General features: G+C 46.4%; 1 protein-coding gene, 2 long non-coding RNA genes and 1 pseudogene across 6 annotated transcripts; 3 read left to right on the plus strand and 1 right to left on the minus strand.

Moving 5' to 3' along the window:
• Positions 1-7,524: 7,524 nt before the first annotated feature.
• Positions 7,525-12,699, minus strand: LOC103891536 (uncharacterized). The gene is made up of 3 exons (XR_655784.3): positions 12,506-12,699; positions 9,630-9,787; positions 7,525-9,379 (listed from the first exon to the last, which is right to left on the minus strand). It is a non-coding gene; the product is annotated as an uncharacterized LOC103891536 (long non-coding RNA).
• Positions 12,700-63,967: 51,268 nt separating this feature from the next.
• MVB12B (multivesicular body subunit 12B) lies at positions 63,968-243,314 on the plus strand. Of its 3 annotated transcripts, none has more exons than XM_024252634.3 (10): positions 63,968-64,163; positions 77,645-77,767; positions 118,411-118,518; positions 123,904-124,000; positions 129,423-129,552; positions 132,930-133,052; positions 159,173-159,267; positions 218,864-218,919; positions 221,460-221,519; positions 239,488-243,314. In XM_024252634.3, exons 1-10 carry the CDS (start codon positions 64,083-64,085, stop codon positions 239,572-239,574), a joined length of 960 nt encoding a protein of 319 aa, XP_024108402.1. In that variant the 5' UTR covers positions 63,968-64,082; the 3' UTR covers positions 239,575-243,314. The 3 variants fall into 3 exon arrangements, with proteins under 3 accessions (XP_024108402.1, XP_054376607.1, XP_054376606.1); XM_054520632.2 differs by lacking the exon at positions 63,968-64,163 and adding an exon at positions 66,009-66,698; XM_054520631.2 differs by lacking the exon at positions 63,968-64,163 and adding an exon at positions 70,264-70,370.
• Positions 164,239-164,316, plus strand: LOC112135028 (small nucleolar RNA SNORD116; annotated as a pseudogene).
• LOC134759802 (uncharacterized) lies at positions 191,041-209,994 on the plus strand. 2 transcript variants are annotated; one of them, XR_010136602.1, is made up of 3 exons: positions 191,041-201,715; positions 204,782-204,893; positions 206,243-209,994. It is a non-coding gene; the product is annotated as an uncharacterized LOC134759802 (long non-coding RNA). The 2 variants fall into 2 exon arrangements; XR_010136603.1 differs by having other exon boundaries at positions 204,782-209,994.
• Positions 243,315-243,793: the final 479 nt, after the last annotated feature.

A 243,793-nucleotide genomic window follows, 5' to 3' on the forward strand; every position in this document is an offset into this window, starting at 1 on the left:
AATCATGCTAGAAGTTTATATATTTTATTAATCTTTGCAAAGAATCAATTTAGGGTCTTGTTTCTCTTCTCTACTGTTAATTTGTTTCACATTTAATTGATTTCTATGATTTTCTTTGTTCTCATTTTTATCATTGTCCTTGGAGTTTACTTGGTCTCTATTTTTCTGGAAATGGATGCTTAACTCATTGTTTTTCCATCTGTTTAAAGCACTTTCTTCTTTCAGTATTGCTACTCATATTTTTTTAAAAACATGGTACTTTTATTTTTGTTTCATTTCCTAAATTAATGGAGCATTTTGGCAGTCTACTTATAATTGATTTCTAATTTTGTTACACTGTTATCAGACTATATGATCTGCATGACATTGCAATTTTCAAAAACTAGTCTGGTCTAGTACTAGGTTGACTTTTATAACTATTCCACAGATACTTGTAAAGACTGATTATTCTCAAAATTTTGAATATAAGGTTTTAAATAACTTTATTCTTTCAACCTTGTTAACTGTGTTGTTCAAATCTTCTCATCCTTACTAGTTTTACTTTTCATCTCTTTGACATATTAATAAGAGAGAGCACATTAAATATCTCCACGATTGTGGATTTGTCTTTTTCTTGTAATTCCAGAAATATTTTGCTTTCTATATTTTGAATTTGTTGTTAGATGCATACAAGTTTAGGATTCTTACATGTTTCTGGTTGTTTCTTATCATTTTGTAACATTGCTCCTTGTTTCAATTTTTTTTGTCTCAAAATCTATTTTGCCAGATCTTAATATAGCTTTTAAATTTGTTTTTGGATTAAATTTCTCTAACATAACACTTTCTAGTTTTTAAAAAAATATCCAGTCATCACTGGGCATGGTGGCTCACACCTGTAGTATCAGCACTTTCCAAGGCTGAGGTGGGAGAATCACTTGAGGCCAGGCCTTAGAGATCAGCCTGGGCAACATAGCAAGACCCCGGTCTCTACAAAAAGTTTTTAAAAAAATTAGCTGGGTGTGGTGCTGTGTGCCTGTAGTCCTGGCTACTTAGGAGGCAGAGGTGGGAGAATCACTTGAGCCCAGGAGTTCAAGGCTGCAGTGAGCAATGCTCATGCCATTGCACTCCAGCCTGGACAACAGAGCAAGACCCTGTCTTTAAAATAGGAAAAAAAGAAACCCAATCTTTCTGACACATAATCCTTCACTATACACCTGTTCACTTCCCCACCCCCAATCTGAGTATCTTTGTCTTTTAACTGGCAAAGTTATTCCATTTACACTTATTTTGAGTACTAACATACATTTCCTTGATCTTATTTTGAGAGCTTTCTGTTTGTCATCCTTTTTCTTTACTTACTCTCCCCCATCCCCCACCTCACCCCCTCATTTCCTGCTTTCTATTTGATCAATCAGATTTCTGTATTTCCTCTCCTCCTTTCTTCTCCTAATTATTTGGAAAGCTTTATTTAACATCTCTTATATTTCTCTGCTTTCAGACGGTATGCTTAAATTTTTATAATGTATGCTTGAATGACCAAAGTCTGAGTTAATCAGTATTCATGCCCTTGTCCCAACCCATTCAAGGATCTGATAACCACTCCCTTCCACATTGTCCATGTTATCCTTGTCTAGAAATTTAATTCCACACTGTTTTAAAACTTATCCAAATTAATGCCCTATGTAATATCTAGTCTTCTCACCCAACAGCTACTGAATTTTAGTTTGTACTCCTACAGCTCTGGCTTTTGAAAACTTCCCTCTTTGTTTCTATCATCTGGGTGTTTTTATATGTGTGTATGTGTGTGTGTGTGTGTGTGTAAGGGAATAAATAGAACCCGTACTTTGAAAGCATTATGGAATATTTGATCCAGGATTTCTAGGAGGATTCTAGGTGAGAGAAAAAGGGGTACCACGTCATCTCAGTTTGCTATTTGCTATATTGAATGGCACAGCAAGATTTTCTAGGCATTCATACACATGAACTTAGAGAAGGAAATTTTTTAAAACATATATTCTACTGTATATGCTTTCCTGCATCTTTCTTTATTCCATCGGTAATAAGCATCTTTTCTTGTCAATATCTATATATCAATCTGATTCATTTTAATGATTACAGTGTATTGTATGGATTTAAAATAGTTTATTGAACCACATTCTGTTTGATGGACACTTAGATTATTTCCAAGCTTTGCTATTATAGAGAATGGTGCAGCAGACAGCGTGTGCAAGCTGCCTTAGGAATGTGTGACAATGTTTCTTGCTCTAAGGTAGCAAAGACATGGAATTATCTTATAGAGTGTACAGTTTTTCATCTCAGTCCTGCCCAAATGCCCTTGAAAGTGGGAATGCCATTTTGAGTACATTTTACACAAACTTTATATTGCTCTTATAACGTATCAATGTATTACCCCCATCTTGCCAACACTTATTATATTTAAACTTAAAAAAAATTGCTAAGGTAATGAGTGAAGAATAGTATCTCTTTATTTTACTTTGCAGCAAGTGCCCTGATTATTAGTAAAATGAAGCATCTTTTAAAATAGGATTAGTGACCATTATTAATTTCCTTTTCTGTGGATTGCCTATCCACATCCTTTGTCCATTTTCTATTAGATTGCTGGATTTTTTTCTTATCGATTTGTAAGAGTCCTTTCATCTTGATCCTAATCCTTTGTCTCTTAAATAGGTTGTCAATATTTTTAGCATGCTTGTCATTTTTCAAAATCTTTTGTAGTGTCATTTATCATGCAGAATTATGACTTATAGTGTAGTCAAATTTATTAAACTTTGCATTTATGGCTTTTGGTTTCTGTGCTTTATCTAAGAAGCTGTCTGTGCCCCAAGTTGATATTAAAGTCTCCTACATCTCCTACATTTCTTCTAATACAATTGTTTTACATTTTGCTCTTAGGATTTTAATTTATTGAACTTTTTCCTTATGGATAGTGTAAGGTAGGATCTAATTTTATTTTTTCCAAATAGTATACAATTTTTCCAATATCATTTATTGAACACTACATAGTTTACTCAAGCATTTGGCATTGTATCTTATTTAAATTCATAAATCAGTGAACACGGTATATCTGAACTCCACTCAGTTCTGTTCATTTAACTGCCTTTTCCAGCACCAATATCACACCCTTTTAATTCCTATTATTTTATAAAATTATGACTCTTATAGAACAAAAATAGATTATTTTAAATATTCCTCTGGTCAATTCATGTACGTTTGTTGTTCCATATTAATTTTAGAACCAGCTTGTAAAATTCCATGAAAAATCATATTGAGTTGCAATTGATATCCCATTGATTTTAAAGGTTATTTTGAAATAATTTATTTTATTTTCCAAATGCTTTAAGCTTTTTATTTGCTTACACTTCTGTTATGAATTTTTTGTTTTATTGCATGCAAGAAAATACAGCCTTCTCCCAGCAATAAATGCTAATTGAGAACCTACTCAATTGTATAGCCACTGTACTGGACTCTGAGGACTGAGTGGTGATGAGACAGACATGTTCTCTGCTCTCTTGTGGCTTAAACTTCCTACCTTTTGAAAGTTATTAACATTTCCTTTGTGGGTTAGAAAAATGAATAATTTTTTTTAAAATGCTAACTGGAACTTGTTAAGATTATATATTCTGTATTTGTAGATTGCCGATTTTGAAATGTATCTAGTAAATAACCTTATTAATGAAATTATTCATATCTCTCATATTTTTATTTCTTTTTGCCTACTTGATTTGACAAAGACTAAGCAATGCAATAATATTAAGGTACCCTATTAAGATTGTGACTTTGCCAAATTCATCCTGGTATTTCTCATAGCTTTTGCTTGTATATTGCTTTTTAAAAAATACCATTTGTTAGATTTTTTTAATAAAGAAAATGTTAAAGAATATCCCATAATCTCACCATCAACATAATCTTTACTAACCCCTATTGTGTGTGCACATGCATGCACACACACACGGCTAAGAAATACAAATGGTACAGAAACACTGAAAACAAAAACTCAAGTCTTCTGTGTCACTATCCCTCTTTCCACTGTTAACCATTGGCAGGCTTTATCTGCAGTAACCTTCTTTCCCTCCAGTGCTGTCCCACAGAAGCTTCTGTTTCTGGAACTTCAGTGATGAATTGGACGTGGGCTCTATCTAATGACACAGCCTCCATCATGACTTGGAGCTGGTGTTCTCAAAACCCTACCCCAGTCCTGTTGCCAATGCCTCCTGCTCTGAAACTGCTTAAGGCTAAGAAGCCTTCCTTCTAGAGCAGTGCTTCTCGGGCGTCCATGTGCACACAGGTCCCGAGGGATGTTGATAAAAAGCAGATTCTAATTCAGTGGGCTGGTGTAAGACCTAAGATTCTGCATTTTTTTTTAGACAGAGTCTTACTCTGTCACCCAGGCTGGAGTGTAATAATGTGATCTCGGCTCCCTGCAACCTCCGCCTCCTGGGTTCAAGTGATTCTCATGACTTAGCCTCCCAAGTAGCTGGGATTACAGGCACTTGCCACCACACCCAGTTAATTTTTGTATTTTTAGTAGAGACAGGGTTTCACCATGTTGGCCAGGCTGGTCTTGAACTCCTGACCTAGGGCGATCCACCCACTTCGGCCTCCTAAAGTGCTGGGATTACAGGCGTGAGCCACCGCGCCCGGCAGATTCTGCATTTCTAACAAGGTAATGAGAGTGATGTTTGTGGGCCATCCTTTGAGGAGCAAGGGCTGTCCTTAAACTTGGCTGTACTTTGGAATCCCTTGGGGAGTTTTATAAAATGTGAATGTCTGGGTAACACCCCCCAGAAATTCTGATTTGATATGGGTTGCAGTCTACACATACAGCAGTTGAAAAGCTCCCAGGTAATTGTAATATGCAGCAAAATTTGAGAAGCACTGTTCTACAGATGCGGTCTCCCTCGTCTCCACACTTGCTTTTGCTGCAAAGTTACTCTCAGCAGGTGCTTGAACTGACGCAGTGAGTGTGGCTTTGGTAGCCTTTTCCCGTGGGGTCCTAGAGAGGACCAAGATATCTGCCATGTGCTTCTCAGAGCAGGCTTTCTTTGCCTTGGAAAGCTCGGTTCCAGGCCTTGAGGATCCTTCTCACTTTATCTTATTCTGCAATCATGGGGCATGTCCCTGAAGTTTCATGCTCCCTCAGGGTTCCCCTTCTACCAGGAAGGCACTGTTTTTGTCTCGTGGTATCTCCCAGAGTGAGAGAAAACAAAATCAGAACGTTCTGGCTATGCTGAAAGCATCCATTGAGCAAATGTATCTTTCCCCATCTTTACTTGCTAAATCAGATCATCTTCCCAGGAGATCTTCTCCATCATCCAGCATCGAACCGAGGCATGCCTCCATCTGCCATTGTCCTACCTGACGCCCCTTTATTCAGTTTTATCTTTGCAGTGCCTTTCCTTAGAAAAAGTGGTCCTCAAAGTGGGTCCCCAGGCAGTAACCTCAGCATCATCTGGGAATTAGTTAGAAATTCAAAATTCTCAAGCTCCACCCCAGACCTGCGGAAGCAGAAACTCTGTGGGCAGGACCCAGCAATTAGTGTTTTATCAAGCCCCCCAGATGATTCTGATGCCTGCTGAAGCACCCCTGCCTGAGAGCATCAGATGCTGATTAATTTGACCTGGGGTGGTGGTCAAGCATCACTAGGTTGAAAATATTCCCCAGGTGAATCTTACGTGTAGCCAGGGCAATGAACCACTGCTTCAGAGGGTCCTAATTCCTTACGTTAATAGGCCGTTTCTCAGGGACCAAGTAATACCTTGATCTCCAGCTACAGTGGTTCTAGCACCTTGAAACTCACCTAGTTAGTGATGCTTCTAGTATTTTATACTGATCTTCCTCTTCTTCTTAAATTTGTCTGGATTTTCTGTAACTCCTTGGATTTGATGCCCCAGTAGATATCTAAGGGGAGGGTCGTCATTTGCTCCAATAGTATGTGCTCACTCGCTCTCTTTCTCTTTCTCTCCCTTTCTCTCTCTTTCTTCTCTTTTTCTCTCTTTCTTCTCCCATTCTCTCTTTCCTCTCTCTCTCTCTCTCTCTCTGTGTGTGTCTGAATGTGTGTGTGTGTGTGTGTGTGTGTGTGTGTGTCTGTAAGAGGTTTCCTGGATATGGTTCCCTTGGGGAGAATCATTCTAGTCTCTCTGAGACCTTGCTTCTCTTCCTTAGTGAATTTCTGTGGCCTCAATTACCGTTTCTGGTCTAGTAACAACTGAGACATGGCCCCTTCTCAAATGCTGTGCCTACATTTATTTCCTTTTCCTGTACGTCTATTCTGCCTTCAAGATCACATTTGCCGTTTCATATCCATCCAGTCCGTTCCCAAGATCTCAATGTTTCTCTTCAGAAAATCTGTCTCTTCCTCCAGCTTAGTGGAGCTGTTTTTAATTCTGTTTCCTTTCTCCTACTGCGTCTGTTTTGATCATCTGAGGCATACTTTGCTCCAGACACCCTGATTTCCTGGACAGCTTAATTCTCAGAGAGAGTCCTTCAAGTACGAGCTTCCTTAGCTCTTTTTGTAATTTTTGGGGTTTGCGATGTTACTGAGTTGTTCCTCTGTGAACCTAAGATGACAACACATCTCTTTATAACAGATTCTCTGTTCCTTCTTTACATTAATAAAATATGCTATTTTGACAGTGAAGCCTGGAGTTGAATCTCTACATCCAAGGCCATGATTATTCCAGAGGCAACTGTAGACCATATGGTGGGGTGTGTGAACCCTAAGAACCTGTGGGGAAGCCACATTAATTCCCAGCTCTTCTTAGCCCTGTACCACAAGGCAACATAGAAAGACATGGGGTTTTTGGCAGCCTCCCTCCGCTGTCTACCTCAGCCTCACACTAGCAATACAATGGTGCAGGCTCACACTTGGTATTGTAGGGCATGGAACTTGGGTGCAGTTTAAATTGTACTGAAAAATCATAAAAGTGATAGGTGATCGTTCCTCCTCTTAATGTATCAAAGGTCTGTGTGGCAGGATATCAAAGAGATATCTGCACTCTCACGTTTATTGCACCACTATTCACAATAGTCAAGATTTAGAAGCAATCTAAGTGTCCATCAACAGACACCTGGACAAAGAACATATGGTACATATATGCAACGGAGTATTATTCAGCCATGAAAAAGAATGAGATCCTGTCATTTGTAACAACATGGATGGAACTGGAGGACATAATGAAGTGTTAAGTGAAATAAGCCAGACCCCTACTCGGGAGGCTGAGGCAGGAGAATGGCATGAACCCGGGCGGCGGAGCTTGCAGTGAGCTGAGATCGTGGCCATTGCACTCCAGCCTGGGTGACAAGAGTGAGACTCCATCTCAAAAAAAAAAAAAAAAAAGGGGGAATAAACGAGGCACAGAAAGACAAACTTCACATGTTCTCACTTATTTGTGGGAGCTAAAAATTAAAACAATTGAACTCACAGAGATAGAGAGTAGGAGGAGGGTTACCAGAGGCTGGGAAGGGTGGTGTAGGGGAAAGGAGGGATAGTTAATGTGTACAAAAATATAGACAACAGGATGATGACAGTCAATACAAATTTATTATACATCTTAAAATAATTAAAGGAGTATAATTGGATTGTTTGTAACACTAAAGTAAGGACAAATTCTTGAGGTGATGGCTACCCCATTTACCCTAATGGGATTATTATGCATTATATGCCTGTATTAAAGTACCTCATGTACCCCATAAATATATATACCTACTATGTACTCATTAAAAACTGAAGATAAAGGTCTATGTGGTAGGCTGAATAATGATGTTTCTGTCCAAAGATGTTTATGGCTTAGTCTCTGGAGCCTGTGGCTATGGTAAAGGGATATTGAAGATGTGATGAAATTAAAGATCTTGAGATGGAAAGATTATGCTAGATGACCCCAGTGGGTCCTAAATGTAATCACCAGGGTCCTTCTAAGAGGAGGCAGGAGGCTCAGAGTGAAGTAAAGTTGATATAACAACAGAACAGAGAGAGATGAGAAGATGCTACACTGTTGGCTTTGAAGGAGGAGGAAAGGATCACCAGCAAAGGAAGACGGACGGCTTCTAGATGCTGGAAAAGGCACGGAAATTGATTCTTTCCTAGAGCTTCTGGAGGGAGCGTGACTATGCACCTTGATTTTGACCCAGTGAAACGCTTTTGGACTTCTGACCTCCAGAACAGCAAGATAAGAAGGTTGTGTTTTCTTAAGCCACTAAGTGTGGTAATTTGTTACAACAGCAGTCAGACACTGAAAGAGTCTATATATGGGTAAACTTTCTTTTCCCTATAATCAAGGCATACTGTCTGCAATGCCTGTCCACAGGGGCCCTAAGGCCTACTGGCATCTTCAGAGAACCTGGTGGCCCATGCTGAGGCAGGCACTGTTTTGCCCAGGGTGAGCTGCAGCAGCTCTTAGCCTAAGGCCTCAGGAACCAACTCAACCCACTTGCTAAGGCCTATGCCTGTATAAAAATAGCAGCTTGCCTGTAAAAATATAAAATAAAATAAAAATCTGATGGCCTGGTCCCCTCAAAAGCCTCAGTCCTTGAGTATTAATTTGCTCCCCACGTTCCACTGCTTGTTCACTAGGCACTAGGCCCAATGTGTCAGCTAGGAACACTATCCTGAATGTGCAGACTTAGCCACCCTAACTGGGGCTGCCTTCCCCGAAGGATCCAGCCTGCCCCTTACATTTATGGCTTACAGGGGGTGACCAGAATGGGTGCTTCCCATAGACAGCTGACTCCTGAGAATGGAAGAGGAAGCAGCTGAGCTACCCAGACCCAGCTCCTGCCCTCAAGCTTCCCTACCAAGCACATCACCTCCCACTTCCAAAGGCAGAACCCAGGGAGCAGACAGAAAGGCCAGGGGTGCTACCCAGAGGGACCTCGCTCCTCCTGGAAGGAAACACCAGAAGTGGGGACATGAGTTTCTCCCAGCACACTCATTGAACACTGTACACCAATCAAGCCCAAAGCTCTACAGAATCTATCTCATTGAGGCCCCACAATGACCCTATGGAGATCAAGACTATTCGCATTACCATTGAGTTCTACACTGAAACCCAGAGAAGTGAAGCAATTTGCAACAACTACTAAAATAATTTTGTGCTTCCAATCAACTAATTCAGCAAGCATCTCTGTGCTGCCATGTTCTTAAGTTGATCCCAATGGCCCTTCCTCCAGAAACAAGAGCAAGGCTATGGTTGAGTGCCAGTGAGCACTGGTGGGTAGCAAGGTTAGTTCTTCCTCTGTTTCTCATTTGCTATGGAGCCCCCATTGATCCGCACCTGGTCTTCAATATCATCACCCATGTGAAGCTTTGCAAGGCACGGGGGCCCAGACATCTCCCACAGGTCAATCCTGGGTAATTCTGGAAAGTCAGCCCCAAACGTTGCAACTGGAAACAAAATTTTGTTTTAGAAAAATAAGTCTGATGTTGTAACTCTCCTACTGAAAACCCCTCTATGGCACCACATTGCTCTTAGGGAAAGTTGCAACTGTTTAAAATGGCCCATGAGGTTCTACCACATCTGGTACCTGTTCACCTTGCTAGTCTCCACCTCCTGATTTCTTTTTTTAATTGAATTTTAAAATGTTTATCAAAGTACATGTATATGGTTTAGAGTCAAATAGCAGCATGAACTTACAACAAAAACAATAGTCCCCACTATATCTTCAGTTTCCTTTCCCACAAGACAGCCACTTTACATGCGTTCACTGGTATCTTCTGCTATTTACCTTTGTACTTCAAAACACTGGTTTATACTGCTAGTTTCACATTTTTAAAGAAAAATCTGTTGGCTTTCTAGTAAAAAAGAAGAGTATTTATTTATCTTACACCACACCACACATATCCCCCTCTTCCCATCCTTCCAACATAGTTACATCACAATTTTTGTTGAGTACTCAATATTTACGTAAGAACTGTATAAATATTGACCATAGCTGAGCCATGTAGTGTACTATTAATATATGCTTTTCTTGTATGATTTTTGTTTATTTCCAGAGTTAATAATTGCTTTGTTTTTATCATTTGCTAGTTTTTACCCCAGTTTTTCCCTTTGCATTTCTGTGGGATCTCATTTCCTGGATCCCATGCTTTTCTCTTTCTTGATTTTCTCCCTCATTTAGCTGTAGGCGTATGTCTTCCAGTAGCATCTTGAGAAGGAACACATAAGAGCTAACTTTACTTTTTATCTTGCATATCTGAAAATGTGTTTATTCTACTCTTAGGGACAGTTAAATTATATCTACATGAGCTTCAGTATTCTTTGTTGGAAATAGTTTTTTCTTATAATTTTTAAGTCTTTGTGTCATGTAGCTTCCAGGGTTGCTATTGGGAAGGTATACTGTTCTGGTTCCCAATTCTGTGTATGTAACTTTTTCCTTTCAGGAAATTTCCAGGATCTTCTCTTTATACTTGGTGTTCTGAAATTTCACAACAATATGCCTAAGTGTGGGTCTTTTTTCATTGGGCTAGAGTGTTTCCTTCCTTCCATCCTTCCTTCCTGCCTTCCTGCCTTCCTGCCTTCCTGCCTGCCTTTCTTTTTTCCTTTGAGACAGAATCTCACTCTGTCACCCAGGCTGGAGTGCAGTGGCATGATCATGGCTCAATGCAGCCTCAACCACCTGGGCTCAGGCAAATCCTTCTGCTGCAGCCTCCCAAGTAGCTGGGACCACTGGCACATGCCATCATGCCCAGCTACTTTTTAAATTATTTGTAGAGATGAGGTCTCCCTATGTTGCCCAGGCTGGTCCTAAACTCCTGGGCTCAAGCAGTCCTCTCGCCCCAGCATCCCAAAGTGTTAGGATTATAGGCAGGAGCCACTGTGCCCGGCCTGGAGTGTTACCGTTCAATCCTGAAATTCAAGTCCTTCAATTCTGGGAGATTTTCTTGTATTTTTTTTGATAATGTTCTCCTTTTTGCTTTCCCTTCTCTTTTTCTAGAACACTTATCAGCATCATTCTAGAACTCCTGAATTGATTTATTTCTTCTCTCTTTCTTGGTCTCTGATAGTTGGATGTTGGACCTCCTGGATTGATTCTTTAATTTTCTCATACTTCATACCCTACTTAACAAATTTTCTTAGCTGGGCAACATGGTGAGACCCTGTCTCTATAAAAAATACAGAAAAATTAGCCAGGCATGGTGGCACATGCCTGTGGCCCCAGGTACTTGAGAGGCTGAAGTGGGAGGCTCACTTGAGCCCAGGAGGTCCAGGCTACAGTGAGCCATGATTGCACCACTAACACTCCAGCCTGGGTAACAGAGCAAGACCCTATCTCAAAAAAAAAAAAAGAAAAAAAAATCTATTTTTATTCTAACTTCTGAGTTATCTGAACTTTATCTTCCAACCCTTTTATGTTATCCCAACATTCCCTTAAAAAATATATATGTAACATTTAAATCTTATTTTATGACTGCAATGCCTTCTCGTATCTTTCAGGGGATGTTATTTATGGGTGTTTATTTAAATGTATTGTCTCTTTTTCCTCCTAGTTGCCTTTTTCTATTTTCCTGAATCTTTGGTCTCTGGCTTTCATTATAGAGTTTTCTACAAATATCTGGTGACTCTTGACTGTCTGTCATTCATGTTTAAAAGTGTGGTGTAAGAAGCTGACCAGGACCGGGCGCAGTGGCTCACGCCTGTAATCTCAATACTTTGGGAGGCCAAGGCAGGTGGATCACCTGAGGTCAGGAGTTCAAGACCAGCCTGGCCAACATGGCAAAACCCTGTCTCTAGTAAAAAATAAAAATAAAAAAATTACCTGGGCATGGTGGCCCTTGCCTGTAGTCCCAGCTATGGTGGAAGCTGAGGCAGAAGAATCACTTGAACCCAGGCCAAGATCACACCACTGCACTCCAGCCTGGGCAGTAGAGGGAGACTTCGGCTTTCTCTGCTTTGCAAGTCCCTTACCATCATCCATCTACCCTCTAGCTTCCAAAATCTTGTTAAAATCTCCTGTCTGCTTTTGTCTCCTCTCCTGTTCTCTTTATTCTGTGGGTTTATACATTTAAAAATTCCACTAAAGTCCATTTTGGTGAGGTTTCAGGAGTGAGTAGGAAAAACACATCTTCAACCAGCCATCTTATCTAACGTTCCTGACATTTCTCCATGGTTTTCTTTGTGTGAGCAGCATCAGCTTCCTCTCCAGTTCTCAAGCATGCCAGCGTCGTCCTGCCTCTGTGCCTTTGTGTGTGCTGCCTCCCCTCCTGGAACATGCTCCCATCCTTTCACCTGCTCGTCACCTGGCTCACAGTGACTTACCAGACATGTGTCAGCTTAAAAATCGCCCCTCAGAGAGGCTCCCCCAATCGCGGGCCTCCTGCCTACCTAAAGCGGTTCTAGTGACTACCTTGTCACACACCAGCGCTGCTGCTCCTGAATCTTCTGTGACCTATTCTTTCCCTCTCAGACTCAGGCGGTTTTCAGAAAGAGACAGAGAAGCCAGGAGGGCTTCCTTCCCGGAGCCCAGAGCGCCCTGCGGGAAACCCCTCGGGCCTGGGCCTAGTTTCACTCACCCTCTGCACCGATGCCTGGCTGCTGCCCTGAGTAGCTGAGCCCGTCCCTGGGATCCCTTCCAACTGCTGGCCAAGAGCGAGAGGTCAGCTGAAACAAGGCCTTCTCTTTGTTCTCCCAGCCTCCCCAGGCATCCTGGATCTTTTCGTTGCACTCTCTTTTTCTCTGTTCCTGTCACTCTCTGTGTGTCTCTCTCTATCTCTGTTTCAGTGTCTCTCTCCCTGGCTCTGTTTTCTCCTCTCCTCCTCCTCCCCACCTGCCTTCTCTTCTCCCATTCTTCTTTTCTGTCCACCCACCTCATTTCCCCTTTGTCTGTCTCCATGTTCCTCCCACACCCTACCTGGCTGTGGGTCTGAGGATCCCTCTCTCTCTCGCTGGCACCCATGCACTCAGAAGTCACCTCCGCCTGCTTCCACCGCCTCTCTTCAGGTGCATGGCTGCCAGGGCCTTCCTGCAGTGAGGCCCAGGTGTAGTGTGGCCCGGTGGCCGGCCGGACTGCCTGCTGTCTCACACCCTTGTAAGGTTACTATTTATCTAGTGCAACCGAAGTTGGCGCACACATCTGGCGCCTGGTACTTAGCGCAATTATTTATGATTTCCACCAAGATTTAAAAGCTCATCGCCGGCCTTGTAATGCAGTAACTGATTGCGCTGCTAATGTAATTAAGAAAAGATTATGATGTCCACGTGGCGTACCAGATGGTGGCATTCATAGTAATCGGCGTGCACAACTGGCAGACAACTGCACAAGGGCAGCCGAGCAGAGGCAGCTGGAGACCAGCATCTTCCTCCAGTCACTCAGGAAGGAGAGGAGGCTGCTGGGAGTGCTGGACAGGGAAGGGTGGGGAGGGGAAGGGGAGGAGGAGAACCCAAGAGGAGAGGAGGGGTCCAGCTCCCCTGATCTGTGGCTCCTAAGTGGGTTCTGTTATTGCACACACACACATGCACTGATAAAGTTTTCTTCATACACATGCACTCAAAGGCACATGCAGACACACACACATACACAGATCTCCATGAATAAGGGACTCTTGCCTTAGTGTATTCAAAAACTTTGATTAAGTGTCTAGTTGTGCTAAGCCCTGAAAATATATCAATAAAACAGTGATTCCCTTCCTTGTGGAGCTCAACAGATTAGAGAAGGAAAACCCATTGATCAAATAACCACAACAATACATGAAAAGTTGAATTGCATTTAATGTTACAGAGAGAGGTGGGTTGTGTTATGAAGGCTTTGTGGGGCATTTGACCAGGTCGGGGAGTTCAGGGAAAGTTTCTCTGAGGAAATAACAACTGAGGTGTGATCTGAAGAATGAGTAAGAGCTAACAGGTAATAAGAGAAAGGAAAGGTGTTTCAGCAGAGGGAGGATGTGCAAAGGCCCTGGGGTTAGGGGGGAGAGCACAGCTAATACATGAGTCTAAGAAAAATCCAAGGCAAACTTGAAGAAGAAAAACAAAACTGTATGCCAAGACTTTTAATAAAGCTATGGTAATGAAGGCAGTGTGGTATTGGTACAAGGGTGGACAAACTGACCAATGGAACAGAGGAGAAAGTCTGGAAACAGACCTACACATACATGATTCCTGTATGTATGACAAAGACAACACCATCATACAATGGGAAAGGAGTGATCTTTTCAGTAAATGGTGCTGGGTCCATTGGATATCCATAAGAAAATAAGTGTGTCTTGACCCCTATCTCACATCACACACAAAAATCTATTCCAGATTATTGTAGAACTTTGCAGAGCTAAATGTGAAAGGTAAAACAATCAAGCTTTTTTTTTTTTTTTTTTTTTTTTGAGATGGAGTCTCGCTCTTTCGCCCAGGCTGGAATGCAGCAGCACAATCTCAGCTCACTACAACATCTGCCTCCTGGGTTCAAGCAATTCTCCTGCCTCAGACTCCCGAGTAACTGGGATTGCAGGCACGTACCACCATACCCAGCTAATTTTTTATATTTTTAATAGAGATGGGGTTTCACCATGTTGGTGAGGCTGGTTTCATACTCCTGAAATCAAGTGATCCACCTGCCTCAGCCTCCCAAAGTGCTGGGATTACAGGCATGAGCCACCGTGCCCGGCCCAGCCAACAATAAAGCTTTTAGAGGAAAACATAGGAGAACAGCTCTATGACCTTGGAGTAAGCAAACGTGTCCTAAACAAGTCACAAAAAGGCTATGTAAGAAAAAAATTTATAAATTGAACATATTAAAATTTAAAAATTCTATTCCTAAAAGATACCAGCAAGAGAGTGAAAAGCTAACGGAAAGAGTGGGAGAAGATGTTTACAACTCATTTAATGAAGAACTTAGATTCATAAGATACATAAAATTTGCTACAACTCAATAAGAAAAAGACAAACCATATTTTTTTAATGGGGGAAAAAACTTTAACAGGCATCTCACAAAAGAAGATATTCAAAAGGCCAATACACATATGATAAGGTGCTTGACTTCATTAGTCATAAGAGAAACGCAAACCAACTAAAATTACAAGATACACTGCTACCCACCACGATAGTTAAAAAGACAAAATATCAAATATTAAAGAGGACATAGAGAACAAGAGCTCTCATGCACTGTAGGTGGGTACTTTGGCAAATTCATTAACTGCTAAAGCTGAATATATGCATACCTGTGGCCCAGCAATTCCACTCCTTGGTATACACCACACTAAATGTTTTATCACGGACATGTACTAAAGTGTCCATAGTTGTACTATCTATAATAGTCAAAAACTCAAAACTACCTAAATGCCCAAAAATAATAGAATGAATAAATTTATCAAAATAGATAAATTGTGGTATATTCACACATTTAAATTATACAAAAATGCAAATAAGCAAATTACAAAAGGGTCTGATATTGTAGAACCTTGGAGAGACTTGGCCTCAAAGATGCCATGTGTAAGGGAAAGTGGGAGTGGCACGTGGGGCTTAAAACAAGGGGGTTGACTGAAGGCTAGTGGATAATGCTATCTACTCCTAGATCTCCCAACCCTATTCCTACACACAGAACACCCAGAACTCCACTTTCTAGCCACCAGGCAAGAGGTCAGAGGGTTCCTCATTGGGGAAGGCCACAGCAAAAAAGACTACCTCATTCTAGCCCTACCTCATTTGGGGTCTTCAGCTCAACTACTCATATACACAGGGCTCCCAGTCAGCTTTTCATTGCCTGCCTCTTAAATATAAAGATAACCAAGATAAAACAGAGAAATCAAGTGTATAAACAGAAAACGTGACCCCAGAGGAAATCAAGATAACATGCAAAGTAGAAGAGTATTTCAAAAGAATCAAATTAGTGTGCTCAGAAAAATTAAAGATGAAAAACTTGTAACTAGACTATACTGTACTGTCTATGAAAAAGGAACTATCAATAAGAAAGGACTCTGAGAAATTAAAAATTGAAGTGCTGAAGTGAAAATTCAATAGAATTAAAAGATAAATTTAAGGGATTTTCCCAGGAGGTAAGATCAAGATAAAGGAGGCAGAAAACAAGAAGAAAATAAGAAACATAAAGGATTTATTTAAGGGTTTCAATAGTTGACTAATTGTAGATCCAGAAAAAATTAATTTTAAAAGGGGGAGTGGAGGAAGAATTAACAAAGATATAATACAAGAAATTTTCTCACAGCTGAAGAATACAAGTCTACAGAATAGACAGAACCACTGAATGCTCAACAAAGATAAATGCAAAGTAATCAATGTATAGATACACTGCCATGAAATGTCAGAACACCAAAAATAGGCAATATAAAAAGCTTCAAGAAAGAAAAATATGTCATACATAAAGGATTAAGTACCAAAATGCCATCAATAGTAGCATTGGATGCAATATTTTCAGTATCATCAAAATTCTGAGAGAAATCATTTCCAACTGAATTTATATGCCCAGCCAAACTATTGATCAACGTGAGATTAAAAGAAAGAGTCTCACAAAGTTTTACCACCAGTGCACTCTTTTTAAAGGAAATTATTTGAGAATGTGCTCCAGCAAAATGAGGGAGTAAACCAAGGAAAAGGATACATGGTATCCAAGAAACAATGGGCCAACCCAGAAAAACAGCAAAGAGAAATCTCAGAAGAGAAGCAATGCACAGAGCCAAGGAGGAGCCAGTCCACATTGGAGATGGAGTCCCTGGAAAGGGAGAGTATAATAAAATATGGAATTGGATGGGAAGGCTGGAAACAAATGAAAATATGATAATGGCAAATAGCACAAAGGGAAAAGGGCAGGTAGAAATTCCAGGTTGGGGGTTGGGGGGTGCAGAATAGTATTAAAAAAATAAAATACAATCATAATACACTACTTGGCTCTCCAAAGGAACAGTATTTAAATAGTGTTTTTTTGTGTGGAGGGGTATAAGCTAAACCCTCACCTATCACAGCAGGAATATAATGACTGATGAAAGATACATAATAAATCAAGAAACAGAAATGGAAGGATATTATTGCAAGTGATCAGACATACTGTAACTAGGAGCTGTAAAGGAGCTGAAAGTGGCTTCTGGGATGAGAACTAGGGATTCGGGGTGGATGTGGGCAGAGATGTATTTTTTTAACCAACGTATATAATACACTGATGTCTTTTTTAAATGGCCTTTAACTCTGGTTGCAGGGTAGAACTCTGATTACAGGTGGTCAAGAACAGATTCAGGTAAACTGGTTAGGAGAATATTGCAGCAATACCGGCAGGAAACAAAGGCTTGTTGGACTACATTTGTGGTTGGTGGAGATGGGGACAAGACGATGGAAAAAATGCCATTAGGAGATCAAATTGACAGGCCTTGCTGGTGGGTTGGGTGAAGGGATAGTGAGAAAGATGGGGATCCAGGGAGGAGGCTAGTTTCCTGCTTGTGTATGTGGGTGGACAGTGGGGCCCTCCACTGAGAATCCTGGTCAAGAATCAAGTTGTTAGGAGGAAGTAGTGGGCTCAGATGGAGACAGGTAGAGTTTAAAGTGCTTGGGAGGCATGGAGGAGAAGACGCTAAGCAGGAGGTTATAAACACAGCTCTGAGCTCCCATCATATATCCAGGGCTAGGCAACAAGCCTGTTAATGCAGGTGAGCTCTCCTAGGGAGGGACTGAGGATGCAGAGAGAAGTAGTTGATGGTGTAAGGGTGACACTGGTCTCACATCAGATATATCCAGCACAGAGGACCCGGACTGGTACAGATCTCAACATAGTCACACAGTCACAGCATCCTTACAGGCACACTTATAACTCAGACCCCCCAAGGACTAGCCCTTACTTTAATTTTTTTTTTTTTTTGAGACGGGGTCTCACTCTGTCACCCAGGTTGGAGTGCAGTGGTGCGATCACAATTCACTGCAGACTCTACCTCCCCAGCCCAATCCATCCATCCACCTCAGCCTCCTCAGTAGTTGGGACTACAGGTGCATGCTACCACACCCAGCTAGTTATTTTTTATTTTAACTTTTTGTAGACACATGGTCTCACTGTGTTACCCAGGCTGGTCTCAAATTCCCGGGCTCAAGTGATTCACCCACCATGGCTCCCCAAAGCACTAAGATTACAGGCATGAGCCACTGTGCCTGGCCTAATATTAAAATAAGATAGTTCAAGCACTCATCCTCATGCTGTGGAAGACCTCCTCCAATATTCCTATCCTTGGTTTGCAGGAAGACTCTCCTGAGTCAGATCTCACTGTAGCTACCCTCAGCACAAGCCCCAGCCTGTAACTGTGGCCCTGACTTCCAACTTTGGCTGATTGTACCCACATACCCACCCCATTTATTTTCCCCAAATGGCACCAACAAAGGTTGTTGTGTGTAGCAGACTTCTATTAAAAATTTGGGACAGTTACCGTACACAACAGGAAGCAAATTAAAACTCAGTATCAGGCATCACCATTTCTAGAAATTTATCAGCTGTACAGCACCATAGGGAATCCTGTACTGGCCATGACTTTCCATGGAATCCCTCCCTTGCTCCCTGTTAGGGTCCTCTTCATTCCCTCTGGCCTTTCCTCCCATCTCCGTTTGTCTTGTCTCTGCATCCTCCATCCCCTGCCTCCCAGGCTGACCCCAGAAATTATGCGAGAAATTCAGCTCTCTCTTTGTTCTCCCTCACCTTGCAGACCTTGCCAGGCCACTTACAACACCCAAAGGGGCCAACAATTTATTTCACAAAACAAAGAGCCGTCTCTCATGAGATGAATGATGTCCGTCCCCTAGAATGGTAAACTGGCTTCCTTCTGGCCATTCTTTATTTATTTTTTATTTTTTTATTTTTTCAGAGGCAGAGTCTCACTCTGTTACCCAAGCTGGAGTGCAGTGGCATGACCATAGCTCACTGTAGCCTCTAACTCCTGGGCTCAAGCGATCCTCCCACCCCAGCCTCCCAAGTAGCTGGGACTACAGGCGTGTGCCTCCACACCTGGCTAATTTTTTATTTTTTGTAGAGATGGAGGTCTTGCTACGTTGCCCAAACTACTGGTCTCAAACTACGGGGCCCAAGTAATCCCCCCGGGCCTCGGCCTCCCAAAGTGCTGGGATTACAGGCATGAGCCACCACACCCAGCCTGGCCATTCTCTAAAAAGCACCCCTCACATACACTCATGTGCAGGCATGTACATTTACTTTTACATTTGCTCATGTGCACACTCATGTACACACTCGTGTGCACACATTCACACTTATACACACTTGGACATGCAGATGGGCTAAAGGCTTTTCACAGTGAGCATCTAGGGGTAGATGGAAATCACCTGCTCAGGTTAACCCCCCCCCCACAGTGCGAGTGTGTGCATGCACGTGTCTGTGCGTACACTGGCTCTCTGCTGCTTTACACACTGAGCCGTCTTAAGGGAGTCTGTACCTGAACCTGTGCCTGTCGCCTGGGGAAAGGTCTCTCCTCTGCCCAGCAGCTAGAACTGAGCTGGTGAGCCTGACTTGTCTGGGACTGTGCTGGGGTCTAAAACATGGCTCTGTCAGAATGTCACAGAGGCAGCCTCACCCTGGGCAAACAAGCCAGGAATGGGGGGCTGTTGCAGGAATAATGGCCCCCGCCAAAGATGTCCATGTCCTAATCCCCAGAACCTGGGAATATGCCAGTACCCATGTGCACAAGGGGCTTTGCAGACATGATTCAGCTGAGGATCTTAAAATGAGCTGAGCAGGCCCAATGTAATGACAGGAGTTATGAGGGAAAGGGAGGCAAGTGTCAGAGAAGACGACAGGACAATGGGGGAAGAGGTCAGAGGGTTGGAACATGGGCTTTGAAGATGGAGGAAGAGGCCCCAAGCCAAGGAATACAGCAGCCCCTAAAAGCTGGAAAAGGCCTGGGAAGGCTTCCTGGAGCCTCTGGAAGGAACACAGCCCTGCCTTCCCCTTAATCTTAGCCCTGTAAAGCTCCTTTTAGACTTCTCCAGAACTGCAAGGTATTATATTTGTATTGTTTAAGCCACTAAGTCTGCCGCCATTTGTTTTGGGTTGTTTGCTTGCTTGCTTGTTTGTTTTGAGACAGAATCTCACTCTGTCACCCAGGCTGAAGTGCAGTGGCACGATCTCGGCTCACTGCAACCTCCATCTCCCGGATTCAAGCGATCCTCCCACCTCAGCCTCCCGAGTAGCTGGGATTACAGGCACGTGCCACCAGGCCCAGCTAATTTTTGTATTTTTAGTAGAGATAGGTTTCACCATTTGGCCAGGCTGGTCTCAAACTCCTGACCTCAGGTGATCCACCCGCCTTGGCCTCCCAAATGCTAGGATTACCAGGTGTGAGTCATCACACCCAGCCTGCTGCCATTTGTTACTGCAACATTAAGAAACTAGCACAGGTGCCCTGAGGTGCTGCCAGCTCTTAGAGGCCAGAGATCAGGACAAGGCAAGGTCCTGGGAGGTGTTGACTCCAGCAGGACTCAAGTTCGGGCCTCTCTGGGTCACTGCCCTGCAGCTATGTGGGGAGCTTGCAAAGACTAAGGAGAAAGGTTCTGCCCAGGCTGCCAGGGAGCAGGGGATTTCCAGGACTGTGTGGTGTGGCAGCAGGAGGAGGAGGAGGCCCTGGAGAAGGAGTTGGCCTGATCATGAAGCAGCCCCTCCCCAGAGGCCACTCCTGCAGGAGGTAAAGCTGGAAGCCAGGGACCCTCTTTCAGGCACAGCGGCCATGAGTCCCTGGGTCTGTGGCTGAGGAAGGGGCAAACCCTGCCATCCTACAGTCTCCCTTTGGAAGGGATTCAAGGTTCTTTAGCTGATGATAGCCAAGCCCCCAGCCTCAGAGGGGAGCCAGTCAATCCCAGCTTGTGTTAATTGCCAGACCGGGCAAGTCAGGTGCAGGTGTGTGCCAGCCATCTCTGGACCCCATGCCAGAGCAACTGTCCAGCAAGCACCAATGAGCCTGTGTAGGGGGCAGCAAGGGACAGGAAGCCCAGACCCATCTGGGATTGCTACGGAAAAGGGGATCCTCTTGGGCCCATGAATCATCCAGCCATGTTCCTGGACCTCCTGAATGGAAAATTCCAGGGCATCTTCAACCTTAGTTCCTCACACGCTTGGATGAGATCCTCAGTGTCTCTCTTGACTTTGTGCTCATAATTCCATCAGAACCCATGGTTTTCCTGGGCTGTGGCAGCACAGCCTCCAGTATAATCCCAAGAAATGACCTTGGATGAATGTCTTGAGTTCTGTAGTCCTCAGTCTCTTTCTCTGTGAAATGGATCATGTAATAGTTATCAACCTCACAGTGCTGTTGTAAGGATTAGGTGAAATAATGAGTATAAACTTCCTGGAATAAAGCGCAAGAAAAGACCTCTTTTTAAAAAACCTTTTAAAGTGTGGGGACCACATTTCTGGATCACATTCTGGCCCATCAACATCTGATGCCCACCAAGCACTGGCTATCCTTAGAAAGCGAGTACTCTGGGCCATCCAGAATTTTCTGGATTTTGCAAATTATTAGACCCCGACCCCCCACTGGCCACTTTTCCAACTCCACTTCCCTGTTGATAAAAGTTCTCAAAAATGGGTGGAGAATCCTAGAAATCCCTTCTAAGGATTTATCTCTGAATGCTAAAGGACAAGAGAGCAAGAGTGGTGTTTATTATGGTGAAAATGGAAAATTCCATGGCCAACAGCAAAGGTATCATTAAATATATAAAACGGGTTTGCTGACTAAAATGTTATGTATTGATATAAAGGTATTTATACATTTTCTGAAAATTAGGATGATGTATCTGTATGGAAATAGAAATATGTTCATGATATATTTAAAAACTCATTATTTAAAACTATTGTTAAATAATTATGTATGTAACATATAATACATACATTTTGATGTATATATGTGTGTTTATGTCAGATACACACAAATATCATAGATTTATGCACACATATACATATACACATATACATATAACTTATATTTTAAAACATGTATATGTGTATATCTGTGTGTGTGTATGAATGTATATACACAGAAAATGGAAAAACAATCTGGAATTAAATAGACCAAAAAGTTAGTGATTGAAATGGTTATTACTGATAAGTGGAATTTCAGATGCCTTTTATTTTCTTCTTTATAGCTTTATGCATTGTCTGAAAAAAAATGCAATATGTATACACTAGTCTTTTTCACAATGTTAAAATATAACATTTTTACACACACAAACAGTATTGACGATGTAATAAAATATCATGAAACCACCAATCAACTTAAGACATATGTTACTTTTACTGAGAGGAAAATTAGTTGAAGTTATTTTTTTAAATATGCGTTCCATGTCTTTGCTGTTGCAAACAGTGCTGCAATGAACATATGCATGCATGTGTTTTTTTAATAGAATGATTTATACTTCTTTGGGTATATACTCAATAATGGGATTGCTGAGTGAAATGGTATTTCTGTCTTTAGGTCTTTGAGGAATTGCCACACTGTCTTCCACAATGGCTGAACTAATTTACACTCCCACCAATGGTGTATAAGCACTATTCACAATAGCAAAGACAAGGAATCAACATAAATGCCTACCAATAATAGACTGGATAAAGAAAATGTGGTACATATACATCATGGAATACTATGCAGCCATAAAAAAGAATGATATAATGTCCTTTGCAGGGATATGGATGGAGCCAGAGGCCATTATCCTTAGCAAACTAACACAGGAACAGAAAACCAAATACTTCATCTTCTCACTTATAAGTGGGAACTAAACGATGAGAACACATGGACACATAGAGGGGAAATGAAACAAAATGGGGCTTTTCAGGCGATGGAGGATGGGAAGAGGGAGAGGACCAGGAAAAATAACTAATGGGTACTAGGCTTAATAACTGGGTGATGAAATAATCTGTACACCAAACCCCCATGACACAAGTTTACCTGTGTAATAAACCTGCACTTGTACCCCTGAACTTAAAATAAAAGTTTTAAAGAAAAGTTTTCTATTATTATTCAAATAATAAGAAATATATAAAGTCTCTAGGTCACCTCAATTTTATTGAATTATGAAATTTTATTGAAAAACTTTAAAATGTAATATGAAAAACTGGAAAATAGATACCATATTTTTGGAGGGAAAGGCTTAATATAAAATGTCAATTCTCCCAACAGTAATGTATAAATGTAATGAATTACATTATAGTACCATTATAACTCATTATAATGAGTTACATTATAATACCATCTGATTATAGAACCATTTTTAATTGGATGAAATGATAATAAAGTTCATGTAAAAGAATAAATGTCTAAGAATGGCCAAAAAAAATTTAAAAGGAAATATCTTGCCTTGCCTTATAGATATTAAAATATACTGTAAAGCCACTAGAATCCAACAACATGGTACTGGCATAGAATTAGTGGATTCACAGAAAACTTTGGAACAGAATAAAGAACTCAGAAATATGTCCTAGTATGAAAATTTAATACATAATAAATGCTTTACCTCATTAAGAAAAAAAAATTAATAAATAATGCTAGCAAAAAACAGCTATTTATTTGTAAGAAAATGAAGTTGGATCCTTCAAACCATACAAAAATTTAAACTCCAATGGGTTAATAAGACTTAAATGTAAAAACAAAACATAAAACCTTAGAAAAAAATTTAGGTAAATACACGTATAATGCAGTGTGTAGGGGGGCACTTTTACCTATGACAAGAAACCTAGAATCTATAAAGAAATAATCATTTTTTACTACATAAAATTTAATCTCATCCAGTTAATTTTTATTTCAGATATTGTAGTTTTTGGTTCTAGAATTCCCATTTGCTTATTTTTATAGTCTATTTCCAACTGAAGTTTTCTGTTTAATCATTCATTGCTAGTATATTTTTCTTCATGTCCTTGAGCACAGTTATATCAGCTATTTAAATTCTTGTCTCTTAATTCTAACATCTAGGTCACATTAAGGTTATTCTCCACTGATTGCCTTTTCTATTAATATGGCTCACATTTCCCCATTTCTTCATATGTCTAGTAGTTTTGGATTGTATCCTGGACACTGTCAATGATAAGTTGTAGAGACTCTGGATTTTATTATGTTCTTCTGAGTGTCGACTTTTTATTTTAGCAGGCAGTTAACTTGGCTGAACTCAAACTTCAAACTCTCCCCTCTGGTAGACAGCAGCTGAAATCTCTGTTCAGTTATTTTAGCCACAGTTAGGATTCCAGGAGCCTCCCAGATGAATTCACAGTTCAGAAAATCACCTGAAGTTTGGGTGGAGAATTCAGAACATATCCTCTATGGAGTTCTCCTTCCTGGAATTTCCTCCTTTACTTTTCAATTTCTGTGGAAGTCCCAGATTCTGCCCTGTGATTCCTTAACAAGTAAGAATGCAGATTTCTATCCAACTTTTAACTGACTTATGTGGTGCTATGTGGGGCCCGCAGGGCAGTGCCCCAGGGAGGACTGAATTTGATGGCAGCCAAGCCTCTGGCCTCAGAGGGGAGCCAGTCATGTAAAATGTAAAAATAAGAAACACTGTCATTCCCTTCTTACAAATGTCAGATGTTATAAGTTCTGCCTGGTTTGGGTCACTTTTAGTGCCCCCACCTAGCCTTTTGTCCAGAATTTATCATTGCTATCTGTGGGAGAGATTGTCTTTTACAAGGTACTCTGTCATTATTGGAAGTACAACTCTCTGACTACATACAATTTAAACTTTTTTAGGCTGGGCACAATGGCTCATGCCTGTAATCCCAGCACTTTGGGAGACTGAGGCAGGCAGATCACCTGAGGTCAGGAGTTCAAGACCAGCCTGGCCAACATGGTGGAACCCCGTCTCTACTAAAAATACAAAAATTAGCCAGGTGTGGTGGGTGCCTGTAATCCCAGCTACTCAGGAGACTGAGGCAGGAGAATTGTTTGAACCCAGAGGTGGAGGTTGCAGTAAGCCAACATCGCGCCACAGCACTGCAGCCTGGGCACCAGAGTGAGACTCTGTCTCAAAAAAGTAAAAAATAAATAAATTTTAAACATTTTTAGATGGCTAAATGTTCCCATAAACAAAGCTAAAAGACAAGCACTGAATTTGGGGAAAATATATTTGCAACGCCTACGACAGAGAAAGAGTTAATTTTTAGCTCTTACAAATTGTTAAGCAAAAGACAAAGCATCCAATAGAAAAATATTCCCAGGATATGAATAGGCTTAGAGAAGAGTAAACCCAAATGGCCAATAAACATATGGCTCAACCTCCTAGTACTCAGGGAAATGCAAATTAAAGTAACAATGAGGTAGCACTTCTCACCCATCATACTGGCAAAAATTCAAAAGAATGTTAACACCTACTACTGATGAGAGTGATAGGAAAAGTATATTTTCATACATTGCTGGTTCAAATGAGAACTGATACTGCCTTTTTGGAAAGCAATATGGAACAAATCTATTTTAAAGATCTAAGTATACATAGGCTTCAACCCAACAATCCCACTCATAAGAAATTTGTCCCAGAAATAAACAAAAGCACTCAGATGTAGGAATTCATAAAGGTGTTAATGTCACAATATTTGTAGTGGCCGAAGAGCTAGAAAGAATCTTGTCAATAGAAAAGGGTTTAAATAATTACACGGTCATGCCATGGAACAAGATGCAACCATAAAAAAAATAGATTTAGCCGGGTGCGGTGGCTCATGCCTGTAATCCCAGCACTTCGGGATGCTAAGGTGGGCAGATCACCTGAGGTCTGGAGTTCGAGACCAGCCTGGCTAACATGGTGAAACCCCATTTCTATTAAAAATACAAAAAATTAGCTGGACATGGTGGTGTGCGCCTGTAATCCCAGCTACTCAGGAGGCTGAGGCAGAAGAATCACTTGAACCCAGGAGGTGGAGGCTGCAGTGAGCCGAGATCACGCCATTGCACTCCAGCTTGGGCAACAAGAGCGAAACTTTGTCTCAAAAAAAGAAAAAAGAAAGAATAGATTCACTTGGATGGGTTTCCACAATGCATTGTTAGTTGAAAAATTCAAGAAATATATGTAATGTGATCCATTTGGTCAAATAAAGATCAGCAAGCCCTATATGTGTACAATGCACAGGCACATGGAAGATATGGGATACACGCCAGGTTATTAACTTTGGTTTGGGGAATATCAGGGAAAGACCAGGGAGATTGAAAAGAGGGTCAGACAAAAAAAAAGTGTTTTAAAAGTTTCCATGAAAACAGCAATGTATGTGATATATTTGTGGACAAACGTGTGTATGAAAGCAGAGAAACAGAAAGGTGTTTGAGGGCTGGGCACGGTGGTTCATGCCTGTAATCCCAGCACTTTGGGAGGCTGAGGAGGGTGGATCACCTGAGGTCAGGGGTTCAAGACCAGCCTGGCCAACATGGCGAAACCCTGTCTCTTCTAAAAATACAAAAATTAGCTGGGCGTGGTGGCAGGTGCCTGTAATCCCAGCTACTCCGGAGGCTGAGGCAGGGAGAATTGCTTGAACCCAGGAGGTGGAGGTTGCAGTGAGCTGAGATCATGCCACTGCACTGCAACCTGGGCGACAGAGCAAGACTCCATCTCGAAAAAAAAAAGAAAAAGAAAAAAGAAAGGTGTTTGAGCATGATCAAAATGTCCATGGTGAGGTTTAGGGAATTATTAATTTGTTCTTTATACAATTTTATATACTTCTTTCTTAAAACCTTTTTATTTATGGTAGAGATGAGGCCTTGCTATGTTGCCCAGGCCTCAAGTGATCCTCCCGCCTTGGCCTCCCAAAAATGGGGAGAGTTTGAAGTTTGAGTTCAGCCAAGTTAACTGTCTGCTAAAATAAAAAGTCGACACTCAGAAGAACATAATAAAATCCAGAGTCTTTACAACTTATCACCTAGGCTGGAATGCAGTGGCATGAACATAGCTCACTGCAGCCTCAAACTCCTGGGTTCAAAGGATCCTGCCTCAGCCTCCCAAATAGCTAGGAATACAGGCAAATATCACCATGCCTGGCTAATTTTTTGTAGAGATGGGGTCTTGCTATGTTGCCCAAGCTATTCTCAAACTCCTGGCCTCAAATGACCCTCTCACCTTGGCCTCCCAAAGTGCTGAGATTACAGGTACGAGCCACTGCACCTGGCCTTTAAACACTATTTTTTTAAAAATCTTTTAAGTATGTGTTAACTACATACATAGAAAAATTAAAGGTATTTTTATCATGAAGAAAGATTTTTTTAACTCCAGAAGTGTATAAAGTCAAAAGTGAAAGCTAAAAGACCAACCCCATTTCCATTCTCCAGAGCTAATCACTTTTAACATTTTGATGAGGGCACGTCCAGATTATATAGCTATACATAATACATATATATGCATACTACATACATACACACACACTATATATATATCCTATTTTTTAATAAAAAGGTCAGAAAAATAAAGGGGGTGGGAGGAAACTTTGGGAGGTGATGAATATGTTTATGGCCTTGATGATGATGGTTTCACACGTATATACTTATCCCTAAACGCATCAAGTTGTATAGATTAAATATGTACAGCTTTTTATACGTCAATCATGTCTCAATAAAGCAATTTTTTTAAAAAAAGAAAAAGAGTCAAAAGAAGAAAAAAAGATGAAACTGTAGCCTTCTGGGAGTTTCAGAACCCGGGTTACAGAGTCTAACCTGCCCCTCCCCCACTGCGTCTCTTCCTACCTCTGTATTCCTGACACAGGTGCCTGGGGCACTGTCACAGGAGGTCCTGGGCCTGGGACCTCCATCCTCGTGCATTCTTCTTAAGGAAGTGTCTCCTGTCAGCACCAAGTGTCCCTAAAAAAGGCGCCATCTCAGCAGCTGGAATGGTGCAGCACTGGCACAAGCACCCCCAGCTCAGCCAGACGAGGGGACCCTGTCGTCCCTGTGGCTTGAATACTTCCCCATACACCATGGATGGTGCTGGGACTTAATTGTGTTCTCCACAAATTCATATGTCGAAATTCTAATTCCCAATAGGATAGTATTTGGAGATGGGGCCTTTGGGAGACAAAGTGATAGCCGATATTATTGGATCAGTGTTGAACTTCTTGGGTTGACCATGGTACTGTGGTTATGTAGGAGAGTGTCCTTGCTCTTAGAAGATACTCTGAAGTATTTTGAAGTGAAATGTTGTGATGTCTGCAAATAACTCCCAAATGAGGCTGGGTAGGGGAGAAAACCAATGTTACAAGATTTTAATATGTTGGTGAAGCTAGGGGATAGTAACTATTCTTTTCTTTCCATTTTTTCGTGAAGTTGAACTTTTTCAAAATAAAAGTTGTGGGAAAGCTGGGTCCATGTCTGGTCACTGGCCAGCTCCCCACTGCTGCTGTGTTGATCCTCCCCATTCTCCCTCCTGATCCTTCTTCCCCACCCACCAGTCTATTCTCGCAGAGCTGCCCAAGAGATTGTCTTAAGACTTGCCATTCCCATGACTACTGCTTTCTTTCTTTCTTTCTTTTTCTTTTTCTTTTTTTTTTTTTGGATACAGAGTCTCACTCTGTTGCCCAGGCTGAGTGCAGTGGCACGAGCTCAGCTCACCGCAACCTCCACCTCCTGGGTTCAAGTGATTCTCCTGCCTCAGCCTCCCGAGTAGCTGGGATTACAGGTGCATGCCACCACACCTGGCTAATTTTCATAGTTTTAGTAGAGATGGGGTTTCACCATGTCAGTGACGCTGGTCTCGAACTCCTGACCTCTGGTGATCCGCCTGCCTCAGCCTCCCAAAGTGCTGGGATTACAGGCGTGAGCCACCACGCCCGGCCCTCCTAAGGCTTTCTTGACTCCTAAAACAAAATCCAAATTCCCTACTGAGATCTCTAAGTCCTTCCATGGTCTGGCCCCACTGGCCTGCCATCCTCACCACACTCATTGTACCCCAGCCTCAGGGCCTTTGCACAGGCTGTTCCCTATGTCTGAACGCTCTGCCCCCAGATTTTCATGTGGCTCTCTTTTTCTCGTTATTCACACATCTGCTCAATGCCACCTCCATTGAGAAGCCCTCCCTGACTACTTTTACTTAAATAGCTTCCCCATTCCCACTGTCGAACTCTCTCTGTCAACCCAACTTAATTTTCTTCTCAGCACTTGTTTTGTTTCTGTCTCCCCTACTGGAATGTAACATGCTCCCAAAGCGGAGGCTTTGTCTAGTCAATGATGTTCTCTTAGCACCGAGAACAAAGCCCAGCACATAGTAGGTACACAATTAATACATCTTAAATGAAGATGTAGATAGTCACTGATACAGACACATATAAATGAATGTGCTTACACAAACACACACTGTCACACAGGAAGACACACAACTGCTCAGTGAAGTACACGTAGAGAAATAATCACAGACACATCTGTGAACAGCACACAATTATGTAGCTCATATAAACACATAAACACATATTCATACAAGACATCCGGATGGACTCACGCACTAACACACATTAATCTTTACCTGTACATCTACTAATCCACACACATACGAACATCGACGTGCACAGTCCCATATACCCAGACAAAAAAACACGCTCACACAGCCATACATGTATGAAGAGTCAGGAGTACAGTCATGAACGGACACCTACACACACACACTCACCCTTGCCTGGCCTGGGACTGATGCCCTTGCTAAGCCTGGCTTGGGTGGGCACCACTGGACCACTCTGCAACCCTTGGCTGGGAGGACCTCAAACCTCCTGGCAGCACTCCCCTCCCAGGACAGACGATCTGAGAAGGGGAGTGAGACACCTCTAGAATTATGACTGCTCTGAGGCTGCCGTTAGGAGCAGCAGTGTCACCGAGGCCATTAGCTGCCTGGGCAGGGCCGTAAAACACGCCTGGCTCAGCACCCTCTCCTCCAGCCATGCCGGTGTCTGTGATCACCCTGCCTACAGGGCAGTGCCAAATGCCAGAGACAGTGGCCTCTCTGGCCACCAGAGACAGGTGCTAATGAGACGAGGTCAGCAGGAAAAAGCTCCCCAGTGACCCCAGGTGGCTAATCACCTGGCCGGTTGGCTGATGACCCTATGGGGTCAGGGCAGGCAGCAGGCTGTGGTTCTCAGAGAGGCAAGGCAAACCGGTCTACCTCTGCCCAGAGCCAGCTGGAGCCAGCAGGGGCTGGGGCTAGAGAGGGCTATGGCCACCAGGGGAGGGGCTGAGATGACACCTGGGCCCCCAGGTGGGCTCTGTCGGTACCTGGAGCTCCCAAGGCACACTCAAGGCCAGACGCCAGGCAGCAAGCCGACCCTAGAGCCCAGCAGCTGGCATAGTCCAAGCTGCTCCAGGCCCCCTGCCTGGTGTGCCAAGGATGCCAGTCTGAGCTCCTGAAGTCTTCTGGGAGCTGGATGTGCCTGTTGCTCCAGCACCCATGTGAGAGACCCTGAGGAACCCTCTGTGGCCATCCTCCCCAGTCCCTGCTCACGGGGAGCCTTTGGGTGACGCCCCCTGCTGGGCACAGGAGTGGAGGGACAGCTTCCAGAGGGGTCCCTACCATATGTCTAAAAGCCTAGAAGCTGAAGAGAATGCAGTTTGTTCGGGAACTCAGTGACATAGCTGTTGAAGAGGGACCAGCATGATGGAGGGCGGTGGTGGGAGGGGACATGGTACGTTCAGGGCCTGAGAGAAACCTAGGCTGGCTAGAAGGGGGTGGGGGAGCTGAAGAACAGGTGATGCCCAAACCATGCAGCCCCAAGACAACAATTTGGGGCTTTAGCCTGAGAACACTGGGAGCCACAAATGGGTAAAAGAGTGATGTGATCTGATTTGACACCATGTCCCTGGCCATCTCCTGCAGCATGTGGCCATTATTCCAATACAGAAGTGCAGAGGTGGACTGGGACAGGAAAAGGGGAGGAGACATCTTACATTGTGTCAGGGACTGTGTACCAGCAACCCATGTTTTGCCAAAAGAATGCTACTTGCAACCGGTGTTAAACCAAGAAGCTGGGTTCCATTCATTCATTCATTCATTCATTCACGCATGCATGCATTCTTGTATCTACCATCATGTAGGCCTCATGGAGATAAGAAATAAACCAGATCCTGCCGTCCAGGGGTGTACTGTCCAGTAGAGGAGGAGGAAAGGGAAGGAGCAGGAGCTGGAACCAGCATTTATGGAGCGCCTGCTGTATGCCTCACAATCACCCACTGAGGGAGGTACTTCCCAGGCCATTTTATAGACAAGGAAACTGAGACTCGGGGTGAAGCCACCAGTCCACATTCTCACAAAGGGCTCCAGCCCCGGGGGCAGAAAGTTTTCGGAGTGACAGAGAGCAGTCTGAGCTCCTCCAAGGGTAATTTCAATCCTTGTCTTCAGGCCCAGCAAGGTTCTGAAGTTCCCAGAAAGGATGAGACCCTCGGGGATTGGTCTGAGGGCCCAGCGCTGCCTCCCCCTCAGCTGTGATTAATGCCTGACAGTCCCTCCACTTGCAGGGAACTCATCAGACTAATATTTCCTGATGTGAACTCTGTGTCGCCCTCGAATGAGAAATCCCAGCCCCTTCGCGTTCCGTGCCCCAGATGAATGGGCTCCCATCCCGGGTCCCGTGAATGATGCAGCCCACGTCTGCAGAGGGAGGTCGATAAAGGCCCTTTATCAGCAGAACCATGGCTCCCCATGGCCAGCCATTGGACCCCAGCTTCCCTGTCACGCTGCTCCCCTGGAGCTGACCCTGGACTGCCTGCCAGAGACGGGGAGGCAAGGTCAGTGCCCAGCAGATGGGAAGAAAGGGCTCCGTAAAGGAGGGATAGGCCTTCTCCAGCCCTGCCTCCCATAGCTGGGACTCTGTGGGATCATAGGGAAGGGACGGGGTCTGCCAACATTTTGTGGTGAGCCCAAGGAGCACGTGAGCATGTAGCCAGGCTAGGAGCAGATGCCTGCCGAAGGCAACCTAGAACCTCCAAAGTTCTGTGGAGTGGAAATGGAGGGTGTGGAACCAAGTGGTTCTAGGAACAGAAACACCAGTGGTTGGTCTAGTGGTAAGAGAAAATAGAAACGGTACCCAGTATCATGTATTGAGTGCTCACCATGTGCTAGGCATGGTGCCAAACATCAATATGCGTTGTTGCACCTGATCCTCACAGAGCCCCTTGTAAAAGGAGGTATGATCCCCTTTTACAGGAGAGAAAAGCGAGGCCTAGAGCGGTTAAATGATACTCTGAGTGGAGGTGTCAAGATTCAACCTTAGATTTCCCTAGCTTCCAAGCTGTGCTTTTAGCTACTCATCATGCAGACATTCAACTGCTATTTGTAAAATGGCATCTTTGTGCCTGGCATTGAGCCAAGTGCTGGGAATACACAAGGCAAACATGGTCCCTGTCCTCCTGGAGCTTGCAGTCCTGTGGGGAGCTGACCTCCCACAAGGGGACTGTGGTGCTTCAGTGAGAATGTGGGTGAGGCCTGGGTGCCCAAGGAGAGTCTCGCCAAGGAGAGGGAAGCATCTTATCTTGCCCTTAGCACAGTGCTTCCTAGGGAGGAGCCAGTCCAACCCCAAGTGTGGGTCCTGAGATCAAGTCCTCCTTGAGGTGGCCAAAGGTGGAAAGAATCCAGGGCTGAAAGTCAAAGCACTGAAGGCCAAAGCCAGGAAAAAGAGAGCAGCCATCCTCCCCAGCAGGTGCCCACAGGCTGATAGCAGAAGTGGAGATGGAGTGTGGATGGGACAGAATCAACTAGAAGGAAACCAGGGGTCTCCTGCTTGAAGGAGGCAGCCAGAGCTGTGTGGACCCTGGCTGTGGGGCAGCTTGGGCTGGCCTCCAGATGGAGACGGAGAGGATGGATGTCCACACCCAAAAGGGATCTCCCCGCTGAGGGTGCCCCCCACCCTGACAATAGGAGATACTTGGAGTCAGGTACACAGCAGGTGATCCATCTGTGGGAGGCCCCGAGCCAGAGGCTCAGGGAGCAGGTGTGACTCAGGGGTGAGCTGGCATGCATGATGAAGGCAGCTCAAGCCCCAGACAAGCACGGTGGTTTCCAGCTCAAGCTCCAGGCCCTGCAGGAAGAGGGACAACGGTAAGAGCCAGATCTAAGTGGATCCAGAGCCAGAGCCAAGGGTGCTGAGAGTAACATTGAAGGTCACCTGCTGACGGTGCTGTGGCCAAGCGGCCACTCTCCAGTCAGTCAGGGTGGGCCTGGGGCTCCCACTGGGAAAGGCAGGGTAGGCAGAGCCACCCACGCCTGGGGCTGCCAGGAGCTGGAAGGAGGGGGTGGGAAGAGCCTCAGTCCTGGCTGCAGAAGAGCTCGCCTCTCCCCTGCATTTTACCTGTAGTTTGGCTCTAGGACCTCATTGTGTGCAGTTTCCTGTATTGTAAAGGATGGACACATCACGCCCTCTGACCTTCTCCCTCCCTGAGCCCCACCTGCGCAAGGCTCCACCCTGTTTCTGAAGCTGCCTTGAACCTGACCCTCAATTGATCCTTGACCCTTACCCTGTCCCTGACCCCATTCCTGAGCCTCACTCCATCCTGAAATTTCTTCCATCTCTGGGCTTCAGCCCCTCCCTGTCTTTTCACCCCTTCCTCAGTCCAACCCAGTTCTAAGCCTCTCTCCTCCCCCACGTGGTTACCCCATTTCTGACTCCTGCCCCACCCCTGCCATCCCACACCCCACCCCATCCTTCCCTCCCACACTGCCTCTGGAATGCAGTCGGCTCTGGGAAGAGCAAGGCTCTGGGAAGAGAGAGGAAGGTATCTGTTGCTCATATTCCTTATAAATTATTTCAAAGCTGACCGGGTGTGGTGGCTCGCGCCTATAATCCCAACACTTTGGGAGGCCGAGGCAGGCACTTGAGGTCAGAAGTTCGAGACCAGCCTGGTCAACATGGTGAAACCCTGTCTCTATTAAAAATACAAAAATTAGCTGGATGAGGTGGTGGGCGCCTGTAATCCCAGCTACTCGGGAGGCTGTGGCAGGAGAATCGCTTGAACCTGGGAGTTGGAGATTGCAGTGAGCCAAGATCATGCCACTGCACTCCAGCCTGGGTGACAGAGTAAGACCCTGTCTCAAAAAATAATAATAATGATTATTTCAAAGCTGAGAAGTTCCTGTTTTCTTTGGGTGGGGGGGCGGGCAGGCAAAAAAACAGATGGGAATTTCAAAATCTACTTTCTAAGACAGGTGGGAATTTCAAAATGACCTCATTAAAATGCCAGATATAGTATCAGTCCACAGCTTGAGACATCAGAATAGTGGTCCCCCCTGTGCGAGGAGGGAGGATTGAGACTGGAGCAGGACACAGGGGGAGGGGGACTTCTGGGGGCAAGTGATGTGGTTTCTGGAGTTGGATGTTGGAAAGACAGGTGTATTCAGTTGGTAAGATTCATTAAGCAATATATTTATTATTTGTGCACTTTTCGGTATCTATGCTATACTTCAATAAAAAGTTTTTCTGTAATGCTCTGTAGCCTGGGCAGATTGGACCCTCAGGGCAACAGAGCTGGCTGTTGGGCCCCTGTAGCAGTGGGGACATGCCACCCTGGGGACATGCCACCCTGGGGGCCTTCGGAAAAGCATAGTCTGGTTCTCTGCTCCCAGGATGGTTTCATCCCAACAGGATGCTGACAAGGAGCCCCTGCCCCCGCTCTGCTCAGCCACACACCCCATTGTCCGCTGGGACCTTGCCTTGGTGCCAGCTGCGTTTCCTACCCTAACAGCTGTATTTTTCAGGTACAATATGACAGGCTCAATCTATTCCTGTTATATATTTCCCAGTAAATGGACAAGGTGAAAACAGTGTCAGTTCAAATCACTATCATGACACTTAATTCTGATTTACTGTACCTTTTGCTGCAATCTTGAAAGTGCCTGCATCTGTGGTGAGCTGGATCACCCAGCCAGGCCCCACGGGGTCGACGTTAAGATCAGCTTCAATAAAAGAATTTAGGGTAAGGCAGCCCCAGGTGGGTGGGGGGCAAGCTGGGGCCCAGAGGACCAGCCAGCGGAGACGCTGAAGCTGCTGCTCTTCCACACCTCTCTCCCTCGACTCTTTGTCCCCAGCCCTGTGTTTGCAGCAGCTGGGAAATTTATGGAGGCTCCATAAACGGGTTTTACAGACAGCTGTTAGAGCGTGTGGAGCAAGGCTTGGCTGTCGGGGGACCCAGTCGCAGGCTTACAGCCAAGACACTTAAATATTATGGCCCCACATATATAAAAAGTGTGCTGCGCACGTCCTCAGCTGCCTCCCTCCTCCTGACCCAGGAGCACGGGGTCTGGCCAGAGAATAGCAATGCTCGTAGTTGCTGGCTCGGCAGAGACAATGCCCGCCACAATCCCTTACCGCAGCCCCTGCAACCACCACCGGGAAACTCTGGCACGACTGGGAGCAGAGAGATTCATCCAAACAGCAGTGCCAGCGCGTACTGGCCCCCGCCCGCCCCTGCCCTCCCGACCCACTGAGCCAGGCTCAGCTCACCAAGTTCTCTTAGCCTCACGGCCTTGCTCCAGCTGTTTCTACTGCCTTGAAAGCTCTCTTTCTTTCTCCCAATCCCCCAGACTTTTCTTGGCCAAGTCCTACCTACCCTTCCAGAACCCGGCCTAAATGGTGCTTTCTCAAAGGCACGGTCACCACCCTTCAGAGTCAGGTCTCCTCTTAGAAATGCTCATAGCCCCCCTGGACTTCTTCATAACATTTATAACAATTGTAATTAAATAATTATTGGTGTCATTATCTGTTTAATGTCTGTCTTCCCCACTGGACAATAAACTCCGTGAAAACAGGGACTCTATCTGAATGTATCCCTACTGCCTTGTGCAGGGCCTGGCACTCAGTGAATATGCAGTGAATGATGGCATGCCTGAATGAATGAATATGCAGAGATGAATTCCACACAACCCTCAGACAGAATACAGCGAAATGTGCTCAGTTCCTAGGAACAGGAGAAGGATTCCTCAAAGAGAAGGCACTCTACAAGGGGGAATCCAGACAGGCTTCCAGGAAGAGGCACCATCAGACCTCATAGCATAAGTAAAGCGCTTTCATTCAGAAGCCCCAACCATGAAGCTTAAAATGTGAGACAGTGAGTGAGTCCCTTAGTCTCGGTGAGCCTTAGCGTCCCATCTTTAAAATGGAACTAATGATGGCTCCTACATCATATGGTTATTGTGAAGGTCAAACGTACTTAGTACAGCACGTGTAATAAAAGTTCCTTAAACTATATCACTAGTAAATATAGCTGTAGCTTGGTAATGCCAGGCAATGGGAACAACATGTATGAAGGTATTGATGAGGAATAAAAATCATTCTCTGCTGCCTCGGAAGCCATGCCTTGTATCTCAGAAATTCAGTCTGAGCTATTTGACCAGGGGAGAGTGTCTGACCTGATAAGAGCCAATCATAGGCGGCTGGTCAGTGACCTATGACCTAAGGCCAATGAGATTTCCTCTCATGGGTGATTGATTGAAGAGACATGAGAAGAATTGGCAGGAAGAGCAGAAACTGTAAGTTCCATGATGAAAATATCATGGCACAACAAAATAGAAATTAAGTAAGTGCAGGGGTCAGAGAGAGCCAGTCCAGCCCGTCTCAAGCCTTATGATGGAAGTCTTATTTTTTTCTGTTGGAGGAGGCAGCATAGTAGTGCAATTAAATTCGACTTCTCGCTCACAAGCGTACAAGCTGTGTGACCTTGGACAGAATACTTAACCTCTCTGAGCTTCAATTTCCTTGTTTGTAACACAGGGATGATAAAAGCATTATCTCAGAAAGTTGTGTGGATTCAATGAAATAATGTGGTGGACTATATTACCATTCACTGGTAACCTCACCAAGACCAACCAGCCTGGTTTGAGAGATATTGTGACTGCTTAAGACTTGGCACTACCCCAGGGCCTCTAATCTTTTGTTGATAGAAAACAGGCTGAGAGGCCGGGCATGGTGGCTCATGTCTGTAATCTCAGAACTTTGGGAGGCTGAGGCAGGTGGATCACCTGAGGTCAGGAGTTCGAGACCAGCCTGGCCAACATGGTGAAACCCTGTCTCTACTAAAAATAAAAAATTAGCTGGGCATGGTGGCACATGCCTGTAGTCCCAGCTACTCAGGAGGCTGAGGCAGGAGAATCGCTTGAACCCAGGAGGCAGAGGTTGCAGTGAGCCGAGATTGTGCCACTGCAACTCCAGCCTGGGCGACAAAGTGAGACTCTGTCTCAAAAAAAAAAAAGAAAAGAAAACAGGCTGAGAAATATGCCTAACCCTGAAACTGAATATATTCTCCAACATGGAGAAAGGATAGGTGGAGACTATGAAAATTGCCAATATTCAACCATTTTGGTTTATAAAAGTGGTCCCATAGAGTTCAACATTAGAAGAGGAAGGATCCCTCAGGATCCAAGAGCCCTGGAGAACACAGGACTAGGGCATTCCTCCCGGGAGACAGAATCAGGACCTGATCAAGGAACATTCCCTGTGCCCAGTGAAGGAAATCTTTGAAATGTGTGTCCAGCCTGATTTCAGAATTTCTCCAGTGCTCTGACTGCCATGTGTCTCCCATTCTGGTCCCTTCAAATAGAAGTGTTTAACTGAGATTGCCCTGTTCCATTTTACCATGGCATATTGAGTCTGTGGGTGGGAGGTAGCTGGTCTTTTTGGTTCATAGATCTCTGAGCCAAAATGAGCCAGTTATTTCTTCTCCCTGATGAGTTTCAACTTGATCATGAGATCACACAAGATCCTGGACTTTGGGCTTCAGCCTGAACTAGTGGCTGGATGGAACTTTGGATTGCTTGCCTGGAGGTGAGCATGTTCTACATGTAGGAGGTAGAGGGAATTGAACATGTGGTGACCAGAAGAACAGGGCCAATCCAGATATTTTTTTGGTCACTAATGCCCTAGCCTTTTGAAGTCAGTCTTCACCACGTAACTCACTTTGACCAACAAAATGTGAGTAGAAGTGACATATCACTCTAAGCAGAAACTGGTAGAGTCAATTTGTATTTGGCCACATTTTCTTTACTACTAAAACAACAAACACAACCAGCGATGGTCCAGACAGAGAATGCTCCAGCGGCCTGGATTCTGGAAGAAAAAAAGTGAATTGCCAAAACGTAGCCAACTTGACCCAGACAGTAGCATGAGTGAGAAATAGACACTGTAAGATCCTGGGATTTTTGAGGTTGTTTGTTACTGCAACATAGCTTGGCTTATCCTGATCCAATCACTCAGCATAGAGCCTGGCTCAAAATAGGTGCCATCATGACTTTTTTCCTATCTCTTGAAAGCAAGATAATCATATTAAAATTCCTGGAGACATACATAAAATATGAGTTTGGTTTGGCAAGGAATTAAATGGAACTAGAGTGAAGCCTACATGGAGGGGAGTAGTTAACAATAAAAGTGAGAAACTGAGGCTGGGTATGGTGGCTCATGCTTGTAATCCCAGCACTTTGGGAGGCTGAAGTGGGCTGACTGCTTGAGGCCAGAAGTTTGAGACCAGCCTGGGCAACAAAGCAACACTCCGTCTCTACAAAACAAAACAAACAAAAAAAAATATATATATATATAAATTAGCTAGGAGAGGTGGCATGCACCTATAGTCCCAGCTACTGAGGAGGCTGAGGTGGGAGGATCACTTGAGCCCAGGAATTCAAGCCCACAGTGAGCTATGATCACACCATTGCACTCCAGCCTGGGCAACAGAGACAGGCCTCCTCTCTAGAAAATAAAAATAAAGCGAGAAACAGAGGCCAGATTATCAAGGACTTGCAGTAGAAGCCATATGTTTGGCTGAACTTATTTTGTAGAGGGTACAAATAAAATCACCTTTACAATTCCAATGTTAATTTCCCTATCAGAAGAAAGAGTATCTTTCTTACCCTCTCACACCAAGTTAAATCTGAGATCCCCAGCAGGAGTCAGTTGAGGTTACTGCTATCTCACAGAGAGGAGCAGAAAATCCAATCTGTCCACCAGAGGGAGGGCCTGTGTTCCTGGCTGCTGGCTTCTCTGCCTTTCAGTGTCACAGCTGAAAACAGACCCGCCCAAAGCAAGCAGCATAAAAGAAACAATTGACAGACCTCCCTATGCTAAAATGTAAAACTTCTAAATGACTACAGACACCATAAACAAGCTAAAAACAAGCTATAGCCTGGGAGAAAATATTTGCAATTTATATAACAGATAAAGGATTAGCCTCCAGAATATATAAAGAATTCTAGCAAATCAATAAGAAAAAGACAAATGGCCCAATAGAACACTCAGCAAATGATAAAAAACACTCGATTTATAGAAAAGGAAATTCAAATGGCCAATAAACTTGAAGAATGTTCAATTTCACTAGTAATCAAGGAAATAAAACATTAAGCGACCATGAACTATATTTCACTCATCAGATTGGAAAAAAGAAATTAATGCATTAAAGCATGATATGAAATGTTAGTGAGAGTGTGTGGAATTGGGGACTCTTGGATCCTGCTGGTCATGATGCAAATTCGTATCACCGCTTTGAAGAACAAGAAATCCACTTGCCAGTATCTCCTCTGGAGAGAATGTTTGCACATGTACACAAGGAGACCTCTGTGAGGGTTTTTACTGAAGTACTTTCCATAAGAATAAAAAATTGGAGACAGCCCAAATGTCTATCAACAGGGGATTTGCTGAATAAACTATAGCATGGCCCTACTATGAAGTATTTATGCAACCATTTAAAAGAATGGGGTAAATCTATGACATCACCTGGAGAGATATTGTTGGGCAAATAAAGCAAGAGGCAAAAAATACTTAGAGTAGTAACTTTTATGTAGAGACATAGACGACGAGAAAAACAGAAACACCCAAAGTAATTTTTTAAAATTTTATAGGGATATGGGTGCATAAAAAATATTTGAAACAATGATTCAAAAGGATATACAAGTAGCAATCTCTGAGACTTCAGGAAAGGACTTTGTGTGGTGGTGGTGGTGGTGGTGGTGGTGGTGGTGGTGGTGGTGGTGGGTGGTGGTGGTGGTGCTGGTGGTTATGGTTGAGAGAGTGGCAGGAAAGAATTAAAGGGGACTTGAGCTTTATCAATATTTTTGTATTTTTTTAACAGAAGACAAAAAGGAGAAAGTATTTATTTATGAACTGCTTGTATAATTGAAAATTAATTATTCATAAAGAGAAAAACAGGCTGTCTGGCAGCTCGGTGAACCCCCTCCCACTGACAGAAAGACAGTGCAGAGCTAGGAGCACACACATCCCACCACTGATGGGGGACAGTCGTTTTTCAGGGCACAGTGGAGGGAGAAACAGTGGGTTAGTCAGGACAACCTAACTGCTGTAAATAACAACACCGACATCTCAGTGCTTTAACACAAGTTTTTCTCTCACTCACTTCACAAGTTAATGCAGGGTTGGGTGGAGGCTCTGTTCCACACAGTCACTCAGGGGCCCAGGCCCCTTCCATGTTATGGTTCTGTCATCTCATGGAGCTTTGCCTTTCAGGCCTAGAAGTAACCATACCTCACATTCTATTAGTCAGAACTGAGTCAAATGGTTTCACCTAACTGCAAAGGAGGCTGGGAAATGTAGTCTAGCTGGATGCTAGGAAGAGGAAAATGGCTTGGTGATCGTATAGCAGTCTCTGCTACACTCAGCCCTGGTGGCTCCAGCTTCTATTTACACAGTTGTTTTAGGACATATCCCAGCCTGTCTTCTCACAATAAAATGGAACAGGGACCCATTACCTATAAGCCATCTAAAAATTCCGGTCTTAAACGTAAACTGCCCAATTCTTGCTTGGCACCCTGCAAGTAAATGCCTTCCTTTCTCCCACTACAAACCTTGGTGTGGATATCTGGTCCTACTGTGCCAGGCAAGGGCACCCCATATCGGTTTGGGAGTCACTCAACTCCCAACAGCCTCTCCCCCGATCTTCCTGCACCAAGCCATTTTCCCCAAGGCACCCTCAAGCTGTCGGTTTAGGAGGGGTTTCCAACTCTGACCATCCTCTGAGCCTAGACCCACCCTCTGTCCCCATCACACTGTCTTGGTAGTGGAGGAAAAAGGAAATCCCTCCCCAACCCCCACATCCGAATGAAATGCCCACCCTATTTGTATGCCCTGAAGACTACTTTCTCCAGGAGGAACGTTCACCTTTTGCTACACAGGGCTGGGGAATGCAAATTCCACTCAGAAGCAACAGGAAACTTGGAAAAAGTTCTGAGTAGGGCACTGATGTGACGAAATCCATGCCTCAGGAATTGGTGATGGGGCAGCAGTGAGGGGGGTGAACCGGGTTTGGAGGTGATAACGGGGTCCTGCTGTGGTACTTGATGCGACAGGATCACTTAGGCAAGTCTGGGGCATAGGAAGAAGACAAAGAAACACTCAGCTCTCCTCAAGATGTGTCCTTGTAGCTCCCAGCATCTGGAAATTAGGTCAGCTGAAAGGATGGACTTCCAGACACTGCCCAGTCTCTGACACAGGGCAGAGGAGCTAGGACAGGTGGGAGAAGCACTTGGCAGAGGAGGGAGCCCTGGGTGAGCCCCCATCTTTCTGAGAGGGAGCGGCTGGGCCGTGGAACCAGAAGCAGTTCAGGGGAGGGGAAGCTACATGCCAAGGCTATCTTGAGGGCAGGAATGTGGCCAGAGCAGGCAGGGCCAGGTTCATGAGTAGGTACCTGTGAAGTCACACCCAAGCTCCCGCGGGCCCTGAGCTTGGTTTAATGCTCTGCTGTGGCTGTTTTGAAATTCTTAGCAATTTTATCTTTGAACTGTGTTCTGTAAGTAAAGATAATAGGGGCAATGGAGCATGCTGTGAACAGAGTAGATAACATGCAAAATGCACATCCCTGTTCCCCATTCTCAGTGGTTTCCATGCCCATGAGCACGGAATTCCAGTGGACGGACCCACAATGAATGGGAGTCCAATGGCTCTCAAAGCAATCAGAAGGCAAGCGTGTTACTTCTGCGGCTAAATGGGATGCTGAAAGCCCCAAGAGGCCACACTCCCTCTGCAAACCAGAACTTGCTTCAAACAGAAAGGAGGTGTTCTGAGAAATGTGAACTACCAAGCAACCCTAGCATATCCTTTGCTATCCATGATACTTCCCCGCATTAGCCAACCACTTAGCCAAAAACCACGATGGGAGCAAAGGAACAGATAGCGCAATCATCGTTCTTTTCCTTTCAGACCTTCTGTACTCATCTATAAGCTGGAGGTAGACAGTGTTAGGAGAGTGTGCATATATCTAGAAGCGGAATAAAAAGCAGGGAGTGAGTGTTGTGCAGTATTTCTACATTCTGGTGAGGACAAAATGCATATGTCTATGTGAGCTATGAAATACGTGTATTGGTGGTGGGCACCTGTAATCCCAGCTACTCGGGAGGCCAAGGCGGGAGAATTGCTTGAACACGGGAGTCAGAGGTTGCAGTGAGCAGAGATCTTGCCATTGCACTCCAGCCTGGGCAACAAGAGCGAAACTCCATCTCAAAAAAAAAAAAGAAAGAAATACACGTATAACTTAGGTGACTCTGCACATGAGTTAAATGCTCTAATGTTTGCACTTAAAACTGACTTTGTAAAATACAGAGTAAAATTTGTACTAATGGTTTGAAATTATGTGTTTTTTATTTTTACTTAGAGTGACATTACATAGCAAACTGAAACCATTATAAGTTGAGAGAGACCACTGAGGAAAGGAGAAAACTTTTTATTTTAATATTTTTTTCGTGGCACTTTTCTCCTGCTTTTTGAACAGGGGACTCGTTTTCATTTTGGAACTGGGCCCTGCAAATTATGTTGCCAGACCCAAGGCATTTTTTTTTTTTTAAATGGAATCTCACTCTGTTACCCAGGCTGGAGTGCAGTGGCACAATCTCGGCCCACTGCAACCTCTGTCTCCCAGGTTCAAGTGATTCTCCTGCCTCAGCCTCCTGAGTAGCTGGGATTACAGGTGCCCACCATCATGCTCAGCTAATTTTTGTATTTTTAGTAGAGATGGGGTATCACCATGTTGGCCAGTCTGGTCTCGAACTGCTAACCTCAAGTGATAAGCCCTCCTCAGCCTCCCAAAGTGCTGGAATTATATGGGTAAGCCACCGCGTCCAGCCTGGGAAAGCATTTTGACTTGCTTTCTTCTTGACCAGGGATTTGAACTCTTCTGTAATCTGGCTCTATCTCTGATCCTGGTAGCAAATTGTCCCATGGTTTAGAGCTAGGCTTGAGCCAGGCTGCCTTGATTCAAGTCCCAGCTCAGCTTTTGCTGGTTGTGTGATCTCAGGCAAGTTACTTGACCTCTCTGGCCTCTATTTTGCCATCTCTTGAATGGGGATTTCGGTAACAGTACCTACCTCCAAGGGTTGTTGAGAAGGCTGGTTGAGTGAATACCTGCAAAGTGTTTGCACAGCCCTTGAGATTTCCAAATGGAACTCAGCTGTGTGAGCTATTATCACAGCATTTTCCACAATTCCACTGCCCAGTGGAGGAAGCCCCCAGGTGTCATCTCCTCTTGTATCTTGGTGCCATCAGGAAATTGGGCCAAACTCAAGCTGAGGAAGGGGCTGTGGGAAATGCGGCCCTGGGCTTCATGTCTGCAGGGGTCCATGCTGCCTCCAGGGCTCTGTGCAAAGCTGTGAAGGCGATAGTGGGTCTGGGGTGGCACTGGGGGACATTGGGGGTCTCTTCGCCTCCATGTCTGAATTCATTTGCCAGGGCTGCCGTGACAAAGGACCACGGACTGTGGCTTACACAACAGGAATTTATCTCCTCAGAGTTCTTGAGGCTGGAAGTCCAAGTCAAGTTGCCAGCAGGGTTGGTTTTTCCTAAGACCTCACTCGGCGTGGAGATGGCTGTCTTCTCCCTGTGTCTTCACGTTCTTCCCTCTGTGTGTGTCTGCGTCCAGATCTCCTCTTCTTCTAGGGACACCAGTCCTATTGGATTAGGGACCTCACCCCAGTGACCTCATTTCAACCTTCATTACTTCTTTAAAGCCCTCCCTCCAAACACAGCACATTCTGAGGTAGTGGGTCGGGGTTAGGACTTCAACACATGAATTTTGAGAAAGACACAATTTGGCCCACAACAATGTCTGTGAATGCATCGCCATTCCTGGGCCCCTGTGACAGTGTGATTGCACATCCGTGCTTCTGTGTCAGAGTCTGTGTGTCTGTCTGTCTGAGCGTCTGACCATAGAGAACTCTGTCCTTGTGAATTTTTGGGGCTGGGACTCCTGGGTCTCGGCTGCCTTTGCTTATGAGACCTCGACAGGGTTCTGCGTGGACTTGACCATGTCTGTAAGTTGGCCTGCAATCCAGGATGTCATAGGTCGGGGATACTGGGACCTGTGAGAACAGGATCTGTCCCTGTCTGGGCCCCTGTGAATGTGGGTCCTATCATGCTTCTGTCTATGATCTGAAATCCAGCCATCTCTGGGCATGTGGCTGTAAGGCAGAATTTGAAAGGAGAGGGGAAGGATCATATTAATTTGAGATTTGAAAGGAGACAGAGTGTTTACAAAAGCAGAGGAACAGCGGGTTAAACATCTGTTGACGATGACGGTGAGGACAGCAGCTGAGGCTGGGCCGGCTCCAGTGTGAGCTCTGTGGCATGTTGACATCTTTAAAACTGTCACAAAACCAGATACAGAAGCAAAACAGTGGGACTGAGGGAATCTGCTGATGGGGGCCGGGGCGGGCAGCGCAGGAAGCAGAAGGGTCTGGGAGGGGGACTTCATGAAGAGGCCTCTTTGTCTCGGGACCAGGGAAGCGCACAGCTGACCCCTCCAACACTGACCTCTTTCTCTCTCTCCACCCATTTTCTCTGCAGCTGAAACAAATCTGTGTGCCCCAAGGCCTGGGGCTGTCGGGTGGGCATGGCCCTCCCTGCCAAGACGCCACCCAGACTGTGCTCGGGGCTCTACAAGAAGCTTCTGTGTTCCTCCCTACAAGCCTGCAAGGGGCAGAGGGCAATTATTATTCCCATTTAAGAGTTGAGGAGGCTAGGCACAGTAGCTCACACCTGTAATCCCAGCTCTTTGGGAGGCCCAGGTGGGAGGATCATTTGAGCCAGGCGTTCAAGACCAGCCTGGGCAACATGGCAAAACCCTATCTCTACAAAAACACAAAAATTAGCTGGGTGTGGTGGTGCATACCTATAGTCTCAACTACTTGGGAGGCTGAGGCAGGAGGATTCCTTGAGCCCAGGATGTTGAGGCTGCAGTGAACTATGATTTCACCATTGCGCTCCAGCCTGGGAGACAGAGAGAGACCCTGTCTCAAAAAAAACAAGGGAAACTAAGACCCAAAGAGACATGATGACTTGGTCAGGCTGTAGCACCTAGGATTTCAGTGAGGTCTAATTGCTCTAGTCGCCCAGGCTGGAGTGCAATGGCACGATCTCAGCTCACCGCAACCTCTGCCTCCCGGATTCAAGTGATTCTCCTGCCTCAGCCTCCCCAGTAGCTGGGATTTCAGGTGCTGGCCACTAAGCCCAGCTAATTTTTGTATTTTTTAGTAGAGACGGGGTTTCACCGTGTTGGCCAGGCTGGTCTCGAACTCCTGACCTCAGGTGATCCACCTGCCTTGGCCTCCCAAAGTGCTGGGATTACAGACATGAGCCACCATGCCCGGACTGTAATTTTTGTCTATTAACTCACACTAAGCAGGGCCTGTCTTCCCTGGGTCTCCCATGAGCGCTGGGTTGTGTCTATAGGGCTGTTCGAAGCTTGCCTCCACGGGGATCCGAGATTTTCCTCTGGACCCAGGTGAGATTGCTTACTAATTTTGCAGGGTAAATGCCAGTGGCTCCAGGCTTTATACTGGGGCATGCTCTAGCCCTGGACTCCCATTATTTTTTCCATTCCTGGCCCGAGAGATTGGCAAGACTATTTGTCTCCTTTGCAGACCAGCAGGCAAAACTTTTACCCACAAGTTTTGATAGGTAGAGCTGCTGTGCTTGTTTATTTGTAAGCATGATACTTTCTAATTTCCGTGATATCAAGGCTTTGGGCCCCATCTATGACTTTTGACAAGGAGCGTTTTCCAACCCAAGCATCCCAATGGCCCTTGAACTTTTGGCTTTGACCCGTCATTGGTTTACACATCTTTTGTTTAATTTCCAAAGTTTCCTTTTTCTTCTGATGTTTTGTCAGTTCTAACAGATTTTTAGAGTGGATACTAACTAGAAAGGCTAGAGCTAGAGAGGTGTCTAGAGATTTTATTTTATTTTATTTTATTTTATTTTATATTTTATTTTGTTTTATTTTATTATTTTATTTTATTTTATCTTATCTTATCTTATTTTATTTTATTTTATTATTTTTGAGACAGAGTCTCGCTATGTCGCCCAGGCTGGAGTGCAGTGGCCAGATCTCAGCTCACTGCAACCTCCGCCTCCCGGGTTCACGCCATTCTCCTGCCTCAACCTCCTGAGTAGCTGGGACTACAGGCGCCCGCCACCACGCCCAGCTAATTTTTTTTGTATTTTTAGTAGAGACGGGGTTTCACCGTGTTAGCCAGGATGGTCTCGATCTCCTGACCTCGTGATCCGCCCGCCTCGGCCTCCCAAAGTGCTGGGATTACAGGCGTGAGCCACGGCGCCCGGCCGAGATGTTATTTTAGTTGATGTTTAAATGAATTGACAATGCCTGATTAGCAGCATGCAGGCCAGTTACGGAGCGGCCGGGTCAAATCCCTGCTCCAGGCCTGACTTAGCTTTGCCACTTGGATGCCCCACTCCACTAATGGTGTCAGACCACTGGCTGCTCACTGGGAGGACAGTGGGAGCCATGGGCAGAGTTGTTCTGTGCCTCCTCCTCTGTGGTTCCTGGCTCTATGCACACAGCTCTGTTCCAGCCCATCGCATTCACAGGGCCCAAGGCTCCCAGCACCCTCCCTCTCCCCAGCAAGCCCCTCAACCTCACATTCTGCTCACTGTCCCAACTCTCAATTTCCTCTTTCTCTGGTCCCTGGGGCTTCCTTTTTCTTGGCTAGGAACTCAACCATGCATTTATATTTTTTGTTTATATTTTATGGAGTATTGTAATGTATATAGAGCAGGAGGGGGGATTTCCCATATTGGCAGTTATGGCCTGAATGTGTCCTCCCCAAATTCATATGTTGAAACCTGATCACCAAGGCAATGATATTAGAAGGTGGGGCCTTTGGGAGGTAATTAGGTCATGAGGGCTCCATCCTGTGACTGGGGTTAATGCCCTTATAAAAGAGGCACCAAAGAGCTGCCATTCCCTTCTGCCATGTGAGCACACAGCAAAGAGCCACCTGTGAAGCAGAGACCCCTCACCGGAAACTGAATCTGCTGGCACCTTGATCTTGGACTTCCTGGTCTCTAGAACAATAAGAAATAAATATCTTTCGTTGTAAATTACCCTGTCTGAGGGATCTTGTTACAGCAGCCTGAATGGACTGAGACATTGGCTCACTGCACTGCATTAGTTAGAAGTCCCCAACACAATTAGCTACATGACTTTGAGCAAGATACATAACTTCTCTGAACCTCAGTTTCTTCGTGTATAAAATGAGTAGGTCCTACAATAAGAATATCTACATAATAGGTTTTGTGGGTTTTCTTAGGCAGAGTCTTGCTCTGTCACCCAGGCTGTATGGAGTATAGTGGCGTGATCTGGGTTCACTTGGCTCACTGCAACCTCTGCCTCCCGGACTCAAGCGATTCTCCTACCTCAGCCTTCTGAGTAGCTGGGACCACAGGCCCCCGCCACTGCCCCTGGCTAATTTTTTTTTGTATTTTTAGTAGAGACGGCGTTTCACCATGTTGGCCAGGCTGGTCTCGAGCTCCTGACCTCAAGTTATCCGCCCACCTTGGCCTCCCAAAGTGCTGGGATTACAGGCGTAAACCACTGCACCTGGCCCCAAAATAAGTTGTTATAAGGCTTGTGTAGACAGGTGTGCCAAGAGTTTCACATACATCGTGTCTGGGACAGGGTAGGTGCCCAATAAGTGATAGGTGCCACTGTCATTCCTGCTCCTGTTTTACATATAAAGGTCTGGGGCTTAGAGAGATTGAGTAGCTTGCCTAAAGTCACACAGCTGGACAGCAGTATAATCCCTAGATGTTTGAGTTTTCCCAGATCAGGAGCCAGACACAGGAGTGAATAAGTCTTCAGAATGACCTGGGCGGCAATCACTGTCTAAACGCAACTTCATGAGAAACCCCAATTGAGAACAGCCTGGTAGAACCCAGCCAACTCCCAGATTTGTGAGCAAAGCAAACAATTCCTGTTGTTGTAAGCCACTGTTTTAAGAAGGCTGGTCACACAAAAATAGACAACAGGAACAGTGTCCTAATGCTTACAGGGCACAGTTAACTCCTCAGCAGATGCAAGGAAACACAGAGCTGCATCATTTGTTCATCCATCCTGTATTAGGCCATTCTTTCATTGCAATAAAGAAAAACCTGAAGGCCGGGTTCGGTGGCTCATGCCTGTAATCCCAGCACTTTGGGGGGCTGAGGCAGGTGGATCACCTAAGGTCAGGAGTTCAAGACCAGCCTGGCCAACATGGTGAAACCCCGTCTCTACAAAAATTAGCCGGGCATGGTGGCTGGTGCCTGTAATCCCAGCTACTCAGGAGGCTGAGGCAGGAGAATCGCTTGAACCCAGGAGGCAGAGGTTGCAGTGAGCTGAGATTGCGCTATTGCACTCCAGCCTGGGTGACACAGCGAGACTCCATCTCAAAAAAAAAAAAGGAAAAGAAAAAAGAAACAGAAAAACCTGAGACTGGGTAATTTATAAAGAAAAGAGGTTGAATTGGCTCACAGTTCCACAGTCTGTACAGAAAGCGTGATGCTGGTATCTGCTCGGCTTCTGGAGAGGCCTCAGGAAATTTACAAACATGGCAGAAAGCAAAAGGGAAGCAGGCATGTCACATGGCCAGAGCAGGAAGAGAGAGAGGGGAGAAGTGCTACACACTTTTAAATGACCAGATCTCATGAGAACTCACTCACTATCATAAGGACAGTACCAGAAGGGGATGATACTAAATCATTCATGAGAAATCCATCCCCATGATCCAATCACCTCCCACCAGACCCCCACTCCAATGCTGGGGGTTAAAATTTGATATGAGATTTGTTGGAGACAGAGATCCAAACCACATCACATCCACTCACTCAACAAACATTTATTAGCTCTTGTGTGCCCTGGGCTCTTTGCTAGGCACTGGGGATTCCAGGGCAAATAAGACAGAAACATTGGAAAGACAGGAAATAAACAAAAACACCAGGTAGTGAGGCATCGAGATTAAAATAAAACTTGGTGAGATAGAATGACATATGGGGCTTTTCAACTTTTAGATGAACAGGGAAGTTTGCTCTGAGGAGGTGGCATTTAGATTGAGGTGAATGTTAAGAGGAAATATGATCTGGAAGCAGACTATTCCAGGCAGAATGCAGATGCCACTGGGGGAGTGAGCTTGGTGTGTTTAAGCCTCCTTCAAGGGCCAGTGTGGCTGGAACAGGGTGGATGTGGGAGCCGAGGACAGGACGGGGTACCTGAGAGGTAGGCAGGGGCCACAACACAGAGTGCTTTGTAGACCACAGAAAAGATTCTAGATTTTCTTCTACATGCAATGGTAAGGCACCAGTGGGCATTTTTAGTGAGTGCCATGCTACAGTAACAAATAAACCCTAGAATCTCCGTGGCTTGCTTCAATAGACGTTTATTTCTCTGCTACATCACAATCTACCAGGTTTCTGGAAGGTTTCTTTTGAATGTTAACCCAGGAGCCCAGGCTGCCTCCATCTTGTGGCTCCATCACCTTGTAGCTTCAAGGTCACTCTGAGGTTGTCTACGTGGGAGCAGGTAGAAAGGGAAGAGAGAACAGAGAAGCCCACGAGGTACTTAACTACTGTAGCCTGGGATTAATACACAGCACTTCTGCTCAAATCTCCATCGGCCAGAACCAGTCACATGGCCAACCTAACTGCAAGGGAGGCTGGGAAACATGAAGGAGCACACCAATATGCTCGAGGACCGCAGAAGCCTCTACCACAGATGGCAATGTACTCTGATTATATTTTAATTGGCATTCTGGTTTCTGTGTGAGAAATTTAAATCATCAGTAGTGGGAGTTTCAGCCATATCAGGCTCTGAAATGACATCCTAACTCCTTCCCCTTTGGGTTTGTCATTTGTGGCCTTATTTGCCGGGTAAATTTTACCTCCTGGAACAAAAAAGCAAATGCTGAAAGTTGTGTCCTAAAGGGACATTCAGGTCAAAGCTGTAGTAAAGGGTTCAAAGCCAAATGTTTAATCAGGAGGCCCTGATTCTCAGACCTTGGGATTTCAGGGACTGGAAAATTCCAGAAACAATTTAGAAACCAACAAAGAGTTGCCTACAGAGAAGCCAACAAAGAGTTAGTCTGTCTCATGTGTATCTGTGCTGTCACCATAATTTCATAAAATAAAGTCCATCTTAATATTTATCAGTTGGAAGGAAATAATAACACAATGAAGAACATTCCAGCCGGGCACAGTGGCCCATGCCTGTAATCCCAGCACTTTGGGAGGTGGAGGTGGAGGATCACTTGAGCCCAAGAGTTCAAGACCAACCTGGGCAACATAGCAAGACCCCATCCATTTAAAAAAAAAAAAGAAAAAAGAAAAGGAAAGAAAATAGCACTCTTTTCATTGAAGAGACATTTGACAAATTTACACATATCACACACATGTACAGACTCGCCAGATATTCATAGGTACTATACATTAGTTGGCCTTCTGGAATTGCCCATGAGGATCTTTTATCATCATTAAATAAGTGAATCTGTGTGATGACCCACTGTGGAAATACATGGAGTTGCCTGTGTGAGAAGCTGCTTGATGATAAATTACCACCTTTCATTCAAAGAATCACCCTAAAAACTTTCAATTTGGGAGTTATGCTTAAAATCAGTCTGTCAGCCAGGCATAGTGGCATGCACCTGTAGTTCCAGCTACTCGGGAGGGTGAGACAGGAGGATCACTTGAGGTCAGGAGTTCTAGGATGCAGTGTGTGATGACTGTGTCTGTGAATAGCCACTGCACTCCAGCCTGGGCAACATAGCAAGATCCTGTCTCTAAAGTAAAAAATAAATGAAATAAAATCATTTTGGCTTCTTTGACTGGGGCATCTTAATATTCACCTCATGTCCCTCTCAATTGGTAGCCATATAGGTCTCTTGTGTTAATAACTGCTTACCTATTTATTTGTGGTGTCTTTCCTCTTGGTGCCCCCAAAGTGAATTTTGTGCATACCATGTAGCTTCAGTTTTAAGCCAGAGTATTCCAAACATCCACTTACATTTAACATGTCTGGTCATTTTCATGCATTGTGGTAACACACAGACAGAAATGCAATTCTGTTTCTATCATGCCACATTGTCCCTATTTCTAATTTCCCTACTTGCATGTCCATCTCATTGATAAGCGCTGGTGTGTGAACTCGTGCTTGGAGGCTATAGGGCTGGGTGTGCAACAAGAGCCAAAAGCCAAAGCCAAACACAGTGGTCTAGGAACTGTGATTCTGAGAGTCAAGGGTGGCCACATGGGCAATGGGCAGAAGCCTGGGTGAAGACAAGAAGAGTAGGCACAGGCCTTAGTGCTTGGTGAGAGGCTATGGAGGACCTCGAAGGGTAAGCTAGGAGACCTAGGGATCTGTCAGGACCTGTAGGAGCTGGCCAGACTCCATTCACTTCTGGAGCCTTCCTTCACCAGGTCCCCTTGAGTCCCCATCCCTGCAGTCAGACTGGCTTCCCTGCCATCCCCACACAAGACCTCTTTCTTATATTTTTGTGCCCTTTGCACATGACCTTCCTGCCTGAAGCATCTCCTTCCTGGGCCCCTGCCCCACCACTTCTGCTTGGCCAATGTGTATGTATCCTTCACAAGGAACATGCCTGTTCTTCTTCCACACAGCTAAAAATAAGTTTGGCACTCAGTAGAGGCACCTTCTTTACTGTCCTAAGCCTTGAGGCTGACAGCTTGGAGGTGAGGCATAAGAGAAAAAGAGGAGGAAAAGATGGCGCCCAGGTTATTGGCTGAGCAACTGGGAGGATGGAGCTCCCGATGGATGGGGTGGGGAAGACCGCCAGAGGAGAAGGTTTGAAAGGGATGACCAGAGCTGAGGTCTCGATGTGGGATGCCCACAAGCTATTCAAATGGACATGTCAGGTAGGCTGTTGGATATACATGTTTGGGGTTCAGGGAAGAGGACCACGCTAAAGGCATCAATTTGAGAATCACTAGCATAAGTGGATTTAAAAGAATTTTTGGATGAGGTTATGTAGGATGTGACTCCCACTGGCCCTCAGCCTGGGACACTAGATCCTTCCAACTGGGGGTGGTCCACCACTCGAGCCTCATGCCTTCCCCTCCCAGCTGTGCACCCTTCACATTGGCCCCAGCAAACCTCTCATCCTTCTGCACCCTGCACATGTGGACAGCTTTCCTGGCTTGTCTGCCTATTGACTGCCCTCGTTTCTCAAGGACTGGCTCAAACCTTCTTTTTCTCTGTAGCTTCTTCCTGGAAGAGTGACTATTTCTATTCTTACTTTTCCCACAGCATTTTGACTGTATGTATTGATACCCTTGGCAAATGACCTCACACAATGTTATAATACCTGTGTTGTGGATAAATATTTTGAAAAAGTGTTTTCTCCTTGGCAATTCCTTCTAGCACCTTAACCTGGTTCTCATCCCTCTTTAAAAGTTAGGCTTCAGCCAAGTGTGGTGGCTCACACCTGTAATCCCAGCACTTTGGGAGGCCAAGGCGGGCAGATCACCTGAGGTCAGGAGTTCAAGACCAGCCTGGCCAACACGGTGGAACCCTGTCTCTACTAAAAATACAAAAAGTTAGCTGGGCATGGTGGTGGTTGCCTGTAATCCCAGCTACTCAGGAGGCTGAGGTAAGAGAATCGCTTGAATCTGGGAGACAGAGGTTGCACTGAGCCGAGATCACACCATTGCACTCCAGCCTGGGCAACAAGAGTGAAACTCCATCTCAAAAAAAAAAAAAAAAAAAAAAAAAGCTAGGCTTCATATCTCAAGGAAGAAGTGATACAAAACAAAAACAAAAAATAAACAGCAAAACAAAAGGTCAATTTTGTAGCTTTGAGTTTTTACATTTCACTACTAAAAATCTATGGCATCAAGAGAATGAGAAGACAAGCCACAGATTGGGAGAAAATATTTGCAAAAGATATAACGGATAAAGGAGTATTATTCAAAATATGTAAAGAGCTCTTAAAACTCAACAATAAGAAAAAAATGATTTAAAAATGGGCCAAAGACCTTAACAGACACCTCACCAAAGAAGATGATAAAATAAGCATATGGAAATATGCTTCACATCATATGTCAGTAGAGAAATGCACATTGAAACAACGAGATACCACTATGCAGCTATCGGAATGGCCAAAATTCAGAACACCAACAATAACAAATGCTGACGAGGATGTAGAGCAACAGGAACTCTCATTCATTGCTGGTGGGAATGCAAAATGGTACAGCTACCTTGGAAGACAGTTTAGCAGTTTTTTGCAAAACTAGACCTCCTCTTGGTGTACAGTCTAGCAGTCAGGCTCCTTGGTATTTACTCAAAGGAGCTGAAAACATGTCCACACAAAAACCTCCACGTGATGTTTATAGCAGCTTTGTTCATAATTGCCAAAACCTGGAATCAATCAAGAAGCCCTTCAGTCAGTGAATGAATAAACTGTCATACATCCAGTCAATGGAATATTGTTCAGCCCTAAAAAGAAATGAGCTATCAAGCCATGAAAAGACATGGAGGAAACTTAAATGCATATCACTAAGTGAAAGAAAGCAATCTGAAGAGGCTACATATGTATTGTTGCCAGCATTGAATCCATATCTGTACAGGTCTGCAGCAACCTCAATTCTTGCCTCCTCAGAAGAAAGAACTCAACTGAGGGGCGTAAGGCAGAAGCAGAGATGGAGGCAAGTTTTAGAGCAGGAGTGAATGTTTATTAGAAAGCTTTAGAACAGGAATAAAAGGCAGTAAAGTACACTTGGAAAAGGGCCAAGCAGGCGACTTCAGAGATCAAGTGTGCGGTTTGGCCTTTTGACTTGGGGTTTTATACGTGTGCGTATTTTCAGGGTCTTGCTTCCCTTATCCCCTGATTCTTCCCTTGGGGTGGGCTGTCCACATGCACAGTGGCCTGCTAGCGCTTGGGAGGGGAGCATGCGCACTGTGTTTGCTGGAGTTGTACTTATGCTCACTTGAGTTGTTCCTCCCTTACCAGTCTAGCGTTCCTAGAGGAAGATCATTTACCAGTTAAACTCCACCATTTTGCCTCTTAATGCTTATGCTTGAGCCCACTCGCCCAGCTCCTGAGATCTTACTGGGAAGCTGCTGATCACCAGTTTCAGGTGTTCTCTGACTATTAGAAGACTACCTTTACCTAGCAACGGATGTTACCAATTATTATTTTAGAGAGACAGTCAACAACCACCTGACCATCACCTGATGGTCGCCTGACATTCCTGCTGTATGTGTGTGGGTGGGTAGGGGGAGCCCTCTCCTGCCCTGCTCATGCCTGACCAGCTACCCACTGTAACAGTATGATTCCAACTAGATGATATTCTGGAAAAGGCAAAATGGTGAAGACAGTAAAAAGGTCAGTGGTTGCCAAGGGTCAGGAGGGAGAGAGGAATGAACAGGCAGAACACAGGATTTTTAGGGCAGTGAAACTATTCTGTGTGATACTCTAGTGGTAGACATACATCGTTATACATTTATTCAAACCCATAGAATGTATACCACAAGAATGAACCCTAACGTAAACTATGGATTTTGGGTGACGACGCTATTTTAACGTAGGTTCATTTGTTGTAACAAATTTACCACTCTGGTGGGGGATGTTGACAGTGGGGGAGGCACAAGGGGGCAGTAGGGTGGCAAGGGTGGCAACCCTCTGTACTTTCTGCTCAACATTGCTGCGAACCTCAAAGTGCTCTAAAAAATAAAGTCTATTAACAAAAAATAGTTAAGACCAAAAAAAAAAAAAAAAAAATGCCATGGCAGAGAAATAGTCTGAAAGACCATATGCTTTTGACTTTTTTTAAAAAAAGAAAGCTTCCTGAAATGGGTGTGAATGTGAGGAAGGCTTGGAAGATAAAGCCAGAGGGTTTGGATGCTAATTGTGGGATGGGGTGAGCTTGGGATGGGGCGAGGTGGAGATGGCACAGCCATGCTCCTTGAGTTCCAGAACCAACTGAGGTAGGGTAGGGGCTAGTAGAGGAGATAAGCAAACAGAATCATAACACAGCTTTGGGCCAATACATGGGTTGATTTTCCCACGACCACCCATTTTCTTGGCAACCTGTTCTTTCTGCAGGAGCAGCCGTGTTCTTTAATGACCCTGTCCCTCTAAATGGCCTTGATCGGGCCAGAGTGGTCACCTGGTGATAGCTAGGCCCATTGGAATCTTTTCCCAGGATTTTTAAAGTGAATCTTAGACAGCCGATTTTTATTTAGTGGTAGAAGCAATAAGAGGATATAAAACTATCAGCAGTCTGATTCTGCCATGTGGAAGAAGAAGGTCTGTAATGAGAGAATGAAGCTGAGATAAAGAAAGCTCTGGGTTTCTGGTTTCAGTTCTTCCTGAGTACACCTGCGGCCCTAACCTTCCTGAGGTTTGCCTGGCACAGGGAAGTAGGCACATAGATGTGATGCGACCCTGCCCTCTGTCCCAGTTTATTGGGTCCGGGGTAGTTCTGACCTTAACTGGGCCTGTCAGATCATCTCTCTGAAAGTCTGGAATTGGAGCTTAGAGATGCCTTGTCAATGTCTGCAGGCCACTGGGACTGATGTGATATAGACTGTGGGCTGAGAACACCATCATGGCAGCAATTGTTTCACTGTGGACAGGGAGGAGAAGAAATGTGGTGTGTTAGAAATGGCAAAAAACAAAGGCAGACACAGGGAAAAGGGGAAACAGGAGGAAACATTGCCCTGGAAGAGGCCTGAAAATGTGCCTGCCGTACGAGACTGCTTCCGTGAGAGAATCCCAGTTTGTTCCATGAATTCTGTTTTATGCCTAACTGGGTTTGAGAGCATTTCTGTTACGGAAAACCAAATGATCACTGAACAACATCTGAATCTCCCCACAGCCCGTGAACATCTTGAGGGCAAAACTGACTCTGTTCATCTCTCTAAATCCAGAAGCTTGGCCTGGACTCCCAGTGAGAGAGTGAAGAAACAACCATTGTCCTGAGAATCAGGGCTCTATCCAACACATTGTGCTTCAGGACTCTGGAAATCCTGCTCCAGAGTTTTGTAGGCGGGTGCAGTGGCTCTCGCCTGCAATCCCAGTGCTTTGGGAGGCTGATGGGGTAGGATCGCTTGAGGCCAGGAGCTCAAGACCAGCCTGGGTAACACGGCGACATCTCTGCCTCTAAAAAAAAAAAAATCTAAAAATTAGCCAGGAGTTCAAGGCTGCAGTGAGCTTGCACTTCACCGCTGCACTTCAGTCTGGGCAGCAGAGTGAGATCCTGTCTCAAAACAAAAAATAAAGAAACAAACAACAACAACAACAAAAATAAATAAATAAAAAAAAAAAACAGAGTTTTGTAGAGTGAAGTTCCAAGCATCCACTTTAGAGTCTAACACCTCCAACTCCTACTTTCCATGATATAACTTAGGAAAGACACTTCATCTCTCTGAGCCCCAGTTTTTGTAGTTATAATATGGCAGTCATACTCCCTGCTTTACAGGATCAGTGTCGGTTATTGAGTGAAATAGTTTAGGCAGAAGGACCTAGCCCAGTGCCTGACACAGAGGAAATACCCTGTGAATGGCAACATTCATGATTCCTAACAGTTGTGGATAAGGACCAACATTAATTCAAGAATTATTTGTTGAGTGCCTGCTAAGTCCTAGAGTGGTAAATAAAAGAGACAGGGCTCCTCAGGTGCCTGCCCCTGTGAAGCTTACAATCCAAAGAAACGAAGTCGCTTTTGCGGAATGCCTTCTTTGTACCAGCTCTCTGCGGCACAAAGGCCCTCTCTATTAGGGAAGGTGTTGAAACAATCACAAGTTGGATCCGTTATTCTGTGGGGCCTCAGTGTCATAACAGCAGGTCTGCATATGTTTATGGCTTCTTCATTTCAACAGCACTGTTTGTGGGTATCCTCCGTTTATTTCTCACATCCATCCAGTCAAAGTCTTGTGAAAGAGAGCCTGCCACATTTACACACCTGTCCCACAAACATGCTAATCCCACCTGCCTACTTTCTGCTCCTACCAGCAGGTCAAAAACTGTGCAGATCAGGGAAAAGTTCTGTTTAGCTAACAAGACTCATAACTGATGAGATTTTACCCTCACTCTTTCAAGGCAGAATCAATCCATTCTAGTTCCCGCAGATCAATACCAGAAAACAGCCCTAGGAGTAATGATGTATTTATTACCGTAATTGAGAGAGCCCTTAAGGAGGGCCAAAAAGGAAAGAAGTGAGTGGTGGGGATCTGAGCTCCAGGAAGCTGTCCGAGTTGGCCCTGGACCTGTGCAGGTGAGGCCTGGTAAGCATGAAGACCTGCTTCACATGGCTCTCCACACTTAACCCATCTCTGTCAGAACAAGTACTATTTGTAGCACTGAACACTTTCTGGGATCTTATCATGTATGAAATGCACTGACATTTTTTCCCCTGATTATAAAGTTCATATAGTTCATTATTAATTTTTTTAAAAACTTAATTGCCTTCTTCCTTGATAATGAAACAGTGATTTTTTTTTTTATTGGCCTGGAAATATGGCCAGTCTCAGGAAGTGACTGCCATTGACAAAGCCAATTTCCCATCCTCCCTTGCAGTGAGGAGGGGCAATGTGACCCATTTCTAGCCAATGGTATCTAAGCAGGCCTGGTGGGGAGTTTCTGAGAAAGTTTTTGCTGCCAGGCCATGACATCTGAAGCTGGGGGAGCAATCCTGCACCCATGAGGCAATGACAGAAAAGACATCAAGCATGAGCAGAAAAGACGTCAAGCTGAAGATGTCAAAGAAGTGTGGATGGACATGTATTCTTAATGGCTTCATTCTTTCATAACAAGAAGACTGAAGATGATTACTGGCCAGTAAAATAAACGTCTACTGTTCAAGCTACTGTTGGTCGGGTTTTCTGTTATTTGTATCCATATTCCTAAGTGATGCAAATATGCCAAAATAAAAAATGATAGTCTTTGTGTAAACCATTCCCAAGACATAGCCACTGTTAAACAGTTAACATTGGGTATATATTTTTTCAAGTATTTTATGCATATATGAATACATATAAATAATCACAAATACATATAAAATTGATGGGCTCATATAATAAATGCATTCTGTTCTAGAACTGCTTTTTTACTTAACAAAATACCATGATATATTTCTATGTCAGTACAGCTTTTTTTAATGACTCAATCTATTGCTAGACATTTAGGCTATGTCCAATATTTTCTCATTATAAGCAATGCTGAAATAATTATCCTTGAACATACATCTGTGTGCACTTGTCTGATTGTTTATTGTGGATAAATTATTAGACATGGACAAAGGGTACACACATATTAAATGTTGACACATCTATCTAGAAAATGTTTATTGAGGGGCTAGTATGTGTGGCACACTTATGCTTAGTGAACAGAACAGATATGTCTCCTGTCTGGGTGGAGATACTTGTATGCCGGGAAGACTTGACAGTTGAACAGGTTAACAAATAGTGGATAGTTCCAAATTGTGATGAGTGATAAGCAGGAAATGAACTAGTGGGGTATGGAAATAAAAGGGACCTACTTAGATAGATGACCCATGAAGGCCTCCAAGAGGGTGACATTTGAGCTGAGAGCTCAAGGGTGAGAAGAGCCCAGACCCTATAAGACTGAAAGGAGTGCTGTAGGCAGAGTCACCCAGGGAAGAAAGAGCTTTGATGTTTAAGGATCTATAAGGAGGCCAGTTGGTTAGAATGGCTGAGAGGAGGATGGAGGGGAAGCTGGGTCCATATAGCATGCGACCTTGAAGGCTGTGCTGGAGCATTTCAATCTTATTTTATTTTATGGAAAGTCACTGGAGGGCTTTAAGCAAGGGAGCAAATGCTGCATTTTTATTATTTATTTATTTTATTTTATTTATTATTTATTTATTTATTGGAATAGGGTCTCACTCTATTGCCTAAGCTGGAGTAGAGTGGCATGATCACAGATCACTGCAGCATCAACCTCCCAGGCCCAAGCAATCCTCCTACCTCAGCCGCCCGAGTAGCTGGAACTACAGGTGTGCCACATCATACAAGGCTAATTTTTGTTATTTTTCATAGAGATGGAGTTTCATCATGTTGCCCAGGCTGGTCTCAAACTCCTAGGCTCAAGCGATCCTCCTATCTTGGCCTCCCAAAATGCAAGGATTACAGGTGTGAGCCACTGCACCCAGCACTTAGTATTATTTTTTTATTTTAAAAAAGTATTTATTTATTTTTTTAGAGACAGGGTCTCTCTGCCATCCAGGCTGGAATGCAGTGGTAAAATCATAGCTCACTATAGCCTCAAATTCCTGGGCTCAAGTGATCCTCCTGCCTCAGCTTCCCAAGTAACTAGGACTACAGGTTCACACCACCATGCCTGGCTAATTTATTATTTTTTGTGGAGATGGAGTCTCACTATGTTTATTGATCTTGAACTCCTGGCCTCAAGCGATCTTCCTGCTTCAGCATTCTCCAAATGCTGGGATTATAGGCATGAGCCGCCACACCTGGCCTATTATTATTTGTTAATGATTGCTCTGGTTGCTACTTTCCATTGTTTGGGTAGGGCAAAGCCAGGAGACCAGTAAGGAAGTTACTAGAGTGGTCTAGGCCAGATAATATGGTTTGGAGTAAGGTGTATGGAAATATACAAATTTGTATATCTTATTTGTATACCTATATACAAATAGCTCAATAGATTAAAATGGATATTCCTATTATATACAATAGATGTATAATATACAGTGGATATACCTATTTTTACAGGAATAGTTATTTAAAAATATATGCATTCTCAGCAAACTAACACAGGAACAGAAAACCAAGCACCACATGTTCTCACTCATAAGTGGGAGTTGAACAATGAGAACACATGGACACAGGGAGGGGAACATCACACACTGGGGCCTGTTGGGGTGTGGGAGGTAAGGGGAGGGAGAGCATTAGGATAAATGATTAATGCAAGTGGAGCTTAAAGCCTAGAGGACGGGTTGATGTGTGCCGTGAACCACCATGGCACATGTATACCTGTGTAGCAAGCCTTCATGTTCTGCACATGTATCCCAGAACTTAAAGTAAAAAAAAAAATATATATATATATATACATATATACACACACACACACACACACACAAATAGATCAATGGATAAAAACAAAGCATTTATAAACAGAACTTAATATATGACAAAAGTGTATATTCTTACACTAGTGGCCCATAGTTTCTTCTGAAGTTTTACATTATATTGTAATATTTGTTAGAGCAATATTTTCTCATTATTCTTCCATTTCAAAAATTTCATGGGTATTTCCTCATACTTATTTATCAAGATAAGTTTCTTGTTTTTGTTGTTGTTTGTTTGTTTTTGAGATAAGGTCTTGCTCTGTTGCCTAGGCTGGAGTGCAGTGGCGTGATAATAGCCCACTGTAGCCTCAAATTCCTGGGTTCCAGCAATCCTCCCACCACAGCCTCCCAAGTAGCTGTGACCACAGGCACACACCACCATACCTGGCTCATTTAAAAAAAATTTTTTAGAGACAGAGTCTCACTATGTTGCCCAGTCTAGTCGCAAACTCCTGGCCCCAAACAATCCTCCCACCTCGGCCTCCCAAAGTACTGGGATTACAGGCATGAGCCAACACACTCGGGCCAATCAAGGTAAATTTTAAAATAATTTCATCATGTTCCATCTCACCTCACCCCTCAGATCATAATGGTTTCTTGATCTGAATTTTACTAAATTTATAAAGTGAGTTGGGGAGATACAGCGTCTTTGCACTGTTGAGACTTCCTGCCCAGGGATTTGTTATATTTTTCCAACTATTAATATCTTCTTTTATGTCCTTCAGTCAGGTTTTACAGTTTTCTTTCCATGGACCTTCACATTTCTTGTTAAGCTTATGCCTAGTATATGCCTTATAGTATTCACTGCTAATGTGAATATGCTTTTTTTCCATCATACTTCCTAAATGGAAATAACTGGTATTTAGTGCTGTATTTGGAGGTCTCTATAAGTAATACCTCCCTCCCTATTCTAAGTTTGGAACAAACTGGGACATAGACACAGGAAAGAGACATAAGACAAAAATACTACCTTAATTTTTAATGAAGCTGACTGGAAAAAGTAGCTTTTGCTCTGTAGCTAAGTGGGCTTGCTATATTTCTCCCTGAATTGAGTAGATTTATTTTGGTAGTGGCAGGTAGTGCAGGACAATAGTATCACTCTGTCCCTGAAACAGGTTCACTTACCCCACAGTGAGAGCGCATGGAAATATTCGCTCTCTGCAGTCAGCCAAATCCAAAAAGAGAACTCAGAAGCATCTATTCTTGTCCACTTTTTCCAAACTCACTCATCTTCCCTTAGACTGGAGAGAGGCCAGGAGTCTTATTCTAATGGAAGTCCCTCTATATGGAAAAGAAGGCTTCTCCCTCCAACACCATAAGACAGGGTAAGGAAGAAAAAAAAAAGAAGAAGAAGAAGAAGAAGAAGAGGAAGAGGAAGAAGAAGAAGAGGAGGAGGAAGAAGAAGAAGAAGAAGAAAAAGGAGAAGGAGAAGGAGAGGAAGAGGAAGAGGAAGAGGAAGAAGAAGAAGAAGAAGAAGAAAAGAAGAAGAAGAAAGGGGAGGAAGGAGAAGGCTTCTCCCTTAACATTTAGGAAAACCATTGATTTTGGTGTTTATCTTATAACTGACCACCTTACCAAAGTCTCTGTGATTTTTAGTTGATTTTTTTTAATTTTTACTTTTTGAGAAACACTTAAATCATAAGCAAATAATGACAATTTTATGTCTTTCCTTCTAATATTTATATTTCTTATTTATTTTTCTTATCTTATTGCATTGGCTTTATTCTATAGCCATTATAGCAGGCATCCTTTTGACTCTGACTTAAATGAGAATACCTTTAGTGTTTCACCATTAAATATGTTTGTTGATGGCTTCTGATAAACTTTGTCATGTTAAAAGTTTAAACTTTCTTCCTATAATGGTTTACTAAGAGTTTTTAGAAATTTACAGGTCATTAGTTTTGAAGTTTATAAAATACTTTTAAAGCATCTATCCCATTGATAATATCCTGTAATTTGTTTTCCTTTAACAATGCAATGAATTTACAAATTCCCTAATGTTGGATTTTTCTTGCGCCTCTGGAATAAATCTTGCTTGATCATGGTGGGTTTTGAGTTGCTTTAATAACAAACTGGATTCAAATGGCTAAAATTTTATTTAATAGTTTTACAACTATTATATACTTAAATGAGTTGGTCTATAGTGGAGGTTCACATATTGAAGATTTATCAGTGAGCTTTAGAAGGTGGTCCTGGCTCAGATGAGTTTGGGAAATGCCAGGTTAAACAAACCAAACAGGTTTCTTTACTCCTGGACTTCACAGAGGCCTTCCTTAATATACGAACACTTATCGTGATTCTCCAAAAGGTACAGTATAAACTGCATGCAGCACTTTCTCAAGTTGCCTACAGAAGCCCATTTTCAAAAAACAAATATTACATTCTCTGGGGACTCGTGTTCTAGGTTAGTCATCTGCAGTTCTTTTTGGTATTGTCTGTTGGATTTTGGTATCAGGGTTATGCTAAACTTGGGAAATGAAATAAAAATTTTTGTTTATTTATTTATTTTTTCCTGTGTAACAGTTTAAGTAACATAGGGATGATCTGTGCCCTGATGGGATGACAGGGCTTGCTGTAAGCCACCTGAACCCATGGCATTTCTGAGTAGTGAAGACACTGGGAATGCACACGTGCATGGCTTCCCTAGTGGTTTCCCCCTGACAGCCCATTCTGCTTGGCACCCTTTTCTTTAGGATCAAACAGCTATTATGGAAAAGCCTAGAATGTGTGAAAATGAGACTCAATGCATTAGCAAATCGATGCTGATCACTCCCGCACGGTCCTCAGCTCCTAATGAATGCTCCAGCCTCCTGGCAAGAAACCTTTCAAATCTTACACACGCTGGCCTCTGCCTGGGGTGCCTGGCTGGGCCGTGTGGGGGGCATGGTTGGTTAAGGCGCAGAGTCCACCTTTCCTACCAGCCACTCTAGCTGAGTGTCAAGCTCTGGACCCTCCCCCAACCATCCAGCTCCATTTTATCCTTGGCTTATGCCTTTCCCCAAGTACTGCAGAGTAGGACTCCTGCTAAAAACCTCTTCTTCTAGATGCTTGCCTGAGGCTGGCCCCATAAACCTGATTCTAGGCTTCTGGGGATAAATCATCTAACCAACATAAGGGGAGGCCTGAGAATTGCTAGGAAATTGGGGTTAGTTTGAGACGACTGGCTGAGCTCACCTTAGGTGAGCTGCGGGGTGGGGGAAGATGAGCTGAAGGATTCTAGGGTTCAGTGAAGCCTAAAATGGCTGGGTGGGCGGAGAGTCCTTAGAAGGGGCCAACTTCTAGCCTGAGGGCCTGGGGGCTTCCAGGGATCTGCAGCCGGGCGGAAGACTGGTCTTGCGTACAGCGAGGCCTACGAGAGCTAAGCGGGCTGAGGGTCCCTGGAAAAGACCAGCCTGGGAGCGGGGACCATCGATGCCCCAGGCTCCAGAGGCCGGGGGTTCCCGGGGGCCTGAGGCTGGACTGGGGTCGCCGGCGGGCTCGGGGAGGCCTGGGTGGGCGCACCGGGGCCCTGCCTGCGGCTGAAGGGCTGGGCCGAGGGGGAGGCTGGGGAGGCGGGGTGCCGGCCGGGGCGGCGGCGAGGGCTCGGGACGCCAGGGCTCCCTCTCCCTCCTCCCGCCCGAGCCAGCCTCGGGCGCCGGGCGCCTCCCCCGATCCTGAGCCAGCGCCAGCGCCGGGAGGCCCGGAGCCCGGCCCGCCGCCGCGGCCCGCGGAGGGAGCCGCCGCAGCCGCCGCCGCCACTGCCGTTGTCGCCGCCGCCGCCAGGCCGCGCCCCGCCCCTCCGCCGCCGCCGCCGCCGCCGCTCCCGGTGAGGCTCGCGCTCGAGCTGCGGCGCCGGCTCCTGCCGCCTGGGCCCCGGGCCCGGCCCCTCCCGCGCCGCCCGGGCGATGAGAAGCTGCTTCTGCGTGAGACGGAGCCGGGACCCGCCGCCGCCGCAGCCACCGCCGCCGCCGCCCCAGCGGGGAACAGTTAAGTGAGGCCCGGGCGCCGCGGAGGCTCGGCAGAGCCTGCCCTGCAGCCGGGAGGGCGGGCGGGCGGGCGCGGGCCCCGGGCCGAGGGGCGGGCGGACGGGAGGAGCCGGGCCGCGCCGAGGCCTGCGGGCTCCGTGCCCGGCCCGCGGCGGGGACAGGCCCGGGCGGCCTTTGCAGAGCCCCGAGCGCGCCGCGGCTGCCGGTGCCCGGGCTCGGCCTGGCGGCGAGAGGCGGGAGAAGCTGGGGGACCCGAGTGCCAGCAGCGCCCCCAAGGCCCGGGCAGGTGAGGGGCGCCGAGAGCCACCTCTGCCCGCGTGAGAGGGAGGTGGCCCACCTGGGCACAGACTGGGGACAGGCAATCGTTTGACCGGCCTGGCCTGGGGTCCTGCTCTCTGTGGTCACGTGGGTGCAGACCAACGTGCACCTGCCCCAGGGGCATTACTGCCTCTGTGACCTGGGCACAGCAGAGAGCACACCTAAACCCTCGGGCACCTGTCTGCAAGGTGACATGCCCAGCCTGGGTACCTGAGACCCAGAGCACCCATCCAGGAACATGGTGGGCACGTCGAGCACCCTACAGTGACTCCAGCACCAGCAAGACGGGAGGAGCAGGGGCTGGGACAAGAGCTGAGGCATGGCACCAGGGGACATCACATCCTCAGAGGCAGGCACCAGGGAATGGGGTAGACCCAAGAGCATCTTTTGTCCTCTTTGTTACCAACACACAACTGTTCTAAATCAGCAGCCCTTCTCACCATGAAAGATGAGACTCTTCTGTTCCCTGCCCCTCAACACCTCTTGCACGAGGCACTGAGCAAGACCACAGGAGGGCAAAAGGCAAATGGTGGTTGCCCCTTCCCTGCTCCCTGCCCCCACCCAAGAACCAGAGCCCACTCCGATTGCTGTCACAAAAGCAGACAGCAGACCAGCTCCTCTTAGGGGCCTTTGTCTCTCGTGGTTCCTCCTCAGTATAATCTCATTGTACATTTCTCGACAGCTGGCTGGATCTCATCTCGTTTTAACAGGGCTAGGAAATCTTATCAGCGGCACCAGGAAAGCTTAGAAAGTTAAAAGATACGCTCTGTGAAGCCTTGACTAACTCAAAAACTCAGTGTGCCAGGATGTTTAGTTACAGTAGATGGTGACACCTTTCTTGCTTGTTAGAAATCATGTGGGGTCCTTGGAGATACTGTACCACGCTCAGAGTCTTTAAATAGGGCCTCAGAGAGATGAGGCTTCTGCTTGGGACCCGGGCTCCAAGCCCCATGGGAAGCAGTTGATGTGGCGATTACTGGTTCATTTAAACCTAAACTTATCTTCTGTAATCCACATTTTTCATTCCTTCCTTCTAGGCTTTAGGTCACACTCCTAATTTAGGTTCAAGGCATTTTCCTTGCCCTGTCTCCATCCTGCTAGGGACCTTTTACCACTTCCAACTGGAATGTTGTGCCATGGTTATGTGCAGGGAGTTTAGAATTAGCCCTTAGCTTAAGTCATGGCTTTCCTACTTACTTTGTGCTCCTGGACAAATTATTGAACTTTTCTGAGTTTCAGTTTCCTCATCTGTAGAGTGAAACTAATGGTAGTATTCATCTCATGGGATTATGGCGTGATGTAAATGAAATTTTGCAAGAAAAGTCTAGCTCAGTGCCTGCTATGTGGCAAGAAGTCAGTAAACGGTAGGGGTCATTATGAGAGGTTTGTTAACGGATGAATGAGAGGAGTAGCTTATTTATTTATTTTTAGAGTTTCTTTCTGTCTGATTTTTTTTTGGTTTTTGCCTGTTTGCTTTTGAGACAGGGTCTCACTGTCACTCAGGCTGCAGTGCAGTGGCACCATCATGGCTCACTGCAGCCTTGAACTCCTGGGCTCAAGCGATTCTCCCACCTCAGCCTCCCAAGTATAGGTGCCTGCCACCACGCTCGGCTGTTTTTTAGATTTTTATTATTTTTAGTAGAGATGGGGTCTTGCTATGTTGCCCAAGCTGGTCTTGAACACCAGAGCTTAAGTCATCCTCCCACCTTGGCCTCCCAAATTCCTGGGATTACAGGCATGAGCCACCACACCTGGCCTATTATTTAGTCTTTAACAGGACAACCAGGAAGTGATGGTATAGTAGAAGGAACACTGGACTTGGATTTAGGAGCTTGAGTTTGACTCTCGGGCTACCTCCCGGACCCCAGGTGACCCTAGGCGAGTCACAGAACCTTTCTGAATCCCCATTTCCGTAATGTAAAAGTGTCTTAAGAACAAAGCCTACCCCATAAAGCTAGTCAGTCAAGAAGGGCTGAAGGAGCTAATGTATGTGACTGCACTTGGCACTGCAGGAGGTGGTGGTCCTCATGAAATTTAAGTGCGATTCAGCATCCAGCAGCAGATTGTGGTGTTTTCTTCAGGTCCGATGTTTATCCAATTTGTTGCGGGGAGAGCTTTAAGAAAAAGAACACAAGAATATCCTGTGTTTGTACATGTTACAGAACCACGCCACCATGTGAGCACACTGCTGGATGCCCTCTCAGGGCCTTGGAAGGGGTAAGGGAGAAGTGTAGTCTCTATCCATTTCATGGAGGATCTTCTTCTGGGGGGATCAGAATCCAAATGGCATAGGCCCCTCTGTCTGAGTTTGCCGGAAGTGCTCCATACTCAAAGGGAGACACCCTTGCCACACTGCAAAATAATGATGGTGCTGGAGTCAAGCATGGGAAAAGTCGAAGGTGCTGTTATGATGATGAAGGTAACAAATGACTACATGGCTGGATGTGGTTAGGCTGAGCACACTGTGTTGCAGAGCCTCCTTTGCAGGTTGGGTTGTGGAGGGGAGGCCTGGGTTTCTTGAATGAGCTGCTTCTCCCCAGGCTGCTCTGGCTCTCACCGAGGCCCACCCTGGCCAGCATTTCCCCAACCCACTCCCTCCAACCCCGGCTCTCCTTGGCCTTCTGCTTGCTGGGCTGCCCTAGGGAATCGTGGCTTCCCTGCGCCGTCTGCACTAGTTGCAGTGGGTTTGCCAGAGTCAGGTCTCCTGTCTCCAGCTGCCTGGGAGGCAAAGCCACTGCAGAGTGTGCTTCACATTACCTCCCTTGTTGGGGACATCCTGTGGACATGCATTTGGTTTACTTGACACGCTTCTGGCTAGATGCAGAACTTGTCCAGGAAGAGATGTGAGAGCCCTGTGGGCCTAGAGCCCAGGGGTTGCACATAGTAGCTTTGTAGCTCATACTTTCCTTAGGACTGGAGGGCCATCTTGTTGGACCTGTGGCAGGAGTCAACACGAGTTTGTTCTTTCTTTCTTTACACACACACACACACACACACACACACACACACTTAAAAAAAACAGATTCTAATCAGAGCAGAATATTCAAAAGAATATCCCCTGATCCTTTAGAAGAGAGAAATAAATGAGTTTGTAATGCACTAAATATGCCTGTGGTGTTGATGAAAATGCAGATTCTAGGATCTCATACTCAGACTTTATTGAATCAGAATCTCTGGGGAACAGGACCTGGAATCTGCAGGCTTAACAGACACCTTGGGTTATACTTCTACTTACTGAAATTAGAGACCTACAGTTCTTGATGCTTTCTAAAAAAGTGTTAAATACACATAACATAAAATTGACCATCCTACTCATTTTTAAGTGCACGGATCGGTGGCATTATGCACATTCACACCGTGGCGCAACTAAGCTCCAGAACTTTTCATCTTGCAAAACTGAAACTCTGTGCTCATAAAACAACTTTCCATTTCCCCCTTTCCTCACCCCTGGCAACCACCATTCTGCTTTGTGTTTCTGTGAGTTTGACTACCCTAGGTATTCATAGAAGTGGATCATACAGTATTTGTCTTTTTATGACTGGCTTATTTAGTTTAGCATACTGTCCTCAACGTTCATCATGTTGTAGCATATTTCAGAATTTCCTTCCTTTTTAAGGCTGAATAATACTCCATTGAATGTGTGGACCATATTTTGTTCATTCATCCATAGATGGATGCTTGGGTTGCTTCTATCTTTTGGCTGTTGTGAATAATGTTGCTCTGAACATGGGTCTACAATTCTCTTTGAGACCCTGATTTAAATTCTTTTGTGTAGATACCCAGAAGTGGAATTGCTGGATCATATGGTAATTCTATTTATAATTTTCTGAAGAACCATCACACTGTTTTCCATAAAATAGTGGCTGTGCCATTTTACGTTCCCACCAGCAGTGTGTCAAAGTTTCCAATCTCTTCATATGCTTGCGAACAGTTATTTTGTTTGTATGGGTGTTTGTTTTTGGTAGTAGCCATCGTAATGAGTATAAGGTGAGATGTTGTTTGGATTTGCATTTCCCTAGTGGCAAGTGATGTTGAGCATCTTTTTGGGTGCTGGTTGGCTATTCGTATATTGTCTTTGGAAAGATTTGTTATTCAAGTCCTTTGCCCATTTTTAAATTAAGGTATTTGTTTTTTTGTTGTTGAGTTGTAGGAGTTTTTTATAGACTCACATATTAACTGCTCATCAGATACATGATTTGCAAATATTTCCTCCCATTCCATAGGTTGCCTTTTTACTCTGTTGATTGCCTTTTGCTGCAAATTCTTGATGCTTTCTACACATTATAACCCTGTCGAAACAATATTATTTGCTATTCCGGTTTTATAGGGATGGAAACTCAGGCCCAGTTTAGTTTAACTTGCCTAAGGTTATACAGTAAGTGTCAGAGCTGGAATTCAAGCTCGGGTCCCTTGGACTCCAAAGGGGGCACCCCTTCCATTCATCTGCTCTGCCTGACGTTCCCCCCTTGGAACTAATAGCATAAGGAGGCCCCATGGAGGTCTGAAGGAAGGGGCGTTGGTTGGAGAAATGTTCAGTTGCAGGTGGGGAAGTATGAACGGAAGGCCTGGGAATCTCTTCCGTTAGACCACTGGGGTGCCCCTTCCTGTAGCTCAACATCATTGCTTAGATCTTAGAAACAGCAGAGAAGTGCAGACAGGTTTTTTAGTTCAGTTTGATGGTGTTTTGTTTATTTGTTTTCTTAAGCATTTTATAAGCTTGTTTCAGAGCCCATCTGCTCCTCGCAGTTCCCCGAGCAGTCCCTGTGTGTTCACACCATGGTGCCTTTGTTGAGGCTGTGTCTTCTGCTTGCAAGACTTTCACCACTCCACACACCCCCATCTTTCAGGGAGGCCAGTTCTTTGCTCACCTTTCCCTGCCTCACCAGGCGGAAGGAAGAGTCCCCTCTTTTGCAGTCCCTCTCTCTTGGGATATTTCCCACAGCCCGTGAGCTCCATGTCTTATTCATTGCTCTATCACCCAGCACTGTGGAGCTTCTCCTTGTCTGTGCACTCTTCAGTCTCAGTCCCAGCCTGAACCAATTAAATGAGAACCTGAGGATAGGGAATGGGAAAGCTGTGCTTCTACAAGCTCTCCGGGGCATTCTTTCTGCAGCCAGCCTGGGCACCCACTGGCCCCTGACAGGCCCACATCCAGCCTGGCTGCACTGAGTTAGATCTAAATCTGGAACTCCCTGGAAGTGCTGCAGCCCCTTCCCCTCTCCTCTGCAAGTGGCTCCCCCCTGGGGTCATGGTGTGTGTCCTGTATGGAGGCATCAGTGACCTCAGACCCCGGGCTTTCACTGGAAGGGGTCTGACAGCTCTGCTGTTCCCCTGCCCCTTTATGTGCCCCTGCCCCTTTATGTGTCCCCACCCCTTTATATGCCCTCTCCCCTTTATGTGCCTTCCTTAATCCAGTGAAACTTGGCAATTTTGAGAGGATAGGAATTTTGTTTGTTTATCCTTCCCCCATTCATTCATAATCCATTTATTGAGCACCCACCATGAGCTGGGCATTGTGGTGGACATAACACACTTTTGAGTAACTTACGGTCTGCTAGGGAAAGCATGTTCTAGCCTTCTGAGAGGAAAGGCTGTGTGTGTATGTGTACGTGTGCACGAGTGCATGTGTGCACATTCGTGTGCTAAGACTACGTGCTTGCATGATGTCAGGATTCTGAGTGGTGGCACCTGTCTGGCTGGGCAATTGGAGAAGGTTTGAGGGGAATGGAAGATGTGACCCTGGTGTTTTGTTTTGTTTTTTTTTGAGACAGACTCTCACTCTGTCATCCAGGCTGGAGTGCAGTGGTGCAATCTTGGCTCGCTGCAACCTTCGCCACCCAGGTTCAAGTGATTCTTCTGCCTCAGCCTCCCGAGTAGGTGAGACTACAGGTGCGTGCCACCATGCCTGGCTAATTTTTGTATTTTTAGTAAAGACAGGATTTCACCATATGGGCCAGGCTGGTCTCGAACTCCTGACCTTGTGATCCATCCACCTCGGACTCCTAAAGTGCTGGGATTACAGGCGTGAGCCACTGTGCCTGACCATGACCCTGGTTTTATTTATTTACTTATTTATTTATTTTTTTGAGATGGGGTCTGGCTCTGTCACCCAGGCTGGAGTGCAGTGGCACCATCTCAGCTCACTGCAACCTCCACCTCCTGGGTTTAAGCGATTCTTGTGCCTCACCCTCTCGAGTAGCTGGGATTACAGACACCCACCACCACACCCGGCTAATTTTTGTATTTTTAGTAGAGATGCGGTTTTGCCATGTTGGCCAAGCTGGTCTCAAACTCCTGACCCTAGTGATCCGCCCGCCTTGGCCTCTCAAAGTGCTGGGATTACAGGTGTGAGCCACCACACCCATGTGTGACCCTGGTTTTAAATGGTGGGGTGGGTGTCTGCAGGGGAGGAACCTGGTGCCCTTGGCTGAACTGTCAAGAGGAAGGAGGGGGAGACTGGAGGGCTGATTCTGAGGCTTTTCTCCATGGAAGATTGCCTTTAGGTTCATTCCATCCATCCATCCATCCATTCATTCATTTATCAAATACCTGATGAATACCTGCTCTCTTGTACTTAAATTTTGGACTGTAGACCAGCTGTTTTAGTATCAGCTGGGAACTTGTTAGAAATGCATGTTCTTAGACCAGCTCAGGCCTACTGAATCAGTATCTCGGGGGTGGGGTTCAGGAATGTCCATTTTAACAACCTTTCCTGGTGATTTTTGCACATGCTAAAGTTGGATAACTTCCACTCCAGAATGTGGACTTTCCATCTCATTACTGTAGCCTCAGTGCTTAGCCCAAGTGGCTCCGTGTTCATCTGTGGACTCACTGTTCACACGCCAGGCCCCCTTAGGGACCGGGAATGTAGGAGGATGCTTCAGGGGGAAGATGGCAAGGTCAGCTGAATTTGAGGTATTCCTGAGCCATGTGGGCAAAGACACGAGACAGACACCTCTGAGTCTGGGGATAGAAGCCTGGGCTTGAGGTATTTTGGAAGTCATTAGCATATGGGTAGAATGATTAGATGACCAAATATATGAAAAAAATTTCTCAAGACCCATGTGAAAGTCAGAGAGGGGTGTGGTGGCCTGGCTGGCCTGAAGACAGGTGTTCTGATGATTCTGGCAGGGGCCCCCATTTGCCTGGCACTGAAATTATATTAGTGTCTTTACTCTGTGAGCACCGTACCCATCAGGGCAAGCTGTGACTCCTATCACCAAACACTCAGGAACCATTGCTTTTGGGGCCTCCAGGATGGTTTCATTTGTAGGCATCTGCATTCTGTTGGGGTCCTTTTTTTCTCCTTCTCTACAGGGGACAATATGACACCACCCAGCAAGACCTGATGGGAGTGGACATGGACTACCCTCATTTGCAGTAATCATGGGCAAGCAGGTGGTACCCACAGTGTACTGGAGTATGCCCTACCCTTCAGTAATGTTCCCTGGTTTGTGCACAGTCAGGCCTGTGTGGGGCAGGGCTTTGGCCGGGGCAGGGCTTTGGCCAGGGTAGTGCTATAGAACTTGATCTTGAATTTATTTTTGGAAAGTGAATCCTGGAACCTACCATTGCACCATAAGGGTTGCAGCAATCTGAACCCTAGTCCTGCCTCATGGGGTTTATGCAAAATCTATGTTTGGTAATCAAATGGTTAATAGAAATCTAAGCATAAGGCAGATTGAATACACATGCGCATACACTGGATTCTTCTGTTAGAGGGAAAAGGAAGTGCTCACAATTGTTAGTTCCCTAGCTGGAAAATTCTTTGCGATCTAGGAAAGCTTAGAAAAATATTTGCCTTAGTTGCCCAACAACTTAGCAGCCCTCCTAGCAGCCAGTGATTTGTTGCCACCTGACTATGTCCAGCAGCATTTGTCAGAGTGATTTGACCCTGACTGGTCACCAGGTAATCTGTCCAAAGTTCAGAAGGCGTCAGGATGCCATCCTGAGGCTCCACAGTGACAGCCTCTCAGTCTGTGCACTGTCCCCCACGGGTGGCCCCAAAGCCAGCTGCCCATTTAACTGGGCACAGCATGGACACTGGCCTCAGCTCTCAGCCTTCTGAGGAGGTAGGTCTCTGCACCTTTCTGTAAGGAGGTGGCTGGGTTTGTGTGTGTGGTGTGCATTGGTGAGACCTGGCCACAGGTTCCCTCCTTGGGGACAGGCAGTCCCTTGCCTGTCCTTCTGTCCCTTGCTTGCAATTTGCCAGCAGAAAGGTGTCAGTAATCCCGGGGCACCAGAGGTGGACATGGATTCCTACAGACCATCGCTGCCAATGGGAAACAGGCAAAGACCCTTTTAACGAAGACCGGAGCAGCAGCTTTTACTGGGGGACAACCCATTTCCAGCAGCTACCTGCTCTTGTGGCGTTTCCTACAGCGAATGAAATGTTTATTCTTTTCCCTTCCTCAGCCCTGTAAGCTGGTATATGTGAGCAGGCAGTTTTTGTCTTTGGTGCCCTTGACTTTAGATTTCAAGCAAGCTGATCACAGGTTTGCCCTTCTGTAGGGATGTAATTAAGCCACTGGTTTTATCATTTCAATTACAGTAGCCCAATTTATTCTGCCCCCCTTTAATACTTTGAAATTACTCTCCTCAAAAGTTGTATGCCAGTCATGCCTTCAGCCCTGACCAGCAGCGCTGGCTGGCGCCGCTTCTGAGTCGGCCTCACCACGGCAGGAGGCCGAGATGGCGGGAGGCTGGAACGTGGGCCCACTGCCCAGGGCACCTGCTTTGAAGGCAGCGCCCCCTGCCCCCTGCAGTTGTTGCTCCCTGAAAGCACTTTAAACTCCTCGGCCCACAACCCGCCGCTGGAAGGGCCTGGGTGGAGAGAGGTCTGAGCTTTGTTAGTTGGGTTTTGATTTCAGTACAGGAGTTGATAAAACGAGATAAACCCCAGGCTCAGGAGGGCCATGGAAATTAAACAGAGATGATATCAAAGTTCCCCTGAGTTTTCAACTGTGATACAGTAGCTCAGTTTTCTCCCAGACTGGGGCCGGGAGGCACGCCTTTGATTCCGAAACAATGTTCAGCATCAGTTAAGCCCAGCACTGCTGACTTTCAGGGATTAAGCACACTGTTGTAGTAATTCTTTGATCAGCTACAAGGGAGCAGTGTGCCGTCTGTATGAAGGGTCTTTATCGTTAAAGTTCATTTCTCCGTGAACCTGGGATGACAGCCTTGGCTAGGTGCTGCAGTGCCGGAAGCTGGGGCCTCCCCAAGCGCTATCTGCAGCACTGCAGGCAGAAGCTGGAAGCAGGCTTGCTCCTGGCTTTGTTGTGTGGTTTGCATGGTGCTCTTTGAGTAGGGCATGGTGGAAAAAATCCTCCTAGCTTGGAAAACACTTCACCTTAACCCTCCCCAGCTTACCCATTCCGTACACATGTGGGCGCACATACATGTACGTGTGTGCACACACACACACACACACACTACTCTCCTGCCTTGCCGAGGGAGCCTCTCGGGGCAGACAACGCTGCCTGAACCGAGGCTCTGCAGCCCCCAGCCTTGGAAATGATCTCACAGAGGCTGTATGCCCGCTCAGGGGAGAGGTCAGAATGGAACCATCTGGGACCTGATGACCTGTGAGGTGAAAGTAAGAGGACCTGCTCAAGGTCCAATCTGAGTCCCTGGCATCCTACCACCTTTATTCGTTACCCAGCATGTATTGAGAATAGACTTAGATTGGCCCAATCCTATAGTTCTGAAAAATCTCAACATTTGTCTTGTCATCCAAAACACTAGGTCAACTTTGGGAGTTCCCTATAGAGACCTTCCTCGCAGCCACAGCTGGGATGGCACAAGTTTCCCCATTTTGCTTCCCCCTCCTCCGGATTGGCCCTGCAACTTCCAGTTGGTAATGGAGCCCCTGTGAGCTGTCGATCCTGCTCGCACCGTGCCATAGATCAACCTATTCCCTCCTGTACGATGCTCGGATCACCCTCATTAGGCCTAAATTTACCTCCATCCTACACAAACATGACCTTAGCTCATTTTTATTGTTGTAAATTATTTATGAGGGGAATGTTGAATCTTGAAACTGAGGTGTGACGAAAATTAATCCCACGTTACTTTTATCCTTCTGTACTTTTTTCCCCCTTGCTTGACTTATTGAGCTGTGGCTAGAGAAAGAAAAGCTTTGGCATTTTAAAATATAATTAGTGTTGAAACTGCTTTCTCAATTGGATGGGATGTTGGTGCCTCTCTGCCGAGTACAATAGAAAACAGACCAGATCTAGGGAGGAAGACCAGTCGTCCCATTCCTGGAAGGTGACCCGGCCACCTCCCAGGTTTGATGTGAGCTTCAGCTGGGAAGGAGCCTGAGAAAGCTTCTTGAGAGCTGCAAAGCGCTGTTCAAATGCAGCAGACCTGTTAGTGTGTTTTGCGGGCAGTTTGGACTTTGAGATACAGATGGATGCTGGATGAGGAGCTGTTGATACAACCTGGAGTTGTTGCAAGTAGGCCTCCGGATTTGATGTGAGAGGGCCCGCATGAATGGCCTCCTCGAGTCCTTAGCCACGGGGCCATCCTTCCTGGCTTGAGGCTCCACGCGGCCTGGGAAATGTGGAGCGCTAGTTAATAAATGGCCTTTTGTTAGGAAGGTCAATTGAAGTGCCGGTAGAGATGCAGTTAAAAGTAATTTGCAGTCAGAAAATATGTAATTCAGGGCAAGCGGCTTTGAGTGATGGCCCCTGCCATGGATATCTTGGGCGTTTCTCATTAAAAGCTGCCTTGGCTGGTGATGGCGCTTCCTCCATGAGTCGACCACAGCCCTCGCGGCCTGGAGCCATTTGTCCATATTTCACAAAGGCTGCCTCCGTCCGGGGCACAGCAGCTGGGGGGAAGGAGAGAGAACTGCTGGCGTTGGAGATGCTCTGCGCGCAGCTCTGCAGGGCCCTCTGGCAGGCCAGGCCCGGCTCCTTTGTCTGCCTCAGCCGGGGGCCGCCCGCAGCCATCTTTGAACCTTCTCCTGGGCCGCCGCAGGGCATTGTGGGAGCAGCATGGCTTCTTCCAGGGCCTGGTGACCCTCCTGCTGTTGAGAGCGGGCTCCAGGCAGAGGGCCATTGTCATCATCGTACCGGGGAGGATATTGTGACCAGGGGATGTGGCAATGAATCCACCAGCAAATAAGATACTGCTTATTCATGCTTACCCCCACTTCCCTCTCTCCTCCTTTTTCTTTGTCACTTTCTTTTCTCTCTCTCTGATAGTAGAGGCCATACTATCTTAAAAAAAAAAAAAAAAACTTACCTCACATGTTCTTTATTAAATTCACAGCGTGATATTTTAGCACTGGCAGAATTCGTACATTCTGTTAATGAGTTGTTAATTGCAAAGCATTCTTGGTAACCAACAGCAGGTACCAATATTTTGCAAACTGCAGCCATGTGATTTTCATGTTACCAATACTACGGGATTTTTCAAGTGCTGAGCCCTTTTGATCAGTGCCTGCTCTGGATCTGCAGGTGCAGATATTTAATTCTAAACCTTTATTGGGGACATGCATGTGTATTCACTCAATAAATATTTACTTAGTGCCTACTGTGTGCAGGAAGCTCTAAGCCCTGTGTTTTATGCAGCTACACCTGCCTGGTAAATGAAACTTGAAAATAGAAAATGATGCAGTGATGCAGTGTGATACCCCCTGCCCTGGCCGTTTAGAAGCTTATTTTCAGAAGAATTAGGTAAAGCATAACTTTGTTAAGCTTTATTGTAAACAGAAGAGGAGACTGCAGCTGTGCCAGGCACTTCCTAGCCTTGATCGAGGACTCAGCTCCATTGCATTGACAAGTCTGTTTCCAGAGCTTTTTGTGGATTCCACTGACTTCATGGGAGACTTGCGTACAGCATTTTGATTGTTCCTATTTAGGAGGCTGCAGTCATTTTTAATGGCCTCTGCCTTTTCTGATTCTAGGCTAGAAGCAAGAATATTCCTCCTGCCTGCTTAGTGAGGTAGGGTGTTTGGTTTGTGTTAGAAGCAGTAACCAGCCTTGAGAGATCTGGCAGACCTACAGCCAGTGGAGTTTGATTGCTGCAGAAGGAGGTGGAATTTGACTTGCTCTTTTTCACTGCTTGTCCTTTTAAAAGTACTTAGGTTCATTTACATATGGTGTTGCCTCTTTTTTTTGCTTTCTGGTGCACTGCCACTCCAGCTGCCCAGACCCAGTGCTCTCTGTATTCTACCTGTCTCCTCTGGTCACATCAAGAGGCAGTCAGCAGCAGAATAATAATTCCATTTTCCCTCCCTTTCTCTCAAAGTGCCCAGCAAGAATTATGATCATTGTTAGTATTTGGCTTTGAGTAAGTGCCCACATGACCCGAGGGTAAAACACAACAAAGGGATCTGCCAGTCCCCTATGGAGTGACACCTATCACATTTCTGGCCAGTTACCTGGACTTGTGTGTCCCAAACCCCACCAGTTTTATGTGCTTTTTTTGAGCACCTACGGTGTACCAGGGACCTCTCCAGGCCTTTCATTTACATCCACTCTCTTTGACTCTCTTGGTCCTCACAGCAGCTCTGCAAGGGTCAGTATCATAACCTCGTTTTATAGCTGAGAAAGTGAAGAGTTCAGGAGGTTAAATTGCTTACTCAAAGTCACCAGCTAGTCAGTCATGGAGCCTGGACTCCAACATCATTCCTTCACCCGAGCCCAGAACACTTATTTCTATGTTTGCAACATTCCTTGCTTCTTTGCAAAGCTCTGCATGCTGAAGGCCTAACCTTGGCTGTGGGTTTGGAAGTCTAGGCCTCCATAGGAGAGATTGCAAGGGAGAGAGAGGAAAGGTGTTGTTAGGCTTAACCGTGTCTGACATGTCTTCAGAGCAGCTACTGGTATCTGTTCAGAAATCAAGCAGCTGGATGGCGGAGTTAAGAATGACATGCTCTTGGGTTTGAGTCAAACTCACCTCCTGAGAGTAGAGACAAGCTCTCATCTTAGCTCAGTGTTCAAAGCTAACTTGAGAAGAGTGGGAAACAGAGGTGATTTGAATTCTTGACCTGGGGAAAGGGTCACATAGGGTCAGGACTCATTCAACCAGTACAGGTATGTGAACCTCAGGGTATTTGCCCCAAGATTCTGGTTCTGTTTGAGACTTTATATTATTCACATAAATGCTATGTTTGAATTTTGTGTTTTCTTTTTCCTTTGCTGAACCAGGACCAGTCCACCATGCCTGAAGTCAAAGACCTCTCAGAAGCCTTGCCAGAAACGTCAATGGATCCCATCACAGGAGTCGGGGTGGTGGCTTCTCGGAACCGAGCCCCGACAGGCTATGACGTAGTAAGTCAAGATACTAGTTTGTACATTTTGCTCACTGATTCTACAAGTATTTATCTCCTGTGTCCAAGACCCTCTGGCCCTTGTGTGTAAGATGTGCTTCTTCCCTCTAGGAACTTAATCAAGGGAGGGCGTGGAGAGCATCCTGGTTTGGGAGTCAGAAGACCTGAGCCCATCTGGGCCATTTCCTGGCCTTGACCACCTCTGCGATGGTCATTTTCACCTTTCATTTGTAAAATTAAGGAGTTAGATTCATTGATTTTCAACTTCTGGTTGTGACATTTCATGAAAAGGATTCAGAGTCTATGAACGACTCCTGGTGGTTGTCGTATATTGTCATGCATGTGTAAATATTGTAAAGGCATTGTCCTACATCTGTGTAGCTCTTTACAGTTTAAAATGTTTCCTACCCATGAACTCATTTAGCTCTCTTGGGCTTTTGGAAGGCTGGGAGGGCAAGTAGCTGTATCGCCTCTTTGCTGATTAGAGAACCCACGCTCTGAGAATTGAAGTAACAGAGTCCCAGTCCTTGGATATGGTGAATCATCAGGACCAGACCCCCTCCGAGTCCAGTGCTGTGGCTGACCGCACCACCACAATTTAGTGGAGAACTTTCCTTGCTTTTCAGCAGACATCTGTGCTGGTGTTCAGTAGTCCTGATGATTGGAACTGGTTCTTTTGTTGTTTCAGTAGGTAAATTCTGATTCGGGTGGAGCTTGCAAAGTACAGAGGAATGTTAGGAGGGTTTAATTAACAGTGGATATTATCATGTGTTGTGAGATTCTAAGGTGGTTTATGTTTACTTTCCTCACTTTGTTTGTGACGTTTTGTTCTTATTCACTGAAAATGTGTACCAAGAATGCATAAGAGTGAAAGAACACGAATCTCATTAGCCAACACTGAAAACCTCCCACAGCAATTAGAATAGTCTCTGATGTCCTGCCGTGAGGAGAATGCGATGCCTGGTCCAGCAGAAGAAGCCCCAAGGCAGCGTTTCCCAACTTTGGCACTGTTGACATTTAGGGCAAGACAATCCGATAGTTCTTTGCTATGTGTTTTCCTGTGCATCCTATGATGTTTCGCAGCATTCCTGGCCTCTCCTTAGTGAATACCAGTAGCACTTGTCCCTCCTCCCCCAGTGGTGACAACCCAAAATGTCACCAAACATAGCCAGATGTCTCCAGGAGCAGGGGGTGGCTGGGCAGAATCAGCCCCCATTGAGAACTGCAGTGGTCAAGGCAGATCTGTACTGGGTCAGCCAGTGCTGGGTCCTGGGTAAGGAAGGAGGAGCCTGTTCAAATGCTACACATCCCTTCTCTAACTGTTTGAAAGCTCATAAACATTTTAAAAGTGAAAAAGTGAAGGAAACTTTTCTGACAAACATTTCAGTCTTACCTGCTGCTTGACTTCAAAGCATGGTTTGAATGTATAACTTTCCATAAAATAGAATCATTAGGTATGGCTTTGTGCCACAAAACTCTGGGGGAAGATAATAAAAATGTTCCTGATTTGAGAAGCCAAAGTGTCTTTTGATGAATTAGGGATGAAGCAGCAAGTCATGAATCAAGGCAGGAACTGGGAGTTCCCGCTGTGGGAGAGGACAGGCTCAGGGGTCGCTCTCCTAGGAGAACTCGCAGGGAGCTTGAGCCCAGGGCAGGGGTCTCCCCATCTTCCCATGCCCTCTTTTGTTGATCTGTATCTTTAGCATTCCGTTTGTACATTTAGGGTCATCCTGCTTGCTTGGCTAGTGGGTGGCAGATGGCCTTTGATAGTTTGGTTTTCTGGAAGTCTTGGTAAGTCTGACAGGAGCAGAATCTATCCCTATCATTTTCTCCTAACATCTAGCTCAGGGCAGAAGAGCGCAGTGTCAAATGAGTAAAATTAATAAGCACATTTCATGATTGTGCTGTGCCATGCATTTTAGTGGGAGGTGAGCAGGGCAAGGGGCTTGAGCTCATCTGCCCGGTAATTACCCAGCTCTGCACGGCCGAGGTGGAGACTGCCTGGGCTCCCTCTGAAAGCCCTAACAGGGAGAGAGGTGGGAGTCCCCTCGTGGTACTGGCCTCTGGACTGTGTGCAGATAAACGTCTCGTTCCCCAGAGGTCTGGCCCCAAGTTCAAGGAAGGCGGGGAGGGCATGGTGAGAAGAGAGACTTCTCATTCCTTTTATCTGGAGTTTCATATTAAGTCAACATCCAAACCAAAGTGCAAGGCGCTCTGTGGTGGCTAGGCTGCAGAGATGCTTAGACAGAACTCCAGCAGATGAGGAAGCCCTGCTGCGGATTGGGCCGAGACCTCTTTCTGTCTGTTGTAGCTGCTGTAGGATTAATTTCTCCCTGCGCGCAGAGCCCGTTAAGTACTGCCACCACGCAGCCCTGCGAGTTAGGCACCAGATGGACTGGTGACCCTGAGTAGCACAACTGCTTTAAAATGAGCTTAGGTCCCATTGCTGCTTGAGGTAAAAGGTGCCAAATGTTCATTTATAAAAATTTAATTCAATAACTTCCCTTCTCTCTGGGTCAGGGGAGCCTTCTTAGGCTAGGGGTCTGGGGATTATTTGCTAAACTTCTCAATTTATTGTTTCGATGTCTGCAGTCCTCTCTGAAAGAGCCTCTCTTTTCTGTTCTGCACCCACACTATCTGGGAGTGACTGGTGCTTCTCTCCCCTTGCAGTCAGAGTTGGGGTGAGTCTCGTGCATCTTTGTGATGCCACGTGCCCGGAGTAGTGACTATATATCATAGATGACTAGTGTTTGCCAAAGGTAGTGCATGCTGTTTTATCCTGGGTGGATGGTCAGTTTTCAAAGAATTGTAATGCTATAAGAAGCACTTCCTGCTACAATACCTGTGTGCAGAATGTAACCTTTGATTTACAAGCCACTCTGGGATGTTGCAGTGTCTAAAGGGCATCAAGCTGGACGTTACTGAGAATCATTGTTGGGTGTGTTTCCAGCAACACACATTTTACCTTTCTTCCACATTCCTTTGCCTTTCTAAATAAATGCTTATGGCCAAGCATGGTGGCTCATGCCTGTAATCCCTGCACTTTGGGAGGCCGAGGTGGGCAGATCACTTGAGGTCAGGAGTTCGAGACCAGCCTGGCCAACATGGTGAAACCCCATCTCTACTAAAAATACAAAACATTAGCTGGGCGTGGTGGTGCGTGCCTGTAATCCCAGCTACTCATGAGACTGAGGCAGGACAATCGATTGAACCCAGAAGGCGGAGGTTGCAGTGAGCCGAGATTGCGCCACTGTGCTCCAGCCTGGGCAACAGAGTGAGACTCTGTCTCTAAATAAATAAATTAATTCATAAATAAAGGCCAACAACTCAGAGACTGAAGCTGCAACACTATATTTATGAGATGACTCTTTTTCCATAAAGGACATGTCTTCCTTTCCTGGAAAATATACTTCTCTTTGTTAAAAAAAAAAAAAAAGCAACACGGAGAAAGTGAGACGAATCAAACACTCCAGAACATTTTAATTTTAAATTGTTTATCTATCCACCCCATTTTTTGAGTACCTACTATGTGCCAGCTAGGAGATGGGGAAACAGCGATGAGCAAAACACACACAGCTCCTGCCTTCGTGAAGCACACAGTCTGGAGGGGAAGACAGGCAATGATGGTTGCAAATAAATAAAAGATGAAGCTGGGGGTAAGTGCTTTGAAGGGAAGTCCTTATAGATGATTTATCTTTCAGATCTAGCTTTCCAAATAATTCTGACAGCATGAACCCTTTGCATCCTGCTTCTAAAAATCACTGATCATTCCCTTCCTTCCATACCTGGAAGGCTGCTAGGTGTTGGAGCCTTTCCCAGGAGACTGCCTCAAAGGTGCTAACAGTTCTTCAGCGCCAGCTTTCTCCCCTGCCACCACATGGCACCTTTTTTGTTGGTGACATCTGCAAGGTTGTCCCATGGCTGGGTTCAGCTCCCTGCTCACCTGGCAGCTGCTGCTCTGGCCTTTCTGGCCTGTGTAGGGGTTGGACACCGCTCTCCCTGCATCTCCCCCTCCTCTGTGGCCCTCCATGGTGTCTTAGTCCTTTTGTGCTGCCATAACGCAATCCCTAAGACTCAGTAGTTTATAAAGAGCAGGATTTATTTCTTACAGGGCTGGAGGCTGGGAAGTCTAAGGTGAAGGGCCTGCATCTGGCAAGGGCCTCATTGCTGCATCATCCCATGGCGGAAGTCGGAAGGGCAAGAGAGGGAGAGTGAGCAGGAGGGGGCCACACACATCCGTTAATCAGGAACCCACTCCTGGGATAAGGCTGTTAATCTATTCATGAGGACAGAACCCTCAGGACCTAATCACTTCTCACAGGTCCCATCTCTCAACACTGTTGCACTGGGGATAAAGTTTCTAGCACATGAACATTGGGGGCACATTGAAAGCATAGCATATGGCTTCCCATAGAACAGCTGAGACCAAACTTACTTTTAGTGAGACCTTTCTGGGACTTTGGGGATAATGGGAGTGAGATATTAAAACTCAGAGGATCTTGACAGCTGTGGTGGGGGTCCAGGTGCATGCTCAGACCTCTTCCTAGCCAGCCCTGTGTCTTGCTGTTGGCTGCCTTCGTCTTGCCTACCTCAGAAAAGCATTGAGAGGTGCCACACCTTAGCAGCCAGGCTAAACTGAGTCCTGGTCTTAGACTAGGAGATATTTTATTCTTTTTTCTCACTCCAATTTAAGACCTCCTCCATTCTCTTATGGAGAAATCCCACCCAACACACAGAACACACAGGAGTCTTTCTGGCAAAGTAACCCTGAAGTGACAGATCAGCCTCAGGCTCCGTGACTCTTTCTGAAAGTCCAGGTAAGGGATTCTCAAGCTTTAGTGGGCCCCAGTTCCCTGGAGGGCCCTGCATCAGAGTTCCTGCCTGAAGGGTGCTTTCTACCTTCGGGCATATCTAGAAGAGCAAAGGCCTGATGATAATAAGCATAGGTTTCAGTGGCAGGCAAGGAGCCACTCCCCAGGAGGTCGCTCTGATAACCACATATAGGATAAAAATCCAAATTCTTTGGTTTGGCTTTCATGATTTCAGTGTATCTTACAGTCTCACTTCCTTCTACTCATCCTTTCTCCAGACCCGTTGAACGGCTCACTTTCTCACATCCAGAATAAGCAGGAACTTTGTACCATTGTACCTTTAAACCCTCTTTTTTCATGTTTCGGAAATGCCTATACCCAGCCCCCACAACTTTTAAGTAAAACTTTTCTCATCCTTAAAATCCAGGTTACGTAGCCGCTTAGTGAAACTTTTTCTGACCATTACTCATTCATTTATTTATTTGCTCATTGGTTTCACAAATGTTTATTGGCCACTTAGCTATTGTCCAAGTCACTGGAAATCCAGTATCCTGAGAAGGCCGGGCTCCATCAGGTGAGAGGTGAGAGATGAGGATGGGCAGGTGGGTGAGACCAGATCATAGCCACGCTAAGGAGTTTGCTATTATTCTCAGGGTGGTGGGAGTCATTGGGAGATTTTAAGAAAAAAGAGGCTCTTAGCCAGATTTGTGTTTTCCCAAGATCACTTGGTTGGTACGGAAAACCCTTCGGGGGAGGATAAGCAGTGAGGCAGGTGGGCGTGTGTGGAGGCTGTGAATTCGCGCAGAGTGAGAGCTAGAGCCTGCGCCAGGCTATTGACAGTTGACATGTGAAACAGTACATGGATCCTGGGGCTGTGGGAACGCGGGACGTGGGAACCCAAATATGTATTCTTTGATGGCAAGAATGGGTTGAATGTTGGGAGGTGGGGGAGTGGGGAGGAAGGGGAAGGATGAGAGTGCCACAGGATGTCTTGCTGGCCGTGGGCAGATGCTGGTGTTCTCTGCTGAGACAGGAACAGAGACAGCCAGGTCAGGTGGAGGCAGGAGGGAGACTCTTGGGTCAGTTTTGAACACCTTGAGTTTGAGCTGCTTGTATGACATCTAGCGGAGCCCTAGGGCTGAAGGTCTGGAGAGAGGTCTGGGCACCATCCTCATATAGCAAGGACTGCGGGCGTAAGTGGGCTTGTCTAGGGAGGGTTGTGGGACTAGAAGAGAGGATGTGCCATTTCAGACTCCATTACCATGGAGGGTCACTGGTTAAGGATGGGCAGAGGAGGAGGCACTCAAAAGGAGACTAAGCCTGAGCATCTGGAGAAGTAGGTGGAAAATTAAAGAAAACTAAGGGAAAAAGTGTAATTCTGTAAGAAGGTGTGGTGAATAATGATCAAAGTTGCCAAAGTGAAAGGAGCCTGAAGGGTATCCATTGGGTTTAATGCAAGGAGATGGTTGTGAACTTGGTGGCAAGCTCAGAAGCAAGGTTAGAGTGGACCTGCAAGTTAAGTGGGAGGTGACAACGAGAGGTTGAGAGTGCAGATGGCCTTTGAAGAGGGGAGGCCAGGGCATAGCGGGAGCTAGAGGATGCCATGACCCCAGCTAGAGGATGCCATGACTCCCTTTGTTAAAGGTAGGAAAGTGTTGAATGTGTCTAGTTGCTGATGAGAAGGAACCAAAGAAAGGGAGGGGTGTAGATACAGGAGAGAGGGGCTGGCTGATGAAGCAGGGCCCTTGAGGGGGCAGAGGAGTTGGGATCCAGAGCCCAGTCTGAGAGGGGCACCGGGTCATGTTTCTTTAGCCCTTGCCCTGTCCTGCCCCTGCTGCTGGGAAGCCAGCCTTGGGCTCAGCCTGTGAGGGTAGCACATGGGCCAGCTGCCCTGGAAGTTTCCACTTCCCCTTTTTTGCTGCTCACCCCTCCCCCCATGTCTCTTTCTCTCAACACTATTTCTGAAACTAATTAGACAAAAGAACCTTTTTTTAAAAACAACTGGACCTGTATAATTTATATATGCCCAAAACGTAGTAGGAATTTCCTGAATACTTGGAGTTTCAAATGCTCAAATGCAAATATGCGGGACTATGGGGGTCCTAGGAGAGGTCTGCTTCTCTCTGGGCCAGTGGGCTGAGTATAGGGAACATAGGGAGGGATAAGTTTAAAATCCCAAACCTCCAAATGAGATCCTATTCTTTTACTTACTAAAGTAAGAGAAGGAAAAAGAATCTCAATGGTGATACAGGTTCAAACAAGCTTGCATTTTTATATAGTGCTCAAGGAATTTTAAAAAATCATGTTATGAAAAACATGTGAAGATGGCAACTATATCTTGTTAAAAACATATGGCAGATATCAAGTTGAAATGTGGAACATCGGCATATCCTGTCTGAGCACAGCTGTCACATGGATTTTCAGAAAGCCGAAGCTGTGGTGGGGGAGCCTTTCAGGGGGCAGGAAAATTGCCCTCGTTCTCCATGGGCTGGAGGACAGCGGCAGCCCAAAGCCTCAGGCAGTTAGTTGCCCCTCCTGGAACTCTGCCTCCATGAAGCCAATGAGGAAACAAGGGCGGCAGCTTGTTCCTGCTGTCCCAGCTTCCTGAGCACAGAGCTTTGCTATCGTGGGGCTACTAACTGCAGAAATAACCACAGACTTTGAGTCCTGCCACACAGATTGGTTTATTTTCAAAACCAGAGCTTGTTTTGATAAAAGGCACCAGGTGTTCCTCCTTTTTGTTTTGTTAGAAAATACATTAAGCTGAGATTTACTGAAATGCGGAAAGCGGTTTTGTAGCTAGCCCTGGGCGTTTGTTCCCTGTGGCCTGGATTAGCAAACCTCTTTTAAGGTCCTTCCCTCCACATTCCCCTTTGTCCTGCCGCACCCTGGCCCCAAGGGAGCAGAGCTGTGGTCTGAGAGGATGCATGTGGCACACTTAGCACAGTGCTGGCATCCACGAGGTGTGCAGGAGGTCAGCTATCGTTAGGTAATCCTATTAGAAATAGTGGCTTAAAGCACTTGGTTGCAGAAGAGCTGGTCTTGTCTTCTTCTAGGCTTCCCTTCCCTGCCAACCATGAATTTTTCGTTTTGACCCAAAGTTCCTGCTAATGACTTGTTCCGTAGTTGATTCATTTGGAAAGTGGTAAGGAACAGGCAGTGTTCTGGTACTTCCTTCTGTTCGCTAAAACTTCCTAATTCCCTATTTAAAAAGCCTTCTAATAATGAAACGTCAGTTAATTGGATGGATGAAAAAAGATAAGGCGCTTGCTTTAATTTTTCTTTCTGTTTTTTTCAGTTAAACTTTTTATTTTGAGATAATGGTAGACTCACATGCAGTTGTAGGAAGTACTACAGAGAGATCCTGTTTACCCCCCGCAATGGTAAAGTCTTGCAGACTAGTACAATGTTACAACCAGGGTACTGACATTAATACAGTCAAGATACAGAACATTTCTGTTTTAAAATGTGCCCAGGTTTTTGTTTTTATTCATATATGATGTGGCCAATAAATTAGGAGAGGATTGCCGCTGGAACGATTATTACTCACAGTTCCCAAGAGGAGCAGACAGGCCACACCCTGTAGGGCCACCTGGGGAAGCGCAGGTGGAGAAGCTCAGGGTGGGTCAGGAAGCACAGGGAGCCAGGGAGAAACGGGCCAGGAAGGGCAGTGTCAAGCAGGGTGAGCACACTTAGGACTGATTAAGTTTGAATAATTTTGGCAGGTCCTGGGGTACATGGGTGAGTCCCTCATTGTCAGGTACCTGGCCCTGGGGTGATTTAGGGCAGGGGAATCGTGTCCTGGACTGCAAGAGCCCATGAAAGCAGGCAGATGGAGATAAGAACTCAGCATTGGTTGGTTTGCATATCCAAGGCATGCACACAAACAAGCAAGTCATTCACCTGGGAGGGGCAGTCCCTCCCTGCTTCTGCAAGACCTCAGGATATCAAAGCCTCATAAAATATAGAAAAAACCTGCCAAAATACAGTTTCTATCACCATAAGGATCTTTCATGTTGTCCTTTTATAGCTACACTCGCTTCCCTTATACTACCACCTTCTCCTTAACCCTTGATAGCCACTAATCTGTTCTCCATTTCTATAATTCTGGCATTTGAAGAATCTTATATAAATGGAATTATATAGCATGTCACCTTTTGGAATTGGCTTTAAAAAAAAACTCAGCATAATTCTCCGAGATTCATGCAGAGAGTCTATTGTGTGGGTTAATAGTTTATTTCTTTTTACTGATAAATAGTATTCCATGGTATGGATATCCCACAATTTGTTTAACCATTTAGCCATTGAAGAACATCTTGGTTGTTTTCATTCTGGAGCCATTATGAATAAAGTTGCTATAAATGCTCACGTGAAGGCTTTCATGTGGCTGTGTTTTTATTCCTCTGGGATAAATATCCAGGAATGCATTTGCTGGGTCACATGTGGTTGCATGTTTAGTTTTTAAATGAAATGTTAAACTACTTTTTGGTGTAGCTGTAATGAATATATGAGGATCCAGTTTCTCGACATCTTTTCCAGCATTTGTTATTGTCAATATTTTTTTGTTTTAGCCATTCTGACAGGTGCATAGTGATAATTCATTTGGTTTCACATTGTATTTCCCTAGTGGTTAATGAATGATGTTGAACATCTTTTCATGTGCTTATTTGCCATCTGTATGTCTTCGATGAAAATTTCTTCATGCCCTTTACTCATTTTCTAATTGGATTGTTTGTTTTTTTACTGTTGAGTTTTAAGAGCTCTTTGTGTATTCTAGCTATGAGTCCTTTGTTGGATATGTGGTTTCCAAATATTTTCTCCTAGTCTTTACCTGCCTTTTCATCTTAACAGGGCCTTTCACAGAGCAAATGTTTTTAATTTTGATGAAGTCCAATTTATTACTTTTTCTGTCTGTGAATCATGTTTTGGTGTCAAGTCTAAGAACTCTCTGCCTAGCTCTAGATCCTGAAGATTATCTCCTGTTTTCTCCTGCAACTTTTATAGTTTTACATTAACACTTAAGTCTGTGATCCATTTTTTCCTTAATTTTTGTATAAGACGTAAACTGAGTTCAAAGTTCCTTCTCCCCCCTTTGAAAGACTAATTGCTCTAGCATTATTTGTTGAAAAGGCAATCTTTCCTTCTGAATTGCTTTTGAACCTTTCTGAAAAATCAGCTGAGCTTATTTTTCTACTTCCATTCTATGTGTCTATCCCTCTGCCAATACCACACAATAGTGATTACTGCAGCTGTATGGTAAGTCTTGAAATTGGATACTGTATTAGTCCATTTTCTTTTGCTTATAACAGAATATGTGAAACTGGATAATTTATAAAGAAATGAAATTTATGTCTTACGGTTCTGGAGGCTGGGAAGTCCAAGTTCAAGAGGCACATCTGGTGAGAGCCTTCTTGCTTGGTGAAGATTCAGCAGAGTCCCAAAACAGTGCAGGTCATCTCATGGCGAGGAGGCTGAGGGTGCTAACATGCTAGCTCAGATCTCTTCCTCTTTTTATAAAGCCACCATTTCTGCTCCCGTGATAACCAATCAATCCATTAATCCAATGAATGAGCCCTCATGATCCAATCACCTCTTAAAGGCCCCACCTCTCATTACTGCTACAATGGGGATTAAGTATCCACAGGATTTTTTGAGGGGACATTCAAACCATAGCAGGTAGAATGATTCCTTCTACTTTATTCTCCTTTCCAAGATGATTTTAGCTATTCCAGTTATTTGTCCATATAAATCTTAAAATAATCTTTCCTACATCTACAAAAATCTTGTTGGGGTTTTAACAGGAATTGATGTTAAATCTGCATACCAATTTGAGGAGGATTCACATCCCCACTATGTTGAGTATTCCAATTCATGAACATAGTATGTCTCTTCATTTATTAGTTCTTTCATTTCTTTCACCAGCATTTTGTAGTTTTCAGCAAACAAGCTCTATAATGTTTTGGTAGATTTAAGCCTAAATACTTTTAGATTTTGAGCAATTATAAATGGAATTGTACTTTTAATTTTGATGTTCACATGTTCATTGCTGTTACATAGAAATTCAGTTAATTTTTATAGGTTTATCTTACATCCTGTGACCTTGCTGCACTCACTATTAGTTCTAGGTTTTTGGTTTTGTGTTTTTCTTATGATTCCTTGTGATTTTCCACCTGCACAACAATCTCATCCTTTTTTCTTTCCCATCTGTATGCCTTTTATTTCTTTTTCTTGCCTTATTGCAAAGGGTAGAACATCTAGCACTATGTTACCTGTGAGAGAGTAGACATTCTTGCCTTATTGCTGATCATAGGTGGAAAACATTCAGTCTTTCACTCTTTTCTTTTTTTTTGAGACTAAGTCTTGCTTTGCTGCCTAAACTGGAGTGCAGTGGTGCAATCTCAGCTCACTGCAACCTTCACTTTCTGGGTTCAAGCAGTTCTCCTGCTTCAGCCCCCAAAGTAGCTGGGATTAACAGGCGTGCGCCACCATGCCCAGCTAATTTTTGTATTTTTAGTAGAGATGGGGTTTCACCATGTTGGCCAGGCTGTTCTCAAAGTCCTGACCTTGTGATCCACCTGCCTTGGCCTCCCAAAGTGCTGGGATTACAGGCTTGAGCCACCGTGCCTGGCCCCAGCCTTTCACTCTTAAGTATGATATTAGCTGAAGGTGTTTTGGTAGGTACTATTTATCAAATTGAGGGAGTTCCTTTCCGTTCCTGTTTTTCTGAGAGTTTTTATCATGAATAGGTGTTGAATTTTGTCAGATGCCTTTCCTGCATCAATTGATATGATCATGTGATTTTTTTTTTTCCTTTAAAGCTTGTTAACATGGTGGATTAAATTGATTGGTTTTTTAATATTAAACCAGCCTTGCATCCCTGGAATAAATTTCACTTGGTCATGGTATATAATTCTTTTTATTTGTTGCTGAATTCTCTTTGATAATAGATTGTTAAGAATTTTTTCTGGCTGTTACAGATGTCTGAAAAAGAAAGAAAAAAATGTTGTGTTTGTATTTATGAGGGATATTGATCTGTAGTTTTCTTTTTGTATACTGTCTTTGTCTGGTTTGGTAATACTAGATTCATAAAATGAATTGGAAAGTGTTCCATCCTCTTCTGTTTTCTGGGAGAGATTGTGTAGAATTAGTATTAATTATTTTTTAGATGTTTAGATGTGGAAGTCTGGGATCCTTACTCTGGCTTTGTTGGCATGGGTGGGTGTGGGGCCACAGTATTTTATGTGGCATTTGGCTGGAGTAGAGCAATTATTGTCTAAACATTTTCTTTCTTGATAGGCTGCCCCCTGACTAGAGAAAGCAGGCTTCTGTTGTTTTTGTTTGTTTGTTTCTTTGGTTTTTGGTTTGTGTTTACTGCTGTTTCTGGGTTGCTGATTTCTTTAGCTTCAAGTCTGGGATATGTGAGGCAGAAAGAAAACCACGGAACTTACCACCATGTTGTTCCCTGGGTCATGAGATCCCTAGCTGGTCAGACATACTATTTCACCTTTCAGAGTCTTCTTGTGTTTGTTTGGTATAATTTCCAGTTTCTTTAGTTGTACTTACTGGGAAGATTAGGGAAAAGTATATTTACTCCGTATTCCTGGAAGTGGAAGTACTGGCTTGCTTTAATTTTATGTTAATTCAGAGTTAGCCAGAGAATCTGTTTATTTCTAAGCCTGTCATAAATCTTTCCAAAACATTTATGTTTCAGCCTTAATATTATATATATAAGCAGGAAGTATGCTATTGTGTGCTTGTAAAATACTTTCTAGTTACTCCTTAAAGTATGGAAGACTCAAAATGCTTCGGAGCCATCTGTCTCAATTTTCGTAGTCCAGATTTATAGTATTAAAAGGCTGTTTGCAGGAGGGATTATGCAAATCAGGAAGAGGAGATGTGGCTGGAGATGAGGATTGTGGCTGGTGAGCAGTATTGAAAGGTGGAGACCACTGAAGAAGAGAAAGAGTCCATGAGATGTCTCCAGGAAGGGGAGATGAGACTGGAAGGAAGGATCTGTTCTGGTTCTTGAAGTAGGCAGACATCCAGGGAATCTGTCAACTCACTTCTGTCATTCATTCATCCATGTCTTTGTAAAGTATTGTTTTGTTTTAATAGCACAAGTATTATACTGTATAAATATACTCTCATTGTAAAAGATTCAAGCAATAAAGCCCTGTCACCTTCCCTTTCCCAGAGGTAATTATCGTTAACAGTTTGGTCTGTATCCCTCCAATCCTTTTCCCACAAATCTGCAAATACCTATTTATAGAGAGAGGCCCTATAGTTCGATGGTGACCTTGGTTAAGTTACTTTACCTCTTAGTGCCTCAGTTGTCTTGTCTCAAAAGTGAAGATTAATAGCAGGACTTTCCTCACAGAATTGTGTTGAGGATTAAATTAGCTAATGTTTGTAATGTATTTAACAGTGACTGGCAGTAGCGTGAGTGTTGTGGCTGTTGCCTTAGTGTTATTATTATGTATTCTTATGCAGTACATAATGTAATGTGCCTTGACTTTTCTTTTTCCCTTAACATTATATGTAAGAAGTCTCTCCATGTCATGACATGTCACTCAGCCTCTTTTCTTCTACTGGTATGTTTCCCTACTGTAGAATAACTTAGTAACCACTGCGCTGCTGATAAAAATTTAGATTTTTCTTTTTGGTCTGTGAAAAGCAATGCTGATGATGAGTATTCCCATTCATACATCTCTGGGTGTGTGCTGGTGGATCAAAGGATGTGTACATTTTAAATTTCAGTAATTACTATACCAGGTAGCTTTTCAAAAATACTTTACCAATTGATATATACTCCTAGTAAACAGTATACCCAAATAGCTATTTACCCTTGTCCATACCATTACCCTTTATTGTCAGTCTTTTTATTACTTTTCAAAACTAGGAGCTCATTTTGTGAATGTACAGTTCTGTGATTAGCAATAAGGCTGAGCATCTTTTCATGTTTCTTGGCCATTTGCATTTGACTGTCAGTTTCCAGTTTTTGTAGTTGGCTCATATGGCTGGCTTTCTCTTCCTGGTTTCTAGGCTTCCCTTATATATTCTGTGTATTGATTCTTTGCCTGTTATATATGTTACAGATATTTTTCTCTCAGACTGTTAATCTTTCAGTCTTGTTCATAGTATCACATTTTGTTGATACATTTGTTCCTCTTATCAAAGTTTTGTTTTGTTTTTATGTAATCATATCTGTCAATCTTTTTCTTTCTTTCTTTATGATTGTTATTATTTGTTTGGTCTTAATTCTTTAAAAGACCTGTCTAGATGCTAAAACTAGGAGGTGATATTTTTATGAAAAACAGTATATTTACAGAGTCTCAGAGTATCTTCCACAAAATACTTGTTAATTACAAAGGAATAAAAGGGGAGAAACCAAGCAGATACCACTGTAAGCGAATGATCCAAGTTAACATTACCAGTAATGAGACAATTAGATGTCATGTGCCTGCTGATATGCTACACTGAGAAGGACACAGCATGTAAATGACCACATGGATATGAAAACACATATATACACACATGCATGGGAATGCAATGTATACATACATAAATACAGAGAAAGAAGGGGAAGCAAACGTAGTAATGTTAACATTTTAGGGAATCTGGGGACAGGGTATATAGGAATTATTTGCATTATTTTTGTAGCCGATCTTGAAATCTGAAATTATTTTTACATTAAAACTTAAAAAAATTAGAAACAGAAAAGCCTGACTACATCAGGATAATAGAAATATCATCGATTTTCAGCTAATATACCATCTATTTTATTGATTTGGCTTTTTAAACATCAGATTTTTATTTTGGAGTGGAGTATAAAGTGGAGTCTAACTTATTTTTTTCCAGTTGTGTAGCCATTTTCCGAACACTGTCTTCTCCCTGTAGTTTTGATGAGCTGCAGTTGTCATACACTAGAGGCCTTTGCATATGCACAGATTTATGCTGATTAGAACGCTTGTTTCCTGTCCCACAGATGAAACCCACAGCAGCTTCTTTTTCCTTAATATAGGGCCCTTATGCAGGGAATACAGGACATGGGGGAAAAAGAAAGAAACTTTATTACCACCTCCTCCTGACCCCTGATGACCCCAAGCCAGACCCCAGCTAGCAGGTGAGGGGCTGATCCTGGAAGCCCCATCCTAGGGGTCTGCAGAAATGCTGGGTGGGCTTTGCCCTTCAGGCTGGGATGTGAGGCCCGTGTGCATAGAGGTTGTAGCAGATGTAACAGCAGCTACACTGCAGCAGGCCCAGGGCCAGGGACGTAAACAATACTCAGGTTAGGTCAAATCATACCACTAACAGCAAATCATGCCCTTAACATTCAACGCTACTTTTCTGCTTAAATTTAAAGTACTGCGTTATGAGGACGTTGCAACATCTTGCTTATAACTTAAGGCCTGCTGGCTTCAAATGATTTAGGAAGCAGCCTGCTGACCACAGGAAGAAATCTTGTTGTCGGGTGGCATTTGCTTGGGCCCCAAAGAGAGGGATTTTCCAGACTGTTTTTAGGCTGTATTCTCTTTAATTAATCAATTTAACCTATTCTTCCACAATAGCCCACTGTTTCAGTGATCGCGGGTTTATAGCATCGTTTTTGAAGTTAGCAAATTGTTGATTTTCTAAAAACTGAGGTAAAGTAACATAAAATTATTTTAAAGTGAACAATTTAGTGGCATTTAGTACGTTTAAAATGTTGAACAACCACCACCTCTATCTAGTTCCAAAACATTTTTATCACCCCAAAAGGAAATCCTGTACCCATTAAAAGTTGCTCCTCATTCTCTCTTCCCTGCCTTCCTCTGGCAACCACCAATCTGTGTTCTGTTGCTATGGGTTTGCCTATTCTGGATATTCCATATAAATGGAATCATATAAGATATGACCTTTTTTGTTTGGCTTCTTTCACTTAGAGTCATGTTTTCAAGGTTTTTAGGATATGTTTTAATGTCTGCTAGAACTATTTCCTTCCTTCTCCTCTTTTTCAACATTGTTTTGGTTACTACCACATATTATTTTTTCTAAAAGAACTTTAGATTCAACTCATCAAATTGCACAAAATACTATGTTTTGATCCTCAGTGCAATTGCAGTGAGTAATAAGTTGATTTGAAGGGATTCGACATATTTGCAATACTGAGTTTTCCTATCTGGGAACATGATTTGGGTACTTAGGTCTTGTTTTAGTACTTCTTAGTTAAGTTTTAAAGTATCCCGCAGATGTTTTGTCATTTCTGTTATTGTGTGTACATGTTTGGTTTGTGTTGCGCGTGGATTCTTTTTTTATAGCTTTATAATTGACATACAATAGACTGCATACATTTAGAGTGTATGATTTGATTAGTTTTGGCGTATGTATGTAAATGCCTGGGAAACCATCATCACAGTTAAGATAATGAACATGTCTATCACCCCTAAAAGGTTCCTCCTACCCTTTTACAATGCATCCTGATTTAGTTTGGATATTTGTCACCCCGAATCTCATGTTGAAATGTAATCCCCCATGGTAGAAGTAGGGCCTGGTGGGAGGTGATTGGATCACGAGGGCAAATTTCTCATGAATGATTTAGCATTCCCCTCGGGTGCTGTCCTTGAGAGAGAGAGTTCTTGAGAGACCTGGTCACTTAAAAGTATGTGGCACCTGCCTTCATTCTCGCACTCCTGCTCCTGCTCTGGCCATGTCACATGCCTGCTCCCACTTCACCTTCCTCCGTGAGTAAAAGCTCCCTAAGGCCCCCCAGAAGCCAAGCAGATGCCGGCACCATGCTTGTATAGGCTGCAGAACCATGAGCCAGTTAAACCTCTTGTCTTTATAAATTACCTAGTTTCAGGTATTTCCTGAGACTAGCAATGCAAGAATGGCCTAATACAAGCCATCACTCCCCCAACCCCATTTCTAGGAAACCATTGGTCTACTTACTTTCTGTCACTGTAGTCTAGGTTGCATTTTCTAGAACTTTATGTGAATTCTTTAGTTTGTCTGGCTTTTTTCCTCTCAGAATAATGATCTTGAGATTCATTCATATTGTTGAATGTGTCCTTGTTTGTTTGTTTAATGAGTAGTGCTCTGTTGTACACCTGTATGACAGTTTACCTGTTGAGGGTTATTTGGCTTGTTTCCAGTTTGGGCTATTAAAGTAAAGCTGCTGTGAACATGCATATGCAAGTCTGTGTGTGGACATACGCATTCATTTCCCATGGATAAATACCTATCCATGGGATAGTGGAAGGGTTGGATTGCACAGTAGATGTATGTTTAACTTTTAAAGAAACTGCCAAATTATTTTCCAAGTGGTTGTATCATTTTATATCCCAGCAGCTGAGCATTTGAGTCTCAATTCTTCCACATCCTTGCCAACACTTGAGATAGTCATTCTTTTAATCTTAACCATTCTAGTGGATGTGTATTTGTCTATGATTTTAGTTTGCATTTCTCTAACAAGTAACGATTTTGAGCTTTTTTTTGCCATTAGTATAACTTCTTTGGTGAAGCATCTGTTCAAATTTTTTACCTGCTTTTCATTGGGTTATTTGTCTTATTCAGTTGAAAGGGTTCTTTATATATTTTAAGTACAATTCCTTTGTTGGATATGTATGAACTATCTTCTCCCAGTCTATAGCTTGCCTTTTCATTTTCTTAACAGTATTTTTGAAAAGCAAAAGTTTTAAAATTTGATGGTCTAGTTTATTAATTTTTTTCTTTTATAGTTAGTGCTTTTTGCATTATGTTTACTAAATCTTTGCTAGCCCTAAGGTCAAGATTTTCCCTCCTAATCCCTTCTGGAAGTTTTATGGTTTTAGTTGTTTTATTTAGATCAATGATGTATTTCAAGTTAATGGTTATATGTGATATGATATATGGATCAAATATCATTTTTTATATATAGCTGTCCAATTGTTCTAGTACCCTTTCTTTAAAAATCATCTGTTCTTCATTGAATTACTTTGGCACTTATGTCAAAAGTCAACTGATCGTAGATGTGTAGGCACATTGCTAGACTCTGTTTTATTCCATTGATCTATAAGTCTGCCTGTATGCCAAACCCATACTCTTTGATTACTGTAGCTTTATAATTCTTAACACCAGGTAGTCTTTTAACTTTATTCCTTTTCAAAGTTATTTTGGTTGTTCTAGGTCCTTCAAATTTTAATACAAATTTAAGAATAATCATGTCAATTTCTACAAAAAAAAAAAAGGCTTCTGGGATTTTGATTGGAGTTGTATTAAATGTGTGGGTCAATTCGCAGGTAGTTGACATCTTAACAATATTAAGTCTTCAGATCCATGAATGTGGTACATCTCTTCATTTATGTAAGTCCTCTTTAATTTTTCTCAGCAGTCTTTTAGTTTTTAGTGTAAAGTCTGCAGATCTTTTGTCTAATCTTTTAGGCATTTTGTATTGTTGATGCTATTGTAAATGGTATTTATTTTTACTTTAACTCCATTCTTGTTTATAGAAATACAATTGATTTTTGTAGATTAACTTGGTATTCTGCAACCTTGTTAAACTCACTTATTAGTTGTTATAACTTTTTTGAATATTTCTTACAACTTTCTATGTAGATAATGATGTTGTGTGTGAATAAACACAATTTTACTTCTTCCTTTCCAGTCTGTATGCCTCTTATTTCTTTTTGTTGCCTCCCTGCACTGGCTAGAGCATCCAGTACACTATTGAGTAGAAGTAGTGAAATCAAGCATTCTTGCCTTTTTTCCAAATCTTAGGGGGAAAGCATTCGGTGTTTCACCATTTAAATATGGCATTTGCTGTGGATTTTGAAATAGATACTATTTAACAGAAAGTACCCTTCCAGAGGGTTTTTAAATCATACATGGATATCGAATTTCATCACATGCTTTATCTACTTTTATTGAAATTATCATATGGGTTTTCTCTTTTTAATTTTATTTATTTATTTTTTTTATGGAGACAGGGTCTCACTCTGTTGCCCAGGCTGGTATCCAGTCTCAGCTTCCCAGGGTGCTAGGATTATAGATGTGAGCCACCGTGCCCAGCCTGGGTTTTCTCTTTTAATCATTTAATATAATGAAATATACTGATTGATTTTTGAGTGTTAAACCAAACTTCCATTTCTGGAATAAATCCCCCATGGACATAATAAATTGTCCTTTTAATATATTGTTAGATTCAATTTTCTAAAATTTTGTTAAGAAATTTTATGTGTATGTTCGTAAGGAATATGGATTGGTCTGTGGTTTTCTTATAATATCTGGTTTTAGTATTAAGGTAATACTGGTCTCATATAATGAGTTGAGAAGTGTTCCTTTCTTGCCTGTTTTCTGAAATATTTAATGTATATTTGGTATTATTTATTCTGTAAATATGTGCAGATTTTACCAGTGAGGTTCTCTGGGCCTGGATGTGGGAAGGTTTTTAAACAACAGTTCAATTTTTAAAATAGATGTAGTGTCATTCAGGTTATCTATTCTTAAATGAGCCTTGGTAGTTTGTGTCTGCTAAGGAATTTTTCATTTAATTTAATTTTTCCAATTCCTGGGCATAAAGCTGTTCAAAATATTTCCTTGTTATCCTTTTAATGCTTCTAAGATCTGGAGAACATACTCTTTTATTCCCAATAATGGTAATTGGTGTCATCTCTCTTTTTTTCTTGCTCAGGCTGCCATCCTGGATCAAATAGTAGTTCTTTTTTTAGTTCTTTCCATTTTATTTTTGGTTCTAGTCTTAGTTTTATCAATTTAATCAATCTTCTCAAAGAACCAGCTTTTGGTTTTATTGACTTTTTCTGTTGTTCTTGTTTTCAACTTTATTGTGTTCACTTTTTAAAATTTTTTCTTCTGCTTACTTTGGGTTAAATGTTCTATTTTTTAAGGTGGAAGTTTTGGTCATTGATTTGAGACCTTTCTTCTTTTCTAACATAAGCATTTAATGCTATGAATTTCCCTCCAAACTCTGAATTAGCTGCATCCCTCAAATTTTGTTGTGTTGTGTATAATTTTAATTCCATTCACAATGCTATCTAATTTCTCTTCTGATATCTTTTTTGACCCATAAATTATTTAGATGTGTGTTTTTTTGTTTTCATGTATTTGGGGACTTCTAGATATGTTTCTGTTACTAAGAATATATTCCATGTGGTCAGAGAACATAGTTTTATGGCTTGCAATATGAGTCAACAAACTTTTCTGTAGAGGGCCAGATAATGTATATTTTAAGCTTTGTGAGCTATATGATCTCCATTGTATATTATTATGTTTTCAACTCTTGAAAAAATATAAAACTATCTGTAATTTATAGTCTGTATGCAAACAGGCTACAGGCTAGATTTGGCCTGCAAGCTGTGATTCATTAACTTCAGCCTAGACTGTGATCCATCTTAGTGAATGTTCCACATACACTTGGAAAGAATGTATATTCTTCTTTTGTTGCAGTGTCCTACATCTGCAGTGTCCTACAGATGTCAATTAGGTCAAGTTGGTTGATAGTATTGTTCAAGTTTTGTGTATTATTACTGATTTTCTGTCAATTTGTTCTATCAGTTATTAAGAGAAGGGTATTAAAATCTCTTGACTATAATTGTGGATTAGTCTATTTTTTCTCAGTACTGTAAGTTTTTGTTTCGTGTATTTTCGTGTTCAGTCATTAGTTGCATAAACATTAAGGAATGATATGTCCTTGTGATTAATTGACCCCTTCATCATTATTAAGTGACCCTCTTTATCTCTATTAATATTCCTTTCTCTGAAATCTGCTTTGTCATATATTAGTATAGCCACTATAGCTTTCTTTTGATTTGTGTTGGCATGAAATATTCTTTTCCATCCTTTTGCTTTGAACCTATCTGTGTCTTTATATTTGAAGTGGGTTTCTTGTAGACACCGTATTGTCTAGTCTGACGATTTCTTACATTTAATTGGGGTGTTTAGCCCATTTACGTTTAACATGATTATCGATGTGATTGGGTTTAAATGTACCAATCTTGCTTTTTGTTTAATTTATTTTTTCCCATCTGTTGTTTTTTCCCCTTTTCCTATTTTTCCAACATATTTTTTATTAATTGTTTTTATCTCATTTTATTTCCTCTGTTGGCTTACCAGTTCTATTTCTTTTTGTTGTTGTTGTTTCTCAGTAGTTGCTTTTGAGTTTATACCATGTATCTTTAACTTATCACAGTCTACTTTTAAGTAATACACAACTTCATGTGTAGTGTAAGAACAGGATGTTTATTGCTCCTCTTCTAGCTCTTGTGCTATTGTTGGCATACATTTTTTTTCTACGTATGTCATAAATGCCACAATACATTGTTATCATTTTTGCTTTAAAATTTTATTATCTTATAAAAGACTTAAAAATAATAACATAGTCTTTTATAGTTATCCCTATGGTACTATTTCTAGTGCTCTTCATTGCTTTGTGTAGATCTGCATCTGATATAATTTTCCTTCAGCCTGAGGAACTTTTTTGAACATTTCTCATAGTGTTGGTTTGTTGGTGATGTATTCTCTCAGCTTTTGTTTGTCCGAACAAAGTCTTTATTTTGTCTTTGTATTTGAAGGATGTTTTCCTTGGGTATAGAAATCTAAGTTGGCATTTTCTTTCAGTACTTGCTACAAATACAAAAAATTAGCTGGGCATGATAGTGCACACCTGTAATCCCAGAGGCTCAGGAGGTTCAGGTGGGAGAATCACCTGAGCCCGGGAAGTCAAGGCTGCAGTGAGCTGTGATTGCATCACTGCACTCCAGCCTGAGCAACAGAGTGAAACTCTGAAAAAAAAAAAAAAAGATGTTGCTCCATTATCTTATGGCTTGCATTGTTTCTTATGAGAAGTCTGCTGTCATTCTTACCTTTGTTTCTCTGTACATAGAGGGTCTCAGGCTGTCTTTAAGATTTTCTCTTTATCACTGGTTTTAAGCATTTTGATTATGATATACCTTGGTGTAGTTTTCTTAATGTTTATTCTGCTCGAGGGTCATTGATCTTCTTGAATTTGTGGGTTTATAGTTTTCATCAAATTTGTAACATTTCTGTTTATTATTAAAGTATTTCTTGTTCAGTTCTCCCTTTCTGGGACTCCAGTGACATATATATTGAACGACTTGATATTGTCCCACAGCTTAAATAGCTAGAAAAACACATGGAAGGAAATAACAAAGATGAAATCAGAAATTAAAAGTAAGAGAAAAGGAGGGAGAGATGTTCATTAAGAATTGAGTCTTTGTAAAAAGCATAATAGATAAACTTCTGGCAAATCTAATAGTAAAATGAAGTAATATAAAGATAAGGAAAATTTAGTTGGGAAAAGGAAAGTAACAATATAGGAAATTTCAAAATTATAAAAGAAGATGATGTGTAGCTCTTATGTACAGCCATGTGTGACTAAAATTGAAAATCCTGATGAGTTAGATAATTTCTACTGCTATCTAAGAAGAAATCCTAAAAAGCCTGTATCCAAAGAAGAAATTGGAAATGTTGTTAGAGAATTATTTACAACAAAAGCACTAGGCCCAAATTGCTTTAAAGTAACATTCTCTCAAATTATCAAGGAACAGTTAATTTTTACATCATGCAAACTATCCTAAAGCTTTGAAAAAAGATTGGATGCTTCTTCATTTGTTTTACGGAGCTAATTTTAACTTGACAATTGACCTTGCTAATGTAAATGGTACTGTTTCCCCCACCTCATTTTATTTTTTAAAATGGTTATTGGTATGGTTTACATGTTTTGCATAAAGGAAAATTAATTTTTGACCAGGTATGGTGGCTCACACTTGTAATCCCAGCACTTTGGGAAGCCGAGGCGGGGGTATCACCTGAGGTCAGGAGTTTAAGACCAGCCTGGTCAACATGGTGAAACCCCATCTCTACTAAAAATACAAAAATTAGCTGGGTGTAGTGGCGGGTGCCTGTAATCCCAGCTACTCAGGAGGCTGAGGCAGGAGAGTTGCTTTAACCTGGGAGGTGGAGGTTGCAGTGAGCCAAGATTACACCATTGCACTCTAGCCTGGGTGACAGAGTGAGACTCGGTCTCAAAAAAAGAAAAAGAAAATTAATGTTTTAAAAGTATATTTCTCTTAAATTCAACAACTTCATTGAATTACTGTTTCTAATTCCCTCCCTTGCTTCCTGGCTGTTCCATGACCCTTTAGATTATGGTTTAGGATGACAAATTTATGAGGTGTATACGATGGGAAATTATGTGATTACAAACTACCGTGCATGTAGGGAGTGGCAGGTGATTGGAGAAGAATGTAAGAAGTGATCGACCTGTGGACTAAGCAAATACACATTCACTCCGTTCTCCACACTCCTTTCTTAAGGCCTATTGGATTGTCTTCTAGTGCATCTCCCTAACTCCATTCTAACCTCCTCCAGTCTTCCCTGAATTGCTGCCAGTGGAAACTTTCCAAAAGATGAGGTTACTCACCTGCTTAGAATTGTCCTCTGGCTCTCTGTTTTTTAGACTTACAGGCAAATTCATTGTTTTACTTACCACCAAGCGCTGAGCACCTAGCACTCAGTAAGTGTTTATCTAATGAATGGACTTCACTGGCATCTGAGAGTTGTTTAGATTTGCTCCTTCCCTACTTTTCGTGTTCTCATTCTGCCCCCGCTCACCATTCCTCAGAGGTGCTGTGCCCATCCTTGCCTCTGTGCTTTCGTGCGTGCCCACCATTCCTCTCCCCGTGGAATTATGTTCTGGTTCTGTTGTGTTTCAATAGCACCTTTTTCCTCCATTGCAGTGCTTACCACTCTTTAATTTAATTACAGTTTAATTACAGTTACCACTCTTTAATTACTTCCCTGTGTACTGAGCCCCATGAGGAGCAGGCCATGGAGCTGTGCCTTTCGCAGAGCTGTACCCCCGGTACCCAGCACAGGGCCTGGTGCACACATTCTCCACCAGCATGCACAGGATGTTTATTGAATTGAATTAGCTGGCTCCTTTCTGTTTTGCCTTTCTGTGTCTGGGATATTGGATGCCAACATCCAGCTAAGTTATGTTTGTGTTAAACATGAATTGAAATGCAATTACAGCTGGCAATGTGGTTTGAGAGCTGAGTAATAGAGTAAATAAGAAGAGTGACTTAGGCACGAGAACCAGTTTATCTCCTTTCCTTTCTTGCCTCCTGTCATTGGGCATGACTCATGAACGGCGCGAGTTCAACTTGTCTTCTCTTAAATCCCATCGCTTTAACTCTTCCTGCCCTCCTTGTCTTGATGGGTCTCTTTCAGGGCCCCTTTGTTAAAACCAGCAAGAAGCCCAGAGCCAGGCCTTGCAGTCTGAATTGGTTGGAGCCAGAGGAGGCTGCACTCCGCACTCCAGGGCAGAGGTGGAGCCAGCACCGTGGGTGGGAGTGTGCATGGGGCTGCTGAAGTGTTGGCTGGATCACTAGTTTTCACTACTAATCACATCCTGCTAGTGCCCTAGCTAAGGCAAACATGGTGTCTTTTATCAAAGTTGTTGCCACTTTACCTTAGACCCATTGCTTTCATAGCCTTCTCTAATTGCATTCAGGAATTGTGTCTTAGGTTTGGACCCACCTTGAGGTTAATTGATTTGGCTTGATAAAAAAACTCCTCCCTTCTTGTTATTTTGTTTGCTTGTTTTGTTTTGTTTTGTTTTGAGATGGAGTCTCGCTCTGTCGCCCAGGCTGGAGTGCCGTGGCGCAATCTCCACTCACTGCAAGCTCCGCCTCCCGGGTTCATGCCATTCTCCTGCCTCAGCCTCCCGAGTAGCTGGGACTACAGGCGCCCACCACCAGGCCTGGCTAATTTTTTGTATTTTTTAGTAGAGATGGGGTTTCACCGTGTTAGCCAGGATGATCTCGATCTTCTGATCTCATGATCCACCCACCTCGGCCTCCCAAAGTGCTGGGATTACAGGCGTGAGCCACCGCGCCCGGCCTGTTTTTTGGGTTTTTTTGAGAGGGAGTCTTGCTCTGTCGCCGAGGCTGGAGTGCAGTGGCTCGATCTTGGCTCACTGCAACCTCCGCCTCCTGGGTTCAAGCGATTCTCCCACCTCAGCCTCCTGAGTAGCTGGGACTACAGGTGCCTGCCACCACACCCAGATAATTTTTTTTTTTTTTTTGTATTTTTAATAGAGACGGGGTTTCACCGTGTTAGCCAGAATGGTCTTGATCTCCTGACCTCGTGATCCATCCACCTCGGCTTCCCAAGGTGTCTTTTTTTTTTTTTTTTAAGAGACAGAGTCTTGCTCTGTAGCCCAGGCTGGAGTGCAATGGTGCAATCTTAGCTCACTGCAACCTTCGTCTCCCAGGTTCAAGTGATTCTCCTGTCTCAGCCTCCCGAGTAGCTGGGATTACGGGCATCTGCCATCATGCCCAGATAATTTTTGTATTTTTTGTATTTTTGTAGAGACAGGGTTTCACCATGTTGGCCAGGCTGGTCTCGAACTCCTGACGTCAGATGATCCGCCTGCCTTGGCCTCCCAAAGTGCTGGGATTACAGGCATGAACCACCGCACTCAGCCTCCAGAATCTTTCAGACCGTGCAGTTGCTTATTAATATGCCTTTCTATTGTTTCTCTAAATCAGCTGGCATGCTCATTTTATAAACCCATTTTCCTGGGTCCAAAGGGAGATTTCATCAAACTTTAGAGATGGAGCAGAGGAAGAGGGAAGCTTTTATTTATTAGCAATTATTTATTAAGCCCCCACCACGGGCCTGTACTGGGTACTACAAACTGAGTGGTGAATGGTCAGATGTAGCACTTTCCTGCATGGAATTTACAGACCCAGACTGAAGGATTAAAATGAAAACAGGGGTAGCAGAGATTGGAGCACCCTCCAGTGGCCCTCTTCCTTCCCAAGATTAATCCCAGTAGGTGAGTTCTCATTTCCACATCTTCCTGCCTGGCTTTTGCTTGGAATTCCCTCCCCCATTGTGCTGTCAATCTCTCCCCCTTCTCTATGTCTTCCTTTCCACACAGACATGCCTCTGTCCCCTCTGTTCTTAGCAGATGCTGCCTCCGCCACCCTCCCTTCATCTCACCAGCTCCTCCAGCCACCATCTTTGTATGCCCTACTCCCCAAAATCGTCCCTGTTTGCCATCTCCTCTTCATTATCCCCACTCACCCCTCAATTCCTAAATTGTCTAACTCAGTGGCTCTTTCCTAATCCGTATTCTTCTCGACCTCATCTCAACTTTGGTTACTGTTGACTAATTTCCTCCTTCCTTAATATATTCGTTTTCTGAATGCAGAACTAGTACATGTTCATTATGGACTATGCACAAGGAAGAAAATAAAAGCAACCTGTAATCCTACAACTCAGGAAAACTATTGTCCACACTTTAACAGTCCTTTAGTTTGTGTGTGTGTGTTTTAGCAGTAATGGGATTCTATTTATATAAATTTTATAACCTGCTTATTATTGCATCATATTTTCTTATTGTATTTTTGCAGTATTTTCTTAGATCATCGGATATTCTTCTGTAGTCCTTCTTTCCTAAAATGCTGCATTCCTTCCATTTGATTTCAGCTGCATTCAGCTTTGTTCCTCTCTGACCTCCGCTTCTTGTAGTAGCCTCTCCTTCACTGTGCACCCTGCCCAGTTCCCACCCAGGCTCCTGCACTGAGCACTCTTCTCTCACTTGGTGTCCAGCCCTGCCAGGCGCCGAGCTTCTGACTCCACGCAGCCAGCCTGTGCTCTCCGTAGCACGGGGCCTCCATTTCCACCAGCCTGCTGGACAAGCCCACGAATCATGACTGGCTGACACCTCAACCTGAATATTCCCAAACCGAACTCCTCTTCTGTTTCCTTACCACTCCCAATAGAAGACCCAACCTACAACCACCCCTGTTCTGAATGTTCCCACGAGACAGAGGCCAGAATCCTTCCAAGGCTTCTCTGCTAGCCCTACCTGCCGGCACCCCATCAGGCATTTCTTCATCTTTTCATCCTCCTCTTCTGTCTCTGCTACCACCTGAATGAGGTCCTCACAATTCTTGACATGGGTAGTTTCTTCTAAGCAGTCTCTGGTGCCTCCCATCTCGACTCCAGGTTTCTCCTGTAAGCGCCACTCTGAGAATTTCTCCTCCCTGCCCAGGGCTCTCCAACCATGCTCCCCCTCTTTCTCCCTAGGATGGGGCAGGTCCTAAGACAGCACCTGCCCTGCAGCCTCCCAGGTTCCAGCTCCTCCCACCAGATCTCTGTGGTCGTATGGCCAGCTCTCTCTCTCTCACCTGCGTGGCCAGTGGTCCAGCCAACCCCACGCTTCCCACAGATGCCAGAAAGGACCCACACCCTGGCCTTTTCTGTCCTTTCTTCTAGGGGTGTGCCTGCCCCTCTGCCCCTGCTTCGTTTCTGCCTGCTAGCACTTTATGATACATCCCACCTGAAGATGCCTTTGGTTCTGTTTATCCTCCCAGCAGCCTGCCTCTTCTCCTTCTTCTGCCTTATGCTTGTTTTTGAGAGCTCTCAGCACTTGGCACTCCCTTACAGCACTCAGGTGATTCTGTCTTACACTTCTGGTGACACCAAATATCCATACTTTGTCTGCCCCTGCACTAGTTGCTTCCACACACAGTATTTATTTCACACAATAACCCTGCCGAGTTACTATTGCAGTCTTGTTTTACAAGTAAGAAAGCAAAGCCTCTGAGAGCTCAAGGGTGTGGCTGAGCGGAGGTCAAACCCAGGTCTCCTGCCTCTGTGTGGCTCTCTTCCCTGCGCCCTCACTCCTGATTCAGCTCACCTGGGAGCCATCCTCGGAGGGAGGGGAGGGAGCGCCTGACATATCATAAATGCCTAGTGAATGTTTGCTGAAAGAAAAGGAAAGACTTGTGGCCTAAAGAGATGAATTGCAGCTTAGTGATGATGGCACATGCTGGGGAGGGCTCTATTTGATGCCAGGCCCGCCTGCATATCTAGGTGTGGAAGGGAAGCAGTGGTTTCCAATGCAACACCGATACTTAGCATTGATTAAGCGATTACTGTGTACTGACCAAAGCACTTTCTTTGGTGCTGTAATTACGACTGTATGAGCTAGGACCTACTGTTTCCATTTATAGAGACAAAAGCCGAGGCCCAGAGAGGTTAAGTAACACAGCCAAGGCCACACAGCCACTACTGGTTGGTGAATCCAGGATTTGAATCACATCTGTCTAGTATCAAGGCCCATGTTTTAAACTCTGTATGCTGCCGGCCTCCGAGGCTGGTATTGGGTGATGTGGAGCAAACATTGTTATCTCAGATTCCAGCCAGGAAGGGGCTTTGGAGCCTACCCTGCTTTGCTTTTTCTTCCTTCTCTGCTCAGCAGATGCACCCTCCATAATGAAATCACCTTGAACTCCTTGGATACCGTGGTAGAGAGAGGGTTGGAGAACCTTGTCTTTAAAATTTTTTTAAAATATATCGCATGACATTTAAAAAATTATCAAAGCTCATCTCAGAAAATCTAAATCATATAGAATTCTATCAACCAAAGAGTGAAAATATTACCTTCCTTTTTTCCTCTAATGCCAATACATCTCGTTGACAGTGTGCAAGTATCTTTCTAGACTTATGTTTTTCTTTTTACCAAAAAAGTATTTATTTTTAATTAAATAAGGAATAGAAGAATATCTTTTATCTGAAAAAATTAAATAATAACAGCCAAGGCTTAAGTACCTTTCAGCCACACCAGTTTGCTCATTTTTCTTCCTGACTTTTTTCTCTGCATTTATATGTAAATGACTTACAGAAATACATCGTTGTAATTTGTGTTTTTAATATAAATTAGATCATGCCATCAGCTCATGCTTTATTTTTATGAAAGATGTACATGTGTCATGTAGATCTTTCTAGACTCGCATGTGTAGACCCTCCATACTCTTGTTAACGGGTGTGTGATGCTCCGTGGTTGAGTGAGGGCCACAGGAGCCTTCTGCTGCTCAGCCTGTAGTTCTTTTACCTTCAGTTTTTCACTGAACAAAGCTTTTAGTGCATGCTTCCTTGTTAACGTTGTTGGATTTAGCAAATGAAAATACAGGATGAACATTTTGAAAAAATTTTTAATTAAAAAAAGTATTTGTTGTTTGTCAGAAATTTAAATTTCACTGGGTGTCCTGTATTGTCTGTAGCAACTCCATTCCTTATGCACATTTGTGAGATTTGAAATAAAAAGTTTCTTCTTCAGGTCTATTATCTGATTTTTAAAATTAAAAAGTTATGTCACAATATTCCAAATATATAGAAAAGTATAGAGAACAATGTAGCAAATGTCTATGTATCCACCATGCGGCTCTTCCAAGTCTTGATGTTTCACCAAATTTCTGTCAGATTTCTTTTTTAATAAAAGAAAGAAAACATTATTGATGCCCATGCAACTCCCAGGCCCATGCCCCCCTCCTTTCCAGAGTCTCTACTGCTCCGAGTTTGGTGTTTTTCATTCCTAGGTATCTTTCCGTGTTTTCACACTTTATATAGGTGATATCCTACATGGGATATACGTCACACTTATATGTATTTTTCAACGTGGTTTTTTTTTGTTGTTGTTGTTTTGTTTTTTGGCAGATTTTCACTCTTGTTGCCCAGGCTAGAGTGTGGTGGCGCAATCTCAGCTCACTGCAACCTCCGCCTTCCAGGTTCAAGTGATTCTTCTGCCTCAGCCTCCCGAGTAGCTGGGATTGTAGGCATGTGCTACCACACCCAGCTAATTTTGTATTTTTAGTAGAGACGGGGTTTCTTCATGTTGGTCAGGCTGGTCTCGAACTCCTGACCTCAGGTGATCCACCCGCCTGGGCCTCCCAAAGTTCTGGGATTACAGGTGTGAGCCACCGTGCGCAGCCAATGGGTTTTTTTTTCTTAGCATTGTTCTTGAGATATTTTTCCTTGCTGATACAGCTCTAGTTCATGTATTTTCAAGGGGTATAGAATTATATTCCATGAATATACTATAACTTAGTTATTCATTCTTCTGTTGGTGAGGATTTGGGTCATTTTCAATAATGCAATACTGTAAATAATGTTGTAAATAATATCCTTTTGTCTTTATGCTAAGGATTTCTCTAGGGAACAAGTTAGGAATAGAATTGCCAGTCATTTTCACCTTTCTAAATATAGACATGTGCCCTCTGAAGTGGCGTGCAGGTTCAGGTTTGTACTCCACTCATTTTGTTGGACATTTGCAGTTTGGTCAGTGATTTGCTGTGAATGGTCTAGCACTGCCATTTTGCTTGTGGGTGATGTCTTTTTCTTATTGCTTGGGAGGGGCTCTTTATTTTTCCCCCCCAAGACAGCGTCTCCTTCTGTTGCCTAGGCTGGAGTGCAGTGGGGCCATCTTGACTCACTGTAGCCTCCGCCTCCGGGTTCAAGTGATTCTCCTGCCTCAGCCTCCCGAGTAGCTGGGATTGCAGGCACCCACCACCATGCCCAGCTAATTTTTGCATTTTTAGTAGAGACTGGGTTTCACCGTGTTGGCCAGGCTGGTCTTGAACTCCTGACCTCAAGTGATCCACCCGCCTAGACCTCCCAAAGTACTGGGATTACAGGCGTGAGCCACCGCGCCTGGCCTGGAGGGGTTTTTTATTTCCTTATTTTGGATGTTAATCCATTGTCACTGTGCACTGCTCCCAGTCTAAGGATTATCTTTTTACTTTGTGTCTTGTGTCTTACAAAGGATCCCTTTGGGATCCCTAGGGATACTACAAAGTATCCAAGTTTTCAATTTTAGGGTAGTAAGATTCATCAGCCTATTCTTTTATAGATGGTTTTGTACATGTCCATCTATTTCTTTAATAATTCTCTCTATTAAAACAAATATACTCCACATTTTTTTCTAAAAGTTTGGAAGTTTTGCTTTTCACATTTCATCTTTAATCCATCAAGAATTTGTTTTTGACAAATTGAGGTAGTGCTCAACTTAGTTTTTCCTCCGTAGTGACGATCAGGTGTCTGGGTACTATTGATTGACTAGTCCCTACTTCAGCCACTGATGTGTCACTGGCAGTGCTATGGTAGACCAGGTATCCTGTAGCTAAGAGGAGCCGGCCTTCCCCTGGGTGCCGACCAGCCGCAAGGCAACCTCTAGGCTGCTGATGCTGCTCTCTGCAGGCTTGTGGAGGTCCAGGGCCGTGTCATAGCTTGGCCGTCTGGGTGCGACAGAAACGGGAGCACTTCTGGCCCAGAGCCTCCTTCCTGATGACTTGGAACAGGGAGGACGTACCTGCTCCGATGCGGCCAGATGCCCTGCCCGTGTGTATCTCCCATTTCCTGTCTCGTGGGCCCCCCACGGAACTGTCTTCCCTGCCTGGCTCCCTTCGGCCATCAGGAGGTACAGAGCCAGGGCTCCTAATCCCTTCACCTCTTCAGGGGCTTTTGCTGGGAATCGGGACCTGCTTTCTGCCACCCTGCCCAGCCTCAGGAAGCCGTCCCCTCTGTGCCTGGCATGGCCAAGGCACCTGTGCCAAAGGTAGAACGAGAAAAGGGCTATCTTGTGTAGTCCTAGATGCACCAGGCTTCAGTCTTTGTGTATTTTTCCTACTGTGCATTCTTTCTATGGTTCAATGGTTCAATTTGCCATTTGGCAAATATCTGATTGTGTACTGTAAACAAGGCATGGGGCTAGGTACTCAGAAAAATATTCCATGAATAAGATAAGATCTTTACTTTAAGGACCAGAGATAATAGTAAGTAGGTAACATTTTTTTAGTGTCACCATGTGCCAGGCCTTATGCTAAGTACTTCTAGAAATACTAACAGCTTTATTGAGATATAATTCATATACCACAAAGTTCACTTTTTAAGAGTGTACAATCCGTTGGTTTTTAGTATAGCCACAGAGTTGCACAACTATCACTGCTGCCTAATTTTGAACATTGTCATCACCCGGTAAAGAACCCTCCACTCATTAGCCATTCTCTCCATCAACTCTTCCTGCCTCCAGCCCCTGGCAGTACCAATCCACTTTCTGTCTCTAGAGATTTTCCATTTCTATACTTTTCATGTAAACAAAATAATGTAATATGTGGTCTTTTATGTCTATCTTATTTTATTTAGCAAACTGTTTTCAGGGTTCCTCTAAGTTGCATTATGTATCAGTATATCATTCCTTTTATGACCGAATACTGTTTCATTGTATGGCTATGCCACATTTTTATCAGTTGATGAACGTTTGGATTAATTCCTCATTTGGTAATTAAGAAAACATGCTGTCATGAACATTCACATGCAAGTTTGTATGTAGACGCTTGTTTTCATTTCTCTTGGGTATATACCTAGGAGTAGAATTGCTGGGTCATATGCTAACTTTATGTCTAACAATTTGAGGAACTTCCAGACTGTTTTCCAAAGTGGCTGCACCCTGTTACAATCCCACCAGAAGTGCAGAGGGCTCGCATTCGTCCACATCCTTGTCAACATTTGGATTGCCTGTCCTTTTAATTGTAGCTACCATAGTGGTTCTGAAGTGGTATCTCATTGTGGTTAAGTGCTTTTTGTGCTTTCTCTCATTTAATCCTTACAAATAATCCTATGAGGTAGGTATTATTTCTATTGTCATTTTTAGGTGAGGCTCAGAGAGTAAAAGAGTGACTTTGGAAAACCCTAGTATGTAAGTGGCAGAGCTGGGACTTGAACTCGAATCTACCCAACTCCAGAAATCCAAGTTCTTGCCTGCTGGGATCATCACGGAGGCTGTAGAGTGGGGCATTATTTCAGCCAGGCCCTAAATAATGAGATCATTTCAACAAAACAGATGCGAGAGGGAGCAACACGAGCAAAGGCAGGGAGGCAGGAAATGGCGGGGCACAGTTAGGAAAGACCTGTCTGAGGAAGGAGAACTACAGTGGAAAGCAGGTACAGTATCAGGAGGCCCAGAGGGGCGCAAGGCCAACAGGGCTGGGTGGTCCGCTGTGTCCCTGTGCCCCGTGAGTGGAGAGGACCACCTGGAGACTGAGGCAGATGCATTTGTCTCAGGGAACAGGTTTGTGTTTTTCATTTCTTTTGCTAAAGAGACATTTCAGCTGAAGGTATAAGAAAATGAAGCAAATAAAATCAGAACCGAAAAACAACTGAGAGTTCCTGCCCTCTTCACTGGATTAGTCAAATGCCTCTTCCTTTCACTTTATATTTGTAGAAAGCATCTTGAGCACACCACCTGTTAGGGAGTCCACGGATGGTTGGATAGGCTCCTTGCCTCTGCTGTGCCCACACTGCTCTTATTGAGTTTAAGTGGCTCACAGTTGGCCACTGTCTGGCCTGGGCCGAGTGTGTGTGTTTCCACTGCTGATGATCTAACATACCCAGAGGCCTTTGAACTTCATTCTTGTTCATCGTGTCAGCCAGATATTTCCTTTGGAATGTCTGCAGGATTTCCTGGCCCCTTTCATTGCTTTCTGTCTGCTGAATACACCTTTGAATAGTGGGTGGGCTCTCTTGAAACACCGGGGTGTAAACAGATTGATGAAATTGGTGGTTAGCTTGTCTTTTGAGAGTTTCTCTTTGGCAAGGAGCACTCAATTCTAACGTTGAAAAACCTCTGACGGTTGAAATGATTGACTGCGCAGCTCCTCTTTAGGTGGCTTAGTTGGATAGCTGATTTACAAAGTGCTTCTCAAGTTTAAATCCAGCGGATTTTTATTTTTCACCCCATCAAATTAAGTATTTACAATTATTTTCTTATAAAAGCTATATATGCTCATTACCAAAAAAGCAGAAATACAGGGGAAAAAAAGAACATTAAAAATACTCATAATCTCAACTGTGCAGTGTCAAACGGTGGTTAATGCTTTGCTTTATATTTGCCTAGATGCTTTTCTATACAGATAATTGTTTTGAAAACAAACTAAAGGATTGTACTTTATAAACCATGTTGTAACTTACTGTTTCTCCTGAACTTTCCGTGTTAGTATGTGTATGTGTACAAAGTTGTTTCAAATGGCTGTTGAGTCTTCTATTGTGAGGATGTCCTCTAATCGTTAGAAATTTATCATCTCCCACTCTTGCCTTTATAAACTGAGCCCTAATAAACATGTCAATAACGCTCATCCCATCTTACCAGGCTCCAGTTACACAGCCCCACTTTCTGTCCCTTTAATATGACAACTTTATTTCTACCCTAGGGTCTTCACAGTAGCTGTCCCCCAGGCCCCTGGCCCCCAGATCTTTCAGGGATTAAGGGAGTCCCTTACACCAGGGAGGCTGCTTACATTTAACCTCAGAGGTCACTTTACTGTGAGCATGCCTTACAGGCCAGCCGCAGCTAGCTAGTCCCACTGTCCAGTGGGCTGTTCAGGCCTTCCTGAACGCATGTCATCCTCTGTGACTGCTGCACAGTGGCCCAGAATGTGACCTCTGAACTCAAGCTAGAGAAAGCAATCAGAGACCTGGGCTATGTGAGACAGGGGTGGGGTTCAGGTCCCAAAGGGTTTGTAGAGCCCTGTGTCGATTCTGCAGCACTGGCAGCCACCATCCCAGGGACTCCCTGGGTGCTGCAGCTCCACCCCCAGCCATCTGCATGTTGAGTTTTGGTGGACTCTAGCAGTGGGGAAGGCTGGAATCAGCTGGACTTGCAGCTTTGGACATTGTCACCCATTTGGGAACACACTAACAAGCTAACTAGGAGTGAGATTATGTTGCATTGCTAGTCATTCCCTGATGGCAGCAATAGCAGCAGCTTGCCTAAAAGAAATAACGAATTATCATACTATCTTCCGTGAGATAGTTCCCCAGCTCTCTTTCAAAATTAAAATTTGCTTTTACTTTAACAAAGTGATGCCTGCGTGCACAGTTTAAAAAATCAGAGGGCTCATAAGAAAATATAGCAGCCCCTGCCCTGTCTCCCCACCTTCACCTTTTTATTTCCCAGAGGCATTTACTTTCCTCTTTTTAAGATATGTTTCCCTCTAGTACTTCATCTCCATATTTCTAAATAATTTTATTATATTGCTTATTTCTTGATTATTTTCTTCTCTTAGAATCTCCTCCCATTAGGCAGTATCACAATTTTTGGTGGATTAATGCTCAGTGTTCACATAGATTACAATGCAGACACTGGGTACCACTGAATCAAGTAACATATTAGGAGTGTGTGTTCTTTCTCATACAACCTTTTATTTTTTCTTGGAATTAATCAGACTTGTTTCATTCATCTGAGGAGTTGTCCAGGTGCCTATTGATTTTCACAGTACATTCTTAAAATGTCTTTTTAATTTTTAAATTGATTCCTTTTTTTGTCAAATAGCCTTAGGTGCATTGTTTTCATTGTTCTAAATGCTCTAAGGCAGTTGTCACATGCCCATCCCTATTTCTTTCAAACGAGAAAGTACAATTCTAAATGCTCTCTCCTCCACATCCCCTCCTCCCCAGAGGTTGCTGCCCTGACGTCTCTTCCTTTCCCCGTCTGGGCCTGGGCATGCTGCTGTCGCCTGGCTGCTGTGCTGTGTGGGTTCTGTTTCCTGGAGTTTATGGTTTCCTCTTTATTGATTTAATCGTCGGTTCTGCTGATGCATCCTCCAGTAGCTTCCTCAGAAAGGGCCCCTGGGAGATAAACTTTTTAAGTCCTTGCACATCGGCAAAGGTCTTTATTCTACCCTCACACTTAATCGATAGTGGGCTTAGGTGTGGAATTCCAGAGTTCCTCAGAATTTTGAAGACATTGTTACCTTGTCTTTTAGTTTCCAGTGTTGCAGTTGGGAAGTCTGATGCAAAATGATTCCCGTCCCTTTGTATGTGACCTGTTATTTTTCTCTGCAAGTATTTAAGGTGGTTTCTTTATCCCCAGTGTGGTGGGATTCTCTGTTCTTTCGTTTTGGGGTGGGTCTTTTTCATCCACTTTGTAGAAACACTCAGGACCTCTTTAACACAGAGGCTCCCCCTCCCCTCCGGTTTTTATTTTAAAAGTTCTTTCTGGAACTTTTTGTTAGCTGGATGTTGTCTTGACCCTTCAGCTTTCATTCCTATATTTGATCTCTTCATCTCTGTACTTTACCTTCTGGAAGATTTCCTCAGCTTTCTCTTCCAGTGTTTACAGTTTCTAATCTCTTTATATTGTCCCCAAATTGTTCCTTTTTAAAAACGTTTTCATAATACTCTGTTCTTGTTTGGTATCTGCAGTCTATTCACTCGTCCCTCTGAGGATTTAATTACAGACTAGGTTCTCTGTCCTGAGCCGGCACTGTTTACCCCTATTCTCTGTGCTACCTTCAAGCTCCCTTTTTTCAATTTTGGGCCCTTCTGTCATGTCTGAGCCTGTCCCCAGTGCCTGGTGACCCTTTGTTGTGGGTTTGGATTTAAGATGGAGGCACCAGCTCATGGGCTGGAGCCCTGTGGGTGGGGGGCCTGCTGGCTGGTGTGCTACACAGTGGGGCGACGAGCAGGGAGCTGGCTCAGGGATTGTGGGCTGGTCCACCCTGGCGCTCTCCAGAGACAAAGCCCTCAGTGTCCAGTGTTCAGGGGAGGCGGCTGGAAGCAAGAAGGAGGGTAAGCGCGGGTGGCAGGGAGGGGCCTGCCATTGCCATTCAGTGTGTACGCTTGGTTACTCAATTACCCTCGTTTCCACTCTGAAGTTGCATCTCCTCCCCCACCTCCACCTGACCTCCAACCTCTTTCCCCACCTGCCCGGGTTGTAGAGTCCTGAGCCGTGCTGGGTTCCTTTCTGCAGAAGATACACCTGAAACTGGGGTGGGCACCTGGGAGTCTAACCACTTTGTTTATGAACCTTGTTTCAGTCCACCCGATTCAGCCCTAAACTTGCACTTGCTCCCCCGCCCCCACCCCAGTGGTATCTGGTGATTCTGGATCCTGGGGCTCTGCTCAGTATCGGCTCCCACGGGCCCCTTAGGTCACAACCCCCCGCCCACCACACTTGCTAAATCCCTTGCCTTTTGCCTTCCGCAGTGCCAGGCCTTTGTGCTGCCTCTCCCCTCTTGCTCTTCATTGTGGAGGCTTCTGCACTGTCCATTTGATTGTTGTTTTAGAAGAATCCTGGCAGGAAGAGAGATAAACCATGTGTACATTCCGCCACTGCCTGGCCCTAGGGCCCTCCTGCTCCTCCTCAGAGACAGCTCCTACTCCCGGGGAAGAAATGCTAGGAGAGAGGTTGTGAGAATATGTGAGTGTGAGTGTGCAAGAGCATGTGCGTGCGTGCACATGTGCACATGTGTATGCGAGGCCCTGTAACAGACTCTGAAGGTTCTGCAGTCAGCAGACATATCGAGTTGTCTTGGGAACAAGGCAGCAAACACACAAGAGAACCAAAAGAGTAGGTGGCCTCAGTGCTGAAATGGGTATGTGCCTCAGAGTGGTGATTTTGAAGGGGATTCACTCAGCTCAATGGATTAAATCCTGGAAAGTCATTTGAAAAACTTCCCATTACCTTACTTGGGTAGCTGACAGGGTGTGTGGCTTTTCACACTGCCCTGATTGCAGAGTTGACTCATTCATTTATTCTTTCAACAAGGTTCGATGGAGCCCATCCGTGTCAGGCATTGTGCTTGGCACAGGGGGTAAAATGGCAAGCAGAACAGGCACTGCCGTTGTCCTTGTGAAGCTTATAGTCCAGGGTAGGATAGCAGCGGGAGGGCAGATGTTCCTTGTACAAATATATCATTTGTGTTTGGAAAGACCAGATTTGTTCCCAGAGATTGGCACAGAGCCCCAGGACAACTGAGGACTTTTTGAATCCTGATGTAGCCTGACATCACTTTCCAGACTTGGTTCGCTGTCAGAGCAGATGTCCCCTTTTTTGGTTTAGAAACATTCGCGCTGTCTTTGGAGTGCTCATGCACTAAGGCAGGCACTTTGCATGTTCATGGTCTCCTCTGCCCCTGGAAGTGATGCCCGCAGGGAAAGGCAGCGTGTCCACTTTGCAGAGGAGGACAGGACTGGTTTAAGCTATTGGGCCTCAAATTTAAGTCTGCCTCTGAATTCCATGCTGCTCGTGCTGCACGCAAAGCATTTGGTCCTCCACCCCACACCCCACCTCCCCTCAGCTTCCTAATGCTGGGACCTGAGGCTGACTGCTGAGTTTGTAAGCTTCTGCAGTGCCACCAGGTGGGTGTGGGCACCGTCAGGTAGACCCTGCCTTGAGTCAGGTGTGGAGGTTCCTCTTGGCACTGTGACTTCAGCCGCATAGATAGATCATTTATCTTGCAGATCATTAGCTCTCCTGACTTGTGATGGGAAGAATTTAGGTTATTAGGCACCTTTATGTGACTGGGTTGGGAAGACGCCTCTGGGTACATCTTGTTGCTATAGGAAAGACAGGCCAGAAATGCCCCCTTTGTTCCACCAGGGCTGCCTTCCCAGTGCTCTCGAGGAGCCAGGAACCCACATCTCACTCCTCACCCAGTACTGGTCCTGTGGGTCCCTGAACCATCCAGCCCTCCGGGACCATTCCAGAGCGCTTCTCTGCCCAGCACTACCTTCCTTGGAGGTTAGGGGAGTCTCTCTCTCTCTCTGTCTCTCTCTCTGTCTTTCTCTCTCTCTCTGTCTTTCTTCCCACCTCACCTCCCTAGGCCCCTCATGATACCTTTACACACTTCCACCTCACTGTAAATGAGTTTGGGCCCAGGTCAAAGCTGGGCCTTTAGTCATCCTTTTTTAATGCTTCTCAGACAAGGATTGGAGGGCTCTAACTGCCCAAACAGTGAAGCGTGGGCTCAAACAGAGGGGCCCACGTTGCCGGCTTCTCCCATTACATTTTCATTTCTCACTCTGAAAAAGGACAGTTCTAGCAGTGTGGTGGGTAGAGAGAACCATCACTGGCAAGCCCTGGAGACCTTTCTAGCCTTGGGTTAGAATGCACAGCAGCCCTCTGTGGCACTTCCAGATATCCAAACAAGCCCTTCTAGATGCCCTTGTCTCTTGGAAGGTTAAAGACACAGCTCCCTGTCTTCCAAGACAGCTTGTGGTTCCACAGCTTTAGAGTGTCCTGCAGACAGTTTCTGTTTTTGAAAGTTTTTCAGAAATTATGCATTTATTATAGAGAGACCATGTAGGTTCCCTTATTCCCTTTGTTTAGAGCATCTTTTATTTTTACATTTTAGTGGTTCTGAAATTGGGATGCATCTTAAAATAGATGCATGTGTTTGGATATGGTGCTATGCCTTTTTTGTGTGAAGGGGTGTTCCCCAAATGACTGCATCCTAGAATTGAGGAAATACAGTAAAATTGAATTGGGAGACAAAAATCTTTCAAAACATGTCATCCATGGGAGAAAACAAGCATAGGGGGTCCTTGTTGTGGAGGAGCTGAGACCACTGCTTTAAATCTCATGTTTCCCTAGAAACTCTATGTGTGACCATTATGGGGGAAAATGCTGACAAGGCCTGACCCCCATTCCATCCTGTTTCTATCTGTGGGGGTGACATACTTGGAGCAAACAGTTCCTAAAATTATTCCCATACCATTCCTCCTTCAGCTTTCAGGTCAAATATATTTGCATCTTTATCATAAGCGCCTTTCTTTTCCTGTTGTTATATTTGCTAATTTACAATTGTTTGGTTTGAAAAACAAGGATTTTTTCTTTTGCCTCCTGGCCTTTTGGTTTTTCTGAGGCAGCCTCAGAGAACATGGCCGTGGTGGGCTCCAGGAATGTCCTGGGGAGCCTGAGCCCACTGGGCTGGGGTCCTGGCTCCTGCCTCCGCCCTGAGCGTGTGACAGGCAAAGGCCATCCCTGTGCTGTGGGGCTTGCCATGCTCTGTGCAGAGCCTGCAGTCAGTGTGCCGGATGGGGCTGAATCAGGGCAGTTTTGTGTGAAGAATGAAGGCACTTCCAGCAGTTTGTCAGGATGGGCAGGAGCTTGTCAGGTCAAGGACTGGATCCCAAAGTCTAAAGCTCAAAAGGACAACCCAGAAGGAGTCAGAAAGTGAACTGCTCAGAGACCTCCTGCAGAGTTTATCCCAAAATGGGCGCTGCTCCTCAGTCTTCCTGGATGTCCCCCTTCGCGGTGCTTAAAGGAAGGTGTGCAAGGTTGATTCATACTCTTAGAGATACTCTGAGTGAGAAAACAGACCAAGTCCTGACCAGCGATTCACAGAGCAGTCTGGAAAGAAATAGGAAGAAAGCACCACCCTCTCCTAGCCTTCTCCTCCTCCTCTCCCATCTCCTTTGCACTCTCTCCTACAAAGCCTGGTCTTTCATGCGAATATCCCCCAGCCCAGCCCCAGTCTAGATCACAGGGGCTTTGATACACAGATCAAGGCTGGCTGGCGTCATTCTCAGACGCTTCCTAGTAGAGAATTTCTACAGCTGCAGGTAAGAAAATGGCTTCTTAGTGAGACTAGAAACAAGGAACCGAGTGAGTCTTCTTTTGTTTTTCTATCCTGATCCAGTTTCTCACCTTGAACCCCACTGTCAGGGCTTGGTGGACGCAGGGTGGAGTGAAATGTTTCTGACCTCCCTCCCTGCCCCAGCCTCCAGTAGAATCCCATTGACTGAAGCACCCAGCTGGTCCTGGGGCCCTAGAGCAGGAGGCTGTGTCACCCTCGCCGCAGGCAGCGCCCCCTCGGGTGGCTCATCACACCCACTGGACTCCTTTCTTCACCCCACACCATCCCCCCGAGTAAGTGGTAATAGCCGCGCTTAATGTGCTGACTTACCCAGTCCCTTCTTGGTCCATTACGACAAAAGTTGCTCTTTTCTCATTGAACCATTTTTGTCAGGTTGTCTTTAATCAATGGCTTCCCCAGGAACAGTATTTTTAGAAGTTGTATTTTTCACACTCTCCCTTTTCCCCTTTTGGAAAATCTCATCCCAGTGCCTAGTGAAATGGGCTAATGAGATGCCGGGAGATCCCAGGCTGGTGTTAATTGGAACAGGCCTGGAAGAAGTGGCCCACGCACACCTTCAGTTTCTTCCTGCCTTACCTGCGATCCTTTTCTCTGTCTCTCCGGTGTAGGTTGCACAGACAGCAGATGGTGTGGATGCTGACCTCTGGAAAGACGGCTTATTTAAATCCAAGGTTACCAGATACCTGTGTTTCACAAGATCATTTTCCAAAGAAAATGTAAGTCTAGTCGTAGTTTCCATTTGCTGAGTGAGCACAAGTAATTTACATTCCTGTTTGGAATTTCCTCATTTTGTTGTTGTTGCGGTTTATTTTCATTGCCATATTAATTTATCTGTGGTTTTAGTGAACTGGGTAGAATCAGCAGCCAGCACTGTGTTTCATTTATTAACAGTATTATTAACCACGTACCCAAGTGTACCGTGAATTCCATTAAATTGTGTTCTCAAAAGGAAACCAGGAAATTTCTCTCCCAGCTCTCATTTGCCTACCTTTCCTCCAAGCAACAAATCACAGGATAGTGCAGCAGTGAGACTTCTCCAGTGGAGCGGGATTTAATGCTGGGCAGCAAAGGCAGCATGGCTCAGGGAGGGCCCCTGTGACCCCACCCCATGCCCTTGCTTCCACAATGACGCTTCCTCGCTCTTTGAGTCTCTATGTGACATATCACATTTCGTTATTTTTGTAGGTAAGTATCGACTCATGTAGATTTCTCTGACTATGCTTTAAAAAAAAAATACTTGCACCTGTAAATTAGGAAACTTTAAAGACACCTACTAAGGTTTTTTTTTTAAAAACATCTAATAAGATATTTTAATAGATGGCTTAGAAAAAAAGGAAATAGCTTTGGTGAGTATCTGCTCTGTACAAGGCCTGCCCTGGGCACCTCATTCTGTCCCCAGATAATCTCTACCAGTGGAAGTTCCTTTCCATTGAAGAAACCGAGATCCAAGAGGGAACGTGCTTGTTCAAGGTTACTTCTCTTCCCCAGCCCCAAACAGGGAGCAGTTGGGATTTTCATTTTCAGGGCTAACATTTTATTTTTGGCCATATGTTATTGTCTCTTTGTCATGTAAATTTTTATTTTGGGAAATATTTTTATTGATTTATTTATATAAATTATAAAAGTAATATTTATTTGCAGTTAAAAAAAAAACCGAACTCAGACAACAAACATCCTCATTCAACAGCATGAAAGGGGGAAAGCATTAGTCCTCCTCTCTGCCACCTGGCCTCGCAGGCCCAGGGTCCCATCATAGGGTCCGTGCATGTCCCCTTGGTGTTTTCTGAATATCGACCATCATGTGGCTCTCTGGCTTGCACTCTTTTCTGCCACCCATTCCTGTTGTTTGTGGTTAATTCTTTGGTAGGATAATTATTCTGAACATATACAGGACTGGGAGAAAAGTCATTGCTGTATTTTTTTCCCCCTAATTACAAGAGCAATATATGCTCGTTGTGAAGTACAGAGTTTATAATGGAGTCGGGGAAAATCTTGACAGAAAAGTCTGGAAATCTTTTCAATTCAGGCTTTTGAGTGTATTTTAAATACCAGGAAGGTGGCAGGGCTAAAGAGTGGACAGGGGCACTGAGATCTTATAATGAGTCCCTGCAGGTCCCCCAGCTGACTGAGCAGCCTGAGGCACCCAGGAGTGGGCTGAAGGCTAAGTAGAGGCTTCAGTTAAAAATGAGTAGAGGCCGAAGAGGCTTCAGTTAAAAATGGCCTGAGGACAGCCATGATCTCTGTGATCATTTTTTAATTTTGTTTTCATTGCATTTTCCCCCAAAGGCTATGGGGTGTTGGTACCTAGGCTAGCAGAGTCCCTGCATCCCTTGGAGTGGGGACAGTGACAGGTCTGAATGTGACAGAGAAATCACTGGGGCTTCTTAGCATTGGGTGTCATGGGTAAGTGTATTAAAGAAAACCCATTGATTTTGTCAACATGTGTTGAACATTAAAAAGATATTTATTGGGCATGATGAAGGGGTGTAAGAAGAGGACAAGGGCAGTGTGAACAGCCTCTGCTCGCTTTTGAAGCAGTGTAGGAGACGGCTGCATGGTGCATATTGTTTTTGGAAAAAGAATGAATGGATCCAATAGTGGGATCCAAACGATCGAGCTGCAGCAGTTGGCAGGGGCCCACTTGCCAGCCCAGGAGTGGAGGAGGAATCAGAATATTTTAATCTGTTACAGCCAGTCTATGCTGGCCCTGTAGTCCAAACCAAGACTTTGCAGAGCATCATTTTTTACAACTGTAAAGGAGGGATGTGGGGTCTCAAGACTGGACATATTCTTAATTAGCTGACTTGAGACTCCCAATGTAGGAGTTTTGGGAGACTCCTTTGGAACCTAAATTCCTTTCCCCCAATAATGCTATTAATACAGAAACCTGGCTTTGGAGTGACATTGCTTCCTGGGGAAGGATCGAGATTAATTGCACTTTTCATGCCCTGTACTTTCTGCATTACCTGTAATAATAATGTACATAGATTAGGTAGGGAGGATATTAAACAGAAGGATTTATGAACATTTGAATATTAAGTTGGTTATCTGTGGCTACCTTAAATGCAAAGTTGTCAAAAATAATTACAGTGTACTAGCAAGTACTGGCTACCAGAGACAATATAAATACCCTGAGTCAGTGCATATTGGGCTTTTGGCATGAATCATTTGCTCAACAAGGATTGGGAATATGTTCTTCATATTTATGAGGAGGAAATGAAAGACAGCACAGATGGGGGAGGGGAGAGGAACAGGCAAAATTAATGGTGTCGCAGACCCACTGTATTAAACCCAGTACAGTGGCAGCCCCGTGTGAGGAGGGACCACAGTTGGGCTATAGGGAGCTCTGACAGTGCAGCCTCCCATTTTGTATGCATGCAAGTGTTTTTTGATGCTTTGTTTTTAATGGCCACACCACTGATGTTCAGGTTTTATGATCAGGGACATTGGTAGAGTGTGTGGAGGGTGAGGTCACTAAGTGGTTTGCAGTTGACTTCTGTAAAACCCAACTTGTCAAGCAGAAGACATTTGAGAAGGATATTGATGAATGCCCATCCATCTGCGGGGCAGGAAAACATGCCTAGTTGTTAATTTCTCAATGCAGAAAGCAGTGATGACATGGAAAAGCAACTGCCATGAAAAAAAATTATGATAGATTAGACCAGGCGATTCTGAAAACAGCTGATATTTGCAAGTTAGGTTAACAGTTCAAACCCTTCCTACATGGTCAGAGATTTATTCCGTGTTCTGAGGGTCCCACTTACCACTTACTAGGCTGCACTGTACATTGTCTTCCCAAGGCCCAGCTACCTGGAATGTCAGAATATCAAATTGTTGGCAAATATGATAGTTCTGAGAGGAAGAAACGGTTTCCTGATGGCAGTGCCGTACAAACACTGGTCATAGATTACACTTGCTGCTTTGACCTTCCTAGTTAAATTCTAATAATTGGTTTCATTTGTGTACTTTTGGTTCATAATATTTATTAGTGTATATCAATACTTTTGATATTTTTAATCATATAGTTTAGATATGACATCTCAGCAAACCCAACTTGATATATGTGTGTGTGTATATATATATGAAACGAAGTCTTCCTCTGTCGCCCAGGCTGGAGTGCAATGGCACAATCTCAGCTCCCTGCAGCCTCCACCTCCTGGGTTCAAGCGATTCTCCTGCCTCAGCCTCCCAAGTAGCTGGGACTACAGGCGCCCACCACTACACCCAGCTAATTTTTGTGTTTTTTTAAGTAGAGACAGGGTTTCACCATGTTGCCCAGGCTGGTATCAAACTCCTGACCTCAAGTGATCCACCTGCCTCGGCCTCCCAAAGTTCTGGGATTACAGACATGAGCCACCATGCCTGGCAGATTTTTTTTTTTTTTTTTTTTTTTTTGAGACAGAGTCTCACTCTATTGCCCAGGCTGAAGTACAGTGGCATGATCTTGGCTCACTGCAGCCTCCATCTCCCAGGCTCCAACAATCCTCCTACTTCCGCTTCCTGAGTAGGTGGGACTACATGCATGAGTGCCCCCACACCCAGCCAATTTTTTTAATTTGTAGAGATGGGGTTTCGCCATGTTTCCCAGGCTGGTCTCAAACTCCTGAGCTCAAGCTACCCGTCCACTTTGGCCTCCCAAAGTGTTGGGATTACAGGCATGAGCAACAGCGCCCGGCCTCCAGTTCGATTTGTGACTCTGAGTGGCCCGGTTGAAAAATGTGCACCCGAAATTAATTTATTCAGCAAGTAATTACTGAGCACCTGCTGTGTGCCAAAAACCATGGTAGGCTTGTATTTATAGTAGGAACAGAGATAGTTTTGGTCTTCATGGTTCTTAAACTCTAGAAGCAAGACAGATATTAAACAAATAACCCCACAAATTGATAGGGAGGGAAAAAGAGAGTGCCAAGAGGGAACATAACACAGTTTAGATGATAAGAACTCCCTGCTTGGCTTTCAGAGACGTGACACAGTACAGGTAGAGGTGGGATCTTGGCTCCCATGTGCAGAGATGGAGGTAGCAGCCCTTCTTCTCTAAGCAAGATGGAACAACAGCCTGAGAAGTTGCTGTCCAGGGCAGAGTGATGGCTGACCAACTAGATGCTTGTCCAAGGATGCTGAACAAGTAAACGGAGAGCATGTTCACACTGGGCTTCGGGGATGAGGCACTTCTGCAAAATGGGCACGTGGAGTGCATTGCTAGTATCCTAATAGGAGAGATTTGGGATTTGAGCCCATCATTCTTTCCTTAACTGGCTCTGACTAGAGACGGGGAACCAAGCTGCAAATTACTCTGAAGATTTTAATGAAATCTCCAAAGTGGCCCCACATATTTAAGTTGTAGGGTAGATATCTTTAGAGCTTATTTCCAGCTTGAAATGTGGGCTGCAAGTGCCGGCGTGTTTGCAAAGAATTCTCTCTCGCAATTACAGAATGGTGTACTGTCTTAGAAAGATATTTGTACACCAGTTATCGAAACTGCGCGCTGTGGTCCCCATATACTACCACTAAACAGAAACTTTAGGAGGCCCTTGTGCATGTCATTTTAGAAGATGTGTAATATTGAGGCAGCAGGGCTTTCACTCTGTATTAGTGTATGATTCTTGGGATTTTGCAGAATGTATCTAGCAACTGAAATGTGTGTCAGTATGCAGACTGGTGATCACTTAGGAGTGTGATTGGTTCCCTGTTAGGTTTAGATGCAGCTCTTTCCTACGAGTGCCTCAGGAATTTGCTCTTCCTAAAACCTCCTGGCCTTGAGATCTGATGCTCAGGGCTGAATGGCAGCCTGGTCCCAGGACCTGTGTGCACAGCTGCCCTCTGCTGGGTTATATCTAAAGCATCTCCTGGGTTGCTCCCGCCTCACCAAGGCGTGTCTGAGTTGAGTGGCTTTGAGGTTCTGCAGATGAAACTCCTTCCCGGGGGCCACACAAGTCCCTGCATAACCACTGGGGAACATTAAGTGTCACCTACCCTAATTAACCTGCTGTCATAAAGCTGCACGAGTCATTGTGTTAAATATGCATCTGGAAGCCAAAATGGCAAACCCACCACAGGCATGTTCAGATTAATAGTCTGTATCTCTTTTCTTTCTTCCCAAGAGTCATCTGGGGAACGTGTTAGTAGATATGAAGCTCATTGACATCAAGGACACACTGCCTGTAGGCTTCATCCCAATTCAGGAGACGGTGGACACACGTGAGTCATCCTTTAGTAGCACTCATCACAATGAGCGTTTTGTTCCTCCAGGTATATTTGTAGGTGTTTTTCTATGTGCATTTTTCTTCAGAAACATTTTTGGAGGCCTTACTGCATGCCCATGAACAAACTCTGCTGCTTTTGATGTGTGTCTGGCTGGGTTCTCCAAGGAGTTTGCAGAGTATTCTGGGTAGCGGCATGTAAATGAGCAAAACATGCCTTTCTTTTAGAATGGTGCTCCCTGCTGAATCGGCTCACTGGGGAATGGAATGGTGAAACTATATAGTTTGTCTTTAGTCCTTCCTCTGGTGTTGCTGAAGCCAAGCTTGGCACAAGACCCAGAAGGAAGCGGAAAGAAAACAATCAAAAGACGCCCAGAGAACACAAGGACAATAATGTGCCCATTTGGGGCCCACTGAGCAAACAAGAAAAGTGAGAATCAAAAAGACTGCAAATTAAAGTTCATAGGTTCGAATTGGACTGAATATTCTGACCACTGAGCAGGTCCAAGCAGAAGTGAATCACTGAGGAATCGGCAGCGTCTTCAGGGTGCTGGAGCCCTTGGAGCTTCTTGACCCACACATGGATTATTAAATGGTGCTAGAAAACCTCTGGCGATTCAGCTTCCTTGTTTTGGTGTAATTTAACTTACCTTGTTTCATTTTTAATCACTGGTCAGCCAACTTTATGGTATTTACAACAGTGAAGCAGTGAATACAAAACAAATACAGAGAATCCTTTCATTATGACTCAGGGTTTATTTATTAAATTCTGTCTCATTTTCTGTCTCATACTTTATTCTTTCATAATTAGCCCCACTTTGGTCCCTCTGTTTTTTGCTGTTTTCTTGCTAGCACTTCATATGATATGAACTAGAGTTTCTGTCTCTACGCAGATCCCCCGCTGTTATTTTCATGAAACCAGCAGACCCCGTTGTATAACATATTTTTATTTTCCTGATGGTCTCTTCACGTTTCAACATTGGATTGCTTTTTGTCATTTTATTATTTTATGTATTAGCTGATAATCATAACAGCTGATATTTAGTATGCATTTACTGTATGCTCACCCCTGTGATAAATGCTTTACCTCCCTGATTTCATTTAATCTTCAGAAGACCCCTCTTTAGAGATGGACATTATTATACCCATTTCAGATATGAGAAAAATGAAGCACACTCACTCCTTAGGGATTAAAGAATTTAGCCAAGGTCATGCATCTGGAAGTGGAGGAATAACTAGAATGCTCACATACGTCTTACTCCACCCACACTTTTAACCACAGCGGCACACTGGAAGAGCGTGTGCATAAGCACCTTTTACAGATATGTTTTATATTAATGTACAGAGTTTTTAAAAATTAAGATATAACTCACATACCGTGCAATTCACCTATTTAACATGCACAGTTCAGTGGCTTTTAGTAAATACAGAGTTGTGCAACCATTATTGCACATTGTATCACCCCCAAAACCCATTTTCAGGATATCACCCCTGTACCCCTTAGCAATCACTCTCTTATTTCTCTCCAACCCTCACCTCCCCACTCCCCGCCAGCCCTAGGCAACCACTGATCTACTTTCTATATAGATTTGCCTATTCTGGACATCTCATATAAATGGAATCATACAGCGTGTGGTCTTTTGTGACCAGCTTCTCTCGCTTAGCATACTGTTTTCAAGGTTGGCCCATGTAGGATAGATCATTACTTCATTCCTTCTTATCACCAAATAATATAACATTATATGGATATACCACATTTTGGTTATCCATTCAACTGATGGATATCTGAGTTGTTTGTACTTTTTGGCTGTTAGGAATGAGGCTGCTATGAACATTCATGTACAAGTTTTTGTTGGGCTTATGTTTTCATTTCTATTGGGTATCTACCTAGTCATGGAATTGCTGGGTCATATGGTAACTTGATATTTTTGAGGAACTACCAAATGATGTTTCAAAGGAGCTGCACTGTTTTTTATTCCCACCAGCAGTGTCCGTAGATTCCAATTCCTCCACATCTTCACCAGCACTTTGTTATTGTCTGTCCTTTTGATTCTAGTCATCTTAGTGGGTGTGAAATGGAATCTCCTCGTGCTTTCTGTTTGCCCTTCTTTGATGGCAAATGATGTTGAGCATCTTTTTCTGTGCTTGTTGGCCATTTGTATTATCTCCTCTGCTTAGGATCTACCATTTTCTCCAAGATTTGGATCACTTTCCTCCTTTTCCCCTGTGTTTTTCACAGTTTTAAAATTTGCATTGGTGTTTGTTTTTTGACAGTCAGTTGACTTCGAATGTCTTTATATTGATGTGCTGTGGAGCCGCAACGGGTTTTCCATTCTGCATTTTCCTCTAGGTTAGTTGGACCAGTTCACTGAGGCTCTGTCCTGTCTGGGCTTGGGGGCCAGCTGCTGTGGGGCCCAGGGGTCCTGGTTGGGAAGTTTCTCCCCTGTGACTGGGAGTACACAGGTTGCTGTCCCAAGTGTGGATTCTGAGATCGGTCCTGGGCCCAGTGCCAGGTGCCTTGTCACACAGGAGGGTGGGCAGCAGGGAGTCTCTTCATTTCTGGTTCTAGCAACATTTCCTGGAGCTTTTTACCCAGGGAAGAGAGGAGCCCAAGCTGACCATATAAGCCTTATGGTCAGCTCTGTATCATTTGAGAGTATTCAAGGCCCTGATTTTATAAAGTCAGCCAAAAACAGGAGACTCCTGTAATTCATTTAAAATATAGTTTGCTGTAATCCATATAGCACTGAAAAACTGGAAGACTGTTTGTTTTAGTAAAGTGCTGTGTACTTTCTTTGTGTTCATTAGCATGACTGAACACATTTCTATTGACTATGTATAATATGTTTACTTAAAATTAGGCCTGCTTAAGCATGTGTAATTAGTGGCTCCATCTCTTAAGCCCGAGTTTGCTGCAGATGGAGGAATGGAGCCAAGAGCAGCGTGGCAACAGCAAAAGAAACGCCCGGCATTAGTTTTCTTTGTGTAAAGGTCTCTCTTCTTTACGCTTTCTAAGGCTGATCTGATCAGCTGATAATCTTTGAAGTTGCAGAGTTGCCATGAACAGTGCCCCCAACTCCCCAGGTTGCTGTCCCAAGTGTGGACTCTGAGGTTGGGTCGTATCACACAGGAGGGTGGGCAGCAGGGGCCTCTTCATTTCCAGTTCTAGGATCATTTCCTAGATGTTTAGCAATGTTTAGGGTCTGGATTCAGAACGTTGCTTCTCTCCGCTTGTAGATCTGCTCTAGCCCTCGGTTTCTGTGCCTGAGGAACCCACAAAGTTATCTGACTCTTTAAAAAACAAACCTACCCCCCTAAAAATATAATAACAAAACAATTCCACTGATTTTCTTGTCCCCCTCCCCACTCCCGGCCCCTATACGAACCCCCGGGCAGGACTGTACTTCCCCTCATTCTGTTCCTCAATTTGAATGTGCTGTTGAATGTCTTACTTCCTGCCACAGAATTGCAAGGTCTTGAAACCCAATACCAAGCACAGGCATAAATTACATGCTAGAGGCTTACTTGTCAATAATGACGGTAAGATCCCACACAGCTGTTCTTTACTGAGCACTTACTGTGTGCCAGGCACTGGGCTAAGTGGATCATATGTGTTGGCACAGTGCATCCAACCCACATCCCTGTGGAGTGGATTTCATTAACTCCCTTTTACAGTTTACCAAGACTCAGAGAAATTAAGTAACTTGCCTGAAGTCACAGTGCCAGAAAATGTTGGTGTTGGAATTTCAACCCATATCTGTCTGACTCGTGTATTAAATGGCCACAGTTGGTTGAAACTCAGGTTTAAAAGCACAAACAAACACACACCTCCCGTTGGTCAGCACTGGAGGTTGCTAGAGCACCAGCTCCTTACTCTAAGGCTTGATAAGTAAGAGAAAAGAATCACGTGCTTATCCTTTTTTTCCTATATAAAACTTATTTCAGGGAGACCAAATAGTTGATGAAGGAAAGTTATTTTTTATATATAGAAGGATACTAGCTAAAAACTGCAGAAGGAGGCCAGGCGCAGTGGCTCACGCCTGTAATCCCAGCACTTTGGGAGGCCAAGGAGGGTGGATCACGAGGTCAGGAGTTCAAGACCAGCCTGACCAACATGGTGAAACACCATCTCTACTAAAAATACAAAAATGAGCCAGGCATGGTGACACGCATTTGTAATCCCAGCTACTCAGGAGGCTGGGGCAGGAGAATCACTTGAACCCGGGAGGTGGAGGTTGCAGTGAGCCAAAATCATGCCACTGCACTCCAGCCTGGGTGACAGAGTGAGACTCCATCTCAAAAAAAAAAAAAAAAAAGAGCAGAAGGAATGACAGAGTTCAAAAGTCACCATTGTGAACCTTTAATAAAACACGGATCTTGGCAACAGTCAACAGAGGGTGAGAAAGTGCTCAGAGGATGGCAGTTGGGGAACTGCGTGACTGAGGTCCTGGGCCGACACCAGCAGAGCTCAGCAAGAATGGCCCAGCCAGACTCCAGGCCTCACTATATGACAGCCTAGACTTACACGTACCCCCGGCAGTGTGCATGCCTAAAAAACCTAACCTGAGTCTAATCGAGGCTTTAGCTCTGCCAGCCTACAGGAGGCACAGGGAAGTGACCTGATTTCTCCAACCTGTTAGTGCCCTGAAGAAAAGGGAGCAGGAGTGGTTGTTCCAGAGTCAAATGGTCTGGGAGGCCTGACACCCAGAGGCAGTGCCTCAGCATCCTGGGGATCCAGATGCAGACAGACTGGAGAAAACGTGGATGTAGACTCTCTTTTGGATGATACTCAGGAATTCTGTTCGTTTTGTTAGGAATGGTGATGGCATGGTGGTCTTTAAAGAACAGTGTCCTGGATGCCTACTGAGGTATTGATAGTGACATAACGTGGTGTCATCAGGGATTCATTTTAAATATCCAGCAAAACTGCAGGGGCGGGAGGAGAGGAAACCAGCTTGTCCATTGTGCACAGCATTGACACTGGGTGACAGGAACACGTGGATTCATTCCACTGTTCTCTCTGCTTTGGGGTATGTTTGAAGATTTCTATAATAAAAAGCAGAAAAGAAAAGAAGTCCTTGTGGTGAAATGTGTTAATGCTCAGGGCATCAGTGTGCAGGTTTCTGACGGCTGAACAGTAAGCAGATTGTGGTTGCGGCTCTTAGAAGCCACCCAGATTTACTGCAGGGTGTGTGGTCCCCTTCTCAGCAGGGGGTGTCTGGGTTGGGTCCTGCATGCAGAGCAGGGTGACTGAAGCCCCAGGGAAGGCAGGCGGCAGAGCCCAGCCCTTTTGTCCAGCAGTTTAGGTAACCTGCCACTTCTGCTGCCAGGAATAGGGCGTGACAGGGGATGTGGTTTTCAGAATAGAGATGCTGGTATCTCTGGAAAACTCATACCTTTTCTGTTGTCCTTTCCTTCAGAGGAAGTGGCTTTTAGGAAGAAGAGGCTGTGCATTAAATTTATTCCACGGGATTCAACGGAAGCTGCGATTTGTGACATTCGGATCATGGGCCGGACCAAGCAGGCCCCGCCTCAGTACACATTTATTGGGTGAGTCTTAATGACAGGACTCTCAGCTGCTGCTCTTCCCTGAGAGCACTCAGGCCACTCCAGGCAATGAGGTCCAAGAGATTTCCATGCAGCCCCCCAGGCTCTCAGCCATGGGCCTCTGTCAGCCCAGTGCTCCTCGCTGCCCTTCCTGCTCAGCTGCGGCCTCTCCGCGCCTCGGCTCGCACTGCTGACTCCACCTTAGGGCCTTTCCTCCCCTGCCCTTCTGTGCATTCAGCCTTGAAGCTCCTCTGGGTCCTTCCCCGACACCCTGTGATGCCACTGGCCTCAGCTCTCCACACTCGTTATTCACCCTAGGAAAGGTCACAGGGACCTATTTTGTACCACAGGGCCAAGGCCACTGGATGTGGTTATAAGTGAGGCAAAGGCCGTGCTGTCACAGAGCTGATGTTCTAAAAGGGACAGACGAGCAATAAACAAGAAAATAATGAGATAATTCCAGACAGTGAAGAAAGTGAAACACAATGATGGAGTGGGGGCCTCTTCCATGAGGGGGTCAGGAAGGTGACACTTGAGCAGAGACCTAAATGTCAGGAAACCAGCCATGCACAGATGTGAAGGCATAGCCTTCGAGGTAGAGTGGAAGCAGAAGGAGAGAAGTGGGAATGAGCATGGCACGTTCTGGGAGCAGAACACAGCCCTGTGCAGCTGGAAGAGCCAGGGAGAATGTTGGGACAAGGGCGAGGGTTGGCAGGACCTCCTAAGACATGGCCTGGAGTTTATTCCAAGCACACTGGAAAGTCAGTGGAGGGCTCCAAGTCAGGAAGAAACATAAATATTACACAGCTGCATGATAATTCCCCAGTAAGCAGAGAACTGCTGAGGCCTGGGCCCATTTGTGTCTTGTTCCTCCAGTAGCCTCAGCACTGAGCATGGGCCTGGCTCTGTTGTGGCTCCATAAATACTTAGTACAGTGAAATCCCAGGGTTTCACTTAGGACTCTGTTGATTGTAAGTGACAGGAAACCCAACCCAGTTTGGCTTGAGCAAAAGGAATAATTTATTGGCTGGCATCACAGAAGAGTTGGGGAGGCAGGACTGGCATGCCTGGAAGCGGAAGCTTGAAGGCCAGCACTGGGTTCTGGTTTCCCCGTCTCCCCCTGGCTCTGGTGCTGGGCTGTGTTCTGGAATGTTTCCCCCTCGAGGAGGCCTGGTGCTGCAGTAGCTCCACCTGCTTTTCATCCAGGTTCAAGTCCAGAGGCCAACAGCAAGTTTGTGTTCCTGACAGTTCAAAAGAAGTTCTAGAATTTAGTCTCATTGGTCTTAATTGATCTAGGTAGGGTCATGTGCACCCTGGGCTGGTCACTGTTTTCTGGAAAATTCTTCCATTGACCAGGCCTGAGCAGGAAGTAGGATCAGCTCCATTGGAACTAAGGACTAACCATGACTGGTGCTGCTCCTAAAATACGGAGGGGCAGTCAAAAGTCAGAAAGGGGGTGAGTGGATGCCAGCTGTCCAGAAGGAAATAGATGTTCACTGTCTTCAGTCAACTGAAATCCAGGTGTGCACTTTACTCGGTGTGGCAGATGGTTTACAGCCCCCTCAGCCATGTGCCTCTTCCCTGGCCAGGGCTGGCAGGGGCCATGTGTCTCCCTGTGGGCTCCCAGAGACACCCTCTCCTCCTCAGCTTCTGAGGCCAGCCTCCTGGCTCAGGTCTGTACTCTGCTTTACTCTTGTTCATTTGAGCCCAGAGCCGCCTTTGTATCAGCCGGGGCCTTTCCTGATAGCCTAGACCCGGTGAGACAGCAGATGAGCCCTTGTGGCATTTGCTTGAAGCGTGCAGGGAGCAGGTACCACAGAAATGCAGAGTTGCACCTCAGTGGGTCTTCAGCTCTGGCATCTGAATGCTCTGTGTCAAGATCATGTGGTTAAGAAGCACTCTGTGATCATTCCCTTCCTACACACTCAAAAATCCCGTTTTGCAACATAGTTTACACTAATTATGTAAACAGGACTACAGGAGTAGGAAATAGAATAAACATACTTCAGGCACCTCAGAAGCATCCATTTACATACAAATGGCAGAAACCAGCAATTTAGTAATGAACTTTTAAATCTAATTTCAGTTGCTATGTGTATCTTTAACTAGAAACTATCCTGTTGTAAAAAGATTCCATTTTTAACCAATTTAAACAATTTTAAGGAATAGATATGTACCAGTATGTACCTTGATAAAACCAAAGCCTTTTTTCCTTTATATCACTTTGGAAATATTGCTATAGTTTTGTTTCATCTTGGGGCAACAGTTCTCTTCCAGCGGAAGACAATTCCAGTGTTATTTTTAAGCAAGGAAAGAGAATTCAGTATTCAGAACTCTAAGTCACTTATTCCTAAAAGCGGGCACAGTTCCACATGTTACTTTGCAAGGGCTTGGGATTGTCAGTTGGGGAAGATAGAAACCTCAAATTGCAAACAGCACCTCCAAAGCCTGGCAGCTGGAGGCCATGGCCCAGATGTGGAGAAATCAGTGCGGCTCGTTGGAATCACTCATCGAAGAAGACAGGATTGTGGTTTTACATGGTTCCTGGGGTGTTCTGAGAAGCTTATTAGGGGTTCCCACAGAATAAGTCTTTTTCCATTTTTTGAAGAGATTATATTCCTCTACATCAGGTCCCAAAGACGCAGTTCTGTGGGGCAACTGGGAAGTTGGAAACTGAATAATGGTGAAAATGATCCCGTCACTATTCCTAGGAGCGTGGCTGTCTCCTCAGCGCTCATGAGTGTATGGTGTAGTAGGGGGCAGGGCTCTGGTGACTGTGCGAGGGAGGTCACAGGAGAGCTTATGCAGCGTCTGGGAGGCCCCTTGGTGTCCACTCCTAGTTGTGTGGTTCATGGGGCCTTGAGTTTTGTAGTTTGAAGATGACTCCCAAACTGACCCTGAGAATGAGTCCAACAGCAGGTGACACCCAGCTGCAAGAGGCTGTATCCTGAGATTGGAGTGTGTGATAGAGTAGGGGGCTAATTCTTCTCATGGTTAAAAACCAGCATCTCCCTATCTGTCTCTCCTAACTGCACAAGGACTTGATGTGGATTATCACGTCACACTCTACAAGGAAATGGCAAAACAAAAAGAAGTTTGGAGAAGCGAGGAAAGTACCAGTTGGAGTAGGAAGGCAAGCTCGGGGAGGGTGATGCGGGCGGCCTTGTCCCAAAGGCCTGCCTAGATGGAACAGGTCACCCTCATGTGAACTATGACACCCAGAGCACAAAGGAGGCGGTGGAACCCATTTCACATGGAGGGCGAGAATTGATTCCCTGGTGTTTGAGGCCGTGACTCTTTTAAATGGATTGGTTGCTTTGTCACTCAGGTAAATGCTTTGTGCTAACCCGAGCCATGAAGATTTCTCTTTTTTCCTAAAGGGAACTGAACAGCATGGGGATCTGGTATCGAATGGGCAGAGTACCAAGAAATCATGACTCATCTCAACCCACAACGCCTTCCCAGTCATCAGCTGCCTCCACCCCAGCCCCCAACCTTCCCAGGTGAGGCCTTGTCGGGGTGTCTTGCATTGTCCTGTGGTCTTGGGTCCCTGCACAACATTTTAGAACACCGCCACTTAGTGTCTGCTGAAATAGTGCAAAGTACAGCTGAACAATTGTAGAAGCAATATATCTTTAGAGGAGATTTTTTAAAATCCCCTTGGAAATCTTTGCATCACATGAATGCAAAGGCCATTCTATAGTCTATTTTGTGCGTTTTCTGCAGGCTCCTAAAATTGCAGATTATGCAACTTAAAATTGGCTCGCTATTCAAAAGAGCTGCTAGCTACACACAGACACGTGCTATGTAGCCATGGGGTTGGGATCACTGGCCTTAAGGTCAAATTCCTTCTCTGTCTTGGCCAGCAACTCATTTGAAACCCAGGAGGGTAGGTGAGTTCTTATATTCTTCATTTTCATATAATTTCTTTTTCCAATGAGCTATAAAGTAAGAAATGGGTAGTTTGGGTATGAGAGAATAGTGAGGAGTTTTTCAGGAAATGCTAGTTTTAACAATTGTCTCCGCAAAGAAACTTGGGTGAGCCAACTGTTTGCTCTGCAACTGATTTCAGTCATAACAGAGGTAGTAACAGTCTCTACACTTTCTGCAAAAAGAATCCTGTCAAATAAAAATCCTGTGCATCACTAGGAGTAAACTGAGGGCAAGGAACAAACAGCACTGATGGATTAAGCTTGAGAAAGGGATTGCAAAAGTAAATAAAACAAGAATGGTGAGGCAGCAGCACTTAGGGATTGACGTAACGTAAATGAGAATGGATCTCCAAGCTTCCACGTGGGTGAATAGAGATAAACAAAACCTGTCAGGAACCAGAAGGAAGAGTCACCAGTGGGTCCTCCTGGGCCCTCCACAATACAGCCTGCCTTCCGGGACATACCACCATCTCTCTGTACTCTGTTCCTCTGTGCCAAGCCTCCATCTCACTTGGAAGAATGTGCTGTAATGAGGCTCCAAAGCCCTGAGGACTCTGTCCTCTGGGACATCCCCCTATAAAGACAATCTGGTCTTTCTCATGACAGTTTCACAAACCAAGAGTGGTATTTAAACTTAACTACCCCTGGAATTGCCTGAAACTTTAGAAGTAGTTTTTAGTCTCTCATTTGGCATGAAAAGATATGAATCGCTAATGAGCCTCCCAGAGTTGCAGGGTGAACAGTTGAGTCTCTTTGTTGGGTTCAGGAGTATGAGGCTCGCACTGCCCATTAGCACTTGTTCCTCCGTTTCTGAGCCAGAGCGCTGTCAGCTCCGCCCTGAAGGGCACTGCTGAGGGTCACTGTCTCCTGTGCTCAAGGCTATATCAGGTGTGTCACCTGTGCTGGGGGGGGTCAGCTGAGTCCATCACCTGTGTGTTGGGGTCCCCCATCACCTGTGCTGAGGCCCATCACCTGTACTTGGGGCAGCTCAAGTGTGGGCTCTTTGCAGAGGCTGGAAAGCTCCCACAGGAGCAGTTGCCCTGAAGTTGTTACAGCTGCTCCCTGCTGACATCATGTGGTCTAGAAGGGCCCAGAAATGGGTACCACCTCAGGCAGGTTTTGACTTTCTGTGGATAAAGAAAGAACACCACTTCTCTCAGATAAAGCAGAGAGAGCTCTCAGAAGCCTGCTGGTCACTGTGGGAGCAAAGTCACTTGCACCTGAAGCAAGACGGCCGAGAACACTGAGCCACAGGCAGCCTGGTGGGATTGGAGGGTAGCGCATCAGAACCAAGTGTTTATAAGGCTTATGTATTTTATCACCTCTGCTGTACAGTTTATGGTTTACAATGGCTGCAAGGAAATTGGATCAGTTTTGTTTTACTTGCCAAATAAAACAAATGTCAAAATAGTCAACATAAAATGTATTCTAATTTGGCTGAGTTAAGTCAGCCAGTATGCAGCAGGATAATTGAATGTTCATTAATGCTTCCAAGTAAAAACCATTTGTCTGTCCCAAGTTCTCCTGAGCGGTAATTTACAGGTAGGATGCACACCTGTGTGAGCCTCATCCATCAGGGTTTTTTGGGTTTTGTGGGATTTTTTTTTTGTATTGTTTTCCTATCCAGTATCTTTGATTTATTTTAAAATGAAATGTTGATTATTCATTCAAATTTTCCATTGAAGACCTAGGAAAGGATGAGTATGCTGTTTTATTCCTTGAGGCTTCAGGTCTCTACACTCTCCAGAGGAGGAATCTGATCGCCTCCCCTCTCGTGGGGAGCAGTGGCTGGGGCTTGTGCTCCGAGTGCTGGGGGTCTACCAGGAGCCTATAAGGCAGGCCTCTCAGTGGGGCCTGCAGGGCTGCACACCAGCTCCGGGATTTCCTGTCTTCCCTTTCCCAGCCAGAGCCCCAGACATTAAGCTGCGCTGGCAGCCTCCTCCTCCCCTGGCTTCTGCGCCTTTGCTCCCGGTGCTCCCTGCACATGAGGTGTGTTTGACAGGTCTCAGCGCAGAGGACTTCTCTCCCAGGAAGCCCTCCCGGAGGCTCCTGGTCTGGGCCTGTGCTGGGTCTTCTTCTCTGAGCGCTTCTGGGCCATCTCGAGTCCGTGTGGTGGTGTGGGCACGTGGTGAGCCTCTGAGGAGCTCCCCAGCGCCTACCTGAATCCAGGCACGAATTCAGTTTCACCATAAATGCGTCCCTGGCAACCCCTCCAGACTACTCCCTGGTCCCTGAGCACTGCATGGGTCTTTTCCTATGGCGAGAGTAATCCAGACTTGTAGAAAATTGGCAGAGTGTAGAAAGTATGAAAAAACAGGAATTCCATTTCCCACGAGCTAATGCTTATAACCTTTTGTTATATTTCCCTCAAGTCTTTTTCTTGTGTACTTTTTACATAAGTGATATCATATCGTGTAATAGCAAGTCTGCATCTTGCTACTGTTTTCTCAGGTAGCCTTAACTATAAACCTGAGAACCACGTCCAGTGCGGTCTTTGTGTGGCATGGAGCGAGCCGCTGGGAGCGCGGTGACGCAGCGCCCTCTACTGCCCAGCCGTGGCGGTGGCGGGGAATGCGGTTCTGAGCCGGAGCTGGTGGCAGGCCCTTTCGCCGCAGAGCCCTGGCCCAGGCCAGCCAGGAGGACCTAGGAAGGGGTGGGTCACAGATCTTGCTGCCTTCTTGAGTCTGTATTCTTCTCCAAAGCCAAAACTATGTGCTCTGCCTCCATTTCTTGTGTCATCACTCAGATTTCAAAGAATTTCCTGCCATTTTTTGGAATGCTATTCATTCCCAGCTTTATTTCAGACAAAGGTGGATCTTTGCACTGTCTGTAGGCCATCACCTGAGGACCTCGTGGTTCTAGCAGCACTGCCTTCTCTGTCCAAAAGCAGGAACTGCCTCTAGAAGCAGGAGCTTCCTGCAGAAGCTCTGTTATTGCAGAAAATGCTGTGGAGTTGTCCTTTTGGAGCGGGCAGGTCCCCAGGGAGAGGGATGCTCCTGGGCTGTATCCAGTGAGTTGGTGGCTAAGGTAGTAGAAGGTGGTTTGGCAGAGCTCCTCTCCCTCATACAGTGACGCTTCATCTCACACACAGACATCGCCATACACATCTCTTGACTGTCTTCTAGTGAAGGACAGCCGCTTCTTCTGGGACCCAGAGCCTCTCCATATCTCTGGCCACATGCGCTCCATCCCCTGCCTGCCTATGTCATGCAAGTCGATCAACAGGAGAGAGCTGGCCTGGGGACGGAGGCACAGTCCCATCTCTGTGGCCCTCTTTGGGGCTGGGCCCAGCTTTGTGAGTCAGCCTCGGGCATACGATCAGATGGTGGGGTTTCTGATTCGGCTCTGTGCTGCTGTCTGGGGCAGGGGGGCCAAGAGAGGAAACACCTTCCTGGGCTGTATCAGAGCAGCCCCTCCACCATCTCTCACATGCAGGGCGTCACCTGTTTCTGCTGGGAAGAAAAGGTTCCGCTGCTGCTGGGACAGAGGTTGGGAAGAGCCCCAGGAGGCAGGTGGGCTCACAACCGCTGGAGAACCAGAAGTCCCCAGTGTGATAAGGGAATGGCTCTGTGTCGATCCAGGAGGAGGCCCCTGGTGGGCTGCTGCCCTCTAGCTCAGCAAGCAGCAGAACCATGGCTTGATAAAGACATCAGAGGCATGCTTATCAAATTTGCAGATGATGCAGAGTCATTAGGGTGAGCTGACGTGCTGAATGACAGAATCAATAGTCTGCATCTCCTCTACAGCCAGAACAACCTGCTGGAGCCATGGGAGGCGATGGGTGCAGGCGGAGAGGGCCCCCGAGGTTCAAAAATCCATCACACAGGAACCAAACTGAGGCCTGGCTTAGCAGCTGAGTGTGTGAAATGGTGGGTGTCGGAGCGTGGGTGTGTGGAGTGCAGCCCGGTGTGCACAGCGGGAGGCCCTGAGTGGAGTCATGCTCCTGGGGCGTGTCCACTGCCTCACACCACCAGGCAGAGGTTACCCGAATCCAGTGTCAAGTTTGAGGAATCCAGTTTGAACCTGAGTAGAGACAGGCCAGCCCGCTGCAGATGTCTTAAGGGTCACTAGCAGAAGAGAAAGTAGAAGTGTTTCCAGGTAGGGATGGGGGGTGGTGAGATGGCTGGGGGCTCCAGAAGGCAGAATTAGGTCAGGTGGACTGAAGTTACAAGGAGGTAGATTTAGGCTTAACACTTTAAAAAAATCAGTAAAGACAGCTTCCCCAAGGTGAAAATTCTGTGGCATCAAGAAGCTGACCTGAGGGGTGATGCGCTCCCAGATGCTAGGGGTGGTCAGACGGCATTTGGATCCTTCAGACTGCAGGAGAATTACAGCAATCAGTGTTTCTTAAGCCTTATTTAAGAAACGCGTCATATTCCCTCTCCCCACCTACAGAAATTCAGGTTCGGCAGACCTACGTGTTAGGGCCACAGACACCTTGCCCAGAGAACTTCAGGGCCCTCCAGTGGGAAGGGAGGGCACAGAGCAGCGGGCCTTGGTTTCAGAGGTCCTCAAGCCGCTGTTGATGCTGCTTCTGTATCTGACTTGCAGCCATTGCCTTCCTCCACTCACCAGTGCCGAGGTCGGAGGAGGAGGCATGGATAGTGGAGAGTTGCTGCTGTGCAGCCTTCCTGAGAGGGAAGGCTCAGAGGGGCCTCCCACAACGTCCGGGGCCCTCCCTTGGCAATGTGGACGCCGTGTCTCCGTCCAGGGTAGGCAGGCGTGCGCTGACAACCAGTGGTATTCTGTCCCTTTCAGAGTCTGTCAGAAACATGTAGTCTGGCCTCCACGTGACTAGGATTTTCAGGACATCTCGTGTTTATGTGAACATCCATCCTGCGGGGGCTCTCCTAGAAAATCTGCAACGTGTGGTTCCAGTAGCCTCACCCCACCCTCCCCACTGACCTGGGCTGTCCTCACCATGGTCCTGAGGGAGAAGCTGCTGCCCAAACTCTCCTCCCCACAGACCCCAGGCCATGGGCACATACTGTGACCTTTCCCTAACACTGTCTCTCTTGGGGGAAAGGGTTATTTTCCCACCCGAAGCCACAGAGCATTTCCCAGCCATCGAGTTCTGACCGGCAGCCTCTCCTGCAAGGTGCAGCTCCCAGGAGCCTCTCGGAGTGTCAGCCAGGCCTGGGTTGCCCGTAGGAGGTGACGTGGTGCTCGCTATTGCAGTCATCTTCCTGTAATTTGTCAGCTCCTAGCAAGTTGTCAGTCACAGGTTCGGAAGTATGTTTCTTAGTGACAGACATAATTGTACTTAACTTTTTGCATGGATGTTATCAATCTGTGACAGATACTCTGGGAAATGGGGCATTTTGATTGCAGAAGATCTGTCACATGCATTTAGTCTTCCTCTCAGGGACACCAGGATTCAGTCACAACTTTTGCATGTCGATGTCAGGTTTTGAGAACATAGATCCTTGCTGACCTCAAAAATCGTTCCATCACTCCGATCCCAGGGCTGTCATCGGAAAGGTTAATGGCCCTTCCTAGAGGAGAGGAAAAATCATGCCGTGGTGATCTACAATTCAGGCCGTGCCGCCCAGGCTTGTCCCCCATCACATCGTTGTCAGAAGCCCATGAGCGTGCCACGCTCCATCCTGGCCTCTCCAACCCTGCCTTCCCTCTGGACATGGGGATCAACTCCACTACTTTCTGATTAACTCGCAGAGTAAGTCAGCAGTGGGGGTGGAGCCTTAGGTCACCGGCTGGAGCCTTGTTGTCCACACTGACAGCCTCAAATCCTTCGGCTACCTTCTGTCCGTTTTCAATTGTAAGATGTCCCTTGTACCCCAGATGACATGTCACCTGTCCTGTTGTTGCAGGACTTGAACAAAAGGCCCAGAATCGCACAGATCAGGGAGGCTGAGTTTTCCTTTTCCTGTTGAGGTGTTTACCTACCTGTTCAGAGTGGCAAAAAGCTTGGCGCTGGAGGCATTTGCCTGCGAGAAGTTTCTCCCTAGGGTTCAGTAGGGGAAGGCTCAGCACAGAGGATCGGAGTTGAAATCTGTGATTTCGTGTAAGGTGCATCATTTATGAGAGGGGTTCTGTGTATCCCAGGTGATTCCAATGACTCTTTTTGTCCCCTAGTAATAAATTGTGACATGGATTTTGAGCTCCACTTCCATAGTGGCAAGAAATGGTTTGGGGGCAGGTGAGCTAAGCAATGGAGCACTCTGTCCTGGTCCCATCAAAAGAGGGCTTGGGGTGCTGGGTGTGGTGGCTCATGCCTGTAATCCTAGCACTTTGGGAGGCTGAGACGGGAGGATCACTTGAGTTCAGGAGTTCAAAACAAGTCTGCGCAACATGGCAAAACCCCGTCTCTACAAAAAAATCAAATACAAAAATTAGCTGGATGTGGTGGCACAAGCCTGTGGTCCTAGCTACTCAGGAGGCTGAGTGAGAGGATCACTTGAGCCTGGAGGTCAAGGCTGCAGTGAGCTGTGATCATGATTCCTCCATTGCATTCCAGCCTGGGTGACAGTGCAAGACCCTATCTTAAAAAAAAAAAAAAAATGGAAGAAGAAGACGAGGGCTTGGGCCCTGCTTTTCTGGCATGGGGGCCTTCAGACACTTCTGCAGGTCATGTCCAGGCATAACTATGGGTCTGGCTTCGCTTGGAAAAATTAGATTTCCTCTTCCTTCACACTAAAGCCACACACGCTTTTTGTTTGTTTACCTCTAAAGACAGAACATACATTTTCATTGTCTTTTAAGATGAAGACTGTAGCACAGAGTTCTTTACACCGGGAGCACAGACATCAGCACGGGGGTGTGAATGATCCCACTGTGCAAGTGGCACCTTCCAGCCGAAAGGACCAGCAACCAGCCCTGTCTCAGAGACGAGCCCTCTGGAGGGGTCGAACCTGAACACTAAATCAAAGATGGATCCGGGGTGGGCTTCTGGGCTCAGGTATTATTTCTGTAAATAGCCTGCATTTACATTCTTTGCCTATAACTTTAAAGTCTGCGGTGGCCTGATAACTGCACTGGGGTTTTCAGACATACATATGTTCCTTTTTCCTCAATCCAGAACCTTCACTGGCTTCCTGTTATCTGACTGCCCCCCACACATCCTCTCACATTAATTAGGTGAGTCTCCTCTTGGCTCCGGGGCACACTATTCTTATTCCAAAAGCATCTCTGCTCTGGCCCTCACCATGCACCTCAGTTTGTACCAGCCCCTTCCCTCCTGGAAGAGTTAGACTGGACTCCAGAATGCTTAGGATTGGCCCTGGCCAGCCCCGCCCCAGGCCTATAGTAGCCCACATCACTGCTAGAAAGCCTGGCCTGCGTCGTTTCCCTTTTTCTCCTCCAGTTGCCTGCGTCATACGGCTTGGCATCTCACAGTTCCCTGTCATTGCCGCGTGTATTTCTGTTTGATCTTACTGACTAGATTTGCTGCTTAGTGATGACAGAGATCCTCATGTTTTCCTTTTTCTCCTTTAAAGCCTCAAAAGAGGCTAGTCACACAGAAATAGCAATGATGATCATATTGCATCACCGTTCATCAAATTTGAGCAAGTACTTTCAACCATGTCATCTCATTCCATGCTGACAGTAAGTGCTCAGTGGAAAATGTGTGGCCCCAAGATGGTAAAGAACTCTGAATTCCAGGTGGCTGACATGTGTTAGGCACCCAGAAAGTATTTATTGGATGCATAAAGTGAGTTAGTTTAATACATAGGACTGGACATCATTCATATTTTATGCATCGCCCCTTCCATCCGTCCATCCATCCAGCAGAGACTTATCATGCATTTATTAGGTGTGAGGTACTGTTCAAAGGCTTTACGAATAACTCATTTAAATTTTTTTTTTCTTTTTTTTTTTTTTTGAGACAGAGTCTCACTGTCGCCCAGGTTGGAGTGCAGTGGTGCTATCTCGGCTCACTGCAACCTCTGCCTCCTGGGTTCAAGCAGTTCTCCCACCTCAGCCTCCCGTGTAGCTGGGACTACAAACGTGTGCCACCACGCCTAGCTAATTTTTTGTATTTTTAGTAGAGACGGGGTTTCACCATATTGGCCAGGCTGGTCTCGAACTCCTGACCTCAAGTGATCCGCCTGCCTCGACCTCCCAAAGTGCTAGGATTACAGGCGAGAGACACCACACCCGGCCAACTCGTTTAATTCTAATAATAGCTCTGTGAGTCAGTTACTATTATCAGCCCAGGTTTAAGTTGAGGAAACTGAGAGTGAGGAGGTTAAATCCCTTGCCCAAGGTCATACAGTTAGCAAGTGTCAGGGCTAGGATCTGCACCCAAGCAGGCAAGCTACTGTTAGTGTGCAGACTGTCACGAGGCCCCTGGCCGTGAAGCCTTTCATCAGGGAGCCAAGCATGGGCCTGGAGGGGCTGGTGGGTAGGTGGGGTGCCCATTCAGGTGGCCCCGCCATCTTCCTGTGCAGCTTCTCCAGGCTCCTGACCAACAGCTGGTGAATGAGGACTTCCCAGGGCATGTGGGTGGGGAACTCGTCCTGCAGAGGCCCCTCTGGTCGGAAACCGCCTAAGCAGTCTTAGGGAGACGTGTGAACTTTGGCCGGTGTCCAGCACACTTGCACTGTGGTCGCCGACTGAGGGAACATGTGGAGGCCGCCCCAGGAGGTCCCAGCACCACCATCCTTCCCTCGCTTTGAAGCAGGCGTTTAAGCAGGGTTACGAGCAGTGTGGTTGATTCTGGTGATTGTGAGTGTGGCGTGAAAGAGGCCTGCAGAGCGAGGTTATTTGAATATCTTCAAAATGCTCGTGAACAGAGCAGTGGCCGCTCTTGGACCAGTATCAAACTTAGTTTTGGTGTCAGAGTAATTTTGAAGGGGAAATTTCATTAGAATGCAGTTCGGTATTGTTAGATATGAATGATGAGTTTAGGCTGAGCAATACACTTTTTGATATTAATTTTTAATACAGCTTCTTGGGAAGTCAGAGCTTGTATTTAATGAAGAATTGACGATTCGTCAGTTCAGCTCCCGCCTCGGAGCTGGCCTTGGCGTTCCCACTCTCGTGTCAGATTTTTGACAAGGTATTTGCTGCTTGTAAATGTGTTATCTTTGTGATTTTGGTGACTTTCTGAGTGTCTTATTTTTCTCAGTGGTCATGGTGGTTATGTGTGCTTTTTTGTTGTTATCGTCCTGAGAAGCAGGGTTAGAAATGGGAAATTATTCCCTTCTGAGTCCAGCTCGCGAGTGCGCGAGGGCTCTTTGTGCAGTTGGTTTCAGCACCAGGATTTGGAGAAAGGCTTTTTTCAGGATTATGAAAATAGTTTTCTGTGTGTCAGAACAGATTTATCAGTTCACTTGAGGGTCGATTTTGTGAACCAGACCATTTAGAGGAGGATATTTTACCTTTTATCAGAGTGGAAGCTGACAGTCTATTTGCAGGTAGCTCTGTGGAATGTTTCACCTGGGTCTCTCAGTGTAAATCTAGCTGCCAAATAAAGTAAAAATGGGCGTTAAACCGGCGATATTTCCCAGGATTTTACTACCACCCCCCACCCCCCGCCCCAACTATGCTGCTCTATTTCGATGCAGAGTTTCAATTATTAATTGGGATATTTAATAAAATCCTTTGCTTGCAGTTACTTTTAAAAGGCCTTTTGAGTTTATCTGGGTTTGGTTTTTGCCAGTGGGTAGGGTAGAATTCAATCTGAATATCCTTCATGAGCAGCAGATGTTTTGTTTCCAGTTGAATAATAATATTAATAATTATTATTATTAGAATAAATGCAATTATTATTATCATCATTATTATTTCAGCTGTAATTTTCTGGGCATCTTGTGCCAGGCATTGTGTAAACATTATATATATATATGCACACACATACACACACACAGATATATATGTAGTTTTAATCTTTATAACCATGTTGTGAGGTGAATAATTGTGTCCTCATTTTATTTTGTTTTGGTTTTGTGGGGGTTTTTTTTGAGACGAAGTCTTGCTCTGTCACCCAGCCTAGAATGTTGAGAAGACTGAAGCTTGGAGAGATCATGACTCATCCAAGGGCAGAGAGTTAGGATTTAGAGGGGCTGTGAGCAGAGGAGAGGTCTCACCATAATGCCCTGCCTGCCTTCAAGGAACCTCAGGGCTTCCTGATTGAACGCTGACTCTCTGCTGTTAGCTCGACGTTGCATGGGACCAAAAATCACCATCCAGCCTGTAGCCCACATTCCACCTCCTCCTCAGTCATGGCTGTATTTTGTTAAACAAATTGTTTTCCACAGCTTTTGAGATGGATTGGGCAGGGAGGAGACAAGTGTTGCCTTTGGCTCTTTGATAGAGGATGTGCTGCATTCAGTCCAGACTGCAGCTTGCCCTGCGCTCTCACGCACACAGCCCTTTATGAATCTGACTTTGGCAGTCCCCCGACTCTCGAATTTTCGAAAAGCGGATATTTTAGTAGGCTGGAAGAAGATGAAAAGCTAGCGGTGCCCATATGTTCCTTGTTTTTAAAAGTAAGGTCAGCGAGATTTAGAGACTCTTTAAATATTTCAGTTTATAAGATTAGACTAGATCATCTGGAATGGAAATGTGGTGCCCCTGGTCCCAGACTTGGCTTTTTTCTTCATTTCTTTTATATGGGAGGTAGGTGTTTTGGCATTGCAAGGTTCAAGTGTAATAAAACTTAAATGTAGTGAATAAATACCATGATTTGGAGTGTTGCTGTGGCTATGAAAGTTAGTTTCCTTTCTTCATCTTTTTTTTTTTATTAAGTAATCAGTGACTTGAAAAATAGCAGATTGGTACAAGGATTGTAACTTAAGAAACTGAAAACTCCCATGCTTTAAAGGGGTATAGGCTTTGACATTTTTCTGCGGAAGCATTTTCTTCACTCATTTAAATCTTCCTAGGCTGAGATTAAGCATTCATCCTGAAATGTACACTTGAATAGTTTGAAATTCAACACAAGTGTATATTTTTAGTGAAGACATTTTCTCTTGGGTTATCAGTGGTCAGTGATGTAGTGGTGGTTTTGCTTGACCCCAAGGTATTTACAGAAGCCAAGGATCTGAGCAAATATCTAGCCCAACCCCAAGTTGGGACTAGGTCTCACTTATTGGTACAGCACACCTAATGTTTTATGCCTCTCACCCAAAAAGCATTTTTACGGCCAGGATGTGCCCATAGTCACCAACAGTAACTGCTGGGAGACATGTCAGGGAGAGGTAGCTGTGGTCACTGCCTTGTACAACAGCCAAAAGCCCAAAGCAGGAGGGACCCTGCCCTTCTCTCAGCACACAACGAGTGGGAGCTCTGTGTGCTGGCCGGCATTTCCCATCATGTTCAATAGGACACATTCACTCTTCATACTTCTTCAATTCTAAATTTCAGAAGTAATTTGTCACTTTAGAGGAGGGCGTCATTAATAATCATTATTTAGAACTGTCGAGTCTTCCTCTCTGTCTGTGAGTGTCTGAGTTAAGCATCCCCAAAATTGGCCTTGTTGGTGGCAAGCAGTGCCCCCACATTGACAGATCGAGACTACCCCACCCCCACCGACGCCCTCGCAACCCAGTTCTTCCCCGTCTGCCTTTAATCACCGCGAGGGGGGCAACAGGGAATGGCTATGGCATGTCCTCCTGGAATTCATTAGCGTTATTTCCAAAGACCGTGTTGTAAATTGAGATTTTTTTTAACTGCTAGGAAAAAATTTCTCCTTAACTATTTCATTTTATTGAACTTAAAAAAAAAGAAAGAAAGATTTTTCTCGTCAAACTTTTGGAGCAGAATAGTTCAGAAACTCGACTTCAGATCCCACTGGGTGTGGACCCTGAGTTGTAAATAAAGCTGAAATCGCATCTGGTTACCCTTGAGCTCTGGGGTGAGGGCCAAGGAAGAACCCCCAAACCTTCCGATGGGTGGTTAAGAAAAAGAATTGCCATTCAATGTATGTTAATGCGCATTGTTATTCTTTAACATTAAAATTCCACTAAAGTACTAATAATTACTGTTAATATCTTTCGGTGGAAACTTACAGTAAAGGAGCAGTAGTAGAAACAGTATTTAAGGGCGAGCTGCTGGCATGATAAGAATGCAAATAAGCGTTATTAGCCTAATGATTTTGCCGTCGCCATGGTTGTGCGGCAGCAGTGTTGTGAATATGTCATCCGGCACCCGTGAATTTGGAAAGTGTGTCAAAACACAACTTCAATTAGTTTGCTCTAATTATGGCTCTGGAGAGTTTGTAACTACATCACTCCTCATTAAAAGAGATTTTCTTATATGGATTAATGTAATATACAAAGGAAAGTTTCAAAGTTCCCGATGCCATTCGCTCCCCCGACGAATGAGCCAGGAGCAGGCCTGATGGCCTGCAGTGGGCCCAGGCAGGGGGCTGGGGCAGCTCCCTCCTTCTACCTGGTGATCCACTTCCGGCTGAAAGTGGCCACTGCAAATGGAGCCATTTCCACAAGAGGGTAAGTGAACCCGTCGCAGGCTTTTAAGGGGAAATGGCTAACCTGAAACTATCAGGATGCCCCTCCTTCTCGGCTTCTCGGAGAAGGCTGGAAGCAGAAAGGTCTCTGGACCTACCGTGGTCCAGTCCCATGTGCGCACTCAGCCCTTGGCCGTGTCCTGGGTCTTTCGGGGAGATTATGTGGGAAAATGTATTGTTTTTGGTCATGTAGAATCACATGGTATCTATGAAATGTTAGTAAAAGTCTTTTCAGATAGCAAAGGCGTACATTAAGGAAACGTAATCACCAAGCTGATGGATAGTTCTAAATGCTGATGGATAGTTCTAAATGCTGATGGATAGTTCTAAATGCTGATGGATAGTTCTAAATGCTATCATTGAGCCTTGGCCATCTTGAAAGAAGAAAGAGAGTTCACATTTTTTTGTCCTGTTGTGGACGTTCCCCTCCCCGAGGACACCTGTCCCACAGCGCCCACCTTCTTGAGTCCTACTCTGCAGGGTTTGGATGGCCACCTTGTCACCTTGCCTCACATCGGCCTTGTGGGACTGTTCCTTGAGCTTTGCTGCCCCCACCTCCACCATTCTGCTGAGCCCCTGGCCACAGTGGCATAGTGACTTCCATTGTGAGGGGCTCAGTGATGCATTTTGAACCCAAGAGTTAAATTTTAGAATGCTGGTTGAGGAGGCCTGGGTTTTGGTTTTCCTTTGATTTAGCCACACGGTGCAGATGATCCAAAATACAGCCTTGAAAACATTTTTATGGGCCTTTGCATGTTCTATTTGTCATCAGTTTTGGTGAGTAACTGTGTGTGTGTGTGTGTGTGTGTGTGTGTGAGTCCCTTGGGCCTTCTTTACACCACTCACAGGCAGTGTTACTTTGAGTGAGTTTTATCACTCTCTGAGCCTATTTCTTCCTCTGTGAAATGGGGATAAAAATGCCTCCTTTGCAGGATTTGTCATGAGAATTAAATGGGGGGACACAGAAAGCACCACCCTGGTGCCCAGTGAGCACCCATGCATGCTGGCTTTCTGTCTATGTCCAGGGTTCAATGCAGAACTTAGCCTAAGCATGAGCAGGGCATCCCCTTAGACCTTTCCTTTGCCACCACGTGGCTCCCGCCTGCTGCAGTTGCAACTCCGGTCACCAGCACCCCTCCCGCACCTCACAACATCAGAGACCGGGCACAGGCATCCTCCCCTGCAGAGCTGGGACTAGAACGGCTGTGCTCACAGGTGAGCAGCTGGGAAGGGGTTAAGATAGTAATTGTGTAAGTCTTCCAGGCTTTCTCCCAGTTCTGCGATAATTTGATGAAGAACTTCACCCTAATTAAATATTCAAATTAGGAATAAGTGTCAATATGGCTTCCCATTGCCTGGAATGATGATTAATTGTATTCAAAACTCTAGTGGCCCACTGTAATCTAAACCTAACCGTTGTTCTTGATTATTTCTGCACCACACTTGCCATGTTTTTGTTTTAAGATTTAAACTAGTAATTGATTTGCCATATGCCGTCAAGCTGCACATACTTTATGCATTTAGGAACTTGGGGAGTTTGGAATTGTGATTTCCTTCGTCTTCCAGTGGCAACTTTTTTTCCCCTTGTCCAATGCAGAGTGATTTGGTTTTTTTTTTGTGTGTGTGTGTGTACGTGTGCACGTGCACGCATGCATGTGTGTGTGTTGCCCATGAGGAAAACCCATTCTACAGTCAGCCTGGTAGGTTGGAGTTACATTGATCATGGCAAATGGGCTTCTTGAATGGAAAATGAACAGGTCTGTGTTTGCACTTACTTCGTGCCCTGTGTCATCTCAGTAAAACAACATGGCATGGTGGAAACAACACGAATGCACATCCTAGCCCAGCCATTTTCTTCAGCTGTGTGACTTTGGGTGAGTTATTTAACCTCTCTGAACCACTTTTCCCCCATGTATAGGGTACTACTTCCCTTGCTGGGTTGTTTAGATTAGAGATATGTATGAAGCATGAGTAACAGTGCAAGTGCCCAGTGAGTAGTAACTGCCATAGTCCTAAATAATTACAGGAGCGAAAATTCCAGGAACAAAGCCTTCACGCAGGCCTCCCTGGATAGCCACTCCCAGCCATGCAAGTCAAATCCCATTTCCTACCTCTCTGACTCCCGGAGCCTCCATTGCCCATCCTTGCCTTTGTGACATCTCTCGGGCCACTGTCTAGACTCTTGAATTACTATTTCATTGCTCGGGCCTCTTCTCCCCAGCCAGTCTTTTCTTTTTGCAGGTGGGACCATGGCTCCCACGTCCCTGGATACCTCCCAGGGCCTAACAGAGTGCCTGGCCTGTAGTAGACTCTCAACAGATGTTTGTTATTTTGGTTATTTCTTTCTTTTTTTTTTTTTTTTTTGAGATGGAGTCTTACTCTGTCACTCAGGCTGGAGTGCAATGGCGTGATCTCTGCTCACTGCAACCTCTGCCTCCCAGGTTCAAGCAATTCTCCTGCCTCAGCCTCCTGAGTAGCTGGGATTACAGGTGCGCACCACCATACCCAGCTAATTTTTATATTTTTTAGTAGAAACAGGGTTTCAACATGTTGTTCAGGCTGGTCTTGAACTCCTGACCTCATGATCCGCCCACCTCGGCCTCCCAAAGTGCCACGATTACAGGCATGAGCCACCACGCCTGGTTATTTCTTTCTCATGCCACTGTTTTAAAATTGAAGCATATAACCATATTGTCCTTTATGGCCTATCTTTTGATATTCAGAGCTTTTACTTTGTGATATAGAAGATTTATGTTTGTGTTTCAGTTGACTTATGGATAAATTCCTAAAGGGGAAGATACAAGTTTCATTTGGTTTCTTAAACTGTCTCGGTGCCAGGCAGTGCCTAGCACACAGTAGGAGCAGCACAATAAAAAAAGTGCGCTGAGTCAGTTGCCACATCCTAATTATAGCGGCCTTGTGTGCCTGTTGATACCAGTCCAGCTCCCCTGGGATGGGCTTGTATTCATTGGGTAATACTTGGAATTAAGTTTTAGGTCTGGGCATAGAAGGTTTATAAGATAGTGAATATAACTGTAGAGGAAATAGGTCTGTTTTAAGTTTTACAAAACCTTACTTGTCTTGGCTGGTGTCAATTACAAAACGAAACAAAAAAGAGACTCATTAGACTGTGAGAAATCATAGTAAACTTTGCGCATGGTGGTTTCTGTCTGAGGCTGGCTCCAAAATCAATATGAAAAGAAAAATCACCACAACTGAAAATATTTTAGAGCCTAGAGTGATTAAAATAACTGACTTTCTGTTTTAGTGGAACCAAGTTACAGGAAAGAATTACAGTATCTCCTCACATCTCTGGGTCTTCACAGATCTCAATTTAATTCAGAGCCTCACTTGGGAAACACAGGGGACTTGGAGCAGGAATCCTGGCTGTGAAGTCGTTGAGGAGGATTCGAGTGTTAGTCAGGCCCTTACAGCTGAAAATGATTCATTTTAATTACCTTCCAGGGCGATCCGATACCTGAGCATATGGTCTTTAAGAAATAAGGTTCCCCAAACTGTCAGCAAGTGTGGGCAATGGTCAGGGACCTCTTTCTGACACCGTTGACCAGCCTTGGAGAGCGGGCGCTCTAGAAGGTGCTTATTAAAATGCCAGCAGGTGCAGCAAAGGTCCCCTTCCCTGTGACTCCCGCACCCTGCTTGTGCCAGGTGTTTTATAAGAGCCTTTTTCTTCATTAAATGGCATTCATTAAGCACGTCCTTACACCTGGCACAGAAGCTGTGCGTCACAGATGATTTCTTCCCAGTGGTGTTTGCAGGAATAAAGTGGAATTTCATTTAGCCATTTGCTGTGTTCTTCTTCCGCTTCCTATCTTAACTTGATTTTTGTTGCTTTTCATATTTCTTCTGCCGCCCCCACAATCCATTCCTCTCCTTTGTACATGACCTCTGGTCTTTGTCCACCAGCAGACACATTATATAGAAAACAAGGTGTCCCTTCAGCACCAAGCACCACCACGCTGGATGCTTTCATACGTGTGTCTCTTCTACTCTCCCAACCACATTGAGAAGCATTCCCCTAGTTTTTGCCATCTTTTTTTCTGATTAAAAGAAATAATTTCTCATAAAAAAAAACTAACACTTAAAAAATATGGAAAAGCAGTGGGGAGAATCCACACTCCCACCTTAGAGGCTTCTGTCGTCAATACCATGAGCCTCTCGTGCCCCTCAGTCACCTCTAAGTTACTCCCTCCAGCCCTTTGCTGTACTGTAGCTTAGCTGTGTGTGCCCATGGAAAAAAGATTGTCTTATGGGATTGTTTATAATACATCATTCTGCAACTTTGTTTTTGCTTGGCTGGTTTTTTGGTTTTGTTTTACTTAACAGCCAGTCTTTGGGAGTTGCCCATTTTTACAGGAAAACCTCTGGCTCTCTTCATCTGTTCGTTCTGTCCTACTTTAGTATTATATGAAAATTCCACATTTTATTAGCCTCCTCTTACTGATGGTCATTGGGCTGCTCCCAGTTCATTGCCATGACAAATGCTGCCCCAAGGCCCTGGTTCCTGTCCTTTCCTTCCGCAGCTGAGATCATATTCCATACACAGATCCCGAGCGTCTCGCTCCAACCCTCTCCACAAAGCCTGTAAACATCATTTTATGTCTGCGTAATATTCTGAGTCAGACGTTGTAACATTATTTCCAGTTTTTGAGTAGACCGTCATAATTAAGAGCATGAATTGTGTAATTGGCCCCATCAGCATTCAAATCCAAGCTCCTGCACACTCTGTGTTCAAGTCCAAGCTGTATCCAGCAGAGAGGCAAGCTGTGGAGCCTCTCTCAGACACCTGTGGAGTAGGGGTGCTCTCAACACCTCGCCGTAGGATTGGGTTAGGGATCATAAGATGCATATGACAGGTACACGCTGTAAACAAGTCAACTGATGAGATTTTTAAATTTTCTTAAATAGGTCATTTCCCACATTTCAGGTTCTTTCCTCAAATTTCAAAAAGGGAAGAATAAATGCTGGTCCTTTTGTCCCATTACTTCACCTTTCTTAGGTATTAAATTCGAATCATCTGGAATGTATTATTAAGTGTTTCTCCTAGAGAAGGTGACATGAATAATCTTCTGTTGTTGTCTTCCTGCACAAAAGACAACTTGAAGTAGTACAAAACTGCTGAATCACAACTATTTTCCCCTTCAAAGCTCTGTGGCTGCATCGTCTTCCAGCATTTAGTATGGCAGAGGAAAAGTCTGAAGTCACCATCAGTATTTGCCAGGATGTGTCCTCTTTTCATTGCATTTTCTGGAATCCTATGAACCCCATTGGTTGTGTGTGTGTGTGTGTGGTGTGTGTGTGTGTATAAGAGTTGGGAGATCAAAGTGGCAGCTGCCTCTGACTATGATTGCGCCTCTGCCTTGCTAGTCACCACTCTCTCGACGCTGCCCTTTGACAGTCTAGGAGGACAGCAGGCACTGCAGCTGCCTGGGCAGAACCGTCTTCATTATATGTGGCCACTGGGTCCACAAGATTAATGGTAACATTTTAAAAATTCACACAGACCTGGAATCAGCACTAGAAAATACAGATTTAAATTAACAAGGAAAAAGCAGAATCCCATCAAAGGAAATAAATCGTGCTGGCAACTATTGTCACATAATAAAATGTATTCTATAACTGAAGGGCTTTTATATGGAGCTGTCTGCAGCTTAGTGGCCATGTTAATTGAATAAGGTGCCTAAGACTGACTTGGGGGAAAAAATGAAATTCCCCTCAGCATGTATTTAGCTGGAGCCATCATTGGTGGCAGCGTGTGCTTGCTGACCTATTTGTTACAGAACAGCCAGTCCCTCCTGCAGAGAGACGTGATGGCCACCAGCAGCAGGAGGGTGAGCCCTGTCTCCTTCGGGCAGTTCCGTGGGCAGGGGGAAGGGGAGGATAGCTTGGTAACGCTCCCTGAGGATTTAGGGACTGTTCCAGTTACAATTCTCCAGTGACCAAACAGATTTTGGAATAATAATTCATCATTCGAGTCAAGTGGCAGAAATGGTTGTCCTCTGATGGACAGCCCTTGCTCCAGGGATCCAAGACCTACTGGGGAAGGTGCCAGAAGGCCTTCACCTCCTGGCGCAACCCTAAGTAGAGACAGTTTCTCCAGCCTTTGAGTCTCCTTCTCCTTAGTCTGCGGGGGAGCTTTATGAACTCTCCTAAAATCTAAACTCATGGATCTGCCTACAGAGTTGTCAACTTCGGGCCCACTAAAATGACTCCACTGAAACTGCTGTCCATAAGTGCACCAGCCACCATCATTCTCGTGGACCTCTCAGGTTTGTTTTTTTTTTTTTAATTTTTATCTATTTGTTTATTTTGAGACCAGATTATAAAACTGGCTAATTTTTGTTTTTTTGTTTGTTTGTTTTTTGGTAGAGACAGGGTTTCGCCATGATGCCCAGGCTGGTCTCAAACTCCTGGGTTCAAGCGACCCACTCACCTCAGCCTCCCAAAGTCCTGGGATTACAGGCATGAGCTCCCACTCCCAGCCGACCTCTCGGTTTTGTTTGATGCTGTCGAGTACCTGCTCATTCTTATAACTCCCTTGGCTGGGAGCTGCAGAAAAGGTGAGCATCCAATGCCAGTGGCCTAGTGCAGCTCCTGGTCTCTTCCTTCCTCCCTCCTCCAGGTACAGGGTCGTGATCGGGGCCTTCCTTCAGTCTCTCCTTAGACAGTTCAACTTGTTTATTCTCATGAACCAGAGGGAAATGAAGCCAAAGAGTATTGGGTTAACTGACCACAATTCCAAGCCTAAAAATAAGGACTTTCTGTCTATGGATGCCAGTCCATAGACACTGGATGCTATGGTCATAGGCATAGGCACTGACCAATAAAGAGTCTTCTAAAATATTTTAAAAGACAGCCAAATATTTCATGAAACAGTGGTACCACAATTTTTTAACCAGTCCTCCATTGTTTGATGGTTCATCTGATTCTAGTTTTTGGCTTTATAAGCAGTGCCGTGATGAATTTATTGTTTACATAAAAATATCGTGAATCAGAAGTAGTTGCATTTTCCAAGCCATTAATCAACCCAGTCGTGGGGATGAGAAGGAGAGAAGTGACAAGGCTTCCTGGAAGTTTCCCAAAACTGTCCCTAATTATAAGTCAGAATCAGATCAACAAGTAGTAGGTAATCTTAGAGGATTTTCCCTAATATTTGTTAAGTGCTCACTGTGTGCTGGGCATTGTTCTCACCCCTGGGGATGTGGTGGGAAGAAAAGCCGTGGTGGAGATCATGTTCTGGTGACATGAAAACAAGTCAGACAGCCACAGGGAGGAGGCAGGTGTTATAAGAGTGTGGCGGGGGTGCCTCCTCAGAAGGGTGGCCTGACTGGGGAGGGAAGCCAGCCGCTGAGATCTGGGGACAGTGGCAAGTGCAAAGGCCCTGAGGCAGGAACAAGAGCAGGGGCTGGAGGAACAAAAGCGGCTACTGAGGTTGGCGGACGTGAATGCAGGGAGGGTGGACAAGACGTGGTCAGAGAGGAGGGATGGGCCGGAGCTGGCAGCACCTCCCAGCCGTGGGCGGGTTTGGATTTCATCCTGATGCAGAGGAAAGGCCCCGTGGGTTCTGCTGTGGTGCTGCACGGAGGCCCTCATGAGCCAGATTCTAAAATAATGCCAGGGTGGCAAGAATGGGGAGAGCGGGAGTAGGATTGAAGCTCGCGTACTTGCATGTGCTCACGCGTGCCTGGTTCCGTGCTGTCAACCCTGCCTGCATGGTGGCCCTCTGTGCCGTGGGAGGCAACACACCCCTGCCAAAGGCCATGTGGCTCCCTGGTGCTGGTGCTGGGATTTGGACCCACATCCAGCGGACTCGGGGGCACTGCCCTCAACCACTACAACTGGTTTGCCTCCCTGGGTGTGCGATCGGGCCATTGGTCATCCAGCTCTGTATATTTCACTGTAAGTTGTCGGGATCACTGAGCTAGTGAGCAGCAGAGGTGTCCTGTCCCTGGCATCACTGATTTCAAAAGGGCCTTCAGGAGGGACCCTGTGGCCCTGATTGAGTAGTCTCATTTTATATACCCGATAGTGAAGCTGAATCGGGGTAACTCTAACATAGCGATAACCACCTCCGGAGGACACATGGACTGACCTCTTCATTAATACCTAGCTTTCCCTTCATCAACTTTACCTCTCAGGGCCTCAGTTTCCTATTCTGTTAAATGAGAATAATTACTCCTATCTAAAAAGGTTGTTGAGGGGATGAGGCCGAGTGATATATTGAGGACCCCCAGCCCAGGTCTGGCAGGTGGGGCTCCACCCCACGCTGGGGAACTGGAATCTCATCTCGCCCGAGACCCAGCTGATGGCAGAGCCTTCGTCCTTGTCTCTCACTTTCAGGCTAATCTGACACCAAAGCACCCCTGGGCCACTTCTCCTTCAGCAGGTGACTTGTCCTGTTTAACCACAAGTAATCTGTCCCTGGGGCCCAAACTGTTCATTCTCATTAATGGGAAGCTTTGATGTGCCTTTCTGTCCTGTCCCCATGTCCCCTGCTTCCTGTGTCCAGGAATAGTGGAAGCAGAAATGCAGGGGAAGCTATTTGCCGTGTAGGGAGGAGCCCTTCTCCCTAAAGCTTTCTCTGCCCAGGGGGCCTTCCCACCTGCTGCTCTCTGACTTCCGTCCCTTACCCACTCTTGCATCAGCTACTTTAGCTGGAGTATTCAGTAACCTGACTTCAATTCAGCAGATCCCTACTGAGCAGTTATTCTGCAAAAAATACAGTCAGCCTGTGACTTGAATCCTCTTTTAATTTCACATTTGCGGCATCAGGCACACATTGTCTATCGTATATGAACAGAAACCTTCTTTTTTTTCCCTCTTGTAAATGCCTGGTTGCTGCTGCTGCTGATTTCTTCTTACCCATACCTGGTTTCCTCCATAATGGAGAGAGGTGAGATTCAGGGTATAAAACACAGACCCCTGGAGTCTAATTGGGAAAATACACACAGGGAGAAATGAAATGATAGAGACTAACAGCAGTTCATGTCAAAAAAGAAACCCAGGAGTTTTAGTGAGCCAACTACAACACTTGATTTGGTCAACAAATGGTCAGTAATTGTCTACCCTGTGACAAAAAATTGTCCCAGAAAATGAAGTACAAAATTGATGATATTTGGCCGTGCTCTTGAGGAGGTCACAATCACATTAGGGGACAGGTTTATATCAGATGACCAAAGTGTATTGTGATACCTGGAGTGGGGTGAGAGAAGACACTCAGGCATCCAATCCAGTCTGGGGCAAGCCCAGGAAAGGTTTTTCTAAAGAGGGGATGGTTGGGTGGGATCTTGAAGTATGAATAGGAGTTTGGAGAGTCGGTAAGGAAGAATGGAGGTTCCTAGGAAGAGGGAGTGGCATGGATAAAGAATCAGGCCTAGGCGTGAGAAAAACAAGGCCTGTTCAGAGATTAACAAGACTTCCACTCTTCCTGGAGGAGAGGGGAAGTAAGTAGTGGCAAGAGGCAGAATCTGGAAGGTGGACTGGTGTGCCGGAGATGTGGAAGTGTGCAGAGTGAAAAGACAGCTAAGCCAGCACCCTTGCAAACAGCAACCTTGCAAAGGTTGGAGATGAAGTGGGAGTTAGCGGGGTGGGGGGTGGTGGGCAGAAAGAATCATCTCCAATGAGGGAAGAGAACCTGGGGCAGGGGGTGAGTTGTAGGGTGAGCCAGGCAAAATCTGAGGCCCTGGAGGGACAAGAAAGTTTGGTCCCGGACATCAGTATTGCATAGGGCAGCTGAAGAGCCAGGCCCCTTGATTTCTCTGTTGTTCATATACTTTTTTGTTGTTGTTATTGCTCATATATTTCTTTTAAGTCCTAAATTTCCCCAAAACTGTCCATTTAGAGGGTCTGTGGCAAGTCATGTCGACAGGAATGAAGTCTCTGCACAAAGTAGGTGGTGAATAATTGTAGGCTCATGATCGTTTGCTGCCACCATTCCCATCACATTGGCGTCTTAGTTTTATTTCCTCACTCTCCCACAGATGGTCAAGCTTTTGAGATTGTAAATTGGATCTTGGCACATTTCTGCTTAAAAATCCTTCCAGAGAAAGGCAGAACCCATGCTGGGCTCCACGTGGCCTGGCCCCACCCTCTTCCTGGCCTTCTAGGCCTGGCCACCCTGGCTTCCTCCTAAGTCTGGTGGAGGTCAGACTCCCCACAGAGCCTTGAGTGCTCACCCCTCCTCCCTGCTATATCTCTCTGCTTTCTGCATATCTTCAGTTCCTACCTCAATGTCCCTTCCTCCAGGAAGCCTTCCAGGGAGCCTCCTCCTACCCTGCCCTTCATAGCGCTTGAGTCTTCCCGCCTTCCAGAGGAAATGATCACACTTGTAAGCAAGTGTTCAGGTAACTTTATGGATATTTTCGTGTCCCCCTGCCTGTCCTGCCACCACTGAGTCCCCCACAGATCTGTGTTGATGCATATTTGACCACCCAACAGCTCGGCTGGCCCCATTTTCTCCTCTGCCTCCCGGCTGGCCTCTTTGCCATCATCCATGTCCACCTGGCTCCCAAAGTTCTGCTAATGCTCCTGCCTCCTCTGTGAGCCTCCCTGAATGCTTCTAGCCCCTGGAGTGTTTACCGCACTGCACAGATCGCTCTGCATCCTTAGTTAGGTTGCGTGCACCTTTTTAGGGCTTTGGAGGCTTAGAAATCTTAGTCTGGCAGCCATGAAGCAAAATACTTTCCTGGCTCCTGGAAATTCCCTCATTAGTATAGTGAGTGCAGTTATATCCTCTACCCTAGATCCTTTTAGTCACACACACAAGGCCCTGAGCTCAGAAGGGCCTCACCATGGGTTTAATGCTCTGCTGTTGCCATCTTGAAATTCTTGATAGCATTTGAATAAGGACCCCATGTTTTCAACATGCACTGGGCTGTGCATATTGTGTAGCTGCTCCCATACCTGCCTTGAGGGGTGTTGTGAGGAGCCATAGGACGATGTGTGACACCTGCATTCCCAGGGCTGGCACCTGGTGACACTCTCAGCAGGGTCACCTGTCATCATTTTAGTTCTGCTCAACCACAACCACAGTCGATAATTCACTCTTCTGTTTGCTCAGCTTCATTGACTAAGTGCTGTGGTCAGAGACATTGATCAACTGCTGAAAACCCTTCTGCAGCTGCTCCTCACCCTCGCAGGGTTCCCAGACCTGGCCAGTCTTCAGATTCACCGCTGGAGCTTGTTAAAAATAGATTTCTGGGCTGCACCCGGCCAGGCCCACTGAATCGGACGCCCCAGGGTCAGGGCCTGTGATTCTGTGTTGTAGCAAGTTCCCAGCTGACTGACGCCTTCATTAATGCCGTGATGGGAGTTTAGGAACCTCCATCCTAGGAGTTTGAACCCAAGCCTCTTGTAATGGTGTTTGGCGCCCTTTCCGTCTGGCCCTGCCTGCATATCTAGCTCTGCTTCCGACGTGTGCCCTAACCCTATGGGGAAGTGCTGGCTCTCTCTGACTCCGTGGTGGGTGCCTTTCACTCCCATAACACCCTGAGGGGTCCTGAAGCCCCGTTTCCTTTAACAGAATATATTGTTCCTTCTTTTCATGCTTACCAGCACTTAGTTTTTCTTGTTCTCCGAGCACATGTCACGTTGCACTGTGATTTGTTTCTGCTTTATTCCCTGCAGCCTGAGCTGAGGGAGCTCACCTCTGTACCCTTAGTTAGCAGCAGTAACAAAGAATATTCAGGTTCCCTTCATGCACGCCAGCGCACCCAGTGTACACGCTTACAGTGCATGTGTCTGCTGGTTCCCTGAAGCCCTGAGCATACAGTTGGTGCTTGATTCAGCCTGGCTGGGCTGTGGATGAGTGTCCGCCATGAGCTCTCACTCTGTGGCTGGCAGACCCAATGCCTTCACAGCCGTTGGTGCTCATATTGCCCCTGGAAGGCTCCTTCCGGTTCCAGCTCAATCCTGGACCTGTGGGAACATCCCCTCCCTGGAGAGCCTTTCCTCCCAGGAGTCTTTTTTTTTTTTTTTTTTTTTTTTGAGACAGAGTTTTGCTCTGTTGCCCATGCTAGAGTGCAATGGCATGATCTCAGCTCACTGCAACCTCCGCCTCCCAGGTTCAAGCGATTCTCCCGCCTCAGCTTCCCAAGTAGCTGGGATTAGTAGAGACAGGGTTTCACCATGTTGGCCAGACTGGTGTCAAACCCCCAACCTCAGGTGATCTACCCACCTCGGCCTCCCAGAGTGCTGGGATTACAAGCGTGAGCCACCGCGCCCGACCCTCCCAGGAGTGTTTATGCACAGCAGTCATTCTAGAAGGTCACACATGTGCTGTGTGAAAAAGGCACCTAGTAATTGACCACTTACTTTATGTGATAAGTGTTCCCTCCACCAGTCTCTTCCTTTTCGGAAATGTCCGGGTGTGGCCACAGGTTAGGCTCCTGAGCTATTGCAACACAGCCCCCAGTTATCCCACCAAGAGGTTTTGTTGTTGTTTTTTTTCCCCAGTCCTGTTGGGTTTTAAATATTTTCCTATTCGTTTTTCTTTTCAGCATTCACTACAGGCAGCTGGTGACCATGCCAAATGGATTGTTTACTTTTGACTAAATGCTCACTTAGGCTGTGTGTTCTTTGTAAGCTTTAATGACTCACACCTGAGCCATCAAAGACTGTGCTGTGTGTGTCTGGAAGGTGCTTTCCTGAGCACCTACTGTGTGCGCTGCCTGAGGGGGAACAGACAGACATAGCAGTTGAGAGCGATGTGCCATCCTGATTTTCAGAGGTCGTTAGTCTCCTGGACTCATATGGCAATAATAATTCCCAACACCTTTATTTACAAAGTGCTTCATGTGCAGTGATCCTCAGCAGCCCTGCGGTGTAGGAATGGAAGCATTTGCATGGCTCCTGGAATAAACCAAGGCTGGTGTTCAGTGCCTGGGTTGTTATGGTCCCGCTGGTGCATTTTGCCCAGTGGGCAGAGATCTGGATCAAACTGCCACCCCGTAGAGTCCCTTGGGCCTGCTGTAAGGCTTGGGACACACTTTCTTCCTCTTGGATGTCCTTTCTAGTATGGAAAAAAAAAAGGTGGCTGCTGATGTCTAGAAACTTCCAAATTCCTTGAGAGGACTTGAGCCCAGTGGAGGAGTTATGCTTGATTGAGAAGGAGGTGCTGGCCAGAAGCACCTGCTCTGCCCGCTGCTCTGTGCTGCATTTCAGCTGTTGATGGCGTCGGTGCTTCCTGAGTCTTGGGGAATGCTCCTTGTAATCTCCTTTCTCTCCTCCTTCTCTTCCTCAGGCACATCTCCCTAACACTTCCTGCCACCTTCCGAGGCAGGAACAGCACCCGGACGGACTACGAGTACCAGCACTCCAATTTGTATGCCATATCAGGTATGTGGAGCCACTGCTGCAGGCCAGCTACGGAGTCTGTGTCCTGGGCACCACCTCCTTCCACACGTTCTCTGTCTTCTCGTGGGATTTGTCTGCCTTAACCTCTCTTTTCTTCCCTGCAGGGGGCCTGTTCCCTGCAGGGACCAGGCCTTCCCTTTCCTTTGTGTCACCACAGCACTTAGAGAAGGGCCAAATACTCAGCATGTTTTGAAACTAATGATGAAAAACAATGTGTGGATTTCACAGGCTTGAAGGGAGGTTTCCAGAGAATACTCACCACATTGTTCACCTGCCAGACCCGGGCAGGCTTCCCACGGGGCCTCGGGAGCAGCGCTGAGCTGAGCCCTGGTCGGTTCACCCTCCCATATCCAAGTCTGTCCTCACCTCTCATTTCTCACAGCCAGGTTTGTGGCCAGCGGGTACACTGGCGGTCTCCCCTCACACCCCTGGAGCATGAGTCTGTGGTTTCTGAACTCGGCCTTGAAATTGATAGAGTTACCTTGGCAGGAACTTCATCAGTCCTAGTTTTCCTTTTCACCTTCACCCAGGGAGGGGAAAACTTACAAGCCTTATTACAGAATTGAGATTCATTAGGTGCTTGGCAGCGCAGGTGACTTGCTAAGAGCCGAGGAAACCCACAAACTCGCCTCCGATTATCCTGGGCCGCCAGTGAGGGGTGTTTGTGTATAAGGGGAAAGTGGCAAATCGGTGCCACTTACCAGCACACACCCTTAATGTTGAGTGACATTTTGAACACAGGAACATGGCATTCATTCATGTACCATAATGAATCGGTTATTTAAAAGGTAATCTTTTTTCTAAAAATTGCAACTACAGGTTACTAAATAGATGAAATAGAACAATGGCATAATTCTTGTCAGTATTAGTTTTTCTCGTTATGATCACTCCCTAATAGGTTTGGAAGTATAAGCAAAAGCCAGTTGTTCCATTTCTGGGTGACATTCCTGCTGAGAAGGGGAGGAACAGGGATGTTCTTAAGCCCCCGTCCCTGGCTCCACTGCAGGAGCTAGGCTCTCCAAGGGGAGAGGGAACGTGTTTGTCTAAGAACAGCATCTCCAGGGAGAATTTCTTTTGTGCTGTGGCTATTTCAGCAGAGTCGACAAGGAGTATAACAAGTGTGGAAAGTTGACCTATTTTGTAGAAAAGCTGAATATTTCCCCAGATGCTTAGTGGCATGGAGGTGCAGAACAGGCCTGTGGAATCCAGCATGGCGCCCCCATTCAGAATGCACACAAGGGAAGCTCCATCAAAACGGATGACTTTTTTTCTGCAGCTCGCAAATCTTTTTCCAGCCACAGCATTTGGCTACACCCACTTTACCTGTGTTCTCTGATGGCTTTCCCAGCTGTTGGCATTTCTGCAGGAAAGACCCACAGAGTGAAATCTCCTATGGTTTGGCAGGAACACTGCTGTCTGCCTCTGGACCGCTGCTTCCTCGCCCCGCAGCTTTGATGAGGTGTTGTCTGGGTTCATTTCAGCTGTTAGTTTAGCAATACCAAGGTAACAGCCTCAAGACACAGGGGAAGCCATTCAGAAACTTCCTGTTACATTTATGTAAGTGGCAGTCAATTGGATTTTATCTTCCAAACAGAGGTAGTTGAGGCTACAGCCCACGGCAGCAGGCAGTTTCAGGCCTCCTCAGCGGCTGCAAGCACCAAATTGCTCTGCCAGGGTCCAGGACCGCTTTGTTGTATTGCTGCCAGAAATACCCTGCAGGACCTGCTGGCTCCATAAGGCCTGCAAGCTCAGCACTGGGCAACTATGGTGCAACTGGGAAGCCTGCCCGCCCACCCACTGGCAGCCTGCCTGCGAGTCGTTCTGGCTAGAAGGGAGCAGAGACCACCCCCCTCACCCCCATATGAACAGTATTTGGCACTGAGTGGCCTATCTCAGTTTGGTATTGTGAAGTTAGGGTTTCCAATGGTTTCTTCCAAAAACAGTTAAGGCAAAGTGTGCCCCAGGCCCTAGCCCTTGCCCAGTACCGATGCCTTGATAGCTGGAGTTCTGCTGATAATGAAATGAATCATCAAACCATTCTGCCTCTGAACTGGCCCTGGCACAGGTTCACTGCAGGCTTCAGGAGCTGAGCCTTTGGTGCAGACTCCTGGCGGGCTCTGTGTCCCTCCTGAAGACATTCGATTACTGCTCCCTTAGTGTTCCATCCCTTCCTAAGATAAGTAGGTTTCAAAACAGTGTAATTAGAAATTTGAAAAACAGCCCACACTTAATGTGTATGTATGGTTGTTAAAGTATATTAACTTTTAAATGTTTTCTCAGTGGCATACCTGCTAGTAGATTCCTTTTCCTGTATCTTTCACTAAGACAGTTGGCTCCCATCATGCCTGCTAAGGGTGAGACGTGGCACAGAGTTGCAAGAGACACCAGTGGAGACGATATGTAGTCCCATCCCTGGCACAAAGCAGTGCTCATGATGTGGTCATGGAAGGAGGGAAGGAAGAGATGAAGGGAAGCATTTAGCCTCCTGTCTGCCTTGCACAGGAGTACTCTCCCAAACCCCTGGGCCAGGTAGTCATCCTCATTTTGCTGCTTGAATGCCTGTGGTGTCTGGGACCACCACCTCCAACCAGCCTACCCATACCTGTGAGATCCTTCCTCATTAAGTGGGGCTCTGTATTCCTGTTCTTTCACATCCACCTAGCAATTTGAGATACTGTGCATTCTGCTGACCAAAATTTGCCAGCTGTTCTACACGGTCCAGTCGTATCTCTCTCTTGCCCGCAGAAGTGGGGTGAGGAGCTCTTTCTAACTCAGTGCTGAACTGCTGAGATGCTGGTGGCCTGTGCTCTGCTCTCTTGTACCCTAATCGAAACGGCCACAAAGCCGGCATCCATCCTCACACTTGTCCTAGCAGTATCTCCTAGAAAATACAGATGTGCAAAAAGATTTATCCACAAGGATAAGCACTGCCACTTCTCAAAAATAATACTTCAAGACAGGAGTGGGAGGTGGATAGATCTTAAATGCCCCAAACAAAGACGAATGCTTAAATTACAAAACATCCATACAGTAGCCTTAACTTTTCAGCCATCTAGAAGTGATGACTTAGATTAAAAGATATATATGAACATTGTTAAGTGGAAAGAAAAACAGGTAATAAGTCAGAATGTGCAGAGTGATCTCATTTTAACAATTACATCTAAGCTGGGAGTGGTGGCACATGCCTGTAGTCCCAACTGCTCGGGAGACTGAGGACGGAAGATCCCTTGAGGCCAGGAGTTCAAGGCTGTAATGTGCTATTATGATGGCCTTTGGAAATAGCCGTGCACTCCTGCCTGGGGAACATGGATCTTGTCTCCTTAAAAAAATTAATTAATTTTTTAAAATTAACAAAAAATACATCTGAAGGTCTGGAAAGGTCCACACCTAAGTGTTTATGGTGGTTTTCTTGGGACTTTCATCTTTTTTTGGCCTCTTTGCAGTTACTCATTTTCCATAATAGCACGTGTTGCTTTTGTAGTAAGAAAAAATACAGACCTGATGTGAGTGTGGCATGTCCTTGGTAAACCCTGCCGGCCTGCAGGATCACCATTTTCTCCTGAGCACTCATGAGCCTATGCTTTCAAAGTTTACTGCAGAGCACTTCAGACCACAGATCAATAATTTTCTTATTGTCCCTTTTAGAAAATACGATTTTTTTTTCCCTGTTATACAGTCCCCTGAAATCACCTGTTCACTCGAGTTCCTCAGAGATCACTGTCTGTAATTCCAGCACCATCCTTTACGTCCTGCTGGCCCTCTGGATGTGGACTGGGCGGGCAAGCAGCTGGCTGCTCGAGCCACCTCCTTGCCTTTCTTGCTCTTCACGTCCCCCATCATTGTGTCACTCTGTAGGGTCTGAAGATGGTTTTCCCTAAAAAGATAAAATGATGGTCGCTTGGCTTGGCTCACTCTGTTGTCCATCTGGGTTAGGGTTGGCAAACTAAAGCCCATGGCCCAATCCCATCCACGGCCTGTTTTGTATGACCTGCAAGCCAAGGATGGTTTTAATATTTTTAAATAGTTGGACAAAAATAAAAAGAGTAATATTTAGGGACATGTGAAAATTACATGAAAATCTTTAGTGTTTGTAAATAAAGTTTTATTGCAACACAGCCAGGCCCAGTCCTTTACAAATGGTCCATAGCTGCTTCACATTCCAATGGCAGAGTTAGGTGTGTGCAGGCAACACTGGATGGCCAACAAATCCTAAATATTTACACTCTGGCCCTTTACAGAAAACATTTTTGCCAACCCCCAGTTAGGGTCATCACTCCTAAGCCATGGGTGCTATTCATCCTTACTCTTTCTTGCTCTAAACAAAATATTTAAAAACAACCTTTTTTGATGGTTCTTACCTTGCTGACTGTAGCTTTCCTGGCGCTGGTCTCACTGGTGTGACCCCTGTAGCTTTGTGCCTTTGGTTTTTCGAACATGCCTTTAAGATCTTACATGCCTTTAAGATCTTACCTCTTTGGAGGGCCCTCTTCCGGGTCATGTTGATTTCTCTAGGTTCTACTCCAACCCCACCCGTGAGTTTCCTGGTCAGGACTCTTAGTGGCTGTTACTTTTCTTAAGAACATCTTATCTTTCCTGAAAAGTCTTCTATTTTAGTCCCAAATGGTGGCACCCTACCTTTTTTTTTCTTGGAATTTTTTATATGTTTAGATGTCTGCCCATTCACTCATTTCTCTTTCATCTATTCCAGAAGGATTTAAGGTAGGTCCAAAAAGACATACGGCCAAATGAAAGTGGAAGTGAGGAAACACAAGCGAATGGAAATAGGATAGAAAGTAGGTGTGGCTGTGTGCAGGGGGATATCTAGATTAGGTTCTGAGGCAGAGGGCTGTCCCTTAGGGATAAGAGAGAAACAAGCTAGTTGCTTGGGAAGAACTGAACTATTCTCTTAAGCCCGAAGAGCTGTCCTTCCTCATAAACAGGGCCCTGTGGGTCAGCGCTGACTCCCACATATGCATTCCTTAGAAGGCTGAACAAAATGAGCAAAAAACCTCTACTGCCAAAATGAGTGCTTTTGTTTTCTTTATTTCTTTAGTTCTGCACTTTCCCACATTATTGCCACATGAGTGTTAATCCTATGGATACATATTAAAGCTAGCAGACGTCTCAGACAACACTGGACATGAATGAGAGAAATATAAATATTTACCACCAGGGCGGGGGGAGGAGGGCTCCATAAAATGCCGTAAACAACGTAACAATTGCTTTTCAATGATTATAACTGTAAGTTTGATAAGAACAGCTTATACATATATATATATATCTCCATGTATTGGGGGGACACCTACTTGTTTGAAATGAACTTAAAATGTCTGAAAGTTGAGTGAGATGTTTCTTAAGAAATGTTCTTGTGGTGGGCATCACGCACCTTATGGGGCTGGAGACCTCGGGGAATGTCAGGAAAGACAGATCTTCCCCGACCCCCTGCCCAAACCTGCTACTCACAGCTGCACCAGAGGCTTCCTGTAAGGAGAGGGGCCACCAAGGAGAGCACAGTGTGGCTTTTCTAACCTAGGAGGGTTTTTTGTCTTCCAGCAGGTTTTGCTTAACAAACGGGACCGTGGGATGGGAAACTATACCATCCTATTCTTTAGTTGTGTTTGTTGTTATAATCTGATTTCTATCTCCAAGTGCACAGTTTTTAACCATAGAAAGCTTATTTTTCTCTTTTGAAAAAAAATTGACATAGTAAAATTAAGCAAACACCTATTAAAACTGGCATATAATAAGACCAAAAAATCTCAAACACCCCATGAATGCAGGGTGAGCCACAGTGCAGAAACTCCGCAAAGCCACACAGTGCGGTGAGCTGCGGGGCTAGGATTGCTTTCCTCTTTAGGACCTAGACAGGTTGGCTCACTGACATCTTCATTTATCCATCAGCATTAGGCTGACTATAAAAGTGAAGGGGGCACACAATTGTCCCAGGACAGAAGCCGTAACCTGAATCTGTCCTGGCAGACTTGGGTGTATTGGCCACTCTGCCTTCAGCTTTTTTTTTTTTTTTTTTTGGTTTTCTTTTTGATTGCTGGAAAAGCCAGCTTATTGCCCTCCACAGCTGTTTGCTTTTTAAAAACCAGCCCCCCTTTCAGGATGTTTGACACCAGGAAAGATGTCGGTGTGGTCAAGTCAGTGTCCATCATCTCATCAGTTTGGATCATGACCCCTTGTACAGAGAGAAGGAGGATTTTATCTGTAACTCAGAACCGTGGGTGAGCCATGTAGCTCTGACATTGGAGTAGGAAAGCATGAAGCAATTAAAAATAATTAATGATTTCTGAATATCAGCCTTCTCCATGCAGTTTTAATCTAGTCCTCATTTAAATTGGAAGATGGACATTTAATTATCAGTATTATGAAATTCATGATTTATATATTTCATCCAACTGGATAAAATTTCTGCCACCAGCTTTTCATCTTATGATGAAAAAAATGTGTATCTTACAGTGTGATCATTTAAAAACTCATCTACAGCATACCAAACAATTCCAAACATATTTTCCTTTCATTTGCAGTGATTACATGATTTCTGTCTCTCAATTAGGAAAAAAAAAAAAACTCACCCGGAAAATTGAAAATAAACTTAATACTTTAATGATCAGGAAGCACTGCAGGGTTGGGAAAATGAAGGGTAAAAGACTCAAACAATAGGGTGCTTGAGAAGTGCTGTTCTCTCCTGTGTCAGGTGTGCTAACACAACTGCTTGGCATGGTTTGATGCCGCAGAATTTGCATCCACATTCTGGGTGTGCTGTGTGCCTGTGGTTCTCCTTTTCCCTGTGCTCGGGTGAGTGTGTGTCCCTGTGCTCGGGTGAGTGTGTGGGCTGAGTGAGTGTGTTCCTGATAACCACCAAGGAGGGAAAGAGCCACTGTCTTCTGGTGCAAGCCCCTGAGTGGTGTTAGCCTCTGCTTTCACAGGGGTCCCTGTGGCCTTTGTCTTCAGTGGATATGTTCTCGTGGCTCGGGGTGGCATTGCATTTCTGACCCCGGCTTCCCTGAGGTTCTTCACTCCACAGAGGATTTTCATAATCACCGACAACTGGCTCAAGCGGTGGTGGGTGAGCGTATGGGAGGATTGCCCCAGATCTGAGACAGGAACATCAGTTTGGCACAGCCACTGATAATAGCATATGAGAAAATTCCTGAATGAAGTGAAAAGATATTTATAATAATTGTGCTTGAACCAAGGAGGAAAGAAGTCATTTTAAAGACAGATACATTTTTATCATCCCCTATAAGAACCCTTGTCTATCCATCTCCTCTTGCCCTGACTGACAACAAAATCAAGTATAAAGAAAAATAGAATAAGAAAAAGAAGAAATGAATGGGAGCGGATGGGGAATTGATCGCATGGTGTATTTGTATATCCTGATGTAAAAGGTGCGGCTGACAGGTGGCCAGGTTTGCTCTGTACACAACCATGTGTGTGCTGTCAGGCGCACGCACACTGCCTTGTTTCGATTGATGAATTGCCTGCTTTCTTGATTAAACCTTCCGTCACTTAAGAAACAAAAAGCCTGTGTTTAGATGGCAGAGTGGGACATGTCAAAAAAATCTGTCTCCTTTACCTTTGTGCAGATGTTGGGCACAGACTGTAACATGTATTATTAAAATGAATGTGGCATTTACTGTGCATTATTCCTTTCCTGGGAGAAAGGACTGTAAATTATATGCTAATAATAAGCTTTAACCCTTTCGAAATGCAAAAGATTTAAGAGTGCAAATATTCATGTAGGCCTGGCTAATTGGATGTGCTTTTCTACATCCACCACGGTGGCTGTGTCACTGAAGTTAATGAACAGCGTGTGCAGGCAGACACACAGGGCACTTGGAGAACTCCTGCCTCCTGGAGGTTTCCTGCAGTGCGAGTGCCTCCTCCAGGACTTCACAGAGAGATAGATCCTGAGAACCCTGAGCTGGGCTCTGGGTCATCTTACTCCAGATGAAATCCATGGTCAGGATCAGTTCCCCAGCAGGTCCTCGGGAGCTGAGTGTTAAGCGTGGGTCCTCTCTTCGCACACCTGCATTCTCACTTATGGGGCTGGGCCCAGGCCTTCTGGGCTGCGGTCTGGCAGGTATCAGGCTTTGGTGCCCAGCCCTTACTTGACTCTCTTCCTTGACCAGGCTTTTCTAGCCTCAGCCCAGTTGCCCAGGTAGCTGACTCATCTCTCCAAAGACCACCTTGGGCCCCTTGCTCCTCAGATCACACCTTTGTGCCCTACCACAGCCTGACTGCATTCATTCAGACCTCAGATCTCACCTGCCTGGTGTTGGGGCTGTCAACAACCAGCCCCACCCGTGTCCCACCAGCCTGGGTCGCTCCCTGTGTCCTCCTTGTGTTTGTCTTGTGCTGTGCTTGCCCCGCCACTCCAGCAGCTCAGATTTCACCACCTTCTCTCTGTCCCTGGCTCTGGCTCTGAAGGCCACTCCCAAGCTGCCTTTCCACCAGGTTTTTCGGATTCCCCTCCCACTGCTGATGCTCTCTCCTGGTTTACCCCATACTACTCGGTGTTGGAGAGTTTTCACCTGTGAGCACTTTGAGAGGGCAGAGACCATATTTAGAGAGGATGGAGGCTCCCCGCGTTTTTTTTTTTTTAATTGAGAAGGATGTAGGTAAACAAAGGCAAAGACAAGAGCAAGATTGTTCACTCCATTCACTCATCAGTCACCGAGAGCTGCCCTGTCCTGTGCTCCTGAGGCAAGCCTGCTGACCTGATAGGGCATTTGGGGTTGGAAGCATAGGGTCAGAGTCTTGGCTCTGACACATACTGGCCATCATACAGTGCTGCTGTGAGAAGTTGCCAAGGTTGCGCACTGCACAAAATATGTGACTAGCATCCTCTAGAGCTGTACAAGGACCCTGCACAATGCTACTTTGGGCAATGCTAGTATTCATACCTTTAAAACAATGCAGTAATGCCCATTTCCTTCCGGGATTGTTGTGAAGATCTAGGGTATGTAAGAACATTTTATAAACCAGGAAGCAGTGTAGGAATGTCACTTTTCTCCTTATTCACCTCCCCTGCAGGGATGTGATCGGAGAAAGAGCCCAAAGATTTGTTGAGAATTATCACATGGGACACGCTGGCTTGGGCCCAGCACGGTCTTCATCTTCTTAGCCGTGTGCTCCCTTATATAATTTTGATATATAAGATTACTTCTCAGAGTGCTCAGAGGAAATTTCTTCCTCAGTCCAGAGAAACTTGCAATAAAAGGCTCTCTGGCATGGCTCAGCTCAGTACCCCCTGGAAGCCGAGACATTCTGTCACGCATCACCACTTAGAAGTGGGCTATTTTCCATGGCAAGCAGCCCACGATCCCTTTCTTAAGAAGGTGACAGAATGATGGCTTGGGGGCAGGAAGGAGAGAAGTGCTTGGCAGCGTGAGGCTGCAACTTCTATAAAATCTTCCAATGTACCTTTGGTTTTTTGGAGGAAAAGTGCCTGCGGGGCTGATTTCTGCTCTAGGCTTTCATTTCTGCTTTTCCTGTGCCCCATGGGTAGGAAGAAGTTAAGACTTTTTCCAGTTAAGTCATCATGAAAAATAAAAATATTACTAAGTGACAGATATTTCAGTGCTCTTAAATAGGCGGCCACCTTCCCACTGTGCTTTCCTTCTCTTTTGGTTTTTAAGCATGGCAGAGCTTAGGCGGCACTGGTTTAATGGGCCACATCCCCTTCTTAACTTGGAAAAGGGTTAAATCTGTGGTCCAGGCAGCCGAGGGCAGCTGGATGAAGCAAGGTGGGAGCCCATACAGCTGGGTGCAGGCCCTGTCCCTCCCACCGACTGGCCGAGTGAGGCCAGCAGAGCACCCAGCCTTTCTGGATCTAAATTCCACATCTCTCCATATCAGCAATTGCAGTAACAATATCGATCATTTGAACATAGCAATAGGTCGGCTCATTCTTATGGGACGCTTCCTGTGCACCAGGCATTGTCTGGTGTCTAAGATGGAGGTGGTAATGCCCACCTCCCAGGACTTAAAGCTGTGTGGGAAGGAGGCTTGTATGTTCCGCAGCTTGAGATGACCCAGGCCTCGCAGTGGCCAGCAAATGTGCATTTACTGCCCCTGGACTTCACAGGTATTCTGTCCAAACACTGCCTTGACTGTAACGTTCCTAAACACATGAACACAGAAAAACCAATTTTCTGACACCTTTCTCCCTGTATGTTTATCTTCTTTGTCTAGTTTTTCGGCAGAAATATGCCCCCGTTTCCCCCTGATAATTCCCTTCCTTAGAGACAGCATAATTGTAGACTTGGCCAGAGAAATGCTGAAAACAAAGGGAACCCTCTTGAGCCCAGCCCTTCACCTGCTCTTAGCACTTCTTCAGAGGCTTACTCTGGAGTGAATGAAGTAGTGTGGTGACCAGACACTCCTGCCTAGAGGCAGCTTATACCAAATTAGCCTTTTGTTTCTTTCTCTACCTCTGTCTCTCTCAAAATAATAAACTCTCAGCTGAGAGGGGAAAATGATGAAGGCAACTTCTTTCATTGAATCACATTTAGTTGTTTTTGCTTTATTAAAATGGATTGAATTAATTAAATGAATGTACTGAATAATACCAGCCTTCCTCTTACTCACCCTGTGTAAGATGCATCATATGCACTTGCCATGCATTATGTTATTTAATCCCAACAAATCCTTAACCAAGAAAATCTTTTACAGATGGGGAAACTGAGGTCTTGAGAGCTTGTGATCAGCTCAAAGTTACACCTGTGGTACGTGGCAGGGCTGAGATTCAGACCCAGGTCTCTTTGACTGCAGACACTGAGCTCGAAACCACGGTACCGAGGATGCTTCTTTAGTACAGGTTGCGTGTGACCGTTTCCCTCCCCTCATCAAATTGAAGGTTGGAAATGGCACACAGACCTGGAGTGAATCGTGCTAGGACTAACTTGGTGTACTGGGCCTCAGCACTGTTTAAACTCTCACGTGCGCCCCTGGACAACCATCTCTGGGACCTCATTAAAGTGAGGCCTTTGACACTTGGCTGATGGCAATGCCGGATCCAAAGGACAAAAGGAATAGGGGGTGTGGCTCCCATCACTCTTGCTGGGCAAAACGGTGAAGGTGGGGAGCCCAAGGCCTCCTTACTTAAATGACCTTGGGCAAGGAACTGAACCCTTCTGTGCCTTTGTCTCCTTACCTGTAAAATGGGGGTGGCGGTGACCTATGGTGAAGCTTAGAACCATGCCTGGGACACAGAAAGTGCTACTGATGTGTTGCTGTGATTGTTGGTATCCACAGCCCTGCCCTCCCAGCCCCTTCTCAGATCCTTTCCCAGCCAGGAAAGGGGATACACCAGGTACCTCAAAGAACCTCTGCCTTCATAGTGGGGGCTGCACTGGCCTTGCTGCTATAAACCTGTGTCTGGGGGAGCCCTGGGCACTGGGATGTCTCTTTGTGGTGGCCTTCTCTTAGCCTGTAGTGATGGTGGGCAGCCCAAGCCCATCATTTCACTTATTGGGTCTGACCCCCAAGTGTTCTTCTCCCCTACTCTAGCTTTCCTGTTCCGTGAGTCCCTGTACCCTGCCCATGGGCAGGGCTCTAGTTTGAACTGATAATCACCTGTGTGCTGCCCTGCCTTTCCTGCTTGGAAGCTTTGTTCTCTAGATTGGGCCTCCTAAGAGCCATCCTCTCCTAAACCCAAGCCCAAGGTTACTGAGCCAGTACAGCCCGTGAGCATTCCTTGTGAGTATTCCCTGTGAGTGCTCCAGAATAACCCCCACCTGTGACCCAGTCGTTCCCAGCCCCAGCTTCCACTCCTGCCTGCTTCCAGCCCCTTGAGTCCTCCAGCTGCCAGCATTGCCAGGCTCAAGCATCTCTGAGTTAAGACAATAATGGCAGGGCATTGGATTCCGGTTTGGGGTAAACTCTCAATGGTCTGCTAAGGATGGACACAGGCGGTGCCAGAACTTGGGGAGAAGTTGAACAGTCGCACAAGCTTTGGTGATGAGATTTATCTTTCAGCTCTTACACAGTATGAGGGTCCCCCTTTTTTTGTCAGAACGAATGCATTTAACTGCAGACGTTAGAACAAAAGAAATTCTGATCTTTTTTAGAACAACGAAGCCACCTGTCTTGTTTGGACAGGGTACCTGAATCCAACTACTGTCACACAGTTGGTGTTTGTGCCCTGAATACTGAATGGCTTTTTCCCTCTTTTTATTAATGGCCAGTGATAGTCCTAAATGCATTTATGTTTAAAAAAAAATCTTCAGTCCTGCAGCCTGGAGTTTGGATGGAATATATTTATCACCTATCCCAGAGAATGAGGCTCTTGATTTCCCAGATTTGTCTTACAATTGTCTGTAAGACAATGAATGATGCAGAACTCTCCTCCAAGGTTGAAATCCTTTGTTAGAGAGCAGTTTCTTACACCTGACTTGTTTTATAGCATGAATGATCTCATGATCCACTGGCGAGGCAACATCCATAATTTTGAATGAGAGAGTAAAGCTTGCCTCGGTGGCCCTAAGCATCGCTTCTGGTGACACACTTAGAAGTCCTTAATCGCTTGCTACCTAGAGGCAATAAACGCACCCATCTTTATGTTCCATTGCCTGTGTGTTTACCTGAAATATGCCCTGCGTAGCAAAACGCCAGTTTCACTCCTGTAAGAAGGTCCTTGGCTCATGAATTACACGGCCCTCACTCACCCCTATTTTGCCAAAGGTGGTTGTGCCTTTTGTAGGCCCAAGATGTAGCTTCTTTGGCCAGGAAACCCCTTGGCTATTTATGCTTCTTGTAAAACTCTGGCCATTTGCTTGGTTTCCAAGTTATAAGAAAGGAGATCCATCTCTGGTCATCATGTGGAGCTCAGGGTTCATTCTGGAGGGCGGGATGATGACATCTCCTTCACTGGTGTGTGCCTGATGCCCAATGGCCAGCCCAGGGCCTGGCATACAGGAGATGTGCCATGACACTCGATGTTTCATTGATTCTGAAAGGACCTGGGTCTTAGAACCAGTTCACCCTTTTGTATCCACCGTTTCCAGCTACATTACTTTAGGCAGTTTATATAACATTGCAGTCTCTTTTTTTTTTTGTAATTTTGAATTATATTTTCTCTTCTGAATTTGAGGATTAGAGATAATGTACATGAAATACCCAGTGCCTAGTACCAAGAGGGCACTCCAGAAGCGGAGCTGCTATAACTGCCGTAAATAGTGTTATTCCAGGGAATTGCTGCCTATTATACCAGAAAGCACTGGTCTCATTCACCCTGCAGTGTGACCTCACCTAAAAGTCCAGCCGGGGATGGAGAGGGTGCAGCTGACAGAGGGAGCTCATGAATGGTGGGACCTGGCATGGCTCAGGGAAAATTTGGCGTAATAGAAGGCAAACCCTCCCTTCTGGTTCAGAAATGTGTAATTGCTGGAGATGTTAGCTTGCTACTGGGTAAAATGATTTTAAAGAGAGAACTTCTCAACATTTAAATCAGCCTCAATTTTCCATGTTCCTTTTCATCAAGTCAGCTCTGGTTTGAGAAGGGATCATATCGGCACTCAACCCTTTAAATGATTTTCCTTCTTTGCCTTTCTTTTTCTTTCTCTTTGGCCTTGGCTCCTTCCTTTCCAACCACTCCCCTCCCAGAACCTCTTATTTTAGCCAAAAAAAAAAAAAAGTTTCTTTCCTTGCTCCAGAATCACACCACCCACCGAGCGCATCATCTGGAAGTCCCCTGTCCCCGAGCTCACTTGCTGCCAGGCCGGCGGCCCCCAGAGGCTCGAAGGCCACAGGGGCATACCGTCTTTTCTCAGGGTTGGAGAGAGTAGATTAGACAACATCCTCAGATGTCCCGTCTCATGGCAGGTCACTGCCACTGTAAAGGGTGCGGCTGTAGATGCGGGGGGACTGCTTGTTTCTTCAGGCTACATTTTCTAAAAAGAGATCTTACCTTTTCTTTGGATTTAATGAGGACAGACATTTTAATCAGAGGTTAGACATTTATTTTTGCAAACTATTGTTTTGATTCATCATTTTTGCAGATAATTAAATGGTTCAGTTGGCACAGTATGTCTACTTTATTAAAACAGGTAATTTTGAGGAAAAAAAGAGATGCTGTTTTTTGGATCACTGCACAAGAATTGCTTTTATCTTCATCTTTGAGCATAGTTTCTGGTTATTTTGCCAGGAGGCTCTCTCATGTTCAGGCATTTGGGGTCCTTTCTGGTCTGGAGGGGCTTGCCCTTTGATGATTGGGATGTTAGCAGATACGCCCTTTGAAACGGGAGCTGAAGAGTAAATTCTGTGCAGCCACCTTTTAGGAACACTCTTAGGTTTTAATTGGATTGGGAAAAAGAACCTACAAGTTATGAACTTTGCAGAGCAGCAGTTCTTATGCTAAAAACAGATTAATTGTAGCCCTTGCAGTGGGTGGAGTTTCAAAGTCAATTACTGCTTGTCCTATTATAATTTACACACATAGGATTTGAAAAAGTCTGCCACTTAGTATAAAAGTGAAAAGGTTACGTGTACTAGTTTGAGTATACCTATGACTTTTCTTTGTAAATGCTTTAGCTACATGTATGTGTATGTATGCAACTTGCAGCTGTGGAGCTGTAACTACATCTGTGAGCAAGATTCCTTATGAAGAGTAACCTTTAAGGTCTGGTTCTTTAAATCCGTAGTGGCTCAGCATATAGTCCTTTGTCTGGCAGTCCAATCCACTTGTGGGCACAGTGGCTGGCCCCTGCAGAGCCTAAGGGGCACTCCACTCATGGGTCATGAACTAGTAAGGGAATGGCCCTTCTGGGGTCAATTTTTTAAAAGCGAATTGCTCACAACATTTGCTTTCTTTAATTTTTTCCATGTTTGTGTCCTGAATCAGTTAATTTACTCATTAAAAGAATTTATTTTAGATGGACCAATTAAAACTTTGGAAGCTAATTTTTTGCTGAGCAGAGCAGACCTCTGAAAACACAATTTATAACATGGCTTCTGCCCTTCCACAGAGAGCTGTCTTATGGTACTGTAACCTCTGGTGCTTGCAGAAGTACAAAATTGCTGTTCTTTGTCCTCCAGCTCTGGGGCTGAGCTGCCGTGTGGGTGGGTTTCTTGAGCCTTCCTATTGTTTTAGGGTGAACAGGCAAGTCTGAAAAGTCCAGCCCAGCCCAGGAGTGGCATGCTGTATTTGTTTGCTTGCATAAACTCCATAGTTTAATTTTTTTTAATAGGAAGCTGCTATGTAGTTCGGATATTTAAACAGTTATTAACCGAATGACAATTAACAGATTGCATAGACAGATTTTCTTTTGAAAACCTCTGAAATTGAGTACAGTTTGCAAAACTATCACGGCATAGTAATGACAATGAATTTTGATTTCCCGGAACTGATATTAGACTCCTTATTAAACTATGTGCATCTGCTTTTAATTTACTCCAAATAATTGGAAAATGCAATGAAGCTTTCCAATTAAAGCACGGCTTTATGCTGTTTAATAATACCCCCATAATATTATAGCTTATGAAGTGACAGGTGAGTTGGTGTATGAATAAAACATAAAGGCAGCAATAAGGGACAGAAAACCGGAGACAGTTGTGGGGATTTTAAATGCTGGATGTAATTTGCATATATTAATCTCTTCTTTTCAGCGTTATCAGGCGTTCTTCAGTATTTGAAGTTAAAATAGCGTTGACAGGCGGGAGTACGCTTAGTTTTTTCAAGGATTTATTACTTGTATAATTTCTGATCTTTAATAAGCAGATATGACTGATCCTCATAGTTCTATAGAAATCAGTTAATTGTTCCAGATGGCGTGTACTGATTATGCAAAATTACTTTTCACACCATTTTTTTTGTGATGGAGTTTGGAGTAAAATTAAATTTTTTATAGCCTTCTTATCATGCTGTTTTACAGTGGTTTTTCCACAGAAGTTGAATTTAATCTACTATATTACATTGACCAGCACAGTTATTCTAATGTAGCATTTTGTGATTTGACAAAGAATAATAGAACACATTGCTCATTGTTCATTACTGTGTCCCTAATAAAAAGGAACTCCTGTGTATAGAACATAGCTGTTATTTATGAAGAATGCCTAATTCATACAGTTAAAAATGCAAAATTGTATTATGAAGTAGTTCCTTTTGGGGAGAGAATATCTGGGAAAAGCAAATGGAAATAGGCTTGTTGCTGCAGATTTTACATGCTAAGGGAGGAGCCTTCTTTTAATGACCAGCGTGTTTAAATTGTGCTACTTTCTCCTTTGAAGAAGGAAAAACCCAGATAATCTTATTCTATTAACAGAGGTGTCACTGGTTGACTTGTCTTGATTTACATAATCCCAAAAGTCTTTCATAATTGAATAGCATTTATAAAAGATGGTTACACTTCAGTGTAAAGTATCCAAAAAAAAAGTCTAAAAGGTGTCAATGATAATTCGTCTCTAACATTTTCCAAAGTGTCTGTTTATCACCAAGGCCCTTGTGTTGGTGTCGGATCCAAGTCCAGGTGGTGTGTACCCCTAGGTAACATTCATGTAGGCTGATCCTCGTCCAGGTTCTCGGATAACACTCTCTCTATGGCTCAGCTGCTAGTGGGATATGAAGTACTCAGCCGACTCACTCCAAAATGGGACTGAGGGGCTGTCACCTTGATGCAGGAGTGGATGCAGTTTCCGTCCTTTGGGAGGACCTCTTCCCAGAGCACAGTGGGGTAGGGGTTGGGGGAGAGAGCTCTCTGTTGCATCAGAAATCCTGTTTGGATATGTGGTATTTTAAATATAGCAGTAAATCCATAGAAAAATATTTCTCTGTATATAGTCTGAAGTTTGACCTGTTTACAAAAGAGCCCATCGTGTATTAAGTCTTATCAGGACTTGTGTAGACTTGGGACTTATCTTTCTATTTTAAGTAGAGTCGAATCCCATGTATGATACTCACTCGATTGCTACAAGGTCCATCTGCTTGCTCCCGATAGTTCTGGTCCCCCTCATCAGCCATTCCACAGGCTTGAGAACACGTCCTTGTTTGAACAGACTTGAGGAGGATTTGGATCTGTTTAAAGGGTTTGATTCCCTTGGCCCTGAGGGAATCAGACTTTTTTTTTTTTATTTTAATACACTTCCACCAGCAACACTGATTGCTCTTCATACAGGGGGCCCTGGAGTGGAAGCAGGCCTGCATTGATGCCTCTGAGCAGGCTCTGGGGAAACAAAGACAAGCCACAGAAAGTGGCAGACCTGGGAGCTCTGAGAGCGCTGGGCAGGGAGCTCACAGGGTCCGCTGTGGGTAGGGGCGCTGGGCAGGGAGCTCGCAGGGTCTGCTGGGGGTGGGGGCGTTGGGCACAGGGTGAGAGTTGCTCTCTGGGAGTCTGGGGTCTCCATAGGGACCTGAAACACAGATTCTGTTAGAAACCCAGATGTTAGCACTGCCAGTACCACACAGATTGTAACATGTACATTGTACTGTATTCTGGTCTTCAGAATATTTTTGGTTAAACTCTATTTTGTATCTACTCTGGTCTTGAAGGACATTTCACAGTAAGCCTTCTAATAGTACTAAAATGACTAATTAAACCGAACATGAAGAAATGTGACTCAGAGCCTAGAGCACGCTCACATGTACAGTACCAACTCAATTCTGTATTCACTTTACCTCCAGAACTTCAGAAACTTGAAACCTTTCACTTACCCTCTTCTGTAAACTCAAAATGTATTTTTGTGAAAATGAAAATTATATGAAAAAGAAAATACATAAATCAGAGATGATTAAAAATATTTGTTCTAATGCAGTAATAATTTAGTAGTAATGCTTTCATCAGTATAGCTTAAGGCTACATTAAGTGGACAGACTTTATATGGATTCTCTAATTTTAATCTTCAAAACGCTATCTAATGTCTCATTAAGACTTGCATATAATGTATCTTAAGTACAGTCATTAAATATAGTTTAGGGAGATTTATGTTCAGATATTGCTTAAAGATGTTTTAATAGGCCCATTTACTCTGATGATATTAATGAGCTCTTAATACAGACTAAGCTTCTAAAACTAGTGGTAAAGACTCCCAGCCTGAACACAACAACTTGGAATTAATGCCTGGTTTGGACAGATGCCTGAGGGTGAGTCCTGCAGACACTCGAGGGTCAGCGCGAGCCCCTTGCTGGATGGAGCCTTGTGTTTCAGAAAGGGGCCTCCTGTAGCGGGCTCTGGCTGCTGACTCCAGAGCACCCATTCTTCGGCCAGCCTGAGTACCGTCTTTTTTCTCCCCCAAACTGTGCACAGGACATGTGCTAACTAGGCCGAAGTACCTCTCCAAGGTTATTTGAGAGGCACTGACAGCCTTGGCGGTGGCACTGGGGCCTGTGAGGGGTTAAAGGAGGCTGTTGCTGAACTTCCCGTGGAAGCATCTGCCAGGTAAGGTGTGCACAGTCTGGCATCGTTATGTGAAATAGCTTCCCTCTGCCACGAGTGAACTGTAAAAGGTCACATGGGTGTGCTTTCATCTTTCAGGCATTCGTCCTAGCTAAAATACACATAATAAAGTAGTCCTGCTAATTCAACATCAGAAAGAAAAAAAAAGCCCAACAGGAACCTCCGTGAGCCCCTCACACACGTGAAACAGTTGTTCTCCAGGCCCCACTTCTAAAAGTGTAGCAAAAAAAATCTGTTTTGGTATTTCCCTCTTTCAGAGAAATATTGAAAAGTACATTTTTTTTGTTTCAATTATTTTAAGGGAGGAAAAAAAAGAACCCGTGAGTTCAGAGACTTTTCTAATTACTAAATTGGTTTGTTATAAAAAGATAATAGCAAATTTCTTCTTTTCATAATTGGACATTTCTTCCCTGTAGGCTAATGCAGGCACAGCCCGTGCATGCACAATAAGTTATGCTTTTGAAAAGCCATAACTAGCTAATAACAGCTACAGTGTCATCAGAGAGTAATGGTGTGCTGATTAGCATAATTAATGACAAATGGTGGTGCGGAATTGGTGGATTGGTTTAGCAGATGATGAATGCGGCGAGGCCTGGGCTGGGGCCTGCCAACTAGGCCTCGCTGGCTGTCAGCCCTTCTGTTCTCCCGATGCAGCCCTCATTAGTCACGATGGGAGGTGCCAGTTTGTATTCCGTTTGGAGCACAGAAAACTTAATAATCCAAGCAAATATGGCTATCCCTTTTTCCTCTGTATTTACTCACAAAACCCTCTCACTCATTCCCATTGTGGCTGAACCATTAAGACACAGCTATTTCCAGATTCCTCTGCGAGGCTTGAAGGCGAAACAAAAGGGAGCATAATAGAGAGAGGCACGGATCTCAGAGCTTTCATCTGACCATGGATGAATTACTCTCACTAGGAAGACTTCTGTTTGGTGAACCCTGTTTATCTGTGTACTTTATAAGGGGAAAAGAGATGAACTCAGTAAGCGATACATTCTGTCCTAAAATAAGACTAGCACATTTATCTTTGACTTGATTAATCAGACCTAATTTGCATTCACAAATGAGACTGATAAAAATGGATTTACCTTTTAACCTTTAGAGGAGGAAAGGTATTTCTCTGCAAGATTTCTGGGGCTATCGTTTCTTAACGGATAAGAAGCCACTCCTTTATCAATAAAGATGAAAATCTGCAATTTGCATTAGTGAATGGGACTAATTATTATATAGTTAATTAGCATCTGGAAATGAGGATTATCTTAATTACAAAGCACAATTTCCCTAATAGCTACAAAACTGTAAGTTTGATCCGTGTGGAAATTGGTAACTATTATTATGTAATTAGTGATAACATTAATAGTGTAGAATATTTAGATGTGATTTGCATATGCAAATGTGATTTACCTGAGCCAAACAAGTGGACCATTAATGATTAGAGCATGATGTAGCTGACTGAAAGTTCTAGATAGCTGAGTGGTACCTATTATGCAGAATATCTAAATTATATAGTGGTAAAGTCAGCAAGGACCTTTTATATTTAGGTGGTCAGGGTGGATTTTGCTTTAAGAAGAATTAGTAGCTACTGGGTTTAATAATGGAGCTAACTGCTTAGAGAAATAGCTAGCCCATAATCATCTCCTTGACTTTGATTTTTTCATGCTTCCCTATATCCCTTGAATCTGAGATGTACTTTCTCTGTGTACTTTAACAATTCTGAATTTTGGATCTGTCTTACAATTGATGTGTACTTTTAAAGCAGTAACACACATAATGAATAATGGTGCAGCTTACAGTTCTTCAGGGGAGAATCAGACCTTTCTGAATTTTGTCCGCAGGGCCCTAGAGGCTCCTCCCATCAGAACTGGTTCTTTGTATCTTCTGGGGTTCTATCTACTTCCTCCCTCAGGCTGACATATGCTTCCCAAAGCCATGTACTCATGGTGGGGTGGATTTTAGAGTAGACATGGATGGCCTTTTAAAAACTGTTATTCATAATAGCTTATCAGTGGATATCATTATTCAGAATGGGACTAAAGTCTGTATTGATCAGTCTTTGCTCGGTTATCATGCCAGTAACAAACACCCCTCCAGATCACAATGGCTTACAGTATCACCATTTTGTAACATGGAACTTGGAAATGTAAATTGGAACTTGAGTGACATATATCACCATGTCACTCAAGTTCCAATTTGGTGACCGTGGATTGGCTGGAACCCTGCTCCTTGGGTCTTTGCACTCTGGGACCCTGGCTGAAAGAGCAGCTCCCATCTGTAACTTGCTGTTGTTATAGTAGAGGGAAGAGTGAGGCCTGGAAGAAACAACCAGTGGCTCTTAAAGCTTCTGACCATAGTGGCAAGGCCTACAGCCGGCTAACATGAGTGGGGCGGCATCCTCTTCCCCCAGCGTGCCTTTCACACGAGTGGGCAGATGGTCATGCTCTTACAGGGAAGTGGGAACACATACTCGGGAATGGTGACACTACCCACTGGAGGAAGCTATTTTGAGTTTAAAATGTGAGTGTTTGCTGTAAAAATATAAAGTCAGTAATTATACTGGAAAAAAATAAGTGAATCTGAGGCATCAGACACCTTCCTAGAGTCTAGAAAACACTGGCCGATAATGTCTGTAGCTTTTCCCTGTGCAGAATTTTATCTTCAGCCCATCAAGAGCTTGTGTCCTCCTGGGGTGTTTGGGAGAGCTCAGGGGTTTTGATGGGTGTTCAGCACAGTGGAAGTAGCACTACTCTCTGGGGTTTAAGCCCAATTTTGACCATTTCCAAACGTGGGACCGTGATTCCTTTCTCTGGAACTCAGTTTGCCTAGCTGCAAAATGAAGCTGTTGGACAGGGTGGACCTCCTGTCCCTCTATCCTTCCACCAATCCTTTGAACACTCATTGAGGGCCAGGCACCCTGCAGGGGCTAGAACAGGTGCCTTGAGAGGTTTTGCCTCAGGGCAGGAGGGACTGAGGTTCCAACTGAGCATGACCCGCCTGTCATTTCCGGTAAGAACCTGTTAAAAAGTTTGTTCCTAGACCAAACAGTTCATTGATATTTCTTCCTCTTTTAAAAAATAAAAAAAAAACAGACACAAAGCTTTTCTTACCTGAATGATAAAAGTTACATGTTCATTGTAGAAAAGTTACAAAATATATGAAAACATTGGAAAGAAAATAAATATCACTTACAACCCCATTACCCAGAGAAACAGTATTTCAGTGTATGTCCTTTTAACACTTTTTCTATGCCATATATTTACATTTAAAAGTGTATGTCTACCTAATTGTCCGTTCTGGGTTCTTTTTAAGTCAGATTTATTGAGATGTATTTACATATAATAAAATCCAGGCTTTTTATGTGCACATTTCAGTGACTTTTGACCAGTGTCAAACTACATGACAGCCACCTCCAGAAACAAGATACAGAATATAGCCAGGAGTCCCATAAGTTCACTTGCCTCCATTTCCAGCCCTTCCCTCCCCATCACCAGTCCCTGGCAGTTACTTGCCTGCCCAGTGCTATCATATACATGGAATCATACGATATGTAGCTTTGTGTGTCTCTCAGCATAATATTTTTGAGAGTCTTCCATGTTGTTGCATGTATCAGGAATTTGTTCCTTTCTAACACTCCAGGTGTCTGTTCTGCTTTGAGACCTGGTCATGCACCTCGTTCCTGGTCATTAGGTCAGGTGGTCCTCAGGCTGGGATTAATGGTTGTTACATCCTCCCTCTTATGGATACAATGTACTTTACCTAGCCAGTCCTCGGTGGCTGAGTTTTTACATTATCTTCATTTCTAAAAGTTATACTTCGGTGAATGTTCCTTTAGATAAATATATAAACACATTTTTAATTATTTTGACAATGACAGATTGTCCCCCGTAATGGTTGAATTTGTTTACACTTCTGCATATATGAAAGAGGTTGGTTTGGTTTGGTTTTCCACACAAGACTTGCTAACTGGTAATTTTTTTTTTTTTTTTTTTATCAATTTGGAAGGTGAAAGGGTATTTTATTGTTAATTTACATTTCTTTGATTACTGCTAAGGGTGCCTGTGTTGAGCCACTTGTGTTCCTTGAGACCTTTGCCTGTCTGTCCGCAGCGTCTCTTCCATTGCAGTCTTACTTTTGTTCGTGGAGTTGCAGGAGCTCCTTTTGAAACAAGGCCTTCTTTTGCTCTCACATTACTACCACTTGTTTCCAGTTTCTGCTTTGTACTTTCATTTCATGTTTCCTTTATGTTTTGTGTCTTTGCCATCACGTTTTAGAAAAGCCTTCTCGGTTTTCTGGTATATTCTAGTACCTTCATTTTTTTTTAACATTTAAATCTAAAGTTCTGCTGTGATTTGTTTTGATGTGTGACTAGATAAGAATCTGTGTTTTTCCAAATTATTTATTATTGTCCCAGCATCACTTGTTAAATAATCTTCTTTTAACCAACTCATTTGGAAAACAATCCTATAATAACCTCTTACTGTGATGTATTTTGTGGCCTGTGTTGTGTTCCATTGAGTTGAATGCATATTCCAATGGGAGGGTCATGCTTTTAATAATTATAAATGTATGTATTTTAATTTCTTATCTTACTATTCTTTGTAGTTATTTTTCAGAATGTTCCAGGTAATAATAACTTTTTTACCCAGTAGAAATTTAGAATCACTTTAAGTTCCAAGGAAAATACTCTCAGGATTTTGATTGAAAAAAACATTGAAGTTATAAATCAATTTGGGGAGAGTGGTCATTTAGAAAAATATCCAATCTTTCCTTCCGGAGATATAACTCTCTATTTATTCAAATGTCTTTGCATATTATTCAGTAACATATTATAGTTTTCTTTGCTTTCTGTTTATATAATTCCTAGGTTTTAAATTTTGTTGCATTACCCATTATGTTGGTTTTGGTTTTTGTTTTGTTTCTTTTTGAGACAGGGTCTCACTGTGTCACCCAGGCTAGGAGTACAGTGGTGCGATCTCGGCTCACTGCAACCTCCGCCTCTCAGGTTCAAGCAATTCTCCTGCCTCAGCCTCCCAAGTAGCTGAGACTACAGGCACCCACCGCCACACCTGGCTAATTTTTGTATTTTTAGTAGAGACAGGGTTTCACCATGTTGGCCAGGCTGGTCTTGAACTCCTAGCCTCAAGTGATCCTCCCCCTCAGCCTCCCAACGTGCTGGGATTACAGGCGTGAGCCACCGCACCCAGCCTGCATTGCCCATTATGTTTTCATTGGTGATTAAATATTTAATTTAATATTGTTGGGTCTTTTTTTTCTTTTTTAGAGATGGGGGTTCTCACTGTGTTGGCCAGGGTGGTCTCGAACTCTTGGTCTCAAACAGTCCTCCCGCCTCAGCCCCTCAAAGTGCTGGGATTACAGGCTTCTGCCACTCCACCTGGCCCTGTTGTTTTTTTTTTAATCTTCATTTGGTAACTGGTCACCTCTCTGTATGCTTGTTATTTCCAATAGCCTCCAGTTTATTTACTTGGATTTTCTTGGAAGACAACATCATCTGCAAATACAGATCATTTTGTCTCTTTGATAACATTTATACACCATTGGTTTTTCTTGCTTTGTATTTTTGACTAAAACATTGAAAGCAGTGGCAGTGGTTTTCATTCTTACCTGGTTCCTGACTTTAATGGGGATGCTTCTAGTGTCCCACAGTAAAGTCTGATATAGATTGGGAATTTGGAAGAGAGGGCTTGATTGTGTTAAAGGACCCATTCTCTATTCCTATTTTCCAATGAGTTTTTTTTTTTAATAAATTCAGGCACTAATTTGAGTTTCATATAAAAAACTTGGAATACTTTAATGTGGTATAATATTTTTTCTCACTTATTGGCAGATACAGATTATTTTGTTTTGATGATTTAGCATTTAGAAAGTTATTGTTATATTTCTGAAATCAATCTTTATTATGGTGCATTCTTCTTTAAATATAGTACTAGATTTGAGCCATTGCTATTTAAGTTAGGATTTGGGCATTTATATAAGTAAGATTAGGCTTTTTGCTTATCAAAATGTTATTTTTGTGTGATCTAAGTTTTCTTCAAATATAAAAATATTTCTAAAATATTAAAATGGCTGTTCATTTTGGGGAAAAAAGAACACCAAAAAAAAAAAAAAATCCTGTCTGAACTAAGTGAACCTGGAAGCTAGGGGCATTTTGAAGAGATGGACAACTATTTCAGTTTCTTTCACCGTTAGTGATTTTTTTCAGGCTTTCTACTTTTTCTTGAGTCAGTTTTATCATTTGTATTTTTTGAAAGAAAATATAGCAATTTCACCTAAATTTCATCTAAATTTTAAAGTTTATTGGTACAAAATTTTACCTAAGAGTTTGTATTTGTCTTAAAATTAATATACCTATAGCCATATATATCCTAATGTTATTTTTCTCTCTCTTTTTCTTCATTGATTTATTTGCTTTATTTATCTTTCCAAATAACTGCTTTTTAAATTTATAAAGTCATTAGACTTTTGCTTTATACTATTTAATAAATTTTTATCTGTATTAGTTCTTTTTTTTTAACTTTCTTTTCTTTTTTTTTTTTTTCCTTTGAGACGATGTCTCACTCTGTTGTCCAGGCTGGAGTGCAATGGTGCCATCTTGGCTCACTTTAACCGCTGCCTCCCAGGTTCAAGTGATTCTCCTGCCTCAGCCTCCTGAGTAGCTAGGACTACTGGTGCGCACCACTATGCCTGGCTAATTTTTGTATTTTTAGTAGAAATGGGGTTTCACCATGTTGTCCAGGCTGGTCTCCAACTCCTGACCTCAGGTGACCCCCCTGCCTCGGCCTCCCAAAGGGCTCGGATTACAGGCATGAACCACTGCCCCCAGCCACCTTTTTTTTTTTTTTTTATCTTTCTTTCTATTTATTTTAGTTTTTTTAATAGCTTCCCTTGAATGGTTCCCTCATTTGTTTTCTGTCCTTTTTTGATTTTTAATAAAAGTATTTAAGGTTATATAAATATTCTTGTATATTGCTTTGGTGGCATTCTGTAGCTTTCATATATAATATTTATAAATACATAATTTCAGTTTTGATTATCCCTTTGACTCACGTGTTAGAAAAGACATTTCTAAATAATTTTTGAAGCCTTAATTTCTACTTTTATTATGTAATTATCAGAGAATATGACCTCTATAATTTTTTATTTTTTTAAGTGTATTTAGTCTTTGCAGTCTAATATATATATCAGTTTTACTAAATGCTTCATTGATACTTGAAAACACATCTTCTGTCTGTCACAGTGTTTGAGATACACACACCCCCACCACCAATGTTTTTTGGTCAAGTAGGATGGATGGGTATGTATACCCCCATATAGATATATACACCCCCATATAGATATATACATTCATTCATTCTATTTGACCAAACAATGGTAGCTTTTGTTTTGCACAGTTTTTCTCATGTCAGTATCACTTTGATCATTGGTTTTATTTTGTATGTTTCTATGCAGTGTTATTGAGGCCATGAAGGTTTATGACGGTTAATGGTCTATTATGTATTTTACTCTTCATCAAAATAGAATTCCCCTTTTGTCGCATCTCCCATTTTTGGCCATAAGTTCCATGGTGCTCCTGTCCCTTGTGGCCCTGGCTCTGAGTGCTGCCCCTCCTCCTCCCTCTGCTCTGGCCAGGTGAGGCTTCTCCTCTGGGGGTTTTCCACCTTTGCTGTGGTTGTCTCTTCCACCACAGACAGCCCTCCTGTTCCCCACCACACCCCTGCCAGCCTCCAACCTGTCTGTGTTTCCAGCTCTTCCCAGAAGCCCTCCCTGACAGCTCCTGTCCTCCTCTGCTGGATCCTGTGAGCACCACAGCCTCCTGTGCACCCTGAGCACATGCCTTTCAAGGCCCTCCACCAGCTCATTCCCTGCTGCGGGCATGAGCCCTGCTTTCAGTTTCCCTGCCCAGTGAATGAATGCCCCTTGAGAGACTACGCATATGCTGCAAGTCCAGCCCTGCTCAGAGCCTTTCTTTGCCAAATAATCACCTTGTTATTAAAGGAGCTGATTGTTCTACTAGACTCTTCTATTCTTATGGTTCACCATGAAACACCAGTTAATTCACTTTTTAAGAATTACTTCAAGAGCCTTGTGTTTGGCCGTTTTGTGTTGCTATAAAGAAATACCTGAGACTGGGTAATTTATAAAGAAAAGAGGTTTAATTGGCTCACAGTCCTGCATACTATATAGGAAGCTCCAGCATCTGCTCCTGGTGAGGGCCTCAGGAAGCTTCCAATCATGGCAGAAGGCAAAGGGGAAGCCAGTGTATCACATGGCAAGAGCGGGAGCAAGAGAAAGAGAAGGGGGAGGTCCCAAGCCCTTTCAAACAACCAGATCTCAGTGAATTAATGGGGCAAGAACTCACTTATTACCAAGGGGATGGTGCTGAACCATTCATGAGGGATCTGCCCCCCTGATCCAGTCACCTCCCACCAGGCTCCCCACCTCCAACATTGGGAATCACATGTCAACGTGCAATTTGGAGGGGACAAACTGCCAAACCATATCAAGCCTCAACCCAGCACTTTGATCATTGGAAGCGCTTGTTTGAATCCTTCCCATCTTCCCTGGTGATACTCCAGGGGCCCACACCAGAGCGCTAGGCAGCATGGCATAGAAGGAAGGGCAGGGGTTTTAGAGACTGGCTGCCTCCCTGGCTGGACATGATCCCATAACTTGCCAATGCTCCTGTCAGCTGCCCAGCTCCTTGCACCTGTCTCTCAAGGGGCATTCATTCACTGGGCAGTTACCGAGGAAACTCCCATGTGCCCAGCCCTGGGGCCTGGACTGGCAGAGAGCCCCGGGCAGTGAGTGGGAGCTCAGAGCACACGGGGCCCCCACACACCAACTGGATGCGACCTGCCACCATACAAATACAACCTGCAGAAGTCGAATGTCCCGGTCCCTCTGCTGAGAAGGCTCGGTGGCCGCAAGCACGTATTGCAGTCCACAGAACCATCTTGGCAGATGGCGACGGCTGTAGAAAAGACCCGCAGGCCCTTTCCCTTGCAGGTTTGCTGTCTGACAGACAGGTCTGGCCTCCCTGGTTTCCTGTCATTAATGTGGTTTCGGATGAGAGTGACCCCCCACAGCACCTCCTTGCTAAGGCTCATTTCAGAGGAAGGCAGAGAGTCATTCTTCATGGTTAAGAATAAGGACAGCCTTTAATTTCAGCAAATTTAGCCACTTCCTTTCTGCCCAGAGGCATAGGAATATTTCTGAACCTGGACAGGGATGGCCTGGGCCCAGTATGTTCTGAGTCCCATGGGCAGGTATGCTTAGGCTGGGGTGACTGTTACATCATTACCTGCAGCGAGAGACTGGCTTTTTTCCTCTCCTGACTGGCCTTACCATGGAAAAGCAAGTGACTTTTGTGTCTGTTTGGTTTCAGGAATAATAATCAATGTTTATTGAGCTAAGTCACCTTCATATATAAACTCATTTAATCCTTGAAACCACTCCACTTCCCATTTTACAAATAAGGAACCAAGATTCAGAGAGGTTAAGTGACTTTCCCAACGTCACACAGTAAATCAAGGCAGTGGCCCACGGGTGCCTTCATTGTGCCTCCTACGGAATTCCGTAATAGGCTTTCTCACTCCTCCACTCTTAGTTTTAAGTTGCTGTCTCATTTCCTAGGCCGAGCACTCCATGAGAGATGCCCTTGGCCTCCTCACATCTAGCATCAGAGTTAACCGTGAGAGCTCTGCAGTCAAGTTCATGTCCAGTCTGATCTTGCCTGTACCCAAAGCCTGGGAGGGCCCATCAGGTGATGAGTCCTGCTGCTCCCTGCACTGTGCAGAGCAGAGCCCCTGGCCCTCCCTGGGAAGGAAGGTCTGGCTCCCAGGCGGGCAGTGGGCAAGCTCCACTTCCTCTCATTAGGCAGCCTAATGGATGGCCGGCTGAGCTTGCAGATCTGTCCGGGGACTAGTGGACTCTTACCGCCTGCTCCCAGAGCAGCCTGGGAAGCCAGCCCCCATTGGGGTGGCACAGATGGCAAGCCCAAATGACAAAGTAAACTCCAATATGTCTTGGAGACATTGTCAGCCTGCAGCTTATTTGTCATGTCATGGCAGCCTTGTGGACCAGGGACGCACTCCCTCCCCGGCCGTGCTCCATCCCCATGTGAGGATTATTTACAGGAAACTGCATTTGATAGGGCTGGTGGGGAGGGCATAGAGATGGAGGGGTGCCAGAACAGACGTTGGTCATTTTCTCATGTTTGGAAAATTAATAACACTCACTTACCTAGCATTTATAGAGTGCTTCACCCAAACTCTCTTCAAGTCTCATAGCAACCCAAAGAGGTGTCGATATAATTAATCCCAGTTAATAGACGCAGAAACCAAGGCATGGAGAGCTCAGTCAACTTGCCCAGTCACACAGCTAATGAGAGCTGGGATTCCAGCTCAGGCTGGTGCAGTGGAGGCTGAAAGGGCACTTGCTGCTTGCTCAGGGCTGGGTTTTAGGAGGCAGATCAAGCAGGAGGAATGACACCCTGTATCCCAGGGATGTCCTTCAGCCCTGCAGGTGCAGACCAGCTGTGCCACCCAGCCCAAAAGGGCACACATTAAGGCAGGGAAGCAGCACTGTTTGGCCTTTCTCCCATGGTGACTGGGCCCTGCGATGAGTGGCTGTGTTTGGGTCTGTGCTGGACAGCAACGTCACGTACTCCACCCTAGGTGGCATCTCTGCATCACCAGAAGAGCAGGGGTCAGAGGAAGAGGAAGAGGCTTGGCAGGCTGAGTATGCCCAGCCTTGCCTTTCACACCACCACTGCCCTTCACCATCTGGGCCTCAGCATCTTTGACTGTAGAAACAAAAATGGAGGCATAAAAAGCCTCATCAGAGAATTGCAGTGAAGATGAAATGAGATAAAGCTTGCAAAATGGCCCTGCCCACAGTAGGTGCTCACCACTGTAGAGAATGGCTGGGAAGCAGTGCAGAGGGGACTCTCTCAAAGGCCTAGGCCTTTTGCTGCACCTCCAGGTGGAGGAGGGGGTCAGGGACAGGTCAGGGGTACTTAGTAGAGGGTCTCGAGCAAATGATCCCGAGAGCTGCAGCCCATCCAGGCTCTGAGCAGGAACCCTGGAGACCAGAGACAGCAAGGCTCTGTGAGAACTGGATTCAAGCCCAGGGGAATGGTCAAGGCTGCATCTCCCTATCCCCAGCTCCCAAAGCAGTAGGAGTTCAAACCCACCGGGACAGGGGAGCCAAAAAGCTGGACAGAGGGATGAGGCACTGCAGGAGCTCCGTGGTGGGACACGACCCTCCCACTACCTTCCAGAGGCAGGAAGAGAAGAGGCACAAGGGTCCTGGATGGGTGCCCGGGACTCATGTCATCTGGAGGGGGTTTATTTATCTTTCTGATTTAGCTTTAAAGATGCCCCTGAACCCACAGCCTCTGGTCACAGGTAAGCAATGAAAAGCCAGGTGGAATATGAAGAGCAGATTAGGTTAGCCGTGTGACTGATCCCAAGCTGTTTGCCGAGTCTCTGTGTAAATTTCATGCAGGTTGTCTGATGGAGGACACCTGGAATGCCGCGGGCTTGGTGGTTATGAAAGTCCCACTGTTTCATTCCTTAGCCCCGCTCACCAGTTATGTGCAAGTTGAACCGTACCATCAACCCCATTCCCAGCAGCCCCTGTGCATGTGGGAGGCAGGGGGTCCTTGTGTCATGCACCAGCAGATGCACCTACTTTTTCCCTAGGAGATGAAAAAAGGAAGAATGTGAGTCCGTGCCTTCAGCTCATGCGTGTGCTCACGTGCAGGCATGCGCAACCAGGGCTCCCAGGGAGAATGTGCATTTTAAACAATAGACCCAGCCTAACTCCTGGTGTTCAGGTGGAGGCCATTCAGCCAGCCCTGAGCCCCAACTACTTGCTGGTCATTCTACTTGAATCTGGGACACAAAAGGTAAAGAAGACATGGCCCTGCCTTGGAGCCTGGGAGGCTTTCCCTCCTCAGCTCAGGCCAGCACTGGGGACTCAGCTCCAGATGTGTGCAGACTCTGCGGGCCCACGGGGTTGCCTGGGAGCTGGGGAAATGTGTTCCTGTTAGAGCGCCGTCCATTTGGTGATTTGGGGGCAGTCGGTGCAACACATTCGGCAGGGCCTCAGGTCGTTTGGCCAGACTGGAAATTGGTTCTATCCCAAATGTTGCTGGAAATAACAAGGCAGCTGTTCAGCCTCTCTATTCTCAGTTAGTAAGTGAGGAAAGTGTGTGAGCCCGGCAGAGGAAAGAAAGAGTTGTCAGAGCCCATTTCCCCCATGCCTTTGATCTTGCTGACGTGTATGTTTGGGTGTTGGGGGTGGGGGTGATTTGGGAGTTTGGGTGAGTTTTTTGGCTCAAGTAATTGGGATGTCTTAGGAAGCGGGGAAGGAAGGGAAGTTCAAGGGTAATTGCTAACTGATGCCAGAAAGAAAAAAAAAAAAAGAAATGCTTAGGCACTTCATGGCCCTTTATTTTCCAGCCATTTCTGCAAATTGCAGTCTAGTTCTTTCTCAGATACAAGTGACCTGCTAATACAGGGTGGGGGATAGTGGCTGTAGGACAATGGGGTTTAATTTTTAAAAGCTCTGGACTCAAGTCCCAGCTCTGCCCCCGAGACAAGCCCCTTACCTTCTTTGAGCTTCAATTCAGTCTTCTGTCAAGAGGGGCTGAAAATGCCTGCCTCCCGGGATTGTGGTAAAGACTAATTAAGAGAAGTCTCGCTGAAAATGCTTTGTCAGCTGTGAAATACGTGAGGAAGATAAAATCCCTATTTCTTCAAGTTCAGCAGGTTTTTAGTGAGCGTCTATTTTTGCCAGAAAACCCCACAGAGGTGCCACCTCCCCTTGAGCATCCCCCCCCACCCCAGTGCATTGTCAAGGACACGTGAACTTGTCAACTGGGTGAGCAAGCAGGGGAGGGGTGAAAGGTCCAGCTGCAAGCAGGGAAGCAGCTGAGGGCCCAGAGCAGACCAGGGCCTGGCTGGGCAGAATGGACTCCCAGAGCTCAGGAGTGTTGCTATTTGCCCCTTCTCCCTTCTCAAGTTTGAAGTTTTGTTTTCATACCTGAGGTTGGAGGTCCTAGTGACTTCTTTCTGCCTGTGTGGACTGTAGAGGAATCTGTTGCCGACAGCCGTGGCCTGTGTATCACTGGCTGCTTCCTGGAAGAGGTGTTCATCACACAGGCTTGGCCTCTGCTTGCCCATGAGGCTCTTGCGGTTTCTTTCTTCTCACTATGCCCCTTCTCACATGTGCATAACTTGTACATGCACACGATCTCACATGCGTTAACGCGGCACATGCATACGCTCACGTGTGCACACGTGTGTACGCTCACGTGTGCACACGTGTGTACACTCACGTGTATATACATATCGTGTGCGTGGTCTTGCATGTGACACACAGCCTCACATGCATATGTGCACACATGACACATGTGCATGCTCACATGTGTGCACACATGACATATACACAGGTGGCCTCCCCTCCTCTTTGGCTCATCAAGGATACCATCCAGATTACCTTCCAGGGCTGGGACAAGGGCTTACCAGGCACCAACAGGGCAAAAGACAATGAGAGAGGCAAGATGGAAGTATGGTGTCCCATCGGGGAAAGTCTAAGTGAGAAACAGACACGGTAAAGCAGAGAGCACCGGGAGACAGGAGAGGCATGGACCTCGGAGTCAGTGCCACCACCACCTGCTAGCACCTCCCTTTGGTCCCTTCAGCATTTTAAAACCTGCTTTCTGTACTGAGAAATAGGCTTTCTTCTTTTATTTTCAAACTTCAAAGATCAGTTTTGAAATAAAGTTTTTTCTGATGAAATTCCAAAGGTTTTACACATGTATGAAAGGAGAAGTTTGGCTGTTAAAATGTGTTCACCCTGCCCCTCACTGCCCTGACCCACCAAGGTCCCACCGTGCCTCCACTTTGTTCTCCTAAATGCTGCACCAGCTCACAACCACCAATAGTGTGTTGTTCCAGCCTCTTTCCTTCAGCCCCCAAATTCATTTTTGTTCAGCTAGAGCCTAGTGGGGCAGAATTGATTTTTTTGTTAATGGGAAGAAATCTTTCATGTGTAGGCACTGTTTACCACTCTGCAGCTAATCCCATCGAGCCTCGAGCTCAGTAAGCAGGACACCCAGGTGGCCTGGGGCTGGGCGAGTAGAAAGGTGGCCCCTGGTCTTAGCCAAAGGAATGCCCTATTTAAGCATCAGGATACATTTGCAGTGGCCAGGGGTATGGGCCTTGCATTTTTTAACCCCTGCGTGGCTTTAGCCCCATAAAGACCCAACTAAATAAGTGAGGTGGAGGTGAATGTTTTCCTCTTCTTTTTCATTTTACTTTTGTTAAGCACCGCATAATGCACATGCCACGTAATACAGTGAATAGCCTTCTGGCAGGGGTCGATGACCATAATTGAGCTTTTTTGTTTTTTTTTTATCAGCCAGGAAAATGCTTCCTTAATCAATGTCCTTTAAATGCTTTGACACATGGTAACGACGCACCCCAGAGATGCACGTGCCTCTCTCCACCAGACTCCACTGATAGGAATACTGGGCAGCCCTTTCTTCCCTTCCCTTCTGTGAGCCTGTGGGTGCACAGGGCAGCCACTCCGGGGATGAGCAGGGATGAGCGAGCATGCGCCATGATGGCGAGTCCAGGAAGGATCTTGAACCACGTCCTGGCAGGGCTACCTGGGCCAAAACCCTATTTCTAAGCCCCTTAAAGGTGAGCGGGCTTCAGCTCCCTCCCCAGTAAGACCCACAACACCCTGCGAGCTGGCTAGAGGTGAATTTAGTTTAGTTTAGTTTAGTTTAGTTTAGTTTAGTTTAGTGTTGTGTTTAGTTGAGTTGAGTTGAGTTGAGTTGAGTTGAGTTGAGTTGAGTTGAGTTTAGTTTTAGTTTTAGTTTAGTTCAGATGGAGTCTTGCTCTGTCGCCCAGGCTGGATGGAGTACAGTGGCGTGATCTCAGCTCCCTGCCACCTCCGCCTCCCGGGTTCAAGTGATTCTCCTGCCTCAGCCTCCCGAGTAGATGGGACAACAGGCATGTGCCACCACACCCAGCTAATTTTTGTATTTTTAGTAGAGATGGAGTTTCACCATGTTGGCCAGGATGGTCTTGATCACTTGACCTCGTGATCCGCCCACCTCGGCCTCCCAAAGTGCTGGGATTACATGTGTGAGCCACCGTGCCCGGCCCTTATTTTGTTTATTTTGAGACAGGGTCTTTCTCTGTTGCCCAGGTTGGAGTGCAGTGGCAAGATCATCACTCACTGTGGCCTTGACCTCTCAGGCTCAGGTGATCCACCCACCTCAGCCTCCTGAGAAACTGGGACCACAGGCGCGTGCCAACATGCCCAGCTGATTTTTTTGGTATTTTGTAGAGATGGGGTCTTGCCATGTTGCCCAGGCTGGTCTTGAACTCCTAGGCTCAAGTGATCCACCTGCCTCAGCCTCCCAAAGTGCTGGAATTGCAGGCGTGCACCACCAAGCCTGACTGAAGTGGGTATTTGAGCCTCTAATGCTCCCTGTTACAGTTTTGCTGTCGTGGTGGTTCTAAGACAATAAATTTTGATAGGTCGTTTTCTTTCTTTCTTTCTTTCTTTTTTTTTTTTTGAGACGGAGTCTTGCTCTTTCACCCAGGCTGGAGTGCAATGGTGTGATATCGGCTCACTGCAACCTCCACCTCCCAGGTTCAAGCAGTTTCCCTGCCACAGCCTCCCAAGTAGCTGGGATCACAGGCATCCGTCACCACGCCCAGCTAATTTTGTATTTTTAGTAGAGACAGGGCTTCGCCATGTTGGACCTGGCCGGTCTCAAACTCCTGACCTTAGGTGATCCACCCACCTCGGCCTCCCAAAGTGCTGGGATTGCAGGCATGACCCACCACACCCGGCCTGATAGGTCATCTTGAACATCCCTTCCCAATACAGTAATTAGACCTTAAATGTTTTTGTTGGATACTTACCCACAAGATATTCCCAAATCTCCAAATTTAAAAATAGCTCTTTAGCACACGATTTCTCCCATAGAATGTAGTAATGTAGACATGAAACTTTCAGGTGAACTTGTTAGAACTAATGGTTCTATAAATAAAAACTGACATCATTCATAAAATTATTTAAATAAATTTTGTGACTAAAATAAATTTATGTTACGTCATTGCTAATAATGATTTTAACTGTGAGTTTTCTTTTTGTAAAAAAGAATTGAGCCAAGCCCCAGGGTTTTTTTAAGAAGCTGACGGGATACTTGGCTGGGGTTCTCATCCTGCCCCTTCCTGCTTCCAGCTCAGATACTCAGAGTATGGTAGAAGCCTGACTGAATCATAAAGACTGCCTGAGAGTGAGAGAGGAAAGGATCAGTTACTCTTTGGCCACCTGGAACATGCAGCTTCCTTTTCTTCCTGGGATATGGGGTCTGAGGCATCTCCTTCCTAGAGGCCACGTCCATCTGCATTGCAGGGTGTTCTGTGCAAGAGCTGTGCTCCCCTCGAGTTTCTTCAGCTGAGCTAGTAATTGCTTCACCAGCAGCAGGCTGCTGATAGCACCCCTGTTTAACTTCAGTTTATAAAAGAAAAGAAAAAGTAAGCATCTTATAATTCTGGAGCCTCCTTTCCTCTTGGGAGTCTACATATGGGCCCCGGCTTCATCCTGAAGCACTGTCAAGAATCCTGTGCCGTCTGCTCACGCCCTCACGCCACGAGTTTAACCAGATCTTCAGCTCTTACCAGAGTTTCCTCCACAGTCAGAAGCCCTTGCACTGGGCTGGCAAACCCTCTCTCATTTCCACATTGCGTGTGTGGCAGGCTCATTCCTCTCAGAGTAGAGCTGAGCTGCGCCCTCGGCCCACCCTCCCCTTTTTAATCAATGTCAGCTCCTTCCCTTACCCATACCCCGGCCGAGTCTCTCCCCTTTCTTAGACCTTTGAGATCCCTTCTTCCCTCCATCACCAACATTAGCAGTTGGCTCTTGGGTGGGATCAGTTTTTTAAAATAAAGAAATACCTCACTTCAAGGGAGGTACTGCTTTTGCAGGAGAAAAGTGGGGCACCTCTCAGCCAGGCTGAAATCTGGGGCTGCATCTGACTGGCCCGCCCACTGGCCCAACTCCCCACTCAGGCACGCCTGCTCCAGGAACCCCAGTGTGTGCCAAGTTCAGTGACACGTTTATGTCATGACCTTCAGGACTTCCACCAATCCTAGCCACCATGAATGTTATTTTTTAAATTATTTTATTGTATTTTAGATTCGGGGCTACCTGTATGTTGTGTACTGGTAGAGATTGGGCTTCTAGTGTACCCATCGGATGTTGGAGTCTCAGGTCCCAGAGAGTCAGATTTCAGGTACGAGGACACAGCTGCCAGTACTTCTGTTTTCTCTGCATTTTGTCACACCTCAGACAACACTTAGGTCAAGACTGAATGGAAATAGGGAAGTGTCGCCTGTCATTCTACTGAGGGAGAACGGGTGGTGTGTGTTTGGGATTTTACAGGCAGAGTATTTAAAGCCCACCTTGTGTTTTCTGAACCTTAGGCACAAATGAAATCACGGCTTGGTGCTTGTCCAATAGCCTTGCTGGAGTCAAGCTGAGAGCCCCTCTCCACCAAAACCAGATAATAAAAGCGAGCAAAAAGCTTGTGCTTTCAAAGTATGTCTGGCAAAAAACAATTTGGGGACTTTTTCACAATAAAGACTGAGCAGAAAGCGAATAGCCATTCTTACCATCTCCTTGAGCTCCTGGACCCCACCGTCAGTAGTCCTGCACTCTCCCTCACCACAGGGCAACCTTGACTTTTGATTGTCGGGTCCCTGCCAGGTCTCCGCTCAAATGGTTTTTCCACTGACCCAATAAATGATTATGTAACAGTCAGGAGACCCCTATTCAGACAACACCTGGTTCTGTTACTCACCCACCAGGTCACACTGAGCAAGCGGGTAAACCTCTCTGTGCCCAGGCTCAGCCTCACCAGGCCCAGGGTGGAGACCAGGACAAATGAGATAATGGGTGTGAAACCCCTAGGAAACCTATCAGGCACCACACCACACATTTGTGTGTGTCTGAGAAACCTATTATTTCTAAGCTGTTTGGGGGCCTCTGGGCTGCTCCTTTTGGGGGGCTTTCTGACCCCTGGCCGGAGCCAGCGTCCTCACTCAACAATGGCTCTTAACTTTGCCTGCCTGCTGGGTTTCTCTTTTCCCTGAGGGTCTGGTCTTTTGGATTCATGTGATATTCTTCTTCCCCTGGGGCTTTAGGGAAAGTATTTTTAAGAACAGGCCCCAGGTCTCCTGTTCGGCCTTGCGTTTCATGGTGGTTCCCCCTCATTCCAGCCTGCAGTTTGTCCCGCCTGGTTGCGACAGCAGCCCTGGCTTATTGGTATCTTTCTAGGCTGTTAGGTTCCATTGAAATGTGCCCTTCTTATACTTTACTGTGACCAGAGTCCCTTGAAAAAATTCAGGGCAGATTTTCAAATGGCTGAAAGTCATTACTCAGGGAAGCACAGAAAGGTTCAAGTAAGGAAATCAAGAATCCAGCACAAGTTAGAAATACTGTGTTCCTTAGCTTCAAAATAGGAAGAGCTCACTTTGAGTTAGGTAGGGAGAGAGACCAAAAAAACACCCTCTGTCTGGAATCCAGAAAAGGCATTCACAAGGCATCTGAATTTATTCTCTTTCTTTCTGTTACTGAAAGTCAATACCTTAGAAACCCTGAGTGCTGAGAAAACTCACTGAGGATATAGAGACGGATGACCAAGGATCTCTGAGGGTTCCTTTCATCCTGCAAGTTTAAAGTGCTCAGATCACAGCAGGTCTAGACCTAAGAGAACCCCTAGGTTGGGTTACATACTAAGGAAAAAGTAATCAGTTGGCAAGTAGGTTACCTGGCTGTGCTTTGGTACCGGTATTTCTTGATGCCTTGTCATAAACTCAGAGTGTCATGAGCCTGGCCTGCTGAGTGGTCCCAGTGCAGGCCTCCCCTTGACTGACACATGGCTCCCTTGCCTCTCCCAGCCATAAAATGGGCCAATTGTGTTTTCCTTAGGGGACTGTGACCCATGGGGACAGTCTAGCATGGTGTTCAGCACAAAGTCCAAGGCCGTCTCCAAGACACAGCTGCATCACTGCCTGATGAGCAGTGCTGCATCACTGCCTGCCCCCAGCACAGTTAGTCCTTCTGGGTAATGGAGAGCCCTGTTGCTGCAGAAAAGCTTCAGAGAACTGTGCCTGTGAGACCACGAGACCCTCACCCCAGCAGCACGCGGGCACCCAGCCCACAGCAGCATTTCTCATGGTGCCATTGTGCCTGCAGTCCCAGAGCCAAAGGCTTGGGAGGCTCGGGGCCAAGGATGTGTATTTTCGCACACAGCCCAGGTGACTGCGGCATGCCTGCGGGTTTGAGAGTTTTGGAGTGGAAGGATGCCTCTTCTGGATGTGGGGCAGCTTGGAGGACGCAGTTTCTATAGCGCTCCCAGAGGCCGCGCTCACCTGCACCCATCCTTGCCTGCCCCGTTCACCTGGACCTGCCACTCTCCTACAGGGGCCGCTTGTCTCACAGCCAGAATCGCCAGCTCCAGCCCACCCATCTCGAGGGAGAGAAAGGGCTCCGGGGGCTCAGTGATGGTTTTCACAGGCGGGTTTCATGAGTGGAGCCGCTGTTGTTGGGAAGCAGCTTCCCCTGTGATTTGGGGCATGTGCTTTGGACTTTGAATTTGGGGCTCCCATTTGAAACCACTTTTCCCCAGCCGTGGCCTCTGCAGTGTCCTATAACTCAGTGGCTCTAGAGGATGTCTGCCTGTCTTCTTGAGGGGGCCCCTAGGGGTCCCCAAGTCAGTTGGCTGTGTGCCCCCTGGCCACTGGGCCTGCAACACCCCGCCCAGCTGCTCTTGCTGGCTGTAGTTCTGCTCAGACCTCCTTGGCAGAGTGGACAAGGCTCCGTCACCATGCAGGTGACCAGCACTCAATGCACGATGAGGCAACTTTGCTGCCACCTTGCTGGACACATTCCTGGGAAGGTCACAGGCACTCAGGCCTCAGTGTCTCCATCTGAAAAAGGAAAGCATTACACAACATAAGTCGCCAAACGAAACTTCTGGCTCAGATCTTCCCACATTCTTTGATTTGTTTATCCTCAGAATTCTAACGTCTCTGCTTCAGCTCACATCCAGCTGTGCTCTCGGTCGTGCCAGGAGATGCCCCCAGATGCTCTGCTTCTGCTGCACTTCCCATCTATTGCAGAAGCATCTGCTTGGACTCCATTTCTTTCTCTATCCCCGGTGTAGAGATGTGGAGCCAGGAGCAGCCAAGCAGCCAATGGCAGGTCAGAGGGGTGGGCATCGCCTCTCCCTGACCGGGGTCCGGAGAAGGGAGGGCCAAAGGGTGGATTTAGGCCTCAGCACATTGGGGAGATGATGCTGGGGGTGGTGGCAGGCAGTGGAGGTGGGGAGGAGGGCAAATTCCAGAGTGATCGCCAGATGGAATGAGAAGGCTGCCTGGGTTCAACCCTGGCTCCACCTCTGCTGGCCAGGTGCTCCTGGGGAGGTTCCTTAACTGCTGTTTGCCTGAGTGGCCTCTGTAAAATAGGAATAATAATAATAATAATAACAACATACACACATCCCTGAAGGGGTTCCCTTGAGGATTAAATCAGTCAATACACAGAAAGCCCCAAGACTACAACCTGGCGCAGAGCAAGCATTTGAAAAATGTGAGTCACCACCACCACCCTCTTTGGGATTTACAGGACTGGTGACTGTTATGAGGTCTGGGGACAGGTCCCTGTTCTTCGCAGGCCCTGGGACCAGACATCCAGGTGGATGGTAGAGCTATTCACGGGGATCAGGAAAACAGAAACTGGAACCTCATAAGGAAGAGAAGTCCACCCATTCTTCGTTTTCCATGGAGGCCAGGAGTGATGCCTTGATCCAGTTCCATTGTCCCCACCTGGGCCTGTGCATGGCCGTCAGCACCCCCACAACCCCCGAAGGCTGGCTCTGGTGGGTTCTAACAGGATTGCTGTCTGTTGTCTTTGAATCACACTGCCGGCGAGTAGCTTGCATAGATTCCCAAGTTTTTAATTAAAACAATCAAGAAACAATCTTCACTATATTAAAAAAAAAAAAACAGAAGAGCTAAACAGAAAGTCTCTTTTAAGCAGATGTTGTGCTGTGAGCCATGTAGAAAAATTATTTTATCATCAACCCAGTCCGCCTATCTCAAGGCTTGAAAGAAACTAAGGGAACATCTTTTCTACTAACCCAGCGTTTTTTTAGCTCCTAATATCATTTCACATTTAAAGGTGACAGCAATATCTTTAACGTTTTTCTATTGGATTAATAACATTTAATGTTCAAAGCAATAAAGCGAAATGTTTTCGTGAGGGTGCTTTATATCACTAGTGGAAAATCCAAGTGTAAAAAAAAAAAGACCACACACACAAAGTAAGACGTGGAGAGCCGTAAACCCAGAAAGGGAACCCAGGCGTGGAGGTGGGAGCCTGGGCGTGGAGGTGGGTTCTTGGGTTCTTGGGTTCTTGGGGTGGGTAGGCGGGTGGGTGTCCAAGGCCCTGAGCCCCAACTGGCCGGCCAGTGCTGGGAGGGGGTCGGTGCCCGTGGGGGTGAGAGCATGGGGGCCCTCGCCCACCCGCCAGCCATTCATCTCCACCCAGCAGCAGAATATGACAATGTTAGCATTTTTCATTTCCCTGACGTTACCATTAATAAAGCAATGATCCAAAAGAGGCTTCGCTGAGTCTGTGCTTTATGCTCCCATCACTCACGACTAGATAATTTCACACAGGATCGTTTTAAAATTAAATGACGATAAAAACGCTCTGCTGTTCTGTGTTCACCAGTTCATAGAAGTCTATCAAGTCATTAATGTGTCATGACAAACTGCTCGATAGATACAAGAGTAATTAATTATTTGAATAAATAACAAGTTGAACTTGGAGCTTTGAACCACAATGACATACGCATCCCATTAGGGGCATCTTGGAGCCTCCGCAGGGCACCGGTACGAAGAGTTAAAATGCAGGCCAGGGTATTGGAAGTGATGAAAACCAATTTCGTAAACACAGGGTAATATTTTACGGGGAGAAAGCCGAAGTGTCACATTTCCATGCCCACATGAGGTTCAGTGTTAAAAGTTCCCTGGCAGCGGCCATTCCAAGACACCACTTGATCAGAGATGATTTCAGAGAACAATTATACAGATTTTCATAATCACCATTAATCTCTGCATATTTTTCAAGATAATTACAGCAATTATTATTTAGATTTCTCTCTTATATGCCCATTGTAGAAAGGAACAAGTGCTTATTACACCGGATAGTTCAGAGAACCTTGGATGAGAATTCTTTGTCATCTCTGCGCTCATTATTTCAACTCGCGTTGCCTCTGTAAGTTCATCAGCTGCAGAAATTAGAGTAATACCAGCAGGCCCTGTTATTAAATCTTAAGGTTGAGCTGAGACCATGGTTAGAGTGGCTGGCTGAATTGTTCGTTTGTGGGACTGCTGAGCTCAGGTGGAATTACCGTCAGGAGGCAGATGCCCCTGACAGGTACAGGCAGAGATGGGTGGCTGCCTCACACCCATTTCCCCTGATAGGCTTACAGAGTGAACTCACAACCAGTATTTAGAGGATACATTTTCGTGACATGCCCTTTAGATTAATATTAGATCTGAAATCTAGGTAATTGATGGCATTCTGCCTCATAGACCCAGCGACCAGACAGAAGGCAGCTCAGCACATCCCTGCTATTTCCGGATCAAAGCGCATGTCAGTTCGGCATCAGCTCCGTCTCATGCTGCACCTTCCGCCTCATCTCCCCACTGTCCTGTGGGCTGGTCCATTGGAGCTGAGTCCTGGGCTGGTGGGTGTGGTATGTGCTGCTTTCAAGAGAAGCCCTTTCCCAGGGAAATGGTTCTTGACAGTCCTGCTGGTTGGAAACACACCTCTGTGTAGGTTGGTGCGTGTCCTCCTGCCTCCCGTCCCCAAGAGGCGTGAGTTCTAAGGGCTCCCATCCTCTCACACGCACCATGAGGACTGTCAGCCGCATCCAGCTCAGCTAGATGATACGAGTAGCTATGTGAGGGGTTGGAAAACCAGGTATTCGGTTTTGAACTGAGAAGTCCAGTATTTCTGCTTGCTATAAAATGAGAAAAATACAAGGCATAGAAATGCCTTTTTTCTCTGTAAATTAAGTTTTATTATGTAGAGATGACCTGGTTCGAATGCACTCAAGCGATACCAACTCACACAAAATAGAAGTGGGGTTTAGATTGCTGCCGACGCTCTGTGGCAGGTCTCTCTTTATTTGGTCTATCCCTGGCCACCATGGTGAATCATCTTTTGGAATCACCTGGTGGCTCTAAGGAGGAAGAAGCCTGGGGCCCTCTCAATAGCCTCTCCCAGGTGGCTGTCCCCCGAGAGATCACCCCCCAGCCTGAGCTCCAAAGCCTCCATCCCCAATTCTCTGGGTTCTCTTGAGGGTGCTCAGGTCCTGGGGAACTTGCTCCCACTAATGAAGGTCAGAAGATCCCTGTGCTGTGGTACCAAGTGTCATATTTTATACCATTTTTTTAACCTATAGGGAGTCTTTTTGAAATCTTAAGCAAAATTTATAACAAGGTTATGGCTTTCCAGTTTGCACAATACTCAAGCCTACTATCTTTGTCACTCCCGTACTTGGGCAGATAAATGAGTGATTAAATCATGGATTCCGAGTAAGGAGTTGGAATGTCCCTGTGTCATAGAGTCCTAAAGAATCCCCATTGTGAAGCAGCTTTCTTCTGGGCACACGACTTTATTCACTCATCTGTCCATCACCTTGTCCAGGCCTTGGCCACTGAGAGTTCCACCGCCTACAGGCCCTGGGCCAACAGGGACCATGGTTCCCTCATGGAGCTCATAATCAGGGGAAGACATCCGGGCAGATGATCGGAGCACAGTCATCCACTATGATGGGTGCTAGCTCAGGAGGCAGCCCAGGGGGTAACGTTTCTGCCCTTTGAGGAGTTCACAAGCAGGTAAATAGGAAAGGGCTCTCCAGGCTGAGCCCACAGCAAGGAGAAAGGCCTATCACAGATGGAAGGCTTGACTCAGTAGAAAGCGGTTAGCAGGCCAGAATAGCTAAATCCTAAAGTGTAGGGAGCAGAGTGGCAGGGAGGAGAGAGCAGCTAGGGAACAAAGCTAGGTTGGGATCAACCTGGAAGGGCCTGGACTGTGGCATTTGACATGACCCTATAAGCTTTAGGAAACGTTGAAGTTTTTAAGTAAAGGAATGGCACACGAGGTCTGCACTTGAAAGAGAACTCCAGTGATATTGACGTGGGAATATTTGTCTTGGCCATGAATGGCATCTGCTGGGAGAGGGCCCGGAGGACACTCCCTAACATCCCTTAACTCTGTGGAGCTTGCCTTCACTTTCACACCCTTCTCGATTATATTTTCTCCACTTCCATCTTTAGATGACTTCTTCAGGTCACATGGCAAGGTGTTACCCTCTCTTCCTTCACATGGTGGAAGGCAGTGGATTTAGGTGATCACCATGTCCATCCAGCTCTACCCTTGACCAGCTTTGTGGCCCTGACAAGTTCCTTCCCTTCTGGGCTTCAGACTCCTTCTGGGGAGCATGGGAATGCCATTGCCAAGGCCATTGTGAGGTTTAAATGAGAACACCTGTAACTCCCGGCGTGCTTTGCTTCCCTTAGACAGATGCTCTCTTGTGCCGGTATTGGCTTCAGACACCCAGAGCATCCAAGACGCCTTCTCTCTTCTTGCCCTTTGGTTTCAGGGGAGGAAAGGGAAGGCCCAGGACCTACTTTTACCTTTGCAGACCATTTTTGAGAAGACTTTATGAGTAGAATCTGGGTGAGGGCTATAGAAATCAGCTGTCATGTAGGATGGACCAACTTAGTGGGTTTTATACATTGCATCCTCGGGTTTAAATCCAGGTTCTCAAATTACCAATACATATTTAATACTTGGGGTGACTCAGCATTTGTGAGAATGAAGACTATCAGAGCTGGATCTTAAATATCTTCTAGCCCAGGGCTTCTCAAACCTAGTTGCACATTAGAATCACCGGGGAGCTTTGAAAAAATGCTGATCCCCAGAGCCCACCCCTCAGACCAATTGAATCAGAACCCCTGGGGTTGGGGGTGGCAGGCAGCAGTAATCTTTTCAAACTCACCAGTGAGCACCAGGATGAGTCACTGATCTAGCCCAACCCTTTTACTCTCAGATGGGGGCACAGACTTCATTGCCCAAAAGCTGGGCCCCCTGATGCCAAGGCCAGTTCTCTTCCCATCGTTACTCATTCAGTAGGTTTCTTTGGATGCCATTATATGCTAGATGCTGTTCTAGGAGCTGGGGGTGCAGCTATCATGGAGCTTACCCTCTAAATGCACGAGTGGCCTCCAGATTGGTGGGGGCAGGGTGTGGGGGGAGCACATTGAAACTGGGTCCTTCCAGCAGTGTGTCAAGAAAGTCTTTCTCAGCCTCTGCACATCATTGGGGTGGTAATGATAACAATAGCTAACACATGCTGAACATTTATTTTAGATGTGTTATCTTTCTGAATCCTTGCATCTCCCCTAGAATAATCAGCCCCATTTCCAGAGGCTCAATAAGTGTGTTTCATGGGTGCAGAGCTAGTGCCTGGTGGGCGTGGCATTTGAACCTAGGGCTGTCTGACACCAAAGCCCTTTCTGTTAACTGACTTTATTCTAAGGCAGCCAGTATAAAGATACAAAGAGAGCAGTTTCTGGAGAAATCTACCTGAATTTCCTCTCAAAGATGTAGCCCCTCCATCGGTTAGTTTTTGTTGCATAACAAACCACCCTAAAACTTAGGGCTTAAACCAACCAACATTTATAATTTCTCATGGCTCTGTGGGTCAGTGGGTGATTATGCTGGTCTGGGTCAACCTGGCTGGGGCTGGATGGCCTAGGATGGCCTGGCTGCGGCCGGATGGCCTGGGATGGCCTGAGATGGCCTCACTCCCTTGTCTGTGGTTGGCAGGCTGGCTGCTCCAGGGATGCCTTATCTGGGTATGCTTGTGTTTGCTCCACGTGATCTCTCATGCTCCAGGAGGCTTCTCTGAGCCTGTGTACTTGGCCGACCCAGCACTCCAAAGCAAGGGAAGTCTAACCTGGGTTCACAAGCATGTTTACGTCTCTGCTGGTGTCATAACTGCTAATATCCCATTCACCAAAGCAAGTCACATGGCCAAGCCCAGATTCAAGGGATGAAGAAATAGCTTACACCTCTTGATGGGAGAAATGACAAATCATATTGCTAGGGGGCACACATACGCGGATAGTGGGATTTGCCACCATTTTTGCCATCTACCACTGCAGACTGCACCAAAGAAGCCTTCCAGCCCTGACAGGTGCCAGGAGTTGTTAAGGAGGAAAAAAGTGTTGTATTGTTGAATTTATTTACATATACTTTAGAGCACTTTCTATGGTGCCCTAGAGATGCATACTTTATAGTCAAGTCACTCTGGTGTTTGTGATCATTTCTATTACAAATTGGATATCAGCCCTGGGATAGACCTATAATAACGTTGTGTATGCCACTCACTTTTGTGGGAAATCAGATTTTTTTTTTTTTGGAGACAGGGTCTGGCTGTGTCGCCCAGGCTGGAGTGCAGTGGTGCAATCTCAGCTCACTGCAACCTCCACCTCCTGGGTTCAAGTGATCCTCCTGCTTCAGCTTCCCGAGTAGCTGGGACCACAGGCATCTGCCACTATGCCTGGCTAATTTTTGGATTTTTTTTTTTAGTAGAGACAGGGTTTCACCATGTTGCCCAAGCTGGTCTCGAACTCCTGAGCTCAGGTGATCTGCCCACCTCGGCTTCCCAAAGTGCTGGAATTACAGGTGTGAGCTACCACGCTCGGCCACCACGCCGAACCGGAAATCAGATTTGATTGAAGCAATTTAAACTGAACATCACCTTTTCTGGGGCTGTAACGTGAGGACTCCCCCAGGTGTTGTAGATCCTATCCTTTACTTCAGTATCCTGTACCTTGTGTAATATCCCTTGTTTGATGTTTTCTCATAATAAGATTTGTTATGCATTTTGGCAGGAATCCTCCTGAAGCCATCGATAGAGTCTCACTCTCAGTGCATCCTGTTGGGAGGCCCACGGTGCTGGTGTGACCCAGTACTGGTGAAGTTAGCTTCAATCACCTGGCGAAGGTGCTGTGTGGCAGGTTTCTTCACTGTAAAGTTACTGCTTTTACCTTTGTAATTAGTAGGTAATTTGTGGGGAATACTGTAGGCCTATGTGAATAACTTGTTCCTCATCAGATTTTCACCTGCCACTTTTAGCGTCCATTGATTTTTATAACTCTGCCATTTCTCCAGTATATAAGGAAGAGGTTTCCCTTATCCTCAGCCAATTTATTTCTTTATATTGGTATGGACTAGGGTATTCTTACTCATAGTTGTCATTTTTTATTTTGATGCTCAAATGGATTCATATTTAGCCAATGGGAACCCCCTCGGGCTGGCTGTCATGCCCTTCTGCTGTGTTCCCATGATTCTTTGAGAACCTCTTTACTTTCTGGCACAAGAAGATGTTCCTGGCCTTTTCCCTTCCTGCCCAGCACTGAATCAGCCACTTCTCCAAAGAGCTCCTGTCTCTTTTAGAGGAGATGCTAGAAAGCAGACTCTGGGTATGAGGAGTGCCCATTGCCTCTGAGCTGCCGTTGCCTCAGCAGAGAGAAATGTACACACACGTGTGTGTAGAGGGAAATATATGTACACAGATACATATAAGTGTACACACACACAGATGTGCGCTTATGTATCTGTCTACGACTACATATTAAAACCAACTTTATAATGATACATCTGATTTTGATCCAGTATCACAGAGTACATTCTGATCTTCCCGTTGTTTTTGCCAGCTTGGAACATTAACATTCCTCAGCTCTGTCCCAGGCCTGCCTCTCTCACCATGTTCCAGAATATTTCATCTTCTCTCATGGCCTCAATTATCACCATGCTGGTTACTTCCAAACTCACCCTCACATCCCCGCCCACCAGGCCTCATTTCTGGATCTCCACCCGGCAGCCCTCACACACCCATCTCGAATTCTCGGTCATAATGTTCTAACCATTGTTGACCAGTTGCCTCCCCTTGGCTGTCTCCCAAGCCCCTCAAACCAGACACATGCTCAGCGGGACCCACAAGTTCATCTGTGCTGCTTTTCCACTGGCCCCCATGCGCTGTCAGTACCTGGCATTTCATTCTCCCAGCTCTTTAGGCCAGGATCCTGGAGTCACCCTTGATTCCGCCTTGCCCCTCTGCAGCCAGTGGCCAGGTCTCTTGATTCTTCCATCTAAATATCCCTTGGTCTTCCCCAGCCACTCCATTCTTACTGCCACTGCCCTCATCTGGGCCACCAGCGTCCCTCGCCTGGTTCAGTGTCAGAACTTCCTCCCTGGTGTTCCTACTTCAGCCTCACTCCCTGCAATTCATTCTCCTCTCCATAGCCAGGGAGACATTGTTAAAACCTAAATCTCCCCATCTCTCTCTCCAGCTCAAAGACCCTTTGGTGGCTCCCCAGGGACCTCATGATGCCCTTCAGGCCACTGAGAATGGCCATCAGGACTCCTGGCGGGCTGGTTCTTGGTTGTCCCTGGACCCTACTTCTATGCAACAGTTAAAAAGGCTAAGACAGAGCTCTAGGAATTGATGTGGAAACCTCTCTGACAGTCAAGTAAAAAAAAGTAAATTGCAAAGCAGTTACTTATGCTGTGATGCTATTTTTATTAAAAACACAAATACATACAAAATAAAATTCTGGCCAGCTGTAGTGGCTCATGCCTGTAATCCCAGCTACTTGGGAGACTGAGGCAGGAAGACCCCTTGAGCCCAGGATTTCGGGGCTACACACGGCTATGATGGCACCACTGCACTCCAGCCTGGGTGATAGAGCAAAAGTCCATGTCTAAAAAATAAAAAAATAAAATTCTGTCTTTTTTCTGTACATGCAAACACGCAGGTGAATGCATAGGAAACACGCCGGCAGGACCCCAGTCACTGTGTACAGACCACTACCAAGGCTTGCTCTGAGAAGGGCCCAGGGATCAGCAGCTCTGGATTCAAGGGGTGCTTTGACTTAGCTATCCTATTGGAATGGTTTCCTTAGAAAATATATTCATGTGCTGAAGTATTAAAGAGTACAACTTAAAAATATGGATGGGTTGGTTTTGAGAAGGTAAAAAGAGCCCTGGCAGAGAAAGCACGTCTTCCAAGCCTGAGGTTCCCTGCTCCACAACCGAGGAGTGTATGTGATGCTCAGCCTGGGGGACAGGCGTGCTCAGCAGTCCAGGCCATGCCTGTCAGGCCCTTGCTGTCAGTTACCCCCCGTGGCTACAGATCACACTGCCTGTTTTAGAGCATGCCTTCTTCCAGAGGATGTGGTCGCTACTAGTGGTAACATATCTGCATTGGACCTTGGTTCTGCTTTTTGTTCTGCATCTACAAAGCTCCTTTGGTCTCGAGCTCACTGAGGAGTTTCTGTGTTTGTCGCTGTGGGCAGCAGGTGTGTGCACTGACCCAGTGGCCCCTCAACCACCAGGGCACCTTTGTACTCACGTGGAAAAGTATCACTGAGTTGCGTTTTATCTTTACCTTGAGCAAAATGCAGTTGATCCCTGTCCCAAGCCATTAAATATTTATAACGTTTAAAAAAACGTTTCTTTAATGTCTCTGAGCCTCTCTTTTCTAAACTGTGGAAGAAAGAAAATAACAATACCTGGATTTCTATGATGTTTAAATGAGATAAAAACATAAGGCCCTAGGTACAAACTAACTGCTCAGTAACTGTTAGCCACTAGTATTAGTATTAGTGAGTATTAGTGTTATTACTGCCATACAGAGGAAAATACCCTTTCACGGTAGACCCCTTTCTGCCTGCTTTCCCATAAAAACAGGAGTGCAGCCATATTAAATTACATAACCCAGGGGCCGTGAGTCCCAACCCAAAGACGTTTGGAGGGACAAAAGCAATGTTTGCGGAGGAGTAACTCATTGGGTCCCCCAGACCATGGCTGTCCGTGGTGTCTGCTATCTCTGGTGTTGGAAGTCAAGCTCGACTTGGAAGCAAGATCCAAGCTTCTGAGGCTCAGTGAGAATGTTCTTGTTGTTGTGTGTCGAGTTTCTTGTGGGTACGGACTGTGGGGCAGCTGCCTTCCCTCTGTGCTCCCATAGCTTTCAGAGAACTACCCTGGACCTGCATGAGGTTGTGCAGCCCAGCACTGCACCCTGGACCCTGGAGGGAGGGACTGCCCTGAAGGAGGAGGTGGGTGGGCTGGTGGCCCTAGATTCTTCCCAGGACACTAGGGATGCAGAGGGATGAAGCGAGCCCCTCAATTACAGTCTTCTGTGTAGAGACGGGGAGCCTAGGAGGAGTCAGTGCTCTGTGTGTGTGTGTGTGTGTGTGTGTGTGTAATCCAGATTGCTCATGCCAAATAGAACCTCCAAGAATGTTCGTTTGTGGTGTGAGGGCACCCCGGTCTGGGTTCCCAATGAGTGACTCCTTAGCAAACATTGCTTCCGTCCCACCAAACATCTTTGGATTGGGTCTCACAGCCCATGGATTGTGTAATTTAATATGGCTGCACTTACGTTCTTATGTGAAAGCAGGTAGAAAAAGGTCAACCATGAAAGGGTATTTCCCTCTGTACAGCAGTAATAACACTAACACTAATACGAACGGCTGACAGTTACTGAGCAGTTAGTTCGAACCTAGGGCTTTATGTTTTTATCTTGTTTGAATGTCATTGCAGTCCAGGTATTATTATTTTCTCTCTTCTACAGCTGAGGAAAGAGAGGCTCAGAGAGATTAAATACTTGTCCCAAATTACAGAACTAGTTAGAGGTGGGGCCTGGTCTGAACTCATTTCCTGCAGAAACAGCTGCTTTCGACATAAAACCGCAGCCTTGCCCCCATTTTCCAAGTGGCTGCTGTGGTCGGGCTGTTCTTTCCCGTTGCTGTCTGATCCCTCAGCGGTGCTGCGGAGTAGGCACAATTATCCTCATATGACAGATGAAAATCTGACTCTGAGGTTAAGTGACTTGCCCAAAGCCACACGGCTAACAAGCACTGGGCCCAGCTCGGCGCTCACACATGTCCGACTCTGGCACCTGTGCTCCGTCCTCCCATGCTGCCTCTCACGCAGGGGACTCGGGAGGCTCCGGCAGTGGCTGATAAATCACTCCTTTTGGCTTATGAATAACATGGCAAAACAAATTACTTTGGGGATCTAGAAGGAAGTTGTTGGCCCTGTGTAAACTCAATTGGAATGTCACTGAGCAGACAGCTCTGGAGGCATCTACAAATATCTTCCAAGGAATATCCCCAAAGTGAAATCACCAAGAAAGCAAAAAACAGGCTCCGTGTTTTGGTTTGCAAATGAGTTTTGAGAAATGGCCTTGAGATCTTGAGTTGTTGGCATTTTCCCCATTACAAATTGTAAAGGACTTTTGAAACGCCACAGGAAAGGGGAGAAGAAAGGCTTGGGGTTGCTGATTATTTACAGCTCCAAGCCCCGAGCAGGTACACAGAATTAAAGACCTCCCACCACTCCAATTGCATTTAATTTTATTCCGAAAATGACTACCTGCCAATAAGCCTCATTGTTCACCAGCATCTCTGCAAGTACTTTGAGGTACTATTACCCGAGTTCACTTAACACCGCTTGACAACTTTAAGCAGATAACAATTGAGATGCTGGTAATGGAGTCTTTTTTTTTTTTTTAATTTTTAACATTTTTACCACATGACTTTATGACTCTCTTTATCAAGCGTGTTGAAATTAATCCATGTGTTGATTGGAGTATTTCCTCATCCCTGCTGCGTATTGACACGTTGGGGAGGGATAAGGGTTGGCAGCTCTGAGCAGCTAGGTATTCCGGGGCAATGGGTGGTCCTAAGTCCGGAGCCTTTGGAGTTGGTCAGTGGTGAGTTTGTGTTGAGCCTGCAGAAGTCTGATGTCTGTGTTTGGAGGGGAGAATCAAGGGATGACTCTGGAGGACTGCCTTGGCAGGTAAAATTATAGTTCCCATACGAAGGGAGGATGCAGGAGCTATAATCCCATCTCGTTGCCAGGCAAAGTTCCTACAGATTCATGGCAGAGCTGTCTGTGCAAGCAGGAATCCAATTTTATGTCCAAACAAATGCAGCATGCAGATTTGACTGACTGCTTCCCCAAGAATAGCAAAGACAGGCATTCAGGTCAGCTGGTAAAAAAAAAAAAAAAAAAAAAACCCACCACCCCCTTTTTCCTTCTTTAAAATAGGGGGTGGGATTAATACAGTAGCAGATTAGAGCTTTATTTGTTTAAACCTTGCAGAATCTGTAAGCATTCACAATCCCCTTGACTTGTGGTGCCTGATTGTAAAAAGAACAGTTGAATGAGCTCATTGTTTTCTGGTTTTTTTCTTTAATGTATTTTACAAACACTCTGGTGACAGGCCTGACACGCTGATTTCTATGTACTCGCACTTCAGTTTGGGATTACAGCATTAATAACAGAGTTCCATGCATCATGCCATTTTTAAGCATGATCGTTATGATAAAGGGCATATACTTAATTACAGGCCTGCTTAATTACAGCTCTGTTGAAGCTCGTTTGTTTAGGAGAATGCTAATTGCGCCACAGAGCCAGCGGCTCATCCTTGCTTTCATCTGCTGGAGGTAGCTCGATGCTGTGGATCAGCATTTTGTTAAAACTGCCACCAAAAATAAAAAAATTTTTTAAAAAACAAGAAGAAGAAGAAAGCACTGGCCTAGTACTGAAAGGAAACCTGCCCCAGCACATGGCTTTTGGTAAGAGCAGAAGCCAGGGTTAGGTGACCAGCCCTCCCTACATGGTGGGTGCTTTATCTCTGTTGTCTTATTTCATTTTTCTTCACCCTCACCGCAGCCCGCAGAGACAGCTGTAGTATTATGCCCACCTTACAGACAGGGCAAGTAAGGCTCAGAGAGGTGGGGTGGCCTGTGCACAGCCGCACATCTGCACCTGCTGAGCTGCAGCAAAAACTCAGGTCTGCCAAGCTCCAAGCCCCTCCTTCCCTGCCATAGGCCCCCATAGCCCCAGTGCAGGTTACACTCTGGGTTTGAATCCTGGCTCCAGCCAAGCCTCATAACTCCTCTAAGTTTTGCAAGTGGTGTATTAGTTCATTCTTGCGTTACTATAAAGAAATACCTGAGACTGGGTAATTTATAAGAAAAGAGGTTTAATTGACTCATGGTTCTGCAGGCTGTACAAGAAGCATGGCAGCATCTGCTTCTGGGGAGCCCTCAGAAAGCTTCCAGTCATGGTGGAGGCAAATCCAGAACAGGCTTATCACATGGCCAGAGCAGGAGCAAGAATGCCAGAGCAGGAACAAGAAAGCCAAAGAGGGGAAGGTGCCACACACCTTTAAACAACCAGATCTCGCAAGGACTCACTCGCTATCACGAGGACAGCACCAAGGGGATGCTGCTAAACCATCCACGAGAAATCCTCTCCCCACATAACTCAGTCATCTCCCGCCAGGCCCCCCCTCCAATACCAGGAATTAGAATTGAACATGAGATTTGGGTACTTGGGTGGGGACACAGATTCAAACCACATTAAGTGGTAATGTTGAGGCTTGAGTTATTTGATGCATGTTCACCACCTTGTGTATGGGTAGTAAGCACAGATTCCCTATCCTTTTCTATTTTGTAGAACTGGGCTTGGGGAGAACTTCTTTACCTCCCAGGTTTGTTGGGGGTGGGGGGCTTTGTCATGGCACACTGAGAGCTCCAGGGCCTGGAGAGAGGGCCACTGTGTACCTGGGTGCCGTCTTTGGCTCTGCCAAGGAAAGGGCAGGTGCTGTCCCTGCATCTGGGTTGTGACTACAGACTGGTCAGGCAGTGTGGGCGGGAGAAGCCCCATCCAAGCCCTTAGACTGCATGGAAGGGGCAGGTCAGGGGTGAAAATGTGTGTCTCGTTCCCAGCTCTGCCTCCATTCAGCTCCTCGAACAGCATGTCACCCTGCATGGGACTCAGAAATAGACTAAATGCTAGAACATCACAGTCTCTCTGCTCCAAAATAATAACAAAGACAAAATGCTGGTTTCAGCTAGGGAAAAAGAAAGGAAGGAAGTAAACGTGGCTCCCCAGGAGAAGCCAGGACGGAGATGATTCATGAACATTCTTTTGGAACGTATGAAGAATGCATGCTGTTGATTTTAAGAATTATGTTTTGCAAACCTCTAGATATTTTAAAATATGAAAAGGCTGCCCAGATGAGAGGAGACATGGATGTTACAGAATTAAGAGGGGATTTAGCGGTCCCACAGATCAGCTTTCTGCCCAACACACAAAATCCCTCCCTAGCTCCCCAGCAAGTCGCTGTCTGCATCTAGCCCCTTATGCTGTGACCACCATGAAAACATGTGCAGACATTTGATTATGTTCACTTCAAGTCTTCTCTTATCTGAACCCCCACTTTTGCTGCAGTTCTCATGTGCTGGACACCATACTGGGCTCTGGGGGTGCTGGGCAGGGTGCTAGGATGAACAGAAATGGACTGGATTGTGCCTTCCTGGGCCATCGAACCTGATGGCTGCTTCTCCTTTCCCTCACGTGATCTGGCTTCAGGTTCCCTCACCACTCCGGCCTCCTTGAAGGGCCCCGGGATGACCCTCTGGGAAGATGGTCCTGGCTCTGAGTGCCCCACTCAAGCTCCAAATAGACCAGGGTGAGTGACTCCTCATCCGGGCACCAGGACTGCGGCACTGTAACCTTACAATGCTCCGTTTAAATAGTCAGATCACGTCATTGACTTACTCACCTACAGCTGCCTTCTTTCCTGTCTCCTGCTGTTATTCCACACCTCTTCCATTCCATCCAACACAGTTGGGTTTTTGGACCTACACTACGAGACTCTTCATGGGTCTCTAGTGAACTCCTTCCATTACATTTGGCCCACGATCGCAACTTTTTGAGACTTTACTGGTTTTCACTCTGTTATCTGGTTTGTAGACTGCCCACCTCGGCTTCCCATCAGGCATGCATTAGATGAGCATACCCTGTGTGTCTTCATTTGAGTCATTGATCATGCCCTGGGCACCCTTCACAGGGGTCACTTAAGGTTAGCATTGGTCTCTTAATCAGCTTCTTGAATGTGTGGTTCAACCAGTTATGGATTCTGCTAACCTCCACGGTAGCCAGCTGTATTTAGCCATCTTGTGTACATGGATAACATGAGAAAATTTGTAAGATGCTTTGCTGAAATCCATATTATTTCAGCCTGCTTTAATCTTTGATATACTAGATTTTCTAAAGTAAGTGGGATTTGGTGGGCAGATTATCTGCTTAGCAGTCTCGCTGGTCCTGGTGGCACTTGCTTCTCTTTGGATCCTCCCTGTGCTGGTGAGAAGGGCATTGTGAGAGCCCTGCTCCTCTCGATTCAGCTCCCACTGTGAGCTTCAGCCCGTGGGATCCTGTCACCTACTCTTTCTTTCCTTTGAGTTTGTTAAAAATCTGTTTTCTAGGCCATGTGTGGTGGCTCACACCTGTAATCCCAACACTTTGGGAAGTCGGGCTGGGAAAGTCACTTGAGGCCAGAAGTTCGAGACCAGCCTGGACAGCATAGTGAGACCCCCATCTCTACAAAAAATAAAAGTCTATTTTCTAGAAGAACATAGGGAGCATCTGACTATGCCCCTCCTTCTGCCGTGAACTCTCAGACGGTGGTGGTCTGTCCTGAGGCTCCCATCTCTGTCACTTGACCAGACAGCTCCTCCTTACAGTCAGGATTAGGTCGGAGCAGGTCTCCTCATCTCTGCTGCTGGTCCAGTCAGGAGCCCGTGGGCCGAGGGGTGGAGCGAGGCCGTCAAAGTCCTGAGGGCCCCCCTTGCTGCTGCCTCTTGCTCCTCAGACATTTCAGGAATGCGTCTTCCTTCCCTCCCAGTGGCTGCTGTGGGGCGTCCCACAATGACCTCACATCTCATCTTTGCCTCCTCACTAAGGTGTTACCACTGAGCCTGCCTGAGGGCCAGAAGGTGCCCCCACCCAGACACCTCGACGCCTTCATGTGGAGCAGGTTGGCCATGGGCCCCACCAACTCCCCAGGGTGCCCCAGAAGGTCTGGGAGGGAGGGCTTCACCTCTGGAGGGCAGGTGTGAGGAGGGCCTGCAGACGAACGGGAAGTGCCTCTGAGGGACTTCAGGGCCCACTGGGAGGCGGGGTGAGCACCCTGCCCACTCCCTGCAGTCTCTCAGTGGCTAAGGGAGGGCCTTGTCCTAATCATATGTGGGTGTGTGTATGCATATGCATACGTATGCGCTTATAATGGAAATATATAATTTATACCTTACATATTATATATACAAAATGTCAATCTCCCGGGCGCGGTGGCTCACGCCTGTGATCCCAACACTTTGGGAGGCTGAGGCGGGTGGATCATGAGGTCAGGAAATTGAGACCATCCTGGCTAACATGGTGAAACCCTGTCTCTACTAAAAATACAAAAAAATTAGCCAGGCATGGTGGCGGGTGCCTGTAGTCCCAGCTACTTGGGAGGCTGAGGCAGGAGAATGACCTGAACCCAAGAGGAGGAGCTTGCAGTGAGCCAAGATCACGCCACTGCACTCCAGCCTGGGTGACAGAGCGAGACTTCGTCTCAAAAAAAAAAAAAAAAATGTAATTCTATAATCTATGTAAAGGTATATTTTTACATAATATATGTGATATATATATATATTTGTGTGTTAGGCTGTTCTTATGTTGCTATAAAGGAATACCTGAGACTGGGTCATTGATAAAGAACAGAGATTGAATTGGCTCTTGGCCTACGGTTCTACAGGCTGTGCAGGAATCATAGCACTGGCATCTGCTTCTCGGGAAGCCCCAGGAAGCTTCCAGCCATGGTGGAAGGTGAAGGGGGAACAGGCATATCACATGGCCAGAGCAGGAGTGAGAGAGAAGGCTGGGGGAGGTGCCACGCACTTAACCAGATCTCATGAGAATCACTCACTACCGTGAGAACAGCACCAAGCCATGAGGGATCCACCTCCATGACCCAAACACCTCCCACCAGGTCTCATCTCCAACAGTGGGGATTACATTTTAACATGAGACTTGTCAGGTACATATATCTAAACTATGTCAATATATATACAAAAAAATGCTATTGTTGATATCTAAGTTTTACAAGTGTATAGTCTGTTTTCATACTGCTATGAAGAAATACCTAAGACTTCATAATTTATAAAGAAAGAGAGGTTTAATGGACTCACAGTTCCACATGGCTGGGGAGACCTCACAATCATGGCGGAAGGCAAAGGAGGAGCAAAGGCATGTCTTCTATGGCAGCAGGCAAGACAGCATGTGCAGGGGGAACTCCCCTTTATAAAACCATCAGATCTCATGAGACTTATTCACTCTCATGAGAATAGCATGGCAAAAACCTGCCCCCATGATTCAATTACCTCCCACTGGGTCCCTCCCACGACTCATGGGGATTACAGGAGCTACAATTCAAGATGATATTTGGGTGGGGACATAGCCAAACCATATCAACAAGTTACTTTTTTCTTCTTGATTTGTATTTAAAGCCCTCAACTCAGAGCAGCCAGCCTGGGCAAACCCATTCTTCTTCATCTCCTCTGCTGACTAGCAAGGCAAGAGCGCAGCGTGACAGGAGGCCTGGCTTTCTGACTGTGGTCAGAAAGCCAGGCTTACGGGACCACCTATGTTTCTAGATCCTTCTCTTTCAAAGACATGACCATCAGTTGGAAGGAGAAAGAAACACATGCTCCTTGTGGGAGCAGGGAGAAACTGCTTAATGGGTGAGGGGTTTGGCTTTGGAGCGATGGAAATGTTTTGGAACTAGATGGAGGTGGTGATCGCACACCATTGTGAATGTTCTAAATGCCACTGTATTGTTCACTTTAAAACGGTTAATTTTATACGAATTTTTTAAAACATTTCCCTCCCTGCTTAGATCTTCCCATTTCCTAGAAGTGATTCCCAGGCTTCTTCCATCCATGGCTTTCATCTCCAGCAGCAACAGGAGGGGGTGGCAGTGAGCAGGGTCCCCAGGTCCTGAGAGAGGTTAGGCACTTGCCCCAGGCTGGAGCCCCCTACCCAGTTCCCCAGATCCCCGTGCATGGGAACAGCAGCCCTCCCTGTCCAGCACAGCCCCTGAGCCCCCAGGCCCTGCCCCTGGGCTGGGGACCTAGAATGCAGAGTTGACTCGCACATGCACCTACCGGAAGAGGAGAGGAGACACGGGCCTGGCCAGACCCCAGGGAGGGCCTCAGGGAAGGCATGCTGCAGGAGAGGCACTCAGAAGACTGGGAAGGACAGTTGAGGTACAAGCATAGAGGGAGGAAGGGATGGGTAAGCCAGGAAGAGGGTCAGGTGCAAGGGGCCAGGGCCTTCAATGCCAGTCAAGACCCCCATCTTGGAAATCCTGCCCTTCTCTGTCCATTGGAGGCACAGGCAGTACCGACAGCCTCTGACTCGGGAGGCCTCCCATGGGAGGAGCCCCCTTCCTCTCTGCCATCGCCAGTACTTCCCAACCCCCTCAGTTCCTGGTGTAATCAGGTCTTTGCACATCACCTTACCACCTTTGTAACACACAGCATCCCTAGACATACAGTGACATGTAGATAGAAACAACTGTCACCAGTGAGAGGCAGTTCTTCACTCCCAAATACTAATAAGGTCTTTAAAACATCAGAGGCAGAAAGCCTGGGGGATGAATGGCGAGTGGGTTCTGCAGGGGAGCGATTGCCAGGGCTTGTGCACAGTACCTGGGCGTGCAGGGAGGACTCTGCTGTGGACCCTGCTGTCTGTCTAGCAGGCAAGAGAAGCCGTGGAAGAGGTGGATGTGGGCAGAGAGTGGGAAATGAGGACCGTGACGGGTGAAGAGTGGGCTTCGGGACTTTACTGGGGAGGTCAAGTAGCCTGTACTATCCAGAGCTTTGGGGCTACTGCTGCCTACCTTTGTGACCCTAGCAAGCACCAACTTCTCAGAGCTTCTGCTTCCCAATCTCTAAAATGATCAGAAGTGTTACGAGTGCCCGGCCCATCTCAGCAGCACTAGGAAGGGCGTGGAAGTCAGGTCGGGCAGACAGTGGCGGGAGCTGGCACACCTCTATCCGGTGGGACTCGACTCTGCCCCTCTCTAGAAGGCTTTGTGGCTCTTCGAGGCTCCTTTATTCATTGCTGAACTTTTTCATATGTGAAGCAGCACACAAGCATAAGTACTCAGAGTTCACACACAGGTCTGCACGCGGGATGTACTGAACGAGATTGAGGCCCGAATGTGGGACGTACTGAATGAGATTGTTTGGGGCCTTCCCCTCACCCCACTTTCTGGGGAAGTGTTGCCTGTTCGGGACCTTGGTCCCATCTCTTCCGGCAGCTCACAGCAGGTTGCCAGCACCACCTGAAATGGGAGAAGGCCTCTGACCAGGAGTCTCTGTCTAAGTCCAGCAGCCACACTGGACAGCGGCCCTTCCAAGAGAGGAGGGCATGGGGTATGCAGCGACTGCCGCCACCTGTGCTGTGTCTTTTTCTTCGTGCTGATCCAAGAAGGTTTCGTTTCTTTCCTTCCCTAAAACAAAGCGTGAGCAGAGTTCTATGATGTTTTATTCCTGTATGAACATAGCATTCGGGTTTTCTTGCTGATTGGGAGGATGTGTCCCAGGTTTCTTCTTCTCTTATGTCCTTTCCTCTTGCTTTGATGCTTTCTGCTTCTGCTACTCTTCTTTGTTAGGACTGAGAAAAAAAAACATGATCACTGAAGGTTCCAGAGAAGTCATCATTCCAGGAGACACTGGGGGAAGCAAAGATTGTTGGTCCCGGGAGCACACTGCCCGACGCTGCCCCCACACTCTACCTGGCTTCCATTGTGCTCACTCCGTTTCTCCCTGAAACCACAATTTACTGCATAGCCACCACCTCAGGGTGCAGCCACCCCTGACTTCGGGGCTCCGCGTCCCTGCACTCATGACCAGGCCCCTCACAACTGCGGCTGCATGTTCCCGACTCTTCCCAGACCTAAGGGAGAAGCCGACACTAGAGAGGCCCCTACCACTGTCCCAGCAGCCACATGGCTGCCACGTTGGCTCTGTGAATGCCGGCATCACATCTCGTCCAGTGTGACCTGTTCCTCAATGTGGCAGGATTTCCAGTCCTGGCGTGGCACCAGAGTCGTCCTCTCTGAGGTTATAATTCATAGAGAAGCGCTCACTTATGAAGGCACACCCTGGGTCGTTTTTGTCCATATGCTTTTGACAGCGATCCCCTGGGACAGGGTGGAGGGAGGGGTGGCCACAGAAAAGGAACCACGCCCCTGGGCCCCTGGTTTCTCCATCATTGTGTCCCCGTTCCATGCCCTTTTTCTCACGTCCTGTTAAAATTGAGCACACTGGTGAGCCTCGAGTCAGCCCTTGATGCCCTGGGTCTGAGTGACTGAGAGTCGGCGACAGCCACTGTTGCCCCCACCTGCCAAGCACCTGCTCTGTGCCAGCGCTGGCCAGGCGCCCCACACACTCCACTTCTGATGCACAGGCACCCTGTCATGTAGGCGGCACCATCTTTTTAAATGTGACTTCGCTTTTCGTCTTTCAACTTCAGTTGCTCATCTGCAGTCACCAGCTGGGATTTGAACCCAGCCAATCTGACTCCTGAGCTCCTTTTTCCTCCCACTTAGTCTTTTCCCCTGAGCCCAACAGCACCTTAGAGCATGTCTAATGCACGTGCTTACTGCCTTCATCTCATTGCAACCTGTCCCTGCCAGCTGTGTCACCTTCATCCTGCTGCCAGCCCCTGGTGACTCTCCTGTTACAGATCAGAGACCAGACTCCAGGGGTGGAGAGTAGGGGTTCTAGACCAGCCGCTCTCTGCTCCTAGAGCTCTTGTCTACACAACTGCCTGGTGCTCAGGGGTTGACGAGGCGCCTGCCTCTCTCAGTAGGTTGTGTGTCCCGGCAGCAGGGGTGGGACCTGTCCTCTTTCATAGCTCCTGCACATCTGTGCTGGATGTTACCTGGCTCCATCCAGTGACAGATTCATATTCTCTGTTTCGACGTCTTCAGTTGCTGGACAACTAAATGCCATCTTCAATACCTCTAATGCCATCTTTTTTTTTTTCTTCTTTTGCAGCAATGGATGGTGTGCCTTTTATGATTTCAGAGAAGTTTTCTTGTGTTCCAGAAAGTGTAAGTTTTATGCATGATCGCCCTTCCCCTCCGCCACCCCCCAGCCTGATGTCCCTCCATCCTGATGTACACGGCACACAGGGCTGTTCTGGCGGCACTCACGCTCCTTCCCCTACTGGAATCTTGTTTGCCTGCGTGTCCTCTCTCCCGCTGGAAGCTGAACCCCTGAGGTTGGGGGGTGGGTCGTGTGCATCTCTGGCCCTATCAGCCAGTGCCCCATGTAGTAGATGTTTGAGAAATGAAGAAAACAACAGCTGGGGGATGGGAAAGTAGCAAGAGGCTGGCAGACGAGCTCAGGTGCACCCAGCCTTTGCCATGCCGCACATGATTAACCCGACCTGAGCTTCTCTGGTTGTGAATGTTCTTTGTCTCCCAAGTCCAACTTAGTAAGTTTTGTTCTTTCTTAAGGATGACAATTTCCTGTAGAAAGGAGGCTGCCTTGTTTTCCCATTGTCATAGCTGCATTCTGCGCTCTGACACGGGGGCTGCCATGCAAATGTAGTGCCTCTAGCTGTGGTCTCCTGCCCACACCAGTCCAGCATGGACCCCACCATCCACATCAGCACTCTCGCACAGGCCAGGCTCACGCCATCTTTTTATCAGAGGGACCGAGTGAGCTGGCCAGGACCAAAGGCCAACTTCAGACTGTGAGGGGCGGCCACCCTGCATGGCAGTGGGGTCTCTGCCTCTCACTGCTAGGGTCGGCCCTCCAATGGCGCCAGCCCCCAAGATGGCAGTGGCCCCCTCCCAGCTGTGCAGGCTTGGCCCATGCTGGCTCAGCAAACCCGTTTCTGGTTTTGATCCTTTCTGCAGAAGTTGGCCTTGACTAGCTAATAAACATGAAGGCCCCAGCTTGGGCACAGCTAAAGAATCCTTCAGTGTTTTTCTTGGATCCAGCTTAAAACCACCCGGCTTGCGATTTGACCTGCTCTGTAGTTTCCATTTTCGTGAAATAGAATAGGCCTCCTCTGAACCCTTCTGGTAAGCAGCTTAATCTTGAAAAATGCTCGTGACGTGACATGCGGAGCTCCAGTAACTTCAGCCGACTCCACGGGGCCGCGTTGCCATGGCAACGCTGGCGCCTCTCCCGCCGTTCCCTGGGAGAGGCTGCTCTGTCCTGCTCACCAGCTCCAGTTGGGAGAATTTAGTGGGGTGGTTAGAGCCTAATGACACAGCAGCTGCACCTCTGCTGGGTCCCGGGCAGCGCGGGCAGGCGGCGCCGCTCTCGCGCCCCTCGTTTTGGCAGCACGGAGAGCACCACACTGTTCCGTGGCTACCGGCAGAGCAGCCGCGAGAGGAACATATGATTCGGTGGCCCCGTCCCAAGATCTCTCTCGCGAATGTGCTGCTGCCGGGCGCTGCCACGCGCTGCCACCTCGGCCAGGGCTCCAAGGACACACACCCAGCCAGGCCCGGTGCCCTGCGCTCCCTGCTCTTCTCAGTGCAGCGCCCCGCAGCCCCGCTACAGGGGCCGCCGCTCTTAATGGACGAGGGAATGAGGAAGGGATTTAACCCGCAGCTGCCTCGCCAGGAGGCGCTGAGACTGGTTTTGAGTCTGGGTCCTCAGACTCCAGAGCCAGCCTCGCAGGAAACCCCTGCTGGCTTCGCGGAGGCTCCAGCTCCACTCCCATCCCTGAGCTACCGCCCTTCAGGACCATGCGGGCCCTGGGGTTCTGTCGAAGGCCCTCAGGTTTAGCCTGGGCCCCAGGAGGCTGGGCCAGGGACCCCTCTGGGGAACACAGAACACTCATGTGCCCAGCAGGGACTCAGACCAGGAGCCACATGGACTGGACGCCCTCTGCCCTCCGAGCTTCTGAGTCCAGGCTTCTGTGGGCCTCTAGCTCACTCACTGCCATGTGTATTTGATTTTTCATGCTGTCTGTTGCAAAGCCAGCATTTTTTTAAGTCTCCAATCTTCATGAAATTATAAAAACTCTCATTAAAATGCAATGTTATCATTTTTTTCACGTCGATTTCTCAAATGATAATTGATGGGCGGTTGTTTCATTTACGTGGCATTTCCAAAGACCTGGAATCCCCCCAGCTCCTACCCTGGATTCCCCCTAAGGAACTCTTCCTCCCCGGAGTTCCTTAAACCTCCTGCCTTCTTACCCAGACACAGTGGCTGGGCGACCTCCAGGGAGAGCTTGGCACCTCCAGTTTATAGCTGCAGCAAGAAAGAGCACACCTTGCCTGCGTGTTCTGCTGGCAGAGGGAGGAGACAGGTGAAGCAGGCCGGCCACGGTCAGTCGTCCAGGAGACCTGGGTCCCCCTGGGTGCCACAGACCACAACTAGGCAAAGGTCCCGCAGCACAGGGGCCAGTGCCTTGAGGGCCACATTCCTGCATCAGGCTCTATTGTCATTTCTCCTGCCACCCCCACGCGTGACTGAGAGTCCCACTGTGTCTTCCTGTGGAAAGTGGGTAGAGAAACGCTAGATCACACCGTGGCTTGAGGTGTTACCATTGTCATGCATAAAAGTAAGTGTGGGAGGAGCATTTTCCAGCTGTTTAAAAGGGCGACTTCATCTGTATTTTCAGATGCAGCCCTTTGATCTCCTGGGAATCACCATCAAATCTCTAGCAGAAATCGAAAAAGAGGTAAGCAAGCCGTCAGGGGAGGGGAGGGCAGGCCTGGGCCATCGCCTGCACACCGGCGTCTCTCGTGTTCCCCTAGGGATCCACTCCAAGAGGGACAGGTGAAGGTGTTCTGTTCTCTTCTGAGAAAAACACTTTCGTTTCACCCAAATGTGTTTCTTAGATAAAGTAACTCAATTCTAATGTATTTCCTACTTCCAGTCAAATATGACCCACATCTTGTCTTCTCTAAGTCAGAATGTTTTACATGACAGACGGAGCCTCAGTTCTCCTTTTTTAAAAGAAGTCTCAGCTTTGGGAAGGTGGAGGTTGGAGGACAGGCACCAGGTTGACTTTTCTTCCTCCATTTGTTTTGTTTTATTATTTGCCACCAGGAGGGGTTTCGGGAAATGACCAAGCCTCTCCACGATTTAGGGGCAGGTCAGCGTACCTTCCGCTGTGCTTCATGAGGTCAGGGTACATTCCGCCGTGCTTCACGAGGTCAGGGTACCTTCCGCCGTGCTTCACGAGGTCAGGGTACCTGCCGCCGTGCTTCACGAGGTCAGGGTACCTTCCGCCGTGCTTCACGAGGTCAGGGTAACTTCCGCCGTGCTTCATAAGCTAGAACGCATCTGGCAGCCTGGTTTCAAACAGTTCACACATTTTCCTAATAAAAAAGAAAGAAACCCAGGACTGGCATGCAGATGATAACTCTGAGGAAAGGGGGTTGAGTCAGACCACCAGGGGCCTCCTGTTTCCATAAGACAGCACGGGGTGTGTGGCTTCTCTTCTGTAGAGCGGGTGGTTAAGCAGTCACACCGCCACAGCCAGCTCTCCTCTGAGAGGAACATTCATCTCAAAGATGGAAATGGTAGAACCATTTCAATATTCTCCATTCCTTGGGGTTTTCTCTTGTGTACCCAGCTAGCAGAAGCCGGCTGCATTATTGAAAGATGGCTGAAATCAAGCAAAATTGAATCAATGTAGTACAACAAATTTCTAAACCTGTCATAGCAAAAACAAGACAAAAAAGTCCCCCTTTGTCTTTGATTTTCAGTAAATCATAAAAACCAACCTGATTGTCATATATAGATTTTTTTTTCTTTTTTTGATAACTCAGAAAAAATGACTGGCTGGGACATTAGAAACATAGGTGTGCATAAAATTTCACACCTGCCCTTCTCAAAGCAGGGGAGCTGTGGGTGGCTGTGAAGTCCACCTGCTTATGGACACCCCATTTGCATGGGGCCCTGCGTGGGGTGCAGCCCAGGGGATGTGGGGAAGGCCTCAGAGGGGCTGCTGCTGCCACAGGTGGTCCCCAGGGCAGAGGTTATGCTGACATACCTCCAGACCAGCCCACTCCACTGTGGATGGGGGCAAGTCACATACCCGCTGTTTACCATGGGGTCACAGCAGAACCTGTCTCACAGGGTGCTTTGTGATGCCAAATGGATATAGGTGGGGCATGCTGGCAGCAGGGGCTTCAGCGTCGAGCCATCTCCCCTCCCGTTCTGCCCCAGCCTGCCTGTGGGCCTAACAGTGGCACCGTTTAAGCACCTGCTGTGTGCTCAGCCTGGGGCCTGAGGCTTTCCATACATGATCACTGGTTCCTACCCCAGGCCTCATTCCTCCCTGTGTCATGGTGAGAAATGGAGACTCCGAGAGGTGGAGTAACTGGCCCAAGACAAGATGGAGACCCAGTGTGTCGTGCTCCAAATCCTTTCCACTGTGACGGAAAGTGGTAGCTCTGTGTCCTTCCAAGGGGGCTCTCTAGGCTGGTGGGGACAATGGGGCCTGGGAGGCCAGTCAGTCTAGTTCCTGACCCTGGGTGGGCCTTTGAGGTACTGGAGTGGGGTGAAGTGGGTGAGGGTCCCAATGTGGGGTCCAGGGCGTGTGGTGGGAACCCTGCAAACCTTATTCTCTTCCCCACTCTAAGGACTGAAATCTGTGATTCATTACAATGTAGTGTCTCAATGTCGGGTGCTCCGAGTCACAGTGTGGCCACCCCCAGGAGGTGCAGAGCCAGGGGTGGGGGCACACCCTGGAGTCAGTGCCTGGCTAGAATCTCAGATCTTCCACTGACTTTTCTGAGCCAGCATTTCTTTTTCTGCACAATCAGTATATAATAATAGTGCTTAGTCCAGAGTCTATGTGGGTTTAACTGCAAAGGTCCAGTGAATGGCCTGGACCAGTGCCTGCCTCAGTGCTGCTGGCTGTCACCGTTACCACAGCCACCACTGTCACCATCATTACCATTCTCCTTATCCACAGAGAAGGGCGTGAGTCGGCACAGTCCCACCCATTCCGCTGTCCCGCTGCTCTGTTGCTGGGGCTGAAAGCTTCATCCCTGTGGACCAAGGCCACCTGTATTTCTTGGTTTTAGTGACGGGTTAAAAAAAAAACAGGTCTGGGCCAGGTGTGGTGGCTTATGCCTGTAATCCCAGCACTTTGGAAGGCTGAGGCAAGCAGATCACCTGAGGTCAGGAGTTTGAGACCAGCCCGGTCGACATGGTAAAACTTTGTCTCTACTAAAAACACACAAAAAAATAGCCAGGTGTGGTGGAGCACACCTGTAGTCCCAGCTACTCAGGAGGCTGAAGCAGGAGAATCACTTGAGCCCAGGAGACGGAGGCTGCAGTGAGCCGAGATCGCACCATTGCAATCCAGCCTGGGCGACAGGGAGAGACTCCGTCTCAAAAAAAAAAAATAACAAAACAGGTCTGTATTTGCTATTGAAGTAAATTAAAGTCGATGTAAATAAATGTGGGGGAATGGGGAGAGGTTAGAACCTTAAACAGGGTAGAAAACCATAACAAGTATCACTGCAGTGGAGAGTACCACAGAGTTTTTCATTTAACCTGAGGATTTAAAAGTTCCTTATACCAGCCATTCGCGTAACGTTGAAGTCCACACACTCCGGCCAATGGGCTCCTTCCGCAGCCGTGGCAAAGGCTTTTCTCCATAAATAAACCTGAAGTTGCTTCTTTTAGCCACTGAACTCGGCATTGCTCGTGGGAGTTGGGGGTTCAAGGAGAAGTGGTGCCTGGAGCCAGAGCGACTGGCTGTCACTCTTGGACTCTGCAGGTTTGGCCCTGGAGTGGGCTGTTCCCTGGGTCGGGATGAGTTTGATTTGGTGCCTTCCATTTATAACAGGTCTGGCTGCTCTTAGTGAGAGGCATGGGAGTGGAGAAGTCTCTGCTCAGAAATTTGCTTTGCTCAATGTAAACCTTTGTGTTTTATACCATTAAACCAAAAAAAAAAAAAAAAGAGTAGAGTAAATACAAGTGGGAGACTGCTTTCAGGTTCAGGGGCACAGACCTTTGACTGTGCCTCCCGCTCGTCCAGAACAGCTCCCCAGGCTCGCCCAGGATTCCCAGACAGGGTGGTGAGCGTGGCATCCAGGGAGAGGCTGCTCTGTACTGGGCAGGTGCTTCCCTTCATGATCCCTCTGCACCCTGTGGGAGGAAGTGGGGTCCACCCATTTACAGAAGTCTGGACTCAAGAAGTTAAGTGACTGGCCAGATTCCCACAGCAGCAACCCAGAGCTGAACAGGGGGCTGAGTGTGACCCTGGCTGAATACATGACCGTCTTCATCTACTAAAGAGTGGTCCCAACTTGAAGGGAAATAGAAATATGAGCCCTGAGGCAGCACTGTTCTGTCCTTCCAGAACTGCAGCCAGTGTCCCTCCTGCCAGCGTTAACTGTCCTCACCATGCCCTGCCTGAGGGATGTTTCTGAATTGAAGCCCAAGCACAGTTGCCACCATTCGGCTTCAGGGACGGTCACCCTCCAACAAACCCCATGACCCTGTGCACCCTGAGCATGGAGGTTAGGGACGTGGGCAGCCACAGGGAGCTCCCCAGAGCCAGCCAAGCAGAGCTGCCTCCACCCCCACAAGGACACAGATGGCCTGGCCCAGGAGCTGCCCAGCACTGATTGACAAACAGGGTGTCACCTGGTTGTGGGTGGGTGTCCCTCAGCCCCCAGCATCCTGAGGAGCCCCAGGGAGCATGCGCTGCTGGGCCTGGACAACCAGGCTGCCCTGGAGAACTGGAAGGGGAATGAGCCCATTCAGATGCCGGTGTCTGCAGGGACCCTCATGGGCTGTGTGTAGGCAACGGACAGGACACAGCCTCCCAGTGTGGATGCCTGGGGTAGGGGACAAATTTGTCGTATAGGTTTGGCTCTGGGGCATGTTCCCAGGCCCTCTCACCCCAAAGTGGAGCACAGGCCTGCTCATCCCAGCCCAGCGCGCGGCACGGCGCGGCGGTCAGGGCACCTGGCAGCTGGTGGAGCATGGTTAGAGGTGGCTGCCCTGCTCTTCACCGGGTTCTCCTCAGGAGTCGTGGTACCTGATGCACTTGGGTGAAATTTCACGAAAAACGCCCAAGGACAGTCATGTTTTAAAGTTAGAATCAATGTATGCGCCATTGAGCAAATTTTGAAGAAAAGGATCTTTGGAAAGACAGAAAACCTCTCATGATTCGGACGTGCTCTGTGATGGCATGGGTGGCTCAAAGTGAAGGAAGCCGTGATTCATAGAGAAATTCCAACTCAAACGCCGTCACCCTGCTGGCTCCCCATGACAGAGCAGTGGCCTTCTGCCTGGCCATCTTCCAGCAGCCAAGTGCTCCTGCCACCTCCGTCACCTCGCATCCAGAGCAGGGGCTTTGCCGTCCTCCCAGGGCCCGCATACATGAGTCCCAGGCATGAGGAAGTGAATTTTTACCTCATCGTCCCTCAGCCAGGGAGGTGACCAGGGGCTGGTCAGTGGCAGCCTCGTGGCCACCGTGGGCAGTTTTCTGGTCCCGGCCCCACCTGTCCATGCCTCGTCCCCTCCCCTCCAGTTTGGCTCTGCAGGAGGGCAGTGGGTGACCCGGTGGGGCTGTTGTCCCAGTGAAGCCCTTACGGTTCTCCAGACAAAAGGCTGTCTGTGTCCTGGAGCCTGGAAAGTGTAATTTCGCAGCCAGCGCCCATGATGAAGCATCTTCTCTGGGCGTGAGGAGATGGGTGTATAAATATTCTCTGTTTCTGCCGCTCTTTATTTCCCTGGTAAGCAGTTGCCCCATTTCTCCAGCTGATGGATTCCCCATCGCAACCAGGGTGGGAGCTGCCTGGCTCTGCAGTCCAGGCAGCAGCTTCTAAAATAATCCTCATGTCTTGGTTACCTGTGTATCCTCCCTCCCCACCCACAGTCCCGCCCTGGCATCCGTGGAAGACCTCACCATCCCGCCCAGGAGGCAGCAGCCTTGGGTGTAGGTTTCATGCTGCATACGTAACTACCCGCAAGCCTTGTGAGAACAGGAGTGGACCATTCCTGAAATGACAGGGCACCGGGCAGTGGAGAAGTCCGGAGCGACTTCCAGCTCCATGCGGAGCCGTTTCTACCGGCTGCCAACCTCAGCAGAAACCACAGTGCTCCCCGTTCCCTTCCAGGGGTGCCACCGTCAAAACTGCAGCAGAGGAAGCACTCATTAGCCTGCCGCGCTCCTGGCGGAGCAACAGCCTCCATTTTCATTCGACTTTAAAGCCGAAAGATGAGGGAGGGTCTAATTAGTAAAGGGATGCTCTAATATTAATCACCCCCTTAAAATTGACAAGGGAGGCAGTTCATTTAACCACTTAATTGCTGCAGGTTTTTATGGGCTGCTATTTGCAGACATATTTAATGAAGAAGTTATAAATCTAAGGGAGCTTACAATTTTAATTTTATACCTAAATATTTTCCTTGTTCTCATGTTTGTAGTCAGTCCTCAAGAGTGTAGTCACGTGGAATGTTCTTTAAATGAACATATTTGCTAACTGGCGTGATTTCAGTTTTTAAAACATTGGTTCCAGCAATTAGGCATTTTTTTCAGTTCCCAAATGACTAGAGAAATTCGTCTTGATTATAATTGCTCTTAGCCACGCATATCTAATTTGTGTCTTTTTAAGTGTTAATTAGTAAACAGTTTGAGCTGACATCTTTATGTGTTTGTGCGTTGAAAAATGGGGCTTATTGCTTATTTAGCTTGGGGCCGATTCCACTAGCATTTACGTCACGACACTAAGGTGAAATTAATGAAAATGCATTTGGCAGCATGAGGTAAAAAGGATTTTTGAATTCAACTTTTAGATGTCCGCATTGCGTGGGCTTCTGCGGGTCTCTTCAAATATACGAGGTTAGCATAGATTTGGGACCTATGTCCCGCAGGAATAAAGTGAAGCAGATTTTTGTATCAATAATGAAATGGCAGCGTCCCAATTTTATAAAAGCAAAATATTCCTATTCCCGCACAATTGTTCATTCTTTCTACTTTTGGAAAGCTTTCCTGGTGCTTATTAAATGTTGAAGAATTTTGTGGCGCGAACTGGTGCAGCTTGAAAAATGTGCGGTCCTTTTCCACCATCTAGTGGTAGGATCTTAAACTGCAGCAGGAAATAAGGTGCCTTTTCTCTGCCTATGAGATTCAACATTTCACCGCCCAGAATCCTTGTTATTTCTTTATTTTTCAGTTAGGAAGCTGAAATGTTTGGGGAAATAAATCTGCCTACTTCAGATATTAAAAGTTATATAAATAAAAAGAAACCAACCTATTGTGCTCCCTTTAATATATTGCTAAAAGACACAAAACTATCACCCAAATTCCTACAGAGCTGTCACACTGAGCTAATTCCAGCCCAAAACAAAGAAACCTAACGAATTAGTAAAGTAGATGCCTTGCAGAAATCGTGAGAGAAGTCTGAGGCTTCTTTTCAAATACAGGATATAGCTTGGGACCACTGCTTCCTAGACTCTACAAGCATCTGACCACAGCACAGGAATCAGTTTTATGCCACGGACAAGATTAATTATCTTCCCATAAATTGTTGAGGTTCTTTTGGGCAGTTTATCATTCTAAGCAGCTCCCCTACCGATCAAAATTGATTTTTTAAATACTTAGTGTTTCCTGAGTACCAAGGTTGTCCATGTTTATAAAAATGCAAACATTACAGGAACATGTAAAAGGTGTACCTCCCCCTCCGTCCACTCCTGCGGCACGTGCACACACACACCCACACACGTTCAGCAGGCTCATGAAGTACCGCTGGCTGCGACCTGCCTCTGTGCTATCTAGTATGTCTTACACGTCTTCGCATGTTCTTTTACAGATCAGCCTTACCCTTTTTAATGACTATGTGTTGTTCCCTTTTATGATTATGCCATAATTTATCTAACCAATCCACTATTGACTGACTTTTGAGGTGCTTCCAATTATTCACTATTACACCGCTGCAATAGATTTCCTTGTACATGTTGCCTGGCTCCCCTGGGTCTTTCCCTGGAAAAGGATGTATGTTACCATTTGCCTTTTGAACAGGGCGGGGCTATTGGAAGTTCCACCAGTGTGCCTAAGGGGACCTTTCCTCGCATCCTTATTCTAGCTAAGACTCACTGGGACCTTAATGTGCCCCTCCATTTAATTAATAATCTTTGCTTATTTTGGCCAGGTGCAGTGGCTCACGCCTGTAATCCTCACACTTTGGGAGGCCAAGGTGGGAGGATCACTTGGGCCCAGGAGTTTGAAACTAGCCTGGACAACATAGCACGACCCCATCACTACTAAAATAAAAAAGTTATCCAGACACAGTGGCTCATGCCTTTCTTCCCAGCTGCTCAGGAGGAGGCTGATGTGGGAGGATCACTTGAGCCCAGGAAGTTGAGGCTGCAGTGAGCTATGATTGTGCCACTGCACTCCAGCCTGGGTGACAGAGAGAGACCCTGTCTCTTAAAACAAAAAAAAAATTTGACCACTCTTCAAGTTGAACAACTTTTCAGATGCTTATGAGCCACCGTGTTCTCACGTGAGCGTCTTCTGCTTGCTCTCTGCTCAGTTGTTTTCTATCAGCTTCTGTAGCTTTTGCATTGATTTTAAAGAGCTCTTTATGTTTTAAAGAGAGTAAACTTTTCTCTATAAGTTCAAATACACACACTTTAATCAGTGTCTTTTCACCTTGTAAATGATGTGTTCTAAAATGTTCGTGGGCAATTTTCTCTTTGTTTATTTGGGCTTTGTGTCATAGTTAGATTATGAAAACATTCACCCCTATTTTCCCTTATTATTTTATATATTAAAGTATTAAATACTTTTCAACTACTTAATCCATCTGAAATTTATTAGAAGGTAAGAACTACAGACAGCTTTATTTTACCCTAAAACATTAGCCAGTTTTCTTAACATTGGCGATCTTTCTTTGACTCTTAAATGCCATTTTTATCATATATAAGTGGACCAGTGGACATTTTTCTTGATTCCGTTCTGCTCTGTTATTTTATTTTTATATTAGTACCACACTATTCTGAATCTTATCACTTTATAGTAAGTTTTAATATACGGTAGGGTTAGTTCTCTCTTTTTTTCCCCCAGAACTTTACTAATTTTATTCACAGGACTATTCTCCCAGTTGAACTTTAGAATCTTGGGGGGGAAGGAAGTTCCAAAAAGCCCACTCTCGATTTTTATTGAACTGCATTGAGCACATGGTTGAATAGAATACTAATCGGAATCTTAGATCAAGCGTCTCTCCATCCAGAAACAAGGGATGCCTCTTGTAAGCCCAGGTCTTGGTCCTTTCTCTTTAGGTCGTTCCTAGATGCTTTCTTTCTTTGTGGTTCTTGTGAACGAGATCTTTTTTCTCATTCTATTTTCTGCCACTTTTATGTAAAGCAACCATTGACTTTTGTGTAATATTTCTGGAGCTAGATATCCCTCTGGCTTCTTTTACTGTTTCTGATGACTTTCCAGCTGCGTTTCATCGGTTCCCCAAGCAGGCAGTTACATCGCCTGTGAATGCTGAGGCCTCCATCCTGGCAAGGTTGTTCCTCTTCCTGTGTGCCATTGTCCGACACCTCGGCAGGGACTTGCAGGTCCCTAGGCCTCCTTATGTCATCCGTATTTTAAATGGAAGTTTGTAGTTTCAATATTAACCCATAGTGCTGCGTTTTGACTTGCCATTTATAGACATTGTCTCTCTTTTTTTTTTTTTTATGTTAAAGTGTTAGCCATCTATTTCTGTTTTCCTAAATGTTTTTTATCAGAAATGGATGGTGGCTTTTGACAAATATCTTTTAATCATCCATTGAGATGATCATATTTTTTCTCCCCAAGCATATTAATATGGTGGATTGTATTAATAGAGTTCCTAATTCCAAGAGTCTTGGAGGCCCCCTTCCCCACTGCCCTTTTGGGTCTTCTCGGCAGCCGATGTCCTAGCAGCCACCACCACCACACAGCTTGTTCCCGTGGTGGCCCAAGGCATTCATCATATGAATAAGAGAACCAGGCTGAGCTTGCAGAAATAAAGTGAAGCAGAGATTATGTTTGCCAGGCAGGACCACCTGCCCTGGTTACCGCCATGAGTCATACCCGCTCATGCAGAATTGAAGTCAAGGTGAACATCTCGCCTTTTGCACGTCCTTCAGAGGAGGATTTTCCTACCGTTTTCTTATGGTCTCTGGAAACTTGCACCTCTAGTTTTAGGTATAGTAATGCCTACAAAGATGAACAAGTGGAAAGGTACCTGGCATGTATGTAAAAATAAGCATCAAGACAAAGGGTGGGGAGGGTACCTTTCCAGAGCACCTCACGGCTCTCATTTTCCACCCAGTAACCAGTGCTGGCAATCAGTGTGGTTTTAAATCCCTTCTACAATCTAGAAGAGGAGAAATACAAAGACTCACTTTTTAGGTGGTATTCAGGTGAATTCTAAAATGCTGACTCAATGACCAGGGCACCCCCCAGGGTTGTTTGCAGACACTGAAATGGCATTTAGGCCGGGCCTGGTGGCTCACACCTGTAATCCCAGCCCTTTGCCAGACCAAGATGGGTGGATTGCTGGAGCCCACAAGTTTGAGATCAGTCTGGACAACATGGTAAAACCCCATCTCTACAAAAAATACACAAATTAGCCAGGTGTGGTGGTGCATGCCTGTAGTCCCAGCTACTGGGGAGGCCAAGGTGTGAGGATCACTTGAGCCCAGGAGGTCAAGGCTGCAGTAAGCTGAGATCGAGCCACCGCACTCCAGCCTGGGTAACAGAGTGAGATCCTGTCTCAAAAAAAAAAAAAAAAAGAGAAGAAAAGGGAAATAGCATTTATTTAGTGGCCAGGGCATCTGACGGTGCACAGCCCTGCCCAGAGCCTTCACCCAGAGCAGCACAGCTGGACACGCAGGTGCCACAGGGAGCAAAGGGTTGGGGAGAGCGAGGCGAGAGCGAGGCATGGTTTTGTCTTTGTCATGCAGCCGTCTTCATTTCCACCACAAAATGTGCTTTCTCCCATTTTTTTTTTTTTGAAATACATAGTTTTCTCTTTCACTTTCCTACTTTTAATAGTCACAGGTAGGAGAAACGTTTTGCTTTCTTGCTTGCTCTGCCTGTATCATCCTATACATGCACACACAAGACCCAGTCACTGTGGTGAGATGGCAGTGGACACTCTTCCCAGCTGGGCACCGTGTAGAGAGTGCGGGGGACTGTGGCAAACGAGAGCACAGGCCTCTGGAAAGGAGGCCACCTCCACCCACCACCCACCTGTGAGACTGAGGGTTTACTGAGTGAGAATGAGGGTCTGGAATTGTCGTATCTCCCTATGTTTTTTTCAATAACATCTAGATAAATATTGGCATCCTATGCAAAGTCTTTCCACTTTTCAGTGTTTATGACTATTGTGAAACACCGCACAGGCCAGCACTGTGTGAACCTGCAGCTTGTACACTGTCTGCATAGAGAAACAGACCAAATCACTAGGACTCAGTTTCATCATCCACAGGCGTGACGTGCTGCTGTGGATGGACCCTGGGCTTGGTACTTGACGTGCATGAGTTGCTGTACCATGGGATGGGCTGTCACTCAGTCATGCCCAGAGGCCCCAGGGCTGTGCAGGCACAGTGCTGCTGCCACAAGGACTAGAAACGAGGATGACCTTCTACCTGCCCAAGAACTGAGCCCCTAAGCTAGCTGCTTTCTCTCCTTTGCATTGAGCTATGCCCAGAGTCTGATGTGTCTCTTCACTCACCATCGACTTGTCCACCCACCCATCCATCCACCCACTTACCCAACCATCCATCCATCTACTCATCCATCCACCTACCCATCCACCCACTTACCCAACCATCCATCCATCCACCCACCCACCCACTTACCCAACCATCCATCCACCGCCCCACCCACCCATCCACATATTAACCCATCCACTCATCCACCTGCCCATCCACTCAGCCACCTACCTATCCACCCATCCATCCATACCCACCCAGTCATCTACTCACCCACTCACCCACTGCTACCCACCCACTGTTCACTCATTCCTGCATTCATTCTAGGCTGTGATCTCTACAGGGCTCTGGAGCTACAGCTGAGGCTCCACAGCTGCCCTGAGCATGAGGAGGGTATAGAAAGTGGTGTTGTGGTCCGTTCTCCCCGGGGAAGGAACACGCTCCCCAGAGCAAGTGCCCCTTTAGTGGTCCTTAAGGACACATAGGACTTTGCCACTTGAGGGAGGAAGAGTGTTCCTGACAGAACTGCCTGGGAGAGGAGAGGGAACCAGGCAGGGGAAAGACCTCTCCCCAGGATGTGGGGCTCAGGGCTCTGCATCAGGGTGGGGAGCTAGGAGTCACTTGCCCTGCTCCTGGATGCAGGCCAGATCCTGGGTGGAAGGTGCTTTGTGAGATAGGGTGCCCTGAAGGTGAGGGCGCTCTCCAGGCCCTGAGCCCAGGGGACAGGCAGCCTAGGGCAGGGTGTCCCTCAGAGACAGACCCTCAGCATTGTCATCACCCGGTGGGAGACCCAGGCTTGGAGAAGACAGGAGGGGCTGGGTACCAATGAGGATTGACAGAATGACTGGGATGCAGACTAGTAGAGGGGAAGGGACTGGACTGGCAGATGGCCATGCATTTATTCAGTGACCCGGGCTGGGTGCTGTGCTGGGCAGTGAGGACACAGCAGTGCCCAGACACACAGGCTTCTGCTTCTGGAGCTCTTGGCTCCAGGGAGCAGGGGCTGAACTGGCTGGAAGTGGGGGGCCCTAGAACCACATGGAGCCAGTGGGGCCCTTATTGCACCCCCTGGTTTAGGGTGAGAACCCCCGCAGCTGGATCTGGGGCTGCCTGCTCCTGGGTTGCAGCTCCCAGGTTAGAGCTCATGAACCATCTGGGCAGGCTGTTGTTAGGAAAACAGAAGTGGCTTCCTAAAGGGTCTGCGGGAGCCCTCACCCACCCCTCTGCCCACACCCTGCAGTGTGGTCATTGAAGGCCTCTCCCAGCTGTGCCCTGACCCCGAGGCCTTGGTCAGGTGGTGCAGCCTCATGGGACCTCGGCTCACTCCCCAGTAGTGGCAAGGAGGTTCTGTCCTGCCAGACTACTCGGCTCCCCACTCCTAACCACAGGGGTCATAGCCCTGAGCTCCAGGCCCAGCTATAGGGCCTTGCTCTCAAAGAGAGCATTGAACAAGGAATCCACCTCATCTCCGGGGCATGAGGTGGGCATCCTGGCTTCCCCCTAACCCCAAGGCCCGCCTGCTCGTGAACAACCTTCCTCCCGGTGAAGCACTTTCTCGCGCTTTCTGGAGCTGGGGCTTCCCGCCGGGTATGCAGCCTCTTCAATGTCTCTAGAACCATGGCCCAAGTAGGAAGCAAGGACTTCAGCCGGCCCCACAGAAGACGTGCAGGGTTTCCAAACCAAACAGTTGCTCAGAGTCACTTGGGGTCCTTGTCGAAACGCCCACACCCACTGAAGTACTGCCTGGGGAGGGGCCCCGGAATATGGCTTAGAAAGCAGTGGACGGCCCACCCTCATCTCGCAGAAGAGGCCTGCAGGATGGGGCCGTGGGGCCCTGAAGGCCCTTCCCGGGATTGCAGCACTTCAGGCCTCGCCATGTGACGTGGGCACTGTGCTGGGCCCTGCCTCTCTCCTCCCACAGCATTTCAGAAGCCGGGGCTGCATTCCTCATCTTCAGGAAACAGATGAGGATGTGGAGCCCCTCATGTGAGGAAGCTGAGGCTTTAGGATTTTAGAAACAGGAAGAGCCTGTATCATAGCCGAGGCCATAGGAGCGCCTGAGATGGAGGGGGATGACTGGAGTGCTGAGCCGGGGGACTTGGAGAAGCAGACAGGTGGGGCTGCTGTGCAGAATTTCCCCCATCTCTCCCTGCCTGTGCTAGGGCCAGGCCCATCCACCTGCCCAAGCCCACCCATCAGTGTCCACCCCTGCACCAGACTCTTCTCGTTGGCCCCAGCCTTGGCCCCTTTGGTTCCCTCCCACCTGTCCTCACCTGGCCTGGCCCAGCCCCTGCCCTCTGGACTACACCATTCCAGGCCCTACCATGATTCACCCGTGAGCTCACTAGTTCATGTCTGTCGGTCTGGCCCCCATGCTGGAGTTGCACCCCAGGAGAGGTAGGTGCCAATGCCTGCCCTAATGCAGGTTTCCCAGCCAGCCCAGCACCTGCCCCCTGTGCCTCTCTGGGCCCAGGCCTCGTCCAGCATTGCCCAGCTCACTCTGGGACCTCAGGAAGTCATATCCTTTCTTGGGCTTCACTTTCCTCCTCTGCAAAGCTCGGGTGCTGGGAACAGCCCCTTACTGCCTTTTCTCGTCTGGAGCCCTCTAGAGTGTTCAGTATGAGACCTGGTGTGGGAAGGAGGGAGGAGGCTGGAGGGGCAGTGCACTTGCCTTCCCCTCTGGTGATTAGTGCAATTAATACTGAAATCACCTGAGTGTTTTCAAAAAATGCTGATGTCCCCGTGCCGGTTAAACCAGGACAACTCCTACCAACCCCAGGTGGGGGCCATGCATCACTGTGGTTAAAGCCATTGGTTCTGCTGCATAACCAGGGCTAATTATTTTCACTCTCAAGGCACTTGCACACGAATCGTCCTAGTTGTGAGTAGACCAGTAGGTTCTATTGCCCCCTCTTTGCCTCGAAGCTGGGGCTGAAGTGACTTTGCCTCCCAGGTGCTGCTGGAAGCTGCAGTTGGCACCTTCTATCGCAGGACACTGGCCTCGCCATGAGAAAGGCTTTTAGAAGCTGAGACTCTCGCACCGTGGCCTGAGACGCCTGCTTCCATCAGTGGCAGGGTCCCCGGGACCCCTGGCAGAGCCTCCAGGACCCCTGGCAGAACCCCTGACAGTTACATCTCTTTCCCGAGAAAGGCCCCAGGCCCGAGCTGCCCAGCTGCTGCAGTGGTGGCCTGTGCCCACCAGAGGGCGCAGGCCCGGCGCTGCGCAGCTGGACCGGGCTATGCGGACCAAATGCTTTTTAATTGAAAATTTTTTTAATTCAAAAAGGATTTGCTGTTTGTTCGCGAGTGCAGGTTTTCCTTATACAGGAGACTAATGTCTTGAGTAAACAGATCCGGGCCCAAATCCACCTTCAAAGGTACTCGCTGTTTGCCCAAGGGAGTGAAAGGGCTTCCAGAAGCGGCCCCGTCTCCTGGGTAAACACGGCGGGAGGAGCGGGCAGGGACCGCGTCTGCGGGAAGGCGGCCGCAGCCAGAGGGGATTATGTCGCGGGACATATGTTGAAATTTCATTTGGGGAGTTAGGGAAAACAAGAAGGGGGGGTGGGTGGCGCTTTTCTCCAGCCAAGATAACCTAAAAAGGGAAAAAATCCCGAGGGAGAGAGGGTGGGGGTGCAATCTGTGCGCCCTCGCGGGAACCGGCAGGAAGGGGCGCCTTCTCCGCCATCCCCCAGCCAGCGGGCCGGGAGATAGGAGCTCAGCCCAGCCCGGAGGGCCCAGCCATGCCCTCCCCGTGACCCTGTCCCCACTCCTGGCCTCAGAGACTGGGACAGTGGCACAGGGTCCCCACGACAGCCCGTCTGCCCAATCAGCCAGTTGCTCACACAGGCGTGGAAGCGTCCTGCTCCTCCGCTCACCATCCAGAAGCCCCCGCCAGGCCCGAGCTTAGGTCCTCTGGCTGTGGACACTCGGGCTGGGGCTGCAACCGCTCTTAACCTGCTCTCTCTGGCCGGCCAGCCCTCAGCACACCCTGCCACCCCCAGGAACCCGGCCCGGTAGATACAGCAAGGCCTACTGAAGGAGCAGAAGGGCGCGGCCCAGGACGCCTCCCCAGCGCCTCCACTGCCCTGCAGGAACCTGGCTCTGGGCTTTCTCCATCATCTGAGACGCTTCACCTTTGCAGGCATCTCCCTGGCATGGCCTTGGAGCATCCAAAGTGGAGCGCCTCCAAGCCATGTCCCACCCCCTCCCCCAGTTCTCCTCACCCCTCCTCCCACCGCCAGTCCTTCCCCAGCTCCTCTCTGCACAGCATGTGGTCTCTGGCCCTTCCCTCTCTGCCCATCCGTGTCCACACCCATTCCCAGGTCCCAGTGATTGGGTCGTAGAATTATCTAAACTGGTCCCCAGACCAGCAGCATGGGGTTACCTGGGAGCTATTTGAAATGCAGATTCTCAGGCCTGGCCCCAGACCTACCCAGTCAGAATCTGCATTTGACCGGGACCCCCCGGGGATTGGTCTGCGTTCAGGGTTGAAAAGCCTGCTGCATGTTCTCTCCGGAGCCGGGGCTGATGGCCTAACTATCCACGCCGTAGGCCCTCAGCCCCGCTATCCCCGCAGGCATGTGTGCCCGTGGCGCTCTCCTCTGCATCTTGGCACCTATTGCCCTGGGTGCTGTCAATGCCCTTCCCCAGTCAGGCCCCGAATCTGCTTTCAAGATGTGAATGCCCCCTGCCCGCGAAGCCCTCCTTGCCCTCTCCGGTGGTCCCCACGCCCCGTGCATGTGCCTTTGGAGGTGGCCTTCATGCTGGGGTGTGCTGGACATGCCCGCCCCCTCCTCTGCTACCCTGGGAGCCCCGCGCAGGGCGGATGTCAGTGAGGGCTGATGAAGCCAGCCAGGGAATGAATTTGCCGCTGTTCCCTGCCGTGCATGTGCCCAGGCGGCCACCAGGTGGCAGTGTCCTCCCAGCCTTTGGCGCAGCCCCCCTCCTCAGCCTCCGGAGCCGGAGTCTCCTGACCGCGGCCTGTGCCTGGTGGTTGGCGAGCAGGAAAGTGAGGGGGCTGGAGTGAGAGAGCTGGGACTGCATGGTGTGTTCTCTGGAGCAGCCAGATGTTCAGTGATCGCTTGCTTAGTGCTAGGGTGCTGCGGGCCCTGAGCTGCCGTGAGTCATTCCATACTCTGGGCAGGCCTGGACGTGGGCGCATCACCCCACCTGAGACATGAGTTCACTGAGGGCAGGAGAGGAGCCTGCCTGAGTCGCCCTGCAGCCTCGGGTCTTTACCTCTGCACCCTGCCAGGCAGCAGATGCTGTGAACAGGGCTCCCTTCGGCTCGGGGGCCATGCGTCTGCTCAGCGCACCGTGCACACGGGGACAGAGCCAGCCTCAGCCCCAGCTGAGACCCGGGTCTGTCCGTCTGTCCCGGGTCAGCCTGGGGACCGTGGAGCAGTGGCAGCCGTGGACATAGTGCTGGGCTTTGGCCGTGGCCGTGGCACTAGTCTGTGGTCATGGACGCGGTGCTGGGCTATTACTTGCTGGCTGCCACAGCCTCCCCACCAGTTTTCCACTTTAAGGGAAAAAGGCCTCCCGTGCTCCTTCATGGGTGGAAGGCTTTTGGGCCCCACTCTGCCCCTGAAGGCTCAGCCCTGTGGCCCTCACTCATCAGGGCTCTTGGGAGGGCTCCTTGCTCTGGGCAGCAGGGAGGGCTGGGCGGGCCTCGAAGGCCGCCTGCTGGTGGGCAGGGCGTGGGCACCCCAGGGCCCTCCCTGGGGCTGGGTGCAGTGCTCGGCCTCCTGCTGGGGCGGTGTGACCCCTGCCGTGTTCCTGAGGGCCTCCCTTCCTGGCCTGCCCATGTACAGGTGTCCCCCAAGGGGCTGCAGCTCATGGTCAGCTCACCCATAGGGCAGCTCCACTTCCATCTGCTCTCTGCAGGGGAGCCCTTCTTACGACAATTCTACTGCTAAAACTTTTTAAATACTTAAAATGCTTGAAAACCACTGATCTAATCTAAGCTCCTGCTTCCTAAAATCCGTGTGACCACAAGGCTGCCTTGACGTAGGGTTCCAGGCCATTCCCCATACCCCACCCAGCCCCAACGCCTCACACCTGTGTCTGGCCAGGCAGCTGCCAGCCCATTTCTGTGGCTGCTCTGCCCACGTGCCCTGCCTCATGTTTGGGCACCGAGACCTCACCTGGCCTCTAGGTGGGTGCTCCCAGCCCCCTCAGAGGTACTTACCCCTTCTCTAAATTTCTATCAGACTTGGAACGCATTTTGGTGAGCCAGGGTCGGTTAGGTGAGCTGGGGTCTCTGGCATGAGGCTTAACTCCTGCCCCCAGACAGGGGAGCAGCAGGGCTGAGCCATAAAGGAAGGTCCCCTCCCCGGGCAGCTGCCCTGGCCCCGCTGTGGCCTGTCAGGAGTCCTCAGCAGGGGTGTCTCTGAGGACTCTGTGAGGAAGGCATGGGGAGGGTGTGGATGGTGCCAGGGACAGCAGTGGAGGCCCCTCCCATGACCCTGGGCACCACCTGGTATTGGTCCTTGCTTCAGCGGAGCCAGCATATCAGGGGTCCCCAGAGCCTGGCAGCTGAGACTGGCCTCAGCCAGGTTTGGGGTTGAGAATCTGCCCTTACCAGCAGGGGTACGAAAACTGTCCTGCTGGGCGGGAGGCCATGACACTCAGCACGGGTCTGGCAGGTGGGTGGCACCGTGGTTTTACACACTGCTGGTGCCAAGCCTGGCCTCACAGGGAGCAGGCAGGGACTGTGGAGGGTACCAGTCATCACCACAGGAGCCTGTCGCCCCCGCAGGCGTGTCCACGCACACATGTCACACGCACAGTTCAGGGGCCCACGAGGGCCAACAGAGGGCAGGCTCTGGCTGGCACCGGCCTGGCCAGCTGCGCTATGTCAAGATGCCCCACGAGGCAGCCCAGGCCTCTGCCTGATCTTGATCTGAGGCTGTGGAGGGGTTTCCCTGGTGTCCCATGGACTGACTGTGTCTCTCTGTCCCCACCCGCCCCTGCAGTATGAGTACAGCTTCCGCACAGAGCAGAGCGCAGCCGCCAGGCTCCCACCCAGCCCCACCAGGTGTCAGCAGATCCCGCAGTCCTGAGGAGCCGGCGGCCACCTGCGGGGAGAACACCACCGCCCAGACTACTGACGGCAGGGGCTGCCGCCTCCGCCAGCCCTCCCTCCCACACTGCCCCAGCAGGGCTGGCCCGGAGACTGGGCAGCTAAGTGGGCACATCCCGTCTTCAGCTGGCCTGACTGACACCCCGGCCTCCCTGGGGACGTTGTTCATAACCATGACTAATCTGTGTGTGCTGTAGTGACCAGCAGCTCCTAACGTGTCTGTGTGATGACCAGTTGTCCTCCAAAAACCTCACTCACCACGGAGTCACCCTGAGGGCCCCAGGCAGTTGCCCTGGCCGCCCAGTGACGCCCACTGACTCCCTCCGCTCCCTCCTGTCACCTACCAGGGCAGACCCCACGAAGCCGTTGAGTCTCTTCCTGGAAGACCCTGGGGGCCGGCAGCTTTGCCTAGGACTCTCCAGGGTCGCTGATCCTCCCTGGCCCAGGGCTGCCAGGAACAAGTTCCTCTCTGCAGGATCTCACAGCAGCCCTGAGAAGACATGAGAGGAAGAAGCCAGTGGCCCCGGGGTGGACCCTGCCCTTTGGACATCCCATGGACTTGTCACCCAGTCGCTTGGAAGTCGGGGAGCAGCACCCCTGCCCCCAGCGGAGGGGTTGTTGCTTTCTGGGGAGGAGGACGGTTGACGGCCCTGCTTGGATCCACCACCAGGACGCTGTGCTCGGCCATGGAACGCCTCCCCTAAGGGCTCATCTGCACAACCACCACATGCCAACGATAGCTCCAGGTGCCTCAGCCCCGTGCCCTGACCCGGGGGCCACAGGGACGCCCTCTGAGACGTGCTGGCCCCAGGAGGATACAGGCACACGGGCACCCGGCCCCTCTCGGAGCCAGGCATGTTTGACGGTATCTGCTGACGGGAACAAGTCATTCTGAAAGGTCCCTCTGACCCAGGTCACCAAATTTGGGCCAGAACTGGCATTTCTCCTGAGTGCCCACTGGTGCTGGCGTCCTCACAGTGCCGGGCGCCAAGTTCAGCCCCAGGTGCGTTTGCCCAGGCAGTGGTGGCTGCCATCCCTCGGGGCCCAGGCCCTCACCTGAAGGGCTGCCTTACTCTGTGGTGTCAGGCACTGGGCTGTGTCCTGGTTCCTCAGAGTATGGGGACCTGACATCTTTGGGTCCCCAAGAGTTGGCTCTTCGATGTGGGGGCTTGATGCCGCGGTTGGGGGCTGCACTATCTGGGTCCGTGGAAGCCTCTGCCTCAGCGGGGACAGCCTCCTGCTGCAGGTCCTGGGCAGCCCACAGTAGTGCTAGCTAAGGCCCAGAGGAACAGGAGGAAAGGGAGGCAGCGCCGGACAGCGCAGCTGGCCAAGAGGCGGGCGGGGCCGGAAATACCTCATGCCCCTGCACCAGCCCCTCCGTCTCTAGGCCCCAGGCCCCTGTGTGGACCCATCTTCCTCCTCTGCCACCCCGATCGTCACTCGAATACCTCTTGATTTCTGTGGATTAGGGAAGCAGCCACTTCTCCCTCCCTGAGACCCGAGGATGCCCCTGGTGGGGGTGGCCTTCTCAGGCCTCCTGGGTGGCACAGCGGCAGGACCTTATCATGGGACTGATGCTGAGCAGGGAGTTGGCTGCCAGGCTGGCTGCCGATGCTCCATTCACATGAGCCAGTGTGGTTCTGGGGACCTGAGGAGCCCTGTGGCACCCACGGGGGGCACCTATGTGTGCCGTGGCTCCTCGGGTGGTGCCCAGTGTGACAAAGCCCAACAGCAAGGGTGACTCCCGGCAGGCGGGGGCAGCGGGAGGGCAGAGGGCAGAGCTCTGGCCACTTCTGCCCACTTCATTAGGGTTTGTGAACTTTGTCCTTCACCTCTTTTCGTGCCCTGGTTGTGAGATTGCCTCTGACAGGTAACACCAGGGGCCCTTCGCTCCACTCCCATGACTGGGAAGAAGCCTGTGGCAGCTCCGCTGGACCCTAGGAGGCTCAGAGGCAGTGGTATGGGAGCCCTGTCTGCAAGGACGCAGAACAAGCAGTGAGGGCGGCTGCAGGAGAGGAAGGGGCTCCCACAGCCCCCACTGACGCTGCTGCAGGCCCCTGTCGAGCTGGGGTCCCAGCCAGGTGCCCCCACATGCCCTCCTGCAGTTGCTGGATGGACAGGTCCACCAGGAAGAGGACAAACTGCGTGGACTCAGGCGAGCTGGAGCCATCTTCTCCATAGCATTACGGACTTAGCATAAGAGTAAATGACTGTGAACGTTGTAGTAAACGGCAGCTTCAGATAAGTAAGCAGAGACAGTGTTAAGGACGAGTTGGTGTCTGTGGTAGCTTTTAGGCTGCTCCTAACCCACCATTTATTGCCTTCTGAGAGGTGGGTGAGGACAAGCATGTGCCTGTGTGTGTGTTTGTGTGTATGTGTGTGTGCGCACATGCGTGCGTGTAAGCCCACCTGAGCGGGACTCGTGCAGAACTGAGGCGTGAAACTCTGGCTCAAACCTAGGAATTGAGAGCGTTTCTGTCTTTTGGGAGAGTACTTTTCTCCACGAGCCCTCTGGCCACTGTGGGAGGGAAGGACAAGGGTTCCCTTGGAAATGTGAAGGGTCTTGGCCTCAACCTTCAGGTCCCCCCCACAGCACTTCCCACTGCTGCTGCTGTCCCTGCCGGCAGCCTCTGTCCCTCCAGAACGGCTAACCAGAGCACACTGTCCCCACCGCCTCCCCTTTCTCTCTGGAAAGTTGAAGTATCTCCAGAGGCCTTGGAAATGGCACACAGGTGATAAGGAGCAGGTGCTTTGCTGCGGGCTCCCTTGCAAATGTATAATTAAGGCCTTTCTTCCCACCCCAAGCCCAAGAACAAATGCCAGCCGCGTCCTCCGCCACTTGGAGAGATGAGAACCCAGTGGGGTCATGTAAAGGAATTGCAGGTCGGTGGGAGGACAAGAGGGACTCCTGTGTTCTAAGCACCTGTTCCTGGCCAGGCTCTAGGCCAGGCTCTCTAAGCACATTTCTTTCATTCCCCCTAAAAACAGAGTGACCTGGAAGTAGATGTTCTTTGCTCCTTATTAGAGTTGAAGAGGCTGAGACTTGGCCGGCTGCTAAGCGGCAGAGGCAGGGCCAGCCATCCCGTCGCAAGCCCGTGCTGGGGCTGCCTTTTCTGTTTCCAGTCCAGTCACGGACTTCCCGGCCGCCACTGGGCCCTGCCGGTCACCAGGCTACTGTGCAGTGGGTGCTGAGCACGGTCAGGAGTGGCCTGCCCGTACTCCTCCACCCAGATGAGGGCCCTCCAGAGCCTGCAGGCATCTGTGGAGAATCCCAGCCTGCAGGTTCTTGGAGAACCAGGTGAGCCTAAGGATGAAAGCAAAGGAGGGCCTTGAGGAAGCAGCCCCCAGGCCTGGCAGCCACACAGCAGCTGAGCTCATGAACTCAGTTCGCAGCCTGCCTTGCCCCCGGAGGCCACGCCAGGTGCTCACCCCTGAGCCCACAGCCCCTGCTTGGGCTGCCTGGCACCCTCAGGGCGGCCCGGCCTCCTCCTGCCACTCTGAGCACATGTCCGGGGGTTGCCACCAGAGACGGCTTTGTTCTCCCAGCCAAGGCCATGGAGCTGCTGTGTGACTGTGTCAGGCTTGGACAAGGCCCTTAGGGATGACGTCCCCGCTGCATATTTATTCAAGGTGACTCTTGTACTTGGCAAGGGAAGTCCACTGTGTGATTGTCTGTATTCTTAATATAATTTGTTAAATAAACGTTTGTTTTAACCTCTTTCCCCAGTTTGCTGTCGTGGTGTCTGAAGCCAGCAGAGGTCAGTATCCCTCAGGGCAAGCCCCCAGCTCTCTCTCCCCCAGCAGGGCTCTTGTCACCGCCTGGCCTGTCAGCCTTCAAGAAAGGACTGGTGGGCTTCTTTGCCCCTCGTTTAGTTGAGAAGACCTGGTTACAAGTCAGTGGGATTCTGGGGGATGAAGAAAGCCCCGCTGTTATCTGGTGGCAGCCCTCGGGGTACTCCTGGAAAGAGAAAAGCCCCAGGTGGCATGAAGGCAGGAGCAGCTCCTGCAAGGTGGCCCCGGCGGGGAGGGCCGGGGTGCTCGATGCCTTTCACCTCCTACTCTCCCGGAGCCCTTGTCCGGGGGCGCAGAGCACATCGGAGTCTGGGTGGTTTCAATCCTGTCCCTACTGCTCACCTGCTTGTGAGAGGCCACTCCAGACACCAGCTAAGGAGGCTACAGGGCCCAGGAACAGGCGCAGC

This window comes from Pongo abelii, chromosome 13 (genome assembly GCF_028885655.2).
Source record: "Pongo abelii isolate AG06213 chromosome 13, NHGRI_mPonAbe1-v2.0_pri, whole genome shotgun sequence".
NCBI classification, from domain to species: domain Eukaryota; kingdom Metazoa; phylum Chordata; class Mammalia; order Primates; family Hominidae; genus Pongo; species Pongo abelii.

Coding starts and splice junctions, on each gene's coding strand:
- MVB12B (XM_024252634.3), top strand. CDS start 64,083: ATGAGAAGCTGCTTCTGCGTGAGACGGAGCCGGGACCCGCCGCCGCCG. Junction 124,001..129,422: donor TCAGGAGACGGTGGACACAC/GTGAGTCATCCT, acceptor CCTTTCCTTCAG/AGGAAGTGGCTTTTAGGAAG. Junction 133,053..159,172: donor CCAGCCCCCAACCTTCCCAG/GTGAGGCCTTGT, acceptor TCTCTTCCTCAG/GCACATCTCCCTAACACTTC.